The 251,685-nt window shown below is 52.2% G+C and overlaps 5 protein-coding genes, 2 long non-coding RNA genes, 1 other non-coding gene and 1 pseudogene across 21 annotated transcripts; 5 read left to right on the forward strand and 4 right to left on the reverse strand.

Moving 5' to 3' along the window:
• The first annotated feature begins 56,656 nt into the window (after positions 1–56,656).
• Positions 56,657–117,463, forward strand: DAGLA (diacylglycerol lipase alpha). 5 transcript variants are annotated; one of them, XM_032489570.1, is made up of 21 exons: positions 56,657–56,795; positions 92,114–92,252; positions 92,633–92,844; positions 94,226–94,327; positions 94,759–94,897; positions 98,026–98,113; positions 100,048–100,182; positions 100,768–100,845; positions 102,651–102,775; positions 106,451–106,604; positions 107,196–107,279; positions 107,395–107,472; positions 107,946–108,026; positions 108,986–109,128; positions 109,426–109,494; positions 109,827–109,899; positions 111,163–111,359; positions 112,048–112,177; positions 112,296–112,388; positions 112,578–112,765; positions 114,073–117,463. In XM_032489570.1, exons 2-21 carry the CDS (start codon positions 92,158–92,160, stop codon positions 115,025–115,027), a joined length of 3,219 nt encoding a protein of 1,072 aa, XP_032345461.1. In that variant the 5' UTR covers positions 56,657–56,795; positions 92,114–92,157; the 3' UTR covers positions 115,028–117,463. The 5 variants fall into 5 exon arrangements, with proteins under 5 accessions (XP_032345461.1, XP_032345464.1, XP_032345462.1 ...); XM_032489571.1 differs by lacking the exon at positions 56,657–56,795 and adding an exon at positions 70,436–70,454; XM_014555458.2 differs by lacking the exon at positions 56,657–56,795 and adding an exon at positions 88,557–91,057.
• Positions 117,464–122,162: 4,699 nt separating this feature from the next.
• MYRF (myelin regulatory factor) lies at positions 122,163–156,191 on the forward strand. Of its 10 annotated transcripts, none has more exons than XM_032489560.1 (27): positions 122,164–122,344; positions 134,614–134,701; positions 134,913–135,176; positions 137,642–137,703; positions 138,628–138,910; positions 139,924–140,174; positions 140,256–140,379; positions 142,097–142,292; positions 143,651–143,727; positions 143,904–144,014; positions 144,417–144,507; positions 144,896–145,096; positions 145,367–145,478; positions 145,957–146,066; positions 146,767–146,927; positions 147,001–147,073; positions 147,365–147,453; positions 147,628–147,807; positions 148,241–148,321; positions 148,476–148,564; positions 148,673–148,864; positions 149,125–149,376; positions 151,062–151,149; positions 151,377–151,451; positions 151,803–151,908; positions 153,367–153,441; positions 153,616–156,191. In XM_032489560.1, the coding sequence occupies exons 1-27, from the start codon at positions 122,299–122,301 to the stop codon at positions 153,694–153,696; spliced, it is 3,558 nt and encodes a 1,185-aa protein (XP_032345451.1). In that variant the 5' UTR covers positions 122,164–122,298; the 3' UTR covers positions 153,697–156,191. The 10 variants fall into 10 exon arrangements, with proteins under 10 accessions (XP_032345459.1, XP_032345451.1, XP_032345452.1 ...); XM_032489561.1 differs by having other exon boundaries at positions 148,479–148,564; XM_032489564.1 differs by having other exon boundaries at positions 122,165–122,344; positions 147,739–147,807.
• A 545-nt stretch (positions 156,192–156,736) lies between these two features.
• On the reverse strand, positions 156,737–159,913 carry TMEM258 (transmembrane protein 258). The gene is made up of 4 exons (XM_006173182.3): positions 159,779–159,913; positions 158,171–158,280; positions 157,460–157,596; positions 156,737–156,847 (listed from the first exon to the last, which is right to left on the reverse strand). The coding sequence occupies exons 1-3, from the start codon at positions 159,779–159,781 to the stop codon at positions 157,470–157,472; spliced, it is 240 nt and encodes a 79-aa protein (XP_006173244.1). The 5' UTR covers positions 159,782–159,913; the 3' UTR covers positions 156,737–156,847; positions 157,460–157,469.
• A 173-nt stretch (positions 159,914–160,086) lies between these two features.
• On the forward strand, positions 160,087–164,808 carry FEN1 (flap structure-specific endonuclease 1). The gene is made up of 2 exons (XM_006173183.3): positions 160,087–160,258; positions 162,893–164,808. The coding sequence occupies exon 2, from the start codon at positions 162,914–162,916 to the stop codon at positions 164,054–164,056; it is 1,143 nt and encodes a 380-aa protein (XP_006173245.1). The 5' UTR covers positions 160,087–160,258; positions 162,893–162,913; the 3' UTR covers positions 164,057–164,808.
• Positions 161,115–161,187, forward strand: TRNAT-AGU. The gene has a single exon. It is a non-coding gene; the product is annotated as a tRNA-Thr (tRNA).
• A 1,593-nt stretch (positions 164,809–166,401) lies between the features above and the next one.
• On the reverse strand, positions 166,402–179,601 carry FADS1 (fatty acid desaturase 1). Its single transcript, XM_006173186.3, is given in 13 exon segments — positions 166,402–168,670; positions 169,016–169,141; positions 169,251–169,330; positions 169,588–169,684; positions 169,883–169,980; positions 170,902–170,978; positions 172,114–172,174; positions 175,439–175,567; positions 175,672–175,773; positions 176,485–176,682; positions 177,237–177,347; positions 179,253–179,414; positions 179,416–179,601. Coding segments are annotated over 13 exon segments (1,323 nt in total). The 5' UTR covers positions 179,446–179,601; the 3' UTR covers positions 166,402–168,618.
• On the forward strand, positions 177,362–236,984 carry LOC106729059. The gene is made up of 9 exons (XR_001365342.2): positions 177,362–178,172; positions 178,919–179,111; positions 198,967–199,108; positions 207,707–208,005; positions 209,590–209,775; positions 210,046–210,056; positions 217,287–217,403; positions 218,378–218,578; positions 236,320–236,984. It is a non-coding gene; the product is annotated as an uncharacterized LOC106729059 (long non-coding RNA).
• On the reverse strand, positions 206,561–207,325 carry LOC102509443 (annotated as a pseudogene).
• LOC116666497 lies at positions 218,437–221,645 on the reverse strand. Its single transcript, XR_004323392.1, has 3 exons — positions 221,468–221,645; positions 220,682–220,736; positions 218,437–218,564 (listed from the first exon to the last, which is right to left on the reverse strand). It is a non-coding gene; the product is annotated as an uncharacterized LOC116666497 (long non-coding RNA).
• Positions 236,985–251,685: the final 14,701 nt, after the last annotated feature.

Raw genomic sequence — 251,685 nt, forward strand, 5'->3', positions numbered from 1 at the left:
AAGGGGAAATAACAGAGACTGAAGAAGAAAAGGAAGGTTTTGGAGGGGAGGGCAATGACTGAGCACTTTCACAACATCTGCCCAAAGTAGCCCTGCCACCCATCCCCGTGGGATGTCTTGTGAACGAATGAGATCATGGATGCTCAGCGCTCTGAACTCTCAGGAAGAAAAGAGCTCGCCCCATTCCCACCCACCCCCATATGTATTACATTATTAGTCTGTCTCCATTAGAGCAATAAGTCCTTCTCTCCAGGAAGCCTCAGTTTCCCCTGGGAAAACCAGATGTATCCTGTGACAACTTGTTTCCCTCTCTGGGCCTCAGTTTCCCCGCTGGCAACATGAGGACATGGGGATGAGATGGTCCTGAGTATCTCTGGCTCCTCCAAGGAGATGATCTGTAGGACAGGTGTGTCTGACCAAGAGATACCCTCTGACCTCTTCTGCCCACCACACCCTGGGCTGAGCTCAGGAGTCCCTGTGATGTCACAAAGGCCACTCCCTGTCCTGTTTGTCTTTCTGGTCAAACATGGCTAGGCAGAAAGTGAGGCAAGTGTGGGCTTTTCAGCCAGAAGTTCTCCTGTAAATCTGGGGGCACAGGCTTCAGGCCTGTGTGCTGAAAAATTCCCCTGTGTGGGGCCCTTCCCACCATCCCAAGCCTAAGGTCTGGATTCCTCTGGGGAAGCCCCATCCTCCAAATCCCCATGGGCTGTCCCCTGGATGTTCAGAAGTGTTGGGGCACAAGGTGCCCTGGTGAGAAGGGATGGAGGCTGTAGCTGGAGGGAGAGAGACGCTTGTTCTATAAACCTCCTTTCCCCTCTGAGGTGTGATCCCTGTGTATTCCCTGCACGTGGCTAACTCATCACCCCATCTGACCCCATAAGTCAAACACTTCATCTGTGTTCCTACTTGCCCTCTTTTCCTTACCAGCCACATTGAATCTGTGACAAGGCCTGGCCTTTCCGCATTCCTGGCTACCTCTCCAGTCCTCTTCAATCTCCTCCTAGCCCCGCATCCACTGCCCTAGCCCAGGTCCTCTTGCTTTTCACTGGCTTCCTCCCTGGGTCCCCTCCTCTGCGTCCAGCTGGCTCCCCTCCCCCCACTGTCCATGGGCACCAAAGCATAAGTGTGACCGTGTCCCTGTTCTGCTCAAATCCCTCCCGTGAATTTCCATGGCTCTTGGGGAAAAGGTCACTGCGTGCCTGGCAAGCTGGGCCCTTCCTGACCTAAGAAGAGAGGCGAAGTGCTCTCTGAGAGGGTTCTGAGTAATGGATAGTGTCTGGGTGTGTGTGTGTTTAGGGGTGGGGTGAGGAGGGCGCATTTCAGAGACAGCAAACGGCAAGTGCAAAGGTGGCAGACGTGATGGAACCTGGTGGGGGGGAGTCCGAAACCCACCTGGGGTGGGTGTCTAGGGGGCACTCCTGCTGTGTGCCAGCACGCTCCTCATGCTGAGCAGACAGTGGTGACCAAACTGAGTGAGAGCCCCTTAGGGGAGCTGACATCTAGCAGAGGGAGATAGGCGATCAGCAATAAGCAAAGTAAGTAAATGTCACAGTGTAAGGTGATGTGCACCGTGGGAAAATGAAGCATCTCGAGAAGTAAGAGTGATTGGGAATGCTGGGGACAGATTGCAACGTTAAGACAGGGAGGTCAGGGCAGGGCTTGCTGACAAGGTGGCATCTGAGCAAAGACTTGAGGGAGGTGAGGGATTCTCACCCTGTGGCTGTCTGGGTAAGACAGTACCAGGGAAAGGGAACAGCCAGTGCAAAGGCCCTGAGGTGGGACTGTGCCTGGAGGGTTCGAGGAACAGCCAGGAAGCTTGTGGGGCTGGAGCAAAGTGAGTGAGGGAGAGAGGAAAGCAGAGGGGGTCAGGAGAGGAAGGGGCAGTGGGGAGGGAGGGCCATAATGAGAACTTTGGGAGATGGGAAGCTTCTGCCGCATTTGGTGAGGAGGAGGGATGCGAGCTGGGCTATGTGGTAAAAGGATCTCTCTGGCTATGTGTCAAGGGAGCAGGGGCAGGGAGACCAGTGAGGAGGTTGTTGCAATAATCCAGGCAAGAAAGGAGGCAGCTCAGACCAGAGTAGATGCCATGTGAGAGGCGGGGAGGAAAGTGGTTGGATTCTGGATCTATTCTGAAGGCAGAACCAACAGGATTTCCTGATGGATTGGATGTGGGTTGTGACAAAAAGGGAGGCGGCAACATCACCTCCAAGGTTTTGGCCTGAGCAATGGAAAGATGGACTTGCCATCCCCCGGAATGGGGAATCTGTGTTAGAGCAGCGCTGCTTCTCAGCCTTTTAAAAAAATTATCACCCACCCCCAAAGAGCCTTTTTAAATCTTTTTCCTCTAATCACCCCCTCCCTATGAAATTGTAATTCCACAGCTGTAATATATACATATTTTTATGTACTTTGGCCCTTTGGAGAGTCACAAACCATTGCAATAGCTAAGAGTTTTTGTCCCCCTGCCCAAACCAATGTTCTCCCCTTTGGGAGAGATGGCACCTCCACAGAGAATGCGTGTGTTAGAGCGAGTTCCAGTGAGTGCAGGCAGGATTGGCACCTGACGGATTCGAGCTGTCTGTGCCGCCGGCTGGGGGAGTGTCCAAGAGACAGTTGGGCATTTAAGGTTCAGACTGGAGGAGTGGGTTTGGGGGTCATCGGCATACAGGTGGTTGGTGCTTAAAGCGGCGAGATGGGTGAGATGGCCCAGGGGAGTGAGCACAGAGAGAGACCAGGATCGGAGCCTGCGCATGGGGCATCCCAAGGTCTGGGAAAAGAGAAAGAACCAGCAGAGAAGTAACGTCCAGAGAAGCTGGAGAAAACCAGGGGAGCACAACTGCAGGGCGAAGGGTGCCCAACTGTCAGATGCCGTGGGAAGGGCAGATGCCGCAAAACTGAACTGACCACTGGGTTCGGCCATGCAGAGGCCATCAGAGATCTGGACAGGGTCACTACTGATGGAGTGGTTGGGTTGGGGGAGGCCAGATTGGGGTGGTTTTCAGAGAAACAGGAAGAGAGGCACGGATGATAGCATATACGGACAGCTCTGAGGAGTTCCCCTGCAGAGGGAGAGGTGGTCCATTGGTGGCAGTGGAAGTGGGATCAAGACAGGTTCGTTTAAGATGGGAAGAAGAGCAGTGAGGCAGTGAGTTTGTTCACCGATGGGAAGGCTTTGGTGGAGAGGACAGAATTGATGATGCAGGAGGGTAAGCCAGCTTGCAAGGCAGGGAGACTTGTTGGAGCGATGTCCTTGAGCAGAGCAGAGGCTGGGCTCCGGCGCTGGTGCCAAGTGGTGGTGGAAGCGTGGGTAGTTGAGTCTCTTAGGATAAGGGACGCAGAGCATGTGGGTGCAGAAGCCGGAGGGGGCGGATGTGCCCCTGCAAATCTGGAAGCACTTCTGAGAGGCTGGACTGTCTTCGGGCAGTGGGAAACAAGGTCACAGCTGAGAGTGAGGGTGGGGGAGGTGGGTGTGAGGAGAAGAGGTGGTCAGAAATAGTCCCTCATGAGCAGGGGATGGTAGGGATGAAGGGGTCTGCAGCATCAAGCCTTCCTGCCCCACCTCAGGCCGAGGTCAGCAGCCTACCTCTCAGCTCCCAGGGCTCCTGGACTTCACTGGATTTTAGATGTTTACTGCTGTTTCCTCCAGGAGAGGTTCTCTTTCTTAGCATCCAGCTACCAGGAAGGGCTGTGCAGTCAGGCAGCCATCATTTGAATTCTCTCCCGTGACTCACTTGCTGCGTAACCTTGGACAAGTGTTTTAATGTCCCCAGGCCTCAGTTTTCTCATCTGTGAATTAGGGGCAATGATACAAGTATGCACTCTGTGCTGTTGCTATTTTGTACCGTCACCTGGCACAGGAGGAGGGCTCAGGAGGTGAAGAGTGAAGGCATGAGGGAGGGGAGGGGAATTTGCTTGGGCTCTTAAACACCAAGGAGTGGGGAGAAGAGGGTTGACAGAGGACTGTCCCCACCCTGTTGTGCCCAGTTCCCACCGTGTGTGCGGGGGGCCCTGATGGAGCTCCCAGGTGGGCAGCAGCCAATTGGGGACTGAGCCACCAGTGCAGCCCGGGACAGCTCCTAACTCAGCCCTCCGCCAGGGCCACATGGGCCGCTCCCTGGGCAGAGCTCCCCAGTGCAGGGAGGGATAGGGGCCTCTTCCTGTGGCCTGGCCCCACCCGTGGGACTTCCTCCCAATCCTGGCCCTTCCTGTTTTTCCTCCTTGGCTCCTGGAAGCCATTTCCTCCAAGGGGTCAGGCCAGAGCATTGCTTTCTCTCTCCAGAGCCCAGAACTTTCTAGACTTGCAAACTTGCAGATCTGGGACCTTCAGGACTTCCTAGGAAATAGCCCACCAGCCAGCCCCTCCTCTGAGGCTGTGATGCAGGAGCTCTGCTGAGGGTGTGTCGTGTGTCGTGTGTCATGTGTGTGTGTGTGTGTGTGTGTGTTTATGGAAGGAGGGGATAGGATTCATAGGGGCGGCACACCATGGAAAGCCCATGGGATGGGAGCTGGCATCCCTTGGTGGGGGGGGGGCTTACAGCCCTGGCGTGGGGACCAGCTCTGCCATGTCCAGCTGGGGCCTCTTTCTCCCAGAACTTCACTCCCCTTACTCCCCTGCAGCTTGGAGGTAGCACTATATTCGCCCTTACCGGGGCCTGCGAGGAGTGAGAGCTAATGGCCAGAGTAGGCTCTGTAGAATGTTATGAGATCCACGATGTTCCTTACGGGTCCCAGATGCCTGGTGGGGAGGGAGCTGCTAAGTGCCAGGTGGTGTTAAGGCTGAAGAGGGGGTGGGGGCTGATGTAGCACTCAGCAAAGCCCCAGCCCTGCCCCTCACCTCCTTAATGAACCAGGCAGCATCCACCATCAGCTTGGTTCTCAGGCCTGGCTGCCGGCTGGCTGCCCGGATCACTCACGTGTCCTGCAAGCAGGCAGCCTAGTAGAGCCTGGGCTCCCAGGAGCATCACAGACTGACTGCTGCCTCATTCTCATCCCCCACACCCAGCCCTGCCGCTCGGCCCCCAGCTGCCGGTACCCAACAGGGTAAAGATCGGCACCCTCAGGCAAGGCCATGGCACAAGGTCCAGGAACAATTCTTGGGACTGGAGGCTTTCAGTCATCCCTTAGCAATGACCTCCCTGTACTGTGGGGAGAAACCAAACAGAAAGGGCATGGGGCTCACCTAAAGATGCACAGCCATTCTTTCTAGGATAGTGGCTGCTTCCCTCTGTACTGGACAGACTTCACTTTCCTTCAGGGGTCTTGAGAGTTAAAGAAGTCACCCTATTCTTCTTCCACCAGTGATGTCAAACCAGAAGTAGCATGGCACAGAGTGATAATAACTGTTCTCTTTTATTGAGGGCCTGCTGTGTGTCAGGCATTGTTCTCGGTGCTGGGAACACAGTGGTGAATGAAGCCAAGTCTACCCTTGTGGGACTCATGTATTGCGTTAAATCCTTGTAACACCCTATGTGGTCAGTATTGCTGTGCCCAGTTTACAGATAGAGAAACTGAAGCTCAGAGAAACTAGAGAGTAAAGTGAGGTCCCATAAGCAATGAGGGGCAGAGCAGACATTTAAGCCCAGGTCTGTCAGACTCCATCCACAGCCTGGCCTATTGAGCACGGATATACCAGGGAGAGGCTGGACTGGGAGTCAGAGGAGCATTGGCCATTCACTGGGGTCTGGGCTTTGGGACAGTCTTCCCTTTCCTGGGCCTCAGTTCCCTCATCCATAGGTGATCCAGAAGTTTCCTTCCAGCATTTCTATAATTCTGGAATGTCAAAAGACCTGAAAGTCTGGCTTCCTGGAAGAGCCAGGCAGGAATGATTTTTCTCCCTGCTGTTGCACCCCTGTTGGTGAGACAGGAACCCAACCCACCCACGGACAAATCTTTGCAGGGTAGGGGAGGAAGAGAAGTCACGGTCAGGCTTGGATCCTAACCCAAGCGTAGCAGCCTGGCCTGGCTTCGCCACAGTCCTCAAGGTGACTCTGATTTCCTTCCCCTTCACTGGTCCCAGCCAAGCGGAAGGGTCCCCTTCTAAGACTGGACTTAGAGACCCAAATTCTAGTCCTGACTCTGCCTCCTTTTAACTTGCTGTGTTACCTTGAGGAAGCCCAGGCCCCTTTCTGGGCCTCAGTTTTCACGTTTATTGGATGAGACCATTTCTGATGCCCCCCTGACTCTGCCAATCTGATTCCATAAGCTTGTTGAGTCCTTCATGGGGGTCCAGCCACTCCGGGAATGGGGCCAGGCTCAGTGTGCCTGCTGGTCGTGGACTCCATCCCCTCCCCACACTCTCCCTATAAAAATCAGGGAGAGAAGAATGACCTGTCTCAAGGTGGTTGTAGGGCTCCCCTCTTGACCCTCCATTCCTCCTTGGCCCCACACCTAGGTTCCGAGTCCCCAGCCCTGCCATGAAGGATGGCTTTCCCACCCCCCCACCCCCAGTCCATAAGGGGGTGGAGCGAGGAGGCAGCCAGAAGCTCACGACAGGTAGGGCTGGTGGTAACAAGGGCTCCGCAGAAAGGCATTGCTCATCGTGGGCGTGCCTGCTGGGTGGTGGGAGGACCATTTCTTTTCCTTTTTTATCCACATCCAAAGTGGCTGGGAGGAAGGAGGGTGCTGAGGAAGAGAGGCTCCTGAGACAGCGGTCCATGGCCTGGGCTCAGACTGGCGGACCCTAGCATCCGTGATCTCCCTGAATCCCATCCCTGTGGACCCAGACCCCAGCCCAGGCTGCTCTGCCTGACCAGGAAGGGGAAGGCCTGAGCCTGCTCTCTTCTTTTTTGAGTCTCTCAAAATATTAACCACGTGGGCCTGAGGTCCCCACCCCATGTAACAGATGAGGCGACTGCGTCTCTGAGTGGAGAAGTGATGGACAGATCAGGAGGCATGGGGAAAATGCTCTGCCTCCTGGGAGTCCTCTGGTCCCTTCAGGCAGGGAAAGGAGTTTGGGAGGCTCACTCAGTGGGAGGGAATGATCGCCCCTTCTTTTATTAGAGGGGTGGGAAGGAGCCAGATAAGACGGAGGACCTAGAGGCTAGCCCAACTACTGAGAGTTGCAGAATACACTTCCTCTACGCTCCAGACCTTTGTCTGGGATGTTTGGTCTTCTTGGAACTCTTCCCTCCACTTGGCTAACTCCTACTGATCCTTCAAGTCATAGTTTAGATGTTGCCTCCTCCAGGGAGCCTTCCCTGGTTTTCCCAGAGTCAATTAGCACTGATGTGTGTGCCTGCTGCTCCCTGGGCTTCCCCCACTAGGGCACTAATGACCTGCTATGTAGTTGTGTTTCTCTTTAGCAGACTGGGGGCTCTTTGAAGATAAAGCTGTGCCTTATTAGCCTCTAATATCTGTATCCCACTACCCAGCATGGAGTGGGGTACGCAGTTTGCCCTGAGAGCTGTTTGTTGAATGATTGAGTGACTGAATGACTGAATGGACATCTATAGAGATCAACTATGTCCTAGGCCTGTGCAGGGCATCCAGTGGTTAATAAGACCCAGACCCAGCCCCATGGGAAACACACATGCACAGTGGACAGTCCAGGACACTGTCCAGAGTGAGTCTGGACAGGATGTGCTGGGAGCTCAGAGAAGGGAGGGGCAATGTTGGAGAAGGGATCCTAGAAAACTCTGCCTAGAAGAGATGTGAGGGGCCTAGAATGACAAATAGTTTGGGCCAGGGGTTAGGGCTGGGGATGGGGGACTGGTTTAGTGACCCAAGAATAGGTTGCTTTGTCCCAATCTTGGGACTGCACCCAGGGGTGGACTGGTGAAAGGGCCACTAGACAGAGAAGCGGGGTCACATTATGGAGAGCTGTTTCCAGGTGAGACTAGAAAGGGCAAGCGTTGTGCTCAAGGTAACACAGCTGGGCAGTGCCTCCTAGGCAGGGCTCTGTGCCACCTGTGGCCTTGCCCCCTGACCTGGCAGCCTCCTGGCTCCGGGCAGACAAGCTGCCCCAGGCCCCAGGGATGTAGCACAGAGGGAAGTGACAATAAAAGCTTTTCAAACAGCATGTAGGAGGCAGCCACAGATTTCAGCGGCTAAGTAATCTGTGTCTAATGTTCACTTAGCAGAGCACAAACCTCTGAAATGTCAGTGCTCGCTGTCTGACCCTCCGGCGGCCAAGGCTGTTGAAGGCAGGGAAACGGAGTCACTCAGCATTCCTAGAGCTCTGAGCCGGGGCTGCGGTGTAGGTGGGGAAGTTTTCAGACGCCAGACCATCCTGGCAGCCTTAGCTGGCTGCTCCCCGGGAAGTAAAGAAGCATCTTTTTTTGGTCCTGGAGAGGCCATTCAGGAGCATGGAGTCAGAGCCGCCCATTTACAGATGGGGAGATGGGGGAGGCTGGCCGTGGGAACCCACCACTGAGTGACTTCAGAGCCTGGTTTTACCCATGAGACTCTGCGGCTGCTGAGTGCCTGGGAGGCCCTCCCCCAAGGGGCAGAGGAGAGGAGTCCTGCGCTTATCCAGCCCCCACCCTCAGGACTGTAGAAATGAGACCCAACATGGACCACATTGGGGTCCACCTCACCTCTGAGCCCACAGCCCACCTTAGGACCTGCCTCTGCCTTGTCTCCCTGTGCAATCTCAGGCAAATCCTTAGCCCTCCTGGGCCTCAGTCTCCCCATCTGTCAAGTGGCTGGAAAACGCCCCCAGATCTCATTTTTCTACAATATTTTACAACTGACAAATAAGGCAACTGCCCGGCACCCTCCCTTACCCTGCTCTGCTTTTCCTGTTCTCCAAACCACAGGGTCTTATTTTGTTCACAATGGCATCCCCAGCACTGCAGTACCTGTCATGTAGTAACTGCTCAGAAAAGTTGGAACTCCCGGCGGGCATGTCCCTTCCTGATTAACTGCCCCCTCCCACTCTCCAGGTTCTGTTTAGTCCCTCCTGAGTGAGGCTGCTTGGCAGACCACTGTGCACAGGTTGATGTGCAAATCTGGAAGCCACCCTCTTTCTCTTCCACCTTCTCCTTTCCATAGTGGGTGCGTGGGAGCCAGCCATGTCTTCTTTTAGATCCCCCTGGCACGGCTAGGATGAGTTCCAGGGCCTCAGTGGTACAGCCAGTGCTCGGTAGAATTGTTTACTGTCTGCCCATGACTCACCCACAACAGCCCAGAGAAGGCTCTGCCCAGGCTGGGCCCAGGCTTGGGGAAGCGAGGGGGACGTGGTCTGAAAAGCCCACCAGAATCCTGGAACAAGGAGGGGTGGGGAGTGGAGGGGAGCGGGGCACAAAAGGGATCCTAGACTAGTCCTGGCCAGGGGAGCAGGCACGGGGATTGGAGGGGCCATGGATGGGCCAGGATTGAGACTCAGTGGCTCAAGCTCACTGATTCTTTCACTGTCAATCCTTCTTCAGGGCCTCCCTCTGGGCACCCTGGGCTGGCCTGGGGGGCCCTGATATGAAGCCCCCAGGTCTTGATCTTCAGGAACTTGCAAAGTAATATAGAAGGTAGTGGATATTTTGTGCTGTAACGGAGGCAGCCACGGGGTGATGTGGGGGTGCCCATGGGGTCGTCTTTCATCCGGTGGACTGAGGCCTCACCAAGGAAAGGGTTTCCTGGCAAAAGGACCAGCACATGCAAAGACACAGAGGCGGTGCTCAAGCAACAGGGAGCGGTTGGAAGCTGGCCCTGCCCTTCTGGGCTGTGACCTCGGGCCACTCCCTCCCTTCTTGGGTTGTTTCACTGGTAAGCAGAGGTGGTGTTGCTTGAGTAGGTGGTTAGGGGTTGTCCTGAGTTTTCCGTGGGCTTCTCGTGCTCTGACAGGGACTCTATAAGAGCAAGGGAGTGAGGGGGTGGTGAGTTTCTGATGGTGCAGGGATCTGGGTGACAGTGAGGTCCTGGTGGCTGAGCAGACAGGACACACAGGGCTGTGTGTTTGGGCAAGGAGTGGAGCTGGGAGTAGGACACTGCTGGCCAATTAGACAGTCTCTCTAGGCCCAGTGTTTGCTGATGGAATAAAGGAGTTGAGTGTGTCAACAGTAGGGGATGAGGTGGCCCTGAACCACACACACATCTGGGCTGTCCCTAGAGTGAGACATGGAGGGCACCACGCAGGGCGTTGCCTGGCAGGAGCGTGTGATGCTTGATACACCCTCAGAGCCCAATACACCGGTTAATCGAGGTGCTCAGAGAATGTGTCCCAGGCTGGGTCTCCAGCTCTCTTCCTCGGGCTCTGGCTCAGCCCAAGAAAGGGGCCAGAGAGCAAGGAGAGAGCCCTGAGTCTCCACCTTGCTCCACTGGGGAGGTCCCAACACATGGGTCTAGTTTTGACTCTACCACTTGCACTGAATGGATGCAGAGCGCCTCCTCCGTGCCAGGTGAATACAAAGTCTACTGGGACAGCCTGGCTGAGTTTCCGCTTGAGAAGGGGAGCCCCTGCTCCCAGAGCCTACACAGGGGCCAGATGTGGCTCTATGACTCTCTGAGGCGGCTCCAGAGTCACACAAGCCATGGTTCACACCCCAGGGCTACCACTTGCTAGCCTTGCCATGTGACCTTCCAGGGCCCTTGCAAGCCAGGCCCCTTACCTGCGGATGAGAACACCCCATCTGTGAGACGACCTGGTGTAAAGCCTTCAAAGGATGCAGGGTGGGTGCATTGTTCTTCCTGAGGTCCTGATGGCTCCTCCCATTCTGGGAATTGGCGGCCATGAAGAACAGGTCCCGTGATCCAAGCAGGAGAGGACAGAGGGGTTTGAGGACCCCAAGGTTGGTGGGCAGCCTGGGATTGGGGGAACTAACGGGTACTGGGGAGCGTGCCTCTGCCCTCATCCCTCTCCACTGCACCCTATCCACACCCCAGAGGAATCAGCAGTTCTGTGTCCTCTACTGGACCAACACATCAGGAAAACATCACACACTAGGTCCGGTTGGCTGGGGAAGACAGGAGGGAACCCGACAGCCATTCCATCGTTCAGATGGAGACCCTGAGGTTCAAGTGTCAGGGAACATCCATCAGGGGTCAGAGAGAGACCCCAGCCTCCTGAGCCCCCAGCCTGGGCCGTGGAGCGATGCTCAGAGGCCCTAACACTAGACCAGGTGAACCCCAGCTCCACCCTGCCCTTCCAAGGGCCCAACCAACCCCGAGCCTCCTCTCCAGGGAAGCAGATGGTGCCGGGCCTGCTGAGAACGTGGCCTGGAGCCCAGCTGTTGCACAGATGTGAGAGGCGGAGGGAGGGTGGAATGGGGGTTAGAAAGGCAGGGACCCTTGGCAACCCGGGAGTGGTAATGAGCGGATTAGAGTTATTACAGCCGAACGGCTCAGAGAGCACTTGCTCACCCCAGCAACCTCCAGCAAAGGGCTAATCACAGTGGCTGTCATGCCAGGCCCGCCTCGCCCCCGCCCCTCCATGGACCTGTGACTCCAAGGCAGCCTCTGTGGACTTCAAACGCCTCATTACAGCCTCCTGGGCGTGTCCGCCAGCTCACTGTCCAGACATCACCCTTCCTCCATTTCCCCAGGCTTGGTGGGGGGACCCTGGGACCTGGCTGGGAGCATTGGTAAGTGAGCACTGTCCAGGGGGAGTGGCATAAAGTGCCCCCCACCATCCACGTGGGATAGGGGCAAGTGGCAGGGACCCAGCCACCAGGGCCAGTCCTTGCCTGTCTGGTCACCTCGACCAGGGGTCTGAAAACAGTGGGGGCCACCTAGCTCTGGGTCAGGGACACCACCCTCTGCAGTGGAGGGCAGCTCCTCCTTTTGAACCAGGCTTCATATCTTCCCATCTGCTTCCCCCCCAGAGCAGGAACATAGGACCGACATGTCACGTAGCTTAGGGCTGAGTACCAGGGTGACAGTGATAACAACAGCTGAGCCTTAGTGCTGGCTCTGTACTCACAGGCTCTGCTTTGAGTGCTGGAAGTGTTTTAATTAACTTTGTCTTCACAATAGTCCAAAGTGGTGTATTATCATCAAGCCCATTTTATAGATGAGATGACTTAGGCCCAGAGGGGTTAAGTAACTGGCCCCAGGTCACACAGCTGGTGAGCAGTACAGCTGGGCTTCAAACAAGCATCCCCACTCCAGAAGCCTCTCTTTCAACTGCCATGTTCTGCTTGGCACTGCACCCACCCCAGGGCCTCTCTTCTTGAGTTGGTCCCTCACCGCTGCCCTGATTGTCCCCTCTGGGAATCAACTTCTGGAAAGACACTTCTCATTCTAGCTCTCCCTCACTCAGAAACCTCTGGTGGTGCCCCCATGCTTCTGTCTTGGCTTTTAAACCCCATCCTTCCTGACCAGCCTCCGGCCTCCCTCCATTCCACACTGCCAAGGACAAGCTCATGTCTCACACCTCTTGTCCACTGTCTGACCAGCCCCACCCCAACATGCTTTTGTGTAGGCTGTGTCCTCTTCCCAGAAGGCTCACTCCTGTAGGTTCTGCCTGGCTCCAATGCCCCTGGCCTGTATGTCTGAACTGACTCAGGACATCTAAGCCCAGAGGCCCGGTGGGAGGAGGCAGTCGGGGGGAGGCAGAAAAGAGATCAGGGCTCTGGGGACAGGTATGTGACTTCAGGGCAAGTCTCCATTTCTCTGAGCTTCAGTTTCTGCAAAATGGGAATATTCACCCCAGCTTCTCATGAGGTGTAGTGATGATGTATGTGAGGGTCCCGACACAGTAGGTCCATAACCACCTGTGTGACAGGTGTAGGGCGATCCTGCCTCCATTTCTGGAGTCCAGCAAAGACCCCCTGGTGTTGGCAATGCAGAAAAGCATCACCTGAGGTCCTTGTCCCGAGGGAGCCACTTACCCTCAGCACCTCTCCTCTGTGGTCCCACCACTCACAGCAGGACTGGGAAGGAGTTCTGTACATCAGGCAGCCCCCGTGACCAGTCCTGGTGGAGGGCCCATCTCTAAGAGCCCAGTGCCAACCATCCTCCCACTCTGGGAGGAGGTGGGCGGCACCCTCCCTCCTCCACATCGCTGCCTCCTCAGAGTCAGAATCCAGGGAGACGGTCTCCTGGCAGCACAGCTCCTGCCGCTCGCCCTGCACGGGTGTCTGTGACGCTGGCACGCCCGGGGGGGGGCCGCAGGCACTCCAGCATCAGAGCTGACTAGACCCTGGAAGTGGGCCAAGGGTCCGGCCAGGGAGGCTGGAGACAGGGCCAGCCCAGGTGCCCCCCTGCCAGGGGCAGGTGCTAACATGGCACACCCCCCTCCCCCAGGAGTATGGGCAGGTGAGGCAGCAGTCCTGGCTGCCCTAGGCCTGTTCCACTGTGAGGGAGAGCACCTGGCACAGGTACATGGCAGGTGCTTGGTGGGCAGGGAGAACCTTCCCCTGATGGGATTCTGAGTACTTTGGTACCAGCAGGGCCAGAATCCCCAGAGGAGGAGTGGGCATTTGACAATGACCTGGGAAGATGTAGCATGGCCAAAGCTTCCTCACATGAGGGGCAGTGAGGACCTCAACCCCAGGACCCTCCCGCACCCCTTCACACTCACCTACTCCCTCCTCGGTGTGCCTGCCCTGTGCCAGCCTCAATCAGACTCGGGCAGAATGTAAGGAGGGCTTCCCTGTCCTCTGAGACTTTTCCACCAGCTCTGGGGCCACAACCGAGCAGGTGCCGACACCACTCCTCAACCCCAAACTTTTCCTATCTTTGGGATGGACTTGAGGTCCTGGGCCTGGCCCACCCAGTGCCTGCGGGTCCCACCTCCCTGCCTAGACCCCTGGGCCCAGCTTCTGAGGCTCCCCGGTTGCCATTTCCATCCCTGGAAACACGGAGCCAAAATGCATCTGAAGCTCAGTCTCAGCTAGGAGAGTCTAATAAAAATGAGAAGGGACATTTAAAAAATCATTTACAAAAATGAATTTTAAAAATAATTTACCTTGATATTTTGAAAGGGTAGTGCAATCACGTGATTCAAAATTCAAAAGGAGCGTACAGTGAAAGGTCATTCCTCCACTCTGGCCCGGCCACCCAGCTCCCCTCTTCAGAAAGGAGTCCTGTTGCCAGCTCTCATGTGTTCTTCCAAATATATTCTGTGTATCAACCATCACCTTCATTTGTCATCCTTTTCAAACGCATACACATCCTTCTCTGCACCTGGCTTTCTTCCCTTACAAAATGCATCTTATTTATTGTTGTATGTCAGCTGGAAAACCGTTCCCCATTCTTATTTTATGGCTGTGTATTACTTCATTGTATAGAGGGACCACAAATTATTTAACTGATCTCCTATTGGTACATGTTTTGCTTATTTCCAGTCTTGGGCAATTACATTAAACATTGTAAGAAATAACTATATGGATGCCACTTCAAAAGCATGCTAGAGAAATCCCCGTGAGTGGAACGGCGGGGTGGGATGTAGCCACACAGCCACAGAGGAATGGAGAGGGTCAGACTGCCCTCGCCGAGGCTGCATCCTGCTACCTTCCCACCAGCCTTGTTCGCATTTGCCTCTTCTCCCACAGTTTTGCCAGCACAATGTTTTATCAAACTCTGCGAGCTTTGCCAATCTGATATTTGAATAATGGTATGTCACTGTGGTTAGAAATTTTTGAAACAGCAATTATATCAGTGGCTGTTGACTGAGCAGGAAGGCGCCACGCCAGGCACATGTTGCACGTGGTATCATGCTCATTTCTCACTAAGAACCATCGGAAGCAGATAGCAGTCTTTCCATTTTAGAGGGAGAAAACAGAAACCCAGAGAGGTTAGGTACTTCCCTAAGATCCCACAGCTTCAAAGAGGCAGAGGGGAGATTTGAACCCAGATTGTCTGCCTGGAGCCCATTCTCCTTCCTCATTTCTGGCTGCCATTCAGTGCTGGGCTGCTGCAGATTCCCCAGGGTGAGGACCACCCCCTCCTTGCGCTCCCCAACCCCACCTGGGCTCTGCCCCGCCCAGCAATATTGCTTCCCAGAAGTGGGCGATGGCTAAAGACTCCAAACCCTGCCTCCGGGTGGGGCTCTCCCAGGGCCCCAGCGCTGCCCTCCAAGGGCGGAGGCTCAGCAGGCAGTGGGCTCCGCTGGTCTGAAGCTCCAGGCAGCTTGGCATCCCCTGAGGGCAGAGCCGACGCCAGCTCCCCTGGCCCAACAGCAGCTTCTGCAGGCTGCTCCCCCAGGCCTCTCCCTTTCCGGAGCGCTCCCCTCCTGCCCTCCCCAGGCAACCCACAGCCCCAGTGGCCTGTCCACATTTAGTGCTGGGTCCCTCGGGCCTTCCCCTCTGCTTTCTGAGTCCATGCCCCCAGATCTCTCTGGCACAACCAACAATCAGCTAGTGAGTGTTTCTGGGTTCACCCTGGCGAGCCCAGAGGTGGAGAGAGGCAGTCACTGGGCCAGGGGTAAGGAGCCCACCTCATTTTGTGGCCCTGGGCCAGTCTCTCTGCCTCCCTGGCTTTGTTTCACCAATGTCTCCTGCAAGGATCAGGTGCCTCCCTGATCTGCCCCTCTTCCAGGCTGGCCTCTCTCCAAAGAAGGCTGAGACTCCAGCAGCCAGAAGGGTCGCTTCCCTTATACCACCTACCAGGCAGCTCTTCGGAGACTGTGAGGACTTCACTACTGAGACCTTTCCCCTGCTCCCCTCCACTCAGGCCCCAGTGGCCCAACAACAACTCTGAGCTTTGGGCCAGACCTGTCCAGCACAGTGGGGTGGGGGTTCTGTCAACAGCGGCAGAAACCTGGTAACCGAATGTCAATAGGATTAGAGGCTCTGATGGTCCAGTAGCTGAGTGTGATGTGAATGACGTGAGGGAGGGAGGGGAAGGGCTCCCTGGGGCAGGGCTGTGTGTGGGTGTGTGTGTGTGTGCGTGTGTGTGTGTGTGTGTGTGTGTGTGTGTGTGTGTGTGTGTGAGGGTAGGGAAAGAGAGAATAAGTTTGCAAACGAAGATTGAGCCCTGAGAAGTGTTCTGCCTGCAAAGCCTTTGGAGGAGGAGGCTGTGGACAGCATCACGGGGGACTCGGAGTGACAGGTTTGTCACTCAGGCAAGGATGAGCTGTATCCAGCACCCACGAGGTGTCGAGCTCTGCGCTGGTTGCTGGGGGCAGGTGGGAACTGGAAGAGCAAAGAAAGAAGAAGCCCTGGGGGTTCCAGACACACGGAGGAGTGGGCAGGGGGCCAACTTGGAAAGGTCCCTGACCAACTCCCTTGAGTCACTGCCGAGCCTGAGGCCCTGAGAGGCTAGGCGAAGCCCTTGAGGTCACTAAGCCAGCCGGGCACAGATTGGGTCCTGAGCCTGGGACTCCTGGCCCAGTGCTCACTGCAGAGCACCGCCTACCACACAGCTGAGTGGGACCCACGCACAGACTCTCTGTGCCTGGTGTGGGGTGGCGGGCCCATCTTTTCAGGCCTGATAGGCTAAGCAGATTGAATGAAGGTGGCCAGAAATGGTGGGGGCTGAGTAAAGTGTGGAAACCTGCTCCCTGTGTGTCGGAGGTGATGGAGACATGAGTTTTGGGTCCCAGCCCCGCCATTCCATGGGTGCATGATCTTGGGGGACTTTCTTCTTGGAACCTCAGTTTCCTCTCTCCAGGGACAGCAAGATAATAAAAGGATGTTAGCAGATTTAAAGGAAAGCCCCTGGCCTGTAGCAGCATCCATGATTCTGCCTAGAAAGGTCAATGAAGTCTCAATGAATGGAAATTGCCCTGGACAGAATCTGGGGGAGGCCAGATAAGCAGCAAGGAGGGCTGGTTGGTGTCCAGATGTTCTTGTCTGCTCCTTAAAATCTCTCAGCCTTGGAGCCAGGAGAGCTGGTGGTTGGAAATCCCAGGCAGACAGCCAGGGTCCAGCAGGAGGGGCCCCACCCTGCCAGCCAGAGCAACTCTGCCCTGACCCTGCTGGGGCCCCTCCCCCGTCACATCCCAGGGCCCTCTTCGGGGAGGTACCCACAGCAGAGGGGAATCCCAGAGCTACTGTTTCCAGGCATGGCCCGGACATCTGCTGTGCCCCTGCTGCCCAAGCTGCTGGTTGGCATACAGACAAGCAGGCAGGCTGGCCAGCGGGCACTCAGGAGTGTAAATTCCACATTTGCATCGTGGATGTTCCTGGCCCGAAGGGCTGCTGACCTTTACAGCTACTGCCTCGGTCCTCCTTCCCCTTCCAGGCCTCTGGGCTCAGCCTGGCTGGCTGTGGGATGCTGGAGTCTTGCAGAACAGCAGGAGGGGCAGGGCCCGCCAGAGGGCCAGGAGCTGCTGGGCAGGGGGCCTGGGAGGTGGACCCTGCCTCTTCACCCAGGCAGGGGGAGCCCACTGTCCCCTGACTCAGCATCAGCCACCCACCCACTTCCAGCCAGTCACTGCCTGACTCACAGGCAGCTTGGTCCCCACATTAGCAACATCACTGAGCTCTCAGTCGCCCCCAGCTGATGTCTCCCTGGGGATTACCCCCGTCTGTGTTGAGTGACGGCAATGCTGAGCACTCTGTCAGTTGTTCTGGGCTCAGCAGTCAGGCCTGCCCCTCTGAAGGGCAGAAACCCCTCCTGGGCCCACCCACCCACTCCTGGCCCCAGAGGGCTCTTGTCATGGATGGCCTGGTCCACCAGCTGGCTGGGAAAATTCCCCAAGATGTATCTAAATTAAAATCCATCCAATGTCCTCCAGGAGAGCAGGCTCTGCCCTGAGCTCCAAGAACATGGTGACGTGGATACTAAGTCCTGCCCCTGGGACTTGTCATCAGAAGACCCCATCTATTCATTTTTGTTGTCCACCCCACAGACTTCCCTAGGACCACATGCTGGGGATGTTCCCATGAGTGTTGTGGATCCCCCCCGCCCCCCAGAGGATATGTTGAAGTCCTAACTCCCAGTAACTCAGAATATGACTTTATTTGGAAATAGGGTCATTGCAGATGCGATCAAGTTAAGAAGGGGTGGTACTAAAGTAAGGTGGCCATTATGGTGGTATCCTTATAAGAAGAGGGAAGACGGCCATGTGAATTCAGACACAAAAAGAGAACATGGTGTGAGGACAGAGGCAGGGATTGGAAACATGCACCTCCGAGCACAGGACACCAAGAATTGCTGGTAACCACCTGAAGCTGGGAGGGGATGAGAGAGGATTCTCCCCTTTGGGTGTCGGTGGCAGCGGGGCCCTGCTGACACCATGGTGATTTCAGACTTCTGGCCCCCAGAGTTGTGAGACAATACATTTTTGTGGTTTTGTGGTAAGGTACCCAGTTGGTGGTACTTCGTTAGGGCAGCTCTAGGAATGGATACAACGTGTGACACGGAACTTGAACAAGTGTCTAATCGAAGGCGGCACTCTGGTAACAGGAGCTGACCTTTACTGAGTGTTCGCTACCTGCCTGGCACTGTTACAAGGCTTTTTATATAACTCTTTTAATCTCTACACCCAAACCATGAAGTAGGTGCTCTTAGGATGTTCATTTTACACATAAGGAAAACTGACATGAAAGGCTGGATAACTAGCCAGAGGTCACACACCTGGCATATTTCAGAGATGGGATTTGAACCCAGGCAGTTCAGTTCTGGGTCCCACACACTTAACCACTGCTCTACACCCTGACGTAGGAACTAGGTGGGAAAACCAATGATGTTGGTCTGTGTGTTGCGGGTGGGGTGGCATTTAGAAAGACAACTAAAGATCCTTTTAAATACAAATGGGACCTTATCACCCTCCTCTTGCTCAGACCTTCAGTGGCTCCTCTTTTTCGAAGTCCAGGCTTCACTGTCAACCCTTCCAGCTGCAGGCAGCCCAGCCATGTGGAGGCTAACAGCACAGACTCAGAAGGGAGGCAGATCTGAGCTTGAATCTCCGTTCTGCCGCTGACTAGTGCTGTGGCTTCTGAGCCTCAGCCCCTTCCCCTGTAAAATGGGAATGAGCAGAGGACCCCGTGGTTGCTGGAGAGTTCTGTGAAATAGTGAAACGCACCCGCTCACAGCAGGCGCTGCATGTCCCCCCACCCCCACTGTGAGCCTCTCACTGCTCCTCATTGTTAGTTGTCACAAAACCCTCCCTGACATACTGGCAGTCCCCTGTGCCTTTGCTCATGCTGTTCCCTCTGCCTGGGATGCCTGTCCCTCCCTTCTTGGCTTTCTTTAACTTGGAGCATCCCTTGCCCTGCCCTCTGTCCCCACCTGGCAGACATCTCCCAGGGAGCTTGGAGACCCAGTCACAGGAGAAGTCCTACCTGTTAGCTCACTCTAGCCCTCGGACGGGTGTCGGACCTCGGTCTTGTCTCAATTTACCCATCCTGACATTGCTGTGGCACCTGGCATCCTTGCTCTGCCCTGGGTCCCACTGTCTTCTCTTACTTGTCCATCTGCCTCTCAACTGACCCCACATCACCCCCTCCCTCACTGACTACCCTGTCCACCATCCCATCTGCCAAGTGTCAGCTTCAGGAGGGGGTGAAGGAAGGGCCCCTCCTCTCCAGCTGACAGGCAAATTATATAGCTGTCTTGCCCAGAGAAGAGTGGGTGACAAGGGTAATTCACCGCCTGCCAGCTAGCCACCCCAAGTAGCCAGTTCTGCTCCTGGGGGTGGGTGACAGTAGGGAAGGCCTCCTTCACCTCCCAGTATGGCCAATGTCTACCCTCTTCCAGGAGGATTCTGGGTGCCAGAGCCTTGGGATCTCCAGCTTCTGAGTCCTCTAAGCAGGGCTTGACAATGAAGTCATGTCATCTTGGTGGCAGGGTGGGAGAGTGAAAAGACTTCTGCTTGTGGCTTTCGAAGGCCTGGGTTCCAGAACTCCTTTGCTTTGCTGTGTGACCTTGGGCAAGCCACATCCCCTCTCTGAACCCCAGTGCCCTAATATACAAGTGAGAGAGGATGAGCTTCAAGCCCCCTCCATTGTGTGACTGTGGCAACACTGACTGTCCACCTAATACCCATCCCCCTGGCTAGCCACACTCCAGTTTTGTTCAGGGTTGTCTTGTCACCCATCCCCACCTGAGCTAATTATGCTCCCCAATTTCTCAACTTCCCCTGAGTCTATGGCTAACCAGTGAGGCATAAACAGAAGCTGACTGTATGGGATTTCAGGAGAGTTTTTGCTCTTTTTAATAAGAGGCAGACTAAGCTGGTAGGGTTCCTTTTGATTCTAACCTCTCTTTTTCTTACAAGGAATCTAGATATGATGCTTGGAGGTGTGGCAGCCACTATGGCACCAAGAGATTGAAAGTGAACTTCTAAGAATGGTGGAAGACATCATGAGGCCAGCCCTGGGCAACTTACCTCTAGATTCCTTGCTATGTGAGAGCAACTGTGCTGAGCTTGGGTGCTGAGGGCTGGGGTGAGGGCTGGGGTGAGGGCTGGGTGAGGGCTGGGTGAGGGCTGAAGGAAGTCAGGGGAGGCTGAGAGAGAGGACCTGGGAGGGAGACAGTCAGAGGGCTCATGGTAGAGCAGGCAATGAGGAGTCTGTCCCCAGGGCCTCTGGCCTCAGCGACCCAGATCATGAGGGGGCCACCCCGCCCCAGACTCCACTGGGAGGAACCCACTTGTTCCCCAGAGGTATTACCACAGAGGACAAGGCTATGGAGGAAGCAGGCCCAGCCTCTTTCCTGGCCCTTTATGGCGGACACACCCAGGAGGCTCTAATGAGGCCTCCTTGCTCAGCCAACCTGGCCGAGGCCCTGTTCTGGAAAGGAGCCCCGAGCCAGGCAACAGGTCCCTGCCCTCCCAGAGCTTATACTCCAGGTAAACCCAGAGAGCTCCTGTCCCAGAAGAGGAGGCCAGGGAAAGGGGAGAGCCAAGGCCAGAGCAGGGGAGAGCCAAGGCCAGAGTAGGAGAGAGGGGAAGGAGTGTTCCAGGGAGCAGGACCCGCACAGCCAAGGGCTGCTGGCTGGGCAGAGAGAGGGGTTAGAACAGCAGCGCGAGGGGCAGAGGGGAGACAGGAGGCTGGGGGGGCAGTGAGGGCAGGCCCTGGGGCTTGAGAAGCCACACTGTGCTACACAGAGGGGTTGGGGTGAGGAAGGGTGAACAACAAGCCAGAGGGAACAGGCATTGGCCTAAGGTTTGAGGCATCCCCCAGGTCTCTCCTGGCTTAGATGTTCTGAGTCTCTGAGGCCATAGTTTTAAGAAAATACAAAAAACCACACAGAATGGATGCCAGCTGAGTGGAAGAATTCATGAGAATGAGCCCACTGGAACGGGGGCCCCAGGAAAGGTCTGCAGTTTCCCTCAGTCCCACCCTCAGACCAGGGGTGAGTCATCTCTGGTTCTTCTTCATGTACTAACTCTTGGTTCCAGCGGTTCCTGTGAATTAATGCAATATCCACAATGATGCCCACGGTGGCTGGGGAACATTTATCTTGCAATGTTTAAACAATCTATGTTACTCTTAAATCTGTACGTATAAATTTAGACATAACGTGCATGGAGGGTGATACTGACTCTTGACATTGCCACAAGACCGGCGTTGAGTGCTCAGATTGCTAAGAGGGTTTATCTTTTCAAAAAAGATTTCATTAAAATTTCAAAAAATTATCAGAAATTTAGACTTGACTGAAAATGTTTTATTAACTAGAATTTGTATTCCATCTAATTTCAATATTCTATTTAATTTCAATACATGATTTTGAATATGTTAGAAATATATCTTTTTGAAAAACATTTTAAAACAATTACATTTACTGTAATTTATCTTTTTGGTGAGAACTCTTATTTCTTTAGTCTTTTTAAAAAATATTTTTGAAGTATAGTTGATTTACAATGTCAGTGTTAGTTTCAGGTGTACAACAAAGTGATTCAATTATGCATTCACATACATTTTTATATGCTTTTTCAGTTTATTTTTCATTATAGGTTATTACAAGATGATGAATTTAGTTCCTTGTGCTATCCAGTAGGTCCTTGTTTATCTATTTTATATATAGCAATGTGTGTATGTTCATCCCAAACCCCTAATTTATCTCTCCCCCTGCCATTCTTTAGTCTTTTAAAATCACTCCTTTTACTAGAACACAAATTAGTAATTTTGGTGCAGTGAAGGCATGCACATTTTTGTGGAATAAAACTATAATAATTTATGAATTATGTATGTCTTTATTTTATCATTTGTCCAAACACAGCCATTCCATCAACCGAATACCAAAACACTCCAGCTTTAAGGCATATACAAACCATAGCTTTATACATACTTGTCAATTTTGCCACTTTGGAGGTATATTTGTCAAGGTAAGGTAAGGGAATATATTTTATTTAACAGCTTGTTTGCTTGATTTTTAAATATTTAGGCATATGGTATGTGGGTCTCCAATTATGCTCCTGCAAATATTAGAGACAGATGGTTTTATTGATATATAATTCACATACCATGAAGTTCAACCTTTTAAAGTGCATATTGAGTAGTTTTTAGTATATTCATACAGTTGTGCACCTACCACCACCATCTAATCCCGGAACATCACCCCCTCAAAAAACCCTGCACCCATTAGCAGTTATTGCCCATCCTCCCCCCACCCCCAAGCTCCTGGAAGTCTTTAATCTACTTTGTGTTTCTATGAATTTACCTATTCTGGATATTTCAAATAAATGGAATCATATATGTGGCCTTTGTGTCTGGCTCTCACTTAGTGTAATGTCTTCAAGGATCATCACGTCGAAGCCTATGTCAGAACTTCATCCCTTTTAAAGGCTGAACAACATTCCATCCAATGGATATACCACATTTTGTTTATCTGTTTATCAACTGATTGGCATTGGGATTGTTTGCACATTTTGGCAGTTGTCATATGTACAACTGTTTTGTGGACATAGGTTTTCAATGCTCTCGGGTATACACCCCTGGGTCACACGGTAATCCATGTTTAACTTCTTGAGTAACTGCCAGACTGTCTTCCAAAGCGGCTGCACCATTCTTTGCATTCCCACCCGCAATGCACAGGGGTTCCGATTTCTTCACATCCTTGCCGGCACCTCTGTTTGTCCGTGTTTTTGGTTGGAGCCATCCTAGTGGCTGTGAAGTGGCTCCCTTTGTGGTTTGGATTTGCATTTCCCTGATGATGAATGGTGTTGAGAATCTTTCCTGTGCTTATTGGCTATTTGCAGATCTTCTTTGGAGAAATGCTTATTCAATTCCTTTGCCTGCTTTTGAACCGGGTGATTCAGGTCTGGTTTTAATAGTTGCAGAAATACCGCAACAGTCTGCAGTGGACCAGCATCGGCTGTGGCCCGTGGCCAAGCTCTGGAGCCCTGACCCCAAGTCTTAGCCATGCAGCTAACTTCTGCTTGTTCTCCTCTGTGAGATGGGATTGGAATGCCTTCCTTACGGCCGTGTTAGAAGGACTTGCCGGGAACATGCACGTAAATGCTACTGCATATTGTGCGTGATCGGTACTTGGTGGACATCTCCCTGGCAGAGCACTGCCAATGACAAGAGGGTCACTATTTTCAGGGCAAGACTTGCCCTTTATGGATAATGTTAATTGGAGGATGCCCTTGGGATGTCTGGCTGAAAGTCTCCTCCCTGTGACCGCCCCCTGCAGGGTCCCAGGGCAGCAGCCTCTGCTTCCTGAGTCCGCAAGTCTGGGGCAAAGGCTGTGGGTTCTCCCACCTCCTCTGGCCTCAACCATCCATCCACTCCTCCCTGTGTCACCCAAGCCTCCTCCCTCCTTCCCGAGTGGCGTGTGACTGCTCAGGGGAGGTGAGAGGCAAACTGGAAAGCGACACAACACCCCTTAATTACCCTTGTTCCTTCTATATCCGAGCACCTAAATTTAGCCAACAGAGCCCGGGCACTGGGGACTCGGCTCTTCCCCCCACAAGCCCCCAACCTTTGGCAAAGGCAGGAAAATGAGCCCAGGGACAGGACTTCTCACCCAGCACCTCCTCTTCACCGCCCTGGGGGTGGGTCAGGGACACTGCTAAGAGGCCAGCTGGGGGCATTAGGCTCCAGTGGGGGCCCTTCCTGATGCAGCTGGCAGGTGGGACTACGAGTCATGACTGAGAAGAGTGCCACTTGCCCACCCCCTGCCCTTAATGATGGGGAAGACTGGGAGGGAGGGTCGGAGAAAATGATTAGAGTGTTGGGGACAAGGTCCAAAATCAGACAGACCTGGGTTCTCAGCTTCCTCTCTGCCACCTGCCAACTGTGTGACATTAGGCAAGTCAACAAACCTCTTTGGGCGTGTTTCTTCATCTGAAAAATGGGACAATCATAGGATCCCCCAAGTAAGATTGTCATGAAATTGAAACACGATGATTCAAGTAAAGCACGTAGCACCAAGTGGGTGCCCAACAGGCAGTCTCAAGATCCACCTCCTCCGGGAAGCCTTCCTGGCTGGCTCCAGTGCAGGTGCCCCCATGTCCCCTAGGGGCAGAGTGTGTCTGCTGTAGACCATGACCCCCTCCCAGGCTCCAGGACTATTTCTAGAAGGGGAGGGCTTGTTTGTTGCTTCTGTGAGTCTTTAAGGTTGCAGGACAAAGTTGCTGTGAGCTACACCACTGCTCTTTGGGATAAAATAGACAAAGGGGGAGCCAGAGGAGGAAATAGTTTTCTACTGAGTTGGGGTAGAAGGTTGGGCCTAGAGAGAGAGAGTCAGCCGAGGGAAAGTGTGCCTCGCCCACTCTGCACCCCAGAGACAGGTGGCAGTGGTTTCACCCCAGAGCTGGGAGGCCGGAATGTCCTCGCCAGAGTTGGGGCCTCCAAGGTCAGTCAAGACTGGGATTGACACCCCCATTTCTGGGCCTCTGAGCCTTGGTTCCTCATCTGCAGATTGGGGCAATAAATGCCACCTTCCTCCTAGGTCTGGAGAGAGGATAAAGTGGGGCTGTTGATTGGGCAGTGAGCCCCACCCCACGTCCGTCATGGGTGGGACCTCCAGCTGGGTAGGGAAGCCAGATGAAGCCTGAATGTCCTACTCACCTGAGGCAGGTGTGGTCTCTCTGGGCAACTTCCCTGAGTACAGCTCTCTCTCAAACAAACACACATGCACACACACACGCCACACCCTGCTTCTTGGCCACCCTGGAGCTCTGGGACACAAGCCTTCAGGGGCACCAGTGGTGGGTGGCCTGGGACAGCCCCCCGCCCCCACTGCACTGGCCCCTGGCCTCCCCACACCACCAGCACCAGGCTCAGATGGCGCTCATTACCGCATTGATGAGTCCCTTTCATTACCCTATGTCACCAGTGAGGAAACGGCGTTGGGGGGGGGTGGCACAGAGGGGTTAAGGAATGTTCCAGAAGGACAGAACTTAGGTTCAGATCCAGACAGTCTGGCCTCAGAGTCTGTGCTGGAAACTGCTGCACTCCTCTGCCTCCCCGAACCCCTGATGGGTTGGAGTAATTAATTAGCTTTACAAAGTGGGAGGTAATGCTTCAAGGTGTGTGCCGAGGTAACACCTCTGAAGTTAAATTCTTCACCGGATGTTCCCCTCATTGAGAAGGCTCACTGAGTTTGAGCTTCTCTCTTGCAATAAATAATTAATAATAATAATAACAACAACAACAACAACAACAACAACAACAACTAGTAGCTCATATTCTTCCAGCCTGTTTTATGCACCACGTGCCCATCCTAAAACCTGACATGTTACCTCAGTGAACCCTTAGGACAGCCCTCAGATGGAAGTATTGTGAATTTTCTCATCGTCCAGATGACAAAACTGAGGCTTAGAGAGCTTAAATCACAGGGCACATCCCAGAGCTGGTGGTGGAGCCAGGCTGCCTGGCTCCAATCACTCATTCATCGCACAGCCCATTAACCCAGCCTCCTGCCTCCTCCCACCACACCTGGTGCAAATCCCACCCCGCCCCTCCTTGTTGGGAAGCTGCCTCCCTGCCACCAGAAGGGACCTTCCCCCAGGAGCCAGGATAACGAGGAATGGCCCAGGTGCCCTCCAACCCCCAACCCAGCACAGGAAGGAGGGGTAGGCTTGGCCCTGGTGGCAGCCCTGGGAGAGCCCCTGCTGGTCCACCCCAGCCACCCTCTGCAAGCCTGGCCCAGCTGATGTGCTCTGGGAGCGTCACAAGCCGCTACTGCAGGCAAACAGAAGATTCAGAGACAGAAGGGCCCAAGCTGCATAAGAAGGAGGGAAATGTTTTCCCAGCTGCTTCCCTTTCTCGACACAGCTCCCGCCAGCATCCAGTAAGTGGCATGACCATGCAGAGTAGTGCCCAGGCCTTAACAACTGCTCCCTCAGTCATGCAAGGAGAAGGTTTGTTCCCATAAAGGGCTCCATTAAATCCTTAGCCAAGGGCTGTATTCTTCTCCATCTCCATCTCAGCCAAGGGGGAAAGGCCACTTGACCAGTCCTCTCAGAGAGAGTCAGTCACTATAGGGTCTTCATTATTATTATTATTAAGTATTATTATCACTATCATGTCATCATGGCAGAGATAAGACCCCAGAACCCTGGGTATTGGGACAGGGGTTAAAAGGATCCATCCAGGAATGCCAAGGGGGCTAACTAAAGTTTCTCTCGTGTATTTACTCCTCAGGGGAACCAAGCTCTCTCAAGATGTTTTATATTATCTGCAATAAAGACAGCACATTTCCAAGCACAGCACCCTATTGAAACTACAAGGAAGGGAGACTCTGGAAAGGGTCCAGTGAGTAAGAGATGGTACCTGGAATGGAATGGAATTGTAGCGTGCCTGTTGTTACCACTTAACAGATGTAAATACCCCTGGGGTTTTCCTCTTTTGTTTTGTTTTGTTTATGGATTTATTTCAGTGGCAGAACAATCAGTTATAAGGATTCTTGAGGTTCACTTCTGACCTGTGTGTTGTTTAGGATTATGTTCATCAGAAGGAGATAGAAAACCCCAAAGAAATAGTGTGTCAAACAATAAAGAAGTCTCTTTTACTCCCAGGTAAACAATATCTGGAGGTATCTAGTCCACAACTGATGTGGCAGCTTCATGAACATCAGAACCCAAATCACTTCCCTCTTGTTGCTTGGTCGCATTTAACGCATGGCATCTACCTCATGATCCAAGATGGCTGCTCCAGCTCCAGCAATCACATGCATATTCCAGCCAATGGAAAGAAAGAAGCAGCAAAAAAGTTGCAAACCCCTGCCTTTAAATGACGTTTCTTACATCCCAGTTACAGAGCTTATTCACATGGCCCTAGTTAGGTATAAGGGAGGCTGGGAAATGTCTTTATTTCAAGCAGTTATATGCCCAGCTGAAAAATTAGGGGTTCTATGGCAAAGGAAACAGGGAGCACAAATATTGGGGAGAAGTTAGCAGTCTCTAGCACATCTTAATGCTCTTCCATTCCACTGGAGAGGGATGGCCATGTACTTTCTGGCACCGTGCTCCAGGCAGCCTGGGACTGCCTTCAACTTGATCTTGTGTGTTAGTCTGGACTCCCCACCACAAAACCAGAACTACTCTGAGAGTAAGACCCAGACCCCAGAACAAAGGCCTTACCCTGGCATTCAAGGCCCTTTGGCAGTTAGGTTTTCATCACCTGCCGCAACCCCCTGCAGCCTTGCTTGGCCCAGCCCCTCTGAGCCTCTTGCCTCTTGCACTTCTTGCTTGGAGGCTATTCCCTCCACCTGAAGGCCTTCTCCCAGGTCTCCTCTGCCAGAGGGACTCCTAACTCAACCCTGAAGACTCACCACCTTGTCAGTGCAGCCTCACTGGGCCCCTCTGGGAAGAATCAGAATCCTTCTCTCCTGTCCTCCCTTGGGCTTCCGGAGCCTTCCGTCATCCCTCTATTTATAGCCTGTTCAAGTCAGGTGCCCCCGGACACACTGCCGGGAGGAGGGAGGGGCCACAGGCTGGGAGAGCATGTCCTGTGACCTGCCTGGGGAAGGGCTGGGAGTTTCCAGGACAGCTCCTCTAGCCCCATGTTCCCCTCGTGCTTCTGTCTATGGGGGAGATGGAGCTCCCACACCTGGAGCAGGCTCATCACAATGCACCTGGGTGGTCACCTGTCTCCCCAGCTTTGCCACATGCCCTGGCGCCTGGGCTGAGCTCATCTCCATCCCCAGAGCCCAGAGCCCAGCCCAGGACCTGACCCTGCCTCCATCACTGCATGCTGACATGAGTAAAGCAGTGGAGTTAGATGTCTCCATGCTGGGGGGGTCCTGGCCGGGGTGGCCTGACTGGGTAAGAGGGCGGGAGCTGCTGTAACTCTGGGGAGGCAAGGAAGCTCCCTCCCCGGACACTCAGCTTCCCTCCTGCTTCCCTGGCAGGTCCAGGTGCTCACCACAGGAGGTGGAGAAACATCCACGCTTCAGAAAGCCAAGCAAGGGGAGAGGGCCCTGTAGTCCCCCACTCAGTGTCATTGTCACCTCCCCTCACCCAGCCTGGCCCCTCCTGTCAGCTCTGTACCAACTCACACTGGATCCTTCAGTGACTCCAAGCCATTGCTCAACCCACCCCTCCAAATAACAACCTTCCCACCCCCATCCCCGAAGACCTCTCCCCACCCAGTTACCCCCGTCGGCACCACCCTCATTCCTCCCAAATGCTGACAAATCTGGATTCTGAGCCAGAATGACCTGGGGGTCCTGAGCCCAATCCCCACCCTTTCTGCTCCCCCTCACGCACACACCCATTTTCAGATAAAGACATCCACCCCAGTGTCAAGGACACCCACCAGCTGCCAGCTGAGTACCTCCCCTGCCCTTTCACAAGCCTCCGTGCCCAGCCCTGACTGGGCGGATGGAGCCCTTGACCCTTGAGTGACTAGAGGGACACTTGATGGAAGGCTCAGCCTTTCTGTCACCACCACGGCTCATAGGCCCAGCTGCCCAGGACCTTCCTGCCTCCTGTGGGTCACGTGACAGGCTGGCTCCAGTGTGCCTGCCCTGAGCCCCAGCTGAACCAAGACTGGGCTCTGGAATTTAGAATCAGACAGACCTGGCTGGACAACCTCAGACAAGTTCCTAACCCTCTCTGAGCCTCTGACATTTGTAACTAACTCCAATCTGGCCCCTGGGGCTCCCAAGGGGCCTGAGGAGGGGATCCAATGGGCCATGTGGGTTTGAGACCCCTCTCTTCCCTCCCTCCCTTTTAGAAGGTGAGGGCAGGAGGCTTTTCTGTGGGGAGTAGGTTGGGAGGGCGAGGAAGGACCAGTGTGCCTTCCGACCTTGCCTCAGGACCCAGCCCTACCTAGCTCAGAGACCACCTGCCTGAGGAGGAAGATGATGGTGCCAATGAGGAGAGACAGTCTGGGGTGCCTCCTAGTGGGCACCAAGGGAATGTCTCCTCGGGCAGAGGATAATCAGCCTTCCAGTCTAGTCCCTTAATGTAAGGCTCTCAGCTTGGAATCGGGGTCCAGTACTGACGCATCACGGCCAGCTCTGGCAAAAGTCACCTCTCCTCAGGGAACCTCAGTTTCCTCATTCCCCAAACGGAGATGATGATAATAATACCACGCACAGGACCACTTCAGTGGAGGCTTCAGTCGGGTGGCCAGGTGACCCTGCCATGCACACAGACATCGCCTTGAATGTGTTTTCAAGGTCCAGAGAGGTAGTAGTTTGCTTGAGGGCCACAGCAAGCTAGTGGATGAGCTGGGGGGAGGAGCCAGGTTTCAGACTCCTGGTCCACTGCTCCTTCCACTCCTGGGTGCTGTGCCATGTGACCTTGGACTTTCCAGGCTTATTAATTCCTCCATGTGGCTCTGGGCATTTTCAGATCTTTTAGCGCTATTAACACACCTGTCCCAGGAACAAGCTTACGATCGCATCCAATTAACCTTCCTGCCAAACAACATGGGATGTGATTTCTTTTCCAGTGCTTGCAGTGATATCTCTGTTCCCATCTCTTTCCCCAAAGACAGAAGCCCCACGTGAGCCCTGGGGTGGCTGTGCTGTCCCTTAAGCTGGGGCCATGCAACGCTAGCCCACAGCACACAGGCCCCAGGTCCTGCTTATCCAAGCCCCAGGTGGGACCTTGCTCCTGCTCTGGGTGGGAAACTGCATATGTGTGCTGGGGGCAGGGTGGCAGAAGAATGAGGCCTCCCCCAGTGGAGAAGGAGGATGTGGAAGGTGGGTTCCCAGCCCCAGCCCCAGAGGGTCAGTTTATTTGGTCTCTAATGAAAAGGGTTCTTCCTGAATTCCTCCACGGTGCTGGTGGGGTGACCCTGGGGGCATGGACTAGACCAGAGGGGAACTGGGCCCAGCCCGAGGCTGTGTCTGCCCAGTAGGCTCTCACCTTTCACCTGGGCTGTGTGCTTATCTGGGGGCGGCTGGAGCTCCCCCTGCTGCCCCCTCACTGAGCATCTGAAGGGGTTACACTCACACACTTGTACATGCTGTGACACACCAGCTTTTAAGAAACATCCACAAGTACACAGATGCACAGACAGGCAAAGACAGAGACTGTGTGATCACACAACCCTGAATAGACTCATGCACACGCACACACACACACACACACACACACACACACGTGAAAGGAAAGGAAAAGGGTCCAAAGGATAGAGTCAGGCCCTTGGGAAGTGGGCTGAGCCAGGGTGTGAGTGCATAGTTGGGAGGCTGTCGGGGAACAGAGCTGTGCCTCCTTCCAGGCAGGCGACCTTGAGGAGGGAGGCCTTTACCATGAGCGTGCGGGGCAGTGAGGACACACTTAGGTGTGACGCTAGGAAACTGATCCACATGGGGGATCTGATGGCTCCAGGAAGCCAGGGGAAAGCCAGCCCTGGAAGCTCTCCCCGACCCTATCCCGGCTGAATGGCTTTTACTTCCTCCCTGCTCAGCCTCTCACAGATCTCCTCCTCCTCTTCCCTTTCCCTGTTCCTCCCGCTCCCCCACATCTTCCCCTCCCCTCGGGGTCATCCTTCTGCCATTTACAGCAGTCCTTGCCTGGCACCAGTACCTCCTCCAAGGCCCAGGCTGCTCTGAGAAGCTTTCCTCCCACCTCCTCCCTGAGGCAGGTTAACCCCTGCCTTCTCATGCCCCGGGGCCCCTGCACACCCATAGCTCCCAAGGCTTCCCAGTGTAATGCTCCGTGGACGCACCTCACTCCTTGACTCTGTGAGAAAGCTGTGCTTTTCTAAGGGCCAGAGGAGGCCGTGCCACGGCTTCACTGGAGCTGCGTAGGATGGGATTTGTGATTTTGCAACTTCCTCAAGGTCATATGGCTGGTAAATGCTGGACCTGGGACTTGAACTCAGGACTGTGTACTCCCAGACCCTGAATTCTTAACTGGTGGGCCTGCTTCCTTAACCCCATTTTACAGATGTGGGAGTTGAGATTCAGAAGCTGAGCGAGTCAGCCTGAGCCTGTGAACATCTCTGAATGCTGGTCTGCCCACCCCATTTCCAGCTGCCTCAGAGCCTTCCGCCTGGGCTGTCATGTCAGTGGTAACCGGCACCAATGGACCAGGGTCCCTGGAGCCACAGCTGCGGCCCAGAGTGCATGGGGAGCTCAGTGCTGGGGGAGAAATGGAAAGTGACACTTCCTGGCCCCGCGGCCCCCCGCCTAAGCGCGGGGAGCAGATCGTGCACCTGGGCACAGGAGGTGGCAGAGCGCAGCAGCTGTCAGAGAATCAGGAGGCGGAGGGAATGGAAACTGACAGCTCACCCACAGGGACTGCTGGGCACCGCTGGGCACCCACCACAGCTGGGGCTGAGGCGGGGCGGGGCCCCTGGCTCCCCTGGCTCCCCTGGCTCCCCAGGCAGGAAGGGGCAGGAGTTTCAGCTGGTTCCCCATACAATGGCAGGATGACTAGGGGCTAGAAGCCTCGATTCAAATAGCAGGTGAGCCCTCACCAGCTCTGCAACTGCAGGCAAGTTGCTTAGCCTCTCTGGGCCTCAGTGCCTCCTGTATAAAATGTGGACAGTAACAGTACCTCCGGCATTGCTAAGAGCCTTAGGGGTGTCAGCATATATAAAGTGCCAGCCAGCACCCAGTAAACATTGTCATGTGGACTGACCGAGTCTAAGAGAGACGATTCACACGCGGCTGCTGTGGGGGACTGAAGAATTATAAATAGGAGAAGCACGTAGTACCTGGCATACAGCAAGCTCTATACCAGTAAAAGTTCTTATTATTAGAAGCAGGGCAGGCTACATAATTTGCAGAGCCCAGTACAAAATGAAAACATGGGGCCCCTGTTCAAAAATTGTTAAGAATTTCAAGACAGAAACAGTAGAACATTAAACCAAGCCTGCGGCCCTGAGTGACGGCAGAGGTTATACCCCGTAAAGCTGGGCCTGACCAGGTCCTTACAGTGGTTCAGCGGTCTGTCCTCAGGAAGGCTGTCCGTCTGCTCAGTGCTGGAGCTGGGTGAGGGCTTCTCCTACCCTGCCTTCCCTAGTCTCCAGATTATTCCAGAAGACCCCCTTGTGACCGGGAGCTCCAGACAGCCCTCTCTTATTTACCCCAGGCCCAGATTCATTTTTCCTGTATGAGAGGAAGACTTTGGGTCTGCCCTGGGCTTTGAACCTTTCCAGACAGACCCAGAGTCCTCAACCATCAGGGCAAATGGCCCTCTGAGATCATCCCTGTGCCTACCTCAAGACAGGAAGGTCCTGCCCAAGGACTCCAGGACCCAGTGGAAGGACAGGATGAGGATTCAGCCTCTGACTGGGAGTTCTGTCTTGGGGAAACTACTCAGACACAACAGGGGATTTTGGGGCTCTGTGGTGGGGGAGAGGGACAGACATTCTCCAGTGAGGGAGGGAGGAGTTTCAGGATGGGGGAATTTCTGTTCTCTTGGCCTCTCTGTGTTTTCTGCAATGGAACAAACTGCTTTTGTAATAACAGGAAAAGACCATAAATGAGCCTTCATTTAAGGAAAAGCACAGAGTTCTCCTAGGAACCAAGAAGACAAGCCCTTGATGTAAAGTATATTCAGAGGGAAGAAATTTTTTTTTTAAAAAGGAGAGATGGTTAGATTAGAGCAACTGATCTTGTTGTAATAACTCCTCAATGCTCTCCGCCTTAATGAGAACCCTGGTTTGAGGGACTGAGACATGTCAGCTGGGCTCTGAGATTCCGCATAGGGGCATCCGTGTGTGTGTGTGTGTGTGTGTGTGTGTGTTTGAGTAACAGAGTATGTGAGGTGAGGGACAGTCAGTCCCTCCAGAAGCCAGGCCTGAGGTGCCCCAGGGGTGATGAGGGAGGCAGATCTGCCGGGAAAGAACACAGACTTTGGAACCAGGCACAGTAGAGCTGGAATTGAGCCCCATCAGTGACTGGCACTTTACTTCTCTGAGCTGCAGTTTCCTCATTTATAAAATGGAGAAAACAACGTCTGTTTCACAGGGCTGTAGCTGTGGGGATTAAAGAAAATAAGCTGGCACAAAGAGTTAGCACGGAGCAGGTGTTCAGCCATGAACCGCCCCCCAAACAAGGACCCATCTCCCTTTCACTGACACTGTGCTGGACAGCTTCACAAGCTGGTCCTCACTGTCATCTGTGATATGACCCCAGAGGGGAGCAGGGGGGACGGTGGCATCCTGGAGACCAGGGCACTGTTGCCATCCAACCTGTGCTCAGGGGGACAGACCCTCCTTCCACATTAGCTGAAGCTGGTGGAACCCTTGGCAGGACCCTGGAGGAGCCATTTGGCGGAGCATGGAGACCCCTAGTGGCCCCATGGGGGACTGCATGTATCCACATGAAATCTCCCACCAGGAGCCGGGCTGCTCAGTCCTTGGACTTCCCTCTGTGGCTCAGCAAACGATTTTTTTTTTTTTTTTTCAGTTGGGGGAGGTAATTAGGCTTATTCATTCATTTATTTTTAGAGGAGGTACTGGGGATTGAACCTAGGACCTTGTTATGCTGAGCATGTGCTCTACCACTTGGGCTATACCCTCCCCTCTCAGCCAACATTCTTGAGCCCCTATTAAGTGCCAGAGCTTGTGCTAGGTGCTGGGGAAGCAGGGAAGAGAGAAGTCTGTCACTCCAGAGAAGCCCACCACCAGGAGAGCTGCAGAGGCTGGGCCACCCACTTCTACCCCTACATTCACCCACAAGAAAGAGAAAACAGGGTTCAGTCAGGGGACCTGTGGCAAGACAGCCCCTCTGCCACAAAGTACCTGGAATGAGCAAGACTTAAAAATTATTATGATTATTGAAGGTATAAAAGGGCAGATGTGTTGGGTTAGGGGTCGTGCTCCCTTGCTCTTCTCCAAGCACGTTGGAAACTGCTAGATATTTGCTTAAAACAAGCGTTTATAATGTGCCAGATACTGGGAGATGCCCTCTGCATGTGGCATCTTGTCTGATCTCTGGGGAGCAGACACTCCAAGCCTGTGGCTGAGAAAGCTGGTGCTCAGGGAGGTTTAGGTCATTAAGAGTTGGGATTTGAACCGAGGTTGACCTGACTCCAGGGCTCATGTTCTTTATGCAAGAGGCAATGTTTCTGCCAAGTGGGGCAGCCTGTGACTTTCCAATAACATTGACTCACCTTCCTGGGCCTCAGAGCCCTCCTCAGTCAGGCCAGATGTTTCGTTTGGTGTTGTTGAAGACCCTGCGGGCACTGGTTCCCAGTCTTGTCTGCACATTGGATTCGGTGGATTTCCTTGCTCTGGGTACATCCCAGGCATTGGGACTTTAAAACTTCCCCGGTGGTTCTAAGGTGCATGGAGGACTGGGGAGGGCCTTGCTGGCCACGAAGCAGAAATTAAACTTTATTCTGCTAGGTGGTAAGACAGTGGGGTTCCCTCCCTCTCCCTGTGCCCAGGTCTTCTCGATTGCCTTTTATTATTTATTTATTTGTGTAGTCTATAAAATTCCTTCCTTTAAAGTGTACAGTTCAGTGGGCTTGAGAGTGTAGACCAGGTGGTGCAACCATCACCGTATCAGATTGCAGAACATTTTCATCACCCCAAAAAGAAACCCTGTACCTGTTAGTGGTCCCTCCCCATCACCTCTCCCGCTAGCCACCGGCAATACTAATCTACTTTCTGTCTCTGCAGATTTGCCTCTTCTGGAAATTTCATGTCAATGGAGTCATACAATACATGGCTCTATGTGTCCAGATTCTTTCATTTCCATTTATGTGTTCAAGGTTCAACTGTGTTGTAACCTGTACCAGTTCTCCACTCATTTTTATGGCTGAATAATACTCCATTGCATGGCTATATCACACTTGAAAAATCAATTCATCAGTTGACAGATGGTTTTAAGGCTCTGACGTTCTCTTGGCCGAGAGAGGTGACCTGGTTTACCCAGGTGGTGGGTGACCTGGTTTACCCAGGCTGAGAGAGACACCAGAGAGCGTGGACACTGCCTCTCAAGCCTGCGTGAAGGAAAGCGCAAAGGGCCGGGGTGTGAAAATCAACCCTGGAAAGCTCCAGGGGGCACAGTGGGGTAGATCCTGAGCAACTGTGAGAGGTGGGTCATCACTGCCCCCTCACCTCCTTCCATGAAGATAACCAAGGACCTGGGCAAAACAGTCACAAAGCTGCATCATTGAGGCATTGCTAAACAGTAAAAAACAAAAAAACAAAAACAAAAAGCAGAAATAACCTAGATGCCCAACAATAGGGAACTTGTTAAGCAAGCAATGCCACTCCTATCCAAGGGGATACCCTGCAGTCAAAAATGACACAATATCAGCTCCCTTTTATCACGGTGCCAAGTCCTGCTTGTGCATCTGATGTGTGCTGACTGATGGCAACCTCATGAAGTAGGTGATTTTATGATTCCCATTTAAAATAAGGAGACGAAAATGGGGAGCGTTTAGGCAACTTACCCAATGCTGCGCAGTTAGGAAGCAGTGGGGCTGAGAAACAAACCAGGGTCCACTTACTTAGTATCTCTGCTCTACCACCTCTCAGAAGGTAGAAAAATATTTACCAACATGAGAAACCATTCACAAAATATTGGTTCAATGAATAAATCAGATTATGGAATAGTACACAGGGGTATGAACCAAGCCTTGAAGGAGATCCGCCAGACTGTGGATCAGAGAGATTTCTGCACAGTTGGATTAAGAATAATTATTTCTGCCTTGTGTTTGCATTTTATCAATCTTGTACAAGAAGCATGTTTTTGTTTTCAGGAAGAAAAGTATTTTATTTGGCTCACTTAAAAAAAATAAACAACTTTCATACATTGCTGGTGGGAATTCCACATGGTACACTCCCTGTGAAGGACAGTTTTGTACTGTTTACCAAAGCTGCAAATGCATTTGCCCTTTGACTCAGCAATCCTGAATCTACATTTCATCCTGTAGGTAGAGCTGTGCGTGGATGACGAATGAGGCAACTCACTGCAGGATTGCTTATTATAGCAAATGATTGGAAACAACTTAAACATGCATTGTATGGGGGTCTGGTTAAATAATCTTTGGAAGGAATACTCTACAGCCATAAAAAAGAATAAGGAAGATTTCTATACTGCTAGGGAAAGGGAACTGGGGTATTTTTCATGAAAAGGGCAAGACTGAGAACAGTGTACTCATAATGTTACTTCTGGGGTAAGAAAGAAAAGAAGAGAGAAAATGTATTTCATGTCTGCTTATACTTTATCATAATGATGCTGGAAGGCAAGGGTGATCATCAGAATATTTAACAGCCAAGAAATAACAGACAGCAGCTTGCTCTGTAACCACTGTAGAAGGGAAACTCAAGAAACTAGATGTGGCTGCCTACAGGGACAGGGAAATGGGCTGAACGGGACAAGCGTGGGAATGAGGTTGATTTCTCAGCCTCTGCTTTTTTATACCGTTTTAGTTTTTGAACCATGGAACTGTATTACCTGGTCAAAATAATAATAACTTTTGAAAACACCACACACAAAATTGCTTCCAGTCTCTGCTTCCCCCACCCCAGGGATGTAGGGAAGTCTCCGAGGGGAGAGGATTTTGTGGATTGCAGAAGCGCTGAATCGCGGAGCAACCACCATGGTACTGGCCCAGATATGCAGAAGATGACATAAGTAAGGGGCAGATGTGTTACTTCCCTCCTCAGAGACTCTTCGGGCTTTCTGGTGAGGGCAAAGGCTTTGAGGCTTTCTCATTTGCCTGGGCTTGGCACATAGTAGGCTCTTAGTAAGCGTTTGTTTAATTAATTGCTCCCCTGCCGACCTGATTATTCCACCCTCGGGGTGGTAAGCCTCTTACCTACGCGGATCTGCCCCGTGGCTTAAGCTGTGAGTTGCTGGTACTTGGGGACATATTACTTTAATCAGATAATCAGATTACCCTTTTCCCTGGCATCTGGCAGCGACCAGTGCATTACAGAAAGGGAGATGAAAGCATAAAGCGTCCAACCCATCGGGCTGGTGTTTATGAAGCACTTGCCATGCATGGGCCCCAGACGTAGGTTCTGCGACGCAACATGCCCTTGGACTTCCTCTCTCGGGGCAGCTGTTCTCTGTGTATCCATTCTGCAGCTAACACCCACGGAGCACTTTCACGTAGCCTCTCCCTTGGTCCTCTCCATAGCCCTGCATGGGAAGTGCTCTCATTATTCAATGCCTGGAAGTGCAAGTGACACAAACCAGACTCCAACTCACTTAAGCAAGAGAAGATTGTTATTGGCTCGTACAGCTCGGAAGGTGGGTAGGTTTCAGGTATGGTGAGATCAAGGCTCTGTCTGTTTCTGTTTTCCCCCATGTCCCCTTTGCTCTCAGTGTTGACTTCCCTCATGGCTGCAAGACGGCCACCCATAGCAGGGGGCAGTGTATTTCTTTGTCTGTGTCCATCAGAAGAGAGACTGAGCTTTTCAGGGCTCTCTCTCAAGAGTAAGTAAGAGTCTTTCCTGAAAGCTTCAAGTAAGCCTAACCTCACAACCCATTAACACGAATTGGCTTAGACCATCCCACCCCAGCTGCACATCAGAATCACAAGAGAATTTTTGAAAAAAAATCTGGTGCCCAAGCCCTACTACCCTAGTCCTGTTAAATCAGAAACTTTGTGGGAGGGGCCCAGGGATCAGCGTTGTAGCAAAGCTTCCCGGTGCTTCTAATGCACAATGAGGGCCTCGGGGTTAAGCTTGGGGCTTTGTCTCCCAAAGAAGTTATCTATCCAGTGACAGAGAGCTTGGCCTGATGAACCAGAAAACTTTGCACCTGTGGCCCCTTGCTGGACCCTGCTGCCCATAGTATACAAGCAATTAATAATTTTAATAAATCCTGTGATTTTCTTGTGAACAGCATAATTATATTGCTTAGCAATTTGTGTGTGTGCTCAAAGCATTAATTTGTTCAATGTAAATATCTAAAATATGCCACAATTATCGTAAGCTGTGTTCGCATGTCTTGGTTTTTTAATAAGCTGGGAGCTTCCAAAAAGGGAAGTAGCCCAGGCCTCTGGGCTTTTGAACGATTCCCAACCTGATGTCTGGTCCCAGGCTGAGTCACCCTTTTCCTTCTGTGGACGTTGGAAATTTTGATCCCAATTCTTCATTGCCCTGTAGTGGCATTGTGCATTTCCCCCTTCACACAGGGGAGCAGTGGCCACAGGAGGAGGGAGAGAAAGATGTTGAGTTTTAGAGAATCCAGTAGAGAACACTTCTCTTCCCCATCCCAGCCTGGAACCCACTAAGAGAGCCACACGACCAGCCACACAGACAGAGATTAAAATATTTCCCTCTGGCTGTGGTGGGTGGGGTACCCACCCTGTTCTTGACTGTGATCTTGATCAGGTGACTTGCTTTGACTGGTGGGGGATGAGGTGAACAGAGGTTTAAAATGTGCTTTCCCCCAACCCACATCCCCCACATCCACCATAAGCGCTGGAAGAGCATGTCCCAAAGGGCTGCTGCCCCACCAGTCTGGGCCCCAGCATGAGACATTCATCTGGACCTGCTGGCTGCAGCAAAGCCACACAGCCAAGCCCAGCTCAGCTGCAGACCCATGAGCCTGAGAATAGGTGATTGTCATTTTCAGCCAGCGTTTTGGCATGTTTTGGTATACAGCACTATTGTCACATTCACTGCCTGATACATCTTCTCAGACTCTGCCGTCAACAGACATACCAGCGCCAAGCTCTTTTGGTCCCAGAGGACATTAGGGGCCAAGTACGATGGCAAGGAATATCTGAACAGAGAGCATTTCCCTTCTGCGGTCCAGTAATAGCCTCTAATGTTTATGAAGGTTATGGCCAGGGTTTAGTCTAAGCAGAGCAATTGCAAGCATATGTTATTTTGGAACCATATTGCCTGCTGGGTTTGCAGCCCAGCTCCACCACTGACATGCTCTGTGCCCTTGAACAGGTCACTTAACTTCTCTGGGCCTCAGGTACCTCATCTATAAAATGAAGATGTTAACAAGAGTACCTACCTTTGTTGTGCCGATTTAACAAGTTAATTTGTATAAAATGTGTAGAGCAGTGTCTGGCACATAGTAGACATTATATAAGTGTGAGCTCGTATTATTAAGCACTCTCCAGGCATTTAATTCTCTCAACAAAGCAACCAGAGAGTCTTATCACTGTTTTGTGGATAAAGGAACTGAGGTTAAGAGAGGTCAAATAACTTGTCCAAGGTTACATAACATGTGAGTCACTGAGCCAAGGTATGAAAACAATTCCATCTGATTCCAAAACATTTTTTATCTCTGTATTACCCACATTTAGTGCAACTTGGTACCTATCGGGCAACAGTGAAAGCTGATGAATCAATGAACAGGCACAGCTGGGTGGACAGCAGGCTGGACTCCTTTTCCAGTGCTCCCTTTACTTCACCCAGCTTTTAATTGGGCTGGGGACTGGTTGGTGAGTGGGGATCTCCCCCAGGATGGTTAGGGGGCATGGGGTGTAATGGAAGCTGCCGTGGTTTGGGTGGCAGGATCTCAAGTTCAAGTCCTGGCTCTGCCACATCCAGCTGCATATCCCAAGGCCAGCTGCTCTCCAAACTCTTTGAGACTCAATTTACTCCCAGGTTAAAGCAGGATCCTGCAGGACAGAGAGCTGGGGAGCGGCAGGGCAGCCAGAGCCGAGGTCTCCCCTCTGTCCTCTGCTGCCTACAAAAATGCTCTTTCTTCTCGGAGGGAAATCTGAGCTTTGCTGAGCTGGCACATTCTGGGGTCCAGACAGCTATGTCCCCTCGCCCCTCCCCAGCCCAGAACGAAGGCCTGTGCCTCCAAAATTCAAGGACAGGATGGGGCCTTCCTGGGGGAGCAGTGTGCCCTGGGCTGGACTCATAGCCTGGGCCCGGAGGGCTCCAGGGCCAGATATACCAAGGTGTCTCCTGATGGAGGAAGGAAGGCAGAGCCCTGTGGCCTGGTGTAGGGGAAAGATAAAGGACGCGGAGGCAGAGACCAGGGATCGCATCCCAGCTCTGGTCACTTAGTCATGCGGAGCCTCAGTTTCTTTGGAATGGGAATCAGAATTCCTGCATCTCGGGGCTGTGCTGAAGCTCCAAAGGGGGTCCCTGGAGGGAAAAGGCCCTCTGGAAATTGTAAGGGCTTGTGCTCCAGGTGGCTGCTTTTTTCGACCTTGGTTTTCGTGTTTAAAAATGAGAGCCAGGAGCTGGAAGGATGCTTCTCCCAGGAAGTCCTCTGCACAGCTGGTAAGAAATGATCACCCGAAGTCAGCATCATTCAGGAGATGTTCTGCGGCTTCTGGCGTGATGCATCGTGAAGGGCCACCACCACCCGCCATACATCCTCGTCCAAAATGCCTCATAACGGGATTTTTCTGGCAATACAGGAGACAGAGGACTGAACTTAACAAGGCAAGAGGGAAATAAGGAGACAAATCCTCAAGCTGGAGCATTCTGCAAGACACACAGTCTAGTCTTCACAAGTCATGGTCATAAAAAAGGGACCTGCCCAAACAAAAGAGACCCAAGTGCAGCCAACCAGAGGGTCCTGCTGGCACCTTAGTTTACACAAATCAACTTAAAGGACATCTGGGGCACAATGAGGGAGTTTGAATTGGTGCTGGGCACTAGGTAAGATAAAAATGTATTGACGGATAGGCTAAGATTATTAGCTGGAAAAAAAAAAAGCAGATGACAATGCAACAAAGACATTGCGATCTTGTTTTGATTTTAAAAATTGTATACGCATAAAAAGAGATCTGGGGAGACAGATAATAAGGTATTTACAGTGATACTCCCCAGATGATAGGAATTAAGTGGTTTTGTTTTCTTATTTTTGCTTATCTATGTGTTCCAACTTTGTACGTAGCTTTGGTGATAATCAAAGGTTATGTTAAATTAGAGAAGTTCTCTGCAGTCCCTAACTCTGATGGTCCCTCTCTGGCCCTAGTCTCCTCTCCCAGCTCCTGCCTCATCAGGGACCTGCCATCAACACCGACCTGGCACTGATGGGTTGAGGTCTGGGTCACGGCCTCCTTACCACTGTTTCCTCATGGAGAAGTGTCTGTTGAATTATAGTGACAGTCCACTCTTTCTCATAAATCTCACTCCATCCTCCTCCAGCCGGCCCAGCCCCTTCAGTTTTGGAAGCCTTTATTGCAGTCCCTACATGGGCCAGGGACTGGGTGGTTTTGGTGGGTGAATGTCAAGTTCAGGGGTGGGAGAGTAGGAAGCCGCCTTGGTCACCAATCTGAAGTCACAGCCGGAGGGAAACGCTGTGCCCTCTGTCTGTGTGGCTGTTGTGTGGCTCTCTCAGTGGGTTCCAGGCTGGGATGGGAAAGAGGAGTGTTCTTTACTGGATTCTCTAAAATCCAACATCTTTCTCTCCTCCCCCTAATGGCCATTACTCCCATGCTCAACTCCAGGCCCACCTTCTAGAGGTGGCACTTCAGGAGTGAGTTTCTACTGAAGAGGAGACTAGGATGTCCCCGGGAAAGTGGGGGTGGGGAGGTGATGGAGTGGGTCAGGCATCCAGACAGAGGAAGCAGCATGGGCACAGGCACTGAGGCTGGGTGGCAAAACGGGGGGAGGAGTGAGCAGAGATGTGACAGTGCCCTGAGCACGGGTTCCATGGGTGCCCCGAGGGCCAGGCTGAGGGCCTCTGACTTGAACCATGGGGAATATGGGGCACAGGAGGGTTTTAAGTCCAGATGTGGCAGAGTCACCTTTGTACATTGCGGACCATCTCTTGGGGCCACTCTGTGAGGACAGATCAAAGAGGAAGCAGCCCAGGAGCCAGGAGACCAGGAACGTTCACACAGGAGAGGGAACAGGGCAGCACCCACACTCAAGTGAGCTGAGAACTTTTTTCAGAAACAAAATCACTCCCAGGTGGTGAGAACTCAGGAATGGGTTCTTAAATTGTGCAAAGGTGGCCCTTGGAGCAGTGGCTGGCAATCCCATCAGACCCAAGTTCCCTGTGGATGACAAATATTTTGTAACTCCCTGGTCACCAAGCTGAAATGAAATTCATCAGGAATCACACATGTACCCTCACACATGCTTTAAAAAAAATCAGTTTAATATCCTAACCATAATATGAAGCAGAAATCAAAGGAAAGTAATTTATAGCAAAATAATTTCAGGATGAAAATGTACAAGCCGACTGCATTTAATTTAAAATAACCTTCGACAGGAGACAGGATGATGTGGCCCTGACACTTGCTCCTAGAAGTGGGGCCACCTGGAACACGGCAGCCACAGAGGCAGACGGATCCAGGTGGTCCTGATGGTGACTCAGACACTGCGAGCGATGCTGTGCCTGGTGACGTGAAATGGGCAACAAGATTTGGCAGAATTCCGAACAAAACAAAGGACAATCTTCTCTTTCCGTGTACATAATAGTCACATTCCCAGAAAACTCTGTGTGTATTAAAAACATGCAAAATTACTTTGTGTTTATATATAAACAGGTTACACACACACACACACACATACCCCAATTATGACGAAGAAAAATGCCCCTACAGATTTCCCAGACCCCTCCTAAGGGGGGCTGTCTTGGCTTCATTGAGCATTATTGTCTTAGAGCCTCTTCTACATGATAGCAAGTGAGACCAAAATGTAGATGGCGTGCTAAAGCAATTTTGCGTCTTCTGTGGCTGAGAGGAAAGTGGAAGCCTAGAGAACTAGCGGTAGGTCTAGAGAAGGCGATGGAGAGGAGGCCCCAAGAAATAACATCAGGTCTGGGCCACAAGAGACGGCTGGCTGGTGAGACACTTCCTGAGATGGGCACGGACCAGAGATGCTACGCATGGTGAGGCACGTGGTTCAGCTGTAAGTTGTTCTGACGCTGGGCTGCAGTCCCCCTCTTCTGTCCCCAAACTTGCCATAAAATCAGTTACACAAAGTAGCACTTGGCGGGAAGGTAAACTTAAATGATGGCTCATGCCCCCTAACTGCCAGGCAACTCATGTGACCTTCACCAGCCCAAAGAGGAGGGGCCACACTTGTCCCTATTTGATAATGAGAAAACCAGAGCCCAGAGAGACAGAGAACCTTGAACAAGGCCAGTGAGCTGTCCATCAGTGGCAGAGCTGGGCTTTGAACCCGGGCGGTCTGCTTCTGCGGTCCAGCCTGCTCACCCATCAGCAAGGGCCAGACCTGAGTCTGGGTGAAGCACAATGGAGAGAAATAGCAGCAGCAGAGGGTGGTGCTGGGGCAACGTTACAGAAATCTGGACCAGGAGCCGGGGGTGGTGGGTATAGCTCAGTGGCAGAGTGCATGCTTAGGATGCACAAGGTCCTGAATTCAAACCCCAGTATTTCCATTAAAGCAAGCAAACAAACAAACAAACACATAATCACCCTCCAAAAAAAAAAAAATCAAAAAGAAAAGAAAAAAAGAAATCTGGACTGGGAGGTAAAAGAAGAGCAGCCATAAGCATCCAATGGAGATTCTCAGAGACATGGAGAAGGATGCCAGACTTCCCTGGTACAAGGAAGAGGGATCTTTCAGGGAAAGATAACTCCAAGGAGATGGAAGACTTGAAGCGTCCCGCCCCCCACCCCCACATTTTGTTAACCCTAAAGTAGCCATATTGGCTTATACCCTGGGCCATCTGATCTCTTTTGTTTTTTGAGCTCTTACATTTCAACAGTTTCACCTATTCCCACCCCATTTATTAATAGTTATATTTCTGTGAATTCACGGCTGAGAAAATGCAGCACAAAAGACTGCTGTGAATTCTGAAAAGCTTTCAGTGAGAGTTACTAATCACAATGGCATCCACATACATTGGAAAACATTATATATGCAGAAGCCAAATGCTTTCCGGCTACAATGCTTGAGGAATCTACAGACAAATTGGGTGAAGGGCACAGGTGGGAACTAGAAGGCATATTAGGGGCAGAGATGCATCAGTCACACAATCCCCCAGGCCTCAGATCACCCCACTGTGGGGGGAGCTCAGGGTCACAACAGTCCTGACCCATATCATCTGCTCCCTTTTGGTGCTGTATGTCCTGAAGAAAGGCTTTGACTGGGTGGTCCTAATGCCACAGTTTTGGGGGTCCGTGGACCCAGTTTCAACATGGGGGGCTTCCCCACATCAACAAGCAATTTTCCTACACCAGCGGGGTGTCTGAGAGGTCAACTCAATTCTGACACTATCTACACAGAGATAGCATTGGATTCCACAGGTTAAGGGCTCGGTCCCACCAGACCACACTCTGCTTCACATGCCAGTCATCAGCCCAGATTGTCACCTCTGCTTCTGACCTACTGGCTATAAATCAAAGCTTCCTCCTCAGGTCAGTCAACTTTCTAGAGAGGCTCGCAGAACTCAGGGAGCCAATTTACTCACTAGATTACCGCTTTATTACAAAGGATGTTTAAGGACACAAGTCAACATCCAGGTGAAGGTATACATAGGGCGAGGTGTCAGCAAAGGAGCTTCTGTCCTGGTGGAGTATGGGGCTGGACCTGGTGGCACCAGGAAGCACGCTGGTTCCCTAGCCTGGAAACTCTCAAAACCCCCACCTTTTTTGTTTTAATGGAGGCTTCATTACTTTGGCATAATTGATTAACTCATTGGCCATTGGTGACTGATTCAACCTCCAGCACCCCTCTCCAACCTGGAAATCAATCCCACTCCTGTCTTTGTGGTTGGTTTCCCTAGCAACCAGCCCTCATCTTTAGGCGCTTTTCTTAAGTCACCACATTAACATAAACCCAGTTGTGCTGGAAAGGGGTTTTTTATGAATAACAAGACACTCATTTCACCTTTATGTCTCTGAAGAGCTTTCAGGAGCTGAGAACAAGAGACCAATATTATTATAAAAGATGCTCCCATTGCTCTTATTGCAAAGGAAATTCCAAGGGTTTGGGGAGCTGTGAGCCAGGAACCAAGGACAAAGACCAAATATATGAGAAATATATTTTGGTCATCTGAATGACCAATTTTTCTATATTTCTTATGAATCACAGTATCGAATACACTTTATAGAATGACTCCATGGGGTGGAGCTTAGATCAACTCCCACCAGGGGGTTAACTGACCTTTGGCCAAACCCATATAGAGATGACTTCAGACTGGGGACCAGCCCAGGGCTGTCAGCTGTGGCCAATGGAGCCACTGCAGTGGGTGGGAAAGGGAACAAGTTGGGTCATGTTCCTCAAACGGTGGCTGGAAAGTTGGTTAAAAGTTAAAGGAGGGACCATATCAAATGTTGGCAAGGATATGGAGCAACTGGAACTCTCATACCTGGTTGGTAGGAGTGTAAACTGGTAAAAAAAAAAAACAAAAAACCAAAAACCCAAAAAACCACTTTGTGAAACTGGGAGAACTGACCAAACTTAACATACATATAATCCATGACCTAGCAAATCTACCCCTAGAAACATACTCAACAGAAATGGGTGCATGCAGATGCTCACCAAGACATATAAACAAACGTCCACAGCAGCAAATATCCACTGACTATAGTGTGGATAAATATAGATTGAGCCTTATGAAATGGTCTTTTTATTGTAGATTAAAAGGTTGAGGATTAGCAATTTCATATGATTAATCCTAATAGGTTTGGTAGAGCCATGAGATGGAATACTACACAGCAATGAAAAAGATGGGCTCTTACTACATGCCATAATATTGGTGAATCTCACAGATACAACAATGGGTGAAAGAAGCTGGTCACAAAAATAAACACACTCTATGATTCCATTTCTTTGAACTGCTAGAACAGGTTAACACTATCCATGGTGATAAGAGTCAGAATGGTGGTTTCCTTCATGGAGTACTGACCAGGAAGGGGCATCAGGGACTCTTCTGGGATGCTAGACTGTTCTAAATTTTGATCTGGATGATGGTTACCCAATTGTTTAATAACTTAATCAAGCTGTACACATTTAGGATTTGTATGTAACTTTTACCTCAATAAAAAAGAAAAAAAAAAACTTACTTAGAATGGCCAATAAACACATGAGAAGATGCTTAACATTGCTCATCACCAGGGAAATGCAAATCAAAGCCACAATGAGATACCTCTTCACATCCATTAAGATGGCTGTGATAAAAAAAATAAGCCAACAAACAGAAAACAGCAAGTGTTAGCATGGATGTGGAGAAATCGGAACCCTTATGCATTACTGGGGGGGATGTAAAATGTGCAGCCACTGCGGAAAACAGCATGGCAGCTTCTCAAAAAATTAAACATAAAATTACCATATAATCCCACAATTCCACTTCAGGGTGTTAAAAACAAGATAACAGGCCCCTAATGAAGTTGCTTATGCTAAAACTCATGTCACCAAACTGAGATTCAGTTATGGTTTGGGCTCTCCCAGAAATGGAATTTTAAACCTATCAATCAGGGGTCACCTGATCAGCACTAGTTAGGTCATCTGCCTGATAGGTCCCTGACGTCCCCACTAAAGGAAAGTAATTTCGCAATAACCAAGCTGCTCTTTTGCTTAGTGTAACTTACTTGTTCCCACTCCCTTCTGCCTGCAAAAGTCTTTCATTCTGTTCAGTTCCTCGAGCTCCCTTCTACTGCTAGATTGGATGCTGCCTGATTTGAATCAATTTCTGTCCAAATTCTTAACATTTTTAATGTGGTTCAGTTTATCTTTTGACATGGGTATATGCCCCAAAGAACTGAAAGCAGGGACTTCACCAGGTATTTGTACATCCATGTTCATAGCAATATTATTATTAGTAGTAGTAGTAGTAGCAGTATTACCAAAAGATAGAAACAACCCAAGTGCTCATTGATGGGTGAAATGCAGTCTATACAGACAATGGAATATTATTCGGCCTTAAAAAGGAAGGGAATTCTGACTCATGCTACAACATGGATGATCCTTGAAGGTATTATATTATGCTGAGTGAAATAAGCCAGACACAAAAGAACATATTGTACGATGCCACTTATGGGAGGTACTTAGTGTTGTCAAATTCATCCAGACAGAAGTAGAACAGCAGTTATGAGGGGCTGGGGAGCGAGGCGGTAGGAAGATCTTGTTTAATGGATACAGAGTTTCAGAATGGGATGATGAAAAAGTTCTGGAAATGGTTGCATAACAATGTGAACGTACTTGATGACACGGAACCATACACTTAAAATGATTAAAATGGTGAATTTTATATTATGTATATTTTACCACACACACACACACATTTTTTAAACTGCTAAGAAAAGAGTGTGTGAGATCGAAGGCTGGCCCTGAGGCTTCCTGGAATCATCCTGCCAGCCGCAGCCTCTCTGATTCTGTCCCTCTGATACCTGCCCTCCCAGGAAGACCCATCGCAAACCTGCCTCCAGTGCCCTGCGACGCAAGTGCTTGCTTACCCTTTTTGATGTGACTTCAAAAGGCAGGGAGGTCTCGGAAAGGTGTTTGGTCCCCTTGGAGACCGTCGGGAAACCACTGTTATTCATGAATTTACCCAAAAGGCCATATTCTGACTCATAGCTCAGGAGGGGATGGATGACAGCAGTTTGTCCAATCAGGGGACCAGCCTCGAGTTCCTGTTAACTATGCTCATGTTCATCCTAGAACGTCACAAGACCCCAGGGCAAAGGCTCCAGGAAAGCACGTTGGCTTAGCACCTACCAAGTTCCCAGTGCCAAGCGTGGAATCTTCCCCATTGCCCAATCAGGACAAGATTATTAGACTCATTTTCCTGATTAGGAAACTGAGCTTCAGTGAGGGCCTCACAGCCAGGAAAGAGGTGGGGGAGTGTTCAGCCAGCTCTGTGGAAGGCGCCAGAAGACTCCTCTGTCTAGCCTGAAGACTCCTCTGCCAAGCAGACTTCCAGTGAAGACTTCCGGACCGCATTTGCCTGTCTCCTCACCCACTGCCAGGGTCACCCTGACCCTTCCCAGAAAGGGAAGCCTTGGAAAGGGAGGAAGAGAGAGAGAATGAATGGATGTGTGTGCGTGTGTGTGTGTGTGTGTGTCTGTGTGTGTGTGTGTCTGTGTGAGTGTCCTCTGTGTGTGTAGGGGGAGACTGGAGGAGAAGCTGATGGCTCAGAATAAGGCTAGGAGGGGTGGCACAGGTGGGAGTGGAGGAGGTGGGTACACTCCTAAGTGACAAGAGCCCTGGAATGGGAATCAAAATCTTGAGTTTTAGTCCTAATTCAGCCTCCCTCATGCTGTGCAAACTGGGGGAGGTCCCTTCCCCTCTCTGTGCCTCTGTTTATGTTTCTGTACAAGGCAAGGTTAAAATTCATAATTGCTAAGGGTTCATCTGCCAGTTATACAAATATTAATTGAGCCCCTGCTCCAGCCACCAGCCAAGGGCCGGGGACGCAGAAGACAGACCCGCCCCCTGCCCTCCTGGAGTTGAGTCTAGTGGGGAAGACAGACACAGCTTGGCAAGTGATCACAAGCGCACGATGTGCTCCCGGGGGGAGAAGTACAGGGGAAGGGCTACCGACACCCACAGTTGGCAGATCCAACCCAGCCTCAAGGATTGGGCTCAAAGAACAAAGAATCAGCTTAAAGAACAACTTGCTTTCTGTCTGGCCTTTACCCTGGAACCCCAAGCGGCTCCCCAGGCACTCCAGATCACAGCAAGGGCACACGGACCCCGTAAGGGGGTCCTCCACCCCTGCTCTCCTGATGAGTCCGAGGACGATGGGAACTGCTATTCTCTGAAACAGGAACTCCTAGAATCAACCAGAAAGGGCAGAGAGGAGCCCAGGGCAGAAGGGCTTGCGGCGGAGTGGTTTGCAAAGTAGAGCAGCGGAGGCTGCCCAGTTCCCAAGGCCCTGCCAGGAGGCAAAAGCAGAACTAACGCGCCCTTAGCGGCCGAGAAGCAGGCGCCACTAGCACGGTGGTTCTCAGCCTCGTCTGCCTGCTGGAGTCGCCTGGGGAGGTTTGAAAATTCCTGACGCCAGGGTCTAACCCCTAGAGACTCTGCTCTAACTGGCCCGGGTGCAGCCTGGGCAGGCGATCCTAGTGTGTTGAGCCGAGAACCAGTGACCTGGCAGAAGGCTGGGGTCTGCTCAGGGCCAAAGAAGGTGATTCTAGGAGATCAGAGAGGTCAGAGGGGGACCAGCTCTGTCCAGGGGACAAACAGGCTGTGTGTTCCAGACAGTATGGGGATTTGGGTCCCCAGATAGGCCTGTATGGTAGTAAGGAGGGGACTCATCCCCCTGCCACCTGCAGTTCCCCCCACCCCGTCCCCAGGATTGCCAGATGACATACAGGATGCCCACTTAAATTTGAATTTCAGACGAATGGCAATAATTATTTGGTTTAAGTATGTCCCGTATAATACTTGGGACATACTTATACTAAAAAATGATCTGTTGTTCATCTGAAATTCAAATTTAATTGGGCATCTGGTTTTTCAGTTTGCTAAATCTGCCAACCATATTCCATTCCATCACTGAGCTGGGAGTCAGAAGCCCCAGACTCAGTTCCCAGCTCTGTTTCTAACACGCGGGGGGGGGGGGGGGGGGGGGCGGTGGCGGGGCTTGGGAAACCCACTGCCCCTCTCTGAGTCTTGGTCACTTCCAGACTTGAATGTAACACCCTTGCCATCTCTGGGGCCAGGCTGACTGTTTCCAAGGCAGTAAGTATGAGTCACAGGTCCCTGGAAAGGCATTGAGCTGTCTGTAAAGGAATACAGGGCCTTTCTCACTAAGAGATCAGTATTTCCCTCTTGTGGGTTTGATCCACATGAATGGTTTTCCAGAGTTTTCTTGCCTTGGGGATGCTGGTGAAATGAGACTGAAACTGAGGGCAGATCTTGGGCAATGGAGCTTTCCTGGGGTGTGTGTTTTTCTTTCTCCTCTGTCTCCTTCCTTCCTCCTCCTTCCTCGGCTTCTTACTTCCTCTGACATCCTCACTACACCTAGACAACTCCTCCTCCCTACCAAACAGAAGCAGCAGGTAGCTGGTGTGGGCCTACTATGTGCCAGGCTCTAGGCCTCAATGCTAAGGACACAGTCCCTACTTACATGGAGCTTCTGGTCTGGGAATGGGGTGTAGGGGTGTTGCGGTGTGGCGGGTAAATGCAACCACTTACATGTATATGTCATGGCAAACTTTGACAGGAGCCCCAGAGGCAAAGAACAGAGTGCTTGGAGAGCACATCAGTGACAAGGAAACTGGCCTCCCTTCCTTGAGGAAGTATCCTGGGAAACGAAATCTGAAGAGTGGGGAGGGGAAGGGCCATCCAGCAGAGGAAACAGCACATGCACAGGAGATCTCCAAGGAGCACGGTGGCTGGCTTGCTTGGCGTGGCTAGAGGTGGAGGGAAGAGCAGAGGGTGGCCAAGATGGGAGTGGACACGTTGACAGGATCAGACAAGCTGAGCAGTGGAGACCAGAAGAATGTGAGTCTTTCACCCAACTTATAACCCAGGAATTCCACTCCTAATTCCACATCTGCTTGTATTAGTTTCTGGTTGCTGCTGTAACAAATTGCCACAAACTTGGTGGCTTAAAATGAATCTAATCTATATCTTATAGTTCTGAAGGTCAAAAGTCCAAAATGGGTCTCACTGCCCTAAAATCAAGGTGTCAGCAGGACTGTGTTCCTTCTGGAGGTTCTAGAAGAGGATCCATTTCCTTGCCTTTTCTAGCTCCTTGGCTCATCATCAAAGCCAGCAGTGGCTGGTCAAGTCTTTCTCATGCTGTCACCTGCCTGGTTCTCTCACCCAGCTTCCCTCCCCTACTTGTAAGGACACTTGTAGTCATACTGGGCCCATCCAGATAATCCAGGATAGCACCCCCAACTCAGGGCCAACTAATTAGCAACCTTAATTCCACCTGCAACTTTAATTTTCCTTTGCCATGTACTCAAACACATTCACAGATTCTGGGGATTAAGACGTAGACATCACTAGGGGTCCATTATTTTGCCAACTACTCAACCCAAGAAAAATAAGTGTAATGGCCACCAAAAGACTTGTACAAGAATGTTCATAGCTGCCTTTTTCATTACAGCCCCAAACCAGAAAAAGCCACATATCCATCAACAGCAGAATAGACAAACAAATCTTGGTATATTGATCTAATGAAATATGATACAGCAAAAAAAAAAAAAAAAGAATGAACTACTGATACACATAATAACATGGATGAATCTCACAGACATAATATTGAGCAAAAGAAGTCATACACAAGAGTACATATTATTTGATTCCATTTGTAGGGAGTTCAAGAACAGACAAATCTACGGCATAGAAGTACAACTGTTTACTTCTAAGGGGTGGGTATTGACTATTAAGGACACAAAGAACTGGAAATATTTCCACATCTTCACCTGGGTGTGGTCACAGGTATATACATTTGTAGGAATCCACCAAGGTGTACACTTCATTGTACACCTAACCAAAAAATGGGGTCTGTACTTGAAGAGTGGTAAGAAACCCCAGCAAGGTTTTAAGCAGTCACATGATATAATCTGATGTTCATTTATAAAAGGTCAGTCTATCTGTTGGGTGGAAAATAGATGAGATGTGAAAGCAGGTAGGAGCCTGTTGCAGTGACACTGAAGAGAGGCAAGGGTGTCCTGGACTTGAGTGGTACTGGTGGAAATGGACAAAAGTGGGTAGTTCCAAAGATATTTAGGAGGAAGAATCAACAGGACATGTTTTAGGATATAGCTGGACAGATGGATGGCTGGATGGATGGAAGAGGTGATGGATAGATAGGTGGATGGATGGATGGACAGCTTGATGGATGTGTGGATGAGGGGATGGATGGGGGTGGGTGGATGGAGGAGTGGGAGGATGGGTGTAGGTGGACCATGGACAGACTGGGTGGAAGAGTGAGTGATTGGATGAATGGATGGGTAGATGGGTGAATGGGTAAATGGATGAACACCCTCAAGAGGACCAGCTACTCTTGTTATTGTTGTCCAGAAAGTGCAAATGAATCACACTAGTCAGTAAGCTCGCAAGCTTTCCCTTGAGACATCTGTGTTTACACTCTCATGGCTCCCCAGTGCCCCAAGGAGAAAAACTAGTTACTACAATGCCCATTAGGGAACAGACACTTACAAATAGGTTGGTTAATGAGATACAAGGATCCCCCAATCCTCTGGGCATTACAGTGAAAGTGCTCGTGATGCCCAAGTGAAAGGGGGATGAGATAAAAATGGAAACACCTCCCAGAACATCTTCCCCTTGGAAGCCACCAGCCTTCTTTCTCCCCCTACCCTCACCACCACCCATTACTCTCACATCCTCCAGCATCTTCACCATTATCGCTCCGTCACCACATAGATTTGTTGAGACTCTGATTGTGAATTATGTTTACTCAGCTGAAAGGTATGGCTTGTGGGCTCCCCTCTGGTGGCAGAGAACAACTTACTTCTCGCACAGGACCTCAGCACATCCCAATGGTGGCTGATCTTTCAATCCCTGGGTGGTCCAGCCCCCACTTCCAGGCTATTTGCCCCCAGGACCCATTCCTGTATCTCACAGTAGAAGGAATAAGAAGGCAGGAGAGCAGCAGTTTTTAGAGGGAAATAAGGCTGAACTCCTGCCCTTCCATGATATCCGGGATGACCCTGAGCTGGCTCCAGGTGCCCCAAAGCCCAATTCACATGCATTTCCTAGACCTCGCACCTGGCTAATTTCTCTCCCTGTGGAAGTCTGACAGCTCAGCCTCCAGAGCTTTTCTTCCTCCTCCCCAGGCAGGCTGAGTTTGTGCTATCTGGGTAAACAACATTCCCCTTTGTTGTCAGATACAGAGTTATTTACCTGGTGGTGGGACTGAGTGATTCCTTGCCATCTATCCCACCATGGATGCCAGGATTCTGGATGGGAGACTGTACCCTCCAACACTCAGGGACAGGGGGCCCAGCATCGGGCGGTGGGTAATGATCTCACACAGGCTACTGAGAAAGTCACATTTACTATTTCACTCAGGGGCCTCTCTGGATTTTTGCATCTGGGAACAAGCTAGGCTAAAGTCACCATATCCTGAGCTGTGATTTCATCCAGTTATCCTATACCTTGCATCCAAGCTAAAATGTAGTCATTGAATCTCCTGCAGCCCTGAGCAGATACTTTATACTTTAAAACCTTGCGTGCTTTGAATTCCCCCAGCCTTAAGCCAGTATGCCAGGCTGGCTTTCCCTCCCTTGGGCTGTGAGGAAAGGCGGTCCCTTAATCACTGGGACCATGGGGCAGTACAGTAAGGTTTGGTGCCCAGCTATGGAATTCTGCAGTTGTCTTTCTGCAGGCAGCTCTAACCTGATGCAATCACTGGCCAAGCCATCCCATTATGCAGCTGCTGGGAGCTGAGAGTCTGGGGCAGGGCACAGCTGTGCCAGCTGTTGGAGACAGATTATGCGACGAAGCTGGGCCGTGACTCACATTCCAACACAGGGGAAATCGCAAAAGTTATACACTGTCTTTGGGATGCCAAAAATCGTCTTGGTTTTGTCTTGCAAGATGTTCAGCTTGCAGAATGTGGGGCAGACGGAGGAAGGGGGTGGGGAGGAGGCGAGGGGGGCAGATCTGTCTCCAGCCGACTCTGCCTGTCACACTCCCTCCATCGCTCTAATAACAACACTCAGCATTTAATCAGCCCCTTTGTGGAAGCAGACGATGTCACACTCATTAATTAGTTAATCTGCACAGCCCCCCTGGGAGGAGGAGCCATGTTATTATCTCCACTGGGACCCAGGGGGAAACTGAGGCCAGAGTGGGAATTTGGCACTGAGCTGAGGGAACACAGCCTGGCAGCTGAACCAGGACCAATCTATGGCTTGCTGCCCATTCTGGTGGACTCACTCTGGTCCTCCTCCCCTGCTCCAGTCTGCTTACAACGTTGGTACCTCACTCCAAAAACACCTGGGCAAACTCTGTCAGAAAAAGGCCTGAGGGGCTGGGGGTATAGCTCAGTGGTACAGCGCATGCTTAGAATGTACCAGGTCCTGGGTTCAATCCCCAGTACAGTACCTCCGTTAAAAAAAAAAAAAAAAGCCTGAAGGCATTCAGAGGGAAAGGCAAACATGATGCTGGAGTGGAGAGGGAGCAGCCTGGTGACTGACCAGGTAAGTTCCCCAGGGTATATATACATGCTCTGAACCAGACATCTGTTATGATATGTTTCTTCCGGAGGGTCTTGGAACTAGGGGTGGAGGTGGTGATGGTGACTTGCACCATGGTCAGAATGTCTGCTGTCTGCCTCTTGTTCAGGCAATTCTGAGTTTTGATCATTTAGTGGTTTTAGAACTGAAGGGAGGAAGGCACCACCAGGAGGCACAATAATGGTTTTGCTGAACTGGAAACTGGGACTGCCATCTGGCCATTTGGGGATCATCATCAAACACACACACACACACACAAGAAGGGTATGAGTGGAACGCAGGGTCCCTGGGGAGCACCTCCTCCACCTGCAGACAGAAGCCTGCTACAATGCTTTACAGCCAGGATCACCAACAGCTCCAGCTCTCAAGGATGGAGACTCAGGTCAGTCCACCAGGCAAATGAGATGCAGGCTGGAGGCAGGTGGACCGTGGAATAAAGAGTTAGAGGAAGAAAGTAACAAATGTCTTTTAGGAGTTTGCAACCACTTGCAAAAATAAAACCTACAGCCACTACCTGTATTTATTTCCTTGCTGGTTACTGGAGTTGCTAAAGATTTCATAATTAACCCCTTCCCCTTTTCTTTTTAAACAGCAACGATCACCATTAAAAACCATTTTTCATACATGTACTTTTCCTTTCCATCCATATATATAATAGCAGTGCTTGTCAAAGTTTAACGTACATACAAATCACCAGGGGAATCCTGTTAACCTGCTGAGATTTGGGGGCTGGAGATTCTGCATTTCTCAAAAGCTTCCCTGATGGTGCTAATGCCACACTTTGAGCAGCAAGAATTCAAAGGACAGGTTGGTGGTAGTTAAATGTAACGTTTAATTCAATTGCTAAGTGCCCAGATGGGATCACCATCAGCCTTGAGGAGAAATGGACATGGACATCTCCTTGAAGATCTTGACTCTGATGCTCATCGTGACATCAAGTCTGGAGGTGGCTGACCAGGGAATACTGGAACACAATATTGTTTGGTGAAGATGACTTTGGATGAATGAACGGAGGATGCATGAGTGTGTGTGTGTGTGTGTGTGTGTGTGTGTGTGTGTGTACACGTGTGAATTAGTGAGCCCTGGGCAGCTAAGGGGATGGAATGTAGCTGCTATAATTGACCATGCCCCAAGCTGGACCAAGATTCTTTCTATTGGGAATCTAGAACTTTGAACCAAGGGGCATTAAGTTTGGCAGTTTTGATTCTGATTTATTGCAGTGATCTAGACAGAAGGATCCTAAACTACTTTGCTACAGTCAGTCCTTAAAGTCTCTCTGATCCCTGCCCTTCCTGAGGTTGGGAGGGTCCAACTTTTTTTTGAATTCCCTGAGGCATCCCACTCAGTATTTGTCCTCTCCACCCCCATTTTTTTTTTTAATAAGCTGGAGTTTGCCTTCAAAACAATTACAAGTAATAAAGAACTCTTTTGAGAAGTAGTTCCCACCTGCTTCATGACAGAAGGGAAGGCTGCCCTGGACTTAGAGTTTCACTTTAAACCCAGAAGTCTAGATAATTTTCAGGCTGATACTCCATCTTAGCCCCCCTTACACATAGCTCCTTATGGTCCCACTTACACCAAACTGCTGCACATCACCCTGTTTTCTTGGGATGACAAAGGGCGCAGAGAACACTTTAGAGGCACTCTCCCTCCTGAAACATGCTACTCCTCTTTCCCTTCTGAATTCTACTCCATCTTTGAGATTCAGCTGTGTCATCACATCCTCCAGACCCACTCCCTCCCCCAAGGCTTACTTAACTGCCCCTTCTAAGAGCTCTACCCGCCCTCCCTGCTGAGCTTCTGCACCACAAGCACCCTGTATTGTGACGATCTAATAATACCCACTAGGCTGAGCTCCTTGAGGGCAGGGCCTGGGTTCTGCTTGTCTGTGCCCACCCACTCCCGAAACTTAGCACAAGGGACGTGGCACGCGGACAGTGGTGCTCGGCTCAAAGGCTCAAGGCTAACTCTCAGGGAAAGTGTGTTAAGTGAATGAATGGGAGAGCGTGAGGCAGATTAGAATGGGTGATTTTCTTTCTTTGCCGGGAATTCACATTTGACCAAGCGCCCTTTTGGATACTAGGCACGATGCTGGGCACTATAGGGGTGAGGAGTGAGGGGAGGACACAGATGATGAATATGTGCTTTGACCTCCCAGGAGCGCTCAGCACCCGGAGGAGGTGGAACTCATCTTTCCCTTTCCTCCTCCCCAATGAACCAGTTCTCCACTGATCCTACACGCTTTCTTGCCTCTCCCACGCTAAACCCGGTCACGCGGGGCCTGAGGGAGAAGGACCCAGGCATCTCCCTTCCCCGCATGCAGCGCGGCAGGTCCTGCCCCTCCCGGCCGCCCACGCAACCCCAGCCGCGGCCAGAGCCGGGCGCCCACCGCCCCCCACGCCCTGGGCGCGAGCCCGCGAAAGACTCTGCTCGCTCTGGCCTCGGAGCCGCTCCCCTCCCTGGCACCAGGGGGCGCTGCCGCCCCACGGCCGTCGCCATGGTCACCGCTGGCGGCGGAGTGGGGTTTACGTAAAGGACGCAGCGTCCCCCGGGGGGCGGAGGCGGCCTTCGCGCCGGCGCCGGCGCCCTGCGGAAGCGGCGTTAGTGAATTGGGGCCTTGGGGAGCCCAGGATGGAGGTGGCGGTCGCGGCGGCGGCGGCGGCGGCGGCGGGCCGAGCCCTGCGGCGGGCTGGAGGTACGGGGAAAGGCAGGAGCCGCGGGCCGGGCCCCGGGCGCGGGCGCGGTGCGAGCGGCGCGGCAGCTGGGCAGTGTCCAGGGCGCGCGGTGGCCCGCCCGATGGGTCTGCAGGCGGAGGTGCGGCTGCCACTCGAGCCCGTGGCAGGTGTGAGATCCGTGGAGCCCCTGGCACTGGCGTGGGTATGGTGACACCCGTGGCGCGGGCGTGGGCAGCATAGGTCTGGCACAGGCAGCGTGGTTTTACTGTCACGGGTGTCAGAAGACTCACCCCCACCTTGGTGTGGTGGTGGCTGCCCAGGTGTGAGGCGGGTGCAGCCCTCTGTGCAGGTAGGGGTTGGGCACAGCATTCGGACTGGTTCTAGGGTGGCGGTGGCCGGCTCGTGGGCGCATGGTGGTGCCCCTGGCATGGGTGGTGAGGAAGTGCTGTCATTAGTAAGGTGTTGGATGGTTCTGGCCTTGACATGGTCTGGAGCAGTGGCATCCAGGGCTTGAAGAATCGGTGTCCTCATCATGGCAGGAGTTCCTGGCATGACTGTGAGAAATGGCAATGGCCCAGCGTGATGCCCGGGGCAGCCTGGCCCTGTGAGGGGAGAATCCATGGCCCTCAGACCCTGGTGGATGGGAAGGGTAAACGCCCATCCTCCCACTCTGGTGATGATGAGGGGCATGGCCTCTGTCACAGGGGCCACTGTCACACTTTTAATATCTGTTGTGTACACTGGACTGAGGAAAGCAGAAGCTGGGAGAAGGTTGGTGTCCTTTCTAATGGACAGGAAAGAGAGATGCCAGGTGATGCTTCTAGTATGAGGACCCTGATGGTGACCCAGACAGAGACCTGTCCAGGTACTGGCGTTGTCCTGGGCTCTTGAATTCATCCAGCTTTGGGGAGGAGGGGAGAGGTGGCTTGTTCTCAGCTCTGCTCGCTGTCCCTGAACTTGTGTCCTGAGACATGTGCAGGGCCGCGAGGTGGGTCATGTCTTTGGGCCAGGGGAGGTGCGGTGCTCTGGCCATCTGTAGTCCCCGGGCCCTGCCTTTTCCTTGAGTTGATGGTTCTCCCCTCAGAGTCTGGGAGTTGCCTCTCTTCTTTGATAATGGGAAGCCTTTGGGTCTAGAGGATCATTAGGGGGATGTTCTAAAGATGAGTCTACAGCCACCAGGAGTGTGCTAGGCTGGCGTCTGGCCTCACGAGCCCTTTGGAAAGCTTTGGGTGAGGGGCCCACTCAGCGTCACATGTGCTCTACTTCATAGAGGGGCAATTTACAGACCCCCCAGAGAAGTCTTAGGATGTGGGGGAAATTGTTAGGTCTTTGTGGATCTCTTGGGGAAGTGGAATCGGAGGATAGAAGAATAAATGAGGCTGGGCCTGGGGAAGGCCATTAGGAGTCCAGAAAGAAAAACTGAGGGTGTGGGAGACTAGGGTGGGGGTGGCAGCTCATTTGCTAAACTAGGTGCTTAGGGATGCTGCTGAGGTTCCTTAAAGCTGGAGTGTTGTCCCATGCATTTGGAACCAGAAAACGTGAATTCCAGTCTTGCCCATGTGACCTTGAGCAGGTGACTTTACCTCTCAGAGCCACATCAGAAGATAGCCACAGAGGAGGACTGGTGGTGCATGTGGAAACCCTTTGTGAAAAGCTGTACAAAGGTTGGGGATTATCACCAGGTAAAGAGACCAGGACAGGAGGCGAGAGGAAATGGAGGCATGGAATGTGATTGGGGAGGAAGGCCGCCGGAAGGTCTAGGGCCTGTCATAGGGAATTAGAGGCCGTGAGTGTAAAGGCTCCTGGTGGGGAAAAGTGGGATCTGTTGACATTGTGAGTCAGCTGCTGAGCTGGAACCAGGCCCCAGGTCTCCCGAGGATGGTCCCCAGCATGGCCGCAGCAACTGTAGAGTCCGGCAGGAGGGGCCCAAGCAAGAGGGGGCCCTTCGCTGAGGCTGCAGACATGTTCCTGGCTGTGCAGGGCTGGGAGGTGGCGGTGGCTTACAGATCAGGGGTACCTGTGTGGGAAGGAGACTTGGAAGTGTGTGTGTTTTCTCTTGAGAATTTCCTCTGGCTCTGGGTTCAGAGGATGCGGGTAGGGAGCAGCCGTATCAGCTTTTTGGGGGCTGTGGCATATATAGGGCTGGGTGGTCTGTGAGGTCTGAGGTCCCATGAGGTTGAAGATGGATGGCAGGAGGCTGGGGCCCATGGAGGATGCACTTGGATATGTGGGGCAAGAAGAGGGCAACGGACACCCTCAGAGAGGTCCTCTGAGGGTAGATAGGTGTAGTAGGAATTCCCCAGGATGTGGGCCCCCTTCTGTCTAAAGGGCCTTCCCAGGTGGAGAAGATGAGGGTGGCTGCCAATTGCTTTGCTTTCTGCCAGTGAGGCCTAGTTCCTAATAATGGTCAGCAGAGCCTGAATTACATACCCCACAGCTAGAAGCCTTTGCACGGGAAGATCTGTTTCTGGTGAACCCAGGCCCACTTCTGCAGCATTCCATGTGGGCGTCTGTCTTAGCCAGCAATTCATTGCACAAGCTTGGTCCCCGAGGCAGAAAGTTTTTGCCCTGCATCCATGCTGCAGTGTACAGCCACGTGGGGTGAAGGAGGACACGGCCCTGCCAGGCCCAGGGTGGTGAGCTGACTTTTCCAAGCCGAGGCACTTGCCCTGCCCAAGGCCATGCCACCTGAACACTGCCTGGCTCAGCAAGATCTCCCTCGGCTGCTTGTTCCCGGGTTGGCTCAAGGTGCCTGAGGCCTGTCCCACACGCTCCCTGCAGCCCCTTTTCGCTGCCTCCCCATGAGTTACCAGCACTTCAGCTCCTGCTTGGAAAGCAGTCCATAAAGAGGGAGCCTCAGGCCTCCCTGATGTGAATATTCAGCATTCGCGTCCCCTCAGCTCACCCTCCACACCTCCGCCTGTTTGTTCTGATTTGCAGCTCAGCCTTATGTTTTTGGGCTCCAGGAGCCCTTTGCAGCCACCCCTTGCCATCTGCTTGGGATGCTGGGACTCTGCATAGCCGAGCTGGGTGGCGGGCGGGGCAGATCAGAGACGCCGACCGGAGGAGTTGGCCTCTGTTTCCCAAAAGCAGAGCAGAGCTTTCTTCGGAGGTTGCAGGCCTTGGGGAGCCCAGCCAGGTCACCGCCACCCCCTGTTGTGGTGCTGATTTGAAGCAAATTCCAGCTGGGGCAGGTGGCGGTAGCATCGGAGCGGCCATTGAGGTGCAAGTGGCTCTCTGGAGCTACGCTGTTTTTCAGATCTGGTCCTCAGTCCTCTTCCCATTTCTTTGTCCATGTTTCTCCAAAAGTTGCTTAACTCAGCTCTTGGCAACCTTTCCTTCCTCAGCTGCCTCATAAATCATGGTGCCCAGTTGCTCAGCTTCAGGGGTGCCAGGGAATCGGGCATCTCTGGACAGAGGCTTCTGGGCCAGAGCTGAGAGCACCAGGCCAGCCAGCCACAGCTGAAGGCATGGCCTATTGGTGGAGCCACCTTTCCCTCGGCCCGTCTCCCGGGGCCTAGAAGGACAGCTCTGGGTGTAATCACCTGTTGGCCCAGCACTCCATCTGTGTTCAGTTTCTCCCTGGAATAGCTTTGCATTATACTCTACCGGAGTGGGCAAGTGGCGCTGGGGGAAGTATCAATGAGCATGCGGTCAGAGGATGATAAATCTTTTAGAACAGTGGAGCCTAGGACATTGTGGGATGTGGTTACCTCCCCAGTGGGCAGAGCTGAAGACTGCTTATCTTGATTTTCCTTTTTCCTTTCTGATACTGACTTTGGCTGGGCTGGATCTCTCTGGGTGGACGGGGGACTGGGTGTGCAGGTGAGGAGGACCCAGGAAACTGCCTTCCCAATGGGAACCTCTTAGCTACTGAAGGGTCAGGGGAGGGGGACCAGGGAGGTGATGTGGAGGGGAGTAGTGTGGCCAAGGGAAAGGGCGTCGGGCAGGGATGCCCAAGTCCTCCACAGGATCAAGGTGGGGAGACCAAGGGTGGAGCCGATCCCGCTGCAGGGCTGCCCAGGGATTGCATGTATGCAAAGCCGCGTGTGCCGGTAAGCCAGCGTTTCCGTGGGAAGTGAGGGCTGAGGGGGTGTGGAGCGCCTGGTGGCGTGGGAACTTGTGGGCTTCTGTGTCTGGCTGGCCCAGTGTCAGTGGGTGTGTGCAGTGGGGTCTTGCCGGGCTCCACGAAGCAGGAGAGAACAGTGGGAGTAGTGGGTAGGTCTCCTTCCAGCTCCAGGAGGGTGAGTTTAACATCTCCGCGTGATCTTACAAGAAGAGCCTCTCTGCTTTCTCAGTTTTCCTTAGAAGGAAGCCAGGGCTGGGGGTGTGGCTCTCTGATGCCCATATGTGCTCGCACACGCCTGCTTCCACCTCTTCCCCAAGCCCACTGGGAAGTCACCCGGGGACAGTCTACCTGGGTGACAGAGGAGAGCAATATAGCCCATGGGCCTGACAACTTGAGACTCTGGAGTCAAACAGACCCGAGTTTGAATTCTGGTACCTCTCTACACCTCAGTTTCCTCATCTGTAAGGTGGGGACAGTAAAACCTCCCACCAGGTGGTTGTAAGAATCCCACACAGATGGCTGGTCAGTGGACAGACCCTGATAGAGGCAAACACACTCAGTAAATGTTTTGTTCCTGCTGTCAAGATCTTTTCCATAGAAAAAATGGTTACATCATGATCTGCATACACTGGCACCAGGAAAGATGTAATAGGTCATGTCCCTTTTCTTGATAAGGAGAAATTAGCTCCACCTTGCCCTTGGCATGGATGGAATCTGGTGTATCTGTCAGCAGAATCATACACAAGATAAAGTTTGGTGCCTGGGGAATGTTTCCACTCTGATTGAATTGATAGTGATTTCTTGAACATCTACTGAAGGTTGGGGTCAGTGAGGGCCATGGAGATGAATTGGACATACCAGAGCCTACAAGGTATAAATTCTGGTGTTCACAATCTGTTGAGAAGATAAAAGATGGACATAGAGGTCTACGCTGTAATTTCAAGAGGTAGGTGCTACCAGGGGTCAAAGGAGAGAGAGTAACTCAAACCAGGGAGATCAGGGGAGACTTAAGTAGCAATGGCCTTTCACCTGGGCCATCCAGGTGATTGTAGAGGAAACAGCAGCAACAGGGGACGTGGCTGGGAAAGCGAGTTGCCATGGTCTGGTATGACTGTAGTGTGCAGGAAACGTAAGCGATGAAAGGTTGAAAAGTGAGCATGGGCGGTCACTAAAGTGTTCTGAACAAGAGTGTGTGCCGGGAAGAGCTGGCTGGGAGCAGGTGCCAGGGGGCCTGGGGAACAGGAGAGGGGAGACCAGCTGGCAACTAGGGCAGGTGCCAGGTTGGAGGGCTTGAACCTGGGCAGTGGCTGCCCTGGGTTGGGGAGGGGCGGGAGGGGGAGAGGCCAACCTGATTGATCACGGAGACGGGTGGAAGCCATGAGGTTTGTCACTTTGGTCAGTAAGAGGTGGGGCGTCGAAATCCCAGCCTCAGATGCGGCTCCCACACTTGACTTTCAGCTGTTTTGACTCCGGTGGTTTCCAGGCTGGAGTGTGAGCAGGAGGTTGTCACGATCCCCTGAAGGGGGCTGTTCTAGTCCCTGAGGACCGACCAAGGGGGTTCCAGTATTCTTAGCGCTTATTTCCAGGTGTTTGATCATATTCTCAGCAAATTACCCCTAGAAATTTCGCCTGCCTGAGTTCGGCCCAGGAGGTTACTATTCTGGGAATTTTCATCAAAATCCTCTCGGTGTTTGAAAGTTCTCTGAGCTGGGGTCGGGGGTGGGGTGGGGGTGCTGGGGGGAGGAGGGGAGCAGGGCATATCTTCACCTGTGTTTTGGGAGTTGCTCCTGGCTGCAGAGGCTGCTGGCCGGGGCTGGGGCAGGTGGGCCATACGTGAGGCAGGACACTGCCTCTAATTCATCCCAAAGAGGCCCCTTATCGTTACCTCTCCTGGAGCCATTTAATTAATTTATGATTGATGTTCCTGGACTTAGTTGAGGTTAATTTATTATTGATGTCCCTTCGTTATATACATCCACCCTGCACCTCCCAGCACATGGCTGCTTCCGCTGCCAGCTGCACAGTGGGGTGAGCTCTGTGGGGCTGCTGGCCCTACCCCTACCCCAGGGACTGAGCCCTGCACTTGGCTTTTGCCAAAGCCCTGCAGATTTGAGGGTCAGGAAGCCTCAGGGCCTCTGTCTCCGGCATCTTTGCTCAGCCACAAAGTAACAGTAATAATAACAATAGTTTCCATTCTGTAAAGCAGGGAACTAAACCTGGCACAACATATAGTATAGAGAGGATCTCATTTATTTCTTGTGATAGGTACTCCCTCCACTCCCCCACCCATCTACCCGAGTCTTACAGGAGGTGCAGAGAGGGTGAGTTACCTACCCAAGGACACACAGCAAGTAGGTGGGGGGCCAGGGTTTGAAGCCAACACCCTACTCTCCTCTCTGAGCCTTGCTTCTCCTTCAGGCCCACATGGCCCCCTCCCCCGTGACGCCTTTCTTCCTGCCCCACTGCACCCTGGGACTGTCCTGTCTGTCATGATCAGGTGGCCAAGCGCTGGCGCCCCTCTGAGCGCATGTTGTTAAATGTTCGTGGCTTGTTCCCCTTGCTAATCCATGTCCTCATTGAAGACTAACAATGACGGCAAAGAGCACTTACTGAGCACACACGCCAGGCGCCATGCTAAGCACTTTTCATGCGTTAGCTCGTTTAATCCCCATAACCACCCGCGAGGCAGGTGGTATTAACCTGTTTTATAGGTGAGGTTAAATGTGCTCTAGGCACTCAGCTGATAGATGGCAGGGCATCCTGGGCTCCAGCAGCCTTGAGATACAGAGTGATGGTCTCATTCTCCCTGTAATTCTCTTCTCTCTCCAGCTCCTCTGGCCTGTTTATCAGATATCTGTATATTTATCCAACAGCCTCAAACCTTTTGCATGTCTGGCCTGAAGTCAAACCTTCTGTGTCAAGCCTCCTCCTTTGCCATGGGGACCAGGAGTCCCCACTCCTGGGATTCTGGTTTGGGTGATTTTAGTGAGACAGCAAGGCAGGTGAAGGGTGTCGGGCCTGGATTCTGCCCCCGGCTCTGCTGGGAAACTTCAGATGAATCAGTCAGTCTTCCTGAGCTTCAGTTGCCCCATTTGTATAATAGCAACAGTGATATTTACTCTCTCTCCTGCATTGGCTGTTCCTGTGCTTAGAGGCGATGCTGGATGGGAAAGCGACAAGGCTGATCATGGGTTAGAATTGCTTGTGTGTGAGAGTCAAAGATTTAGGAGCTGGCATGAAGGCCAGGAATGCTTAAGGCCAGGCCAGGGCCTCTGCCCCCACCCTCTAAGCTGCCCAGTTGGGCTAGTGAATTCCATGGTTTGTCAGGTGGCAAGGCCTTGCTCAAGGACTCTGATCAGCTAGCCACTGGACAGGAGGTCCTTAGAGGGGGGACAGGCCCCAGTCTAGTGTCCCTTGAAGGCCACCCCTGCTGCTCTGGGGCCTCGGATTGTGTAGGAGCACAGGGGGCCCGCCTGGAGTTCTGGGCCTCCCCCACCCCTCTTGTCTCCCACATGCCTGGGCAGCCTGACTAGGTGGATTCAGGCAGGGTTTGGTGAGGAAGGGGGAGGGTTCACCACACAGCCGCCAGAACCTCTCCTCACCCCTCAAAATATGCGGAAAGCCTAGTGAAGAGGTGAGCCCTGCGTCTGTCTGTTCCGGAAAGCGGTGAGACTGTCAGCCTCTCGATGGCAGGCTTCCCAGGGCGTTGGCTAGAAACCCTCTGCTTTCTCATCGGCTTTACTCGAGCACAGTTTCTGCACCAGGCTGGGCCTGGGGAGCCCAGTGTGTACTTCCCGGGTTCCCCCTACCCTGGGCCCCGAAGGGGAGTGTGGAGGCCTCAGACTGTGGGTAGGGGTGAGGCCCGCCTGGTATGGCTGTTGGAAATCTGTGGCCGGGTTGCAGTGAGGTGACGGCTTGTTTCACTTCCCAAGTTTCCGCCCTCCGCTGGCGGGGATTACAGCAGGCTCCCGCTTCATCCAAGCTCCGGGGCTGCCCCAGGACTGCCGCCCCGCTGCAGTGTCAGGCTGGCTGCAGCACCTCCGCGCAGCCCTGGGCCCAGCAGCTGAGGGGACTGTCCTGGCCCCTGCAGCCTTGCCAGATGTGCTGCCTCCAGCTTGGCTCTGCCTGCTCGCCTGCTCAGGACTGCCTCGGCTCCCAGACCACGCCGCCTGTTCATTCCTCCAGTCACCCACTTCTGATTCTCTCTTTAAATTCAGCCTAACATAGGCCTGTGAACGTGGGCTTTAGCATAAAGACGGAGCTCCGTTTGAGTCCACTTCTACTTGGGCGTGTCACTTAACCTCTCTGAGCCTCAATTTCCTCATCTCTAAAATAAAGGACCTAGTAGAAAAAGGCACACTGGGCAACTGTTGGGAGCTAATGAGATGCCACCTCGGAAGTTCCACCCAGTGCCAAGAGCATTGGAGGTAATAAATGTCACCTGTTGTTATCACCAGTGCCTGTTCCTTCTGCTCTTCTATCCACCCAGACGGTGCTAAGTTGAGAGGACCCTCCCTTTCCTGAGGATGCATTCCTGCAGCCAGGCAACCCTGGCACCACCTGGCCCTTCTAGGCTGCTTCTCAGAGCTGGCAGTGTCCCACCGTCCCTCTGGCATCTGACCCTGTTCCCACCCCAACCCTCTCCAAGGTGGCCTTTCCCCCTTTCTTTCCTCTCCTAATTTGGTTTCCTTCCCTTTAGCACCTCTTCCATGTGGCTGCCCTTTGTTTGTCCACCTTTTCCTCCCCTGAGACCTTTAGGGGAAGCCAGTGTCTTTTCTCAGAGACTCTCTGACCGCCTGTGCCAAGCAGTGGCCCCTCAGGCCCTCCCATTCCCCTGGGCTGTAGGAATGATGGCCGATGGGTCAGACTGTGCCTCTCAAGCATGGGGGTCACGACTTGGCCTGACAGCTAAGAACACTGGCCACCTTGACAAGTCCAGAATCCCACCCGGTCCTCTCCAGTGTGGGAGCCTGTCGGTTGGGGCAGCCTCTCTTGGAGACTCGACAAGGAGGCCAGCTTGTGGGGCCACAGAGCCCCACCTGAGGCTGGAGTTTCCTGTCACAGCAAACCCTCCTTGATCTTAGGGACGTGTAGAAGGAAAAGGCCAGAGTCAACCCCGGTATCCAGAAAAACTGGCCGCATCTGGAGTCTCTTTCCTCCTGGGAAGACAAGGAATTTTTCTCAAGAGGTGATTTCAGCTTCATACCTTTGAAAGAACTTGGTCTTCCGCCGACCCTGTTCCTGGGCCTGGGGCCAGACTGCGGAGCACAGAATAGTTCTGCCGCTTGTAACCTCCTGTCCACCCATTCTCAGGGATACTTGTCAACAGCTACTGCGTGCTAAGTTCTGTGCCCGGAGCTGGGAATTGGAAGAGGAAAGTCACCACCTCGTCCTCAGGGTGTCCTCAGGTTTGGGACTGACACCTAAACAGACAAACAGAATAACAGCAACAATAGCAAAGCCTTCCTGGAGAGTCCTCTCAGCCAGGCACCATCCTGAGGGCTCTGTGTGTGTAACAACTTAATGCAAAGAATAGTGATGATTCTTGGGCAGTGGGTGCCACTGCCCTGGGAGGGAGGCACATGTGTTTGACAGCTGAGGGACAAGTCGAGGATCTCAGTTTCCTTGGAGAATTGAAGGAACCTCCAGTATCTGCAGCTTGAGGCCATGTATCTGCAGCTGGCCAGCTGAGACCCCCATTAGTCTGGCTCCTGCTCTCGGGGTGTTCCTTCTTGCTCCACTACCTTGTGTTGAGTTCCGGGACCCCATGAGCCACAGGAGGGATTCGTTCCTACAGAAGGTAGGCCCCCATTGGCCCCCCTGGTGCTGAGAGGACCAGCCTCCCCCGCCCGGGAGTCTGGGTCATTCCCCACATGTGGGCCTGTCCGTGGCTCAGATCCGGCACCTCGCTGGCCTTGGCAGGCAATGCAGGAATCCTCTCGCCTCGCACGCCCCCTGCCAGCAGTGTTGAGCGGCTGCAGATTGTTCTCCTTGCTGCCTGCCTGCTCTACTGTACAGTTTAATAAATGGCTAATGGGCAGCCCCTGTTCCCCGGAGCCGCCTTCTTCATTTCTCAGCCCCTTTAGAGAGCCTGACCCCCCTCCTCGCCCCAGGTGAACCCCTTTCAGCAGGCTTCCGGCAGTGGTAACTAAGCCGGGCGCCCAGCCCACCACCTGCTCAGTACTTTATAAAAGTTTAACCTTAATGGTGTAATGAACTCCCATCACAAAGCAGCTGGAACAGTGCATCCTGGGATGTATAAATTATAGGAGCCCTCTGAAGTTGTAATTGGAAATGGCAGCAACTGGAAGGTTGAAAGGGGCCAGCCTCATTGGGCTGAGCACAGCTATTCTCTACTTCCTTTCAAAAGGCACACAGAACTGAGCCTGGCTGCGAAGAAAGGACGTCCTCAGACCAAACTGAGCTCCTGGTTCCTCCGCCCCAGTTCCCACTTCCTGCCCCCAACTGTGTCTGCAGAGCCTGCGGGCTTTGGAGGCGGGACCCCCACCCAGGCCTGGGCCGCAGCCGGAGTGGGCCCCAAGGGAAGGGACCCCGGTGTGGATGTGGCAGACGGGGTAGGATCAGGTCCGTTTCCTGGAGAGCCCCCAGAGCGGTTGGTCAGCCTTCCCCTGGTCTCTGAGGTCTTGTCTGTAAAGTGCAGAATTGGAGGCCACCTCTCACAGAGAGTTTGGGGATGGAATGGGAAACTGCAGGGAGTGTTATGATCTGGGTTAGGAGCTCACGCTCTGGAGCTAGACCATCTGGCTTTCTGTCTCAGCTCCTGCTAGTGGCCCTTGTGAGACCTTAAACGAGTCCTTTAACCTTGCAGCTGCAGAATCTCAGCTGTAAAATCAGGGGAGTAATTGACCTGCCTCTGAGGATTGTTAGGAGGATGACGGGGTTAAAGACTCAGCAAAGTGCTGCTTTATTGGGCACGCAGATCCCCTGGGGAGCTTGCCAGTGCAGATCCCTGGTGAGGCTGGTTGGGGCCCAGACCTGGTCCTCAGGACGTGGTTCATGGACCACACCTTGAGCGGCCAGGGCATGGTGTTCAACCCATAGGAAATGCTTCCTAAGTGCCAGCTGTGATTGCCCCTCCAGGCACAGTGTCCATTGCCTGCATCTGCCCAGCACCTGCACATGGTTCCCACATGGGCTTAGTTGAACACGCCTGAGTGTGGCCCATGAGTTGGCAGCAGCACCTGAAAACAGGTTAGAAAAGCAGAATCTCACTGCGCCCCACTGCCCGTACTGAATCAGAATCTCTGGAGAGGGGCCCAGGACTCTGCAGCTTAACCAGCTCAGATGCACTGCCTCTGCTCGCCTCTGGAGCAGGGCTCCTCTGGGTGCAGGGAGGTTAACCCTGGCATCAGAGTCTCGTGGGGTCAGCCATGGTGGGGCTTGCTCAACTCCAGGTTCCTGGGCCCTACCTCAGACCAACTACACAGAATTTCTGGATGGGGCCAGGAAATCTGCATTTACACATCTCCTCGCTGCTCATTCAAGTTTGAGAGTCAGTGGATGTCACCCACTGTCTGAGAGCTGTGGAGCAGGGCAGGACCCCCCCATGCCTCCCTCCCTTCCCACCTTCGCTTCTGCTGGGGGAGAATAAGCCCTAAATGGGAGACAGGAGCTGGGGGCTCCAGCACCTCATGCCTGGGGTCCGGGAGCTGCTCTGCCTTGGGCCCAGCGGTGGGGCTTTTCTCACAGCGAGAAGAGGAAAACAGCCTAATGGCCACCAGTAGGGAATGGGTTGTATAAATTCACATATGCCTTGCATGGATTGCTATACAGTGATGAGGGAAGATTGGGCTGGAAAAACGTTTAATGAAGAGAAATGTTCGCCTTCACTAGCTCAGTGAAAAAAAGTAGGTACAGATTGATCTCATATTTGGACGGGGAAAAAAGACTAGACAGATGTTGATAGGTAATACTTTTCCTAGATGGATCATGGATGATTGCTATTTTCTTTTTTTTCTTTCCCTTTCTCTCTCCCTCTCTTTTTTTGTTTCTGTTTTCTATGGAGAACGTGTATATTGTGATAAGAAGGGAAAAGTAGGCACAGCTAAACATGTCTGGTCCAGGGTCCTCCATCACAGGTCCCAGGACAGTGTTCCTCTTGCTCAGCCTTCACCTTGGTGTCCGTCGTCCCCAGGCTGTGCCTGGTGTTCCCCAGTCCTCTCCCACTTTTCCCTTTCCTCTCTGCTTTTGAGTCTTCCCTAGTGATGGCAGGGCATCTGCTCCACTTTGTATGAGAGGAAAGAGTGGGGAGGGAAGAGCCAAGGGATGGGAGGCGACCCTGGCTTGCAAGTCTCTGGGGCTGAGTTCAGTTTTCATCAGGGCATCACCTAGGAGCCTAAGCCTACATTCCAGAGTCTAGGCACATAGGATGGCTCTGGAAGTAATGGGTGAATGAATGGGACTTGGAATGCAGCCAATGACATAGCAAGGACCCATAGCTGTGTGACCTCAGGCACATCAGTGTACCTCTCTGGGCTTAGAGTCTTCATCTCTAAGATTCAGGGAGTCAGCAAATCTTGTACTCTTGATTTCCTCAGGCCCCTCCAGCTCTCAGCTCTGGTGAATCTCATACCTTCCCACTCCTGCTCCTTTGCCTGGTTTTCTAAGCAGTTTGTACTGTCCAGGAAGACCCCACCTGTCTACTGCAGCTGCCCAGTGAGATGGTGTGCAGAAGCAGCTGTTCAGGGCAGGGCACTCGAGGCAAGGGCAAAGGGAGGAGCGGGAGGAAGGGAGACCCATGATGCTGGGAAACGAGAGTAAGCCAGCTGCCAATAGCAGAGTACTTAAGGGCACCTGAGCATTTCTGGATCTGACATTGGCCTCCCAGGAACCCTTCGTAGCTTTTGTCCTGCCTGTGATCAGGTGTCACTTTTCATCATCTTCTGGCCAGAGCTGCCTTTATCCCAGTACCTCTTGCCTGGCTTTGTGGCTGAGACCCCGTTTCCATCAGGCCCCAGCGGCCGGAGTCTCTAGCCCTTTGAGCTGCTGTTTTCCAGTGAGTGGCTCAATGGGGTGAGGGAGTGGAAATCCATTCAAGCCATTTGTTTTAAAGACATTTCAGTAAACTCGTGGGATTTGTGGTCACTTCTTTTCGGTTTTCTTTCAAATAAATGGTTGGGTTTCTGGGTCTCCCCCACCACCAACTTCCCTGCCTGGCAGCAACCCAGAGGCAGGAATTGGGTGCTAACGATGGTGCTCCAGGAGGAGGAGGCAGGCCTCTGTGCTGGCTGGGGCTTAGCTCCTGCACAAGGTGCATTTGCCCAGAGGTTCTGGGAGGGTGTGTGTGGAGGGTAGGGGGGACAAGAATGAGTGAGCCTTGCTTCTCCCCTCACCTTTCTCCCAGGTGGTGAACTCCTGTTCAGCCGTCAGCACCGGCTACGAAGCCTTCTCTGTCTGCCTTGGGCTAAGCAGCAGTCCTTGCTGTGGGATTTCTGGCATCATAGCCCTGTACTCACTGACCTGCCTGTGGTTTTCCTCATCATTCTGCACTGCGAGCTGCTTGAGGTTGGGGCTTGTCCTTTTCATGTTCACAGCCCCAGAAGCTCCTTCTTAAGATGCTGCTGAGTGCATCTGAAGCTTCAGCTGGCAGGTCTGCTTTCCCGCCCTGGTCATGGAGCCCACCTGAGGCAGTGAGAGGGGCATGCTCAGAACATCACCCTCCCCTCACCTATGCGGAAAGTAGCCCTGCCTGGGCAGGTGTCAGGCTGGAAGGGAACGGGTGACACTCAACTGGGAAGCACCAGCCAGGCAGGATCTTGCCCACCGCCCGCTGGGCCCCTTGCACCCTTAGGCAGCCAGCAGCAAAGAAATGTCTGCTAACGCCAACTGCCAACCGGTCTGGCGGGTTTGTGTGGACCTGGCCGGGTTTCTCTCAAGGGATAGGATGTCCTGCTGGGAGCAGGCTTTGTGCCTGTCCTTTCTGTCCTTACCCTTTCAGGCGTCCAGGCTGCTCCCCTCCCGGCCTTGCTTTCCTCTCTGCCCCACCTCCCTCCTCTCAGGCAGAGCCTTGACCCTGCCCTTCCTGGGGTCCAGGACAGGACAGGGCCCCACAGGAACGAGGTAGGGTGTCCCTGCCCCACCACATGAGGCCCTGGAGGTACTGAGACCCTGGAAAGCAGGATACCCAGTGGCTGGGGTGGCAGGCCCCAGGCAGTTGCTGGCCATGGCCATGATGACCAGGCTCCCACCTTCTCCTCAGCTGATGCTTCGGGGATAAGGAACTGGAGCCCCAAAGAGGCCACAGAGCAAGGCCCAGGAGCAGAGCCCTCACTCATAGGGCTTTTCCAAGCCAGGACTCCTCCTGGCCCCCCTGGCCAGGCTCCCCTCTCAGGGAGCAGGAAATGGGGGTGGGGGATCCCGGGTGTTCCTCCCACCCTCTGCTGGGAGGGGCTGGGCCCCCTCGCTCTGTAGGTGTCAGCGGAACTGTCACCCAGCGGCGGGCGCTGGTGCCGGGATTTCCCTCGCTGACTCACCCCGGCCTGGCTGTGCCTCAGCCCAGGCAGGAGTTGTTTGTGAAGGTGTCTGCATAGTGACAGCGACCCACATGGAGGGAGTCCCGGGAACCGAGGAGCTGGGAGCAGGGACAGATCCCCCCACAGAGCCCTGGGGCCTCCCTCCTGCCCCAGTGCCCCCCAACCCTGCTGCCTACCCCCCACATCTCCATCCAGCACAGCACCCCCACTTCCCAACACAGGAGTAGCTGCAAGGCCTCCAAGGTCTTGCGAACAGGCCTGGCTGCTCCCTGCCTGCTCCCTGCCTCCCTAAAAGATTCCCCCAAGGGTGATGAAATGCCTTCCCTGCAGAGGACAGAGAAGCCATTGATTCCCTTGGTCCCCAGGCATTTCATAGACAGGGCAGCCGGGTGGGGGACTGTTAGAGGCAGGAAGTGGGGCCAGCACAGTGACCCTGCCAGGGGCCAAGGACCCCTGGAGAAAGGGTGAAACTGTAGGCTCCCCTCTAGAATTCACACAAGCCTGTGTGCAATTTCCGGGCCCACAGATGCCCTGGAGCACATCTTCAGGCCCTCCCAGCCGCCAGCTGCCTGTGCCACCCTTGGGGAGAGCGGCAGTGGGGTGGAGGTGTCGCAATTACCGTGTGTGGGGGACTGGGGGAGGACCGAGCAGACAGAACTGTGGAGAGCAGGCCTGTGGGGGCGGTAGCAGCAGGGCCGCGTGGGGCGAGCTGGGTTGGAAGGGGGATGGGATGCACAGTTCTGGGTGATTGCCCCAGAAATCCTGCCTTCTGTTTGCTGAAGGGACGGAGAATCACCCCCTGACGTCTCCAGACTGCAATAGCAGGGGCTGGCAGCCCCCAACCCCGGGGGCCAAACTGCCAAGGCTGAAGTTCACAGGGGACATTCGGGACCTTGGTATAGTTCAGTCTAGGCAGGCAGACTTCTCAGCCCCCTACGCACCCTCCTGGTCTGGTGAGAGATACAACAGTTTCTGCTGACTGCGTGCCACGTGGCAGCTCCAGTGTCTCTAATGAACAGGCTGCCTAGCCCCCTACAAGCATGTCCAGCCTTGTTGGCCACGTTAATCCCCCTGTGAGCAGGCTCAGGGCAAGGAAGTCCCTGGAAGGCATGTGGCCTGTGGGTCCTGCCTCCTGAGCCGTGGGGCTGGGGGCACAGCCAAGAGGGCAGGGCTCTCCCTGCGCAGCTTCCGGCTCAGCCCACTGCTGCGATCAGGGGCATGGAGGCTGACTGGCAGCGACCTGAGCAGGCAGCGTGAACGGGCAGGGCACAAGGGAGGCCTGACCCGAAGTGTGATGGGCCGTCAAGGCAGAGCCAGCACCCCTGAGCCCTCCAAGGGCGGCTCTCCTTAAAGATCAGAAGGCAGCCCTGCATGGGAGCCTGCTGAGGCCCCAGAAGCTGGGCTGCAGGCCGTATTTTGCTACCAACCTCGTTGTGGCCTGGGGCATTCTTAGCCCTCACTTTCCTCCCTGAAATGGGTGTGTGTGACTCAGTGGCGCTGAAAGTCCCTTCCCATCCGGTTGTTCTGTTTTTCACTAAGCCCCCAGCTTAGAGAATAACGGAGGGCCCCAGGACCTTCTCCTGATGGGCCTAAGTGGCCAGGAGACCCTGCACTGAGGAGCGGGGTGTCGGTCTCCTCTTGGACTCTCTGTGTCTCCTCCCTCCTCCCTGGGGTGGTGGGGTGAAGTGAGATGATGGCTGCAAGCTCCTAGCACAGGCCTTCTGGCAGGTAGTTGGGTTTTCACTGAACAGTAGTTGGTGTTGTTACCCTTATTATCATTACGTTTGAGTTGTTATTATTATTGTGGAGTTGGCTCCCCAGAGCCTGCGGGGGTGCTCCCTGGAAGAGGTGATGTGGCCCATGTCCTGGGCTGGCATCCGGGCCCCCAGTCTGCCCGAGAAGTGGGAGGTCAGATGGGGGCAGCTAGAGGGTCCAGGCGGCTGGGAGGGGGCCTGTCACCTCTCGGGCTTGGCAGAGCTGCCGGCTCCCATCTGCAGAGGGGCGGCCCGCCCTCCGTGAGTTGGCTGGGAGACCTTGGAGCCGAGGAGTGCGTGTTCTCCAAACATCTTGTTCATGGCAGATGGCAGCCACAACTCCCTTTCTCCCTGCAGTTCCGGTTGCACTTCCCTTCCCTGGGCTCACCCTCCTGTTAACTTTGGTTTCTGCTTTTGGAGATGGGGAGGCAGCCTACAGCCCCCAAAGCCGCCTCTGACTGTGGTGAAGCTCAGTGCTCAGAGCGTGGACAGTGTCCAAGGGAGAAGATACCACCAGCCCCCATCTGCTTTGTAAGGGAAGCTGTCTAAGTCTCTTTGGCCAATCAGGCCAACAGCGATCTCAGAGGAACCAGGGCCTAGGCCTGGTTTAACATTTTTGGAGCAGCTGCTAGGCACCGGGGTGGCACTGTCTGGGTGCCAAGGACACAGGCAGAAGGTTCAGTCCTGCCCTCTAGGAGCTCCTAGTCTAGTGGGGAACCAGGGCACCTGGCTGGGGTGGATGGAAGGGCGCTGCTCAGGTCGGCAGGTTTCACAGAGGAGGTGGTGTTCAGGCTAAGTCCTGGCAGGCTGAGGAATTCCCAGGAGAACAGGACTAGAAAAGACAACTTGTGCAGTGAGAACAGGCTATGCAAAGGCACAGGGGCAGGAAAAGCTCTGACTCTGCAGAGCGCTCAACCATGGCAAGCAGTAGAGCAGATAAAGGCCAGGCTGCCTCATCGGCATGTGCTCTGCAACCCCAGGGTGTGGTCTGCGAGGAGGAGTAAACAGTACCCCTCTGGCCACTTGTGGGGTGGGGCCAGCCTGGAACAGAAGCCCTGTGTAGGGGCCAGGGGGCCCTAGGCAGCTGGAGGGGATTCTGGAATCTGGCTTATGGCTGCCCTGGGCTTGGGGCCAGCAGGAAGGAGCATCCCCTGCTGGTGGAGCCACAGGTCAGAAGTCTCCACAGGGGGCCTAGGCCAGGGGAACACCGACGAATATACTGCTGAAGGTTGTGGTGCCTGAACTTCCACGGTGCTGTCCCTTATTCTGTGACAGCCTCGGCTCCACCCCACATCTACATGGCACTGGATAGAGCATCCATGAATCTAGACCCTCGTCTACGCTAAACTCTGTGTTAAGTGCTCCCACTCGGGCCTCCTCCCATTTAACCTTTACAAGAGCCACACGTGGCCATCACTCCAAGGTCCTGAGACTTGTTCAGAGTAACCCAGCCAAGCAGAAGCTCCAGGCCCAAGGCAGCCTGACCCTCCCAGCACACCGCCTGCTAGGTTATGTACCTTGTCCCCTGGAGAAGGCTCGGTGTGTGGGGTAGGGTGGGGGTGGCCTACAGTGTTTACTTTTCCCAGCCCTGCGTTTGCTGTGCCGCCAGCACCTGGCTGACTGTTTGCCCAAGGATTTGCCCTCCAGGAAGATGGGTGAGGCCGGGCAAGGGTGGCAAGCAAGTGGTCCACTGCTTCTGGGCTTCCAGCTTTTGTGTAACTGAGAAGGGCCACATTGCCCATAAGTGCCACGCTCTGCAGTGCCTGGCCTCGCCCACGCAGAGCATGTGACTTTACAGAGCTGGCCCTGGCATGCCTGGCATGCCAGGGCTGCAGTGGCAGCAGCAGCTGGATGGTCAGCAGGGAGCAGGAGAGGTCCCCAGAGCCCTGGCATCAGGGTGCTGGCCCCAGGGTGTGGAGGCGAAGGGCAGCATCAATGGGACTTTGTGTGGCCAGGGGCAGAGGAGCACGTGGCCCAAGCCAGGAGTATCCTGCCAGACACATCTGCCCCTTTCTTTCCTGGGGTTGCCATGCCTGCCCGCAGCTCCCGCCCTCCCTCCCAGCAAGGAGAGAGCCTGCCTTGATTCAGCCAGTCTCTGCCCTGCTCTCACCTCCTTTCAGATGAATCAGCCCCAGGAACTTGATGATTTCTTCCCCGGCCCTGGGCCCGCCCCTCTGCCTGCCCTCCTGAGAGTGGCCTTCCAGCATCCTCTTCCTGGTCTGCCTGAGCTCACCCCTGCATGGGCAGTCATTGACCAGGGAATGTGCTGGCGGCTTCTTGAGGCCACAGGCCTGGTCCTTGGTTCCAAAGGGAATAGATTAGGTAAACAGAGGCTGGGTGGGTCTGGTGTCTCTCTGAAGCTGAGACCCCAGGGAGAGGCCTGCATTAGCTGGGCAGGGAGTCCATGCCTCCCTCCCTGCAGTCCTGCCTGTGGCCAGCCTCGCGCCACCCCAGGGTGTCCACTTGCTTTGGGCTGTGGCCTTTAGCAAGCCCACTGCTCTGGCCTGTGGTCCTCCCAGCACTTGGTCCTATCAGACAAGCTGTGAGGACAAGCAGGCCGTCACCAAGAGACTGTGCTGCACCCTCCACTGGCAGAGCTCTGTCCACAGAGGGCAGCCAGCCCTTTGGGAGCTGGCCATGTGCTGGGGCTGGGGAGGCAGCCTGGTCCCTCCACCACTGCCTCTTAGCTGGGGAGCAGGACTGACGTGGAAGGGGGAGTGCTAGTCTCCTGAGTCCAGTGGGCACCAGGCCCTGAACAGCCCTCTCTCCTGCTGCTGGTCAGGGATGGGTGCCCGCCTGGAGACAGACACAGAGTCTGCAAGCTCAGGCGGCATTGCAAACAACCCCATCCTCAGGTCTTTTGTCCACAACTCTGCTCCCCCAGGAGAATGACGAGCCATGAAGCACGTCGAGCCCGCAAGGCCCAGTGCCGAGCGCTCGACCATCACCCCCATGGTAACGCCATAAGGCCGGTACCCTCGCAGTCCCCATTTGCAGGTCGTACTTTAACCAGTGTCACTCAGATCTCATTTCTCCCCATTTGACAGGAATCAGGGCTCCAAGAGGTTGTGACTTGCCCACACTTATTAGCGGCCGAGCCCAGTACCAAGTCTGGATTCTGTGACACTGAGCCCCATGCATCTCCTACTCTGCCCCTGACCCAAACCGAAGTACGCATAAATGAGCACATTGATACCTAATTCATCCCACGTTGGGTCTGACTCTTTCTCTGAGGAGCTCTGAGCACCTCCCAGACGTGCTCTCGTGTCCTCCCAAGGCCCAGAAGAGCTGAGAGGAGGCTGGGTGCAGAGGGTGGGGAAAGGGCCATCCAGAGTGGACCATAGCCCTCGAAACCAGCCCTCCCACCTTCCCTCCGCCCTCTGCCTCTGGTGGGGAGATGCTGGGGCCGGGGGTGTGTCTCCGGGTGGGCCTGCCCACTGCCTCCGGTCTCCCAGCTGTGCAGGTGTGAGCCAGGAGGAGGACGCTGGGAGAATCCTGACGAGGCCCCACGGGGGCGGGGATGTCAAAGCCCAGGGCTGTGTCTTCAAGGGAAGTAATCATATTGTGAAGCTTTTTATAGTGCTTTCCTTCTAAGAAGCCTCCGCTATGTCTTGTGTGTTCTCCTCACATTCCCAGGAAGTTGGCAGAGAGCAGATCAGGGTCACAGGGAGGAGGCGGGACAAGGATCTGAGGGTAGGCCCTTTACCAAGTCGTTTGTGTTCCCCCAGCAGCCAGGGGGCAGCCACTGTTCCCGTGTCCATTGTCTGGAGAGGGATGAGGCTTTGCAGCTCCGAGGTCACAGGCAAGTCACTGACGGCTTAGGTTTTGTCCTTGGTTTTGACTGACTTAAAACCCTGGGTGTAGAATGGTCATTCCTGGTCCATCTCCCTCCCAGGGTGGCCATGATGTAGTGTTATCGGTATTTCTGCATCTTCCATGGGATTGTGTTCCCCATCCGGGGGCTGAAGCCCCTTGGCAGCTGAGTGTTCAGGAGGAGTAAAAATACAAGTCCTGGGGAAACGGAAGACATCCAGTCCAGCCCCGTACATTTGGGTGAGACACTAGGCTCTAAGAGGGAAGTCATTCCCCTGGTGCTCCCTTTCCTTCTTGTTAACAGCGGCCCCGGGATCCTGGTTAGCCCCTCAGGATGTTGCTGGGAGGGGACTCGAGTACCCACTGCATCCTGAGAGCATGGCCTGCGGTGCCCTCCCTGTGGATGTGCATCCTGCCTCCAGGCACAGGCTTTGTGGAGGTGGACACCACAAGCCTCCCTCCCACGGATGCCCAGGGGAGCAGGCTCGTCAGTGCTGTAGAGCCTCCCAGGCAGAAGGACCTCTGGGATAACTGGCCATGGTCCTGGCCCTGCTGCTCGCCGGGTCACCCAAGGCAAATCACCAACACCCCCTCCCACCAGTTTATGCATCAGTGAAAGTTGCCACTTTTCTCCCCTGCCTCACCCACAGCGTGGTCGTCGGGCACCAGTGGAGCCTGCCTGTGGTTGCTGCTGCAGGAGAGCAGTCTGGGCCCGAGCTGGGATCCCGAGCACGCAGCCAGTGTGGTGCGGAAAGAGTCGGGGCTGGGAGTCAGGAGCCTGGGTTCTGGGCTTGTCTCTGCACCGGCTGCCACAGGCTGTGCTCACACATGGCTCCTGCCACTGCCAGGCCCTTTGCTGGGTGCTGGGGACATAGCAGGGAAGAAGACAGGCGAGGGCCCTGCCGGAGAGCCACTCCCTGAGGGGGTAGGAGGGGACAGAGAGTAAATAAGTTAACAGATGAATAAACTAGAGAGGGTTAGGTGGTGGAAAGCGATGAGATGAAAATAAAATAATAATGTGATGGAGAGGCTCTGGGGCTTCCTGGGATTGGACAGGAGTCCCAGAGGAGGGATGGAGCTAGGATCTGAATGATGGAGGTGGGGGGCCATGCAGAGATGGGGAGCAAGGATCGTGTCCAGGCAAGAGCTTGGGCTTTGAGCCAGGACACACTCGGGTATTTGAGGGACAGAGACATGGCCGAGTGCCTGGGGATAGTGAGCAAGGGTGGTGAGGGCGGGCCAGCTGGCCGGCAGAAAAAGAAGTACATTTTCTAAGTATAATGAGCTCTGTGGAGTGACTGGAAATGGCGGGTGGGTGGGTGACCAGCCGACAGAGACCGCCTCTCTCTGAGCCTCCATCTCTCCTTCTGTGTGGGGTTTGCATCAGGTCTGAGCTCTCGTCCATCCAGGTTAAGGCCCCCTCTGCATGGCTGTATTTGTGGCCAGAGCTGGTGACAGGAAAAGTAAGGAGTTCAGCATTCAGGGGGCAATGCCTCCAACCTCAGGCTCATCGTGGGGAACCCTCAGCTGTGGAGCAAAGCCCAAGGACTGCCCTTGAATGGGTGCCTGCTGCACACCTGGGCCGAGCTGAAACTTTGGGGTGTGCGTTGCTGTTCGAGTGGGACAGGCTGCCCCAGGCCTCCATTCTCTCGGTGTTCCTCCAGGATTGTAGGAACCAGGGCGTAGTCCATCCTTCCCCGCCTGCAGGAAGACTCCCCGCCTGCAGGCAGACACTGAGCAGGAAGTGCTCCAGAGCCTGCTGGCCCCGGAGCCAAGATCACTGGGTGTCTTGGGGCTCCAGGGGCAGATGCAGTGCCCTTCCCTCTGCCTGTCTGGTTACACGGCCATCAGGCTGGGTCATCCTCCAATGCCAGCGCCCCATCCTATCTGTCACCGTTGTCTGCTGCACCTCAATCTGGCCCCCACTCCTTTCTACCCTTGTGCCCGCCTTGGCCCAGAGTTTCCCAGGATAAAGCTCAGACTCCTGGGCCTGGCTCACCGACCCCACCAGCCCCTCCTCCTCGGCCCTCACCTCTGCTCCTGTCTGGCTAGTCTGGTCTTTTCTCTGTCCTCTGTGGTGCTCACACAGGCCTCTTCCAAGTTCTTCCCCTCGCTGCCCTCTTTTTGTGGCCTTGTTACTCCAGCTTATTTTTCAGACCTCAGTTCTTAAGGCAGCTGCCCCTCACCTCCCTGCTCAGGCTCTGACAGGACCCCTCTTCGGAGCACACGTTGGAGAAATTTATGCCGTCATATGTGAAGATTGGTTTGAAGCCTCTTTTTCCTTCTGGCCTGTGGGTTCCTTGAGGGCTGGCCCGACCTGAGTTTTATTTATTGCTGGGGCCCTCTGGCACACAGTAGGTACTCTGATTATGTGTTGGACAGGTGGAGAATGGCTGCATGTGTGAATTTAATTTCTACTTGGTTTCACCTGTGTTCACACCCCAGGCCCCACCCCTGGAGCTGTTCCCAGCCTTCTCTCCCCTCACGCCCTGGTGCCGCCCTAAGCCAGAGTCTGGAACCAAACCCTGGCCCCGTGTGAGGGATGGTGTCCTCACAACTGCCAGGCCCGGGGCCACCTCGTGCCCTGGGCCCCTAGGTCAGCCAGACCTGGGGTTTGGGGCCTGGGCCTGCCTGGGGTCTCTCGAGGACTGAAGGGCTGACTCAGACACGTGCCACCGACTGGAAGAAAGGAGTATGCTTGGCCAGCTTGGAGGTCAGGTGGAATTGCCAAGGAACCGTGGACTGAGGAGGGGGGCTTTGGAGCCCTTGCGTCTAAGCTTGAGGCTCGAGGCTGTGGTGGGTGGTCCTGGGCCGCACACCGTGTCTCCTCTGCAGGCCGGCCAGACCTTTGCTCTCCAAGGACTTGACGTCCTCAGTGCTGCCGCCAAGATGGTAGAGAGGACGGTGGTGGGACACCCAGGGTTTGGCAGCCTCAACTGTCTCCCTCAGTGTCAGGGTCTTCCCAGCCCTGGCCAGGGCCCTGCTCATGGTGGGGGTGGGCTCTCAGGCCACAAGGACATTCTGGTCAGGCAGGCTGCATCTGACACTGGCAGGGAGGGGCACCCAGGAGGCCCCAGAGCCCACAATTCTAGGTCACCTCCTGCAACATCCAGAGGCAGGAGAGGTATTTATAGCAGCCAGTGGCCACCAAGGGTGGGGCAGTCAGCAGGAGCTATGACGCAGGCTGCCCCCCTCAGGTCCCCTGCTCTTGCCGACTCCCTCACCGCCACCCCCCACTCCAGAGCCTTCCTGGACAAGCAGTGAAGGGCTGGGCCTGCTGAGGGAGCAGGCATTGACACTCTCCTTCCCAAGCCCCAGAGGAGATAAGGTGCCACTTTCTGCCTGGCAGAAGCCTCGGCCTCACCCGGTCTGGCCAGGACCCTGCCTGTCTCCTGGGCCCCAGGTGGGCATCCCATTAGCACTCAGTGCCCGGCACTGCTAGTCTCTCTCGATGGCGCTGTCAGCTCCTGTTGAAAGGTTCATCCCCTGGAGTCAGACACAGCTTTGCCGACCTCCCCAGGGCTGGCAGGGTCCATGGAAGGCCTGCCTCATCCCTCCTGGTAGCAGGCAGTTAATGAAGCCGCAGGCACCTGCCCCAGGTCGACTGGGAGGAGGTCCTGCCAAATGTCCATTACCTCCCTTCTGTGACCTTTTAAGTGGTCATGGAGTACCACTCAGGGCTGGAAGGTCAGGCAGCAGTCTAGCCCACAGTCACCAGGGAGCTGCCACACCCTGGGAGCTGGCCAGGAAGCAGAGGCCACAGAAGTGTTGGTGTGTTGAGGCTGGGGCCCTGGCCCTGAGGATGAGTCCTCTGGGAGGGAAAGTGATACCAAAGTCCGGAGTCCAAGGTCGGGCCCTGCCCTCTCCGAGCCTTTACCTACCCAGATCCAAAGCCAGCCCTTTGGTCCCGTCTGGGCATGAAGAGTGAGAAGGCTGATGTTTACGAGGTGCCTGGTGAGGTTGCCCCCACTGTGGAGGCCAGTGCTCCCCATTTCTAGTCTGTGTTGCCCTGAGCCTCTGGGCCCATCCCCCAGACCTGAAGCAAAGCCTGGGGAGTCCAGGGTTTCCTTCCTAGGAGCCTCAGTGTAACAGAGAAGGCGAGGCAAAGCACCAAGAGCCTGCAGGAAGGTGGGCCGAGACGGATCAGTCATGGGCCGACCAACCAGGACTGGGGCTCAAGGCCAACTGGGACGGGCCCGAGCTCCGCCAGGGAGAGGGCCATTCCTTTGATGAGCAGGAGACGGGCTTGCCCACTGACAGCGACGGAGGTGGGCGGTTGGTCGAGAGCTTTATAGCTAATGGTTGGGAGTTTTAATCTTACATAAAGAGCATTTAGGAGCCATAATGCACTTTTGAGGAGGGGGTTGATTTAATTAAAACTAAGCAGGTGTGTGTGTAGCTAATGCCACCAAGCAACCCGTCTGTGCTGGACCCGGCGCTCAGCACTTCACAACTTTGAACTCACTTTGTCTTCACAGCAGCCCCACGAGGGAGGCGCTGTCATCACCATCCCCGTTTCACTGAGGAGGAGGAAGTGGTGGTTGATTTGTCCCGGGCGGTGGCTCCTGCGCTTGACTTTGAAGATCATGGCTCAGTGCACGTCTGCGTGGACAGAGGCACTAGGACAAAAGCTGGGTGTAGCCCTGCTCTCATCCAGTGGCAGGGGGCCTTCGGAGCCCCCACCCCCACCCGGAGGCCTGTGGGCACGTGCTTGGTCCAGCTTGTCGTGCCCAGGGCGGTTTCTAGGGAGTGAGGGGGACTGTAGAAGTCTCCGAGCACCTGGTCAGTGTTTTTTGTGGCTTAGTCCAGGCAGACACATAGGATGGTCCAGTTAGCTTGGGCTCCTGGATGGACCTCCCCGGCTCTCAGCCATCCTGCACTGAAACAGCAAGTAGAACTAAAAGTCAGGGCCAGAAAGGACCTGAGAGTTCCTTCTGTCCAGGACCTCTCAAACATTTTTAAGCACTGAGATTGTTTAGTTCAAATACAATGTTACAAGGAGCCCCAATGTGTAAAACAGCTTAAAGTACTCTGACCAGCATAGCCTGCAAGCCCCAGCCTGCTGTGACCACCTCCCCTCAGCTGGAGGTGCCTGAGGGTTTCCAGAAACCCACTTGGGAGAGCACTGCCATCCACTCACTGGGCACGGGAGAGGAGGGCCACCGAGGGCCGGGGTCTGGACCACAGCCTGGGCGCCGTGGGGAGTAGCACCTCCTGCTGCCAGCAGTGCTCTGAGGGGCAAGGGATGCTGGCCCTCCGGCCGCACAGGAACTCTGCAGACCTCCTCCCCTGGGAAAGAGCTCATGTTATGAAGTCACTCGATCCCTTCCTGCTTCTGCGATGCCCAGGGAATGGTTGAAGCGAAACTCAATAGCCCGAGTGAGGGCCTGTGCCCTAGATGGCCGTGCTGCCCAGGGAGGTGGCCCCTCCGCCCATCCTCCGTGGCCCATGCAGCCTCCTGGAGTCTGGGGAGCCTCTCCCCCTGAGCAGGCCTGAGGAGGTGCGATAGAACCGTGGTGGCACAGGGTATGCTGGGCGCGGGGGTTCCCAGAGGGGAGGTGTCAGGCTAGGTGTGCCCACTTAGCATCCTCATTAGCAGCCTCACTAGGGGGCCCCGAATGAAGTGGAAGGTGCTAATTCCTCTCAGAGGTGTTGCCAGCACCCGGGACAGGGAGTCTCTTCTCGGAAGCTCTGGGAAGCCCAGCTAAAACATTGCAGATGAGCTGCGCGGGGCGGGAGCAGTAGTGGGGGAGGCTCCCGGTAAATGGCTTGTGGGAGAGCAGAGGCCCTGGGGGAGATAAGGGGTGGGGGGCCTGGGAGGACTGCCAGTAGGTTGCTGGACTGGGCAAATGGACATGAGTGGTGGGCCTCTGCCCCTCGGGACATCCAGAGTTTGAGCTGGGAAGGGGCCTACAGTGGGACTCCCCGAAACTTAAGACATAGGCAGACGGGGGCATTCCGCAGGAGCACAGATGTGTCCTTGAGCCAGAGCTCCTCATTCCCAGCTGATCCATGGGATCATGAGTCCGTCTCAGTGGTTCGTTGTGGGTTAAGGAGGCAGGGCCAGTGAAGCCTCAGCCTGGGCAAGTGGGGCTCCTAGGAGATGCTGCCATTCCTGCTGGAAAAGGTAGGTCAGGGTATTAGGTAGGTCGACAAGGGTGACGGCAGGCGTGGGTCAGCCCAGTGGCCAGGGGTAGGGAGCAGGGTCTTTCTGTATGGGAGGCTTGAATTAGCTCACAGGGAGATCTGGGCCCTGCCACGCCTCGAGGGTAGGGACTCAGGCAGTGAGGAGTCTAAGCACCCTCAGGAGAGATGCTGGATAGATAATAATGACAGCCACTGTTACTTTCCATGAGCCGAGGGCTTTATATGTGTTGTCCCATTTACTCCTCACGACTCCCTGTGAAGCGGGTACCTCCATTATCCTCTTTTGCAGATGAGGAGACTGACACTCAGAAAAGTGAAGGTCACAGACAGCTAGAAGTGACAGATCTGAGATTCAGATTCGGGGCTGTCCTCCAGGGCTGGAGGGAAGGGGTAAAGATATTACAGAGCACAAAGGGGGGATGTGAGAAGACCACAGGGCCTGAATAGAAACAGCCCTGGGATGGGTGCCTGCATCCATCCACAGACAGACAGGAGGAAAGGGCCAGGGCCTGGGAGACCCGGGCACCAGGCAGTGCCCATCAGGCAGCCAGCAGAGCCCGCCTCTCTGGGCTGCTCCGGGGCACCTCTGCCCCAGGCACCAGAATGAGTGTGGGACAAGGGCCCATCCTTAGTTTCAGAAAAATAAACAGCCTCCAAGGAAGAATTCAGAAGTAAAACTTGACCTGACCAGAGGGGAACTTCTTCCGCTATTGGAAGCAGGTCCGTTCCAGCCCAGTGAGCCCTGGCGTCAACCCCCTGGAGGAGAGGACCAGGGAGGGCAGTAGGGTGGGAGGAGGGCCTGGCCTGACTGCTCGTGAGGGTCCTGCCACTTCCTGGGCCCTCCCACCTCGTCTCCCAGCAGCCAGCCGCCCTCCCAAAACAACTAGCAGGAAACGAAAGGCCTCAATTGATTCCCAGGGAGTTGGGCTGGTGTCAGTGACAGGGCCCGTGGCAGATGGCAAGTTTTGCTTGTTGTAGACGAGTGGAAAATAATTAGCTTGAGAACGAGAAGCTGGAGCCTCTGTGATAAATGGAGCCCTGACAAGGGCTCGTTGGGAGGGGCTGAGAGCACAGACTGGAGCCTCGCGGCCTGGCTCTGTCGCTCACTAGCTGAGTGACTTAGGGAAAGTTACTTTACTTCTCCGGGCCTGTTTCCTCATCCGTAAAATGATAACATTTACCTCATAGGGTTGTTAAAAGAATGACGTTAAAGTGGGTAACATCTGAGAATTGCTCTTTACTATATGTAATAAATGCTATGTAAGAATTTTTTAAAAAATAACAGGTGATAGAATAATTGTTGGAGCTGTTTCTGCGTCCAGCCCAGCATGGCATCCAGCAGTTGGAGCCATTCCTTTTCATCCTCTTCCTCAAACTCTCTGCCTGGCCCTGAGATTGCTCTTCCATGGGGAGGGGCTCTGGCCATCAAGCCTGTCGATGTGGAGAGAACACAGCAGAAAGTTGTGGCTTCAGAGCCAGACTTGGCATCTCACTCATTGGGTTGTTTAACCTCAGAGCCTCAGTTTCCCCATCTGTGACATGAGACCAGCTGTACCCACCTTCAGGCTTGTAGTGAGGGGCGTAGGAGGCACCTCCCCTGGTCCTTCAAAGTGGCCCTGGCTGGGAGGGCGGGGAAGGTGCTTGTGAGTCTGAGACCCTGGGGGCGGAGGGGAGTGGCCGTGGCGTCCCCCTCCTGCCCCCGGCCACATCAGGCACACTGTTTCAGTCCCTGGGCCTGGGTGCGTGAGGAACCCAGCCTCAGCCCTGGGCAGATTCAGCTCTGCCTTCTGCTCCTGCACAGCTGACATGTGAAAAGCAACAGCTTTCAGGCCCCTAGCTTGGGTTGTGCACACCCGGGCACAGGCTGGCAGTGCACGTGGCCCCCAACCCACGCGCGTGCTCTCTCTGTCGCCTCCCTCGCCGCCCTTCCCCTTCCTGTGGTCCTGAAGACCAGCCTCTGTGTGGGGCCACAGGCCAGGGAAGGAGAAGGGACTTGCCCGGTGGAAGGAACATGTGGGTCTTTGTGTCTGTGTGCGTGGGAATGAGGACCCGGACTGACGGGCAGAGATTTTTTCTTTTCAAGTAACTCAAGGAGGCTGCTTTGAAATCCCAGCCCTGCCCTGTCCTTGTCGTGGGATCTTCGGGCATTGTGCCTCTCTGACCTTGGTCTCTTCATCTGTAAAGCTGGGGTAATGCCCCTATGACCTAATGAGGCTTCTAGCTCTGGGCCCACAGCCCCCTCACTTTCAGGCAGCCCGTGGTACTCCCCTGGGCTCAGTCTTCCTCATCTGCAGAGTGGGGTCGATATCCGCAGTCTCCCCGTGGTGGCGTGGCCACAAGCCTGGAGCCAGAAGAAGACCCACAGAGCTCTTTGTGATCCCTAACGCCATGGCTCTTCATTCCATAGGGGGCATCAGAAGCCTGCTCCTGGGTTCAAAGACAGGCATTTAGCTGAATCCTGCTCCTCAGAAGCAGTGGTTAAGACACAGGCCCTGGAACTAGGCTGTGTGACCTGGGGCAATTCACTTCACCTCATCTGTAAAATATAGTAATAGCAGTGCCTGCCTCACAGAGTTATTATAAGGATTAAGTGAGTTATGTTTGCAAAGGGCTCAGATGAGGCCCAGGATGTGGTAGGTAACTGACAGGTGCTAGAGGACTTAAGGTGGGCTGAGCTGGGACCGCCCTGCAGCCTCTTGAAGTGATTCTGGTTACTATGTGTTGATCCCCTCCCTCTGTGGGTGCTCCCTCATATAAGCCTCACCAGCCAGCAGGGAGGCTAACTAGCTCTGTAGCCACACAGCTGAGAAGTGGAGGGGCCAGGATTTGACCACCCCTGGAGCCAGTGCTCTGGGCATGACTTAAGAGGGCGGGCGCTGTCTGCCAGCCCACTTAGGCCAGAAGGGAGCCCGTTCGTGAGCCCACCCCAGCTGAGACGGAGTGTCTGGGGCCAGCACTCGCCCTGCAGGCTGCCTGGGGCCCAGCCTCACTGCAGTCAGGCCCCCAAGTCAGATACCCACCTCAGGAAGACAAGCTCCAGTGCCCAACACAGAAACACTTGGAACCAGACAGACCCCAAGGGCCTAGCTAGCAGCAGTTTCCTCTCACTGTGTTTGGAACACATTCTAATTTCAAAACCCTTTCACGCAGGGAATCCCACTCATTATAGGAAAGGGAGTCCTGGGCCCTCTCCTCAGGACCCCAAAGACCACAGCACCTTGGGGAACTAAAAGAGTCCTTACAGACTGCCTGATTTCCCTTTTTACTTTGGCCACCAGGAAGCATGGAGTGTACTGATAGTTTTACATGTAGCTCCTGTGGGGGCCGTTGTGTCTTGCACATGTGCAACCATTTCCCCAATCTTCTATTTTAATGTACTTAGTTTTTGTTCTGAAGATTTTACATTTATATTCCACCTTTTCATTGTTTGTGGTTCCCGTATAGGCACATGCAGCTGTTGCTGATACAAGTAAATATTAACAAATACAAAAATACTAGCCTCCCCTTAGTCCAGGTTCCTCATTCTTCAGGAGAGGCAACCAAGGCCTGAAGGGGTGGTGAATTTCTGGCCTGGGGATGCTGCCCTGGGTCTGGGACTGGCAGCTTGAGGATGTGGCTGGACCTGGCCTGGTCACCAGCCTCAACAGGCAGGGCTAAACGGGGTCCAGGGAAGGTGGGCCTGGGGCTGAGGTCTCCTCTCCTTTGCCAGCCCGGCTGCGGAGCAGTGGGGCCCCCACCCACTGGGAGGTGGAGAGGTAGCCACAGATGACTCTGCCTGAAACCGTTCAGGTGATTGATGCCTTCTTGTGGATTGGTTGCCAGTGAGGGAGGTCATGTGGATTTTGCCAGCTTCCAAGGGGGTTATGCATCAAGAGTGTGAAAGAGAAGATCTCAGCCCAGGCTCCCCGGGGATACACTCTGCTAATGGGACTGTCTCTTGGGGAGTTCAAGAAGGGCATGTTGTGAGGTGGGAGAAGGGATGCGCTGGCTTGGGAACTCTGGGACAGTGTGTCTAGCACCTGCTGGGATGGACAGATAGGGAAAGCTGGAGTCTCTGGGGCCTTTCTGAACCTCAGTTTTCTTACCCATAAAAGGGGGCTCCAGGACTGTTTGCATGGCCCCTTCTAACCCTGACATTCCTGCATTAAGTGTGGGCTTTGGATAGCACTGGACTCCTGCCTGCTCAGCCTCCTGCTCCTTGGAAGCTGCGGGGCAGAGTCTCTGAGCCCCAGCCTCCTCATTCTTCAATAGAAATCATAGTGGAAGAGCTACATTCACCGAGTACCTACTCTGTGATAGGTGTGGGCTTAAGTGTGTGACTCATTTAACCCTGTGACAATTCTGAGCTAGGTACTGTTCTTAAGCCCATTTTAGAAATAAGGAACTGAGCGGCACAGAGAGGTTAAATAACTTGTCCAAGGTCACACAGCCAGTAAGTGCAGGGCTAGGACCTAGACACAGCCTGATTTTTAGAGCATGTGGATTGAGGGTGACGCTGTCACCCTGCATCGTTGCTGTGAGGCTGGCAGGTGGACTTGGAACAAGGGAGGTGCTCGCCAATGTCAGATGTATCCCTGTGGCCTGGGTCTGGTTGTCATCCCTTCCTCCAGGCTCAACTTCCAGCCCATCCTTGGGCCTGGATGCACAAGGCCACCCCTGCCAGGTGGGACACCTCATGAACTGACCTAGAGGCTGGAGGTGACACTGGATGGGCCTCCTATATCACGTCATCCTTTCCCTGTGATTCAGCCTGATTCTGGTGCCCTGGCCCCACTGCCAGCAAGCAGGGTGACCTCCTGTCTCCCACTAGCCCTGAGCTGGAACTCTCTGTGACCTCCCTTCCCTGAAAGCTCTCAGCACTGACCTGCTGGGACCTACTGCCAAGGGCACTTCTCCCTGAAGCCTGCTCCCAGGGCCAAGCCCAAGGGGACCTTAGGATCAGGGGGAGAAGGCCCAGCCCTGGCTCTTTAAATAGCAGCCCCCCAAGGCCCATGGCAGGGGAAGGTTACCCTGTCAGGGCTTTGATCTGCCCAGGCCAGCCCTTTCTGATTAGCTGGAGCCAATCATGCAATCAGCAACACCTGCCCAAACCCCAGCGCCCATCCCAGATCACCCTGCCATGAAGTCCGCAGAAGCCCCGTTGATATGATGGCCCCCACGAGGAGAGGCCTGGGGTCCGCCGGGACCTATGCAGATCTCTGTGACATCATCCCAGTCAGCTCTTGCTGCAGCCTTCTGAGGGAGTGGTGTTGTCCCCATTTTGCAGCTGAGGAAAAAGCCCTAGAGTACTTAAGATAGCCAGAGAAGCTGGTCCTCTGAGAGCGGCCAGGGAGCGTGGGGGCGGGGTGGGGAACATTTCCCCAAGAGGGAAGGATTTGAGCTAGGAGAGGAAGGAACCATGTCTCCAGTCTTATGACAGCTGCTTCAGGGGGATGGAGTGGTGGTTTGTGGGGACCGGGGCTGCTGTGGGGGCGGGGGGGGGGGCCCTATGCTTACACTCCAGGGCAAGAGAGTGGGTGTGAAGATCAGCAGCACTGCAAGACCCCGGCCCTCCAGGACTCTCGGCTGAGCTGGGGCAGGGATGGGCAGCAAAGAATCAGTAAGTTTACACTAATACAATGTGCCCAAGGCTGCCCTGGGGGAGGCATCCAGGGGGCCCATAAGGGAAAAGCCAGTTCTGCATGAGAAGGGTAGGGGGTGCTGTCAAGGAGGGTTTCAAATAGGTGATGACTTTTGGTTGGCCTCGAAAGATGAGTGGCAGAGGAACTGTGGTAGACAGAGCACAGATTCCAGTGAGGTGTTTTAGGGAGCAGCAGTTTGGTAGGGTCGGGAGGAGGATGGGGCAGTGTGAGAAGGGGCTGGAGTACTTCTCTAGCCAGAAGAAGGCCCTGAGCCTGTCTGTGCCCGGGATCCCCAGGGGATGGGGAGGGTCTTCCTGCTCCCAGACTCAGAGAGGGCAAGGCACTTGCCCAAGGTTGCACAGCCCGCCTACCAGTTACTGAGGCCCTTAGCTACTGCCTGAGAGGTCTGGACTTTACCCTGCAGACCACGGGAGCCATGAAAGGTTTTTAAAGTAGGAATCAGCATGTGCATTTTAGAAAACAATTTTGCATTTTTGGGAAGTGGAACTCTGAGAATGGTTAATGCTTAACTCAAGGGCCTGAATCACCATCAAGGATACTGGGCTTTGTGGATAGAGGAAGAAAGGGGCCCTGTAGTACCACTCAAGTCACCCCATCCATGTTGGGGGGTGTCCTGGCACCCCAGTCACACCTGCCTGGGCTGGCGGCCCAGCCAGGGCATAGGGAGCGCCCAGCAGTGCCCCTGTTCTCCCCTACTGAAGAGGGATGCCACACCTCTCCTGGGAGTGCCACTGATCTGGGTAGGGAAGCTATGTGCGCCCCCACTGAGGTTGTTGGAGGGCACAGACCCTGTGCCCTGGGGGAGGAGAGCCAGAGGAGGTGCTTTGTGGCAGCCCCAGACCAGGAAATAGCCTCTGCCCTCCCCCATCCTGAGACATTTCCTCCAGATGAAATCACATCCCCAGCACGGGAACAGGCCCCCATTGTGAAGGGCTGGGGTCTCGAGAGAAAGGGCGTCTTTCAGGCCCTTAAAAATAGCAGCCCTGAGATTTATGAATCTACATGGAATAGAGTGGCCCACTCCCCCAGCAGCAGCACAGGCCCTGTCACCCCCATCCCACACCGTGACCTGGTAGTGACCAGCTGGAGAGTCCTCCAGCCCAGACCAGGGAGGGGCAGCTGATCTGCCGGGTTCATATGCTCTCCCTCTGCTTAGCCCACCAGAGCTAAGACTGTCACTGGCTTTGTCCAGGCCTGTAACGGAGCACCTGGTGGGGTCAGCCCAAGGGATTACCCTGCCACATGATCGAGGTGGGACTGACACTGACCATGGCTGTTGGCTGGTCACTCCCTGAGCTGGGGGGCAGAGGCTGCCACTGGCCGTTTCACTCTGGTGTCTTGACAGACCTTCAGCCACCTCTGCAGGGCCAGGTGCCAGGTTCCCCCTACTTCTCCCACCTGAGAGCAGGGAGGGTGGGGCCGTGTGCACACGTGGTGCTTTGTGTGATATTGTGAGGTGGATGGTACGTGTGAACTGTGAGAGTTTTAGCCATTCTAGACTCCAAGAGGTGAAGGGCAGAGGGAGAGGAGGTGGTTGGGAAGGGCTGTCTGTGGAGCATCCCTGAGAACAAGCTCTTCTGGGCTCCTCTGGGACGGCCCTCCCCTTCCTCTGCCGGGGTCTGGCCTGATTAGAGTGGGATGCGGAGCTACAGCACCTTCTGGGACCTTGCAGTCATTTCATTTGTGTGAGGGGCCCCCAAGCCCAACCCAGCATTTTGAGGCAACCTCCGTGGGCCACCTGGAGATGGGGAGGGGCTGTAGGAGCTGGCGGCTGACATACCAGCTGTTGGCAGCTCTGTCCTTCCGCAGCCCTGCTGCCACCCACGGAGCCCCAGCCCCTCCCTTCCCCTCCGTCCTTTCAAACATAGCCAGTGCCGTCAGCCACTTGTCACAGACATACAGCTGGATCCCTAGCCCCCTGTAGTCCCAGACCCCCACCCCCGGACACCCCACCATGCAGCTCTGCACGCTCCATCCTTCTCCCGCTTCCCAGAATCCGTGCTCCGACTCCTCCTTGGAAAGAGTGGGATGATGTCACTTCCTGAGGGTGGGGGGAGGAGTAGGCACGACCCCAGCAGGCTAGCCCGCCAGCCCGCCCGCCAGGCCGCCACCTCGCTGGGAGCAGCCTGGCAGCGGCTGGATGAAGTGGCTGCACCAGGGAAAGGGCGACAGAGACGGGCTGGACTGGACGTGCCGGCTGGCCACCAGACCCCAAACCCCCTCGCCCACCCTGAGGGCCATCCCACCGGTCGGGGGAGACTTGGCCACTTCCCAAGTGATGCCGGTCTCCGCAGACACTCTTTTTCCCTGGAGCCGTCACCGGGGAGAGGAGGACTTGCTGTCTACCCTTGGACCAGGTGCCATGTAAGCCTCTGCCAGCCTGGGGGCAGCTGCCCACCAGTGCCCAGCCTCCTGCAGCAGGGGTTCCTCTACACAGTTCAGCTCAGAGCTACTCTAGAGCCCCTCATGGGTGTCTACCCCCGGCCAACACCACTGCCGTTGTTCCTGGGACTCTAGGGTGTGGGGACCGGGGGATTCCTGGGCCCTCCTCCCTGAGCTTGCCTGTGGCTAATTTGAATTCAGCTACTTCAGAGAGTTGGGATCGGGGCAGTGAAGGCTGCATGGCTCAGGGTGGGTGTGGGAGGGATGGTTGCCGAGAGGATGGGATACCCCCAGGGCTTGCCTGCTGCCCTTCCGGCAGAGGGGCTGAGCACCCCAGCCATGCTCTTGAACTTGTGTCTCAGCTATGTCCTTCCTTACCAAGAGGCATTGCTGTGGTTGGGAATTCTGTCTGATGGGTGCAAAATCAAGTCATAGAGTGACTTGATTTCCAGCATTCCAGCAAAGCAAGCAGTGGAAGACCTCATGCAACATATATTTACTGAGTACCTACTATGTGCTGGGAACTCCCATCCCCCATATTTTCCAGCCCCAGGCACGCCCTTATCCCCACCCTCCCCAAGGCCTTCAGCCTTACACCTGCCCTGCTGGCCTCACAGCAGGGGATGACTCAGGCTTGGTCTGGGAAGCCCCCACCTCACCCCAAGGACTGCATGCACTGGGCAGGGGCTCCCCTGATCCCATGGAGGGCGAGGCAAGGATGAACCCAGGTCTTTAATGATGCTGAGAAGTTCCTGTTGGGGTAGCCCCTGGCAGAGCTGATCCCAAGGGGCATGTGCCAGTATGGGGGACAGGAGAGTCCTCGGGTAGGGCTGAAGCCAGTGTCTGGCTGCTACAGTTTTTGATGTTGGCTCTGGGGGTGGATCCCGTGGGAGGTGGGTCTGCCCAGAAAGGGTCAGGAAGCCCCTGGGCTGTAGGGCCTGGGGGAGACGCCTGTGCCGCTGGGCACACCCAGCAAGGCATGTGGCGACCCTGGGTGCCGCAGTGGCCTAGGCAGCCACAGGGTCTGCTCTGTCTCAGGAGGTGAGCGCCAGGCCCGCTGAGCCTCCGCAGAGCTGCCAGCCATGCCCGGGATTGTGGTGTTCCGGCGACGCTGGTCAGTGGGCAGCGATGACCTCGTCCTGCCAGCCATCTTCCTCTTCCTCCTGCACACCACATGGTGAGTCTTATGCCCATGTCACAGGCCTGGAAGAAGGCCTTCTGATCATCTGTCCCAACCCCATCATGTGCCCAGCTCCCAGGAGTCGGTGTTGAACCATCCACCGCTTAGGGCGATACCCACATGGAGACCCCACCCGGCCACTGCTGGACCTGACGCCAGCGCTGGGTGGAGCTGCTGTGCTGCCTGCCCACGGCTGGTGGCTGGACTCCCTGCCCTTGCTACCCTGTCCCTGGACACCTGTGTCCTCAGAGGGACTCACTGCCAGGTGGACAGTGGTCCTGTGCCCGGAGCAGTGAGGCCCTCACCTCCCCCGCCGGGAGGTGGGCCGTGGGAGGTGCACAGGCTGCCTGGCTCCGCTCACGTGTGCATTCCCCCAGGTTTGTGATCCTGTCCGTGGTGCTCTTCGGCCTGGTCTACAACCCGAACGAGGCCTGCTCCCTGAACCTGGTGGACCACGGCCGCGGCTACCTGGGCATTTTGCTGAGCTGCATGATTGCAGAGATGGCCATCATCTGGCTGAGCATGCGCGGGGGCATCCTCTACACGGAGCCCCGAGAATCCATGCAGTATGTGCTCTACGTGCGCCTGGGTAAGGGCCACCCACCACGGGTGAGGGGCTGCTCTGGCCTACTCCAACCCTCACCCTCCTCCTGTGCCCAGCATTCACTTAGCCACATGTCATGTGATGGGCCGGGCCCAGCACCAGCACCCAGGTCCAGCACGGAACAGGCAGGTTTATTGGGCTCACTTCTGGACCAGGGGTGGGCGGACTGAGGCCTGAGAGCCAAGTCCAGCCTGCCATCTGTTTGTGTAAATAAAGTTTTATTGGAACCCAGCCATACTCATTCGTTTATGCACTTACCACCTCTGGCTGCTTTTGAACGACCACGGCAGAGCAGAGTAGGGACAGAGAGTATGACCCACAGAATCTAAAACGTTTATTCTCTGGCCCTTTACAGAAGGAGTTTGCTGACCCCTGCTCTAGGCCGTGCACATCTTTGGCTGCTTGTAATCCTTCCCCAAACAGCCCCTCACCTTCCCTGGGAAGCTCCCCAGGGGCCTCAACCAGCTCCTGGAGGGCCGGCCTGTGTTTTCTTCCTGGGCTCGGGTTCAGCCCATCCTCCTGGGCACTCCCAGTGAGCACTCCTCCTGTGCTGAGCCCTTTTCCCATGTTAACTCAGGGAGGAGTCTTTATTGGTCTCATATTGCAGATGAAGAATTTGGGGCCCAGGGAGGTTAATTAGCTCCCTTAAAGTCACACAGCTGGTAAGTGTGCAAATGTCAGAGCTGAGATTTGAACTCAGGTTGTCTGGCTTCAAAGCCTGGGCTCTCACCTGCCACACGGGGCCTGTGGAGCTGGGACTTTTAATGCTGTCCCCTGAGGGGGGCCATCAGTTCTCCCACCCACTTCCCCAAGCCCCATCTCAGCCTGAGTAGGGCATCGTGGGCAGCTGGCTGCTGGGACCCCTTCCTCTTCCTGCCTTGTGCCGGAGGCCTCCTCCTGAAATGAACACTCTGTCACCCTATTCTTGCACAGCCCTGTACCACGGACCTTGTCACTCCCATTTTACAGATGAGGAAACGGAGGCTCAGACAGATTAGGTAACTTGCCTAAGATACATCCGATTCCAGAGTTCGTGGATATAACTAATTCTAATTCCTGAAAGAACAGAAATGCCTCTTCGCCATCGCCTTTGCAGTCACCTTCTTGGGGAGGCATCAGGGGCTTGAAGGTACATGAGCCAGAACAGGTGGTGGGCACCTTACAGCAGAACAGAGTGGTGGTGGGACAGCCATGCCCTCTGGGCCCTCTGTACCAGGAAGCCCGTGAGGGGTTCCGTGAGGGGTCTGGTGACCCTGCTGCCGAGCTGGCCAGGGGCCCTGTGGCAGGAGGGGCCAGGCCAAGGCTCTAGGGCCTTTCCTGGGCAGCCGGCAGCTGTCCTTCAGCCAGGGCTCTGCTCTCCTCGCAGCCATCCTGGTGATCGAGTTTATCTACGCCATCGTGGGCATCGTCTGGCTCACTCAGTACTACACCTCCTGCAACGACCTCACTGCCAAGAACGTCACGCTTGGTATGTTGGTCAGCCCTGGGGTGGAGAGGGTGGGTCAGGTTAGAGAGGGCAGACGCTCAGGCCCTGAGAGAGGGAAACAGTTTCTGTGAGGGTGCCGGTAGGTTGGTAGGGTGAGGCTGCAGCCTTCATCCTGTGGTCTGCCATCCCTCATTGGGGGACCCTGGTCTGGGGGGCAGCAGCAGGCACAGAGCTGCCCAGGGCTCTGGAAACCCACAGAGCCATCTTCTCTGTGCCAGGGATGGACCTTGGGGTCACAGCTCAGCCAGGGGACCCCAGGCCTTGCAGCCAAAGGCTGGAGCTAGGGGCTTTGGGGCTTTGCTCTTGGGCCCCAGAAGCAGTTGGGGGTAGGGAGGCCCCAGTGCCCCTTTCTTCAGAGCCAGGGAGGTGTCCCCAGGACCATGACCCTTCACTTCCCAACACTGCCCCCACAGGGATGGTCGTCTGCAATTGGGTGGTCATCCTTAGTGTCTGCATCACTGTCCTCTGCGTCTTCGACCCCACGGGCCGCACCTTCGTCAAGCTGAGGGCCACCAAGAGGAGGCAGCGCAACCTGCGGACCTACAACCTGCGGTCAGTCGGCCGGGCAGGTGGGCCGTCCCCTGGCGGGGTTCGCTGACTGGCGGGTGGAGGCCGGCTCTGTGCCTCCCTCACTGCGTCTCAACCTGTGTGAACCACAGGCATTGGCCAAAGGCTGACCTCAAGTTTCCTGGTCTATAAACGGGACCACCATGGTTTCTGCCTCATGCTGCCACTGTGAGACTTAACAGGGTGGTTAACATGGTACTCACATGAGGTTCGTGCTCAGCCAGTGGTAGCCTTTGTCATTGTCATCATCATCTTCAGTGCCAATAACAGCACAATGATAGTAACAGTAGGACGCATGTGTACAGCGAGCCGGAAGTGCATTTATTAACTTGCAGTAACTCCCTAAAGTAGCTGTTAATATCATCCCCATAATACAGATGAAGAAACTGGAGCACAGAGAGGCTCTGTGACTTGCCTGAGGTCACACAGCTGGGAAATGGTGGGGCTGGGATCAAGCCCAGGCAGTCTGGCTTTAGAGCCCTTGCTTTTAACCACTAGGTGAGGCTGCCTCTAGGATTAAGGGGCTGGAGGAGGTTAATCAAGGAGGGCTTCTTGGAGGGAGGAGGTTTGCACAGTGTTTTGGAGAAGGGGAAAGGCTATGCCCTGGTAGAGAAAATGAGACCAGGCATGGGCACAGAGTTCCTGTATATTGAAAAAAGAGAGGGGGAGCTTCCAGGGTGGGTCACCATGACTCCTGTTAATCAAGCTTCTGTTCTGGGTTAGACCCTGCCCTGAGCCCTTTCCATGATCTGTCTGTTTAATCCTTTTGTTAACCCTGGTGTGGTTGTGAGACCCATTCCACAGCTGAGGAGTCCAAGTCCTGGAGAGGCCACCCTGCCCGAGGAGTGCAAGCTCATCTGGCACTCCATCTCCAGCCCAGGGCAGTGGGGTCGGGAGCTCTCAGCCAGGGCAGTGACTTGCCCAGGGCCCCACCCCATCCTCCTGTACCCCTCTGACTGGTTCCTCTGGGCCCCCCATGTCAGCTTGGCAGTGCAGCCAGAGCCACACCTGGGCCAAGGCTGGCCACCTCCCCACCCCAAATGCCAGACCCCAGAGCCCATTGTTCCCCCCAGTGCAGCTGGCCGCCACCACCCGTCCCATTTTGCACATTCTGAGCACATGCCCCCCCGACCCAGTTTCTGGGCTCCTGGGGCCCTGGAGAAAAATCTTCCCTCTTCAACTCTGGGTAATTGCCTTTGGGGCCCAGGGCAGCCAGTGCCTTTGCAGTTGGGAGTTGGTGGTGGCTGTCATCTGAATTAGAAAGTTTTCCAGCAGTTCCGGGCCCTGTACGGGTAGTTAAGAAGCCTCAGAGCTCACACGTCCCCACCTGCTGTGGTTTCTCCAGCTCTCAGGTGGGCTTGGGAGGGTAGGCTGGGCCACTGTGACCACCTCTCGGCTGTTCCCCACTCGGCCTCCCTCTGCTCTGAAACCACAGTTCTTCTAACCAGGGAATTTTAAGCCTACCGACCCTTTATCCGCCTCCAGGTTTGGGGATGCGCACAAGCCCTTCTGTCACACTGACGGGTTATTTCAGTTTCTGGGAGTCAGGGAGCCATTTAAGTCCTTGGCCCTTTCTCCTTCCAGTCAAATCTGATAGGGTTTGGAAATGGGTTAGTCCCACCACTACGCCTTGGAAGCCTTGACCTTGGATCTTTGCGGGAGCCCCAGGGTAGTGGGGTGCCGAGTCCATGAACTTCCTGTCTACATTTAATGTCTCTCCCTGTCTTGGTCTCTATAGCCTAACCAATGCGTTAGGCTAAACGTGTCATCAGTGCCATACGCCCCCTGGTGGGCACAAAGGGTACTGCAGTAGGGTATACTGTCAGCTCTTCCATCAGCCACAGGGAAGGGAGGAAATTCTCTTTGAATGTTTGATAGCCAATTTGGTTAGAAAGGGTTAAAGAACATAATGCTCTGGGAACCCAGCTTGGCCTTTGTTAAGCCTCCAGTATGTGGGACATTGGTTTAGGATGCAAGGCTGCCTAAGTCCCTCAGGGCTGGCTGGTCCCAGAAACAGAATTCCCGCGCATCCTTCCCTAAGCCCCTCCTGTAGCCCTGGAAGGCCCTGTGGTTTTCCCTGTCCTTGTGGCCCACAGCCTGTGGGACCAGGGTTGGGAGCAGGAAGCAGCCCTTAGCTGCAGAGAGGAGCCAAAAGGCTTGGGAGGAGGGCCTGGCCTGTCACTCCTGATGGATGCTAAGTGCCTTGCAGGCATTCAGGGTCACCCGTGCCTGCACTTCCTCACCACCCATCACCAGGATCTGAAGGGGCTGGTGGGAGGGTACATGTCAGAAAAGCAAGCCAGCTCCTTCTTGCTTTTTCTGTAAGTTTACATTTTTAATGTTGGATCTGCTATCTTTATGCTCAAACAGACCGGCTTCTGGACACCCACCACTGGAAGGGCCTCTGTGGATAACTGGCCAATTGCTCTCCCTTTGGGTGTAGATTCCTGGATACCCTGACACCCTCAGAACAGCCAGACCCACTGGGGCTGGGGATAGGGGTGGGAACAGACAGGGGCCAGCCATGAAGATGAAGGGCAGGGGCCCTCTCCCCTCTGGACAGAGGAACAGATCCAGGGAGTTTCGAAATGCAGAGCCTCATTCAGCCCCTTAAACTTCCCCAAGTACAGGGAATGTGAGCGTCTGAAATCCTTTCAGGGGAAACAGGTCTGTCTGACAGGTCTGCTCCAGGCCTTGGAACAAGCTGGAAGAGAGGCCCCGCACCTGGCTGCCATCTCCTAGGGCTCTTGGTTTGAGCCTGTGGACACATGGGCCGCACTCAGAACAGCCTTCAGTTTGGGCTCCCAGGTCTGAAGCCCCCAGGTCATGCTGGTGTCAGTCTCCCAGAAGCCGGGAGTACAGGCCCCGGCCTTAGCCAACAGTGTGCCACCTTAGGCCAGCAGGAGTGCCCAGGAGAGACCTGCTGGCTGACAGCCAGGTCACTGGCCACCCAGAATAGGCTGGGCCCAGGCCTATTCTCCCCAAGACTCCCCCTGCTCGGGAGCCCTTTGGTGGGGTCCTGGGAACAGGCTGCCCTGTTTCCATAACGTCTTGGCCCAGCTCTTCTGGTCCAGCCCTCTGACCTCACACATACCAATTCTTCCCCACTGCAGGCACCGCTTAGAAGAGGGTCAGGCCACCAGCTGGTCACGCCGGCTCAAAGTGTTCCTCTGCTGCACACGGACAAAGGACTCCCAGTCAGTAAGTACTGGCAAGCCGCTGTCCTTGGGCTCACGTCTTGCTGTTGGTGACTCAGGAGCATTTGCTCCCTGGCAGAGCCAGGTGGGGCAGGGCTGGGTTTTGAGCAGGAGCAAGGTGACAGCCTGCTCCTATGAGGACCTATTATTATTCACTGAACGACTCCCTCCAGCATGTGAAACAGCCAACCCTTTGCTTCATCAACAGAAAAATATGAAGGCCTTTTATCAACCCCCTTGGAACTGAGAGTTTAGTTTAGGAGAAGAGAAACTCAAACATCAGGGTCACCTGAAGACAAAGGAAAGCAGTGTCACCAGCTGCAGGTCACTCTGGAAGATCTGTTGGAACCACGTGGCCCTCGATGTGACAGGCAGCTCTCCACACCAGGCGCTCTGGGGAGTAACTAGAGGGGCTGGACTTGGTGCCAGGGCACCTTGGAGGGAAGGCGGGGTCAGCAGTGGGTGGCCCCCGAGTGGGGGGAGGGGAGGCAGGGCCCTTAGAGATCATCGAGTCCCACCCCTCGTTTTGCAGATCAGGCAGCTGAGGCCCAGAGAGGTGGAGTGACTTGCTCCGCGCCCCACAGCTAGTTAGTGGCAGTGAGGTCAGGAGACCACTCCTCCCTGAGCCAGACAGCAAGTGCCCTCCATGGAAGCCACTGGAAGCCTTGAGTGGCCCCTTCCCACCAGAAGTCCCTGGTGAGCTGTAGAGTGAGTAATCAAGTGTGAGACAGCCTCCCCCAACCCCTGGAGGTTCCCTGGTGGGTGGGGAGCACCCTCATGGGGCTCTCTGGGGGGCCTGAGGGGTCTCAGCCCAGGGCCTGCTGAGGGCACACCCACCTTCCTGCACGTGGTGTTGGGGCTGGTGTTGGCATCTTTTCCTGAAAGGCAAGGGGGCCTCAGCAAACACTGGTGGCCAGGGAGGGAAAGGGTGGTTGGGCCAGGTCCCATCCAGAGCACACCCTGATCAGCTTGTGCTGTGTTGCTTTAAAAACTTGAATTGGATGCTAACATTTAAAAATCAGGGACATTTATGCAAAGTTCAGTATATCTCAGTTTGGCCCGGGTGGGCCGCTCGCAGCAGTGGCTGGCTCTGTTTGGCCCCATTAAGTGTTTGAGTTTGCAGCCCTGGATTTTTCTGCTCTTACAAGTGCCAGACACTCAGGGGTGAAACCCAGCAAGAGGGAACCAGTTGCTATGAGTTTGTTCCCACCACAGCCTCTCCTGACAGGTTAGGGAAGAGTTTCCAGACTTCAGCTTGTTGCGAGGCAGGAAGGACTGCACGCCGGCTGGCGGGGCTGCCTCTGTCTGCCTTGCCTCCTGCCCCCAGGCCCCAGGCACGGCTGTCCTGAGGACAGAGCTTGCAGGGTAGCCAGGAGGACCACTGACCCAGTGTTGCACCCTTCTCCAGGCACATGGTGGGGGTCCTGAGTCGGCCACCAAAGTCAGGTTGGGGAAGGGGTCTGAGACCTAGGGCTCTGTAAAGTCCTTGGAGGCTGTTCAAGGTCACAGCTGGTGGGAAGTGGAAAGAGACGCAACATGGGGAAGAAGTAGCCAGGAGCTTGGTTTTGGCTTCTCTGCTAGAGAAAAAGTCTGGAGGAGAAACAGGCTGGCCGTGCAGGCCTTGATTGGGGAAGGAACAGGAAATGGCTCGCAGTGGCCTCTGCACATGGTAGACAGATGGTATGAGTGCCTTCGGAACTCCAGGGACAGGAGGGCTGGGAGATGGAGGACGGAGAAGGGTCGGTGCTGTCCCAGACAGCTCCTGCCAGGTCTGCCGGGGCCCAGAGCCTAGGACAGGGCCCTCAGGGTCATGAAGGAGAGGGGTGAATCTACACACGGGACCCAGAGCACACACCCAGCCCCGGGGCCTTCACGCCTGGTCTCTCGTCCTCTCTCCTGTTCCCCTGCCACTGCCTCCTGCCTCCCTGGACCTCATAGGATGCCTACTCGGAAATCGCCTACCTCTTTGCCGAGTTTTTCCGAGACCTCGACATTGTGCCATCTGACATCATCGCGGGCCTGGTGCTGCTCCGGCAGCGGCAGCGGGCCAAGCGCAACGCTGTGCTGGATGAGGTGAGCATCAGCTGCCCTCGGGCAACCTCCTGCACCATCCTCCTCCCAGGCCCTCCCTGCTGCCCCCCCAGGTCCCACACAACCCCTCAGGCCCAGTAGGTCACCCTTTGATGCCCCCTCCCCTCCCTTCCCCAGCACATCCCTTCAGCCAGCAGTCCATGGTTCTTCCTTCTGCTGGGCCGCCTGCGGCTGCCTCCAGGACCACAAGGGACTTCTAATCACAGGGACCTAATGAACCATCCAGCTCCAAGCTCCAGCCTCCGCTCTTGTCACTCCACCCCACCCCGCCGACACACCAGTCCTAGTTGGGGTCTCCCAGCATTACACACAAAATGTTTTCTCCTGGCCTGGGCAAGCATCGCCCACCAAGAGTTGATGCTTTGGGTGGAAGGGGAGCAACTGGAAATATGAGGAGACCTCAGATTTTGGAAGACTGGCCAGGCTGTGGAGGAGCTGGAAGCCACATGCGCCTTTGGGCTCTCAGGCCCTGGGGAAGCAGGCAGAGTGCAGAGCCGGGGGCCTGGACCTCGTTCTCAGCCATGCAGCTGGGCCTCAGGCAGCCACCCTCACGCACCTGTTTTATAGGCCAACAACGACATCTTGGCCTTCCTGTCTGGGATGCCAGTGACCAGAAACACCAAGTACCTAGACCTGAAGAACTCGGTGAGTCGGGGCCACCCCCCAACTCTGCCCGTGGTCCCTCTCACCCTCTGCCAGGATGACCCAAGCCAACTCCCTACCCGCTGCCCTCACGGTGTCAGCAGCACCTTCTTCGCAGTGGGTCCCCCCTCGGCTCTCCAGGCGGCCCCTCTTCTCAGTCCACACACTCTTCCTCCCGAAGCCCCTCCCCCACATCTCACTAGTTCTCCAGACAAAAATCCCTGAATCTGCTTCACTGTGCTCAGAATATTTGGTCCTGGCCTCCTGAGATCACAGAGGGCTTCGCAGGGGTGAGCTGCTATTGTTTTTACCAAGTTGCTGTTGTAAACCGCAGCGGGACCAGCACTGTGGTTTCCGAGCTCTTTTGAATGGCAGAACCTCTTCTCCAGTGTGTATGTCCCAGGTAAAGGAGGGGCCGGTCCTGGGGCCAGGGGAGCCCCTCACCCAGGGCTGCAGTTGCAGTCTGCAGCCCGGAGAGCCAGCCCTGCTTGGGAGCAAACCGATTTCGTGTGCATCAGCTCCACGCCTGTGACTGTCACCTTGAGCAAGTCCCTGACCCCTCAGAGCCTGTTCCCGCAGTATAAATGGTGCTGGGCACACATTCCACCCAGAGCGCTGGTGGAAGGGGGGGAGCCATCCCGAGCCCAGTTCCCAGCAGAGTGCTAGCCAACAGTGGTGCCAGTCAGATACTGCTAGAAACGATTCATCCTTCACATCTGAATCCCCTGGAAAAGCCTGTTCTCCGCCTGCCCCCACTCCCCACAGCAGGTGTTTATATCTCCTCTTAAAACAGCCCATCCATAGCAGGTCCATCCCAGTTGCCTAGGGCTGCCCAGCTAGCTCTCACCACCTCCTCCCTTGCCTGGGGGAGGGGGCAGGGGAGGAGCCGTGCCTCGAGGGCCTGGGGTCCCCGCCTGCCACCTGGCAGAGGCTGCCAGCACCCCACCCTCCGCCCTGAGCCAGAGCGGATAATTACCTTCTCTGGCTCGTTCCTGAAGAGCAGACCCAGGGACGTTCAGCCCTCTGGGCCCTGATTAAGGTGCTACTTACTTCACTTCACAAGATGACTAATCGCCCTCTTTAACTTTTACAAGGTGACTAATTTCCTCTAAGTGCAGGAGTCCCCCGGTGCCTGGGGCACCTGGGACTCTGGAAGCGGCTTTGCTGGGATGCCTGTTTCTCCCACCTCCTTCCAGCCATCTGGCTGATAACAGTCACTGGCCTGAGACACAGGGTTTCAAACTGGCGCCTTTCCCAGAGAGATCCCAATCTCCCCCAGATGCCCTTGTGAGCCTGTGACTCCCCGAGTCTCGCTTAGGCCTTCTTGAGGGTAGGCAGCTTACCTGTCTGGTCCCCCAGCGTATCAGTGTCTCCAGGCTGGCCCTGCTGCTGGTGGCCTGGGCACCCCCTCCAGAGGGTCCGGTCCTCTCAGGGTTAAATGCCCTTCCCAGGACCTGATTGCTGAGGTTGGTGGGTGACTGTTGCTCCCCCCTCCCTCCTCTTCCCTTCTGGGGAAAACGGGCAGGGAAATCGATCCAGTGCTCTGAGTGTTTTTCTGTCCTCAAATCATTAATTCTGAGATCGGAGCAACAGGACAGGTCTCGGGAGGATTCGTGCCCTGGTTGCATGGAGATAATTAGGAAAATGGAGTTATCATCTGGAGGAGTGGCCCGTCCTCCAGGGCTTGGGGTGCGGGGTGGCCGGAAGCCTGGGAGAAGGGCAGCTCCCTCCTCCACCCAGGGCAGCCTGTGGGCCTGCGGCTGCAGGTGGGAAGGGCAAGAGGTGACCCTCTGCCTCCTCTCTTCCAGCAAGAGATGCTCCGCTACAAAGAGGTCTGCTACTACATGCTCTTCGCCCTGGCCGCCTACGGGTGGCCCATGTACCTGATGCGGAAGCCAGCCTGCGGCCTCTGCCAGCTGGCCCGGTCCTGCTCGTGAGTACCCCGTCCTGTCCCCCCGCAGGCCAGCTGTGCAGAGGGCCTGCCCAGGGGGGCTCTCCGTAAAGGGATTGTGCCTGCTGCCCTGCCCCCGCCTCCCTGTGGCCTGCCTTGCTTCTCTTCTGCACCATCTCTGGGCCTCGACCTTTCTAGCTCTGTGTTATCCCCAGGCAGGGAAGAGCGTGGGCTTTGGAATCACACAATATTAGGTTTGAATCCATACTTTGTCACTTGGGAAATTCAGTCTACCTCTGCCAGCCTCCGTTTCCTTATCTGTAAAATGGGGGTGGTGAAACATCCCTCCCAGAGCTGTTTGGAGAGGACTGAAGGGAATATTGCCCAGCATCTGACTGTGCAGGTCCCCTTCCCTTCCCGTCTCTCTCCCCACCCCTCTCAACCGCTCCCCTCTGCCCACATCTTCCCTTCTCCCAGCTTCCCTCTGGGGCTCTGCCTTTCTGGAAGAAAGGCCTTTCCTAGTAGAGGCTCAATCCATAGAAGCCTCAAGAAGGGCAGTAAGAAGGCCCTTTGTGCAAGGCTCCAACCCTCTTTGCAGGGAGTTGGCAAGGCCTCAGCCGGATGCCGCTCTCAGCCCGCTGCCGGGGCCGGGATGGAATCAGCTTTCCTGAGTGGGCCAGAGTGGGGCCCGCTCCAGGAGGGCCCCTCGCTATCTTTGGTGTCTCCACCATCTGCCCAGACCGAGCAGCAGGAGGACAGCTCCCTGGGCTCCCAGTTCCGGAAAGGCTGGCACTCTGAGTGGGCAGCTTCTGTCCGTGACACCCCCGCCCTTGGGGCCCAAAGTAGCCACCCACTCCTGCAGCGTCCTTTCCACAGAAAGCTGGGGGGCTCTCGGGCCCGTTTTCACCACCCCTCAGTGACCGACAGAGCTGAGCAGGGCACCCCATGCCCCACCCCATCTCTGCCAGCCTGCACGCAGCTGGCTTCCCCCAGCATCCTTGGGAGCCCCTGCAGCAGCTGAGAGGCTTCTCCCAGGAGTACTGGCTCAGGAGTCCTGAGACCTGGGCTCTGACAGTCCTGCTCCACCACTCACTGGGGATGCCATTTGTACAGATAGTGTCTGTCCTGCCTGCCTGTGGGTTACTTCAGAAACCAGGGAATCACTGGCAGCCTGGGCATTGAAGACACTCTGCAGACCAGAGGGAGGCTGCATTTGTAGGACCTTAGACCCTGTGAGGGCCCAGCCAGCTCCCTGCCTAGAAGAGTCAGGTGCTTGGAGGGCAGCGAGGAGGCAGGCCTGAAGTCCCGGCCTGCAGCTAAGGGTGGAGGCCAGAGGGCTGGGCCCCCGTTTCCAAATCCCAGCCTGTCCGCAGCAGCCCAGGCTCCCAGGACTGGCTGGAGGAAGGAGGGCTGCCCACCCGCCTCAGGCCCGAGCCCTTCACCTACAGTGCTTCTCCAGCCCCACATAGAGCATGGCAAGCTGGGCCTGCCCACGGCCCCACCACCCTGGGGTGACCTCACTCGGCTCCAGCCCCGCTCTGGACGTGTGGTTGGTCTCCTGTGGGCAAGAGAGGCCCTGCCATAGTCCAGGAGGATACTCAAGCTCCCATGGCCTCTGAGCCCCTCGCCACCCCAGCCTCCTCTCAGCAGGAAGGCTGGCCTCGAAGGTGCCGTGGGCCCCTCCCCTCCAGGCTGCTGGCCCTGCTGCGGCTGTAGGTTCCTCAGGCCCTCAGACCACTGGCTCAGAGGCAGCCCTCTCCCTGGAGAGAGGGAGCACTGTTCATTGGGAGCCTGTTGTATGCCAGGAGCTTTCTGCATCTTGGGCCTTTGATCTCACACCAGCCTTGTGGAGTAGCTGTCAGCACCTGCCCCCCAGGGCCTTGCAAATAGGAAGGGACACCAGAGCAAGGATTCAAGCCCAGGTCTCTCCACGAAGGCCACACTGTGGCAGCCACGTGCTCAGTCCTAGAGGCTGGGGCTGAGGCTGGAGAGGGGACACAGCTGCCTAGAAACGGAAGCCTGGCCTGCTGATCCAGACTGTCCTCACTTGGCCTGGCAGCGGTGGGGGTGGTGGGTGGAGGGGGCTCCCAGTGTAAATGGAAGTGGTTGCCCACCCCAGGCCCAGTTGTTTCTGAGACTTGGCTCAACCCTGGGTTTTCTCAGAGAGGCCTCTCCCCATTGGGAGGTGTTAACAGTCCCTAAGGTACTGCTCGAACGAAGACAAACCTCTCAGCATCACGGAAATCTAGGATTCTTAGTGAAATCTTGGCTGTCAAGTCAAGAAAGCTGGCAGAAGTGCAGTCACGTGCTCTCCGGGCTCCAGGGCCCCATTTGTTGGGTGCTGGCTCCCTCTGGTGGCATGAGCAGCAGCTGCACCCATTCATTTCTGGGAAACCTACTATGTGCCTGGCACTGTTTTTGGTGTTGGGGACATAACTGAACCAAGCAGAGCAAACCCTGCCCCATGGAGCCCACCACCTGGTGGGGCGGCAGAGACAAGGAAAGATACCCATTGGAGCACATGGGCATTTTGGAGAAAAATTAGGCTGGCTGTGTTGTCAGGCTGGGAAACACGGGCAGGGGCTGGCTGTGTCAGATGAGGTGGCCAGGGCGGACCTCACCATAAGTTAGAACATTTGAGCAGAGGCCTGAAGGAAGTGAGAAATCTGGCCACACGGTACCCGGGAGAAGAGCATTCCAGGCAGAGGGAACCTTGATGCAGACGCTGAGGCAGGAATATGGCCAACGCATCCGAGGGGAAGTGGAGGCAACAGGCCAGAGAACCAGGGCCAGATGTTGGGGAGGTTGGGCCTGGGCCCTTGCAAGGACTCTGGCTTTTACACTGGGCAGGAAGGGTGGCATCATAGGGTTTTTTGGGGTTTTTTTTTGAACATTTCTTTTTATTGAGTTATAGTCAGTTTACAGTGTCGTGTCTGCATCATAGGGTTTTGAGTGCAGTCACATGGCCTGACATATCTTAAAGGGTCACTGTAGCTGCCAAGTTGAGAACATAGGAGGCAAGTATAAACCAGGAGACCAATCAGACCGGCCTCCAAAGCAGGGATAACGTGACTTGGAGCTGGGCTGGGCGTAGAGGTGGGGAAGGGGTCCCAGTCCAGATTTGAATTTGAAGGCAGAGTTAATGGATGTGCTGATCAGCTGGGTGTGGCATGTGAGGTGGGTTGGACCCGATGGCTCCAAACATGGGGCTGAGCAGTGAGTGGCCGGGTGTGGGCGACTGCTGGGGCCCAGGGGCAGGGCCTCAGGGACTGGGTCCTGGAGAGGTTGCAGTCCTGTGGGACATCTGGGAGGAGGTGTTGCACAGGTGGTTGGATGAGAGCAGGTCTGGGGGGCTTATTAGCACATAGGTGATATGTAAAGCCCAAGACTGGGTGAGGGTCCCACAGGAGTGGGTGTCACTACAGAGAAGAGGAGGTTCAGGGAGAGGATGAGGCTGAGGAGCTGCCCATGTGGGAGAAGCAATCCAGGAGAGAGGGTGCCTCCGGCTGAATGGAGAGAGACTTTCAAGGGGGAGGGAGAGACCCCTTGGGTCACCTGCTACCAAGAAGCTGAGTGAGGTGATGGCTGAGAACAGGCTGGTGGGGCTTTGCAAGGGAGGCTTTGAGAGGGGGCGGGGCAGGTTCTAGAGAGAAAGGGGGCACAGAAACCATTGCTCTGTTGGGGTCCCTGGCTCTGAACCCTTGGCCACCCCTCCAGGTGCTGCTTGTGCCCCGCAAGGCCCCGGTTTGCTCCTGGAGTTACCATTGAGGAAGACAACTGCTGTGGCTGCAATGCCATTGCCATCCGGCGCCACTTCTTGGACGAGAACATGACCGCGGTGGACATCGTCTATACCTCCTGCCATGATGCGGTGAGGGGCCAGGGCGGGCTGGGCCAGGCTGGTATGTGGCATCCCCCAGCCTTGCAGGCTGCAGGGGGCAGGCAGGGCTGGGGCCTGTGGTGTCCATGCTGTCCCCCAGCAGCATGAGCTGGTGCTTGGCTGGCATGGCCGGTGACAGCCTCCAGGCCTTCCCTGGCTGGGCAGACCAGAGATGGGCTCCCTCATCCCCACATCCTGGCCTGCACCCCCTCTGGGGCTAGGAAGTGGACCCCAACCCCACACCCAGTGTTGAGGCTTCCTGGCCCCAGCCTTCTGGGGAAGGAATTGAGGGAAGAAGCAGTGAGGCACTAGGGAGGGGGCAGCCCCTCTCGATTCAGCAGGCAGGATGGCAGCACTCAGGACTGCCCCGTTCAGAAGAGTTGGAGGGGCGGGTAGGCTGTGTGCTGGGTTGGGAGGGACCTACTGTGACCACCGGGAGCCCCAGCAGCCTAGCAGGCATCAGGGGCCCAGTGGCCAGTAGAGCTAGAATCCCTGGCCGTAAAGAAGACCTGCTTAGGTCCCTTCCCTGAGTCTGGCCCCATCCCAGGGGCCATTCAGGTTCATGAGCCACCCTTCTCCTAGGTCTATGAAACCCCCTTCTATGTGGCAGTGGACCATGACAAGAAGAAGGTGGTGATCAGTATCCGGGGAACCCTGTCCCCCAAGGTATGCTGCCTAGTGTTCCCAGCCCACCCCATGGGCCCGCTCACAGCCCCCGAGGGGCGCCCACCTCCCTTTCCTGTTCTCAGCCCCGCTCCTCACCATCCTTTCTCCCCACCAGGATGCCCTGACAGACCTGACTGGTGATGCCGAGCGCCTCCCTGTGGAGGGGCACCATGGCACCTGGCTAGGACACAAGGTACCCCTCCTCATGGGCCCCTGATGGCCCCTGGCTTTTCCTCCCCTGCCAGGATGCAGGCCAGTCCTGTTGTTGGGGTGGGGGATCCTCTGGGTTCCCTGGGCTCACCGGGAGAGATTGGTCAGAGAGGCATGGATTTGTCTGGAAGAGCCACTGCCCCCCACCTGCCAGAACCCTGACAGCCCTGCCTGGCCCAGATCCTGTCCCACCAAGAGCTTGAGAAAGCAACTGGGAAGAGCTCTCACTGGTTTCTATTAGACACATAATCTTTCTGAGCCTCAGTTTTCTCATCTGTGAAATGGAGATGATGTGATAAAGTGTCCACCGACCCCCACAGCCAGGTTGTTCTGAGAACCAATGTGGGAAATGAGCAGGGCAGGATTGGTGAGCTTCGTGTCACCGTGGTTTTGCTGGTCCCTGAGAGGCCCCACCCTCGCTCCCTGTGATACCCGTCTCTGTTCCTCCCCACCCAGGGAATGGTCCTCTCGGCTGAGTACATCAAGAAGAAGCTGGAGCAGGAAATGGTCCTATCCCAGGCCTTCGGGCGAGACCTGGTAAAGCATGTTCCGCGCCATAAGCCCTCGCCCAGCCCAGCTCTCCCTCCCCCAGGGCAGCAGACTGAGGACAGGACTGGTGATGATGGAGCCGCTACACTCTCCTGTGATCCCTGGCTCCCAGCCCCCTCCTCACTTGCTCAGTCCCTCCCACCCCTCTGACCCTTTCTTCTCTTGTACTAGCTCTTCTTGGACACCTCTGCTCCACCCCACCCAGCTATGAGCACCCGCTCTGTGCCAGGCACTGGGAGCACAAAGATGGCTTGGGCCAGGGGCTTCCAAAATGTAGAGCTGAATGAACAAAGAGGATGATAGCAGAGCAGATAGAAGGGGTGCTGCTCTGGTTGGGGTTGATCTGGGCCCTGCCCACTGCACACTCCTCCCTGGGCCAGCAGGCGGCTCCTGAGGTGCTGCCAAATGCCCTTCCCAAAGCCAAGCAGTTCCTGGCCTCAGGAGACCCCAGTCTAGTTGGGGAACAGGAATGAGAGCAGGTGACCAAATGATTGTAATAAAGTGTAATCACTATATATAAAGGTCTATCCCAGGGGGGTGGGTATAGCTCAGTGGTAGTGTACCTAGCATGTGCGAGGTCCTGGGTTCAGTCTCCAGTACCTCCATTAAAAAAAAAAAAAAAAAAGGGAAAAGAAAAAGAAAAAAGGTCTATCCCAGGTACAGATGCAGTATCTAGGAGGAAGCGAGCCTCTCCTGAAAAATCAGGAAGGCTTCTCCAAGGAGGTAACCTCTGAGTAGGGTTTTGAAGGATGAGTAAGAGTTTGTTAGTCTCCCCAAGAAGTTGCTCTGTGGGGGCCTAGCTTGGCTCTTCCTCTGCCCCAGCAGCCACACAGCATGACATGATCCCAGGACTCTGGGGGAGACCCCTCTGCCTCCCTGGTATCAGCTGAGACAGTCAGCTTGGCAGGCAGTGGAGCAGGGCTCTCAGGGCTTCTCTCGGTCCCCAGGGCCGTGGAACCAAACACTATGGCCTGATTGTGGTGGGCCACTCCCTGGGTGCAGGCACCGCTGCCATCCTCTCCTTCCTCCTGCGCCCCCAGTACCCGACCCTCAAGTGCTTTGCCTACTCCCCACCAGGGGGCCTGCTGAGGTGAGCAGTCTGGGGCCTCAGAGTTGCCTGGGGCGGGTGGGGGCTAAGGGCTGGACAGGGCTGGGAGCTGGCTGGGGCTGGGGCTGGACCGGGCAGTCTGGCTTCCTGGCACCAGGGAACCTGGGAGTAGCTGGTAAGTGGAGGGGGGCTCTGTCAGATGCCAGGCAGCCCCTGGGATCTAGCCCCAGCAAAGCCTTTCTGATAGGAAAGGCGGGGCAGGGAGCAGGCAGCCCAGGGTCCCCTCAGGAACACCGCAGCCCCTCCCCTACCTTCGCAACCCCTTGGCTTCCCTTGCAGTGAGGACGCCATGGAGTACTCCAAGGAGTTTGTGACGGCTGTGGTTCTGGGCAAAGACCTTGTCCCCAGGCAAGTCGCCCCTGCCACTGTCCTGGCCTGGGCTGCCCCTCCCGCCGCAGGGCCTCACCCTGGTGCCCCATCTCTCCACTCAGATTCCCACCTCCTCGAGGGACCCCAGAGTGCCCCTCTCAGGTGTCCAGGGTGAGAGGACAAGGTGGACCCCCCTGCCTGGCCTCCTCTTCCTGGCTGGGCCCTGCCCGGTGGCAGACTCTCCTCCACCCACCCCGTGCCCCTGATGGTCTGGTCTCCTTGTTCCTGGTGGCCCTGCTGCCCCCTCCCCCAGCCCCTCTCCCGGTCCCTGGCCAGCCCAGGCTGACACCCCGCCTTGCTCCTTCCCCCAGGATCGGCCTCTCCCAGCTGGAAGGCTTCCGCAGGCAGCTCCTAGACGTCCTGCAGCGAAGCACCAAACCCAAAGTGAGCTCACTCCCCTCCCTCCTGCCTGGGTGCCCCTGGGGTATCGGGTCCCCATCTGTCTTGTGCCCTGCCTGTCCCTTGGTGCAAAGCACACGAGGCCCCCGCCATGTGAGGCCATGCTGGGGTGTGGGTGGTGTCACAGGCACCTCAGGCCACCAGACCCTCAGCATCCCCAAGCTCATCCCATCTGCGCCTTGCCTGTCCTTGTCCAGATGGGGAAACTGAGGCCCTGGGTGGGCAAGGGACTTTCTTTTGCGCACACAGCAAGTTGGAACGGAGTCAGGACTGGAACCGAGGGCTCCTGAGTCCTGGCTCTTGTCACACAGAGCTGCCTACAGTCAGGTCAGAGCAGGCCCCAAGGCTCAGTGCTCCGAGTGTGACAGCAAGGCCTCCTCCAAAGCCCAAGCCCGCGGTGATTCCCTAGACTCAGGAGGCTGGTTGCTGCCTGTGGAGGGGATCTGAGGGCAGTTTGTTCTGGTTTTCCCTGCAGCTGGGAGGAGAGACCCAGCCCTCTGTAATCCCTCATCAGGCCTGCAGAGGATACCGGGTTGGGAGGAGACCTCTTCCTGTAGCAAACTAGCCCTCAGTGTGCCAGGCCGGAGGTGGGCGTGCTGTGGCCAAGCACTATGAGACAGGCAGGAGGCGGCCAACCCAGACCAGCGGGGCCTCTGTGCCCCACTCACCATGTCAGCCCAGTTGGGCCTTGGTGCTCGTAACCCTCTGGCAAGCAGGGCCCTGGGCTAGGTACCAGGTGCCAGGGGTGGGCAGTCAGTAGAGCCTTATGGGACCACGTCTGTCTGGAGGAGCCTGGTTCCAGCTTTAGGACTGCTCCCCTCGGGCCCAGTCCTGGGCCCTCGCCAGGCCCAGGAGGAGGTGGCGGGGAACCAACTCAGATGTGGCTGGGCCTGGTAGGTGCAGCTGGACTGAGCTTTGGGGTCTGTTCTGCCTCCGACTTATGAAATGACCTAGAGCCACTCCTCTCCCTTCTCTGTGCCTCTTTCCGCTCTACTAGTTAAGGGGTTGACCCTTCTTCCAGCCCTGAGGTTCAGCCATTCCACGTCATCCGTCCTAGGCCCCTGTTTGGCCACTGTGGCTGAGGTACCCCTCCACCCCGGCCTCTTCACTGGGCTCTGCCTTTCACTCTGCCCTGTGGCCATCCCAGCTCCCCTATTACCTGTGAGCCCTCCTTCTGGGCACCCCCTGCCCCTGCCCACCCGGCCCACGCTGCTCAGCTCCGTCCCCCTCTTTCCCCTGCCCCAACAGTGGCGAATCATTGTGGGGGCCACCAAATGCATTCCCAAGTCGGAGCTGCCCGAGGAGGTAGAAGTGACCACCCTGGCCAGCATGCGGCTCTGGACCCACCCCAGTGACCTGACCATTGCCCTGTCGGCCAGCACCCCTCTCTACCCTCCTGGCCGCATCATCCACGTTGTCCACAACCACCCAGCAGAGCAGTGCTGGTAGGTGTCACCCGCAGCCGTGGTCAGCTGGGAGGTGGCAGCATCCAGGGCAGGGGTGTGTTCTCCAGGGAAGTGGGGGATGGGGCTGGGAGTGGAGACTGAGAGATGATGGCTCAGGGCCCCCGAGGTGGGGTTGCCCTAGCCTTGGGCCCTGGAAGTGGAACAGGCCAGCCGAGAGCAGGACTCTAGGCTCCTCTCTTGATAGTCCCTTCCCACTTGCAGTCTGTTTAAAAGCAGATCACGCTAGAGGGTCACCCTAAGGCCCTGGCCAGCTCACATCTCAGTTGTCACTTGGCATCACTGCTGGGATCAGTTGACAGCTGGCGGGGGCAGGAGAGAGAAATGGAGAGGGCGGGTACAGAGACTTCTCCCCGCTGCTGCTTTCAGTGGGTCGGGCTGCCTCCCCAGACAAAAGGCTTGTGAGCTGGGACTCTGCCTGGGGTGGAGCAGGTGTGGCCCAGGCCACCAGCAGGTAGAAGGCTGTGTCGATATCAGGGCTGAGCTTCAAGGGCAGCCTTTCTAGCTCTCTGTGGTGTAAATGTTCCCAGCTGGGGTGAGGCAGAAGCAGGGAACCCAGGGACATTGGCCTGGCCTGCTTAGCAAGGGCAGAGAACGGAGCCAGGGGCCTGGGGGCCGAGGCCAGGCTGCCACCTATCCCCTGCTCCCCCTTGGCCCCTGTGCCCCTCAGCTGCTGTGAACAGGAGGAGCCCACGTACTTCGCCATCTGGGGCGACAACAAGGCCTTCAACGAGGTGATCATCTCGCCGGCCATGCTGCATGAGCACCTCCCCTACGTGGTCATGGAGGGGCTCAACAAGGTGAGCGTCGTGTCCCAGCCGCTCTGTCCACACTGCCTCTTGGGCCCAGGTGGGGAGGAGCTAGGAGACTCCCATGCACCTGTCCCTCAGTCCTGAAGGCTCCCTTGGCACTTGGCAGATGCACAGCCAAGCAGAGGCAGCCTTGGCCATCACCCGGCCATGGAAAGGCTGGCCACCGGGAAGGAAAGCTCCAACCTTGCCCATCTGTGGGGTAAGGCACGACTGCAGGGCTCATCCCCCACCTTTCTGGAGGAGCAGGGACCTGTAGGGGGGAGGAGAGTTGGGCCCAGCTGACCCCATGAAGCTCTGCTGGGCCTGAGAGGCTTGGCCTGCCACCCTACCCCTACACGTGATTGTCACCCCTCCACCACCACCACCAGCTGCCCCGTCCTGTCCCCAGGTGCTGGAGAACTACAACAAGGGGAAGACGGCCCTGCTCTCTGCCGCGAAGGTCATGGTGAGCCCCACTGAGGTAGACCTGACTCCGGAGCTCATCTTCCAGCAGCAGCCGCTGCCCACGGGGCCACCCGTGCCCGCTGGCCTGGCCCTGGAGCTGCCCACCGCAGACCACCGAAACAGCAGCGTCAGGTGAGCCCTGCCCACCCCAGCCCCGCCCCAGGGAGCGCAAGCAGGGCCATGAGCGTGGTTTCACAGCACGAATGCTTGTGTGCGTGTGCATTCTGTATACACACTGGGCATGTTCACGCAGCTCTGCACGTGCGCGTGAGCGCGCACACACACACACACGCAGAGGAGGGATTGAACTTGCCCCCCTGCTTATGGCCTCTCCCACTCTGCCCCCACTGCCCCCAGCCTGCCACCACGGAAGCCCACGTGAGCTAGGGGGCATGTAGGGATGCACAGACTCCCAGCCACAAATACGTAGATTCACTCATAGCCATTTAGACCCGCACAGATGGACACAGGTGCACTTACACACATGCACACATATGTATTGAAGCTTATGCTTGCGTATACGTGTTCACAGATAGTAGCTCTGAGTGCGCAGAGCCCCCTACAGACAGACTCACGGATAGGACATACACCAAGACAGAGGCCAAGGCACTTGGACACAAGGACACGCTTGGACCAGCAGCCCATGATGGGTGTGCCTGTGCTCAGACCCAGGCTCCCAGACCCATATGTCAGCTGGCCGGCTGACACATGCACGTTGCACACAGAAACACAGAGGTGTGCGCAAGCTCCCAGGTGCACACACCCCCCACATTTGCATGTGCTCTTGGGGATCAGGCTCTGAGGTGGTGGCTCCTGGGGTGGGTGGGGATCCTCCCACCTCTTTGGGACCCTTCCCACCCAGGTCCTGAGTCTTGGTTACAGATCTGACCAACAGGCTGCTGAGAAGGGTGGTCAATGCTTCCTGGCCCTTGGTGGGGCACCCGGGCACCTCTCTCCCTATCTTACGTGCATTTCCTGTGACCAGGTGGGGGAGCCAGTGTCCGTTCGCTGCCATGTACTGCCGCGTCCCTCCCTCCTCCACTCCCGTCCTTCATTCACTCCCTGCAGGCTGGTGTGCGGAACCCAGGGGCTCCAGGGCTCCCTGTCCAGCAGAGGGCTACACCCCATGGGAGAGGCAGGGCCGCTCTCTCTTCCTCCCTCTCAGTCTCTCTGGGCCTCAGTCTCCCGTAGGTGCAGTGACAGGGCACCTGTGCAAGGCCCCCATCCTAGCTCAACCCAGCATCCACCCTCTTGTCTTCTACCTTAGGTTCTTGTGAGCTGTTTTGTTTTTTTTTTTTTTTTCAATAAGGGTTCCCTGCTCCTAATCCAGTCAACAACCTTCCCCTCCTCACCATCCCCAAGTTCCCTCCGGCCAGGGAGCTGGGAGTGGGTCTTCCTGCGCCTCTGAGTCTCACCCCTCTCTGCCCACCCCCCCATAGGAGTAAGTCCCAGTCGGAGATGAGCCTAGAGGGCTTCTCGGAGGGGCGGCTGCTGTCCCCAGTGGCCGCAGCCTCGGCAGCCCGCCAGGACCCAGTGGAGCTGCTGCTGCTGTCCACCCAGGAGCGGCTGGCGGCTGAGCTGCAGGCGCGGAGGGCGCCACTGGCCACCATGGAGAGCCTCTCGGACACGGAGTCGCTGTACAGCTTCGACTCGCGCCGCTCCTCTGGCTTCCGCAGCATCCGTGGCTCGCCCAGCCTCCACGCCGTGTTGGAGCGTGACGAGGGCCACCTCTTCTACATCGACCCCGCCATCCCCGAGGAGAACCCGTCCCTGAGCTCGCGCACTGAGCTGCTGGCGGCCGACAGCCTGTCCAAGCACTCGCAGGACACGCAGCCCCTGGAGGCCGCCCTGGGCAGTGGGGGCGTCACCCCTGAGCGACCCCCCAGCGCTGCAGCCAATGAGGAGTTGGAAGAAGGGGGTGGCGGGGCGGCCCCCCGCAGCGGAGAGCTGGCTCTGCATGATGGGCGCCTGGGGGACTCGCCCAGCCCTCAGGTGCTGGAGTTCGCCGAGTTCATCGACAGCCTCTTCAACCTGGACAGCAAGAGCAGCTCCTTCCAGGACCTCTACTGCATGGTGGTGCCCGAGAGCCCCACTAGCGACTATGCTGAGGGCCCCAAGACCCCCAGCCAGCAAGAGATCCTGCTCCGCGCCCAGTTCGAGCCCAACTTGGTGCCCAAGCCCCCGAGGCTTTTTGCCGGCTCGGCCGACCCCTCATCGGGCATCTCGCTGTCACCCTCCTTCCCTCTCAGCTCCTCAGGCGAGCTCATGGACCTGACGCCCACGGGCCTCAGCAGCCAGGAGTGCCTGGCAGTGGACAAGATCCGGACTTCTACCCCCACCGGCCACGGGGCCAGCCCCGCCAAGCAGGACGACCTGGTCATCTCGGCACGCTAGCACCCCAGGGGTGGCTGCCAGCTGAGGCCCAGGCCAGAGCGCCTCGGGCTCCTGGTGGCCGTCCCTGGGCCGGGCATCTTTGAGGAAAGGTCTCTGGGGCCAGCATAGCCTCAGGCATTGGGCACTGCTGCTGAGCTGGGGGTCCGTATCCCTACCTCAGCTTAGGACCCCCCCCCCCCCCCGCCAGAGCCAAGGCAGCTGGAATCTGGGCCTCCAGATAGGGAATGACGGGGAGGAGCGTGGAGAGAGGAGGAGCCTGGGGCCCACCTACCAGGTGGGCAGGGCAATACTCCGCCCTCTCAGCCTGAGCCAGGCCATGAATATGCTGACTCCCCATCACTGCCCTCTGGCTGTTCCCTTGGGCTGACATGGAAAGCAGCAGCCCCCTCCCCACGTGTTCTCATCTGTGGTCCAGGCTGGCATCTGCCCAGGCCACCCCAAAATCTGGTGCCTGCTGACCAGTCTCCTGGGGTGACCCCTCCACCAAGGTGGCCCGCAGTGCTGTGTATGTTTACAGAAGCTGCTGGGCTGGGCTCAGGATGTGTCCTGAGCTTGCAAGCCCCCCTATCCTGCAATCATGTGTTCAGTAGCCCCCCTCTGAGCAGGTAGGGGTCACCCTCCACGGAGCCCAAGGCAGTCATGGGGCCTGCAGGGGCCCGCAGGAGGGTGGGGTCAGGACCTCCCCTTCTCTGCTTTATGTCCCTCGTGCTGACACCTGTCGACGGGCCCTGGGTACCCAGGCCTGCTCTGCCAGCCCATTACTTTCCAGCCTGCCTTCTACCCCCAGGGGTCCTGGCCACTCAAAGGGTGGAGGGCACAGATGTGACCGCCCCTGGCTGCAAAGTCAGTGCCCTGGGAGGAAGGAGGGCCCACCAAACCCCTTTTTGTCACCTCCCCCCAGGCCTCGGCACCCCAAGCCCTGGGGTCTGGGACCACACATGCCTCCACTGCCCTCAGCTCCCGTCCTCACCTGGCCCGGGCTCTCCTGAGAGCGGGGCTTTCTTCTCTCCTACCCCCAATGTCCTGTTGGCAGGAAGTGGGGCCAAGAATGGGGTACGGGGGGACCTGACTGGAGGGGCCAGGAGGGCCGAGGGTCCTGGGGCCATCCTGGCTTAGCCTGAGGCCTCCTCAGCCCCGACTTGAGGGGTTCCTTCCCTGCTGGGTTGGGAAAGCAGTCGGGAGGTGGAGACCCTGCCAGCCCCCAGCGGCAGAGCGGGGAGGTGGTGCATGCTGGCGTGGGGCGTGTGTGTGCATGTGCATGAGCGAGCGCCGTTCCTGAGGAAGGGGCTGCTGGAGCGCCCTCCCCACCCTCCCCGCCCTGCCTGCCTGCTACCCCTCCGAGCTGGCCAGGAAACAGGCACCAAACGTGATGGGCGCCAGGGCAGCGGGGGCTACAGGACAAGCCCGGCTTCAGACCCGACCTGTTCCCCTTGTCTTGCCTGCTGCTCCGACCCCTAGTTTGGAAAACTGGTGTGTGCTGAGGCGTTGACCGCCCGCCCGCTTGTGCCTTCGTCTCCTCGGAGGCATGGTCCCCCGACTCTGGACCGGCCCATGGCCTCCCTGGGTCGGCTAGGTTTCCCTGACCAAGACACCCATCTCATGATCACCCTGACAGATGGGACAGAGACCTGGGAGCTAGGCCTCCCTCACCCTCCATGACTCCCATCCCTCATCAGGGTCCATCAGGCTCCTGCCCCCGCTGAGGGTCCCACACAGAAGCAAAATGAAATCAATAGCTCTTAGAGTTTAAAAAAAAAAAAGACAAATCATAAATCAGAGTAAAGTTCCAACAATCACCCCAGCCGATAGCAGGGAGACTTGGGGTCTGGCCTTTTAATTCCTCCTCTGCTAGGGTGGCCCTGGGACCTCTGAGGGGGCGTGGTGCCCACCCATGCCCAGGACTGAGCCATCAGGGACAGACTCCCCACCCCCAAGGCTGCAGCCACACAGGGTTACAGGCTTGGGGCCGGGGCAGGCTCAGACTCAGCCCTGGACGCCCCGGGTCAGCCCACCCCTCACCCACCCTCCCCACCTTGCCTCTGGAGGATGGGCCTGCCGCGGGTCTCCCCCTTCCTCTGCACACCACACTTGGGGAGTCTGAGCCACCCTCCTCAGCCCAGCTCGGCTCAGACTGACCCCTACTCTGTCCCCCAGACCCGCAGCACAAGGTCTCCTGCCATACACTGGCCTGTCCTCCCGGGGGCCTGGGTGACCTCCATATGCAATCGGTAGTGAGCAGCTGGGCCCCACAGACACTCATGCACTGTACGTGCCATTCTCCCATGACTCTTTTTGTACTTAATGTATGAAAGATCCAAACTAATATTGCTGTAAAAAGGAGAGACAAATTAATATAGCTTATTCTATAAATATATCTGTATATAAAGGTTTCTGTATATTGTATAGAGCTGTGTATAAACTGGATGTAGAAGCACGCTGGCCGCCTTGAGTGACCTCTCTTCCCAGCAGGTGGAGTTGGGGTGGTTGGCCGGGAGGGGACTTCAGAGGCTAGCTCTCACTGCTGTCGATGCCCTGGTCCAGGACCACACTTGGAGTCACAGTGAGAGACCAGAAGACCCTCGAAGCCCCATTTGAATGGGGTCAGCTCCCTGCCTCTGTGAGATGTGCCCGGGGACCCATCTGACCTCATTAGGGCCTTGAAAAATGGACCTCCTTAGCCCCTTCTCTCTGAGGGGTCTGGGGCTCAGGGAGGGTTAGTAAGCTCCCAGGACCACAGAGCTAGCCATGGGGTACCAGGCTGGTCTGACAGTGCCCGCCTCCTCCACAAGTCCTGAGAGCTAGGGAAGGGGGAGGGCACTAAAACTCCCCAGCTGGGTAGCACGGAAATGCAAGGGACACAGGAAGTCTTTGCTGAGGGCTACCGTAGAAGGGTGCAAAGGACCCAGCCAGGCTCAGGACACCCCAGGGACCCCAGCCCAGCCTGGCCCCAGAACAGAGAGGCCAGGGGAAAGGCTGTAGAGCCAGGGTGGGCTGGCAGCCTGGCCTCCCGCCAGCCCCATGCCCAGACCTGGCCCATCCACACAGCAGGTGGCGCTGTTCCTCCAGCCAGTCCCAACAGGACCTGCCGAGTGCAGCCCAGGCAATGACCCAGCCAAGCTTTGACCAGACCTTGACCTTCCCCGCTCATACTGCCCACCCTCCCCCACCCCCAAGTCCAGAGTGACCCTACCTGCTGAGGGGTTGGAAGGATGATAGAACAGTGCTGTCTTCACCCAGGCCTCTTTTTGTTGTTGTTGTTGCAAATTTACATATTTTTATATACTGTCACTGAAGGGTAAATTAACACAAAAAGGAATCTGTGACTGGCAGCACACCAAGAGCCTAAACTTCGCTAAAGACACCCAGGCCTCTCTGAACAGAAGAAACTGAGGTTCATAAGGGTGGAAACCTGCTTGAGGTCACTCAGGCCTGGGGACAGGTCTAGGACCAGAACCAGGCCTCTCATCCCAGGACTCTGGCCTCCACCATCGCCTAATGGTTTTCAGAGGTTCTTCACACCCTGTAGTCTCATTTGGTTTGCAAATTATTCCATCCAATTAGGGAGCAGAAGCAGAAGCAGCTGCGGGCCAGAGAGTTTCTGTGACTTGCCTAAGGTCACACAGCATGGCATGCGGAAGACCTCTCAATGAGGAGCAATGCTGGGAAGGGTCGGAGCAGTGCTCTGCCTCCCAGGCCCTACTTGGACCCTCAGATGGCCCTTCCATCTCAGCCGGGAGGGAGGTGGGAGAGAGGTTACCCTGCAGGGCCCCAGCCTCACTTACTCCCTGGGTTCACACTCAACACCTGCTGGGCCTTCCTCTCTTCCTCTGCAAAATGGGCAGATGCCAGGACGGTGTTGGCCCACGGGAGACCCAGAGCCCTGCGGTAGGGAGGGTTCTGCCCACAGAACCCCACCCTCTCCTGGGCTAGCCTCCAGCCCGTTACTCATTAACCCTCATGCCCCAGCCTCCCTTTCCCCAGGGCTGCCTTCTAAGCCGCCGGCTCCTCCTACCGCCATCCAAGGGCCAGCACTGGGCATGGGGAACTGACCTGGAATCAGAGAAAGCACCATTTATCCGTCACTTTCCTGGCACTTTACTTGCACGGTGAGGTGGGAATAACAGGTTGATGTAGAGATGAGGCATGGATCAGAGGACAGGCCTTGGAGAACAGCTGAGCCAGCCACAGGGACAGCCATGTCTGCTGGGCCAGGGCTGAAATCTTGGTCCCTCACTCTTTTTGACTTGGTTGGGCAGGGGTACCAATGGGAGCTCCTCCGCATGGATGGGCCCTTCAAGGTCCTGGTTATGCAAGGCTTCCTGGGGCTCCCTCACCAACCTTAGCCTCCTTCATTATGGAGCTGGGCCAGCCGGGGCAGGGGTTGGGGGCAGCCTGGACTCTAAGCCGAGCCCTAGAGTCTGGGACCTTTCAACCACCCTTCTCCCCCAGCCCAGAGATGAAAACCCCTGGGGACAGTTGCTCCTTTGCTCAGTGGCCTAGTGGAGTCAGGAGAGATGGTAAGGACAGAACCCCCTGAGCGAGGCCAGCTCCCACAGGATTAAGAGGAGGCTCCATCCCATCCCAGCCAACTTCAAGGCTAATGCAGAGACTCAATCATCCAGCCAGAGGAGTTGTGTGTTGGGGACAAAATATGCATATCCCACCTAACCTTTGACAACCAAGGGACATGCTTAGCTCACCTGGATGGCCTTCCAACGGTGGACTTTTTGGCACTACAGGGGATATGGCAGAAAGACCTGGGGGTGGAGGAGGCTTATAAAGAAGCTGATTTTCCAGCTGGTCCTGGGCCACTCCTAAAATCAATTCATTTTTAAAAATCATACGGCATAGGCGGGCGTCTACTTTGTCCGCAGGCAGGCCTGGCCCGGGTTGGGGAGGGGGCAGAGCAGAGAATAACAATTGTCTTAAGGGAGGCTGCGGAGGGAGCAAAACCTCTGGGGTGTATCAGCTGGAAAAGAATAGGCATCTCAGTGTGGCCCTCTCCCCCCTCTCAGCCCGGCCCCTGCGGGGGGAGCACTGGTCAGCACACACAGCTGGGGCCTCCAGCAAAATCTCATTCTATATATCTAAGAGCAACAGCTCAGAGAGCGGCCCCCGGAGGGACAAAACCTCATTGTGAGACACCCGCCGGCCTGGGCACCCCCTCCCCCAGCCCCAGAACTGTCGTGGCATTGACCCTCCTCGGCGGGCCACCATGGGCCTGCTGACTGGGCCACATCTGGGGCTTAGGGACTCATCATCCCTCTCCCATGGCTGGCCACTTGGTGGGGAGGGTGGTCTGGGTGCGAGCAATTTTGCAGGCTCTCACTCCATCCCCACCAGGCAGCCCAGCTCACCCCCCAACTCTGTGGTGCCGCCAGAGGGAGGAGTTGAGAGTTCTGGGCTGGCTAGACTGGCATCTTGATCTGCCTTTGAGCTTCAGTTTCAGTTTTGTCGTCTGTCAGGCAATGAATGGTGGGGTGGGATAGGTTTTTCCAGCCCTGACTTGCTGTGTCTGAGGATCCAGAGAGGCTGTGAGTTGAGCTACTCCATAGTGAGACGATACGCTGGATTAGAGATCCCAGAATTCTCTGCTTCTGAGGTTTCAGAGATCTAGGATTCTGCAGTTTGACGATGCCACCTTCCATTCATTCAACACATATATTGAGCACCTACTGTGTGCCGGGTAGCATTCTTAGTGTTGAAGCTATTGCAGTGACCAAGCCAGAAAAATCCCTTACCCTCATAGAGCTCCCATTGTTGAACGAGGAGAAGGATAATAACAAAAACTAGATACAAGTCTTTTATGTGGTGAGAAAGAAAGGCCTAAGCAGGAGGAATTGCTTTCAATAAGATGGTCAGAGGGTTGACAAATGAGCTGAGACCTGACTAGTCCAAAGGAACCAGCCATTTAGGGACCAACATTGTAGACAGATGGAACAGCATGTGCTAAGGTCCTGTGGCAGGTGTGGACCTGGCATGTTTTAGTCATGGCAAGGAAATGGCTGTGACTTGGTGATCAATGGAGAGAAAAGTAGGAGCTACGGTCAGCGACATAGGCAGGAGCAGGTCGTAGAAGGCCTTGGGAACCAGGGCAGGATGTTTACATATTGTTTTGAGTGTAAAGGGAAACCACAGGTTTTAGCAAAGAAGCGACATGATCTGATTTATGTTTGAAAAGAGTGATTTGGGAGGATTGTAGAGGAGGTCAGTGAGGAGAGAGGCTTGCAGCTGGGCAGAAAAGAGATGTGGAGGTGCTCACAAGGGTAGAGGCAGAGGGAGGGGGCTGGTGGATTCACTCAAGACACTCGGAGCTACCTCCAAAGCCTTGGGGTTTCTCACTACCCCGCAGGGGAGCAGTGATTGAGAGAGCAGTTTCCCAGGTCAGCTCTGAATGCTGCCTTTGACCCTAATTACTATGAAATCCTTCAACCAGTACTGTCTAATACCTCAGCCACACACAGCTATTTAAATTTAAATGAATTCAAATTAAATAAAATTGAGAAGTCAGTTCCTCAGTCTCAACAGCCACATTTCGAGTGTTCAGTAGTCACTTGTGGCAAGTGGTGACCATGCTGGCCAACACAGAGGACATCATCATCATGGAAGGTTATACAAGACACACCTCCTCAGATAGTACTGAACTTCATTGAGCTTCAGTTTCCTCATCTGTAAAATGCAATTTTTACAGAAAAAAAAAATCTGTACCTTGGTAAGGTACCAGAGAGGACCAAATGAGATAACCCCAGTGGGGCGCTCAGTGTGGGCCTGGCACATAACAGATGTTCGAGAAATGCAGGTTATTATTGTCACTTCTGAGATGAAGGGTGGGTAAGGAGAGGAAGCGGGGATGTCTCTGAGGTTTGGTTCTGAAAATCTAAGATTCCGAATCCTGCTGTCTTCCCCTGTCCAAAGGGTGGCCGAGGACTGCGGAGGCCCTGCCCTCCGGGCACAGAGGCCGGGCTGCCCCGCGACCCCCAGCTCCTTAGGACCCCGCGCCGAGCGCCCCCTGGAGGAGCCGCGCACGTCCTGCCCGCCGAGGGGCTGTCGCGCGGGGCCGACCGGCAGGGGGCGCTGCGCGCGGCGGGCGGGGCGCGTGGGGCGGGCCGGGGCCGGGCCAGGGACGCGCGGGGGGCGAGCGCCGCGGCCGGTCGGGCGGGACTGCAGCCGGAGCCGAGCCGGGACTGTCGCGCGGGCCGCGCCGGCGACGCCGCCCCCCCGGGCCGGGCTGTAGCGGGGCCGGGGCGGAGTGCGCACCGGGCAGGCTGGACATGGAGGTGGTGGACGAGACGGAGGCGCTACAGCGCTTCTTCGAAGGTGAGAGATTGCGGGCCGATGAGGGCAGCGACCCTCTGTGCTGGGAACCCCCAGCCGATCTCCCCGGGGACTGGGACCCCCGACTATGCTTTCACTACACTGAGAGCCCCCCAGGAACGCTTCCTCTGGGCTGGGGCCCTCCTGTCTCCTGGAGATCACTATCCACTACGCTGAAGTTGGGCTCCTCTGTCCCCGTCCCCTAACACACACCTTCCTTGGAGCTGTGTCCCCTTCCCTGCTCGGTCTACTTCATGCCTTCCAGGACCTTCAGTCCTCCCTAAGTTCTGACCACCTCCCACCCCCAGCGCACTTCCCCACCCCCAGCGCACTTCCCCACTCCGGGGACCCTTTACTGTGCTTGCCCAGAACCCCATCCAGGCTGGGACCCCCAGGTTCTTCCATGCTTCTTAGGCTGGCACCTCAGCACGCCTCCCAGAGCCTGGGATCCCTACCTAGAGACTCAGGCACTGTGTGTGCCTTTCAGGTTGGCACCTTCCCCCCAAGCCTGACTCCTAGGGGCTGGGACCTCCCCACCGTGCTTCTCTGAGACTAGAACCCCCATCAAGATGAGAACCCCTTTCAAGACTGTCACCCACCTTCCAAAGGTTGCTCCTTCCCCCAAGGCTGAACTTCCCCTTGAAGCAGCTACTTGGGGTTGGGAACCCCTCCCGGCATTCCTCTGTGGGCTGGATTCCCCCACCCCCAACCCTCGAATGCTCTCTTTGGGCTAGAACCTTCTTGAAGTTGGCATCTCTGCTGCCTGCCATCTCTGCACTCTGAGACCCTCCCAGAGCTTCGAACTGCATGCTGCCCGCCCTCTGAGGCTCCTCAGAGCTGTGTTGCCCACACCTGTCCCTGGAACTATGCCTCCTCTGGCTGTGCTCCCATCCCAGGAGTGACCTCATCCCCTCACCTTGACCCTGATAGGACTCTCCCCTCTGGGGTCTACACATACCCTACAATATTTTCTTTTACCCTTTCCCCTCCCCTCCCCCTGCCAGTGGTTTAGGAGATCTGCTCCTACATCTAACTAACTCCCCTCTCCTTTTCCTGAGTGGCCTCTGCCCCATCTTCAGGGCTGTCCCCATCCTGGGTGCTGGATTCAGGAGGGATGGGGCAGAGTGTGGGAGGGGGAGGCGGAGGACAGGCTGATATCACCCAGCTTCTCAGACCTTCGCTGGAACATCGAGCCAGACTCTCTCCACCAACCTGGGTAGCCCAGCCTCTGTCCCCTCTCTCTCTCCAGTCCCTAAGCCCACATCCAGCATCACAGTGCATTCAAAACCCAGAACTCAATGATTCAGAACCTTCCATTAGTGTGAACCTGCCCCTGGGGAGGGGGTGTATGTGTGGCCCATGTGCTAGGCCACAGGGCAGGGAATTTGGGCCCAAGTTTCATGCCCAGCACCCACATCCCTTTGGAGTCCCATGAGGGAGTGAGGAAGGCCTTTTTTCACCTCAGTTTCTCCCTATGACTTCCGGGTAGGAGTGGGGCTGGGTGGCGGGAGACTTTGTCCACTCCTGCTTGCTGAACAGTCCAGATAAGGGCATCCCCAAGCCTCAGGCCTCCCCACTCCAGGATTCTGGACACCCCAGCAGACCCAGATACAAGAAATCAGGCTTGAACTAGATTCAATGATTGGTCCTGAGGCGTTTGGGCAATTTGATGGTCCTAGGCAGTTTCCCCATCAGTCCCAGGGGCTCTTCTCTCCCCAGATCCTATTCATCCTTTAGGAGCCCTTAAGGGGCCTTAAGGGGGCTGGGGACCCCTGGGGAAGTAGGAAGGGGACACTCATTCTTGCTTGGGAGGTACTATTTTGGGGGTGCCCTGAGCCTGCCAGATACCCCAGATGACTCATGGGCCAAGACCCCATGCTTCCTGCAATTATCCCGGTGCCTCCTCCCCCGGGACCCTGGGCCCATGCAGAGGGGTGGGCCTGGCTGGCCCAGGCTCCCTGTCTCCTGAGCCAAACTTTCCCTCCTGGCCGTGGGTGGGGGTGGGGGCTGACGCCACAGCTCAGCCATGCGCCTGGCCTGGCGGGGAGGCTGTGCTGCTCCCTCCAGAGAGATAAGAGGAGACTCAAGAATGTCTGTGGAGGGAGCCAGGGGCTGGAGAAGTGTTCCCAGAGCCTGCGATGGGGGGAAGGTGGGGCGGGTGCTGAGGACTGGGGTCTCCCGGGCCACTTGAGAGGGGAAGGCCTGGCGAGGAACCAGGTGGGCGGTGGCATGTGGGGGCGCAGTGTGGGTGTTAGAGAGCCAGTAGGGCCGGGGTGGGGGGCTGCCGAGTGTGCTCGTGAGTGTAAATGTGAAAGTGCAAGGGGTGGGCAGCGATGCTTTTGTGCGTGTGGATGTGTTGTTTGGGGGGGGGTGGAGGGGAAAGCAATGCGTGCTTCGCACTTGGGGCTGGGGACACCTGAGTTCTCATCCTGGGCCCTGCTTGGCCTTGGTCACTCCCGGGGACAGTGGGTACCCGGCGGGGGGAGGGTCTGTGCTTCCAGCTCTGGGCTTGGAGGTGGGGAAGGGCTTGGCTGAAGGGGGCAGGGCATACCCAGGCCCCTCGTGTGACATGGCCCACTCTCCAGGCACACCAGGCGTTATGTCCTGGGTCCTGCTGGATCCTGTGCGGGTGGGCCAGGCTGTACCCTGCCCCAGGGTGGTGGGCTGGAGGCTAAGGCGCTTTGGGCCTCAGGTGGGAGGCTGGGACAGGGCGGCCCCCTCGAGGCTGGTACAGCCGGGCCCCCGTGACCGCCCTGCTAATCCCCTAGAGGGAGGCTACTGCCGCCCAGATCGACGGGCACAGGGCCTGCAGAGAGGGGACCCTCCAGGCAGGATGCACTGGCTCCCAGCAGGTAACCGGCACGCAATGGCAGGTGTACTCCTCCTCACCTTGACTGGCTGGGGCCTTGGACTCCCAGAGCAGGTCAGGGACAGGGGAAGGCAGCATCAGAGGATCCCTATAGGACCTTAGAGGTTCTGGTGCAGGCTCAGCCACTGAGTGCTGTGTGGCCCTGTGCGGAACTCTTGCCCTCTCTGGGCTGCTTTTCCTCAGCTGCAAGACAGGAGTGGGTAGCAGAGAAGGTCTTGATGATGCCTTCAGCTCTGATGAGTCTTGACCTCTAGCCCCAGGGAGGAGAGATGCTTTGGAGCATAGAAGGGGGAGGGTGCTGGTCCCTGGCTCCAGGGGCACATGGGGCATGAGTGAGCAGCAGTCACCCCTCAGAAAGCAGGCGGATGTGGAAGAAGTGACTGAGGGGAACTGGGGTACTAGCACGTGCTGGAGAGGCCACTGAGAGTTTGGGGGACCTCCCTCGGCCTCTAGAGCCCCATCAGGGCTGGAGGTGGGAAGCCTGGTTTTCACTCCTTTCAGGCCTGATGGGTGGCTTGGGCTGGTGACTTCCCTTCTCTGGCCTCATGTCCTAGAGTAGACAGGTGGGCCGGACCAGAGCAGGGGTTTCCAATGTGATTCTTTTTAGCCACCGACCCTATGGCCTCCTAATAGGACATATGCACTGGACACAGAGGGACTGGGCTCCCCACAGACCCCAGAGCACCAGATCCTGGTTTGAAAGATACCCTTCCCCTCAGCTCTAAGATGGAGGAAGGGAGGGGTGGCATTGGCCCCCTTGCCCAGGGCCCAAGACTGCTGCTCTGGGAGAAGAGAGTTAGCCAGCATTAGCCAGAGCCAACACCTGGGCCTCAGCACTCCCCTCTGCCACCAGGGCTTTGGGGGAGGGAGGGCGGCCTTCCTACAGGGGCCAGCATCTCTGCCTCCAGAGGGCAGGAGGAGGCCCCTGGCAGAGACTTGTGGGAGAGGACGCCCACCCTGGACGGACCCGGAGGCTGGGGTTGGGCTGCAGTGTGTGACGGGGTAGCCCTGTGCCCCGTGTTCGCCTGTCTATAGAGCACCCAGGGAGTAGGTGGATGGGGGAAATGGCCAGACCCCTTACTCTCAAGGAGATGAGATGGAGTGTCTCCTGGGTCCACCCAGAGCTCCCCCAGAGGGCTCCTGTCCCAGCCCCACCTCCCTAGGTCCAGCTGGAGGGGAAGTGGTATGGGGGAGTCTGACTCATCCCCCTGTCCCTAACACCCAGCACAGGGTCACAGGGGGTGGGAGGGGGCAGGAAGCTATGTGAACAGAGGCTGGTAGGGGGCGCACCCCAGGAAGCTGATTGGGAGGGCCTGGCTCAGTACAGGGGAGAGAACAGGCTGCTTCCAACCTGCTGGCCTCAGGGCCTCTCCTGAGTCTGGGGGCCTGGGCAGAGTGCCCTTTGGGGTCTTAGGCAGAGCCAAGCAGGGTGTCTGGGCAGAGCGGCCTCCTCCTGGGGACCTGGCCCCCACTCCCTGACTCCCAGGGGCCGGCAGGACTGAGGGGCGCTGGCAGCAGAGGCTGCTGGGTAACAGCCCAGCGGGGCTGCTGATTGGCTGCTGCCCTTGGACTTTGCCCACCCGATAAGGACGGGGAGAAGAAATCATTAACTGAATTATTAACCGGGGGCAGCCCCGCCCCACCCAGGCCGCCTGCCCTTCCTTTCCACCTTCTTCCTCCTCACAGCCCCCTCCTCAGGGCCTCAGTTTCCCTTACAGCCTGGGTGTGTGTGTGGGGGGCCTCCTCTCCTGAGTCAAAGTCTCCAGCCCCTGATGTCTCTGTGTTGGGCAGCCCCTCGGCTGGGGACTGGGGTGGGTGATGTCATGGTCTTATGTGCTCTCTGGGGTGGGCTGTGGATCTGTTCCTAGCTCTGCTGCTTACCCACAGTCTTTCTCCTGGGCCCATCACTGTGCCTCTTTGTGCCTCCATTTTCCTCTCTGTGGAATGGGCATACAGCTGGAGTCAGAGCACCTGCCTGTCACGGTTTCTGTGGGGATTAGGTCAAGGGGGCCTGCGCAGAGCCTAGTGCAGTCCCTGGTGCAGTACTGCTCCATCAGTGTGAGCCTGGATGGCGATGCCCCCCACCCGGCCCTGGGCTGGCACAGCGCAGTTTGACAGGTTCATGGCAGATATTATGCTCTCCACTTTGAGGGTGTACTGGTCCACGGATAGGTCATGCCCCCAAGCTTGGGCAGGGGCCTGTGGCTGGTGCTGTGTACCTTGGGAAAGCCCCTCACCCTCTCTGGGCTACTTACTCCAGAGATGAGGGGAAACCATCCGCCTTGTGGACCACACTGTGTACGCAGGGGCCCCACTCCAACACGGATCCGCCCTTCTGGGTCCTGATGCCTGCTCCTGTGCCAGCTGGTACCTCCAGCTGGGCCTGCCCCACCCTCCACCTCAGAGATGCGGAACTTGGGCCTTGGGCCGGAGGCGTAGGTGGGAGGGTTGGGGGAAGGGGCTTGACTGTCCTTTGTCTTTGCCAGCCGCACCCAGGCCAGGGGTTTTTGCATATGTTGTCTCCCAGGGGCCAAGGGCTCCATGGAAGTGCAGGGTGGGGGGGGTCCCCTCATTTCCAAGAGGGAGTGCTGAGGCAGGAGGGGAGGCCGATGTCTCAGGCTCACTCCCGGTGGCCTGGGTCTCCTGAACTGTGGCCAGTCACAGGTGGGTGCCATCTTGGAGCGGGGTGGGAGGGGCCTCTCTTCGCGTGCTGAGGGACCTGACCCACTACCAATGGCTTTGCTGGGTGACTGCTGTCCAGCCCCTTGTCCTCTCTGGGCCTCAGAGCCCTCACTCAGATGTCAAGGTTGTGTGATGTAAGCAGTGAGACCCCAAGAGTGCCAAGGCCTAGAGAAGAAAGGAAGGATGGGAAAACCCTGGGTTGGGGGGCAGTTGGGTCCAGAGCCCCCACTGGATGGGGGAATTCAAGCTTCCTTTCCTCCCCACCAACCTGAGGCTGCATCAGTGGCAAAGTTTTCCCTCCATCTGACCTGGATCCCTCCGGTCCCCCTAATGCACAACCACAGCCTCTGTTTCTGAGGAGTTGGGGGACTCTCCCTCCCTCAGGGTCTTCCCTCACTCCTCTCCTAATCCTCTCAGCCCCCTGTGCTCTCTTCTCCCACTGTGGTTCTCCCTCCTGGGGTCTGTGGCCTTGAGGATGGGGGGATCCTCATCCTCTGCCTTGCTGACTTGGAGGGAACTGCCTTTGGCAGCGGAGTTGGGGATCTGTGACACTGAGTTCACTCAGTTAGATCTGGCTCTGGCTAGAACTGATGGGGAGGTATGTTGGCCCCGGGCCTGCTGTGGGGTCAGTGAGCATTTGTAGACACGCGTATACAAGTCTGTGAGGTGTGCTGAGATGTGAACATGCCTCAGGGCCTTTGCACTGGCTCCCCGCTGCCTGGAATGCTTTTCCCATGTATCCACGTGGCTCACCTCCGTTGTATCTTTGCTCATTGAAGTCCTCCCTGCTATCCTGTGTAAAATGACAACACCTCCCTGCTCTCCTAGCACACCAGCCCCCCTCCTTTATTGTCTCCATAGCATTCGTCACCTTCTAAAAGGCTGTGGATTTTATCCATCTATCTTGTCATCTGACTCTGCCTCCAGAATGTCAGCTCCATGTAGGCAAGAGATTTTGTCTGTTTACTATTTTATCTCCGGAACCAGCATTGCCCTGATCCATAGAGGATGCTCAGTAAATAATTGCGTGACTGAACAAATGCACACATTGGGGCATGCTGGTGGGGCACGTGTGTGTGTCAGTGTGGGAGCAGTTTGTTTCTGTATCTGTGTATGTTCAGATGTACATCACCATGCACGTGTGTGGGAGTGAACACAGATGGGGTGGAGCTTTCTGGTGTGTGAACACAGACGGGCACGGGGAATCCCGATAGAGCCCTGCCCCCACCCCAAGCTGCAGGGTCTCTACTCCACCTCTGTGGGGAAGGGCCTTCCCCAGCCTGCCTGCACTGGTCCCTGTGGAAGAGGGCTGGGGGCCCCCAGAGAAAAGTGGAGATGCCTGGGGACCAATGTGGGTTCTCTAAGAACAGCTCGCAGCTGTTGGGCTCAGCTCTGTTGGACCCAGCCTGGGAGTAACTTAGGGCTGTGAATTCAGCCCTGTGTCGACCTGAGGACGGGGTGGCAGCTGTGAGGGGACTAGGGGAGGACACAGCTATAGCCCAGGGGTGGCTAAAGATATCAGGTCCCCTGGAAGCGATGGGTCTCTGCAGGCAAGATGCAGGGCTCCTCTGCATTTTTGGCAAGAAGTGAGAGGAAACAGTGACAACCATAGCTCAGATACAAGGATCTGATGGTAGTGACTCAAGAGCCACAACCTTGTCATTGGGTATTTGAGGCAGAGAAGCAAAGCATAACTTGCAGAACCAAGCATTTGACCTGAAGGCATTTTAGTGAGAAGACTCTGGTCACAAGTTGAAGCCTCAAGTAGTTATCATATTAATCACAGATCATATTAATAAAGATAGAAAGTCCAAAGGGAGGCGAGAGCCCACCTTACCCTGTCCCATTGTGAGCTAGTTTGGAGCAGGCCAATTAGCTCAGTCAGTATTGGGAGATAAGCCACAGCACTGAGTCCTCTGTGACTGGGGTGACTGAGGAGGGGTGGCTGGGACAGGCAGGCAGTCACAGAGGCTTACCCACTGGAGGGGGGATGGCGAGAGCCAAGGCCTGGCGCCTGGACGGTGACATGCATGTGCCAGGATGACAGCATGGTACTGGTCATGCCTGGGCAGGAAAGGAGATGGAAGTTCCAAGAGAGATGGAAACAGAGCAATTAACACTGATTGAGGAATGGCCTTCCCGGATAAGGAGACTCCATCTTGTTGGAGACTCACGACCACCCCATGATGCAGGGATCTCCTCCAGTTCAGAGGGAGGGAAGCTGAAGCACAGGGAGGTCAAGTCACTTGCCAAGGGTCACACAACAATGAAGAGGGGGCCCACGGTAGCGACCCAGTCTCTTTGAGCCCAGGGCTCCCTTAGGGCATTATGGGGGTCCCAAGGTTGGCAGTCCCCTAACCACTACTACCCTGACCCCAGCCATTGCCTGTAGGCAGGATGCCCCTCAGATTCAGATGCCCAGAGTGGACACTCAACAGTGGGGGGACAGGCCTGTGCCCTGTTAGCCCCAGGTTCAGATCAGCTTGGCCTGGCCAGCATCCTTAGGCCCCAGCCTGCCCTGCCCACAGCCACGTGGCCGACGGGATTTCCGCCATGTTTGGGGCATGAATTGACAAGTGCCCCATTGACGGGTGGGGGGGAGGGTGTGGGCAGGGCACAAGCCTCCCACTGTGCTGGGTCCCCACCCTCCCCCGTTCCCTGGGACAATGGTCGAGACTCAGCCAGTGGCCACAGCTGGTTGGCAGGGGGGTGGGGCATGAGCACGAGGCAGGAGGAAGAGAAGGGTCCAGGGTGGAGGACCACCTGGGCCCCCACCCGCCCTCATCCTGCACCTGGCTTGTGTCCCCTTGGTTCTTCTGCCCAGCTGGGTGGCCTTAAAGGGAGGAGGAGAGGGGAGGGGAGGGGGCTTCCTTCCCACAGCCCAGATCCCAGCCTGCCTGGGAAGAAGCAGTGTCTGGCTCCTGTTAAAAGCAGGTAATAAAGGGCCTAATTAATGAGGAGCAGCTGGGGTGCATAGCTCAGCAGGGCAGCGGCAGTGCCTGGAGGGGCCCTGTCTAGCCCTGGACCCTGACCACAGCACTGCCGGGCGGAGGTCCCCAGACCCAGGCAGGCCTGGTTCCAGTGCCCCACTTGCCCCTTTGCTCATTTATTCCTTGAACATTTATTGCGTGCCTACAGTATACTTGGATGCTTACACCCCAGAGAGGCAGAACAGGGCAGGACTCACAGCCTGGCTCCCACACCACTAAGCTGTGGGCAAGGCATTTTTTTTTTCTGAGCCTCAGTTTCCTCATCTGTAAAACAGGAAACAAGAAAACCACTTACCCTGTAGGGTTGTTAAGAGAATTAAATATGAGCCATAGAAAGTGTGTGGCATGGGGATGGGCAGAGTGATTGCTTGGTGAGTGTGAACTGTGGGCAGTGAGCAGGCAGAGTACAGTCTCTCCACCCGAGATGTGTGCAAAGCAGCAGAGTAAAGAGCCTGCGGACAAAGTAGAAAGGAGGCTGCCACTCATGAGAATGGAAAGTCAGACATGGCCTCCTGGAGGAACTTACATTGAAACCAAAACCTAAAGAGTGATGAGGAATAGGAACAGCATGTGCAAAGGCCCCAAAGTGCAAGGGGGATGCTTGTCCCAGGATGGAATGAGGTGGGGACTGGACTATGGAGAGTTGCAAGGAGGGGCACTAGGGCAGGAGAGGCCGTGGGGGCAGGCAGGGGGCCTTGGTCGAGGGTTCCTGACATCCCGAGCAATGGGAAGTTGACAGACTGGGGAGAGGGAGGGCAGGGATGCTGGTTTGTGACCTGGTGGTGCCACCTTCAGGCTGTGGGACCTTGGGCAGCCTCCCCACCTCCCAGCGAGGTCTTAAGGATCAGCATGGGACATTCTTAGCTTCCTGCCTGACAAGTATCTGTTGCTGGCTCAACGATGTTCCAGGGTTCTTTGGGGAGCAGTGTGGGAGGGGCATCCCCAAGGGTGTGCCCAGGGGCGCTGCTTTTCTCCTGGGTTTCTGGGGGCTCTACTCCAGCCTCCAGAGCCCCTGGGCTTTTGCATGTCCCCGCTTCACCCTTTCCTGCTGGAATGTTGGGTTAGAGATCTCCAGTTTGGCTCATAGGCTGGGGGCATCTGCTTGGTGGCTGGACCGTTTAGGACGGGTGGTGTGGGGAGACCAGGCAGGCCTCGAGGGTTCCCAGAGAAAGAGAAGATGTGGGGTCAATGCTCCTCAGGAGGCTAGCTAACCCCCCAAACCTCATCCGTCTCTCCCACCCATTGGCCCACCCCTACCCTGCCCCAGTCACTCCCTCCTCCCTCCCTCCACCTTCCTCCCGTCCGCCCGGCCCCTGGCACCGGAGGGTCTCTCCTCCCCCAAGCCACATCTGGTTCTCGTTAGGGTCTCCCAAGATGCCTCTGTCTGAGGCCCCCCGATCCTGGGGGAGGTGGGCAGGAGGATTAGGGGTGATTAGGAGTGCTCCCGGCCAGGGGAGGAGTGGGGGAGGAGGGGCCTGGCCTGTTATAAATAGCAACACCATGACTCCATCACCCCATCATTCACTGTAGATTCCAAGTTCACTCTCAAAAACCTGCAGGCCAGGGTGGGCGTGACGCTCCAGTAGCCCCTCCCTCCCCATCCCCCGTGCTCGATCCCTGCCTATCAAGTGGGGCAGCCCAAGAGGGCTGGGTAGTCTTAGCGACCACCAGCCACACCTTCCCTCTTGGAGTCAGTCCCCTGCACCTGGGTTTGGCTTCTCCTCCTTGTGTTGCGGTGGGCAAGAGAATTGCCTACTCTGAACAAAGGGGATGATGCTAATAACAAACACCAAGTCTGCAGGGGCCATTGGGAGGTAAATCATTAAAGTACTTAGAATAGTGCTGGGGCCTGGCAGGCACCAGTATCAGCCACTGTCACCCTCATCGTCATGTCATCATCCTCACCATTACAGGTTGGGAGGGTTAAGTATCATGCACAGGAAGAGCCTGCAGGATGCCTTGCCTATAATAAACTATGATTATTAGTGTACTTGGCTCAAAAATTGCCTGGCACACAGCAAGCGCTCAATAAATAGGACCTTCAGTTAACAGGGAAGGATCGGATGGGGGCCAGAGTGCAGACGGGCGTCTTAGTACCTCTGCATGCCAGCTGGTCATTCCCAGCTTGAGAAGCTCCCCTTGCCCTGGCCACACAGGGCCCTGGACGGCCATGGGCGGTGCTTGGTGGGTGTCCCTTGTTCCCGGCTGGGTGAGCCTGGTGTAGGGGCCAGCAGGAGGGCCTGTCCCAGGCAGCGCGTGACTCCTAGGAGGGCTTAGCCACTCATTAATCACCTAAGCGGGGCTCAGCATTCTTGAAATGCCGGCTGGGGCCAGGGAGGGGCCTGGGCTGGGGGCTTCTGGGGACCCCAGGGCTCTGGGGACTGGGGAGCGAGGACAGCGACTGTTTGCTGAGCACCCACTGTGTGCCAGCACCATATATGCCTTAACTTGTTTCATATTCAGAACAACCCTGTAAAGTTGTCCAGTTGTAAAGCCGTTCATGTCCCCATTTTACTGAGGGGATTGAGGCTCAGAGAAGGTAGGTGACCTGCCCAAGGTCACACAGCACAGAGCAAGGGAGCTAGTATTAGTTCCTGGACCTGAGCTCTGTTCCCAGGGTTTACCAGGGAAGAGGGCATGAGGTGCAGACCCCAGACTCAAGGCCTAGGGGCCTGTGGGAGGGGCACCTCCTGCCTTCGTGGGGCTGCAGCCCAGGTCAGCAGTGTGGGTGTGGGTGGGGCCTTCACCCACTATCGGGGTTGACGCATCTCTCACGTCAGCCCCCTTATCACCCCGCCCTCCAGCTCCCTCTGCAAGGTGACCCCGGGAGGGGAAAGGCCAGCGCCTCCCCCTCTCCTCCCCTGCTGATGCCCAAGAGCACCAGACTGCCTTTTCTGTGAGTCCCTCCCCTTTGTGGGGCCAGGGCCAGCAGGAGGGCCCAGGAGAGGGCAGGTGGAGGAGCAGCACTCAGGCCACCGTCATTCCCCGCTGAACCTCTCTGGGCCTGTTTACTCCTCTGGAAAACCAGGGCTAAGCACCCCAGTCCTGGTTATGGGGCTGATGATGGGCATATGCAGTGAGAGTGGGCTGGGCACTTCTGACTCTGATCCCTACTCCCTCTCCATCTGCAGCTGGGGCCTGGGGTATAGGAATCTCCCCCAGCCCCATGCCCCCCCAGGATGTATGGTCCAGCCCAGCCAGGCCTCAAGCTCCCAGCTGCCCACAACTAGGCCATCTGGCACTGACTCCTGGAGGACAGGGCAGGACAGAGTCAGTGAGTCTGGGTCTGAGTCAGTGAGGGTGGCGGCATCCACTGGGCACTCAAGCTACATAAAGCACCTTGTTTGCTCCTCACAGCAGCTCCTCCATAAGACGGGGGCATGGTTACCCCCATTTTACAGATGAGGGTCTTGCTCATGTCATGAAGCTGGAAAGGGGTATGGAGGGGCAGGAAGCAGGTCTGTCCAGATCTGCACTCTGGGCCCCTCCCCTCCTTGGAGGCCCCAGGTGGCCTTGTGGGCTGGGGACGGCTCCATCATTGCCTGCTGGAGGGGGTCAAGTGATGGTCGATGAAGGACTCCCTCCATGTGGATACTCAGGTCAGAAGGAGGCTGGGGCCATCTGTTTTGAAGGGCCCAGCCTGGGGATAGCTGGAGGGCTAGGCCCAGAGGCCCAGGAGCCGTGGGGAGTTGGATCTGTCCCCTCACTCACATCCGCTCCCTCCTCCACAGGCCACGACATCAATGGCGCCCTGGAGCCCTCCAACATAGACACCAGCATCCTGGAGGAGTACATCAGCAAGGAGGATGCCTCCGACCTGTGAGTGCCCCCCCGACCCCACCCGCAGCCTCGGCCCTGACCCCAGCCCCTCTGCATCCACTGGGGAGCTGTGACATGGCCCCATCTCTGAAAGCTGCTCCTCTCCTTTCCCAGCCACTGACCCCTCTGCCTCTCCACGCTGCCCTGCTGGTGGGGGACCGGGGACGGGCTGGGGGCCTGGCTGGCGCTGAGCTTCCTTCCTTCTCCACAGCTGCTTCCCTGACATCTCTGCTCCAGCCAGCGCGGCCTCCTACCCCCACGGGCAGCCAGCGATTCCCGGCTCCAGCGGGGTCCACCACCTGAGCCCCCCTGGGGGGGGACCCTCCCCAGGGCGCCATGGCCCCCTCCCACCCCCAAGCTACAGTGCCCCGCTCAACTGCAACAACAACAACGGCATGGGTGCCGCTACCAAGCCCTTCCTAGGGGGCTCTGGGCCCCCCATCAAGGCAGAGCCCAAGGCTCCCTATGCCCCAGGGTGAGTGAGGGCAGGGAGTGTGGGGGGCGGGGGTAATGTGCAGGGGCCCAGGGCAGGCCAGGTGTGGGGCCAGTGACTGCGGTCTGGGAGGTGCTGGCCAAGGCCTGGCAGTGGGGATCGGGCTGCCCTGTGGGTAGGTAAGGCAGTGGGGAGGACCAGGGCCAAGCTGAGGAGGGACTCATGGCTTTGTTGTGAGGCAGGGGGCAGCCCTGGAGGATTCTGAGCAGAGGAGTGATGAGGGCTGATGTAAGTGCTAGAAAAATCCCCAAGAGCTGTGTGGAGAGAGGCCGGGAGCAGGTGAGACTGGAGGCATGACTGTTTACACTCAGGGGAACACCTCCACACACATGCAGGCACCCAGGGCACCCAAAGCCGCACTGCACCAGCCCCACCCATCACTTGTGCATTTAGCTACTATTTCCCGTGGTCCTAGGGAGTTGGCCAAAGGCACAGATGTGGGACCTGAAGTTGGTGCAGATGTTGGGACTCTATCCAAGCCAGCCCCCCAGGTCCTCTCCGGCTCCTGTCTGAGGAGTCGACGTCAACTCCTGACCCAGGGGCTTGGCCGGAGACCGGCTATGACCCTGGTTTCCAGGTGGCCACCAGCCCAGCCAGACTGCAGGGCAACTACGGGAAGAGGCAGGGAGCTTGGATCTTCTGGGCCCTGCAGAGGGGCTTGGAGAAAATTCTGGGTTCCCCAGCCTGGGGCAGGGGCAGGGGACCCTACCTCTGGGTGGAAGGGTGACAGAGCACTGGGAGCACGACACTGGTCAGGCAGCCTGGCTCCATCTCCGGTTGCACCATTTCCAGCCTTCTGGCATGGAAATCCACAACCTTGGTTAGGGCCTCAGTGACCCCCTGCTGTAAAGTGAGCCCAAAATGCTTCCACCTCCAAGTGATTGTGGAAATCAGAGGAGGAAGCACAGAGGAAGTCCTGGGGGGGACCGTGGCTGTTTCCTGGCTTACTGGGGGAGGGCAGTGGAGGCCAGCTGGGGTGCCAGAGTGAGCCATTCATTGCTGAAGAGGGCAGCTGTCTGCTTGAGACCAGGAGGCTGTCCCTAAGCCACAGACTCTGAAGGGCAGGTAGGGAAGAGGACTAACGCGTAATAAGCACCTGCTGGGTGCCCGCTCTAAACCCCATGCTTCCGTGTGAGCTCATCAACTGTCCCTAGTAACCAGCTCCTGGGGGACCCCAAAACCAGCCAGCCTGCAGGTAAAGCCCCACCCCCCTCACAGCAGGATGTGGCTGGGACACTGAGGCCATTTCCCAGAGAGAGAAAGTGCTTGTCCAGACCACACAGGTACCCTGGGGCCCCCAGGCCATTCCTGGGAGGGACCCAGGGCCTCCCACTGCCCCTACCTCTGCCAGGCCCTGTTCTACGTGGTAAAAAAAGGCACGCATCCCTCCTGCAGCAGGTCCTGTTGTCTAGTTGGGGAAGGAGTTATTAATAAATCACCAAATCAGGGACTCATGAGCACTGTGAGGAGTTATGAGAAAGATCACAAGATCCTGTGGACTTGGCGCATTTGCTTGCAGGGACCAGGGGTGTGAAAGACCTTTACACAAGGCCACTGACAGGGTAGTTTAGGGAGCAGGCGGGACATGGTGGATGCGGAGCTGGGGCCCCAGTTAACCTGTTGCACCTGGCGGGTCCCAGCAAGGGCCGAGTCCCCATCACTTTTTCCTGTCATTCTCACATGGCCTGTAGGGCTGGGGTGGTGGCTTATCCAGGGAGCTTGGGGACCCTGGAATCAGGCCCAGGCTGTGTCCACGACGGTTCGGCTGCCTTGGGAAGCTTCCTGGGCACAATAGTGGTCAGCGTCTGCAGAAGTGGGGACCGGGATGGCCAAAGAACCAGCTCCTTGAGTGGCCGCAGCCTCCTCTGGGTGAACACAGGGTTCATGCAGGACGTGTTGACCTCTCAGAAATGAGTTTGTTCCTTTGCCTGAACCACTGATAAAACAAAACCTGCAAGAAAAAAATAAGCTCAAGTCTGGTGGAGCTGGCTCCCTGCCCAGACCACACCTGCCCGTGGCAGGGCAGCCCCTCTGGTGACCCACTGAAGTTTCCCAGGCCCGCCCCCCCGGGGCTCCCTAGAGTTTCCAGGAAATGGGGCTTCTGCTAGTACAGGAGGGAGGAGCTGGCTTGGCCTTTCAGTCTGGGGAGGGAGTCCTTGAATCCCTGTGCCATCATCAGGGACACTGGTGACAGGCCCCCAAATGCCTTGTAAGTCTGAGGGGATCCTAGGCAGGAGTCCAAGTCCCCCTGCACACAACTCAGCCCCAGGCCCTGCTGGGCACCCCGAGATGGCTGGTACAGTGAAAAGCCCATAAGGGTGGGTGTGGGGACACCTCGATGCCTCCGGCCTCTGGGGTCTCTGGGACCCTGCCCCGCAGAGGAGCTGCCTGGCTGGAAGGCAGGGGCTCAGCTGCCCACCCAACCGCCCCTTCCTCTTGCTCCACAGCACGCTGCCAGACTCTCCCCCAGACTCGGGCTCCGAGGCCTACTCCCCCCAGCAGGTGAATGGTGAGTCCAGCGGGCACTGCCCTCCCCCTCTGGGGTTTGGGCAAGTGGTTGGGGCGGCCTTATCGGGAGGGAGGGAGCGAGGGAGGGAGGGGGCCAGCAGCTGCCCAACAGGCCCAGATTATCGCTGGTCAAATACTCCCCGGCGCTGGCTATTGTTTCCCCATGGGCGGGTGGGGAGCCTGGCCCTGCCTCTGAGCAAGTGTCCCTGCCGGTGATGCCACCCGCCTGCCCGCCTGCGCCATCATGGACGCGCCCTTCAGCGGTAAGTGGACGGCTGGGGAAGGCTGGGTGCAGCCTGAGCACAGGCCTCGCTGGCCAGCCGGGCCCACCTCACCTCTGGGGGTGCTCAGGGGTGCAGCGGCCCCCAGGTGGCCAAGAGCAGAAGGAGCACGGGCAGCCGTCTCCCCATAGCTCAGAGAGGGGTCAAGAGTTCTGTTTATCTTACCAAAAACATCTCTGGAATGCCTCCTGGGGAACAAAGGGAGCTGGGGCCTCCCCCCTCAGGCTGGGGGGCTGGCCCCTGGGAGCCCCGTAGAGGGGCTGCTGGAGGGAGGAGGGCCCCCGCAGGCCTGCATTGAGGGTCCTGGGAGACTCCTTCCTGTGGTCCAGAGGAGGAGCGGGCCTGAGAGGAACTGGGAGAGAACCTTGGGATGCGGGACCTCCCCCAGGGAGCTGGGCCAGGCCCGGCCTTGGGGAAGGAGCTGGCTTGGATGGCGTGAAAGGCTGCCCACCCCCTGGACAGGGTCTGGCCTCCCTGCCTCTAGGCTGCCCAGCCCTTCTTCCACGTGGGATTGGTAGGAGGGCAGCCCCCAGGCTTGGCTCAGGATAGGGTGGGCATCAGGAGACCCTGCTCAGGGGAGAGCTGGTGCCCAAGAGTGAGTGACTGAGGTAGGTCTCTGATGTCTGCTCCCATCTCTCCCACAGACCCCCATCTCCTGCGCACCATAACCCCTGAGACCCTCTGCCACGTGGGGGTGACCTCCCGCCTGGAGCACCCGCCCCCACCTCCAGCCCACCTGCCAGGCCCCCCGCCGCCGCCACCACCACCGCCACCTCATTACCCTGTCCTGCAGCGGGACCTGTACATGAAGGCCGAACCCCCAATGCCCCCCTACGCTGCCATGGGGCAGGGGCTGGTGCCCAGCGATCTCCACCACACCCAGCAGTCCCAGATGCTGCACCAGCTGCTGCAGCAACACGGAGCCGAGTAAGAGTTGGGCAGCCTCCCTCCAGGGCAGGAAGGTGGGCTGGTGGTGGGGGGGTTGCTCAGGGCAGCAGCAGGCAGGATAGAGATGGAGATAGGGGCAGGGATGAACCCAGGAGGGGCAGAAGGCTATGAGCCCAGGAGATGGGGGTCAGCATATGCATATGTGTGTGCTCAGCAATGCATTGGGGATTTATAGCGATGGCCAAGTGCTCGTGACTACCTTATTTAATGGGCATGGCCACACCCGTTGCCCAGATAGGTAAACTGAGGTTCCCAGGGTGGGGATGGGTGGGAGGAAATGCTTACCCAGGTCATGGAGGTAGGAAGGGGCAGAGCCAGGACTTGAACTGCCCAGACATTGGTGACTTTCCAACCATCACGGAGCGCTCGGGCTCCTGAGGAGGTTCAAGGTGTAGACTCAAGCTTCCTGCTCTGACTCCAACCTGCAGAATTGTCTTTTTTGCACATTGAGATTTCATGAAAGATTTCATTCAAGGAAAGATTCCACTGCCAAAGCTTTTTGTAAACCAGGAGGGGAAGGGGTGCTGTGTAGGCCCCCAAATCTTAAGCTCCCTTCCCAAGAAACCCTCCTTCCCAGCCTTTGTGTCCCAGGCCCTCTGTGACTCGTTTCTAACGAGGCAGGCTGCTTTTCAAAGAGCCCCCCTACTATAAAGGGTGATGGTGAGAATGACACCACAGGAAAGGGACAGGCTTATTCATTCCACAAACAGTTCTGAGCTCTCTGTGTACCAGGCCAGTTACTAGGCATGATGGGGACACACAGACATGTCAGGTGTGAGTCTTGCCCTCCTGGATCCCATAGTCTGGGGGGGTAGGGAGGAGGGAGAGAAACAGAATAGTAACACAGAAAGAGGGGGACTCCCTGCAGGAGGTGTCCATGGACTGGGGGTATCCTGCTGAAACAGGGTGGAGAGGGCAGGGGGTGTCCTGCCCAGTGGGGAGGGTCTCAGGGAGAGCCAGCCCCCCATGGTGCACACCTGTGTCCCCCCCAGGCTCCCCACACACCCCTCCAAGAAGAGGAAGCACTCTGAATCACCCCCCAACACCCTCAACGCCCAGATGCTGAATGGAATGATCAAACAGGAGCCCGGAACCACGACGGCCCTGCCCGCGCACCCAGCTCGAGCCCCATCCCCACCCTGGCCTCCCCAGGGTCCACTCTCACCAGGCCCTGGCTCCTTGCCCCTCAGCATTGCCCGGGTCCAGACGCCACCTTGGCACCCACCAGGTGCACCCTCCCCAGGTACATGGCTGGCCTGCTCCACCTTTCAAGTTGGGAAGTGGGGCCTGGGGTCTAGGGCCCATGGCCTTTGCCTCTCTTCAGGTCTCCTGCAGGACAATGACAGCCTCAGTGGCTCCTACCTGGACCCCAACTATCAGTCCATCAAGTGGCAACCACATCAGCAGAACAAGTGGGCGACACTGTACGATGCCAACTACAAGGAGCTGTGAGTGATCTGGGCCACTCCCCACTGCTCCTGGTCACCCCCTGAGGGGACCCCCAGCCCTGGCATCCCAACCCTAGAGCAGGGCTGGGAGCATACAGGGTACAGGATGGTCTCGTCTCCCAGAAGAGCAGACAGGCTCAGGGCAGAGGTGGGACTGGCACTCAGGGTTCTGACTCCTGAGCCAGCCTGAGGCCTCCTTAAGAAGGTAGTGTCTGCCAGGGAAGGGCCAGTGGGGGCCAAGTCAGGGAGAAGTGGGTGGAGAGGTGTTTTTGGCTCCTCCTCCCCCTCCCTCTCCTCCCTCGGCATTCCAGGAAGGTAGCCGGAAACTGAGTGTCAGCAAGGCCCTTCCAGCAGCCCCCTCCCTGGAGGGGAGGGATGTGTGGGTGGGGGAGGACTGGATCAGAGGCTGCCCGGGCATTCCTAGCTCTCCTGCAGCACCCACCCATGTGGACTCAGCTTCCTGGGACCTGGCCAGGAGCACTCTGGGGCCACTCCCCTCACTCCCCCAGAAGGCCAGTGAGGGTTGATAGCATGGCTCACCATCAACTCATTTTGAACATCGCCAGGCCTGGGCAGGGCATCTGAGACTTGGGCCCTCTTGCAGCTGAGACCAGCCTCCTGGAGTTGGGCATCCCAGGCTATGTGGGGTGGTTAGATAGAGTTCAGGACTGGGCGGGGGGTGGGGGGAGGGTCCAGCTGATGTAGTGGCTAAAGGGTCCTTTGAGGCCATGTTAGGGAGGCAGGGGGAGGTCTGGATGTCCAGCCATATGGTCTGGTGAGGACCCCCATTCTTATTCCCACCCTTCTCAGGCCAGATCTGCCACCCCAGGTCCCACGGCAAGGAAGTTGGCAGCTGAGGCCCCCAGTGTGGCCCAGGCACTTCCTGGGTGTACTCCTGGGTCAGGCAGGTGGGTGGAGCCCGGGGAGGGAGAAGTAGCGAGCCCCAGGCCTTCCTGTAGATGTTAGCCCAGCCCAAAGGCCTTTCTGCATAAGTTTGGAAACATTCTCCCTGCCCAGTTTCCTCCAGGCAGGTCCTGGGCATCAGGGGCACTCCTTGTGGCTGGGGACCTGGGTGAGGGCGGGCCAACAGTTGCTCCCTTTTCTGCCACCTGGAGTTCCCTCCAAGGGTCCAGAATAGGAACATCTTCCCAGCAACAGATGAGTAAACCGAGGCTGAGTCTGGGCTGCCCAGAGAGCCCTTCTCCTCACTCGGGCAGACAGAGAAGTTAGAATGAGGACCTTTGGGGGCTTGAGCAAGCTGGTGGGCTGGGGCTGGGCCAGTGCAGAGCCGGCGCCTGGTTCCACCGTTTCCATGGCAACCAGCTGTCAGGCACAGTGAAGCTCCACAGACGCATCCCCTCTCACCCCATCTCCTGTGAGGGAGGGGGCTTCAGGCATCCTTCTGGGAAGGAGCCAAGTGTGGTAAGGGGCCGTCAGACCCCCTCCCTGGGAGTTCCCTGCCGTCTGGTGGTCCTCAAGGGTCTTGCCCAGCCTCCCCCATCACTGGAGCGGAGTGGTCCCAGGCATGTAGAGGAAAGAGTCTTGGCTGAGGGGTTGGCAGACCTGAGCTCAAATCTTCCTGGGGCCTCAGTTTCCATTCCTGCGAAGTAGGGGCAGCCCTGAGACATGCAAGGATGGGGGACCAGATAGGAATCGCAGGCATGTGGGAGGGCTGGGCACTGCAGGCTCACCGTAAGTGCCCTTACCTCCCCCCCAGGCCCATGCTTACCTATCGCGTGGACGCCGACAAGGGCTTCAACTTTTCGGTGGGTGACGACGCCTTCGTGTGCCAGAAGAAGAACCACTTCCAGGTGACGGTGTACATCGGCATGCTGGGTGAGCCCAAGTACGTCAAGACGCCCGAAGGCCTCAAGCCCCTGGACTGCTTCTACCTGAAGCTGCATGGAGTGAAGGCAGGTCTGGGGGCTCGGCTCGGAGCAGAGGGCAGGTGGGCAGGAAGGCTGGGGGTGCTGACAGGCCCCAAGGCCAGGTGAGTGTGATATGAGGAAACTCAGTGCTCAGTCCAGCCCCCAACTTTCCACCTTTCCTCCAGTGCCTGCCCCCGTAGTTGTCAGGCTCCTCAGCCCTCTTCTCAGGGACATTTCTTGTTTCCTTCTCTACTTTGTGACCCCAAGTCTGCATCCCCAGCCAGGACCCCTCTCCTGACCCTTCTGTCGGCCGCCTCAGCGCCACATCCCAGAATGAACTCCCTGCAAACTGACCCCTTCCCCAGCCTCCCCTCTTTGGGAATGGGGCTCCAGGGCCCACTTGCCCATCCCTCGCGATGCACTGGGCCCTGCTATCCCACCAGGAACTCCCCTTGACGGTCCCCCTTCTCCTCCCCTCTGCCTCTGCCTGGACCAAGCTGTCCCCCTCCTTGTCTGAACGTCCACAGCAGCTTCCACTCTGGCTCCCGACTCATGCTCCATGAGACTTGGGTGGGCCCAATACTCCCCACTCTTCCAAGGCCCCCAGGACCCATCTCCCTGACCCTAGCAAAGCCCTGACTTCTGAGCTGGGCCTGAAGAGGCCTTCAGGACCCCACCCTTCACCCCAGCCCCGCTGTTTGCTGTGCCCAGTCACAGCCCCTACCTCCCCTCAGGCAGCTCCCTTTCTCTGGGCTGCCCTCTGAATCCCATTCTATGCCTCCTCTCCTGGCTGACTGCTCCTTGACCTTCACCGTTCACTCTGCTGGGTCCTCAGGACACCTGCCTTGAGTCCCATCTTGATTTGAGGCCCCTCCCCTGTGACCCCCCAGCACCACTGCAATGGTGGGTGATTTTGAGTCCCTGAGCTCCTGGGGAGCTCGGCCGGAGGTGTCTCCTTCAGTGTTGTGAGCAGGGCCTGGCATTGGCAGGGCTCAGTCAGTGCTCATGGAGGGGTTGAGGGGACGTGGGTGTGGGATGGGTTCTGGGAAGTCGGTGGGTTTGGGTGTGAGCAGGTGTTTGTGGAGGCCGGTTGGGGTATGGTTTGGAGGTGGGAGGAGTGTAGGGGTGTGAACTGGGGGCGTGTGGGGGCTGTGAGGGTGACTGTGTGTGTGTGTGTGCGCGCATGCGCACGCACAGAGGTGGGGGGAGTGGTGTGGGTGTGAGTTCGTAGGGGTGCGTGGCTAGGTCAGAAAGGCACCTGAGTTTGTGGGCAGGTGAGGCTGAGGGGAGGGCAGGGCCTCTGTTTCCTCATGAGCTCCAGCTGGGCCAGGCCTGAGCCGAGAGGCAGGACCAGGTAGGGAGTCTGGGCCCTGCGGTGCCACTGGGCTCTGTTCCTCCCCCAGCTGGAGGCCCTGAACCAGTCCATCAACATCGAGCAGTCGCAGTCAGACCGAAGCAAGCGGCCCTTCAACCCCGTCACGTGAGTGTCTGCCCCGTTGGGGGTGGTACCCTGGTCCTGGCCTCAGAGCTGATGGGGGCCGGGGAAGGCATCCACAATGTCCGTCTCCCACACACTCCTGACCTCAGTGCCCACTGCCGCCTGGCTCTCCGCAGCCCCCTTTCCTGCCTCCTGAGTATCCTGCCCCTCCTCTGCAGGGTCAATTTGCCCCCTGAGCAGGTCACGAAGGTGACTGTGGGGAGGCTGCACTTCAGCGAGACCACCGCCAACAACATGCGCAAAAAGGGCAAGCCCAATCCTGACCAGAGGTGAGCAGGCTGGGCCCCTGCCCCGGAGCCCCTCCATTTCTGAGGATGAAGGGCAGGAAGATGCCACCCCATGTAGTGAGCCAGGCACAGAGTCCCACAGCCTGACCCATTTTTCAGATGATGGACCTGGGACTCAGAGCACCTAATTGACTTAAGGATGGGAGAGCAGCAGCCTGGCTTCTTAGCTGTGGGCCCTGGGGAATTACTGCCCCCTAGTGGACACTCAGGTTCCTCTTCTGTAGGATGGGGTGTTAATGCCCTCCTCCTGGAGTGCTGGGAGCCTGGGAGGAATGACCTAGTGGGAAGTTTTGTGCCCTGTACATCTGACCCAGGAGGGGTGGCAGGAGGTGGGGGCAGGTGGGGCAGGACCCTGGGCACCTCTAAGACCTCTGTGTGCCTCAGGTACTTCATGCTGGTGGTGGCCCTCCAGGCCCACGCACAGAACCAGAACTACACGCTGGCCGCCCAGATCTCAGAACGCATCATCGTTAGGGTGAGGGCCACCTCCCCCTGGGGGTTGACAGTCTTCCCCAGACCTGGGAGAAACAGCACCCAGGAGAAATATAGGGGTTCTCAGGAGTTGGGAGCTGGATTGCTGATCCCTCTGGCACTCTCTGTGTGGCCTTGGGCAAGGCTCTCACCCTCTGGGCCACAGGGTCTCCTTCACAGTAGAGTGTGGAGGTGGCCAGGACCTTGTGGCTTTCTGAGATCCCACAAGTGACTGAAAGCTGCCACAGTGGAAGGGACAGTTTAAGTTGGGCATGGTGAGGTGAGGAGCACTGCTGGGAGCTGGAGGGCTGGCTTCGGGGTTTCCACCTTTCCCAGGGTGCTGGATGGGGGGGCCCATCTCCCAGGACTGATCCAACCCCAACTTGTGTTAGGCCTCCAATCCAGGCCAGTTTGAGAGTGACAGCGACGTCCTGTGGCAGCGCGCGCAGGTGCCCGACACCGTCTTCCACCATGGCCGTGTGGGCATCAACACCGACCGGCCCGACGAGGCGCTGGTGGTGCACGGCAATGTCAAGGTCATGGGCTCGCTGATGCACCCCTCAGACCTGCGGGCCAAGGAGCACGTGCAGGAGGTGGGGGCGGGGCTCGGGAGGAGGGTTGGGGCTAGGGCGGAGACAACTGAGCTAGTCCGAGGGGCTGGTGGCAGGGATGGGCCGTGGGAGGCGGGGTTGCTCGTGTGGGCGGGCTCTGCAGGGGCGGGGCTGCAGGGGAAGGAGTTGGGGGAGGTTGGCCCTCTATCTCTGGATCACGGGACCCTAGTAGCAGGGTCTACCCTCCACAGTGCTGCCTCCACACGGGCCCAGGAGGGGAGGGGTTCAGTCTCGGCACTGGTTCCCGCGCAGGTGGACACCACGGAGCAGCTGAAGAGGATTTCGCGCATGCGGCTGGTGCACTACAGATACAAACCAGAGTTTGCTGCCACTGCCGGCATTGAGGCTGCGACACCAGAAACGGGTAAGGACCTGCCTGTGCGGACTGGGCTGGGATCTGGGAACACAGTAACCTCAGCCCTCAGTAACCCTGCCCTCGTCCCTGTCCTCTAGACAGGGTTTCCTGTCTTCTAGAAATCCTACTCTCAGGAACCCTTTCCCTTGACTCCTGGAACCCTGACCCCGGAAATCCCCGCCCTCTGGAAGACCTGCCCTTCAGACCTGGGTCCCTCACCCCTTGACACTGAAAGTCCATGAATTGTGGCCCCAGGATCCTGTTCCCTAGGTGAATCCTGCCTTTATTCACCTGGATCCCTGCCCCTTTCTCCTGGGATCCTTACCCGCAGGAATCTGTCCCTAGAACCCCCTGCTCCAGGGATCCCTGGATACCAAATCTCTAGCTCCCAGAATTTCACCCTCTCCAATTCCAGCCTCTGCTTACATTGTGATGCTGTGGGCAGCCCTCACATCCCCCCTCTCATACTTGGCTTGTCCCTCCCCAGGTGTAATCGCCCAGGAGGTGAAGGAGATCCTGCCTGAGGCTGTGAAGGACACTGGAGACGTGGTCTTTGCCAATGGGAAAACCATAGAGAACTTCCTGGTGGTGAACAAGGTCTGTGGAGTGAAGGAACTGGAGGGAGCCCAAGGGACAGAGGGGCAGGCCAGCTGGAGGGCGTTCACCCCCTCCATAGAGACTGGGGGCACTGCAGTGCAGAGGGCAGGAGCATCCCTCCCCAGTCTTCTCTCGTGCTGCTTCCAGAGCCCCCTCCCCACCCCACAGGGAGAGGTGGAGGTGGGATGTGGGGACCTGACCACTGTATGGCCATGTGAGCAAGAGCAAGAGGAACCTTGCAGAGGATCACCTTCCTCTGCTGCAATAGGAGGGTAACCATAGTTACCTCTAAGACGTTCTCATCTGGTTATCGCAAAGCTTAAACATGCAGCTTCTTGTGAAGATGATGTTTGTAACTTAACCTGGCGTAAGGCTGGGCGCCAATGAGCATGTCATATGTTTTGGCCTCTGTTGAGCAGTAGACTGCTGAAGTCTGAGACACCATGTTCATCAGAGGGAGAGATGGAGGGGGGAGACTCTGAGGGAGAACGGGTTGTGACTGCAGGTGGGAAAAGGTGCAGAGGCGGGATGCTGTTTGGAGGCAGGCAAAAGGAGCGGTAGGAACTGAGGCTGGACTGGAGGAGAGGCTGGCCTGGGTTGGAAGGCTTCCAGGTCTCCCCTCCTGCTCCCCGATGGACCAGAAGCCTGGGGCCCTCGGGGGCTGACTGTGCCCTCTACACTGGCCTATGGCCCATGGCAGGAGCGCATCTTCATGGAGAACGTGGGCGCCGTGAAGGAGCTGTGCAAGCTGACAGACAACCTGGAGACACGCATTGACGAGCTGGAGCGCTGGAGCCACAAGCTGGCCAAGCTGCGGCGCCTCGACAGCCTCAAGTCCACCGGCAGCTCGGGCGCCTTCAGGTAGGGGCGCGGGGTTGGGGAGGGCAAGACCCCTTTTCTAGAGGCACCTCTGACCCTAGCCCTCTTGCTGCAGCCACGCAGGGAGCCAGTTCAGCCGGGCAGGCAGCGTCCCCCACAAGAAGAGGCCCCCCAAGATGGCCAGCAAGGTGAGGGTGGGCAGGGATGGGGCCCAGGTTGGGCCAGGGCCTCCCCATCCTCATGGCCTCCCTTTCCAGCTTGCATTTCTCCCAGCTCACTGACTCCAAGCGCTTCCCTGCCCCTCACCTCATGACCCTCTAGCCTTCCCAGCCCCCAGTTTCTCCTTCGTCTCCCTCTCCCCCTCTGAGGGGATGAGTAGGCCTTCATACCCCACCTCTAGCAGAGCCCATGGTGGGTAAGACCATGGGCTCCATAAGCCAGACCATTTCTGCTTCTCCCCCTTTCCTCTTGGTCCTCAGTCATCATCTGTGGTCCCAGACCAGACCTGCATCAGCCAGCGCTTCCTGCAGGGAACCATCATTGCCCTGGTGGTGGTCATGGCCTTCAGGTGACTTGCCCCTAGACTCAGGTTGGCTGGCTGGGGGAGTCAGGCTGTCCCCGGGCCCAGGCCTGGGGGAAGAGGAAGGCGTGGCCTGGGAGAGCAAGTGGCTGGGGTCTTGGGGAAGGAAGGGGACAGCCTCATTCTGTCTTATTCCCCTGGGCTGGGGAGACCTACTTATAGGCATCATTTGGGAGCCCAGCCCCTGGGGCCCAAAACCACAAGCCCTGCCCTGGAGAGAAGGCGCTGGACAGCGGCTCCAGTTCTAACAGTGGCCCTTTCCTCTGGCTCCAGCGTGGTGTCCATGTCCACACTGTATGTCCTGAGCCTGCGCACTGAGGAGGACCTGGTAGAAACTGATGGGTATGTCCCGGGAGACCTGGCTGCCAGCCAAGTCACCAGGCCAGGCGGGGCTTTGGTGGGCAGCCCCGGTCAGAGGGACCCTGGCAGCTGTCTCCTCTAAAGGGGGTTCCACCTCAGGCTCTCAGCCTGCTGTGGGTCTGTGGGCCGGTTGGGAAGTTCTCCCTGGAAGGGGGATCAGCCGCTTCCCAGTCCTTGCTGAAGCCGATGTTTCTCCCTGGCCTACTCAGTGCTCCTCCAGGTAGCTGGGCCTCTGAGAGCCAGGGGGCCTCTGAAGGGCATAAGTTAGAAGAGGGGGTGGAGGAAGGAGGGCCAGGGTGGGGCCTTGGGCTCTTCTGCCCACTGTCACCCTCAGCCCTTGGGCCATGTCTGACTGTGTCTTCTCTCTCTCCTCCCGTGTGCCTGTCCTCCCCTTTTCCTCTCTGCTGCCCCTCAGCTCTTTTGCCGTGTCCACTTCCTGTCTTCTGGCCCTGCTCCGGCCCCAGCACCCTGGGGGGAGTGAGGCCATGTGCCCATGGTACGTGTCTGGACCAAGCCCCCTGCCTCCTGCCTCCTGCCTCCTTTCTGCTTGCGTTGTCCACCTCCTTGCGTCCCTCCTGCCTCTCCCAGACTCCCAGGCCTCCCCTCCTAGGGTCTCCCAGCCCCTCTGAGCTCAGCCCACCCTTCCCCAGCAGGTCCAGCCAGAGCTTTGGGACCACTCAGCTCCGACAGTCCCCTGTGACCACTGGGCTGCCAGGCACACAGCCCTCTTTGCTGCTGGGTGCGTGCTGGGGTGGCTTTGGAGGGATGGAATGGGGAAAGGTGGCTGTGTTTTGGTTGGGGTGCTGTGCTGTCCCCCTCCGGCTCATACAGCCTCTGGCTTCCTCAGTTACTACCGGCCTGACCAACTTGGCCCCAGCTCCAGCCCTCCGCACCCTGGACCTCTGCTCCAGCCACCCCTGCCCAGCTGTCTGCTGCTCCTCACCCAGCCCCAGCCCCACCACTGGCGCTAGTCTTGGCCCCAGCTTTAATCCTGGCCACGGTCTTAGCCCCAGTACCAGCCCCTCCGCCAACCGCTCAGGTATGGCTGACTTGGGGCCGGAGTTTGGGTTGAGGGATTTTTACATGAGTCCTGAGAAAGGCTCGTGGCCCCAGAGACTCGTTGGTGGGAGGGTCTGGTGCTCTGGAGCCCAGAATGAGGCTCTGGAGAAAAACTGAGGGCTCCCCCGAGGAAACCAAGAGATAGATGGGAGACCCCCAGAGTCCAGTGGGGCCCTAGGGACAGCTGGGCAGGAGGCATCCCATGCCCTCTTCTCAGCCTGTGCCTGGCTCTACCCACAGGCCCCAGCCAGATGGCCCTGCTGCCAGTCACCAACATCAGAGCCAAGTCCTGGGGCCTGTCAGCCAATGGCATTGGCTACTTCAAGCATCTAAAGAACTCGGACCCTGTGGCTAGTCCTGCAGTCCCCTTTCCTGGGGGCCACAGCAAAGCCAAGAACAGCCCCAGCCTCGGTCTCCATGGCCGGGGCCGCCGAGGGGCCCCCCAGCCTGGCCTGAGCCCTGCTCAGCCCACTCAGGCTCGGGGCCAGCCAGGTATCTGTCCTAACCCCGCCCTGCTCAGCCCAGCCCAGCCAGGCTCACTGGCCGGGGCCCATTTCAGCCCATCACCAGAACACCTGGGCGCAGAACTGTCAGTCGACAGATGTTCGCTGAGCATTCCTAAATCCCAGGATTCAGGCCAGGAGCCTTGTATAGATTGCCTCAATTAATCCTCACAACACTCCTGTAAGAAAGGCATTGTCTCCATTGTTTAGATGAGGAAATGGAGACTTAAGTGAAGTGATTTGTCCAGGGTTGTACAGCCTGTTGGCGGCCAGGCTGGAATTTGATCCCCAGTCTGCCTGACTCCAGGGCCTGGCTCCTTCTATATCATCACGCCAGGGCAAGGAGGGTGCTGTTCAGGGCCCCCTCAACTCTCCAAACCTCAAACCATCAGTTTTAACAAAGCTAGAGAACCCTTAATACAGAAGTTTTCAAACCAGGTTCCTCCAGAGTGCCCCAGGGGCTGCTTCAGAGGTTGAAAGGGAGGCTGAGCACCTTCCTGGCTTCAACCAGTGGCTCTGCTCTAGGTATTGGGCTTCCTCGTCAACTTTCATGTCATGGGTTTTGTGGTTTAAAGTTTAAAAAAGTTAAAAAAAAAAAAAAGCTTAGAAACTGTGGCTTGCTGAGATTGAAGTTCAAAGTGATGGGGAAACCCCAGGGGGTAGATGCGCTCCAGGCAGCCGTTTCCTGGGCCTCTGCTCTGTGGCCGGCTCTGCAAAGAGCACTGAGGGTGATGAAGGCGGATGTGCCCTGCCCACAAGCACTCACAGACATGAAAACAGCAGTGCGGTGAGGCTCTGAGGGGACACTCAAACAGCTTGGCAACTGGGGAAGGCACAGAAGCTAGGCTGAGGTGGGGAGGTGATCAGGGAGGCTTCCCTGGAGGAGGTGACACTGAAGCTGATTCTCTGAAGGACAATGGGAGTTTGGCCAGAAGAGAAGTGGGAAGGGCACTGTCTCTCTTGTCTGTATCTGATACGTGTCCTTGGCCCCATGGGACATTGTGGTTCCTGCTTGGGTCCTCAGGTGCCTCACAGAGCTGGAGATGTACCGGGTCCAGCAGATGTTCAGTGGCCACTGGCCCCAGCTTCCCCTTCCTGGGTGGGATGCTCAGGTGAAATGAAATGAATGAGAAAGCCTTGTCTCCCCCACCCCCCGTGTCACACTTCAGTCCCACTCCCACCTAGCCAGGCCATCTGTCGTGCGTTTGTTCACAGAGGGCACAAGCAGTGGTGTGCTGTAGGTGTTCTCTGGGGGCAGAAGCCCTGATTCGTGTGTGTGAATACTTCCACCATGGCTGATTGCAAGCTATCAACTTGACGTCACAGAACCCTGAGTAGGGCAGAGGTGTGTGCAATCAGGAACAAAGGCCTGAAGAACAGGCTCCAGTACACCCCTGGCATGAGATATGGAAGACCTATTCCTGCTTCTGGGTGTTCTGGTTCCATCAAGGAGAGAGACCTCAGGCTCACAGGAACTGGGTAGGCCTAGGGCTGCTGGGGAAGTTGGTGGTGTGACTCCAGCCATTGTGGGAATCTAGAAAGAATAACCTGAAACTTATTCATACTAAGGTGTGAATGACTGATCCAAGTCTGGCAAGGAAAGGTTTGGCTGCTTCTCATTTGTGTCCTGCCTTGTTACCCTCCTTCCTGCCCTAATGATCTCTCTCCTTGCAGACCCAGTGCCATCCCTGACCTCCATCCAGGTGCTGGAGAATTCAATGCCCATCACCTCCCAGTACTGCACTTCAGAGGATGCCTGCAGGTGGGCTTGGTCCCTCCCTTCACCTCTAGGACAGGTGTACTTGGGTGACATGAGCCCAGGCAGTACGGGTGTTCAGATCTTGCTCTCCTCAGGGAGGAAGTTCCCGCAAAAGGAGGGGCAGCCCCTTTCTAGGGGGCTCCACTATAGGTGGGTGATGGGGGTGGGCTGAAGTTGAAGGGGGCATCACGGGGTGGCCTTGGGTTGAGGAGCCAGCTTTGCCCTTCCAGGCCTGGAAACTTCACCTACCACATCCCTGTCAGCAGCAGCACCCCACTGCACCTCAGACTGACCTTGCAAATGAAGTAAGTGCTGGCGTGGGGGATGGAGACGCAGTGGTCCCAGACGCCCTGGGGGAGGCGGCAGAAGAGGGATGCTAGCTTTACTGCCTGCTCTGTGCTTAACTGTGTGGCCTGACAATCTCCGGGCTTCAGTTCCTCGTATGTGAAAAGGCTGCTGCCTCCCTGGGGCTGTGAAGACCATGTGGGACAGTAGGTGGGAAAGGGTTTGCAGCCGTCTAGGACCTTGACTGTTATACATCATTTTCAGTCCCTTGTTTCAGCAGGGCAAGGGCAGGAGACTGGAGGGCTGGCTGGGAGGGGGCTGGGGTGGAGGAGCTCGGAGCCCAACTTCCCTGCTAACTGGGCCTTCCCCAGCTCCTCGTCCCCCGTGTCCGTGGTGCTGTGCAGCCTGATGTCAAAGGAGGAGCCATGTGAGGAGGGGGGCTTCCCAGAGACACTCCACACCCATCAGGACACCCAGGTAGGAAGCAGTTGGGAAGCTGGGGGCCGGATAGTCCCCAGGGCTCCCTCTCCCTGGGCCCCCAAATGGGCCAGGAGAGGGAGCCGGGAGTCAGAGTGAAGGCATCTCCACAATGGACACTTTGGGGCCTGGGCCTCCGCACCCTGGGGAGGGGCGTGTGCGTGCACCTTTCACTGCTGAGCATCTCCCCTCTCTGTCCCTGCCCTGACAAAGCCCTGGGGAAGAAAACAGTCCCACAAGGCCTAATCCGGGATGAGTGCATTGGTGGAGACAGGGAGGGCATCCTGGGAGCCAGTGGCAGGGGAAAACTAACCTTGTCTGGTCTCAGGGTCAAGACAGCTGCCCCAAACAGTCACGTTTAAGAGACCTGAAGGACAATTTGGCATCAGCTGGGGAAAGAAAAGGGGACAGCGTCCCGGGAGTAGGGGAGCAGCGCATGCTGAGACCTGGTGGCCAGGGAGAGCGTGGCACACTGGCAAAGCTGGAAACATGGCGAGGGCTGTGTGCCAGGGGAGACGGGAAGGAGGCTGGACCTCAAGCTCAGGCGGAGATGGGAGGGGCGGCGGGGTTCCATCTGTGACTTTGGAGGATCTCTTGGGTGCATGGAGAGGGCTGCCTCCTGGTCTGGGAACCAAATGGCTGGGACCCTGTCACTGGCCACGTGACCTGGAATTGTGCCTCTCAGCACAAGTTAAGGCAATTTCTTCTAAACACTCATGTGTTCACTCAACAAATATTCACTGGGGCCTCCTCTGACCCAGGCCCTGTGCTGGGCCCAGCTGAAGGGAGACAGAGGTAGGGGAGAAACAGGACTTGCTTTCCAAGAACACACTGTCTAGCCAGGGAGAAAAGATGTGCCAAAAGTAGCTTGAGTAGAGGACAGAGTGGGTGAGAGTCCTACAGAGGCCCAGGCGCTGGTCTCCGCAGAGGTGAGAGCACAGGGAAGTGGAGGGAGGGCCTGGCCAGATGCACAGTACATGGAGCTTGGGCCTGAACCCACAGAAGGCGAAGCCAAGCCTCAAACTAGACACACAAGTGGCCTGCAGCCAGGCCTCATGCCACCCTGAGAGGGAGAGAGCAGGACAGACGTGGGTTTGCATCCCAGCTGTGCCACACATTGCTGTGTGATTTTAGGCAAATAACTTAGTAGTGTCCACATGTATAAGCCACCACCTCACTGGGCTGTAGTGAGGGTGGAGTTAATGAAATACTGTGATGCGCCTGAGGTAAGGCAGTAAGAGACAAATGGCTGCGGACCCCTAGGTACCTGGCACAGAGCAGACAGAGGGTGGCTGCTGTTGCTCCCCGAAGCAGGCCGTATGTGCTCTGATCTCTTCGAATTTCTGCTTCTTCCCTTTGTAAAACTTGCTACAGAGCCCAGGGCTGTGATGGCCATGGTGAGAGGGATGCTGGTCTGGATGGGGTGGGGCGCTGTCCTGACCCCTTTCCTCTCCCCAGGGCATCTCCCACCAGTGGTCAGTAACCATCCTGTCCTTCCGCGAATTCACCTACCACTTCCGGGTGGCATTGCTGGTGAGCACGGGCACCCCATCTGCCCCCAATGGTACCGTGTGGGGCTCGGAGAGGGGGGTGTTGAAGGGCATAGAGTGGGGCTTGGGGCAGTGTCAGGCAATGTCAGCACGGGGAGTGCCTGCCACCCTGCACCCCCAGAGCCACCTCACCAGTTCCCACTGCCCTTCCACCCAGGGTCAGGCCAACTGCAGCACGGAGGCCCTGGCCCAGCCGGCCACAGACTACTACTTCCACTTCTACCGCCTGTGTGACTGAGCTGCCCTCTGAGAGGCAGCACCGCCCCAGGGCCCGGGGGTCCCCCGGCGCCTCTCCCACACTGGATGCAATGGTGTTACACTGGAGCCTGCCGCCTGCCCGCACTCAGCCGTCCACTGGCACTCCCTCTGAGAGGCTGAGTCGGCTCGGCCCTCCCCGTGACTGGTGAAACTGGAAGTCCTCACACTGGAGCTGCTGTTCCTGCTGATGGCCCCCGCCTTATACCATGGAGGGAGCTGGAGAGAGACCTGCTGGGCCCAGGCCAGGCCCAATTCACATCAGTGCAGATATGGCCATTGGAGAGCTGGCTTCAGGTGCCCTGGAGGCGGGGGAAGCCTGTGATTCTGTCCAGAGCCTACCCTCCGTGCCTCCCCTTTTGAGACTGGGAGCCACCCCTCTTTTGGAGAGGACCTGCCCACCTTTGAGATCAGCAGGGCTTGGCTCGAGCCCTCAGACTTGGCTGGACCCATGAGTCAGTGGAGGGCACATGGTCCTCACCCTCCAAACTGCTCCCTGGGGAGGGCCAGGTAGTGGACTTCTTAGGGTTTGACTGTTACTGGACTTGGACTTCTAAGCTTTAAACGTGGCCCAGGAGGTCTCGGTCTCTTCCTGCTGGGAGAGCTTGGCTCAAGAGCTACCCGGGCCGCTGAAGCCAGCCCTGGATGGGCTGGTGACTAACCATGTGCCTTGTGTACACTTAGGTGCCTGGCTGAACCAGGGGGGCCAGTGGGCCAGGTAAGCCTTGGACTTTTGAACCTGGAGGATCCCGAAGGGAAGTTCCTTGTGAGCCCCCAGATGGTATTGTGGCCCTATGGCCAAGGTTCCTAGGAGCTTCCAGAGCTCACAGTGGTGTTGGTGACCCATCTTTTTCTCTGAGCAGAGGAGCAGGAATCCCTGCAAGGCAGCAGGCCGGTCTTAGCTGGTGGGTGGATACAAATTGCTTTTGCTGTTATTAATGAAGTAATTACTAAAATGCACTTAAACCAGGGCAGGAGTGAAAGGATGGAGATGGAAAGCCAGAGTGGGCCAGAACCCTGGGGGGACACTTGCAGAGGCAGGGCCTGGCTCTGATCTGTCCCCAGGAGCCTCGAGACACCCATCCCATTCCCAGCCACCGAGACTGGCCTCTCCACTCTTGTCCGTGGGTGGCCTCATCTCCCCAGATCAGGGGCTTCTGTGATGGGCTTGGACAGCCACACTGGGGTCCCATGCTCAGCAGCAGGCCCCAATTCTGCCCACTCCTCCAGGAGCAGAATGGTGGGCTTTTGTGATGGCAGAAGTCTTATCTCAAGTGCCAACATTAACCTTTCTTAGTGGATATCTGGAGCATTCAGAGGCCACATCCAGGCTCATGGAAGGAGAGTGGAAATCATTCAGCCATGTCTGCCATAGGTTCACAAGGGGAGAAGGGAATTGCCATCCTTGCCCTGTGACATTCGGCCACCTCTTTGGGAACCAGGCCTTGCTCCTCCTACCTCTCATTCTCAGCTTTGAATGGGAGGCCTTTCTGTGGGAAAGCTGAACCTTGAAGAAGCCTGGGCCCCCTTCTGCCATGGATGTCAAAGCACTTGTCCTCAGGGCGGGGAAACTGCAGGAACTGGGGGAGAGCAAGGCTGCCTGGCCTCCCAGGCCCCTCCCCAGCGTGGCTCTACGCCCTCATTCTGACATAGGAATCATATGGCTCCCATACCACGCAGCGGGCTGAGCCTTACTTAGGACTACTCTGTTCTCCTTCCTTCCATTGGGGGAAGCCTCCCTAAATGCCTTAAAGATGCCAAGCCCTGCCCCTTCTAATAGGATTCTGGGGCTTCCTCAGTGGGGGTGCATATTCTTGGACTGCATCCCCTCTGTGTTTAACTGGAAAGTGACCCTCCACTGTCTCCTGGAGCCATATGGACACAGCATCGCCCCAATCTGGTTAGCAGCTGGCTGTTTCCTTGCCTGGGGAGGGGGTCCTCAGTGCAGAGGTTGGGGCCAAGCTAGGTCTCCAAGCTGCTCAAGGTGGGGTCAACCTTGGACCAAAGTTGCCTTAAAGCCCAGTAAGGAAAAAGGGCTTTGGGGAAGGCCAGCAGGCCACCTGCTGGAGACTGAAAGCTGCCTGGCAGGTGCTGGTGAGTGGGTATCTTGGCTCCATCCTGGGGTCCAGCAGCCTATCCCTCCCTTCCTCTCTCCCCTTCGGCATTTATTCCTGTAGCCACTGGGCTAATCTCCCCTCAAGCTTCAAGCTGTACATAGGGCCTCTCAATGCATAAGTGCCCCTGCCCACATTATATCCCCCAGAAAGCCTGCGTGTGCATAGAGCGCCCCCTCCCTCCCATTTAACTCCCCGTTCCTGCCCCTGAGCTTTGACTCATATTTATCATGCACCAACTCTGACTCTGGAGTGGGCAGAGGCAAGCAGCCCCAGGCCTGCTTGCTTCCTGTCCCCTGAACTGTTCTTTTCTGAAGTAAATATACGTATATAAATAAATGTATAAATACTGCTTTGTATCTAAGCTTGCCTCCCTGTCTTTTCTTGAGATTCTTCTGATGCGAGACAAGGCTGCCTACGAGGCTAGGACCAATGGGGGCCCCTGAGCCCGAGGGATGCTTTGTACTCCATTATCTTTCTTAGCTTTGTGCCTAGCTTGGGAACAGGATACAGCAGCCCCTTCCCCTAGCCACACCCCACAGACCTACCGCTGCCCTGCCTGGGTTAAAAGTAGCCACCTTTGGGAAAAGCTGAGCCTTTTATTTAGAGGAGGGGACCAGCCCAGGGCAGACTTGACTGGTGCAGGTTTCTAGAGAAGTTTGCCCTAGAAGCAACAGAATCGGGTAGGCCCAGCCCCTTCCTATCCACAGGTGAGCCTTCAATTCCAAGGACAAGACACCCCCCGCCATTCCTCCCTCACCCCTTGCAGGTGGAGGGCAGGGCTTCCCAGCAGCAGGAACCACCTGAAAGGCAGAAGAGAAACGGGAAGGGGTGGGAAGGGGTGGGACTGGGAAAGTCGGAGGTCCCAGCCCCAGCACCACTCCCACCCCGCAGAACGGGCACCAGACAGGGCTGTCACACATCTTTATTGTGAGCAGCAGGTGGGATACTTCCAGCAAGAGTAAAAAAAAAAAAAAATTAATTTACAAAAGCAAGAATTCAGTGACGCCAAGTTGGAACCTGAAAGAGAAGGGTATGAAAATGAGACCAGTGACCCATTTCTCCATCAACTTTTCTTACTGAGACCCTATGCTCCCAGGGCAAGGGCTGACAGGTAGTCCCTGGAAGCAGAGCCACCAGAGCTGATTGATTCTCAGTGACCAATTCGGTGGCTTATCTGTGACAAAGTTTTGTTTTGTTTTTCAGTTACTTAGTCAAGATTTATTTCAAGGACTGAAAACACTGAAACAAACTCAAATGGTTCTCCTTATGGCCACCCCCGGATCCTGGTCCTGTGTTGGACCACTCTCCAGCAGTTCTCCAAGTCACTGGCGTGTGACTTGAAAGAACGCAGGTGTGTAACCACGCAATGCCTGTGCCCACAGCCCCGCATAGAACATCCCAAAGCCACAGACTGAGGCCTCGGGCAGCGTGGAGAACTCCAAACTGACAAAGTCCGTCCCACTTGGCTTAAATCCCCATTAGGGACAGGGAAAGAGGCATATGTGTCTAATATCCCTATCCATTCTGCTGAGTCTGTCTCCATTAACCAAGGGGTCACGCAGGCCTGAGGTCCCTGTTGATGTGAGTGTGGGGAGGCTTCTCTGGTGTCCCCATCGCCACCACACTTACCCTTGGGAGCTCATACGTAGATGCCAACCCAGAGCAGCAGAAAGAGGACTCCAAAGCCCATGAAGAGTGAAGCCACCAATGAGATGAGGAGCTCTTTGTAGATGTCCCGAGTGTACTTAGTGGAGGTGACCTCATATCTGGCAGGGCAATTAAGGAGAAGCCAAGAGACGGACTGTACAGGTCAGGGAACCTGGGCAGGGCATCACTGGGAGAAAAATATGGGCTAAAGGCTTTCTGAGAAGCTTGTCTGCCTCGGTGTAGCCAGGAAAAGGGGCCCAAGAGATGGCCTAGACTCTGGTTCTCCTACCACCCTTCCACCACCCATGAAGAAAATGAAGCCCAGCAGGGTTAGGTCACTTTCCCTGGGCCAGCTGTTGAGTGGCAGAGCTGGGACTTGCCCTCAGATCTGCTGACACCTGAGCACACCATTCCTTATACCATTTTTCCAACTTCAGGTCCCCCATCCCTAGCCTTCAGTCCAGGCCCTCTGCTTACTGTCCTGGAAATCTGAAGGGCAAACTGAGCTCACTTGAACTTGGAAAATAAGGCCACAACCTGACTTCGGACATCAACAGCCTTCCCTCAGACTCCTTACCTTCCCCCATCCCCACACCAGAACAAAACTGGCAGGGTACATATACCTGCCCTGGTTTCTCCTTCAGTTTCCCACATCACTAATTTTGGCTCACGGGATGCTCAGTAAAAGGATACACGAAGAACCAGGCAGTGAAAAACATGCCAATGGCCAACAGCACCACGGTCAGATGGGGAAAGACAGCCGGGTTCACTGGGCTGGTGTATCTGCTCATGGCCTCAAGCTCCTATGGGAAGGCATGAGGTCAGAGCTGTCAAAGAACCCCAAGACTTCAACCTGGAGGGACTATGGGATTATCAAGGAGTCTTGTGCTGCTGTGACTGCTAGAAGCTTATTTCGGCCTGGAAAATGTGGAAATCCTTCAGACCCACCATCAAATGATTCAGTTTGGGAATGACAACAATTACAATTATATCTTAAACTAAGGGGGCACTTTGTCTTTTCAATATGAGACAAGGAGGCTGAGACACAGAAGGTGACTGAGAGCTACAGACCAACGGTTCTTAACATTTTCTAAGGCCTCTGACCACCATGAAAAAAATGTGATGAAAGGTATGGACTCTCTGCCACGGAAAAACCACGTACAAAAAAAGTTCGCTTTATAATTTTAGGAGCTTTATGGACTCATGTCTGTAGACACCAAGCTAAGAATCCCTGCTGAAAGACAGAATCTGGACTGATACCCAGATCTCAACGTCTAATTCTGTATTCTTCTCACTACACTATTAAGGCATCTCAGAAACTACAGGAAAAAGACATAAGTTAAAATTCTGGCTCTATAGAATAGTATGTGTCTCAGTTAAGTGATTACAATAATATCTCATTCACAAAGTTGATGTATGATGTAAGAAAGATGACTAACATCATGGCATCTAACTCAATGCCTGGCATAGAGCAGTTGCTCAATAGGTGTTTGTTTCCTTCCCAAGGTTATACGGAAAATTATGAGATAATGCTTGTGAAAGAGGGCTGTTAACGTAAAGTTCTGTACAAATGTTAACTTCCATTGTCACCCACCAGCCAACGCTTCTATAATCCAGAACATAACAACTCTAGAGAAGTAAACTGACCCCATTGTTCTGAGAGACACTGGAATTCAATTCAGTAAACATTTATGCCCCCCTGAAAATGATAAAAACAATCGCTGCCATTGATTGAGCAGGCCCCGTGTTTGGCACCGGGACTACAAAGATGAATAAACCATCATTTCAGGGCTAGAGGCACGTCAGCTGGTGGTCACTAGGAGGCATGGCAGATAACAAAGAAGTCTATGACCCGTGGCAAGAGGTCTGTACATAGGTTGTGGGAGCTCCCAGGAGAGTGGACAAGTGCCCGAGACAGCTGGAAGTGCTTCACCAAGAAGGTGACGTTTACCCCAGGGCCTTGTAGGATGAGTACGAGTTCGGCAGGGGGGAGAAACTTTCCAGACAGAGACAACAGCTTGATCAAAGGTAACAGATTAAAAACTCGAAGGTATTAAAAGTGCACCCCACGCCCCTCGTCCGTATCAATAGAGAACAGAAGCCGAGTAAATCAAAACTTCAGCCTAAGAATTTCACGGCAAGGCGCTTCTCTTCCCCGCCCCTCAGCCTAAGCCAGAGGATCCAAGAGCCTCCTGTCCTCCGGACCGCGGGCGTCTGAGGCCTCTACGAGAGAAATCGGGTGTGGGACAGGCACCTAGGGGTCCCTGGAGCCCTATCCGGAACTCCCCTCAGCCCTCTCACCATTTTGCCGGGCACAAGGTAATCCGCCGCTCAGCCACCGGAACAACACGTCGGCAGGAGCAGGCGCTCTGTTCAGCCGGAAGAGGAAGTGCAGCCGCGCAAGTATAATTGTGGGGCTTGTAGTCCTCTGGTTGCCGGTGTGGCGGGATCTGGGGCCTGCGGGGCCCTTGGGTAGAGTAGGGGCAAGCGATGGAGAAGAGTACGGTCGGGTCGCTGAGCGAGTCAGTTAACCCTGGCGGGACTGTTTGCCGTGAGAGAAACTGGCCGAGGGGGCCGGGGCCTGTACTACACTTCCCAGGAGGCTGTGCGCCGCGGCAGGTCACGTGGCGCGAGCGCGGGCTTTGGAAGGCGGCGGTGCGAGAGCCTACCGGCTGCTAGTGGTGAGCGAACAGCGGGACTGAGGAGGAGTCGGCGTGAGGTCTGTCCTGGGTCTCGCGGGGGCACGCGTTAGCTGACGAGGCCTAGCACTCCAGAGGCCAGGTGAGACCCGCGGGAAGCGTCTCCGATAGCTGCGGGCCCGCTTTGCTCGGGGGACTGGGGAAGACGGGCGGCTGCCGCGCGCAGGATGGAGCGAGCGCGGGATTCGCTGGCTGGCGGTCCCGCCACTTTTCGCTGCGAGCTGGGGGCCAGTTGCTTAATGTCCGAGCCCGTTTCTTCATGTATAGAAGGAGGATAACTGCCACCTCACGGGGTCGTTGTGTATTGTGACTGAGATCCTGGAGGAGAGACATTATGTGAACTGCACTTGTTCAAATCTCTTTCCTGTCTGCCTTTGTCGGACAGTGGGAGGATATCCGGCTAACAAGGCATTGTCCCCGCGGTACACGTTCTAGCAAAGCAGCCAGCTTGAGGCACAAACCAAAAAAACGAGTGAGTTCTGGAGAGGGAACTTTTACAGAGCACCTAGTATATGTCGGGGGTTTTCAAAGTCTGTTATCTCAGTTAACCCTGGCAGTAACTCTGCAAGGCAGGCACGGTTATCATCCTGTTTGGTAGATGAGAAGACCAATCCCATATGACTCAGTACTGTCACCCACGAAGTGACTTAGTGATCTTACCCAGGTGGTAAATGCTGATGCCTAGGTTCAAGGCTGCTGTCGTTCACGGGGGAACTACAATGAGATGGACCTTGAAGAAAGGGCTGCAGGATGGTGGGAGGAGGGGCACGGCTGAGCAAAAGTGAGAAAGGGCAGGCCTTATGCCAGCCTTTCTCTTGGGTTCCCAGACTGTAAGTTGGGAACCAGAGCATGAAAGGTCTTGATGCCATGTTGAGGACTTAACTGGGAAGAGGAATGTACCAGGGTCCCTTACACTTTAGAAAGAGTCCTGTTGTGGAGGAGGGTGTAGCTCAGTGGTAGAGCGTGTGCTTAGTATGCACAAGGTCCTGGGTTCAATCCCCAGTCCCTCCATTAAATAAAATAATAAATAAATAAACATAATTACCTCCCCCATCAAAAAATAATAATAAATAGAAAGAGCCCTGTGAAGGAAGAGTGGGAACGATTAGAAGGCCTAATGTAATATTTCTTAGAGTGTTGGACACACCCCGCCAGTGGGTACATGATGACTTTAAGTGGCACCCCCAAAAGTCTTTTTTAATAGTTTTTCATGTAACACATGTTAAAATGTAACTGATACAATATAGGTATTATTGCTTAGGAGGAGTTCTCTTTTTCAAATTAGTTTTTAGAAAATGGTGTCCGTATAAAGAAAATATTAAATGAATGAAAGTACAAGTTTTAGTTGGAAGTGGCAAAAAATTGTGAGAGTGGTTTGGGCCTGACTGAAGTTTGGGAAATACTGCCCTAGGAAATACTTGGTTAAGGGGCCTGAACCACAGAAATGCAGTACTGGGCTGAGTGAGTACAGCATGCCAGGTCCCTAGATCAGGACTTGGGGTGAGGTAGGAGCTATGGAGTTCACATTTCGGACTTAGTGGTGGAAAGAAAATACAAAGGGAAAGAGTTAAAACAAAAACAACATCATGATAGAAGTAGAAACTCTTAAGCGCTAAGAGGATGTTGAAGAGAGGTGAGAGCAGTGTTGAGAAAGCCACATTACTCCCATTCAGATGTTATTTTTGCCAGTCCTTCAAAGCTGCTGTATCCTCCAGAGAAACAGAATGAAATAGGATATAGAATATGAACATAGTAAAAGAGACTTACTTTAAGGAATTGGTTCAGGTGATTGTAGTGGTTGGAAAAATCATACGACGGTGGGCAGGCTGGAAATTCAGGTAGGAGTTGATGCTGCAGTCTTGAGGCATGATTTCTGCAGTGAAACTTGTTTTTGCTCGTAAGGCCTTTCACCTGATTTGATGCGGCCCACCCACGTTATAGAGCGCACTCTCCTTTACTTAATGAAAACTAAGACAGATGTTAACCACATCTATGAAATATCTTCACAGCAACACCTGGCTTAGCGTTTGATGAAATAACTGGATTCTATGGCCTTGACGAGTTAACACACAAAACTAACCATCAGAGCTGCTAAGAGGAGTTGAGCTGAAGGAATACTTTGGGGATGTTCAATGAATGGTAAAAAGCTACGGAGGAGGAACGAATGCATTGTTCATGAATTAGCAAGAAGACAGATACTCATAAGTTTATTTTACTACTTTACACATTCAGCCATGTATTTTGGTTGTTCTATATCTGTCTCTCCTGACCTTTGTCTAACTGGGATTTGCCTGTCCTTCAGGGCCCAGTTCTGCCATTGTGATCCCTGGACTCCTCAAGCTGGCCAGGCCCTCTGGACTTGCTGATCCTAGATCTGCTGTAGCCCTTTCTTCACACTTGCCGTGTTGCTGCTGTAGCCACAGAACTTTTCAGTCCCTCAAGGACTTCAGCATTTTTATCCCACTTAGCACCCGGTTCAGTTTCTGATACTCAGGAAGCCTTAGTATTAACTGAGCGGACTTCCTTACTAGACTGTAAGTTTCTTGACGATGATAACTTGGTCTTGTTCTTCTTTAGTGCTGACTTGGTGTCCTTTTGTTGTGCTAAATTTGTTTAGCGGAAGGCAAGTGAAGTTGGTGAGATAGCACCCATTGTAACCTTTGCTTCTTTTTCATCCTTTAAGTTCCTCCTTGTCTTACTTGACTTTCTTTTTCAGCCATCCCTTTTCTGTGTTGCTATGGGGATTCAAGGACTGGCCAAACTGATTGCTGATGTGGCCCCTGGTGCCATCCGGGAGAATGACATCAAGAGCTACTTTGGCCGCAAGGTGGCCATTGATGCCTCCATGAGCATTTATCAGTTCCTGATTGCTGTTCGCCAGGGTGGGGATGTGTTGCAGAATGAGGAGGGTGAGACCACCAGTCACCTGATGGGCATGTTCTACCGCACCATCCGCATGATGGAGAACGGCATCAAGCCTGTGTATGTCTTTGATGGCAAGCCGCCGCAGCTCAAGTCAGGTGAGCTGGCCAAACGCAGCGAGCGGCGGGCTGAGGCAGAGAAGCAGCTGCAGCAGGCCCAGGCTGCCGGCGCCGAGGAGGAGGTGGAGAAGTTTACCAAGCGGCTGGTGAAGGTCACCAAGCAACACAATGATGAGTGCAAGCATCTCCTGAGCCTCATGGGCATCCCGTACCTCGACGCGCCCAGTGAGGCAGAAGCTAGCTGTGCGGCCCTGGTGAAGGCTGGCAAAGTCTACGCCGCAGCCACAGAGGACATGGATTGCCTGACCTTTGGCAGCCCTGTGCTCATGCGGCACCTGACTGCTAGCGAGGCCAAGAAGCTGCCCATCCAGGAATTCCACCTTAGCCGAATTCTGCAGGAGCTGGGCCTGAACCAGGAGCAGTTTGTGGATCTGTGCATCCTGCTGGGCAGTGACTACTGTGAGAGCATTCGGGGCATTGGGCCCAAGCGGGCGGTGGACCTCATCCAGAAGCACAAGAGCATTGAGGAGATCGTGCGTCGGCTCGACCCCAACAAGTACCCTGTGCCGGAGAATTGGCTCCACAAAGAGGCCCAGCAGCTCTTCCTTGAGCCTGAGGTGCTGGACCCAGAGTCTGTGGAGCTGAAGTGGAGCGAGCCAGATGAAGAAGAGCTTGTCAAGTTCATGTGTGGTGAAAAGCAGTTCTCTGAGGACAGAATCCGCAGTGGAGTCAGGCGGCTGAGCAAGAGCCGCCAGGGCAGCACCCAGGGCCGCCTGGATGATTTCTTCAAGGTGACCGGCTCTCTCTCTTCAGCTAAGCGCAAGGAGCCAGAACCCAAAGGATCCTCTAAGAAGAAGGCAAAGACTGGGGCAGCAGGGAAGTTCAAAAGGGGGAAATAAACAGGGTTCCCTTCATTATACCTCCTTGACCCCAGGATATCTGCCTTGCTGTACCCGCAAGAACTCGCTCTAGAGGAACCTCCGTGCGGTTGGGGGGTGCAGATTGCTTCCCAGGCACCACCCTTCTCAGTAGTGCTTTTCCCTTTGTTATTTGACCTCATGGCAGGAAGGCCAAAGGTACTTTGTTTTTTCTTTTCTTTTTTTGTTTTTGTTTTTTTGTTTTTAGCTCAGGAAAGTATGTCAGGCTCAAACCGCCTCTCAGGCAATTTAATGGACACTGAATCCATTGTTACATGAAAGCCTTAGCAGCAAGTTTTGAAGAAGGGAAAAGGAGATAAAAGGTGGAGACAAAAGACTGGAAATGATTTCCTGCCTGGCCGGCTGGTGGGCAGTAACCATGGAACCAGACTGGCTTCTCTGGCTCAGCCTTGACTGAGGGACAGCTGTCAGGAAGACTCAGCCTTAAACAGATGGGAAGAGCTACAGAGAATTCAGACAGGCAGACAGTTTGAGTCCCTGGAGATGGCAACAAGGGTTTGATTACCAGCTGTGTTTCCTGGGGTGCACAGAAACTTGAACTTGCTACATAACTCCAGTCTTTATAGTGGTTATTCAGAGGCATGAGGTGGTGGCATTCCTCTCATGGCCTCTCTGGTAATTAAGTTGAAACTTTGGCATAAGATGCTGTTTTCACGTGCAGTTTTTGTTTTAAAGGTATGAGGAGAAAAGAGTCAATAAAATTATAGAAGTAACCAGAATGTCATGTTCTTTGAGAACGTTTGAAGATCTCTTAAGTGCTCCAGGCTTCAGACAGTATAAAATGTTCTCCTTTTCACTCCAAGATAACATGCTGGAATTGCACTGTAATAACAAGTGGTCTGAGTGGCCACAAGATGGCGCCATGCTCAACAGACAGGCCAAAGCAGCTTTGGCGGTACTTCAGCCATTTAGAGGATGCTCCTAGTTTATCTTGCTGGCAAAGGAGTTTTGATAAATTGAATGGCTTTCTAGTTTTTCCATCTACTGTATGAGATAAAGAGCTCTTTTGAGAAATCCTCACAACTTCGATCAACTACTTCATAGCATCTAGTTTATAAATTATGAAAGCTGCCATTCAAAAATCACTTTCTTGTTCTTTTTGTGACATCAACTTCAGGTTGCTATTTCTCATAGAGATGGTTTTTTTTTTTTTTTTGGTACATTGAAAGTTTTATAATCCTGATGAAACTTGGTAGGGGCTGTTTGAGTTTGTAATTTTTTTTTAGCATTCCTGTCACTTAACTGCCATTTAAAGTTAACCAGGACACTTAAGCGGTCTGAAATTTGACAGCGTTTTGACAAATTAAGCAAGAAGACTAAAGACCAGTAGTTTTTCAATGGAGCAACCTATCTTTCAAGTGAAATCTTATATAGAATCTCAGGATATCAGAGCTCCTCTGGTTGATACAGGAATGGGATATAGGTCCCCCACTCCACCCCAGCAACACCTCATACTTAGGGGACTCTGAAAACCACTGTAGACAGAAAGTCCTCCCCTGAGGGCAGGGATCTATTTGTTCACTGCTATCTAACAATTGACAACATGAAACCAGTTCTCCCAGATTGAGCCAAGCCACTCAACTAATTTGAGCTCTGTTTTCTTAATTCTAAGCCTGCAGTAATGGTGATGGGGGCCAGAGGTAAGTTTTCTTAGGACTTACTGCCTCAGTGCAGTAGTTCTAGTTAAGGGCTTGTTCCCTATGGTAGCAGGTAGAGTGGTTTGTTTTCCTTGTTTTTTGAAGTTGAGTTGCCATATCTTTTCTAGGAGTTATTAACTACTGCACACTGCAAGGGAAATCAGTCCTACAGATTTTATTTATCATGTTCTAATACTCTTGCTCAAAGAAGAGTGCTGTTCTAGTAGGGTATAAGTTAAAAGGGCTTTGATTGACAGCCTGGCTCTGAGGTACTGTGCCTGCAAAGAAAGATTTAGGCAAAAAGGAAACCTATGGAGACTACTAGCACTAAGACTAGGTATGAATTTAAAAGGTGAGGGCATTGCTTTATGACAGGAAGAAACAATGCTTAAAACCTGGCTAGTGTACATAGACAATCTAGCATTTGAACATATGGGTGTCAAGGAAAGGGCTAGGCTTTTCCTTGCCATAGTCCACCTGTGCCTTGATGTTTTCCAGAGGGTCCTGATGATCCTCTGTCTGCACAAGGGGTTTACAAAGGGGAGTCTATATGAGGACTTACGTTCGGGAAGAAGTTCGAGCCATAGAGGTAGACAGTAACTTAGAGCGGAGGTACAGGGGGTCCTGTCAACAGGTCCGGAGAACATTATGGATTATAAGCGAATAGCCTTCATTTGGTCAAAATTAACTTTATTTCTTAGTTTTACTTCATTGGGATGTGGTAATCAAGTTGCCACATACAAAGAGGATACTGATAGTGGATCTAATTTAAATGCCTATGGCAAAGTGGTAGGAACATGAAAGGAACAAAGATGGAGTTTTTAAAAAAGTGAGTTCAAATGTTAGTTCTGCCACTGTCTGTTACCTGAGGCGACTTAATCTCTCAAATCTTTTTTTCTCATGCCAGTTTGGATTTGAGGTAACAGCCTGAGCTTTTTGTCACTGGTCTGTCCTTTTGTGGCTGTGTGAGACCACACTGGTCTGGGCTGAGTAGAGAAGACCACAGTAGTTGAGGGGCTTTGAGGACCTGGACTTGGCTCTATAAGCCTCACTAGCTTTGCTCAGATTGGGCAGCCTGGGCCTAAAGCAAGATGGCTGGATATGCTGGGATCAGCACTTGTTTCTGGAGTGTTTCTGCTTCTAATTTTTCCACCCAGAATGTTTAAAAACAGGTCCTGCCCCAAATGTGTAACTCATTCTCCCCCACGTGTATGTGTTTTAATCTTGGTTTTGACAATCTCTAATCACAATAGCCCTTCCATAGGGGGGACCCCCACCCCAACATGCCTTAGGACCTTCATCTCCCTAATTTCCATCCTCTGCCAAAACTAAATGTGAACTTTCCCAGTGCTGTTTTTCCTTCCAGTTTGACGTTCTCTCTTACCAGTGTCCAAAATGCTCAATATGCTTAGACTAGATGCTGTTGAACAGGTGGATAATCCCCTCTCCTGAACTGGAAGGCAGTGGGTGTGAGGAGGGAAGAGAATGTGGCTGTTGATAAGCCCTAGCAGTTAAGGCAAGACCTCCATGGCACATTCCTATGATCACTTTGTAGAGGTGAGTTAAAGTGTTTCTTTTAAAAACCAGATTTAGAAATTTCAGTATTAAACTGATAAACTTTTAAGAGATTCTTCTTAGTTCCTACTTGGTCTCCAGAAGAGAAAGATACTTGAACAGGGTTGCCAGAGCTGTGCCATGCTGAATGACAGCAATGATGATCACTAACTTCTGTGTTTCTATCTTCCTATTTCTGGTTAGAACTATGACACTGCTCCTGCTCACAAGTAGTGCTATAATGTAATTTGGGTTATAGAAAATTTCTTAGCCCTTATGTTCCTTATGACTGAAACTTGTGTCTTCCTCATGACTGGTAATTAACTATGGCCCACCTGTGCTGATTGCTATTTTATAAAACTTGGAATTACAGGTAGGGGAGTAAAGAGAAACCACGGGGAGCCTCTGTTTGTTTCTATGGGAGTGATGACTTAAGTGCCCTGTCTGCTCACTTATGGAGCAAGAAGCAGATTCCTTTTCCTAGGAGTGTTCCTTGGGTGGTGGTTACAAGAGGTGAATCAAAAACTGAAAGGATTTTAGTGGTCAGCAACTCTCTCTGCAGGCTGTTTTGGCAAGACCTGGGACCTCATGCTCCCTTGGTACCCTGGAGGGAACATGAGACCAAATTCAGTAGTGACAGGATCCTTCAGGGCCAGCTGCCTCCAATACCACAGTCCTGGCCTTTGCTCTCCCCACTTCTAAAAGTGGAAGATTTGCTTCTCAAGGCAGACATAGGTCACACCTAGTCCTGGAGTGAGCTGAGCTCCCAGGCACTGTGTTATGCCAGGCCTCAGAATTCTAAGTACTGACGCTTCCTGTCTAAATCTTGCTCAAAAAGTTTAGCGGCTGTCTTCCTCCAGCCTGCAAACCTCAGGTTTGTAAGTGAGGGTAGAGAAGGCACTGAGAAGTCAACCAAGGGGATGAGCACACCCCTTTCCTGGGTGGGATTTTAGTGTTAAATCTCTTCCTGATTCCTGGGCTCAGTAGACTGCTCCCCTCCCCTACCACCATTTTAACACCCTCTGGACTCCCTCTTGCACAACAACCACCTGCATCTGCCAACTGAAAAAGGAAACAAAACTCTCACATCCCTGTGCCAACAGCCACATCCCTCCTTCGAGGGCGCTTGCATGTTCCCTCTACCCCTCTTTGGGTCTCAGATCTGTGCCTAGAAGATAAAGGGGAAGGGTTTGAGCCAGAGTCTTTATCTCCTCAAACCCACCCCACCCACCCACCCACCCACACCCTGAATGTTAGGATTGTAGTGGCATTGTCTCCAAGCTCCCCTCTGCTTTGGCTCCAGAGGCTCTTCTTCCAGATGGGAGGCTGTTTTTATTGGTGAAGATAGGCATCTAGCCAGATCTGCCCATAGTCCTTCAGTGAGCTGTGGGGGCAAGATGGGAGCAAGCAGTGAGGGAGACAGGGCGAAGCCTACAAACCAAGCTACCCACCAGAAAGGTAGCAGTGTGGTTCTTAGAGAGGTATGGAGGCTGCTCTCCCTGGTGTAAGGCCCCCTTCACTTCTGAGAAAGACCTTGGGCCATGGCACTGAGAGCAAAGGCCTGAACTGGCCACAAGGCCAGTAGAGCGCCCTGCCCTTACCTTGGTGCCCTCCATTCCCAACAACCAAGGAAACCTGCTTGTTGCTCCCACCCCGCACTTCACCACTGCTCCCACTGCCCTGCCCTCTCCCTGCCCTCCCAGCCCTCTTCCCAGGTTCAGATACTCACTGGATAATGTCAGCGAAGGCTGAGAGCAGGGGCTTGGACTGGTACTCTATGCCATGCTTGGCACACAGAGACTTCACCAGGGGAGCCACTTTGTGGTAATTGTGTCGAGGCATCATGGGAAAAAGACTTCAGGGAGAACAAGGAACAGTCAAGTGTCTCCGACTCCCCTGCTCCCCCTGTTCCCCTCCTACATGGACCCTCCCCAGGTCCCTGCCTCCCAGGCCTCCTTACTCACTGGTGCTCAATCTGGAAGTTGAGGTGGCCAGTGAACCAGTCATTGAAGGCTGACTTGTGGACATTGCATGTTGCCTGGATCTGGAGCAAAAGGTTAGTGGGAGCAGGGCTCTGGGACCGGATGGAAGGGCCAGCCCAAGCCCAGCCTTCTCCAGGCAAAGCTGGACTGTCCTTGGTCCTCTTCTCCACATGGTGGCAGGAGAGAAGTTTCAAGCCAATGAGGCAGGGTTTGGGAACTTCTGTTGTTACTGCCCCCTACTCTCTACCCTGCATCTGTGCACACCCACCCTTTTAATTAGTTGTGTTACGCCCAGGTATTCCAAGTGACTGTCCCTCACCTGAGTGGAGACCCAGTCCACATTCTGGTCGTGATCCATATGCATGGGGATATGGTTCATCTGTGTCACCCACACAAACCAGTTGCTTTCCAGGAGCCTGGTGGATATGGCACACACATGAAACCACTACAAGCAGAGCTCAGATTCTTACCCTCCCTCAGCCAGGCCACCCTTCTGAGCCAACACCTGAAACAGCTCCTGCTGTCTGAAGCCCCAGCACAGCCCCCAGACCAGACTGGTTACTCCCAAACATCTGCTTCTCTGCGCCAGTCCCTCCTCCCCTATCAAACACTACCTGACAATGAAGAAAAGGCCCAGGAAGCCTTTCAGTCCCAGCAGTGGCACATAAGTGAGGAAAACGCGGGCGTAGAAGGAGGTCATCCAGGCCAGGTCCTGCAGTGAGAGGCAGAGAGCACTGCGACTGGCACACAGCACCTCCTCTCACGGCACCTACTTCTTCGCATGGTGCAGCCCTTCTCCCAGGTCCTCAGAATGGAGCAGTCAACGGCAGCCTCTCTCAGCTGCCCAGTCCTGCACCATCCGGGGCCACTGTGCCTTCCTTCTATTCCTAGTGGTGTCCCCCAGCCCTCCTTGCCTGTTTCCTTCACAGTTGTCAGGTCGCCCTGCCTCCAGTTCCTCTCAACCCATCTCCGTCCTTCATCCCTTCATCATGCTGCCAAATGAATCTTCCAGGACCATGGCTCAGTCTGTGCCAGTGCCCTGGTCAAATCTCCAATCAGTTTTCTGCACCACACTCCTCCCCTGACAACCAAGTCCTCCACAACATGTCTAGTGGCCATTTGCCCCTTAAGTCCCAGCTTCTCTGCTCAGAGTCCATCCCCATTCCTCCACCTCTGCCTGTCCTCCAAGTCTGGCTAGAAAAGTGACTTCACAAAGTCTTTTCTGATGCCTGCCATCCAGCCAGATGCAGTCAGGTCCCTTTTGGAACCCCAGAACATTCTGCCTGTACCTCTTCTCTGGTGTCAACTACATCCTGCTTCATCAGAAGTTTCCTGAGAGTAGGTGCCATCTCTTATTCATCTTCCCCCTCCCCAGCCTAGCCCCTGGCTTTATTAAGTCCAGTACAATAACCTCAGGAGATACTGACTTAGTGAAATAGGGCATTAGGAGCCAGGCTGCCTGCTGAGCCCAAATCCCTCACCCAGAGAGAAGGAGCGTCTATACCTGGCTCTACTTTGCTCTAAATTAAGCCTGGAGAAAAATCTCGGTGGGATTTCCCCCGGGGACCCCCTTTCCCATCCCTCAGGGTACTGGAGACAAAGGATGTGGGATTTTAGAGCCATGGATACTTACCACCCACTTCTTCCTCTTGAAAACAAAATAGAAAACATACCACTGGAAGAAGAAAGGCACCAAGGCTGGGGGCCCAACTAGGAATGAAATGGAGACAAGGGAGGAGGTGTGAGCAGCATGAGGGTCATTTAAGGGCCAGCTGGTGCTGGACAGATGGCTTCCAGCACGGGCTGCCCCCTCTGCCATCTCCTCCTATTGCCCTCTAGCTGCCTTGCACTCCTCAGTCCAACAGGACTGACAGCACGGAAGGCGGGCATGAAGGCAAGCTTGAAGAAAGCAAAGTCTCCCAAGAGGATGCCAGCCCAGGGGTTGGGGGGCAGCCTGGCATTTTCAGTGGAAGAGGACAGTTGGGGAAACAAGCTCCACCAGTGGAAAGTGCTCTGCTCCCATGCCTTTAACTTTTTTTTTTAAATTATTTTTTGGGGGGAGGTAGTGGTAATTAGGTTTATTTATTTAATGGAGGTGCTAGAGATCAAACCTGGGACCTTGTGCATGCTAAGCATGCACTCTATCACTGAGCTATACCCTCCCCCTTCCCCTGCCTTTAAAAAGGCACTGCTGATACTCCCAGAGTTGCCCTGTCCAAACATTTCTGTTCCACCCTTCTATCCCATCCCACTTTCTCCAGTAGGGATGGTTGGTAATAGGCAGTTAAGATAAATTCCTCCTTTCCTTTTCAAAATGTGAATTTTTAAAGGAGCTTAAGAAATTTTGAGGCATTATAGAGCAGACTTTTAAAGCAGGGAATTTATAGCAGTCTTCAGAAAGAGCTTAAGACAACCACCGAAGTGTTTTCTCCTCCTCAGCTCCCTCTTTGGGTCCTCCCATAGCTAGCCTGCCTTTGTTCCCCTGGGGGTTAGACTGTGCCCCACTGAGTCACCTTGGCCCTGGTCTCTGTCTAACAAAGTTTAAAGTGAGGTCTTAGATTTAATTGGGATGGCCTCCTACCACTCAGTTCTCTTGTAGATGCCAGGGTGGGGCCGGAGAAGCTAGTTTGTCCCCCATACAAGTGACCTTTGACCAAACATTAGCCTAACTCTTGATTTTGCTCCTTGAGAAGGTAGCTGCTCCTTTGCAGGGTCCCTGTTAGAGGTGGAGAACTTCCTCCGGCCTTCACTTCAAATACCATGATCCCTGGAGAGCCATTTCTTCCTCACACCCCTTCAGCAGCCCCTGCCAAGGCAGCCCGGCATGTTGGATGAGGACACTCACTCAGGAAAAAGTATTTGTGCTGGTGGTTGTATGGCATGTACTTTTTCTTCTGTTTCCCAAGCTGTGAAGCAAAGCAAACAAAAGTCAGCACTTACAGACCAGTCACTCATGCCTCTCCCCTTGTGACCTCGGCTTTCTCCCCTTAGGTGCTGACGCCTACTGCAGGGGTGTTGGTGTCATTGGAAGGTGTTGGCTTGTTGGTGTCATTGGAAGGCTCCAATAGGCCCAGCCTTACCTCCAGCACCTGGCACATGAGGCCCGGGCTGCCATTTGCCAAATGCACCACACCATGGCAGGGGCCTGCACCCACACAAGGCGGGAGCACAACAGTCTGTGGGTCCTCAGGAATCCTTGTGCTCGTCCAGAGACACCCATCAGGTTTCCAGCCCCCTCCCCCTTCCTTTCTCCATCTGCTACTTTTTTTGACATCAGGGTCTCTACAACCATTTTTACCCCTATACTGGCCAGTATTCCTCTACATCCAGCCCCTGATCTTCTCCAAAGTCTTTTAGTCTCTTCAAATGTCAGCATGAACCTTTTAAAATCCCTTGAAAGCTAATCAATGTTTGGCAAATATTTGGGGAAAGAACAACTTGGCAATCTGAAGGTTCTGGCAAGGTCTTCCCTTGGTGGTGGTGATTTTGTAAGCTGAGCTGCTGTAGAGGCAGGCTGGGGCCACCAGGTCAGCCAGTCAGCCTGGAACCCCTGGTGTGAGTACACAGAACCATGACAGCAAAGCTCTGTGGTCTCATTTGATGGCTCCTTCTGCTCCTTATGCCCCGGTTGGTTCTGGTGACCAGGTGACCACAGAGCACAGGAGGAACTCTACCCCAGAGTAGAATGCTGGCTCATCCTTTTTTCAAGATTCCGCTCTCTGTTCTGACAGGTCATTTATTGAGCCCGTATTCTGTGCAAGCTACTTCTGCTAAATGAAGCATTCTTTCTACATTAACTGATTCATAGCACAAATATTTATTGAACATCTGCTAAGTGTGGGGCACTGTTCTAGGTATGAGGATACACAGAGGTGAAAAACACAAAATTCCTACCCTTGTGGAGCTTATAATCTGAGGAGAGGAAGCTGGTGATAAATTTGTAAACAGAGCTCAAAGTAATTACAGATTAAAAACGGGAAAGTATGATAGAAAGTGAGGGAGGGTAGTCACATATGGCTTCCCTGGGGTCCTGACATGGGAGCTGACCTGAATGATGAAAAGAAGCCAGCAGAGTAGACACTGGGGGTAAGAGCAGTTAAAGCAGGGTAAACAAAGGTTTGGGATGTTCAAGGAATGGAAAGACCAGTAAGGCTGGGAATATAGGCAATGGGAGAATGGTTGATACAGCCAGAAAACTAAGGACGGCCAAATCATGTTGGGCCTTAAGAAGCCCTGGTAAGGCTATGTAAGGAGTTTATTCCAATGATAGGAAACCCTGGAGGCCTTTCAACAGGTGTGGCATTACCTGCTTTGTGCTTTAAAGGCTCACTCTGGCTAGTGGTGGGGAAAATGAACTGTGAGGGGCAGGTATAGTGGAAGGAAGACCAGTGAGGAGTTTGGAACAACAATCCAGACCTGAGACGGACCAGACCTGGGGATGGGAGGCAGGGGAGATGTATAAGTCAATGGATTGGGATATGCTTTGGAGGCAGCAAGGCTTGCTGATGAACTGGAGATGGGGGTGAAGTTCATCCCCATGCAACATTAACCGAGAGGAGGAGGCCAGTAGAGAACATCTGTCTTATTTGGTGGGTAGGTGAGCAGAACTCCAGCCTCCTTTCGAGACTGTTATGGAAGGGAGCCTTGACCACTGGCTGCCTCCTTGAATGGCAGTCAAATGCCATTATGATCCTAATAACTGCCCCACTGTTTCAACTCTCAGAGGCCAGGAAGGTTGTATTTAGGGTGAAGTGTCCCCTACACTTGTTCTCCAGGAGAGTTGGGAAACACTGAGGTGGATGCTACTGGGTCGGTCAGCCCAGGGATCAACACTCAGACCGGACCCAGCAAGGCGGAACCAAGCACCAAGCAGCCTGTAGCCCTATTTACTAACAGACTAGCCTATCCTCAGTCTCATAACTAGATGCCCACCCCCCTAAAGTTATTTTGGTCCCAGATCATTCTCTATTTTTAGTGTCCACAGATGGGAGTTTCCTGAAAACCCCAGTACCAAAAAGCAACAGAGGCAGTGGTGTGAGAAGGTTGTCTTCCACTTAAGACTCCCATCTTTTTCTTTAATCCTCTATAGTGTGACAACAGAAAAGAGCCCCGTGCTCTGCCCAATAAATAACCCACACTACCCTCCAAGGAGCCACCAAAGGGCCGGTTCATCATCTGCAGTGTTGGACATACAGCAAACCAACTAAATCCCTTTTTAGGAAGTGGGAAAATTAAGACCTTGTGGCCAGGTGAGGAGGCACAAGCCTCAAGTTAAGGGCTGCTGATGCTGGGACAGCCAGAGCTGCCAAAGCCTTTCCACAGAGTTCTTCTTATGGCTAGAGAGGAGAAGAGAGCCAGGCTATCTTGAACTCATGCCTAGAACTGAAATGTAGTTGATGACAGTTTAACTCTTGGCATGCTGAAATGTCATAAAGTTGGGGAGGAGGGCCTGGCAGAACTCTGACTACAGCCTAGAGCCTTGGGACGAGCTTTTAAATTAACTTTTCAAAGAACTCCACTGGTCATCCACAGCCTTCCATTGCCTTATGCTCACTCAGGGTTCACCAGATCTCCATCCACCCCCAGGCATTCATCCTTTAGCAGCTGCATTATGATTTTTGTTCACAACCTTAGATGACAACTCAAATTCAGTGCTGACCACCCAGGAAGTCAGACTAGGATTAGGCAGGTGGGAAGAATTACTCAGTGAATGAACATCCTAGGTAATGGATGTCAGAGAAGAGTAAGACAGTGTAGCTATTTGTGGGGAAGACATGGTCGGATGTCAGTGTAAGACAGAGGAATACAAAGAGCGGGGGGTTGACTGCTTGGGGTAGGAATGTCTAAAAAAAGTATCTGCAAGGAGGGCCACCCATCACCTTCAAGCCTGAGCAGGGTTTGCCCAACAATCTTGTCAACCTTTGGATCCTTAGCAGCATGCGGTACCCTTCTGCAATAACTGTCTGCTGGCTTGAACTCACTAGGGATGGCAAGTAACACTGTTCTGGGCAGCCCGTTGACTGCCTGTTGCCTCCCATAACTTCCAAATAGCCAGCCAGCCCAGCCCACAGTGTCTTATCCACACTGACAGCATTGTGAACACTTCCCCCCAAGCCCTCTGTGCCAGCTGGTCCCTATTCTCCAAGACCTTCGATGATACCTCTGCTCACCTCTACAGAGAGGATCTTCCCCAAGGAAAAGAAGATGGGGTGCATGTTGATGTCTGGGTCTTTGCGGAAGCAGTTGGGCTTGGCATGGTGCTGGAAGTGTAGGTGGTTCCACCAACTGGCAGGGACCCCCTATGGAAAAGCAGGGACTTGAGTATGAAAGCCTGGTGTCCCTCTTCCTCGGCGCAGCCCCTCATTGACTGGAGTTTCAGAGAGCCCCTCCCCGTCCCATTGACCTTCAGGTGGCCAATCACGAAATGATGTAGCAGGTGGTTCCACATAGAGCTGCTGAAGACGGATAGGTGTCCGAAGTCATGCTGCAGCCAGCCAGCCTGGACCTGGGCGAGAAAGGTTAGTGCTGAGAGCGGCCCACCAGTCCAGCATCCCTCTTACTGACCTCAGCTGCTCAGCCTCTCCCTCTTCTTTCATCTACCTAGGCCTGTGCTAGCTGCAGTACCCTAACTGAGCACATCAGGAAAGGATTCAGGAAGCCTGGGTCTAACTAACTCACATGAGAACCAGGGCAAATCTATCCCTTCCCTTTTCTTCAGTGTCCCCAGCCCTGGAGTTCTGCAACTTACGATGGACTGAACATCCAGACTACAGAAAACAGGGACAAACTCAAGCAAGTAGAAAGCTTAGCGAATGGATTTTGACAGCCAGGTATTAGGACCCACGCATTATTGGCATGTTGGGCTGTGTTGTGGTGGGGAGGAAGCCAGGCTTTGCTGAGAAACCAGAATCTTGGTTCTTGGCACACCTGGACTGTGGCAGAATCTGAACATGAAGTTTCACAAGAGAAATTCCACAGGAAGAAGGGGACCCTGGAGGAGCAGCTAGAGAGGCAGTGAGAGAAATGAATCACATGTAGTGATGATGAGCAGGTAAAAGCCACAGACAAAGGAATGTGTTCTCTTTCTGCACCAACTCTCCCACATGCCCTCAGCTCTGCCCTGGTCAGAGGGTTCCTTGGCCTCCTGAAAGGTACAAAGAACTTTCCCCACAGATGCTGAGCATAGCTGTGCTCTTGAAAAGCCCAGGGCTCTCACTTGAACTGTGGTGAGCAGCACTGTACAGAGGAGGAGGGGCATGAAGGATGTCCCAAAGATCCAAAGAGTGAGCCAGGCAACGACATCCAGTAGCAGGATGTGTAGCAGGTGTAGCAGGAAGAAGACATGGTTGGCCTTCATGAGCCCCATTTGCTCCACTGTGGCCCGCAGCTCCCGGAACTCATCAGTCAGCTCTTTCTGTAGAAGAGTGGAGAGGGAGGGGGTGTTATTCTTCCCTGATGCAACCCAACCCTGCTGGAGACAAGGACTCTTTTAAGCTCAAAGACCTCCCACCAAGGTAGCTGTGGGGAGCCCACAGTCCTAGGTAAAGATACCACAGCACTGAGGAAGGATGACAGGAGGCAGTGCTATGGGATCATGTCTAAGAGCATGTGGTCTTTGGAGTTAAGCAGAATTAATTCAAGCTCCTGCTCTGCCATTTACTAATGGTGTCATCCTTGACAATGTTGCTTAAGCTCTCTGAGCCTTAGTTTTCTCATCTGTAAATGTGTGAGGATTGTATAGTGTTACGCTTTGCACATAATGTGTGTTCGGTAGATAGGTCTCATGTTGAGGATGGTGATGGTAGTGGTGGTGGCCTTGTAAAAACCACAGGTTCCAAAGCCAGAAGCAGGGATCTTGAGATACCCCAAAACTACTGATTGTGGTTACCTGTGATCATACCTATGCCTTCCTTCTACCCTCTGTCCCTCAAAAACCACAGGGTCTCCAAACAGCAAACAGACTCTCACATTCTTAGTGGGCTCAAAGCTGGGCTGCTCTGGAGACAGTTCTCCAATCAGGAGAGAGTTCATATACTTCTTCACGAGGCCCTTGTTGATGTGGAATGCCACAAAGGGATCCTGCAAGGATGAGGAGAAGGTAGAACAGTGAGGAAGCCAGCCCTGCCCCTGTGAACTTGTGGAAGGCAAGTTCACACCAAAGGCCATCCTCCTGATTCAGCAAGGAGGCTGTAGTCAAGTTCAGATACCACCTCCCTCCAGCCGGCTGCCCTTTGAGGATGCTCAGACCTGTCCCTGGTGTCCACAGCTTAGGATCACTCATCATCAGTGTTCTAGTAAGAGGGGCACCACACCAAGGAATAGGAAACACAGGTAGAGGGACCACAGAAGGACCTTTCCTCTGGGTGTCTCATAAAATGTGATGAGGGAGACTCCATGTGTCGGAACCAGGGAACTTTTGCATTTCTCCCCCTTCCTTCCCTCTTGCTGCTATTTTGGGTGAGGTTCCATATTTCCCCTCCCACTCTGAACATCTCCTGCTCTAGGGCACTAATTTGGGTTATGCAAGGTAAGGTCCTCAGTGAGGAGATGAACAAAATTAACCCGGGAGGTCAAACAGTCCCAGGCCCTAAGGAGAAGCAGCAAGGAGGGATCCGGGGCGGAGCTCCCAGCCGGTGGCACCACACACCCGGACCAATCGTGGTCGGCGCCGCGGCCGACCCGGCCCCAAGTCACACTGCAGGAAGACCTGGGGTTGGTGCTCCGTCTACGCATGAGCCAATCCACACCTTCGCCTTCAGCCACCGCCTGAGCTCCCCAGTGGTCACTCCGGAGACGAGTGTAGGCTCCGGCATCGACTCCCATGCCTGATGAGTGGAAGGGCCTGGGAGGGAAGGGTGGGTCCCCACCCTGTTAGGTTCCTCCGTGACATAATGGGAACCCAAGGTACGCTCTGGGATGGCAGGGCGAAGGGTAGGGACAACGGAAGAGGTCACGTCGCTAACCCGAAGAATGGGATTAGGCTACAGGCGGAGGGGACGCTGCGGAGCGAACGCTCCAACCTATCGGTCCCAAGGAAAGACCCTCAGCTCTCGAACCCAGAAAGGAGGTGCCAAGTGCCTTAATTCCGAGAGCTGGTTACCTAAAGAGGCAAGCAGCAGGATCGCGGCTGGGGCGCGCGCTGTCTCGGCAGTGCTGCCCGAGGGAGGAGAGATGTGACCCCGCACCCAGCCTACAGCCCTGGAGTGCAAACAGCTGTTTGCGAGGTTAATAGCTGGAGACTCCACTGGCCTGAGGCTGAGTAACCTCCCCACAGAATTCCAGGCTCGCTCAGGGGGTCCTCTCTAAGCGCATGCTTATGCAGTCCCCAAACTTCAGCACCAGTTCCCTGCCGTGCACGAGCAGGAGCTAGCCCTCTCCAGCCGGTGCAGCCCCTTCCCCGCCCTCCCGTCTTCACCTGGTACAGCGGGTACGCCTCAGATATACCCCCCCGAGTTCCCTCGTTCTCTGTCCTGCCCGCGCTAGCCAGTATAGCTCAGCACGCTCGGTCCAGAAGTGACAGCGCTCCCCTCCTGGCCACCAAGACAGGTCAAGAATCCCTCTCCCTGTCACTGACCCCTCCTCTCGAGGTCTCGTCAGTACGGTTGTCCCCTGGACCCAGTATCCCCGATCTCCTTCCTCTCCTCCCTCAGCCTTGCTCTAGGGCCTGCCGACGCCAGGAGACCTCAGACTTGGGGTCGCAGACGGAGCGCAGGGACGGACGGCGCGGCCCTTTGTGTGTGCACGTTGCCAGCCTCCATCCCTACTCCCCAGACTGCACTTTTCACAGCCTCTCTCCTGCCCTTGCATCCCGCCTACGCAGCACATTCAGTCACCCGGCAACAGGTATGCTCCGACGCCTCCCGGCTTTTCCCCAAATAAGTGAGTGTTCGGCCGTGGATGCCAAACTTCCTGTCTCGCGCACTGAGCTCCGGCCCTGGCCGCCCGGCCCGGCCTCACCCTGTGTCCCTATCTGGCAGCGCTCACCGTGGCATCCTGCCCCGCGTAGTGGCTGAGGACCCGGGAACCTCCCGGGTGCCGTCTGGTGAACTCGCTGATGTTGTATACCTTCCGGTCAATCACAAGCCATCGCTCTTTGTCGCGTCCCGAGCGCTGCGCCACCTCCTCCCAGGTGAAGTAGCGCGGGGTTCGGCCCATGGGCCTGGGTCTCGGGAGCCATCGGGGCCGGACTGTGCCGTGAGCCAGCGGGACTGGGGTGGTCAGACGTGCGCACGGGACACGCGGGATAGCACGCGCCGACCTGGAGTTCTTAAGGAGTGGGTCCGCTGGCGAGCGGCCAGACCCCGCCACCCGCGCGCCGTGTTTCCAGTAACCAAGGCGGTGGGCGCTGAGCGCTGAGCCCTGCTGCGCGCGCTCCTATTGGTCGAGCCGCGTGGCGCGGGGAGAAAGTCCCCGCCTTCCCGCCGGCCGGGGGAGGACAGGAGCTGCGAGAGGGTCGTGGCAGGCCGGCGTCTGGCACGGACGCGCGCCCCCTCGCGGGATCGCTGAGGGATCCCACTTCCCGACTGTTGGCTTTCGCTCCCAGGGGGCTCCGCAGACCGGATAACGGAAGAGGCTCCTGAGTGCGGGGCCGGGCTCGGGGTGGGGTGGTTGCTGGAGCAGCAGCACCGAATGCGCGGGCGCCCTGTGCTTCTACGTCGGCCGGGCTGGGGGCTGTGGGCAGTGGCCGAGCCTTGAATGGGTGGATGGAGGAGGGCCGGCCTCGGGGCTAGGGAGGTCGGCCGGGCCTGCGGAGTTGGGGCAGGGCGGGTGCTCGGTGAGGGTATGGAAGAGAGGCAGTCCCAGGGGCCTCGTCTTTGGCCTAGAGGCGTCCTCCTCAGTCTTCAGACCCCGAAACCTCAGATATCCGCCGGTTGAACTCCAGCCTCCTCCCCGCCGCTCCACCAATAAAAGCCATGAAAGCTATGGAAGAAACTTAAAATACATATTACTAAATGAAAGAAGCCAGTCTGAAAAGGTTACAAACTGTATGATTCCAACCAAATGACATTCTGGAAAAGGCACAGCTACAGAAATAATAAAAAGATCGTGGTTTCCAGGGTTTTGGGGAAAGGGAGGGAGGAAGAATGAATAGATGGAACACAAGGGATTTTTAGGGTGATGAAATTATTCTGTGTGATACTATAGTGGTGGCTACATGTCATTATGCATTTGTCAAAGCCCACAGAATGTACAACATCAAGAGTGAACCCTAAATTAAACTATGGACTTCGGCTGATAATAATGTGTCCATGTTGGTTCATTGTACCAAATATGCCGCACTGATGAGGGATGTTGAGGGTAGGGGAGTATATATGTGTGGGTGGGGAGGGCTATGTGCAAACTCTATTTTCTGATCAGTTCTGCTGTGAACCTGAAATTGCTCTAAAAAAATAAAGTCTATTAAAAAAAATTGGATATCTGGGGCTGGAATTTACCCTAGGACTCATGTATACCTTTTAGTTCCTCTCTGCAGGAGTTCCTAAACAGCGGGTTCAATCAGCGTGTTTGATATAAAGACACCCTGGTTCAAAAAAGGTGTCAGGGTCAGTGTTGCTGTCCTTGCTTCTCTGCGGCACCTTCTTCCTCCCAGGCCCTTAGACCTGCCTCTGTAAAGTGGGAGAAGGCAGGCCTGAACAGATAGGTCCCAGACCTTCAGATTTCCCCAGAAAATAGTTCTGCAGTGCCCCAGGCATTGATTGTCAGCCTTTTTTCTGATCTTTTAATGCAACTTCACAGTACAAAGGATCTCTATGTAAAGCAAAAAGGTTAATCTTAGAACACTTATAATGAGAAGATTGTGTACTTCACTATAGCAAGTAGACATATATATATATACACACACACATATATATATACTAATATATTTAACCTTTTCCCTACTATTGGATGTTTGTTTAGAGGTTTTTGCTTGTATAAATATCGCAGTGATGAGAAATTTTAAACCGTATTGTTTATATTTGAGCATTTTCTTAGGATAAGTTCTACATATGTAATTAATGCATTAAATGATAGAGATATTTTTAGGCTCCTGTGCTGTCAGTTGCTTCTCAGCAAAGTTTATTTATTGAGCACTTACTATACGTTGTTTAGTTTCGTGGCAGCTGCTGTCACCGGAACAAGAAAGTATGCTGATCTGCCTCCCCTGACAAACTGCCTCCCCACCAATACTATGAGTTCTAAACATACAGGAATGAAGCACAACCACTTGAGGTCTCTTCTGGGAGTCTCCCAATCTCCCCACTTTCTATCCAAATAATTATAATATCAGCCTACAAGTAAATTCTATTCTAAATGCATTTCTAAATGCAAGTTCCAACAAGATGAAGCAAGGAAGGGAGGCAATGTGATAGAAAGAATGAGGATAGGTATTTGAGGGACCTGGGACCTAGTCCTGCTATCCACGTGCTGCTGTGTAATGTTGGGCATCATGTCAACCTCTCTGATCTCAGATTCCATATCTAAGGTAAAGAGGTCAGATTCCTTCCAGCAGTTGCTGTCTATGCCTTTTTGATGAAAGTTTTACTCCAGATACCATATCTCTGGTCGGTGTTCACTTAGAGATAATGTTTTTGATAACAGATCTGTTTCTTAGATTACCCTTCCTGTCATTTTAGGCAACTAAATTCGACACCCTTGTTAAGTTTATGCCATTTTTATTGTTGAAAATTATTGAATATTTTTAAAGAATAGTTATGAGTTTCATTATTAATTAATAGTTAGCCTAGTGTGCTTGTTTAAAGTAGTTTGGAATGACCATTATTTATAATTGCCAAGATATGGAAGCATCCTAAGTGCACATCAATAGTTGAATAGATAATGAAGATGCAGCACACATATATGTAATGGAGTACAACTCACCCATAAGAAAGAAGGATACTTTGCCATACTTTGCCATTTGCAGCCCTTCATTCACTTTTTTTTTTTTTTCACTTCAAAAACCAGAATTTTTATAACTGGTATAAACTTTTCCACTACATCAAAAACATCAAAATACCTAGAAATAAACTTAACCAAGGAGGTTACCTATACTCCAAAAGCTGAAATGACACAAAGAAATGGAAAGATTTCTTGTGCTCTTGGATTGGAAGAATCAACACTGTCAAAATGGCCACACTACCCAAAGCAATCCACAGATCCAATGCAACAATGCATTCCTCACAGAGCTAGAAAAAACAATTCCAAAATTTATAAGGAACCACAAAAGACTCCGAACAGCCAAAGCAATCTTTTGTAGGTCCTTTTTTCTCTCTTTCTTCTTTTTGTTCTCTTTTTTTATGGTTTGATGACTAGAGAAGTTCCTTTAACATTTGTTGTAAAGACGGTTTGGTGGTGCTGAAATCTTTTAGCTTTTGTTTACCTGTGAAGCTTTTGATTTCTCCAAGTCTGAATGAGAGCCTTGCTGGATAGAGTATTCTTGGTTGTAAAATTTCCCCTTTCATCACTTTAATATATCTTGCCACTCCCTTCTGGCCTGTAGAGTTTCTGCTGAAAAATCAGCTGATAACCTTATAGGAGTCCCTTGTATGTTCTTTGTTGCTTTTCTCTTGCTAATTTTAATATTTTCTCCTTATCCTTAATTGTTGGCAGTTTGATGACCGTGTGCCTTGGTGTGCTCCTCTTTGGGTTGATCCTGTGTGGTACTCTCTGTGCTTCCCGGACTTGGGTGAATGTTTCCTTTCCCAAGTTGGGAAAGTTTTCAGTGATTATCTCTCAAAAAATTTTCTCAGGTCCTTTCTCTCTCTCTGCTCTCTCTGGGGCCCCTATAATGCGAATATTAGAGCAGTTCATGTTGTCCCAGAGTTCTCTTACACTGCCCTCATTCCTTTTTATTCTTTTTCCTGTTTTCTGTTCTGAAGTAGTGATTTCCACTAATCTGTCTTCTAGCTCACTGATCTTTTCTTCTGCCTCATTTAGTCTGTTCTTGGTTCCTTCTAGTGTGTGATTCATTTCAGTGATCTTATTCTTCAACTCTGTTTGGGTATTTTTTATATTTTCCAACTCTTTGCTAAAAACTTCACTCTGTGCATCTGTACGCCTCTTGAGTTCTCTGAACATCTTCACCATCATTACTTTAAACTCTTTCTCAGATAAATTGCTTATCTTACCGCTTATTTCTTCTGGGATTTTATCTTGTGCCTTGGCCTGGGAGATATTCCTTTGCTGCCTCATATCATCCATCTTTCTATATGTTTGTGGATTCCTTCCACAGGCTTTGGGATTGTTTTCTTATTTCTAGTATCTCCCCCTGATGGATGAGGCTGGACTAGAGGCTTATTCAGGGTTCCGTGCCTGCCCACTGCTGACTGAGGCTTGGTCCTGGACCTCTGGTGGGTAGGGCTGTGTCTAGAGGCCTTTGTGGCTTAGGAAGTCTGCTGATGGGGGGGGCTGTGTGCCCCCCTCCCCCGTATGTTTGGCCTGAGGCTTCCCTACAGGCTGTTGTGTGGGGCTAGGTCTTGGTGCTAATGATCCAATCAAGATGTCAGCCTCCAGGAAAGCTCATGTAGATGAACACTCCCACAGTGTCTGCCACCAGCTTTTATGTCCCCTGGGTGAGCCTCAGCCGTCCTCCACGTCCCCAGAAGACCCTCCAAATCTAGCAGGCATGCCAGGCTCAGGTCCTGTGTAATCACTGCCTCTGCCCTTGGACCTGGCACACATGAGATTCCGTGTATGCTTCCCAAGCAAATGGAGTTTCCATTTCCCCAAGTCACGTGGGGTTCCTGGCACCAAGGCCCACTGGCCTTCAAAACCAGATGTCCTGGGGTCTCCTTTTCTCCCAATGCCAGAACCCAAGCTGGGGAGCCTGACGTGGGGCTTAGAGCTCTCACTCCTGTGGGAGGGGCTCTGCAACTTAACTATTCTTCAGCTTATGGGTTGCCCACCCCAGGGGTATGGGGCCCAATCATCGCAAGCACACCCCTTCTACCATCCTGCTGTAGTTCCCTCTTTATGTTGCCAGTTGCAGAAGATCTTTTTTGCTGGGTTCCAGTCTTTTTTTTTTGATGGCCGTTTAGCAGTCAGTCGTGGATTTGTTGTAGTCATGAGGAAAGGTGAGCTCGTGGTCCTACCACTCTGCCAGCTTGACCAGAAATCCCTCCCATTAAATTTGTATGTTTAGTCCCGATGACTCTTGAGCTTTTTACTCACATATCCAATGCCTTGTTGCCACTTCCATTGGGGTGTCTTACCATCATATCCAAATCATCGTGCCCAAGCCTGAGCTATCCCCCTCCTACTTCACCTCCCAAACCTCCCCTTCTGTTGTCTTTCCCATCATTATAAATGCTCTGTTCATTCAGTGGGACAAGCTAAAGGCCTGGAAGTCATTTTTGAAACTTCATTTTCCACAAGCCCCTATGGCTGATTGATTACCAAGTCCTGCCAGTTATACCTCCAGAAATATCATAAATGCCCTCCCTTTTCTTAGTCTCCAGTGTCTGTACTCTATCCAAGCTGTTGTCACTTGCTTGGATTCCTACATTAGTCTCCTAAGTAGCCTTCCTGCCTTTATCCATATTTGACGCCCTCCGATCCATTCACAGAACAGCTAGAGCGGTCTTTGAGAATTTAAGATCACGTCAGTTTCCAGCTTAAAACCTGTCATTGGTTTCCAATAGCACTGGAAATAAAATTCATACTCCTGTGGCACCTGCCTACCTCTCCAGTCTCATCTGGTGGCTCTCTTCCCTTTACCAAGGACACAGCAGTTTTCTGTTCCTGAAACACATTAAGCTCATTCCTGAGTTAGAGCTTTTGCATATGGCTGTTCCTTTTGTTTGAAATATGATTCCCTGCTCCTCACATGATTCTCTCCTTCTCAACCATCTGTTCCCAACTTAAATTTCATTTCTTCAAATGCTCTTTCCATGACTACCACTCTTTCTAAGGAAGATTCTCCCTACTGCTGTTTACTCATGGTTTTGACATTCGCTTTGATTTTTTTCTCACAGGAATTGTAATTGTTTTATTCTTTCTTTGGTAATTTTCTGTCTCCCTGACTGGATTATAAGCTTCATGAGGGAGAGGCTTTCTCTTGTTCACTATTGTATCCCTAATATATACACAAAACAATTAGTTGTATGAATGAATAAAGTCAATAAGAAAAAATAAACCCAAATAAGTCATACCAACAGGAAGTCATAAGAAAAAATAATACAAGAGGATGCTCAGTCTCTGTCCCATAATTTAAAAGGAGGGTAATTGCCCTTTTTATATATCAGATTGCCCAGATCTCAAGGTTTGGCCATACTTCCTGGACTTGGCAAGAATTTGGAAAAATAGGTTGTGGGACAATAAATTAGTGCAGTGTTTTTTGAAAGCTTTTGGTAGTATTAAATTATAAAAGGCATATATTCATTGACCCAAGAATTCCAGAGACAGACTTGCATAAGAAGGCAAATAAATATGTTCGAGTGCTTATTGTACCATTTTTTGTAATAGTAAGAATATGGAATAATAACACCTAATATTTCTGAGTACTCACTGTATTCCAGGAACTGTTCTAAGCATTTCACATACTTCACAGAGCAACTCTACGAAGTGGTTATTATCATTATATTTCATTTTGCATTTGGGGTAATTAGCTGGTAACTTCCTAAGGACCCTCGGTGAGTAAGTGGCAGAGCTAGGAATTTACCCCAGAACTACACACTTAATCATGCTATACTGTCATTTAGAACCATCTAAATGTCTAGCCAAGTAGGGAACAAGTTACATAAATTTGATACTGGAAATCCTACATTGTATGGCCCTCCCATCTAAACAACTATAAAACTGAACAAAATACATGAAGCAACTATTTTTGGACATTACAAAATAGGCAGTGTGACCACCACATGAAACCCAAGGTCTCCCTGGCTTTCTGCCTGATGGCACTTTCTGATTCTGTAATGAGGTGGAATTCAAGCAGGACACAGCAGAGATTAATTTAACAGTTGAAGCTGTTAAGGCAGCTGGGAGTTGTGGATCAGGGTATTAGAGAGAAGGGTGTACAGAAAAGGAGGTCCAGAAATTTGCATATGGATCTTCTTAAGTCTTCAGCCAAAGACTAAAGTATGTGCAGGATGAGACCTCAGAGGCCTGGCAGAGGATAGCTATAGGCTTTCACAGCACTAGGAGACACAGGAGTTTTCATTAGCGAGAATCAAGAGGCCTCATTAAATACTCAGAGCATTCAGTTGAGGCCCTAGAAAGGTCATGCATTATGAGTAAGGCTACTCTAGCCCTAGACTATGTACCACTCTAGACCTTTCTCATAAAGCTTAAAAATAAGCCTCAAAAGGATTAACACATCTGCTGGTAAATGAACTGTTGGCCAGAACAAGACACAACAAAATCCTGACACTCAAAAAATTTAGCATTGCAGTGTCCAGCATAAAATGTAGAATAGCTAAGCATGAAAAAAAAAAAAAATCATGAAAATGTGACTCATAACCAGATTTTAAAAAAAGACAATAGAAATTGACCCATAGGTGACAGAGATGTTAAAAGAGCAGACAGGTAGTTTTAAACAGCTATTCTGAATATACTTAAGTATTTAAAGGAAAAGATTAACATGCTGTGTAAGTTGACAGAAAAGCTCACTGAAAAAAATAGAAACAGCAAAAAAAAAAAAAAAAAAAAATTCTAGAACTGAAAAAAGTATAGCATGTGAAATATAAATTCACTGGGTGGAATTAAGAACACACTGGAAACTACAGAAGGAATGGTCAATGAAATTGAAGATAGGAACATAGGAATTCTCCAGAGTGATACTCACAGAGGGAGAAAAGGCTGGAAAAAAGAAAAAAGAACAGTGACCACCAGACAATATCAAATGGTCTAACATATGTATGATTGCAGTTCTAGGATAAAAGGAGAGAAAGATTGGTGTAGAAAAAAAATATTTAAAGAAATAGTGGCCAAAATGTTTTGAAATTTGAAGAAAAATATCAATTCATAGATCCTAGAATCTCAATGATCACCAAACAGGAAAAAAATACAAGGAATATCACACCTAGGCATAGCAGTCAAATTGCTAAAAATGAAAAATAGAGAGTAAATCTTGCAAGTACCTGGAGGAGAAACATACATTATAAGCAGGAGTACAACAATAAGAAGAAACACTGAGTTTTCACCAGAAATAATGCTATCTAGAAGACAATGAAAAAATACTGTTCACCTGGGAATCTGTCCAGTGAAAATATTCTTGAAAAATGAAGAGCTGTGGGGGCTGGTGTAGGAGGGAGGGGTGGTTCAAAAGGATTTAGGGAACTCTTTGTACCTTTCACTCAATTTTGCTGTGAATCTAAAACTGCTCTATTTTTAAAAGAAAAAGGCAAAATAAAAATATTTCCAGACAAAAAGGCAGAGAAAATTCACCAGATCTGCACTACAAGAAATGAAACGTTAAAGCAAGTTCTCCAGGTCAAAGAAAAATGATACGAGATAGAAACTGGGATTTATACAAAGGAATGATAAGTATCAGAAATGTTGCATTTGTGAGTAAATAAAAGTACTTTTTTCCTCATTATTAAATTTATTTAGAATTAATTAACTGTTAAGAAGAAATAATAACACTATATTGTGAGGTTTATAACATCATGTAAGGTTCTTAGGTTTTATGTAAAATGATATATTACTCATGGTAGACTGTGATGAATAATGGATGTGTATTCTATTTCCTAGAGCAACTATTAAAAGAAAGGTACATCTAAAAAGCTAGTGGAGGAGATAAAGTGAAAAAAAAAAAAGCTCAAAAAAATCAAGAAAGGAGAGATAAAGGAACAAGATATAGGTGAGGCAAAGAGAAAACAAATAGCAGAATGACAGACTTAAATCAACCATATCAATAATTACACTAAATGTAAATGGACCATATATTCCAGATTGTCAAATTGAATAAAAGAGCAATACTCAATTATATACAAGAGTTGCACTTTAAATCTACTGACACAAGTAAGTAAAAGTAGAAGAATGGAAAATATATACAATGTAATGCTAATTATTAAAAAACTGGAGTGGCTAAATTAATTAATATCAGATAAAATAGACTCTGAGATAGACTATTATCAGAGGGAATTTCATAATAAGAAAATGACTAATTCATTAAGAAGACATAAAAATCCAAAATTTGTATGTACCTAATAACAGAGCTTTAAAATATGTGAAGCAAAATTTGACAGAACTAAAAAAAGAAATTGACAAACCCATAATCATAGTTGGAGGTTTTAACACCTTCCTTCAGCAATTTATAAACTAAACAACAACAACAAAAAAAGATATAGTATATTTGAACAATATCATCAACCAGCTTGACGTGTTGACATTTCTCAAACATTGCATCCAACTACTGAATACACATTCTTTGCAAGAGTACACTGAACATTCTTCAAGATAGATTATATGCTAGTCATAAAATAAATATATATCACTAAATGTAAAATAATTGAAATCATGCAGAATATTCTCTGACAACTATGTTAAATTAGGAGTTGATTACAATGGAATATCTGGGAAAATCCCCAAATATTTTGAAATTAACATATCACCAGATAACCCATAGGTCAAAAAAAATCACAAGGGATTAGAAAATATTTTTAAATGAGTGATGATGAAAACATAACATAAGTTGTGGGATACAGCTAACAGTGCTTAAAGGGGAATTTATAGATTTAAATGCTTATTTTAGAAAAGGTATAAAATCAATGAAATATAAAATACAAGTAGAGAAAGTAAATACAATAAAAAATTAGTTCTTTGAAAAAGTGAAACAAAATTGATAAATCTCTAACAAGAATAATGAATTAAAAAAGAAAACAAAATTACCAAATATTAGAAATTTAATTGTCAAAATGGAAATGAAAAAGGAAATATTACTACAGATCTTAAAGACTTAAAAAAAATAAAAAGGTAATACACTAAATAACTTTGTCAATAAATTCAACAGCTTAGATGAAATGGACAAATTCCTTAAAAAATACAGCTTGATAAAATGGGTATAGGAAACAATTTTTAAAAATCTAAATATCCCCTTACCTATTAAATAATCAAATTCCTAATCTTTCTACAAAACTCCAAGCCTAGGTTCTTCACTGATTAATTCTGTCCAGTATTTAAAGAAGTATTAGCAATCCTATGCGAGCTCTCTCAAAAGATTGAGTAAAAGGGAAAACTTCAATCATTTCACAAAGACAGCATAACTCTGACCAAAACCTGACAAAGACATTACAAGATAATAAAATGATAGACCAATATCCCTTACGAACATAGGCATAGATTCCCTATTTAAATATTAGGAAGTCAAATTAGCAATATACAAAAAGGGTATGAACAAGTAGAGTTTATCTCAAGAATGCAAGGCTAGTTCAAATTTGAAAATCAGTGCAATTCACCACATTAGCAGTATAAGGGAAAAAAAATACCTTATGATCTTTTCACAATAGATCCAATAAAAGCATTTGACAAAATTCAACAACCTTGGTGATAAAAAGCCCCAAGTTGGGAATAGAAGGGAACTTCTTTAAACTGATAAAGACATCTATGAAAATCGTACAGCTAACATCATACTTAATGGTGAAAGGCTAAATGCTTTCCCTCTGAGAGAGAAGACAAGAATATCTGTTCTCACTACTGTTCAACATTGTACTGGACAGCCTAGCCAGTTCCACAGGCAAGAAAAAGGAATACAGACTGAAAAAGAAATGAAACATTATTCACAGACAATGGGGTGTGTATGTAGAAAATTCTATAGGATCTACCAAAATAAATAGCGAAAAACTGAGCTAGAACTAATAAGTGAATTGAACAAGGTCACAGAATACAAGGTCAATGTGTAAAAATCAATGTAGTTCTATATACTAGCAATGAAAAAATGAAATTTAAAACTACCATTTACATCAGTGCCTACGAGATGTGAAATAGTTAGGGATCTATTTTAAAGAAAGATACACAAAGTCTCTGTACTGAAAACTATTTGGTGGTTCCATGTGAGTGTCTGATGGGTATTACAAACCTAAAGCTAAAAACAGAATTTTCCATCCCTACATCCACTCCATTCCCCCACATTGATAACTCGCATCACCATCTACCCAATTGTTCAAGCCAAAGGCTAGGAGTCTTCCTTGCTTTCTTTCATTCCTTCATCACCACCCTGACCTGGTACATTTAACTCATCAGTAGGTCTTGATTCTCCCTCCAAGACCCTGAATTTATCTACTTCTCAACACCGCCATCGCTTCTGTCCCGACTGAAGCCACTTCTTTTGCCCACAGTAGTCTCCTAACTAGACTCCATGTTCCCACTCTTGCCTCTTTACAACTCCTTCTTTATACATAAGCCAAAATAGCCTTAAAAAAAAAACCCATACCATTTCTCTCTTCCACTTAAAACCCTCCAATGCTATATATATATATATAAAATGTAATATTATTCAGCCATAAATATTATTCAGCCATAAAAAAGAAGGAAAGCCTGCCGTTTGTGATATGGATGAACCCTGAGGGCATTATGCTAAGTGAAGTAAGTCAGTCAGAGAAAGACAAATACTGTATGATCTCACTTATATGTGGAATCTGAAAAAACCAACCTCAATGAGAGTAGAATGGTGGTAGTGAGAGAGGTGGGGAGGATGTGGTGGGGAGAGCAATGGTGATCAAAGTGTGCGAACTTCCAGTTGTAAGATGAATAAGTTCCAGGATCTGATGTACAGCCTGGTGACTACAGTTAACAGTACTGGATTGTATATTTGAAAATTGCTAAAGGAGTTGATCTTAAATGTTCTCACCATATACCCATGCAGAAGGGTGAGAGGGTGGATGTGTGAGAGGATGGATGCATCTTGGTCCATTTGGGCTGCTGTAACAGAAATACCATAGATTGAGTGGCTTATAAACTACAGAAATTTATTTCTTATGGTTCTTGAGGCTGGAAAGTCCAAGATCAGGGTGCTGACAGACTGGGTGTCTGGTGAGAGGATTCACTTCCTAGACTGCTGTCTTTTTACTTTAACCTCGTGTGGTGGGACGGCCAAGGATTTCTTTTATAGGACACTAATCCCATTTATGAGGGCTCCACCCTCATGATCTAATCACCTCCCGAAGGCCCCATCTCCAAACACTTCACATTGGGGATTAGATCTCAACATATTAATCTGCCAGGAGACACAGATATTCAGTCCATAGTATACTGTGTGATTCCAATTATAGGACATTTTGGAAAAGGCAAAATTATGGAGACAGTAAAAAGATCAGTGGATGCCAGGAGTTAGAGGGGAGGGAGGGATGAAAAGGTGGGGCCCAGAGGGTTTTTGGGGCAGTGAATCTCTTTTGTGTGATACTGTAATGGTAGATACACACCAAAACCTATAGAGTATATAGCAGTAAGAGTGTGGCCCCTAATGTAAGCTATGGACTTTGGGTAAAATTAGTGTGTCAATATTGGTTAGTCAGTTGTAACAAATGATTTGGGATGTTGATATTGGGGGAAGCTCCGTGTGTGTGTGGAAATATTGGGGGTATATGGGAACTCCATATACTTTCTGTTCAGTTTTGTGGTCAACCTAAAACTGCCCTAAATAATAAAGCTTACTTTAAAAAAAAAAAAAAAGAAAGAAAGAAAGAGACCTTAAAAGTCAAAAAACAGCTGTCAGATGTAATCCCACTTTGAGTCAAAATGCTAGGTGATCTCTGTAGTACCCACTTTCTAACACTGGGGCTTAAGCAAGTCATGTGACCACTCCAGGGCTGGATTTACTTTCTGCTTGAAAATGAAGAGTTGGGCTAGATCAGTAGGTCTTGTGCTTTTTAGTGTTTCATGAAGAAGTAAATTAAAAATGGAAATCAGTATAGGGTTGCCAACTTTTCATTTTGTCAAATAAACATTTTTAAAATTCCACCATCTACTGTTACCATTTCATTATAAAAATATTTTAGTACAAAATGTTAGGACATAATTTTTATTTATTTTTATTTTTATTTTTTAAACATTTTTTTATTGAGTAATTGTCACTTTACAATGTTGTGTCAAATTCCAGCGTAGAGCACAATTTTTCAGTTATACATGAACATACATATATTCATTGTCACATTATTTTTCTCACTGTGAGCTACCACAAGATCTTGTATATATTTCCCTGTGCTATACAGTATAATCTTGTTTATCTATTCTACATTTTAAAATTCCAGCCTGTCCCTTCAAACCCCCCGCTCCCTTGGCAACCACAAGTTTGTATTCTATGTCTATGAGTCAGTTTCTGTTTTGTATTTATGTTTTATGGTTTTTTTGGGTTTTTTTAGATTCCACATATGAGTGATATCATATGGCACTTTTCTTTCTCTTTCTGGCTTACTTCACTTAGAATGACATTCTCCAGGAACACCCATGTTGCTGCAAATGGCATTATGTTGTTGGGTTTTGTGGCTGCATAGTATTCCATTGTATAAACATACCACTTCTTCTTTATCCAGTCGTCTGTTGATGGACATTTAGGCTGTTTCCCTGTCTTGGCTATTGTAAATAGTGCTGCTGTGAACATTGGGGTGCAGGTGTCTTTTTGAAGTAGGGCTCCTTCTGGATGTATGCCCAGGAGCAGGATCCCTGGGTCATATGGTAAGTCTATTCCTAGTCTTTTGAGGAATATCCATACTGTTTTCCACAGTGGCTTTCCTTGCTTCCCTCTCCCACTCTTAATGATTTTGATGTCTTCTTTTACAATTTTGTGTTTATTCTATTTGTAATTCATGGTGGTTATCATCTTTCCAATTATGAGTTTCTCATTTTTGTAGCATCTTGCTTCTTTTCTATTTAGAGTAGACCTGTCAATATTTCTTTAAGCATGGGATTAGTGTTGCTAAACTCTTTTAGTTTTTGCTTGTCTGTGAAGTTCTTTATCTCTCCTTCTATTATAAAGGATAGCCTTGCTAGATAGAGTATCTTAGGCTGCATCTTTTTTTCATTCAGGACTTTGACTATATCTTGCCACTCCCTTCTGGCCTGTAGTGTTTGTGTAGAGAAATCAGCTGAGAGCCTAATGGGGGTTCCCTTGTAACTCACTCTTTGTTGTTCTCTTGCTGCCTTTAGGATCATTTCTTTATCCTTGACTCTGGCCATCTTGATTATGGTATGTCTTGGTGTGGTTCTGTTTGTGTTCCTCCTGTTTGGGACCCTCTGAGCCTCCTGTACTTGGATATCTGATTCCTTTAGGTTTGGGAAGTTTTCAGTCATGATTTCTTCAAATACCTTTTTAATTCCCTTTGTTCTTTCTTCCCCTTCTGGAACCCCTATTATGCGTAGATTGGCATGCTTTATATTATCCCATAGTCCCTTATATTGTTTTCATTGGTTTTTATTTGTTTTTCTCTCAGCTGTTCTGTTTGGGTGCTTTCTGTTGTCTTGTCTTCTAGGTCACTTATTCCTTCCTCTGCATTATCTAATCTGCTTTGTACAGCCTTTAGATCAGCTCTTATCTCAGCAAATGAGTTTACCAATTCTACTTGGTTCTTCTTTATAGCTTCTATTTCATTTTTGACATATTTTATATCTCTAAACACTATTTATTTTAGTTCCTTCAGTACTTTGATCAGTTCTTTTTTGAAATCTTGATCTAGTAGGCCATCAATGTCTATTTCCTTGATCGTCCTTTCAGGGGATTTCTCTTGGTCTTTCAATTGGGAATGGTTCCTCTGCTTCTTCATATTGCTCATATCTCTCTGGCACTGTGGCTGGTGGGCAGGCAGGTCACTCCCCCTCTCAATGCCAGTCAGATGCTGCGCTCAGGTGAGGCAGATGGGTGGATCGCGCCCCTCCAGGTGCTGCGTTCCTGCCAGGAAGGCAGGTGGCCACACGCTCTCTCCCAGCGCTGGTCGCTCCACTGCTCTGTGCAGCTGCCTGCTTGGCCTCAGGTCAGCACTTCGTAGATGGGCTCGGGGAAGACCATGGAACAGCCCCGCCCCTGCTCTGTGCCAAATCTCAGCTCCTTGTTTGTCTTGGTGGCGTGAGTTCTCTGAGGTGCCAGGGCAGAAAGATCCTATCTGCCTCAGGCTGTGAACAAGTCTCAGTCCTGCCTAGGAGGTTGTGGAGCCCCCGGGTGCGGATTCAGGGCTCAGCCCTGCCCCTGCCCAGGCGCTGCTCACAGGAGGAGATGGTGACTGTGGCTGCTCCATCCTCTTTTCTTGGGAGAAGCACCAGTAATGGCACCGTGGGTCTGAGGAGACAAAGGCTACAGTGCCCCTCCTCCTAGGGCACACCAGCATTGTTGCTTCACTTTTTTCACAATTTATTGTGGACCAAGGTTGTTCTGCTCCATATCCCCTCTCAGCCACAGAGCACAGCACCCTGCAGTCCCTCAGGGCTGCCTCAGTGCAGCTGCCTCAGTGCAGCCACCTCAGTCCTCTGCCCAGCTTGGGCAGCCTGCCCCGGCCCCAGCTGCCGACTCGCATCTTGGGCTGGGTGTCGTGGGGACACCCATTTAACTTAGTTCTGTTGGTCAAGGGTTGCTCAGGGCAGATCTGAGCCTCAGAGGCTCCCCCTCTGTCCTGTTGGCCTCTCTGTTGGAGAGGGGAGACCCAGCGAACAAGCGCTAGTCCTCCTTTGCTGCTCCCTCCCCACGGGACTGGTCCCACACTGTTTGTTTTTTCTTCTTTCTTTTTTCCTTTTCTCCTACCAGATTTTTGGTGTCTTTGTCTTTCAAAAAGGGCAATGTTCTGTTGGAGTTCGGCAGATGCTCTGGTTGGCTGAGTGGGTCTGTAGATGTGAGTTTTGGTGTATTTATGAGAGAGGGTGAGCTACAAGTGTCCTACTCCGCCATCTTGCTTCTCTCCCAGGACATAATTTTTAAATAAAAGACAATCACTTAAATTGAATACCTTTAGGTTTATGGAAAACTCTACACTTTCCTTTATTTTTCTAATTTTTTGACTGACTACTGAAAACTCTGTCATATCTGGAACCAGCTTGTGGACCAGCACTTGGACAGAGTAAATGATACCTTCCAGTCCTAATAGTCTGAGACTTTACGCACAGGTAGGTTTTGTGCTGCAGAACTATCCAAAGTAGATGTCGTCATTGCTGGTCCTAAGCAAACAGTGAAAACCCTGCTATATATACTAAGCATATTATTGCTAATGCTTGAAACAACCCCATGGGATAGGTATTATAGATGACAAAACTGAGGCTTGGAAAGAGTGAGTAACCTTCCAGAGTCCTGCTGTAATGATGGCAGCATCAGGACATGGACCCAGGCCTGTCTTGACTCACAAACCCATATTGTTCCTGCCCTCAGATTCTGGTTTTCCACCTAGCACTCTCTTTCCTTCTGGAAGCAACACTCTCCTCTTCTGAAAATGGCTCCTTTCCCCACTCCAGCATGTGGACTGCTTGAGATCAATCTCCAGGCCATAGTTGATTCATCCAAGTGTGGGAACTTGATCCAAGGATGGCATGCCAGTCAGAGTTCTTCCTCCTGTGTTTACACCTCAAGAGATTAGAAGGCACTGCCTTCCAATGCAGCAGGCCACAGAATCTAAGACTCAGTAGTTTTCAGCCATCTCTCCACCAGACAGCGGTCTGCCAGGAGAGAGAAGGAAATGACATCAAGGAAGAACAGAGGAGGGAGAGACCTGGAAGCCTTCAAGATCCTACATGGGGTACCTGAGCCCCTCCATCCCCACCTTCATGGTCGGATTATCCCATCTTTCCTTGAATTTAGGGAGGCAACAAATTCCTCTTTTTTCCTGAGCCAGTCCAAGTTTTATCCCATGCAACCAGTATGCCTCCACCCCAGCGCCCTCATTCTTCTTGCCCTAAAGGAAGCAGCACTAAATCATAGTGGGAAGAATGTGGGCTTTGGAGTAAGATCCTTAACAAGATGTGGATAAAACAATGCTTTATGGTGTTAGAACTTTAGAAACTGGCAGCAGCACTTCTATTAAGCCACTGCAGAGGGGACAAGAGACTAGACTGTTGTCTCAAACACCCGATAGTACATTTAAGCTGTTATTGTGCTTGAGGACAAAGGTCTTAAATCTATTTGAGAAAAGGAGACAAAACAACAAGCCCTGTATGTTCATTTTCAGTTGACTTACTCTTGAATAACAAACAGTGCAACTGATGAACAAAAACTCTCTTCTCCACCAGTCATGCTTTATAATGTTAACATTTTACAGTTGTATTTATCTTTCAGAATATATTATGTACATTCATGTGGTTCAAAATTCAAAGTCCAAAAATGGATATGGTAAAAATTCTCCCTCTCATCACTATCCCTGACCCAGTCCTCCCTATCTCCAGGCAACCAGTGTAGCCAGTAAAGAAATCTTTCCAGAGATATTCTCTACATATATATATTGGCTTTGGCTGCATGACAAGTCACTCCAAAACTCAACGGCTTAAAACAAGGAGCATTTGTATCTGCTCCAGATTCTCTGGGTCAACTGGGTGGTTCTTGCCTGGGCTAACTCAGCGGGATGGGTGGTCTAGAATGGCCTTAGTCACATGTCTGGCAGTTGGCAGGCTGTTTGGACCAGGGAGTCTTCACATATCTGGAAGTTGGCTCAATGTCAGCTGGAGTGACAGCCACATACTCCCCCCCCCATTATGCAGCAGGCTAGACCAGAGTCCCTCATGTGAAGACAGAACAGTTCCCAGCAGTAAAAGGGGGCATGCTCCAATGCATAAGCATGCTTGGACCCTCTGCTTTCATCACATTCGCTAATGGACCTTTGGCCAAACCAAATTAAATCAAAGCAAGTGGCCAAGTCCAGATTCAAGGGGTCTGGAGAAATAGACTCCACATTTTCATGGGAAGAGCTTTAAAATCATATTGCAAAAGGGCATCCATGCAGGAATAAGAAGAATTTGTGGCTTTTTTTCTTTTTCTTTTTAGCAGTCTACCACTGCATATGTTTGTGAATATAAGTGGATGTACTCTGTGTGTGTGTTTATACTTTTTCCTATTTTTTACGTAAATGGTAGCATACTATTTTATGGCTTTTTATAAATATTTTAAACTGGTTTTGCAAACCTTGATGTTTATCAAAACATAAAAGATTATATTTTAGATGCTGACGACAGACTGTTGTCAAACAATCTGACAAGAGAGTTACTTATCTCTTTATGTCAGATAAAACAGAAGATCTGTAATTTATGATAGAGAACAGAACAGACTGCACTTTAGTTTCACTTGGTACTTTTGTCTTAGTACTTCATCAGCTCCTCAAGGATCTTGGTGCAATTCTCTAAGATGGAAAAGTCAGCTTCTCACAGAAGTACCTATACAGTACCCAAATAACCAAAGTACATTTTGGTCCAAGGATTTCCTTCATGGTCTCCATTCAATTACAGCTGATTCCTTCCTCGAAAGAAGACTCATTATTTAGTCATCCTTCACCCAAGATAGGGCTTGTGTTGTCCTCCTTCAGGTCTCAAATGTCACCTTCTCCAGAAGGCCTTCCCACCTAGTGTAAGAGTGTACCCTACTTCAACTTCTGGCTTTCCCCTCCTTTTTCCCAGCCTTATTCTTCTGTATAGCACAATCACCATCTGACAAGGTATATATTTATTTGTTGGTTTGTTTATTATCCATCTATGCCTAGCTTTAGAAGGGCAGGGGCTTTCTCTTGCCTACTCCTGTATCCTGTGCACCCAGAAGGGCAAACATACAGAAGGCCCTTGATACATATTTACTGAATAAGTAAACATTAGTTACCTTTCTAAGCCCCAGTGACCTCAGCTTTAAGATGGAGGCTCTTAACACCTCCGTCATTAGCTTTCCATGCACAGTAAGTGCGTTGTGCATGTACGATGCTTCATATAACGAATGACATCTAGACAGACCTCCTGTTGATTGGGCTGCTTTGTTAATCAGAAAATGTGCTCCAAGCTTTCACTTATACGAGGACGTACACATTCATAACAATGAGCAACACATTTCTTGGGACATTTGAACTTTGGTATGTATCAAAACTTTGTAAAAAGAAGAACTTTGAGCTTTTTTATAAGGTTACTCTGGACTTCCTTTGCAGTATAGCAAACTAAACACATGCGTTTTGTCTCCCCTCCCCCTTCTGATACTCCATTAAATTAGAAAAGGAAAAAGAAAATGAAACTCATAATACTGAGGAGAATAAGATGGGCCATCAGGGGACAAGGAATTTCAATGAATTTCTGGAAGATATAAAGTAGATAGACATGTCTTGATGGATGGAATGGAGTGCAGGAAACCACAGGCAAGAGTAAGCACTGGAGGATACAGCCAACCTGCTGAGCAAAATCTCAGAAAGTAGGGTACCTCCAGACAGAGGGTGGGAGTGAGATGCCAAGGCCATGTCAGGGGTTAATGAAAGTCCATCTGTTGAACAGCTGCATCCATCAGCTGTCCCCACTCCCATACCCTCCTCCACCCTCACTCCTGTGCCAGTAGATAGCCAGCCATATAGCCCTAGCCTAAAAGCCAGGAAGAATATTCTCCAAAGAAACTGAATGAACTGCAGCTAATATGAATGTTAGTGCCCCAGAGAAGAGTTCCTCTCCATTCTTCTATTTTAAAGTTTCACACAACCCCAAGGCTGGCTCCTTGCCCAGTCACTCATCCACCCTAAAGCATCACATGAAATCAACAAGCCCTACCCAGGTACACAGATGAACCAGTAAGGAGAGAGGCTTTGTGGGCAAAGAGGCAATGCCTACTGACTGCAAGAATAACCAACCTTGCCTTCATTAATAGGTGTAAAACATCAGCCAAGGATGAAGACCAGCAGCATGGAAGAGAAAGACAAACCATTCCTGCACAGGGCCAAAGTCAGTCATTCACCTAGGCCTAGAACATTCTTCTTGGAGAGGAAAAGAAGACAGACAACAGGGAAAGAGTAAGTAAAGGAGGAAGAGGAAAGATTTATTAACCATGTACATCTGCCCTGGGGGCACAGAAATGAATAAGATCAACCCCTCCCTACAAACTTATATTTGTAGGGATGAGGAAGGCTTCACAGAGAGAGTGTGTCTGAGGGCTTCTTAGATGATGATGTTAATTTTTTGTATCAACTTGGCTGTGCCACGGTGCCTAGATATTTGGTCAAACAATATTCTGGATGTTTCTGTGAGGGTATTTTTTTGGATGAGATCAACATTTAAATTAGTGGGCTTTGAGAAAAGCAGATTACCCTCCATAATGTAAGTGGGCCTCATGTAATCAGTTGAAGGTCTTAATAGACCAAAGACTACTTCCCCCAAGCAAGAGGGGGTTCTGCATTCAGATGTCCTTCAGACTTGGTCTGTAACCCTGGCTCTTCTCTGGGTCTCCAGCAGACTTTGGAGACTTTATATATATATACATATATATGTATATATATATCCTGTTATGTTTCTCTGGAGATTCCTGACTAATACAAATAGGGTATCTCTGGCCCTCTCAAAAGGCTCTCCTGGCCCATTTTGCTCACAGAAAAGATGGGTGTTTGATAGTAGATATTAGAAGGACAACCATGGACTAAGTTGAGACAGTCATTCTATGCTGGGGAGGCAGAAGCCATAGAATTGCTTGTTACAACAGAGGTAATTTGAGAGCAATGACACTGAAGTCTTATCTCTGCCACTTTCCAGTTGTGGGGCTTGGGCATGAGGCTGAGCACTGGAGAATGCTGGGATGAGCAGGACCCTAAGGAAGAAGACATTAAAGTCATAAATGATTCCTCTCAAATGTGCCAAATGCAGCCAAGAAGTGTGGGTGCTGAGGGTGCTGAGGTGAACACATCTGAAACGTTTTTATCAGCTCAAAAGTAAACCCCGTACCCAGTAAGCAGTTACTCCTCATCCACCACCTCCCCCCAAGCCCCTGAGAGAAGCCCTTTTTTACACAAGATTTCTGAGTACCAGGGTTGGCACTAAGATTATTTTTTCAAGGGCTTTGGGGCTTAGAGGAAAGAAGAAACATGAGGTTTAGTGTCAGACAAGACTAGGTTCTAAAGCCAGCTGTGTCACTTATCTGTGCGAACCTGGGCTTAATCTTTCCAAGCTGCAAGTTGGAAATAATATCTACTTTGCATTTAGTATTGAAATATCTGAAGGGGAATACTTCCTTAAAAATTGAAACTCAGGTATTGTGGCCGCCGGGCCTTGGGTAGCTCTCTGTCCTCCAGGGTCTCCACGGAGGGCCCTGCGAAGCTTAAGCTTGGTTCAGATGTCCTTCCTTTAGCCTTTAGCAGCAGGGAAGCCTGGGGAATTTGTAGTTAAGTATATTTCAGGACATCAGCCTCTACTTGCAATACTTAATACTGTGCTTGGCTTGTAGATACTTAAGAATGAATATAAATATATGAGGCACTCATTATCTACTCAAGCGATTCTGGAGATGTATTGGAAATTGAGTCTAGACTCTTCCACTGAAGTATCATGATGGCAGAGGAAAGTGAGTTGGAACCCTGGGCATGGGCCAATTTATCCTGTGGCCTTGTGTACCATCAGAGGTATGGGCCCCCCAACTTAAGAGGCACAGCTGTGAGACAATCACTCAGCTCCTCTTCCCTGATGCGAAGGAAAACTCTTAAAACCTTTGTCTTGAAGGGCTCTTGTCATTACCAGTCATGATGGTCTCCACGCTTTTCTGGGTTGTAGTCTGTGAACTCCATAAGTGAATTCTGAAGGTTGGGGACAATCTGGTCTAGGCTCTCTGGCTGAAGGAACAAACCAATAGGGGCTTTGGGTCCTTGGGAGGTGAGCAACTTCAGAGAAAGTATAGCAACTCAGTCGTAGCAAGCTCGGGAGTCCCAGGATGAATGAAGAGCTAGCTGGCCTTTCTTCAAGACCCTTCTGGGCCCTGCAGAGCCAGACAAAGGAGCTGTGGGCACCTTGAGCTCCTGGGAGTGATCGGGTCTGGTCCTGCATCCAGATAAAACAATTGTTTTCAGTCCCATTGGTTAGACATAACCTGTCCTGCTTAAGCATATCTTAGCAGGAGGAGAGGTTCCAAGAGTTGGGATGAGCTGGAGTCTGTTTCCGTAATGCTGGTGAAGTCCCCCAAATGTAGTTCTGGGCCCTGGGGAAGGTTCTGGGGTCAAAAAAACTGTGACTTATTCAGAAGACATGGTTTACTGGACTTCAGAGGTTCAGGGAGAACAGGACTGGGTTTTTTCAGGGTGGGATAAGAGGGGGTGTGGCAGGCTTGGCCAGATCCAAGGTCAGGGCATTTCCAGTGTGTTTTGGAGCTCTCCTTTTATTAGAGTTTCCTCAAATCTTGTCAAAATTCAGTAACAACCTCCTCACTATTTTCTGGTAGGTAAGCCAAGGCCCACTGATGGTTTGTTAGCCAGAAGACTGAGTAAGGCACCAACCTTAGTCTTCCTGAAAGGCTCTTGGCATTACACAATGAATGCAGGGGGTGGATGTCATCAGTGACCGTGGAACCCCTCCCAAGCCTTGGGCTGATATCTGGGGACTGCCTCCGGAAGGAAAGGGGTGCCTGGAGCCCTGATGACCAATGGGCCTCAGTTTACCTACCAGTGTGAAGAAATGGCTCTAGACTATCTGCTAGTGAGGACTTGTTTCTCTCTCTCCCCATTTCTCTCTCTCTCTCTCCTCTGTCAACAGACTTCTGGAGAAATGTGGTTTTTTGTTTTTCTAAATTCATCCAGGAATGGGTTGGCCTCAGCCTTTGTTCTGGTAGTTTTCTGTGCGGGTTTGGGTAAAAAGACTCATTTTCTGGAAAGCAAGGAGGCGGTGAAGGAAGGTACACAGAACCATGTGGGTGGGAAAAGGGAGGACACTTGAGAACCTAGAAGGGAAGGTGGCCCACTCTGGGACTGGACATTCAGTAGAGAGGGATGGAGGTGAGATGGGGACTGATAAGAAGGAAGCTAAATGTACAAATGGGCCCTGGCCAGTATGCAAGGCAGAGATTTGGATTTTTTTCTAATAGAATCGAGGAATCTGAAACAGTTTTAAGTAGCAAAGGGGCATGATCAGATTTGTCATGAGGGACCCCCCCGGCTGCATTGTGGGAGTGGATGGTGATCTGGAGAGGGGTCACGACAAGGGAGTGAGATGAGATGAGATATGTGTATAGTATTGAAGCTGACCTAACACAGCAAGGCAGAGAGAAACCAACAGTGACTTTTTGTCTTGGGCAAACAGGGCTGCCGTTGGCAGAGAAGGAAGAAAGGGGTACAGGAGCAGACCAAGGGAATATGATGAGTTTAAGTTTGGATATTCTGAGTCTGAGAAGCTTGTGTGACACCAGGCAAGATTGTCCAGTCAGCAGTTGGAGAGGGAGCTCTGGTTAGAAACCTAGGTCTGGGGGCTGTTGGCCCCTAGGTGGTGAGTGAAGCTGAGGAGCAGCTGAGCTGCCTCAGGGAGACTGTGGAGAGTGAGAAGGAGATCCTGGGGAAGGTCCACAGGGAGGAGCTGGAGTTTTGCCTTTTCTAGAATGTCATATTTTTACCTGAAAACTGGGTTCCCCTCTTGGTGGGTGTCAAGCCAATAGACACAACCAAGCCAAAGATGGGGAGAAGAAAGGAATTTTTTTTTAATGGAGGTACTGGGGATTGAACCCAGGACCTCGTGCATGCTAAGCATGTACACTACCACTGAGCTACACCCTCCCCAGGAAGGATTTATTATCACTTGCAGCAGGTAGGGAGAACACCAGGGATCTTTCGCAGAGTTATCTCCCCAAACAGCAAAACTGGGGACGCTTTAAGCTAAGGGTACGTGCATATTCATGAAGGGGCTTGGACAGAGGAAAATTCAGCATAGAATTGGGGGAAAGGTCGACAGAGTCCAAGCTTTAGTTGACTGAAGTCAGGAGGGTCAAAGTCATCATTCCATCCTGCTGGGTGGGGCCTTAGTTCCTGCAGAACTCAAAGGTATATTATTATGTATCATGTCCCTTGAGGAGAAACTAGGGCTCTGCTTTATTGCTGCACTACTGTTTGCCTGCCTGTTCTCTGTTCCTGCATCTCTTTGTTCCCTTAAGATCATTAATTACTGAGACCTGTTCAAGGGCCAGCATTGTGGCCAAGCTTAGATTACAAAATGGCTTAGACCAAAATGGCTTCTCTTATGTCAAGAAAGCCATTCCTGGTTCTCTCTCCAGGGACCTCTTAACCTATGTGCTTACAATATAGTTGGAATCATACAATATGCAGCCTTTCAGATTGGCTTCTTTCATTTAGTGATATGCATTTAAGCTCCCTCCATGCCTTTTCATGGCTTGATATCTCATTTCTTTTTATTGCTGAATAATATTCTACTGTCTGGATGCTTATTTATCCTTTCACCTACAGAAAGACATGCCGGATGCTTCCAAGCTTTGGCAATTATGAATAAAGCTGCTATAAACATCCGTGTGCAGGTTTCTATGTGGACATATGTGGTTTTTTATCTTTTAATTGAAGCATAGTCAGTTACAATGTGTCAATTTCTGGTGTACAGCTGGACATACATTTTGAGATGGGCTTTGACTCTTCATGGGATTTATTTCTCATCCTTTGAAACAAATATGTCTGGTCAAATCTTCCAATATATTTTTCCACATTTGTTCATTGATATAGTGGATCAGTGAGACATCCTACAGAATGTCCAGATAGTCCCAATCCTGTCAGTCTATCACAGGACAGACGAAAGAGTTGACATAGCCGAGGACCAAGACCATCAGTATGCTATTGTCCATCCCTTGTGAATGTGGACAATTTCCCGTCCTCCCTCTAGATAAGGATAGAAAAGAACTCATTCACCATATCAGTGGCTGCATACCACACACCTCAGAGTTGATTTGAAGAGTTGAATTGAAGCAAGAGGGCTGGGCCTCTGTCTTACTTAATAAGCCACTGGATTCAGGCTGTCCCGGGGAGGGAGTCTAACCTTGGGTGAGTCAGCTCCTTTCAGCTGAGGGCAGTTCCTGAGGAAGGACTCAGTTGTGAGCAGCCAACGCTACTGGCAGCTGGAGGAATGAGTACCTCAAACATGAAGGGGAAAAATCTAGGCTGCATCCCACAGGATCCTCTATAGATATTAGTCAATCAAGTGATGTAGGGTCAGTAGGAAATTCAATGAGTCTGGAGCTAGGAGAGATATCTAGAGCTGGCAACAGAAAGGTGGAAGTCTTTATCCTAAGATGTTGTCTAAAGTCATGCGACTGGATGAGTTCACCAAGAGGGTGACAGCAGATTCAGACAAGAGAAAGAGAACAAAGGACTGAGCCCTGGGGCCCTCAATACTAAAGGAGAATCCATGAGGGCAGGGATGATCTTTGTCTTTTTTGTTTACCGATGTATCCCAAGAGCTTAGAACACAATAAGTGCCCCCATAAATATTCGTTGATTGAATTAAATAAAGTTCAGGGGGAAAAAGTTCAAGATGGAAAAAGGATTCAAAACCATATCATACAGTGGGGAGGAATTATTATGTGTTATAGACTGAATGTGTCCCCGCCACCACCAAATTCATGTGTTGAAGCCCTACCCCTCATTTGGAGATGGGGCTTTGAGGAGGTAATTAGGTCAAAGAGGTGGGGCCCAGGTCTCACGAGAATAGTGCCCGTTTAAGAAGAGACACTAGAGAGCTTGCTTATCTTTCCTCTGTGCACGTGGACCAAGGAATCACCATGGAAGTGAGACAGGAAGCCGGCAGGGCACAGCCATTCAAGGAATAACTCAGCATTAACACCAGAATGGCGGAAGTTTCAACCCCCAGTAGGCCTTGAGGATCAAGATGATGAGAGATTTGACTTTTAGTAGAACTTGAGCTTTATTATATGCCCACTTTGATATATTAGCATGGTAAATAGCATGCCCTCAGGCGCCATGAGAGTCCCAAGTCTAGACACAGGAGGTCAAAGAGTGGGGAATGGCCAACTTCCCGAGAATCCCAGCCCCTTCCCCAGGCTACTTAGACTGGGCATATGAAGCTCATAAAAACTGGCAACAGGGTGCCTCTCTCTCTCTCCCCACCCCACCCCCGCCCCATTTGGAGACCACCAGCATTCTGTCTATGGAGTGTGTACCTACTTTTACTCTAATCTGAGCACCCAACCCCTACATCTTGAGGCCTTTCTCTTGCTTTTTGATATATCTCTCTAAATAAATCTACCTTTACTCAACTGTGGCTAGCTCTTGAATTACTTCCTGCATGAAGCCAAGGACCCACACTTGGCAGGGCACATCCCAGAGGCTCAACCTAAGCCTGGGACATGGCCCTCCTCACGCCCCACATCCGCTTTTCCTGCATCAAAAGCACCAGCAGGAAGGTGGCCTCATCTGCAAGCCAGGAAGAGATCTCTCACCAGAACCCCAACCATGCAACACCCAGATCTCAGACTTCCAGACTCCAGAACTGTGAGAAAACAAATTTCTGCTGTTTAAGCCATCCTGTCTATGGTATTTTGTTCTGGTAGTCTAAGCTGTTTAATATATAATATATCCTAAAAGATGCACTAGATTTCCCCCAAGAAAATCTCAGTAAGAGAAACAAATGAAATTCTTAGCATCCAAGAGCAGTCAACTATAACTCCAAGCCGGGTCCTGTACAAAACAAGTTCCAAAGAGCAAGACAAGAGTAACCAAAGGGTCTGATGACCAGCCTTGGCCAGCAGTCGGACAGTGGTGTGATTTCAAGCAAAGCACTCCCACCTCTGCCTCCACTTTCTCTACTGGCCAACTGAGAAAGTTGGATTGCACCAGTTTTGTGGTCATGTACTATTATTATTTTAAAATACAGAAAAAATTCATGTTTATTTAAAAACATCAACCTGACAGGGAAGGTATAGCTCAAGTGTAAGAACACATGCTTAGCATGCACAGGGTCCTGGGTTCAATCCCCAGTACCTCCTCTAAAAATAAATAATAAAACCTAATTACCTTTCCCTGCCAAAAAAATAATAAAAATAATACAGTAATAAATAAATCAAATTTATTTTAAAAATTAAAAAAAAAAAAACCCTTTCAGAAATATGTGAGGTAAAATGTCATTGTTCCCCTTGTGATTCTGCAGAATTAATCACAGTTGCCAGGGTTGTAAACATCCTCCCAGAACTTTTTCCTCCATGGCCCTGCTCAAATTTTCACCCCTTCATGAAACCTTCCTATGTCCCAGGTCCCATCTTCCCCTTCTATCTTTCTCCTTGGCACTTTATATTGGCAGACAGAAGCTAAGGGAAATGAAGGCAAGAGAAGGAGCTGCTTCTGTCCGAGCATCACCTGCTTCAGAGGAAACTCTGAAGAACCATTTATGGAACCGACCAAACCAGCATCCAGTTGACAAAGATAGCAAGTGCGGCTGGGGTGCTTCCACTGGTGGGAAAAGAGTCAGAATGTACACTCTAAAGGACAAATTTTTTAATGTATTTGGTCATTTAATTTTTTATTTTTATTTATTTAGAATAAACACCTTTATTACATGGGCTAAGGGAGAATTTATTTGCCTTTCCGGGCCTTGATCTTCCTCAGATAGCACTCCAGCTATCTGGAGCTGCTGGAACTGCTGGAACTGCTCCTCTAGAAGACTGCTGATTCTGGCATTCTTTTTCCTTTTATCATATTTCTTCTGAATTTTCTTTGATCATTTTTTGTTTAAAATCTCTTCCTCCTCAGGAGTCAGCTTGGCCTCCTTCTTGTGGCCCAAGGGCAGTACATGGTGGGACTTGTACCACTGTCGGTACAGGGTCTTGGTGAAGACCAGCTCATTGTTGGATGCATTGTAGACAACATCTATAATCCTTGTCTTGTGTGTACAACACTCGGAGCCCCAGGTGAAGTTTCCCACATCTAGGCTCAAGGCCCTGTATGTTTTGTTGCCTCCCCGCACATGGACGGTGTTTATGCGGTGAGAGCCTGCCTTGGTGTTGGCTGTGGGGCATCCCAGCTCATACTTCTGCCTCAAGTCATGGGGCTTTTTCTTGCCCCGGTCTTGTGGCACTTGTGCCAGTTGTCCCAAGATATGCCCATCGCTCAGCACTGGCTAGAAAGAGTGGTCATTAAATTTTTTAAATTGAGGCATAACATACACATTAGTAAAGTGCACAAATCTTAAGTATACGACTTGAAGAATTCACACACACACACACACACTCACTCACACACCTCTACAACTACCACCCAGACAAGAGCTTTTCCAATGTCCTGGAATTTCTCTAGGCCCCTTTCCAAGGAATCTCCCCACCCCAAGGTAACCACTCTTCTGACTCGCATCACCATCTGTTAATTTTGCCTGTTCTTGAATGTCATCTAAAATGGAATCACCCAGCATGTAGTAGCTCATGTTTGCCTTCTTTTGCTCATCATACATCTGTGAGATTTCTCCAAGTGCTTGCGATTAGCAAGAGCTCGTTCTTTTTCATTGCTGAGTAGTATTCTGTTGTGTGACTCCATCATAATTTCTTTATCCTTTCCACTGTGGATGGACTTTTGGCATGATTCCAGTTTTGGGCTACCATGAAGAGAGCTGCCCTGATTGTTCTTGTACGTGTCTTTTCACAGGCATCTGCGCTCATTTCTCTCATGGATCAACCTAGGAGTGGAATTGCTGGCTCATGATTTGTCTCTTAAGGGATCACTTAGAAGGCTTTGCAAGGATTTGCCCTGTCCGTGAAGGCTGAGGCCTCAGAAGGTGCTGTAAGAATATTTCTGACATGATGAGACGCACATGTGCCTGACAAGGTTATCTCTCTCTGGAAGGGACAGCAGCTGGAGAATGACCCAAAGAACCCCAAGACTGCAGAAAGGTCATCTTGCCCAATCCCTGAAACCTGGAGCAAGGCTGATCGGCTCTTTCCAAGGTCAGCATTTCACTGACCTTTCTGGCTGTTTATCTGGCCTGTGACTGGGCCCCCAGCTTAATGAGTGACTTACGGGAATAAGTTCACATCCTTGCAGCTGCAGACAGGCTAGCTGGGCTCAGGCCAGGGTCTGTTTCGCAGCAGGACCTGAGCTCCTGAGGCTCTCGGCTTGTGGCGCCACCATGGCAGGCAAATCAGAGCCCAGAGGCAGAGGGGGTGGTGATCCCCATCAAGTCAGGAAGAGAGAGCCTTGCCAGCTCAGAGCCCCACAGCCCTCGGGTTCAATCTGGGGTGCTGCAGACTTTCCACTGCACTTGAAACCTAGGGAGCACTTTTTACAACAGACACATTGTAACATCATTGGAATCTGCCTAGAAACAATTTAGAGATCGTTTGACTTACAGTCATTGGTCTTGGGGCACCCAGGGCAGGGCAGCCTCCCGGCCGGCCGCTAGCACCACTCCTTGTACTCACAGCAGGATGAAGTGGGAACGAATCACAATCAGGCAGGCCCTACCAGTGGCTTCCTGGTGACACCTTCCCCCACGAACCACGGTTTACTCACGGGTACAGTGGGCTAACAGCACGTGTTTCTCTGTACCACCCGGAGTGTTTTGGAAATCACCTGACCATTGCTCGCCAGAAAGAACAAACATGGCTCTGTAAATATAAAACATTGTGTTAGGCCTCAGCGATTGTTTATGGTCGGAGTGAGGGGATGAGCAGTGCAGTGGTGTTGGCTGAGGCCTGCCCAGCCAGGATAAGTCCCTTCCCTGGGATGTCATTGTCACCCCCCTTCCCAGGCAGAAAGCAGATGACTGCTGCACAGCCTAAGCCCAGGAGGCCTGGGGCAGCCCTGAGCACTGGTGGGATCAGAGCTGTGGGGAATCAGCACAGGAAAGCATGTCCCCTTTGGGGCCATTGAGACAGTGAGGTACAAATTCCACAATTACTATTATTATTTTTATTTGTAGACAAAAACACAAACCTTCAGAGGTTAAGAAATGTACTCAGGATCACGCAGTGCTGGAGCCAGGACCCCACTCTTGTCCTGTGCCCTCCCAAGTTCAATGTCTTTCTATTGCCTCTCCTTCCAGCATCAGCCCTGATGGAGGCTGACTGGGGCAGGAGACCATATGAGGCCTTGGGGTGGGGTCAGAGATCCCTGAGCCATTGTCCACTGGCGCACATTCTCAGCCGGGCCTGCTAGTTCCAGCCCCAAGCCACTTGTCCAGCCTTTCCCTGATTTGCACCCACCCTCATGCCCACCAGTTTTCTCAACCTTCGAGCCCTTCTCAAATGGTGCCGCCTCCAAGATTTCCTCCCTTTTTAAGGCTAAGTAATATTCCGTTGTGTGTATCTACCACATTTGTTTATCCATCCATCTGCCTGTGGACACTTAGGTTCTCTCATGTGTTAGCTATTGTGAATAATGCTGTTATGAATGTGGATGTAAAATATATCTTCATGACCCTGCTCCCTGCTTTCTTTCCATTTTTTCTTTTTTGATACAAACCCAGAAATGGAATTTCTGGGTCATATGGTAATTCTATTTTCACTTTTTTTTTTTTTTTGCGAGGTCAGGGGAGAATTGCCATACTATTTCCCACAGCAATGGCACCCACAAGGATTTCAGCTTCTCCACAACCTTGCCAACATTTGTGTTGGGTGTCTGTGTGTCACACCCAGTGCAGGGGAAGGAGCATGGAACGGGAATCTGAAAATCCAAGTTTACTCCAGGCTCTCTCCCTAGCTGGCTTCTTGTCTTGGGTGAGTCAGTCCACATATTGTTTCTCCATGTTTAAACAGAGGAAATTGGGCCAGGTCATCTGGAACTTTCCACCTATAGATAAAACTTCATAATCTTCAGTTACTTGTATTCCCCTTATTCCCCTGACAGACCGATTGTCCTTCAGGGCAGAAGCTAATTTGTTCTTTAATCTCCGTCCCCAGCACCCACTGTAGAGCTTTCCATGTAGTCAATGCTCAGGCTATGACCCTTGGATGTGTGAAGTGATTTCTTTTTTTTTTTTTTTTCAGATGGAGGAGAGGTAAGTAGGTTTGTTTATTTATCTATTTTTACTTAATTTTAATGGAAGTTCTGGGGATTGAACCCAGGACCTCCTGCATGCTAAGCACATGCTCTACCACTGAGCTCTACCCTCCCACTGTGTGAAATGATTTCTAACGAGATGTTTTCCCTCCATCAGGCCTCTATCTATCTGTGGGTAGTTTTGAGGCCTTGCGAAATTTTCTGTGCCTTGCTCACGACATGCTCTCTGCCTAGAGTGCCCTCTTCCCTCCCACCTTTCCAGCTGACAAAACCATCCACTTCCTCAAAGAGCCAGCTCAGATGTCACCTCACCCGAAGCCTCCTGCCCTCCTCTGAGAGCGGACCTTCTCAAGCTCCCGCAGCTCCGTGGTGCTATCACATTGTGCTGGAAACGACAGCCTTTTATCTTCTTCACTGGACTGTGAGGACTCCTGATGGGCACAGCCATCCTTCCCTTGTTGTTGTCACACTGACACTCCAGTGCACTTGCCAGCCGTTTGCAGGCAGGAGGAGGTGGAGTCAGTGAGACTGAGCATAAAGGAAGCGTTGTGTCCGTGGGAATTTTGGGACGTCCTGATTCCATTCTGGCTGCGCAGGGTCTCAGAATGTAGCCTCACAGAGCCCAGGCCCAGCACCCGTAGCATCAGGTGACATCAACTGCTCTCTTTCCATGCCCTCTCTCCTCATTCTCGGATGAGGCCACTGCCCTCCTGGAGTCCTTCTCAGCTGCACCCGTGGGGGTTCCTGGCAAGTGTGGTAGCTACATCCAGCTGCTCCCACTGGGCCTTGGCCCTGGAACGGGCAGCCAATCAGATCAGGTGAAGGGCCAGCTGTGGGGAGATCTGTGGCATGAGCCTGAGCTAATGAGGGAGTTGATCCCACTACTCAAAGGCCTCTGTGACTCAACCCAGCTTCTTCCTTCCCCCTGGGGGCACAGGAAGCCGGGATTCTTGCATCAGCATCTCTTGAAGCGAGGCCTTGATTCCCAGTGTAGCCAGCCCAGGATGGGTGCCAGCACAGATGTTGTTGGCTGTGGGGACAGATAAGGAGCACTGAGGAGATAAAGAGCTAAGCTGTAGATTTAGGTCTCCGAAGCGCTAGCTGTGTGATCTTACTCTGCTTAGTTCACACTTCTATTCATCTCTAATTCTTCATGTGATCAAAATAGATACAATAACACCCCCAAAACGGCTTTGATGGGGTATCAGTGAGATAACGTAGTGACGGTGTTTGTTAGTGACTGCCCCTCGCATGTGGATCCCTAAGCCTCAGGATGAGCTCTGTGTGTGCTCATGATGCCCAGGTTACTCTGGCCAAGTCCACCTGGTTTGGGTCCTCCGGGCCATCAGTAGCATGCCTGCTCCCCTACCAGGGGTGTCCTGTAGAAGGAGACAGAGGTGTGAATGCTGGGGCCTGGGCACCACGTTCCTGCAGGATGTGGGATGTCAACATACTTCCCAGGTGTCCAAGCCTGGTGGATGGTACCACGCTAAGTGCCCTGAAACTCCATGTGAAGGACTGCAGAGGCAAAGAGGATCTTAGGGACCTTATTGCTCAGATAAGTTTCTAGAGGTTCTCGGAGGGAAGAGCTTGCTTAAGGTCACACAGCAAATTAGTGCCTAAGTGTGTTGTCAAAATGACCCCCCCCCCCACTGAACTCAACTCTGGCTGAGAGTCTGCATAAGTTAGGGTTGGGGAGAGGGTGAACACTCTTTCCTGGAGGCTATGTGGCCCACAGAGGGATCTACAGCCTCTTACCAAATGAACCCACGACCTCTCATCTCTGATCCTATTAGGTAAATTTAGTTAACATTCAGACAAGCAAACAGTGGCAGTGCTCTTTCCAGGCTGGCAATTTCTGTGCCAGGTACGGGCAGGGATAAAGTCCCAGCTGCAGAGTCCGTTCCAGGGAACCCAAGCTAAGCCTGGAATAGCTCAGGTCAAAGATTGTGTCTATTTCATGGCATCATTTTGCTGTTGACTTGCTGTACCCCAGCAAACTTGGGCGAACCCATCTGCTTGCTTTGGCTGCAGCTTTGCAATACAAGTTGCAGGAAACGGTCCAGATCTACAGCAGTCCCTGAGCCTCTGGGCAGAATCAAGTACCACTGGCCTTGTCGAGACCGTTGGTGGGCATCTCGGACGCAGGAGCATGTCAGGTGGGGCCGGAGGCAGCCCAGCCAAACACTGGCTGTTGTCTCAGAAAGAGCAATTCAGGAAGCATCTATGTGCAGAGGACTTTGACATCTTATCTTTACAAGGCCAGAGACAGTCTTGTTCATCTAGGGAACTCCCAGAACTGAAGAAGTTCATTCCTCCTGCCCTTCCACCACCCTAGCAATAGTGGCAAATGCTCTTTAAGAGAGCAGGGCTTTTCTCTTTGGGAGGTCACCAGGAGGCATCAGAGAATAGGTAACAGGTAGATCTTGGGGTCGGGGAGTCTGGAGACCTGGGTTCTAACCCTCGCTGGATGACCTTGAAGCAGTCAGTTTCTGGGGCTTATCTTGTAAAGTGAGGCGGAATCACCCACAGGTGATTGTGAAAATCAAATGGGAATCAATGGAGTGTGTTGCGAAGTGTGAAGCACCGTCCAGATGGCTGGGAACACCACTGCCCTTCTTGCTAGCTTGTTGACAGTCATGTTCTACCACCTCTGCCTGGCACCCCTGCCAGTAGTCCTGGGCTTTAGCTCCTGCCGGCTCTCCACATGGAGCACTGGGCAGCACCTGGAAAGTAAGGAAGGCATGTGTGCAGGACCTTCAAACCTGGAGCTCGTGCTTTCCTCCAACTCTGCTACTTCTGAGCCTTCTCTACCTCCATCAAGGGAGGCACGCAAACCAGGGACCTGGACATCCCTTTTAGTCGATTCCAAGGCCTCGGCTCACTTTTCCTTCCATGAGGCCAGCGTAAGTGAGCTGAGCAGAGAGTCACAGATTTTCAGGGGACTCTCAGGCTGAAGAATTTGCAGGGAAGGATCTTCAGCACTGGGGACTTCATTGCTCTTCAGGGAAGATGGTGCTTGGAGAGGAAAGGGGCAGGACCATCCAATGGGGAGTGTCTAGGGGTTGGAGGGCCAGAGGCTTGTCTGGGAGAAGAATAGGAAAGAGGAGGCCCTTTAGGACACACTCTCCAAAGTCTAGGCAATAAGGAATAAAGAAGCAAGGAGAGGAGAGCGCCCTGCCTACCTTGCCAGCCCCACCGAGGGTGGGCTGTGGTACCCCCAATCTGGCTTCCTTCCAGCTCCCATCTGCCAAGCTCCCTCCCCATCAGGCAGTCCTGCCACCACTGCCTCTCTCTAGAGCCCTCTGCTCCCCACTCCTCTCAGAAACCTTTGTCACCATCTGGTCTCACTTGAATCCCCTTCCTGATCAACCTGCTCTCCTGTATTCTCTACCACTGCATCCTGTTTTTTCCTTTATAATACTGATCACAATATGCATTCATTTAGGTTTAGTTATGTATTTATATTGAGGTGAAGTTCACATAACATGCAATTAACCATTTTTTAAAAATCTAAATATAGTTGGTTTACAATGTTGTGTTAATTTGTGGTACACAGCATAGTGATTCAGTTATACACATATATATATATTCCTTTTCATATTTTTTTCATTGTAGACTATTACAAGTTACTGAATATTGTTCCCTGACATTAATCATTTTAAAGTATACAATTTAATGTCATTTAGAACATGTACAATGTTGTACAACCATCACTTCCATCTAGTTCCAAACAGTGTCATCATCCCAAAAGGAACCCCCATACCCATTAAGCAGTCATTCCCTGGGGGGACTCCCCTTCCTTCAGCCCCTGGCAACCATTAGTCTGCTTTCTGGCGCTATACAGTTCCTTTTCTGGCCATTTCATATACACAGAATCATACTATATGTGGCCTCTGGGTCTGGCTTCTTTCACTTAGCATAATGCTTTCGAGGTTCATCTGCTTGGCAGCATGCGTCAGTACTTCATTCCTCTTCGTACCTGAATACTATCCCATCATATGGACATGCTGCATTCTCCATTCGTGGACATTTGGGTTGTTTCCACCTTTTGCTACTATGAACATTCTTGTGCAAGTATTTGTTTGAATACCTGTCTTTTGGGCATATACCTGGGAGTGAATTGCTGGGTCATATGGGACTTCTATGTTTAACTTTTTGAAAAATCATTAATTTACTTTTGATGTCTTCCTTACCCCTAGACGTCTAGATCTGCACAGCCCAGGACAGTAATCCTATGCAGTTATTTAAATTTGAATGAGTTAAAATTAAATAAAATTGAAGAGTCAGATCCTTGGTCACATTAGTTACATTTCAGGTGCTCAGTCGCCACATGTGATCAGCAGCTACTGTATCTCCATCAATCCAGAAAGTACTATTGGACAACACTGGTCTACAGTGTAAGGTCCTCCCTGAGGGTAGGGATTGAATCTGTCTGGTTTACCATGATATCCAATGCCTAGGAAAGTGCCTCGAACATAAGATTGTTATTCAAGGAAGGAAGGAAGGAAGGAAGGAAGGAAAGAAAGGTTGTTTTTGGAGTCATTCCTCCATTTCATCTTCTCAACAAATCTGTAAGGGAGCAGGAAAAGAATGACTTTCCCTTTCCTGCAGATGCAGAACAGGCTCAGGGGAGTGAAATATCACACCCAGTGTCATAGAATGAGCACAGATCGTGGCCCTAGACCTCCCACTCTCTCCACCAGCCAGACCTACGGTGATTCATGAGACATATGGACAGTAGGCAGCCCGGGGGCTGGAAAACACCAGAGGCAGCAGAAAAATCCTTCTGGCTCTAGCAGAATTAGGGCATTTTTGAGCAGGACCTTATCCACTCTGTGTATTTTATAGAAAAGGAGATGTCACAAGATGTTATGTGTCCACAGGATTAGTTGAGAGGCAAGGACATGAGTTGGGTCCAGCCCTTGGAACTTGAGAGGCTGTAGCATCAAAGGAGTCATTGAAGGTTTACAGCAGAGAGATCAGTTTTATGGCCTCTTAAGATCAGTCTGGTAGCATCCTTAGGCTGGAACAGACGAACCAAGGCTAAAGGAAAGACTAGTCGGAAAGCGACTGTAACTTGCAGCAGGATAGGGGTGGCAAGGATGGATGGGAATGCCTGAAATCTGAATATCATGAAAGAAAGAATATTGGTCGGGGGTGACAGGACAATGGGGATCTTGAGCTTTTGTGACTTGGAGCCAGGAAATATGATAACACTGGTTAGAAAAGAATTCAGGAAAGAAGCTGGTGTGTCCAGGTATGAATGATTCACTCATAGGACACTCGAGCTAGAAGGGACTTTTTAAGTGATATATTGTTCTACCTCTTTGTTTTATTACTGGGGAAACTGAGGTCCAGAGAGGTGAGGAGCTGGCCTAAAGGCACACTATGTGTGAAAAACAAGACTGGGCCTGAACTCAGGCCGCCCAGCTTTCATTCATGCCACCGAAAAGTCCTCTAATCTCATTGGCCCCTGGCAGAGGCCCACCCCCATTGCGCATTTGCTGGCTGATAAAAAGATGTTACTTGACTTTATTAACATTGACTCCTCTCTAGTGAAATCTCGTCTGATCATGGATTACATAGTGGATGTCTAAATTTAATCCAAATATAAATCTTTTATCACATATACTTAGGACTTAACAATACAACCTGTCCTGATGAAGACCTCTTAATGTGTTTTCAGTTAGTATCTTTGTGGTTTGGAGTACATTTTTATTGTCCCTGAGTCTATATTTCCTCTTCTATAAAATGGAAATAATAAAACCTGCCTCACAGGTGGTGCCTCACCTGTGAGATAACACATGGGAGGCACTGGCAGAGTTCCAGCCTACACTAGTTAACGGATAGTCTTTCTACTTTCTTCCCCAGAGCACAGCAGAGCTGATCAGTTGGGCTCATCATAGCATTAAGTTGGCTGAATCAGGGAGACCAAAGACAGGAAAATCTTTGAAAATAGACACCCATGGCTGTTACTAATAGCACAATGAATTAGCATGGCTGAATCAGGCTGGGGGGACATTCTCCACTGAGATTGGATGGAAGTCACCCAGTGCCTTGAAAAGTAAAGAGGACACTGTAGCGCATGGAGGTTGCTAACATTGCCAGTGCTGTAGGCATGGTTATCCAGCCCCCTCTTCCCTCCTATCCAGCTTGGGGGCATTTTCACTGGAGCAGGCAGAGAAGGAATCACCCTTCCTACCAGCTCATTGACCAAGTATCCTGGGGAGGAGGTAAGAGTTTGAAACTTCTCTCTTGGGTTAATTATCAATAAGCTTTGTGGACGGTTAACAACGTGATGTCCCCCAGGGTCGCTCAGGTAGTATCCCCTGGAGAGTACTGGGCTCTCTGGCTTCAGTCCTTTCTTGTTACCTCCCCATGGGGATCCTTAATGGCAGTGCTGGGCTTGAGTGTGGGGGAAAGGCGCTGGGAGAGACAGTCTTCCAGTTCAGGACCATTTACATGTGAAATCACTGCAGCCTGCTCCTTCTCACAACATGGTGTTGGCATGTGCATGCTTTCACTCACTCAGCAAATAGCCACTGAAGCCTACTATGTGCTGGGCGTTCAGCTAGGGGTGGAGTACACAGTAGGAGGCAAAAAGGCCTGGTCCCTGCCCTCAGGAAGTTTCCAATCTAGTGGGAAGAAAGTCGACAAACCAGTAAACAAAGTGAGACAATTGCTACGAAGGAAAGAAAACAGGGTGGTAGAGGCTAAGGTATGGCTGGGAGACGGAGAAAACTGCTCCAAGGGAGAACTTTGGAGCTGGACATGGGCAGGGGGAGAGGAAGAACATCTCGGGGCAAAGCCAGCAGTTCAGGCAAAGGTCATGAAACAAGAAAGAACTTGACTTTTCAAAATCAGAAAACAGTCATGAAGTGAGGGGTTTGGACTATCTAAGTACAATGGGAAAGGTTTCAAGCAGCAGAGTGACAGGGTCCAGTGCACGTCTTAGATGGCTCAAGCTGAGTGGAGCGGGGCCGGAGCCAGCGGGAGCTGGGAGACAGCACTCTGTGGGGGGTTCTGTGGGGGAGGGAGAGGAAGTCTGAAGGTGCTGCTGCTGCAGACAGACTCTGCGTGGGGCAGGATCTGGGAGTGAGGGGGGAAGAGCTCCCCATTCAGTTAATGTGTCTGGAACCACCATGCAGAATCTGGTATAAAAGCAGAGACTTGGCTCGTTAGACCTAACCAGGCTGCACCAGACCTCCTAAACTCTCTCATGCAGTGCCTGAGATGAGCTAGCAGCTTCTTATGACAGCTTGGAGGTCCCAGTGAGCCGAGAAGTGACAAGCGGACAAGTCAGTGCTTTGCAAGAGGCTCGCCTAGTGCTGAAAAGCAGTGGGTATGGGAATGCTGAAGACTTCTTTGATGTCCCTGTTTGTGGGATATTCAGGAATTTGGGGTTTGTTGTTTCTGATAACCTGGATGTGAGTGAATTCCACTGGCTTATTGCATCTATATACATAATGGCAGGACTTCAGGCCCTCTAGGTTACTGTGAGTAAACCTTTTTCATTCTCCTGCCCCTAAGGAACCATTTTAGACATTTCTCTCCACAATCATAACCCCTCTTAAAAGTTTAATACAAAAAAAAAAAAAGAAAAATAGGAAAAGATACAACAAAAAACAATTTAAAAGTGGGAAAAAAAGTTTAATACCATAGTTGTCTATTTACTTACTGTATGTATATCTGTGTTTATATACAGAAAGAGCAAGATTTTTTTCACCCCCTGAGAATCAGTTTTTGTCCCCTTGGGGGTGATTCTGTCCAGCTGAGAACGCAAGCTGGAGATCAAAGTCTCCCCACTTATTATGGGGCCCCAGAGAATATCTCATATGTCTCTCCAACATGTCCACTTTTACTTCCTGAAAGAACTTGCCTTGCAGCTGCCCCTGCTTAGCTAATGCTGCAGAAGACCTTGTGCTTCACGAGGTCACCCTCACACACTCCCAATAGCAGGGACTTTGAGGAGCTAAACACACTGCACCCCCTGCAAACCTGGCCGCCCCAAACCTGGCTGATGTCTCAAGTGCCTTCTCCTCTCCGCACCTTCTGTGCCTCCAGGCCGGTGGCAGCATGTGCTCCCTTCATCCCAGAGAGATCCCGTGAAAATATCCTTCAGCCAAATGAGGCAGATCTGGGCAAGACACCACTGTCTCTCCAGCTTCATGCCTGCCTCCCAGCCTCCTGAAACGTGCCCCTTGACAAGCCCTTTTATCAACTACAGACTAGCAGCCACAGCCAAATCCCAGCTGTGGCTCAGATGGTCTTCACTCCCGGTGGAGAGTTCACAGTCTGCACTTGTGGTTCTTACAGAAAAGAAACCTGAGATTGGACGGGGTCCAGCCAGAAGCAAGGTTACAGAGTGAGTGGTTCCCAGGCCACCTTTCTTTGTTCCACATGAGGAGAACAAGGAGCTTCCCCAAGTTCGTCCACACTGAGGAGCTGGCTGTGCACCTCTGTTACCTTCAGATGGGCGCACCATGCGTGAGCGGCTTGCTGCCTGCACATGCCGAGGTAAGTACAGAAAGTGACAGTGAGCATCTAGAAATGTTTATAACAATTTGATGGAGGAATTTTGTACCTATGAACTCTTAATAATTCTGGTCTTGGATATTGGGGTTTTGTTTTGTTTTGTTTTGTTTTGCTTTCATTTATTTTTATTGTATTTTATGAAAGCATGGATCTGTGGTAGACTGGAAGTTTTTTAAAAAGAGCTAGTCCTTGCAGGGGAGTATAGCTTAGTGGTAGAGCGCATGCTTGGTATGTACAAGGTCCTGGGTTCCCCAGCACTCCCATTAAAAATAAATAAAATAAAAATAAATAAGCCTAATTATCTCCTGCCACAAAAAATAAATACATAAATAAAAATAAAAATAAAAAAGCTAGTCCTTCACCACTGATAGTTTGAAAAGCACAGCGTAGAGACTGTGCCTCCCACCTCCCACCCACTGCGGGGAGGATCTTTGATCACAGGATGAAAGGAAAAAATAACTTGTGGTTAATTGGCTGAGCGAAGTGATAGATCCCAAAGGTCTCCCTTTTAGCCCCAGGCAGACACAGCCTTAACATCATGAAGCCTGGCTCCTGGAGGATTTCTCAACCCATGGAGCCCTGTCCAGGGGAACGGCTCCCAAAGCCCGTAGGGTGTGCAGTGTGTGGTTCCGTGTGCTAAGCTGATCAGACAATTGGGAGAGCAGTTGCAATCCTAAAAATTATTTAAGTACCCCTCCTCCCGTTGTACAGATAGAGAATCCGAGACCCAGAAGAGGGCTCACATTTATTTTCCTATCTCCTGCGCCTAGGATGTTGCCTGTCACAGAGTATCTGGCAGGGTTCAAGCCGAGAAGCAGAACCCCTATGAGCCACGGAGAGTCAGGGGTTTGTCCTCGGGGTCAGGGCTCCTGCGCTGGTGGGGCTGTTTCTGTGGTCTGTGTAAGGTGTTGTCTTTGTGGCTCAGCAGGGCAAGCTCGGTAGGGAAGGTAGACACGGACTGGGGGAGACGAGGGACAGACTGGAATGGCTCTCACCACTGGCAATCTCTAGGACAAGCTAGGGCCCCGCACCCCAGAGCTGCACATACCTGGCCGAGGAGCTGGAGGAGCTGTGGGCCCAGCGGCCGCCCCACACCAGCAAGCGGGCATGAGCTGCCCGCATCTGCCCTGCTCCACCTTCAGAGCATAAAAGGGCCACGCTTCCCCTGCATTCTCCAAGTCTTGCACACATTTCTCTCTGTGGCCACCCCACCCCAGAACCCCACAGGGAGGGGAGTTCTGGAAAAGGTAGTTCATTCAGCTTAGCTAATGTGACACACTCCAAAGCCACCACCACGCTGAGAAATGCTTAATGAAAAAAAGAAATGACTTGTCCAGGGGCACACAGCAAGCAATGGAGTGGTTGCACTGGAATGTCTTCTGGCCAAGGGCGGGGCTTCCCCCCAGTTCACTTACTTCCAGAGAGGACCTGGCTGCCCAGCGTGGCACTGGGGCCACAGGCTGGCCACCCCCTGCTCTGGTGTGAGTCCCACTTCTCTGACTTCATCTCTCCTTAAAGCTCTCCCTGGAGTTTTCACAGAATCCAGCACCCCACACACCAGCTTTTACAGATTGTATGTATGTATGTACGTATGTATTTATTTCAGGAAAAGTAAGGTTTTTTTAAAATTTGTTTTTGTATTGTTTTGTTTTGATTTTTCATTGAACTATAGTTTATTTCATTTTCACAAATGTTTAACAAGCATGTAGCATGTGCCCCACGCTAAGGATTCAACTCTGAATCCTCTTCCCACAGGAACCTATTGGTCTGGTGATAGAGGTAGATGCGTTTATAATTTCCATGCTATATAGAAGAAGTGCTTTGGGAGCACAGAGAAGGGAGCTTCTGACTTAGCCACAGGGAGGCAACTCGAGAACTAAATCTTATGGTCAAGTAAGAATTGCAGGCAGAAGAGGTGGGAAGGGCACTTTGGCCAGGAGATGAGCACGGACCAAAAGCCAGGAGGACTGAGGTCACGGCTGTGCTTGGGGAACACACTACTTTCCATGGCTGCAGGACAGGACGACTAGAAGAGAGAAAAGGGCCAAGAAAGTGAGGTAGGCACCAGACCACAAAAGATCTTACCTGCTGGCTGCAGAACTCTCGCAGAAAGATGAAGATGCCAGGGTTTGGGCAGTGCCTTGGGGAGGAGGGAGGAAATACACTTCAGAGGTAATTAGAGGTGGAGTTGGGTGGAAGTGGGATCTCTCTGAGGGCTTGAGAGGGTGTAGGTTTGAATGTGGGGGCTCAGAGCAATGGCCTCTAAGGAAGACACCTCCCCTTCCTGTCAGGGACTAGGGCAGAAGGTAAGGAGATAAGGAGATATGAGGCTGGCAACCTGTTTGGTCTTGGGACAGACATCTCCTATAGGCGTGTATGCCCTTAGCGCTGCTAGTCTAAACAGGACTCCCAGATGACTCAGAAGCTGGCAGGTGATTCCTCTCAGTGGCCAGCACGGGGGCTGGGCTGGCCCCTGCTCATGGCCCCTGCTTACACTGCCCCGACTGCCTCCTTGGGTCGGCCACCTTGAAACAGGGGAAGTGGTACCTTCACCAGGAAGCAACCTATCTCTCTAAAGCAGAATCACAGATTTTTGTGATTTTCTGTGATTTGGGGAATTTAGAGATTATCTGTTCAAAACCATTTTGTTTATTTATAAGGAAGGAGAGAGCCCCAAGATGCAAAGTGAGGACAATGAACTTAGGCCTATACAGCCCTCATTTGCTGTTTTTTCTCACTGCAGTGCTCCAGTCTGCTTCACTCGGCCTCCAGTTAGAGGTGGCCGAGGACAGCTTTGTGGTGTTGGATCTTGCCATGTGTGTTTGTCTTGTTTGTTGTCGGCAAATAGATCACAGATGAAAGAGCTCTGACCTTTGATTCAGAAAACTTGAGTTTCTAGTCCTTGTTCTGCCGCTTAATTTGCCACACAGCCCTGGTCAAGTCCTTCATCCCCACTGGGACTTCGTCATCTTGGTGGTGTGATGAGGTCCTTCCAGATCTAAAAACTATGGAAACATTATGAAATAAGCAAATGCGCTTGAACTTAGTAAACTTCACAGCCGAACCAAAGGTCCCCAGTGAAGTTCTTCCTCCCAGTGGAGGATGGCTCCATCCTCTGACTTTGGCCGCCTTGTTCCGGTTGAGCCTGGCATGAACGGGCACTCAGTCAATAGCTGTTGCATGAATGAATGAATGGTTTTAGGTTTTACCACTTACCATTTAGACACTACTCTCATTGATGAGTGCCATTTGGTGGAAAGAGTGTGGGCTACAGAATCAGACAAATTCTTTCTCTGCTTATAAACTGTGGGACCTTGGGCAAGCTACTTAACCTCTCTGAGCCTTAATGTCCTTAGTGGTCCTTATAGGACTATTATGAGGATTAAAATGGATAATGGATTTAAAGGATTTAACATAGGCTTAGGAATGCTCAAGAAGTGTTCATTATCAGCACTGACAGCCAAAGAAACAAACAGTGGCCACAGCACTACAACCCTGGCACTACTGATATCATAACAGTAAAACAGCAAGAATAATACATTCCTTATATTGGGTGTAGGCTGTTCAAGTGTTTTTAGTTTTTATTGTATTTGTCTGATTTTACCTTCATAATCCTGTGAGATAGGTATTACCTCCATTTTACAGATGAGTTGACTGAGGCTCAGAGAAATAAAGTGACCTGGTCAAGGAAAGTCACATAGCCAACAGGGGCCAGAGCTTGGGCTAAAATCTGGACATTGTAATACTAGTATTCTCTGGGGTCTGGCCCATAGTCCATGCCATTGTCCTCCCCTGACCCAAATGCTTTGTAAAAATGCATGCCAGTCTAGTTACCTCCCCCCTCAAAAAAAAAATGCATGTTAGTTTTATCTGATGTGAGAATCAAAGATAAGCATATTGGGTTTTCCAAGGATTCTAAAATGAGCATCACCCATTCATTCTCACACTGGTTCCCCACCAGGTAATGTCAGCCTTTTCTTTATATGTATCGTTGTGTTCCTTCTCCTCTTCAGGTCTCCAGGAGGCTTCTTATTTTGGTATTCTAGGATTTAGTGATCTCCCCTTAGCCCATCCTTTTTTATTTTTTGATCCTCTTTCACTCTGCAGACTAATGAGGAGCATCTCTTTTGCAGTAGGACATCCATCTCCTTAGTCACTAGTTGGTCTCATGATCAGAATGACAGGGGATGTTCCTACCATGATTTTGCACAAAGATAAGAGAATCCCCACCACCTCCCCTATCGTCCTCTTTGATGACATCCTATATATATTTTTTAGCCTTTTGGGTTGGAGCTCCAGGCAAAGCCAGTGTCTTCAGGGAAACTATTAATATTTGTGTGCTTTCCTTTCTCACACTATCCCTACTTAATTGACTGGACAACAAGAAATCATGGAAGGTATGAGGGCAGAAGTCCTAGTAAGAGCTGGGCCCAGGAAAATGGCACTTCAGCAGGGCACACAGTGGCTGAATGTTGGGGACCCTCAATCAGGGCAGTAGCAATGGCATCGGAATAAAAGAGGCTGATAGGAAACACTGATGGAGGTAGAATCTGTCGAACACAACTTTTTTGCAAAGATGGGAGGCAAGAGAAGTAGAAGATGTTCTAGAATTCTGAGACGAAGTGACAGGCAGAAGAGTGGAAACGTTAATAGAAATGATAATGTTAAAAGGAAGGGCTTTTGGAAGGGAAGATGACAAATTCAGTTTTATATCGGAAGCAGGGAAGGTTAGACCTAGATAGTCCCAAAGAGCACATCTGGTGAGGCCTGTCCCTTGACTCAGGGAGTTACGTTGAGTTAGTGGGACAGTTAGTTTTGTATGCATAGGAGGTAAGTGGATGTGGTTTGAGATGCAGAGTTATCCTAGATGTGGTCCCTAAAGGACAAAATATTGAGTAATAGCCAAGGACCAAGAACATTTAGGGGGAAGGGAGAAGAAGGGAAATAAATGGAGGAGATAAAAGAAGGGGCAATCTAACAGTAGAATCAAGACTGTGTATTGTCAAAGAGCCAAGGGACAGTGGCATTGCCAGGGGCAAGTCATGTCAACCCACCAGATGCCTCTCAGGGGTCTGAGTGTCCGTGTCCTCATCTGCAGAGATGGAGTAATAAGGTCTACCTTAGGAATGAGATGAAGAGGGGGAAGACATTGTGCCAAGGGCTTTCATCCACTGTTTGAGAGCCCCTCGCACACCCTAACCTAATAGACCAAAGGGAGGGATTCCTATCGGTGCTAACAGAATTGGAGAAGATTGTAACAGTCCAAGAAATGAATGGAAGACAGAAAGTAGACCCAGAAAGGACTGACTGTTCACAAAATTCAACAATAAATGGGCTGTGAAAAAGGAGTGATGGCTTGAGAAAAATACAACTGTGAAGATTTTTTAAAGATAAGGGGTGAGTTGGCCATATTTATCAACCAAAGAAAGGAAGAGACAGAAGTAGCCAGGAAGAACTTTCGATTCTGGTCCTGTACCTGGGAGGTGCTCTGTGTCAGAATCATATTCTCTCTCATTGCCCCAGTGACTGCTCCCGTTGGGTGTTTTTTCCTTTCACTCTCCCTCTGATTAACCAGTCTCTACTTCTGTGATGCTACCAGTCTACAGGAGACGTCAGAGACTCCTTGTGAGGACAAGATGGAAAACCTTGCTCGCCAGCTTCTGTAGGGACGCGGGGGCATGGGCTCTATCCTTCCAGGCTCTGTCTCCCTGGGCACCTCCCTGCTCTGCCCAGCTTTCACCCACTTGGCTGGCTGGGAGGACCTGGGTTCCAAGCCACCCACACTGGTCTGTTTTGTCCCTGATAAAATGCAAGGATCACGAGGTCCTGGCAAGATCCCCAGAAAGCTGTAGTTCTTGGTACTGTTTTGGGCTGGTGGGGGGGCTGTCAGGTCCCGTGGGGTAGGAGGAAGCCATGGGAAGCTCCTCCCTCTCTGCGATCACCCCATTTCCAAAGTGACTCTGTGGTCAGATAGTTTGGGATTTTCTCCAAGGCAGCAGTCTTATCAGTCCATCCAAATAGTGAGAGTAATGAATAATAGAGGAGGAAGAGGGCAGGGGAGCCAGGCAATGCTCCTGCGGGCTCCAGCCTTCTAAAGTTCTCCCTCCATCCAGGCTCCCTCTTGTCTCTCTGCTGAGGCACTGCAGCACCTCTGAGCTGAACTTGCTGTTGCCAGGCTCTGTCCCTGACATTCTATCCCAGCCCCAACTTGTCCCCAACATCTCTTTCTACACCCTAGATCTGGTCCTCACACATTCCTGCTTTATGAGGTTCCCTGCCTCCTCCTGAACAAAATCCTCCATCCTTAGCATAGCATGCGAGGCTTTTCCTGATTTGAATCCTGCCCAGGGCAGTTCTCACCAGAACCATCCTGCAGCCATTCCACATTGTTCTTGTATTCATTCATTCATTCATTCATTTGTGTCTTCATAAGATGATTCTCAGGGTCTACTCTGAGTAGTGCTAAGCTGGGATTGCTGGGAGCCCCACCCCCTGGGCAGTCCACACTTCTTGCTCACCCTAAACACACTCACTGCCTTTTAGGGCTTCTCACATGCCCTTTTCTCAGCCTGGGAGGCTCCTCCATGAGATAGTTCCTGGATCTTCCTTTCAGATATCACTCCTTCCTCTGAGCTCCATGACTTTTTTTTACAAATTTTCATTAAAGTTATCTATGTATTGTGTTAGTCCCCCTTTTAGAAAAATAACAATCTTGGTTACCATTTCAGTAAACTTCCAACAGGCATAAATCTCAGTGTACTCTCCCAGGTGCTTGCTTCATCCTCTCTTATCTGATGAGCGAGGCTTTTCAGTGTGGGTGTCTGTTCCCAGTCTTCAAAGCTAGAGAGGCCTCCTTCTCTCCATCTGGAACTGATACTGAGACAGAAAGGAAGGGGGCAGGACACAGCCATTAAAGGAATGACACAGCAATTAGCACAAGATGGCGAAAAAATCAACTCCCAATAGACCTGGAGATCAAAGATGGCGGGAGGTTGGACATCCAGTGGACCTTGAACTACACTGTACACATTGTAATGTATTAGCATGATGAATGGCACCCACAGGCACCATGACAGTTCTGAGGCTACCATGAAAGGTCAAAAAGAGGGCTGTGGCCCAATTGCTGGGAATCCCCAACCCCTTCCCCAAAGCAGTTGGAATAATCCTCTCACTTGTTAGCATATAAAAACTAGTGCACTGTGGCTGGAGGTCTCTCTCTCTCTCTCTCTCACCTTGTGAGACCGCCCGCACTCTGTCTATGGAATGTGTATCTCCTTATACTCTAACCACCCCCCTCCACTCCACCTCTTGGCCTTTCTCTTGCCTTCTGAGATGGCCTACACTCTAGTGTGCACCTCTGTAAACAAATCTACTTTCACTCAATAACTCACTTGCTCTTGAATTCTTTCTGTTGCCAAAGAACTGGCCTCTGTACCCTGATAGCCGAACTGAGAGTCAGAGGCAGAGTTTTGGGAGGATAGAAAAGAACAGCTTTATTGCTTTGCCTGGCAAAGGGAGTCACAGCAGGCTAATGCCTTTAAGACTGTGAGCCCCTCTTGAGGTTGGGGTCTTGAAGTTTTATAGAAAAACCGGTTGGAATAGAAAAGGTGATAACAATCAGGCTATTTTATAAGATGTTACCTTCTTTTCGTCTTGATAAGAGCTTGCTGTTGTTATGGAGGGCCTGAGGAGGGTCTGCCCATTTTCTTGAGGTTCAGTCCATGACCTTCTTTAAAGAACTCTAGGGTGAAAGGATAAGTTATTCTAAGAAAAGAATGCACAGGGAGGAGAACATGTTCATCATAAGATCAGTTTAAGTAGAAATACAGGCTTGAACAACTCAATAGCCATCTTGTTAGTTTTCATCTTGTTAGTTTCATTTCCTATGCAAAGCCAGAAACCTTCACCTGGCAGGGTGCTTCCCAGGGACTCGACCGAGACCTGGGACTTGACCATCCTCTCACGTGCCCTACATTTTCCTGTATCAATACCAGCATGATATGACAGTCCTAGAGAGGAGGCTGACCACTGTGGGGATGGCATGAAGGAGACCCAGTGTGGCCCTCCACTGCCCTGCTCCCTGCAACCAGTTGGCCAGAGATCTTCCTGACACAGGAGTGAAGGGGGCAGGTACAACCCTTGAAGGAATGACACAGCCAATTGAGGACAGGACAAACTGGTTAGAACAAAGATGGCAGAAGATTTGACTATCAGTAGACCTTGGGGCTCAGGCACACTCACACATGCCGTGACAGTTCCTAGGCTGACCATAAAAAGTAAATAGGTAGAGGGGGCAGATTCCTGGAAATCCTCTCCCCTTCCCAAAAGTAGTTGGAATAACCCCCCTACTCACGAGTATACAAAATTACTGAGTCCATAAAACCTAACAGCTCTGCACCTCATGGTCGCTCTCTATTGCCTTCTTTACTTTAAACTAAATATCTCCACACCTCTCTGTCTCTCTCCCTCTCACCTTTCTGAGATGGCCCACATTCTGCCTTTGGAGTGTGTATCTCCTAAGCTGTTTTCCCTTCGGAGTGAGACCAACTGCACTCTGTCTGTAGAGTGTGTATCTCTCTAAATAAACTTGCTTTCACTTTACCATGCCTTGCTCTTGAATGCTTTCTTGTGCTAGGCAAGAACCTATTCTCCCACAACATTCCTACCCCCCTGCTGCGTCAAGCTGCTCTCCAGCAGTTTCTACAATGCTTCCTTCCCACTGACCTCATTAGGAGAGAGGCAGTACGATGTCTGCGCCACTTGCTAACCATGCGTATTTGGCTGTTTCATCTTTCTTAAACCGCCGTCTCTCCATGTTTAAGTTAGACAGTGTGAATCCTGTTCATCTCACAGGGTTGGGGTGAGAAGCTAGTGAGCAGGGTGTATCACAACTCAGGGACCTGGAAATCATCCCACTGAAATGTGAGGGCCCCTTATTCACTCCTAACTCAGCCCCACAGCCGTCCTCACCCTCTACCTCCCTCTGTTCATCTTCACTACTAAAGGGGAGCAGAATTTGCCACCCCGAAATGTCTCTGGCATAAGGATCATTTTAAGCTGATTATTTTTAAGCAACTGCAGACACAGGAAAAGCTCAGAAAACTGAGCAAATTTACTCTTTCATAAGAGACATTCAAACGTTTAAGGGAAATCTCCGTGTATAAGGGTTATCTCCCTCAATGTACTAGGAAAGGAAGGATGACCTTACCTCTAGAAACTCTTGTACAGCAGGCAAAGACTTAAGTCTGCATAACAATCTTACCTTTGATTACTGTGCTTTTCCTCGTAACCTCCCAAAACTAACTCTCCACCCTCAACATCTTTTGTCTTCTAAGCTAAGAATGATGTTTAAGGTGAGGGCTTCCGCCATGTTGGGAATGCTCAGTTTTCCTGGGTGTCGCCCATGTATATAGGAGGTATTCATATTATTAAATTTTGTTTGTTTGTTTTTCTCCTGTTACTCTGTCTTATATCAATTTAATTGTTAGATCAGCCGAAGACTATAGAAGGGTAGAGGAAAAGCTTTTCCTCCCCAACAGTAGGCATACTTGGCAGGTTAAACCTCACTGGATGAACACTGCTTGCTCCAGGATTTCTGGGACAGACCTAAGACTGCCATCAAAAGCTGGCAGAACATAAAGGAAAGTTTTATTCTTTGATCAAAGAATGGAGAGGTGTTAGCTTGTGTTCTAGAACCCCCGCTGAGCTGAGGTGTCGGTGCAGCCATCTGGCACCAGGAAGTCTGGTCTGAAGCTCTGGGGACAAGGCCTCTGCACACGGTACCCTGTGAGCAAGTGACACTAGACTAAGCAAAAAGGAAAAGGAAAAAAAAAAATTAGACTTTATTTTGTTACCCAGGTTCTAGTTTTATTTCCTGAGAATTGTTAACAGGCTTTGTTGGAGACAGAGGAAGAGAGTAAATAAAAAATAACTTTCAAGCTTTAAAAAGAAAAAAAAAAAAAGCTGGCAGAATGTAAGAATTCTTACCACATCAGTCTTGAAGATCTCTTCTCTGCCTGCAGGGTCTGATGGAAGTGAGCATGGTGAGGGTCCTTTTCTTTATGTAACTTTAGGTTAGCAAGAGAAAATATTTTTGGAATTAAATCCTTGGCGCTAATGAGTTTGGTAAAAATTTGTTATGAATACTCATTTCCTGTTGACCCCTTTCCTCCCAGAGATGATCATTGTTTTCTTTTGTCTCCATCATCTATGTCCTGAGAGCTTGGCTTTTTGATCAGTGAGAATATTCTCTCAGGACTCTGCCAACAGGAGGGTGCACGGACCGCCATGCACCTAGTGGGCGGCCATATATGCTATGGAGCCAATAAGCCAGTTGGTCAGAAGCTCAGGTAACAACCTAGGCTTGCAGCTGACCTCGCAATATTCTTTGTCCACTGTACCAGCTCTCAGGGGATTTTGTCATACAGGGTCCTGGTCTATATGAGGATTTTGTCCTCTCAACCTTTGTTGCTTTGTTAGTGCTGGAAAAATCCCCTTCCAGTAGTGCCTGCCTGATGTCACAGATTAGCAGTTCTTTAACTAGGGGCACCCCACTTTCTCTTGGGCAACTGGAGGTACAGTTTTCACCACACCGTTCTTACCAGCTGTAGCAAAAAAGGCCTTTGACTTCTTAGACTATCTTTGAGAGTGAACCTTCTGGATTGTGTGAGGGCTGCATTTTTCTTTTCTTCACTCTCTTATAGAACGTCTCTTGCATCCTTGGTTAAGCCATAAAAAGGCTTATTGCTTTGAGTTGCTATTTGAATTGGCGCTATTTAAAAGAAAGAAAAAACTATTTTAGAGGGCTCTCATCCTAAACAGTTCTCATTAGTACCTCTGGAAAGACCAAGTTAAAAAATGGATACAAATAAATATAATGACTAGCCTTAGTGACTCCCTTAACAAAATGACAGGACAAAAATTACACTTGGAACACAAATTAATCTCCACATCCAAAGAGCATGCCATCTTCTGGCACACCTGCTTGTTTTGTGTCTAAGAACTGTGGTCCTAGAAGTTGTAGATATCTACAAAAATGGGGAAATCTTACTAAGCTTGTGTATGTCCTAGGGACTTGGCTAACTTTCAGGTTGGGAGCTCCAAAATAGGGCTGGACAGAAATGTGGGTTGCACCACATTTGCAGCTAGAAATGGCTGCACAGAAATTGTAGGTTAAACCCTATCTGTGGCTAGAGTCCTACCAAATTGCTGCTAGCCCTCAGGGAAATTATAGCCTAGAATTACAATGGCCATTATCCCAATAAGATCAGATCATCTGGGAAGTGCACTTAAAAGCAAGGGCTTCCAAATCAAACAGAATGGGATATCCATTTTAATTGGTATGTGGAAGCCTCCCAAAATAGCTTCACTGAAAGATTTGTTGTAAAAGGCTAAGGAAAAAAGTAAAGATAAGAGGTACCTAAAGCAAAAGTCTGTAAGATTGACAATTCCTACTGCTCTTCTCTACCCTCCTTTATTTGAGTACTCATTCTAGTCATCTTTTGTCTGAAATGCCTTTCCACTCTGAAGAGACTATTAAACAATTAGCTTTTAAAACAAAACCAATGCAGGTAAACAGATGTGGGGCGTGACGAGGGCTGTGTCCCAGGTCTTGGTGGAGCCCCTGGGATGTGCCCTGCCAGGTGTGGGTCCTTGGCTTCATTCAGGAAAGAATTCAAGTGCAAGCTACAGTTGAGTAAAGGTAGATTTATTTAGAGAGATACATACTGCATAGAGCGTAAGGCAAGAGAAAGACAAGGGAAGAGGTGTGGGAATTGGGTGCTTAGGTTAAAGTAAAAGTAGGTACACACTCCATAGACAGAGTGCGGGCAATCTCCAAAGAGGAGGGAGTGAAAAGGGCCATTAGGCGTGGTGTTGTCAGTTTTTATGGGATTGGTAGCTTCACATGCTTCACACACAGTTGGGACCATTCCAACGGCCCTGGAGAAGGGGCTGGGATTCTCAGGAATTGGGTCACCACCCATTCTTTGGCCTATTGTGGTCTGCCTTGGGCTGTCATGGAGGCCGCGGGCATGTTACAATGAGCAGATACGCTCAAGATCTACTAGAAGCCAAACCTCCCACCAACTTAATCCTCAAGGCCAACTAGGAGTTGAATCTTCCACCATTTTGGTTTTAATTGCTGTCATTCATTGAGTGGCTGTGCCCTGTCCCCTTCCATCCTGTTCAAAGCCATTTGAGGTTGCAGGTGACCTTCCTCAGATACCTTTCACTCCTTGGTCAAGGGCTGAACTAAGGGCCATAGTTAAAGAATTTCTTAAACCCCTGAAGAATCCTGAAAAAAATTTTTAAGTGGATTACCTCCTGAGATTAGCCATTAAATAAAAATGAGGAAAAAAATAAGATGGGAGGCTGAACTCATGATGATAGATGATATTCAGACCCTGATGGGGATTTCTTTTAGGCCTTCTCCCCTAAACTAAATATACCTAGAGGAAAAGAAATAACACTCCAACACAGAGAGGTGGATGGGTGTAACAGTCCTCTGATGTCGCTTAGGCAACAACACAATTCTTTGAGGAACTGGAAACAACTGTCTTTGCCAAGCAAACCTCTATGAGGCTAGAGAGGTAAGTCTAGAGGTAATTCAAAACCCTACAAGCTCACAACCTCCCTTTTCATCTCAAAATGCCTGCAGATATTGGGACACTGGAAACTGAATTGTCCTGCACTTAAGATAAAGAAGAGGGGAGGCTATAGCTAGCTCAGTGGTAGAGCACATGCTTAGCATGCATAAGGTCCTGGGTTTGATCCTCAGTACCTCCATTAAACATACAAACAAATAAATAAATAAACAAACAAATATATAAACCTAATTACCATGCCCTCCCCCCAAAAAAGATAAAGGAAAAACCTAAATCGACATAGTAACAACACTAAAGCTCTGATAATAAGCAAATATGGCCCCCAAATTCCATCTTACAGAAAACTTGTGTTCTTTTTCTGTGCCTTTGTTTTTTGTTTGTTTGTTTGTTTTCTGTGCCTTTGTGATGTGGATTTCTACACACCCCCCACCCCATTCTCTCAGACCTCAGAGAGAATATTCTTTGAAATGCATACTTTAAAGAGATGTTTCTTATCAAAAGTTAAAAAAGAAAAAGAAGTATTTGGAAATTAGGCAAATGAAACATCCTCACAAATATTCATAACTATGAGGCCTTTGTGTCTGACTATACGTTTATGTGTGTCTATATTCCTATGTTGTAGATGTGTGACATATTTCTAACTTCAGATGACAATGCCAAAATTAATGTGTAAAAAAGCTCATTTTAGTTGGCTTGAAGGCAAACACTCACTAAGGATCAGGTATTCTAAAATTCTCAGAAATATAGAAACTAACCCATATTAATTTCAGGTTCATGTGATTTGAGAAAATAGTATTAAAGCAAATTTAAGTTTGTGGCTTAATTAAAATTGGAATGCCTTCAGAGTTATCAGCATGGAATATAATGAAGATAAACAACTTTTATACTACCTGGGTTTGTTAGTCAAATAAGGTTGTGGGTTTATTAGTTAAATAAGTTCATGTTATTTCTGTTACAAAATTTGTCAGCTAGAAAAATAAATTGGGATGATAGTTGACTGTCTAATGTCTCATGAAGTTTTCATCATTCTTAAGAACAAGTAAATCAAATAGATGAAAGTTGGATAAAAAGGTTTTGAGATGAATTCTTGAGCATTATATTTGTATAGTATGTGTACTTAAAAATGGCTTCCAAAATTTTTTTGGTAACTTGAAGCTTTGGAGTTTTGCTAAGTTGAGTTAAATAGTGGAAAATTTTCAAATATCTAGATCATTTCTAATACAATAAAGTATTGAGCATTAATTACTGAACATAGGCTTACTAACTTTTGTTTTCTTTTTTCAGAAAAACTAAAAATATTTGGGTCCATTAGTAAACATATTTCAAACACTGAAGACTTGAACTATGTGGAAGCATATGTCTCTAGAAATTATAAAATGTAATCATAAGTTTGTCAATCTAAAAAATACTGGTGTAACATCCAGTTCACAATTGCTTACTTCTTAGCCTTCATTAGAAATTAAGGGTTTCTAAGAGGTAAAACAAAATCTAATATATGTGATTGAAGCTGCTAGAAATAACAAGGGCAACATCTCTGTATGCAAGGAAAGTAAGATGTGTGTTTTCAGTGAAAGAAGACACAAAGAATTAAAGTGTAGTTTGTTAAGGGCAAAGAAAGTAATCTTGTCCTAAAGAGAGGCTTGGAAAGAGGGAAAACTTAGGACAAAATCTGAATGTAAAAAAGAAAGTTGTAGAAGGTTTATGGAAAAGGAATATTTGAAAAGGAATTTTACGTGTGCTCAGGACTAGCTAGGAATCGAGTAAACTGAATTAAGTAAATGAGTTTCAATATCAAAACTACACTGATGTAAAAGTGAAATTTGATTTTCTCTTTGTTGAAAGGACAAAGTTTTCTTGAACGATTGTTTTCTTGGACTATTGGTCTGCTTTTGATAAGAGATGGTAAAAGGTTTTGTTTATCTTTAAAAGTAATCTGCCTAGAAAACAAGAATTCTGTAGTTAGCCAAAATATTTTCCTGTGTTATCAGGTCTTTGTTTACTTAAGTAAACCTAGTCCCCTTGATATTAAAATAGCTAAGTTTTGCTTAGAACTACGCTAACCATCTATGTTTGCCTATGAAGTCTTTAATTGTCACTCTGGTTAAATGGATAACTAAGTATTGTTTCACAGTGACCTATAATCCTATTTGACCACGTGTTTTCAAACATTTTTGATATTTTTGACAAACTTTCCAAAAATCAAATTCTAAATAAAGGCTAAATCTGAAATTTTCCAGAGGGTCCCTGGAATATCTCAAAAGATTTGTTAAGTAAGTAATACGAAGCCTTCTTTATGGTGTGTCTGTATAGGTATATATAATAAGTATTCTAGAAATTATGTGGAATTTCTGGAAATCTGATATATCCTGGTGTGTTATCAGTCATAATTGCAGCTATTATCTTAAAATGTTGTATGTTATAGAAATAACCAAATTTTCTTGTCAATTCTATTATAACAAACTCTCATCAGATCTTTAATAATTGACATTTTAAAGTCTTTTGTCATTTACAGAGTTATCATTTTACCCAGATGCTTTAACAAAAATGTTCCTGCAGAGGTATATCATTTTCAAGGAGACTCATGGAAAGGATTTTTGACAAATACAAGTTCATGATAACCTTAAGATCATAAAACTGACCTGGGTAGGAATTTACAGAACTCTAAGGAAAAACTGGATTCATAAAACTTCTAACAAAAGATTGAAATCAATAAGAAGTAATAGCATGGAACTGAATGAACTGATAAGAATGATTATAATTTTTGTGATTTGTTTTATTGCTGATTCTCTAATATTTTGTTTTTCCAGATTTAAGGAAAAATTTTTTCTCTTAAGCTATCTATGGTTATAGCAATTTGGTAAAATATATCTTTGTGAACAAAGATGAAACATTTATCTTTTTCTCCCTACTTGATCCCTCCAGAACTCAGAAACTCTTAGGAGTATTATTTTCATGACAATATAGTTATTTGCATAAGTTCAGTAAGAATCTATTCTCCTTGTAACAGGACATAACAGGAAATGTTGAGTATATTCCAAAGCTTTGACTTGAATGTCATATTTGAGAGAGATGTGACTAGACATCTTCAAGGAACTAAGGTTGGCTTTACGGAGTGAAAAAAGCCTCTTGGGAAAATCGGCTTGGTACCTTGTTTACAAGATTACCAGCAAACTTACCAGGTGAATAGGAAAGGTCACTTCCTGGCAGGTACAGGAATCTCAGGATGTTTTGGGGACCTTGAAAAGAGTAATTCACTCAAACCTACAGATATTGCAAATGAGTCTGAGTCTGATGGGGTTGAGCTAAAATGACAAAACAGTCAGTTATTTTACCAGCAAAATGGGTTAGTATGGGAAGAGCAAAGAATTTTAATTTGGGACATAAAACCAATGGCAAATCACAAGTAAGTCAGGAGAACAAAGGAGAGAGAGGACCATTCTTCTATAGAGGAGAAGGAGGAGTTGGGAAAGGCTATTAAAATAGAAAGTTTATTGAAGGAAACTGGGAATTTGAGGGTAGTGGCTTTTTATTGGCTGAGTTATGAGTCTATCATTGCCCAGCAAGGAGAAATTCTTCCTTCCTCCTGCTGGGGAGTAAGTAGTAACTTTCTTTATGTTGGAGAAACAAAAGCACTTCCTGTTGCATCTGCAATTGACATTCATTGGTGAGACATGACAGCTCTCTCTTCTGGCCTCCCAACTCCCAATTTTTTAAACTTTTTTTTCCTTAATTTAAGTATAGTTTATTTACAATGTTGTGTTAGTTTCTGGTGCACAGCATAGTGATTCAGATATATCTATAGATATATATAGGTGTAGATATAGATATCTTTTTTCACTATAAGTTATTATAAGCTATTGAATATAGTTCCCTGTGCTATATAGTAGGACCTTGGTGTTTATCTATTGTATATACAGTAGTATGTATCTGCTAATCCTGAACTCCTAGTTTATCCCTCCCCCCTACCCTTTTCCCCTTTGGTAACCATAAGTGTGTTTCTATGTCTGTGAGTCTGTTTCTGTTTTGTAAATAAGTTCATTTGTGTCATTTTTGTAGATTCCACATATAAGTGATATCATGATATTTGTGTTTCTCTGTCTGACTTACTTCACTTAGTATGAGACTTTCTAAATCCATTCATGTTGCTGCAAATGGCATTATTTCATTCTTTTTTATGGCTGAGTAGTATTCTATTATATATAAACACCACAACTTCTTTATCCAATAGTCTGTTGATGGACATTTAGGTTGCTTCCATGTCTTGGCTAGTGTCAATAGTGCTGCTATGAACATTGGGGCCAATTCCATTTTAAGTGAGGTTTCTGTTTATTAATTTCAAAATGGCAGGCCCTTGGCTTGGCTTGGCTTCTTGACCTCTAGAGGCCGTTAAAAGTTCAATCTGAAGATTCCTTCTAAAAGTTCCAGCAAAGCAGATTTTAAAGAGCCTATATTATCAATTGCTATTCTTGCTGCATTTATATAAATAACCTGGCCAAATTTAATAAGATTAGACTTGTTTTGCAAACAAATTAGTGTTAATTTGGCTGTCTTTGGTAGAAATTAGTGTGATTTTAAAGAGGAAAGCTATGTTTCAATAGCACATCTTAGTGGATATTAGATTCTAGTGGTGTTCACTGTCTTTGAAATTTTATTTACTTGTAAACTGAACTAGATTCTGAATTCTTCTAGTTTCCTCCAGTATCTGGTTATGCCTCTCCAAAGTAACATTTTCAACTTTCCCCTACCCTTTTGACTTGGAACACTGAGAACAAAAGCTGCTCTTATCCCGAAAGCCCTACAAACAGAATGTGAATGACTTGATATAAATTTCAGAGAAATCACAGCAGCTCATGTTTAGACAATCTTCTTTGTGCTTGTTGCCTATCTGGCCACTCAGAAATGCTCCATGGGCCACCAGTACGCCCAATGACATCATCAGAGACATTCAAACTGCAAATCAGGAAAATCTTTCAGACTGCCACTGCCTGCCCTCACTCCATCTGAAGCTTTGAGTCTGACATCTAGAAGCCATGTGAGCTCCCACTGGCAGCTCTCAGGACTCAGATGCTGGGTTTATAATTTGCTTCAACCACCTTTGTTTTTGTTTTGCTTCTATAGAAATTCCTCTTATTAAATACCTGATTTCCTGCATAATATGGTCTAACTTTGGAAGCCCAGCTGCATCACCTGCCTCCTGAAATGAGACAGCGGTGTTAATGGACCTCGCCAAGCCTCACCATTGGGAAACTGGTTCAATGAGATATGGAGCAATCTATCTGGATTGTGAAACATCTTGGGGAATTTTCAAAGGCGGCACTGTAGAGGAGCAGAACTTACCACCACAAAATAAATCTTTGGCATAAGGGTTATTTTAGGCTGATGATTTTTAAGAAACTGCAGGCAGTGAGAAACCCTGAAAACTGAGTAGACATTACCCTTTTGTAAGAGGTATTCACATATATAGGGGAAATCTCCATTTGTACCAGGAAGAGGCCTTATCTCTAGAAATTCTTTTTTTTTTTCCAGTGGAAGTACTGGGAATTGAATCTAGGACTTCGTGCATGCTAAGCATGCACTCTACCACTGAGCTATACCCTCTACCCTAGAAACACTTATCAACGCATGAGACAAGGAGTTACTGCACAAAAACCTAACCTTGTTTGAGAAGGAAAAGCTGGGCTGGGCTAACAAGATAACTCATAAATCTAAGTGTAGCAAGTGACAGTTTACTGATCTAAGTTCTGCTGGGCTAACTCATAAATCTGAAGTTTAGTGTCAGTTTACTGGGCTAACAAACTAACTCGTAAATCCAAGCTCAACAAGTGTCAGTAACGTGATCTGTTCCTAATAGATAAGTTCCAGTGTACTGATTCCTTGGTTTTGCTGTTCAAGCCTTATTGGCTAATAGCCCCAAGCTTGTAATTAACCCTCTAAAACCCCATGCACACGTCTCGGAGGTGCTCAGAGCTTTGGAGCAAAAGCCCCTCTGAGCCCGCCGGCGTAATAAATCTGAGTACTCCAACCCTCCGAGTGGTGCTTGTTTCTTGGCTGGCCTGTCATTTCCCTAACAGTTTACTGCAGTTTTCCAGGCAACCTCCCTGGCTCTCTATCCCCAACATCTTTTGTTTTTAACTGAAAATGGTATTTAAATGGAAAGGCTTCTGCCATTTTGCAATTTGGTGGGACAGGTAGTTACTCAGTTTTTCTGGGTGTCTCCCATGCAAACAGGAGGTATACATGCTATTAAATGTTTGTTTTTTCCACCGGTTAATGTCTTCTATCAGTTTAATCACTAGACCAGCCAAAAACCTAGGCAAGTAGAGAAATTCAGCCTTCTGAATGCAGGATTTCAGGCAGTCCCTTGGCTAGGTCGCTGTTCCTAAGCAGCTCCATCCCCCTTGGTCTGGGCTCTTGCACAGCTCTAGCCTTTAGATTTCCCCATCTTTATTTCCTAGAGTCTGTACAACACCACTGAACAGTTAACCACAGGAGGTCCTATATTGCTGCCATGTCACCTTTCCCAACTAGGCTGTGAAATTCCTGAGTCCAGGGCAAGAACTGAGACAGGAAGGGGGCAGTGCACAGCCATTCAAGGAATAATACAGCAATTAACATCAAAATGGTGGAAGATTCAATCCCCAGCAGGCCTTGAGGCTCAAGATGGTGGGAGATATGACTTCTGGTAGACCCTGAGCTTCATTATATGCCCACTGTAATAGATTAACATGGTGAATAACATGCCCACAGTCACCATGACAGTCCCAAGGCTAGCCATAAAAGGTTACAGAGTGGGAAGTGGCCAAATTTCTAGGAATCACAGCCCCTTCCCTAGGATAGTTAGACTAGTCCTTCCACTTACTAGCATATGAAGTCACTGAGCCCATAAAAACTGGCAACATGGTGCCTCGTGGCTGCCATCTCTTTCTCTCTCCCAGTTTGGAGACAGTCCGCACTCTGTCTATGGAGTGTGTACCTACTTTTACTTTAACCTGAGCACCCAATTCCCACACCTCTTTCCTTGTCTTTCTCTTGCCTTACGCTCTATGCAGCATGTATCTCTCTAAATATATCTACCTTTACTCAATTGTGGCTCACACTTGAATTCTTTCCTGGGCAAAGCCAAGGACCCACACCTGGTGGGGCATGTCCCAGAGGAGGTAAACAGGGGGAAATCCCATACATCCAAATGTTCCTGATCCTATACCAAAAACCCTGGTCTAAGGAACTCCTGCTGGATATTCCTGGCCCGTGTCCCCTCAAAGCATCTCCCACTGTGAAGGAAAAGCTGGGCTGGTCTAACAAGGTAACTCACAAGTCTAGGAAAGTGAAGGGGATGCTGGGCTGGGCTGGCAGGATAACTCACAAATCTAAGTATTGGAATACTGATCTGAGTTCTGCTGGACTAACTTGTAAATCTAGGTTAATTAGTGTTGGTTTGCTGTTCATGTTTTTTGCTAGCCAGCTGGATTTTCAAAGATATATATCTGGCTTTGGAATGTTGGTTTGCTGCCTCCCTGCCTCCACTTTTGTGATAATGATGCTGCTAAAGCTGTTCCATGCCTATTGGCCAAATACCCCAAGCTTGTACTTTACCCTATAAAACCTCATGCGCACGTCTTGGAGGTGCTCAGAGCTTCAGAGCAGAAGCCCCTCTGAGCCCACCAGCATAATACATCTGAGTACTCCAACCTTCCGAATGGTGCTTGTTTCTTGGCTGGCCTGTCATTTCCATAACACCACAGGAGCTCAGTGTTCTAGATGACCCTCTTATGCATCCAGTTCCTCAAGGTCCACAGCCAGAAGTTCCTACTTCCCCCAACTCTGAGGGGGAACAGTCTTCCCCAGCATCTCCCTCACCAGAGGAAAGTCCTGCCAGTGCTACTCCAAGTGGGGCCACCTGCCAACCTCCTGCTACCAAACTCTGCCCCTTGAGGGAAGTGCCAGCTGGTGTTGGAGGAACAATCAGAGTTCACTTCCCCTTTTCTATGACTGATTGGGCTACTTGCAAAGAGAAATTTGGGCATTTCTCCAAGGACCCCAGTAGGTTCATGGAGGAATTTGCCAGGCTGACAACGGCCTCTGCGCTTACCTGGGGGGACCTACAGGTCCTCCTTCAACCTGCTGCACTTTCGAGGAAAAAAGCTGGATCCTCGGTGCAGCTTGGGTGTATGCCAATGAACTGGCTGCCTGTGACCAGGGATGTATAATCTCCCTTACTGGGGGGATGCAATCCCTGACCAAGACCCCCACTGGAACTACCACCAGGGAGGTAGAGGGCTTGAATGCAGAAACCGTATGGTAACTTGCCTCATAGAGGGGATGAAAAAATGTGTTGTTAAGCCTGTCAATTATGACAAAGTCAGGGAAGTAACACAGGGAAAAGATGAGAATCCAGCCCTCTTCCAGGGCCGCTTAGTGGAGGCCCTTAAAAAGTATGCTAATGTTAACCCCCAAACCCCTGAGGGGGAAGTCCTGGTAAACACCCATTTTATCACTCAGTCGGGCCCCAGACATCAGGAGACAATTACAGAAGGCAGCTCTGGGACCACAGGCCCTCAGGGATCAGCTCGTGGAGCTGGCATTCGGAGTATTTAACAATAGAGACAGGGATGGGGAGGCAAGAAGGATCCAGGGACAACAGCGAAAGGCACAATTCCTAGCGGCTGCCCTAAGCCATGCGCCACCTCAGGGTTACCCTCTTTCAAGAAGACCCATGGCAAAGACAGGATCCAGGATGCCTGGATCAGATCCACTGTCTTGCCAAAAAGGGACCTGTTTTAAGTGTGGCCAGGAGGGCCACTGGAGGAATGAATGCCCTATGTTTGAAAAAGGTCCACGGGGACCCTGCCCGATATGCAAACAAAAAGGCCACTGGAAATGGGACTGCCCCCAGTCCTGAAGGGGGCTTGGGGCTCCCAAACCAATGATGGCCGAGATGACTGAAGACTGATGGGGCCCGAGGCCCTCAGTGTCTCTCACAGGACACCTGGTCACTTCTCTGGAGGAGCCTCGGGTAACCCTTGACATGCAGGTAGAAAGGTTGTTTTCTTATTAGATATGGGAGTCACCTACTCTGTGCTAACTGATTTCCCTGGACCTTTGTCCCCCAGTCCTGTGTAATAATGGGGATCAATGGGAAGCCCCAAACCAAGCGATTCACACACACACACACCGCTTAGCTGCCTGCTAGAAAATTTTACCTTTGCACATCAGTTTCTGCTCATGCCTAAGTGCCCCATCCCCTGTTGGGAAGGGATTTACTCACTAAATTCCAAACAGTAATACAATTTGGAGACCCTAATGAAGAAGGCACTCACCAAGAAAAACAATTGCTCTTGGCCTTGGGAACCTACTTCAATCTAAATCAGGGGACATTTCCCTTCCACCTCATATTGTTTCTCAAGTAAACCCTGCTATCTGGGACACAGAGGTCCCTGGCAAGGCTACTAATGTGTCCTCAGTTCAGATCTCATTAAAGCCAAATACTAATTACCCATGGAGGAGATAGTATCCCTTGAGGCCTAAGACCCAATGAGGTATCCAGCCTTTGATAACCAGGTTCTTAAAATATGGGCTGTTACCACCCTGCCAATCTCCATGTAATACTCCTATCCTGCCCATCAAAAAGCAAAATGGAGAATACTGGTTTGTTCAAGACCTCAGGGCAGTTAATGAGGCAGTGGTACCAATTCACCCAATAGTCCCTAATCCATACTTTATTGACCCAGGTCCCAGAAAATGCAACTTGGTTCACAGTGCTAGATCTAAAGGATGGTTTCTTTTGCATTCCTCTGCATCCAGACTCCCAATACGTCTTTGCCTTTGAGGGGACAGATCCAGACACTCGTAGTGTTTCTCAGCTAACCTGGACTGTGCTGCCCCAAGGCTTCAGGGACAGCCCTCACTTGTTCAGAAATGCATCAGAAAAAGAGTTGAGAGAATTAAGATTGACCAATGGCTCTCTCTTACAGTATGTGAATGATCTCTTAATTTGTAGCCCCACTAGAGAGGATTCAAATAAAAACACTACTCAGGTTCTCAGCTTCCTAGGGGAAGGAGGATATCGAGTCTCTCCCCACATGGCCCAGGTTTCCATGCAGCAGGTTAAGTACCCGGGATATATGCTCTGCCCTGGGACCAGAGCTCTAGCCCAAGACGGAGAGGAAGCTATTAGGACCCTTCAACCCCCAGACTAAGAAGCAACTGAGGGCCTTTCTGGGGGTGGCGGGATCTGGCAGGACCTGGATTCCTGGATTTGGGCTTATTGCAAAGCCTCTTTATGAGGCCCTAAAAAGGGGTGACCACGGACCCCTAAATTGGGACAAAAATTGTCAACAGGCATTTCTACCTTTAAAACAGAAACTAGGAACTGTGCCTGCACTGGGTCTTCCAAACTTAGAAAAACCTTTTATGCTCTATGTAGCTGAGAGGCAAGGAGGAGCTTTGGGCATCCTCACCCAGAAGCTCTGGGGCCTGCCTAGACTAATAGCTTATTTCTCAAAACAGGGTGGCCAGGATGTCTTAGGGCAGTAGCTGCCACTGCTCTGTTAGTAGATGAGGCCAATAAGCTTACCCTGGGGCAGCCACTGGAAGTTCTAACCACCCACTAGGTACAAGGAGTCTTAGAGACTGAAGGCTGGCTGACAGGTGGGTGACTACTTAAATACCAAGCCCTCCTACTTGATTCCCCAGACAGAACTCTTAAAGTTTGTCAGGTTTTTAGTCCAGCCACTCTAGTGCCGGATCCCCATCCCAGGAATCCCTCCTGTGTGGAGACTATTGAACAAGTTTACTCCAGCTGGCCAGATCTCAGGGGTGAGCCCCTGTCCAGTCCCGAAGCAGAATGGTTTACAGATGGAAGCAGCTTTATACATAACGGAACAAGGCGAGCTGGTTACGCTATAGTAAACCTATAAACAGTCGTTGAGTCTGGAGCTCTACCCTCCCAGACTTCTGCGCAAAAGGCTGAACTAAGAGCACTCCAATTAGGAAAAGGTTTAAGAATCAACCCCCTTCTAGCATACATAAATAAGTAAGCCTAGTTACTACACCCCCTCAAGAAAAAAAAAAAAAAAAGAATCAATACCTATACTGACTCTAAATATGGATTCCTCATGTCACTTGCCCATGCTGCCGTACGGAAAGAAAGGGGACTGCTAACAGCCATTGGGTCCCCTATGAAACACCAGGCAGAAATTCTAAAACTCCTAGAAGCAGTCCAGCTTCCCAAAGAGGTTGCAGTTACACACTGCAGGGGTCACCAAAAGGGTGAATCTTCCCTTATGAAGGGAAACGCCCTCGCAGGCAAGGCTGCCAAAGCTGTAGCCAGAGAATAGCCGGTCTCACAAGCTGCAGGTCTCCCACCTGAGGACCAGCCTCTCCCAACGGCACCGTCCTATACACCTGAAGAGGTCGAATAGGCTAAACTCAGAGGGCTAGAGAAGAATTTCTCAGGGAGGCTGATGAAAGATAATAAGCTTCTCATTCCTGGGGACAAACAATGGAAAATAATTAAGCATCTCCACGAGTCCACCAACCTAGGGTGGGACTCCATGCTCAGACTAATTTCTCAAGTGTTCCCAGGTAAGGGACTGTCCCAAATGGTTAAAAAGGTCACTAGGGCCTGTGAACTCTGTGCCCGCAATGACCCAGGGAGCCACCCTATACCCTCACCCCTACTCTGGCCCACACAACATCGGGGAACTTACCCAAGGGAAGACTGGCAAATGGGCTGCCCTCTTGTAAGCGATAGAAATACCTGTTGGGATTCATAGACACCTTTGCAGGATGGGTAGAAGCTTTCCCTACCAGAATGGAAAAAGCAATAGAAGTGTCAAAATTTCTGCTCAAAGAAATAATCCCAAGATTTGGGCTAACAAAAAGCTTACCGAATTATAATGGACCCTCCTTCATTGCCAAGGTGACTCAACAGGTTTCTTCAGCTCTAGGTATTAACTTTTGCCTCCACTCTTTCTGGAGGCCCCAGTCTTTAGGCAAGGTAGAAAAAGCAAATCACGTTCTGAAAAGAACACTTGCTAAGCTATGCCCAGAGACTCTAGAAACCTCGGTGCCCCTCCTGCCTATAGCCCTTCTAAGAATAAGAACGGCCTCTAAGGGAATTTTAAAACTTAGCCCATTTGAAATGATTTATGGGAGGCTCTTTTGAACTTCAGGTTCCTTGTTTGATGTGGAGACCCATAAAATAGCTTCCTATCTTGTTAGCTTAAGCCACGTTCAAAGAGACCATTAAAAATATGGAAACAACGTTGCCCTTTCCCACAGAGGAAAAGGCTGAAGTCCCTGTCCAGTTAGGGAACTTTGTTTTACTAAAAACTTGGAAGGAGGGGGCCCCCTGAAGACCAGCTGCAGCCAAAATGGAAGGGACCATATCAGATATTACTAAGCACCTCAACTGCCTTTAAGCTACGAGGAGTTGCTAGTTGGGTACATCTGTCCAGAATAAAACCTGTAACTTATTGTGAAGGAAAAGCCAGGGCTGGGCTAACAAGCTAACTCACAAATCTAAGTGTAACAAGTGTCGGATTACTGATCTGAGTTCTGCTGGGCTAACTCGTAAATCTAAGTTCATAAGTGTCAGCTTGCTGATTCCTGGGTCTTTTTTTTTTTTTTTTCTAGCCAGCTGGATTTTCAGAGACATATCTGGCCTTGAAGTGTTGGTTTGCTGCCTCCCTGCCTCTACTTTTGTGATAATGATGCTGCTAAAGCTGTTCCATGCCTATTGGCCGAACACCCCAAGCTTGTAATTAACCCTGTAAAACCTCATGCGCACATCTTGGAGGTGCTCAGAGCTTCAGAGCAGAAGCCCCTCTGAGCCCGCTGGTGTAATACATCTGAGTACTCCAACCCTCCGAGTGGTGCTTGTTTCTTGGCTGGCCTGTCATTTCCACAACATTTCTGGAGGCCCCAGCGAGATTCAACCACGCCAGCCCCTTGAGCCGCTGGACTGGTGGCTCCGGCCAACCGGGGGACGGGACTCCGGCAGCGAACGAAGTGGCGCCGCCCGACGGTATTCCGGGTTCTCTTTCATGACCGTGACTCGGCCCCCCTGGGTGGCTGGGCTACAGCCAGAGCTAGACTCAATGGAGGGATGGACAGACTCACCAAGTGGCTGTCCAGACAAGGTAGGAACCCCCGGGAGGAATCAGGTCATGTCCCATTGGACAGAAGAAGAGGCTGATACCCTCTTACAGGTTTTCCATCTGACAGTATTCCAGATGGGGTAATCAGGTCAGGAATAAGGTCCTGTCCCAGTGGACAGAAGAGGAGGCGGATCCCCTCCTACAGGAAACAGGATATTGGGATTGGTGGGAGGACTGTTGTTAACTTCTGTGTGTGTGAACGAAGGTGTGGCCTGTGAAACATGCGATCAGGCTCGAGTTTGTAGCTCCACGGCATTCTGCTACAGAGTTTGAATGAGTCCCAACCTGTGGTTCCATGGTGACCTCATATGGCTCAGGGCGGTATCGGTCCCTCAGGGTCCCGATCGGAGTCAGAGGCTTATACTGACCCGCCAAAGCTAAGAGGCACCTTCGTCCCTGTGAGGGGAACAGCCAGGCAGACGCAGCAAAAACCGTCCCTTGTCTTGTCTGCGACACCGGCACAGGGTGGCTACACTGGGAGGAAAGGGACATAAAACAGGGTAGAAGTAAATGATGCCTGTGCCCTTGGGGACTAAAACGAGGCTACTTTAAAAAGTTTCAGATGCGACCTTGTCACCAGTCCCCCGGAATATCCAGTTGTGATTAATAAACCAGCCTCAATACTACCCCTCTGTCTAAAATAAAGCTGGCAAGACCTGAGCCAGAGGGAGCTACCCCAGGACTGGCTGGAACCCTCTTTTGAGGTCCCCTTTTGGTCCATTTATTCTGCCACCAGCTAGCTATCCCAGCCTCATATTTTGTCAATTTAGGCTATAGAGAAGGCTTTGTGCAGGGACCCCCTAGAGCTCATCCAGGCCCAGGGGAGCCTCAGGGACAAGTGCCTGTCGTGAAACCCTAACTCACTGGCAGCACTTGCAGCCAAGCAGATAGATAGTAGGCCCAGCGAGGCAGCAGAGTTAAAAAAAAAAAAAAAAAAAAACTCCACTATTTTGAGGAGTAGGAAAAAAGAAAAAGAAAAAAAAAAAAAAACAAAACAGAAATACTGGGGTCACAGTCCTTGGTGCCACGAGCAGACCCACACCAATAGGCCATAAAATCTGTCAATTAATAATAATGGGAGCCTCTAAATCAAAGCTGACAGTTCTGAACTTCATGATTAAAAATTTCAAAAAGGAGTTCTCAGGAAACTATGGAGTTTAAATAACCCCTGGCAGGCTCTGTACTTTGTGTGAACTTGAATGGCAGACCTTTGGAGTTGGGTGGCCCTCATGAGAAACTTTGGACCTAGCAACAATGCAAGTAAGCTATTGAATAATTACCAGAACCCCAGGCCACCCAGATCAATTCCCTTAAATTGACTCCTGGCTAAATATCACCCAGAATCTACCCCCATGGATTTGGTTCTGCTCAAATGGACCTGGACAATGCAAGATATTAGCAGCTCAGCCGGTCCAGGCCAAAAAAAAAAAAAAAAAAAAAAAAAAAGGACAGCTAGAGAAAAGCCTATTTTCCAGGGAGACACAGAGGACAATATGTGCCTGCCCCTGGGGCACCATCACCTCCAGTCCCACTGGAGATGCCGCCACCCTCTGTGTCACCACCTCCTCAACCTGAGGACCCAGAGGCAGAGCCCGGCCAGCCCCCAGCCTGAGCTGGTAGGAAGGAGACTCCGCTCAGCACAAGCCAGGAGACCAGCACCGCCGGCCCTCCAAATGCTGCTGTGGGAGACACAAAGGCCGCAGCAAGCTGGGGAAGATGGGCCTGTTCAGCCTGGGCACCCCGTACTCTGCTATCAACCCTTTAGCATGACAGCCCTTCTCAACTGGCGCCATCATACTCCTTCCTACTCTGAAAAACCGCAGGCATTTCAACCACATCATGGTCTAAACAAAATTAAAAAGAAGAGCTTCCACAATAATAGCAGATGAAGAGCCACAGGTAAACTGGTCAGGATTTTTGGCCTGTCCTCCGAAGAAAAGGAACAAATATTGTCGGAGCCGGCCGCGGAAGACGTCGGGGTTGGGGGAGGGCCACGCCGAGCAGGCGGCAGCGGGTGGAGCAGCGGCAACGGCTGCCCGGCGGCGGCGGCGGCGGCGGCGGCGGCGGCGGCGGCAGCGGCGGCGGCGGCGGCAGTCCCTGCAGCCCCGGCCCCGCCTCCACCTCGGCCGCTGCCGCAGCCGCAATGGCAACTGTCGGGGAGCGCCAGCCCCTGCTCAGTCCCAAAGCGATGCTGGAACAGTCTCGGGGCTCTGTCGTGAAGACATGCCAATATTTGGTCTCTGTCCAACAAACGATGATTTCTCCTTGGTGCTATGTGAAGACTGTAATTAGGCTGTCAAACCGCAGGCTGATTGACCTCGTAGAGTCTGTCTTTCATTCTCACTGGCCCACCTGGGAAGATGTTCGCCAGCTGCTTCTGACTTTTCAACACGGAGAAAAAGAGACACATTATCAATGAAGTATGAAAATGGCTGCAGGGCCGAGTCCCCAGGGACAGATTGGATGTTGAGGGGTGGGCCATGACACGGCCCCTGACACCAGACCAGACTGGGACTTTCTCTTGGAGTCCTGACTCAGAATGTGGCAGCGCGCTATGGCCTATTTGTCTGAAAGACTGGACCCTGTGGCATCAGGATGGCCACCCTCTATATGGGCCCTCACTGCCACAGCCCTCCTGGTCAGCGAGGCAAACAAACTCACACTGGGACAGACTTTAAATGTAAAATTGCCCCATTCAACGGTGGCCCTGATGAACAGCCCAGGTTACAAATGGATAACTAACACAAGGATGACTCACTACCAGGGGCTTCTATGTAAAAATCCAAGAGTCCGTCTAGAGACTGTGTGAAGCTTAAACCCAACCACATATTTGCCTGAGGAGGAAGGGCAGCCTGCCACGACTGTAAAAAAAAAATCATCAAAAAGTGTACGTGAGTAGGCCTGATATAACCGAAAAGCCCCTGCAAAACCCAGAACTGGAACTCTTCACAGATGGCAGCAAGTTACATGCAGGATGGATAATGGTGAACAGGTTATGCTGTAACAACAACCCAAGAGGTTGTAAAGGCAAAATCCCTTCCCCCAGGATGGTCTGCTCAGCGAGCAGAGATTTGGGCGCTGGTCCAGGCACTAAGGGAAGGGAAAAGAAAATGAGTCAATATATACACTGATTCCAAATACACATTTGCAACCTTGCATGTACATGGAGCCATCTATAAGGAGAGAGGACTTTTGACTGTTGGGAAAAGAAAATCAAAAACAAAGAAAAAATTTTACAGTTACTGGAGGCAGTATGGGATCCAAAGAAAGTGGCTGTTACTCACTGTAAGGGACACCAAAAAGGAAATGACTCTGTGAGCCAGGGGAACAGACTGGCTGATCAAAAGGCGAGAGGCAGCCACCCGGGAACACCCAGTAATTAAAATTATGGCAGCGCCAGAGCTACCCACTGCCCCAGAATATAGCCACGACGAAAACAAGTGGGCACAGGCCGAACAAGGAGAGAAAGGAAAGGACGGATGGTGGATCATGACAGGATGGAAGGGTTTTCATCCCAGAACGACTAGCTTATCGTCTAGTCCAACAACAACACAAAGCCACACATATGGGAAAAATGGCTTTGGAGGCCCTCCTAAAGCGGTATTTCCTAATTTCTCGTCTCCCTACTCTGTGCGCATCAGTCTCCTAATGCTGCTTGCTCTGTGCTCACAACAATCCAAAGCAAGAGCCCACTGGGCCAATGAAAATACAATGATGTGGATTGGCTCCCTTCAAAAATCTAAAAGTGGACTTTACTGAACTTGGGCCCAGTAAGGGATATAAGTACCTGCTGGTTTTCGTCTGTATCTTCACAGGGTGGGTAAAGCCTACCCCACCAGGACAGAGAAGGCAAGAGAGATAACAAAGGCTCTCCTCAGGATGTCATCCCTCGGTTTAAAATGCCTACCTCCATCAGGTCCGACAATGGAGCCGCCTTCATGGCAGAAATTGTACAAGTGGCAAAGACACTGAGCATCTGCTGAAACCTACACATAACATACTGGCCTCAAAGCTCAGGGAACCTGTTAAAGTTGCAGTAATCATCCCTTGGATCCACCACTCCAGGGTTAAGAGAGCAACTTCACCTCATGTCGGTGGCACAATATCATGTACACACGAACACTGTGCGGAGAGAAGCAAAGCAGTTCTCTGTTTATTATTTCTTAGAAAAGGGTTTACATAGGACATGCACGATGCCTCACATATCATCTAAGTTATAACAATGTTAATAATCTTAGCTATTTAGGTCCCCAAGCTCCTGCAGTAAGCACAGGATGCTACATGATCAAGGACAGATTGTTTGAAAGTTCATCATGAAACTTCATTAAATAGGCCATCTCTGCCTGTCTTAGGTTGTCCTCCTCTGAGGATCTTACCCGTCATTGGCTATCCAGCCGTCCATACTGGATACATTAAGAAGGCCATTTCTTATCCAGCCTGGATACGTGACATTCCTCACAGCTTGTTTATCAGTTTAGCCCATGGCTTATTCTCTAGAGCCTTCAGACAGGGGCCTACACATCAGACAGAGGGTCCCTAAAAAATTGAGAGTGTCCCAGGAGACCCACTCAAGATCAAGCTCAAGATCAAGAAGGGCCAGAAAAAGATCGACGAGCCCTGCTCTAGGCACACCCTGGAAGCTGGCTAGTCAACGCTCGGCCAAAGCTTGAGAATAGCTCAACAGAACTGTTAAATGTATTCCTTTTGTGCTCCCTTGCCTCTTTCCTTGTTTACTATACTAGCATGCATATTAGCAGTGGGGCTGGCCAGCACCACCCCACCTGACTGGGATACATAGGCCATAGGATCCTCATAGCTATTATATACCTTGTTATAACTAATGCCATCACTGCAGCATCATGTCTAAGATAATCATAAGGCTGATGTTATTGGCGCTAATGCCCTCATTCCCCTTACTAGTGGGGCTCAGAATGACAGCAGGGGTGGGCACAGGAATTGGTGGCATAGCCTCATCCTCTTATTACTATTATCAGCTTACAGGTGAGTTCAGCCAGGATCTCCAACAAATAACAAAAACCCTGGGAGCTCTGCAAAATCAGATTGTCTCTCTGGCCAAGGTGGTCTTACAAAACAGGAGGGGCCTGGACCTACTCACGGCCAACGAGGGGGGACTATGCCTCTTCCTAAAGGAAGAGTGCTGTTTTTTTATGCCAATCAATCAGGAATTGTCAGAGGGATGTTTCAAAAGTTACAAGACCAAGTGAAAAATAACAAACATATTTTAGACAAGAGCCGATGGACAGGCCCGTGGGGCTGGACCTCCTGGCTGGCACCATTCATAAGTCCCTTGCTCCTGATTTTTGCAGTTCTGCTATTTGGGCCCTGTGTCCTAAACTTCCTGACCTGCTTTGTCAGTGAGCAAATAGAGGCTATAAAACTTCAGATATTAGCCTCCAACTATGAGCCCTTGCAACAGATAAGTGATGATGCTTACTCCAAGAACGGTTGTGAAAGCATCAAGAGGGGAGAACGTGAAGGAAAAGCCGGGCTTGGCTAACAAGCTAACTCACAAATCTAAGTGTAACAAGTGTCAGATTACTGATCTGAGTTCTGCTGGGCTAATTTGTAAATCTAAGTTAACAAGTGTCAGTTTGCTGAGTCCCTGTTCATGGTTTTTTTTTTTTTTTTTTTTTTTTGCTAGCCAGCTGGATTTTCAAAGAGACATATCTGGCCTTGAAATGTTGGTTTGCTGCCTCCCTGCTTCTACTTTTGTGATGATAATGCTGCTAAAGCTGTTCCATGCCTATTGGCCGAATACCCCAAGCTTGTAATTAACCCTATAAAACCTCATGCACACGTCTTGGAGGTGCTCAGAGCCTCAGAGCAGAAGCCCCTCTGAGCCCGCCAGCGTAATACATCTGAGTACTCCAACCTTCCGAATGGTGCTTGTTTCTTGGCTGGCCTGTCATTTCCATAACATTATAAGCCCCAACAGGAGCCAGGAGAGACCTACACTTGCGAGGCAATGCAAGACCTCAGGTACCTGTGTAAGAAAAACAAATAATATCATGTAGTGGTGATTACCACAGTTCACAATTGCTTGAATATATCCAATTAAAGCTCCTAAAACATTTCGGTATGCCAAAAAATAATAATAATAATTAAATAAATAAAAGTTTCATGTACAATCAGGAATTTAAGTTTTTAACAATTTCTAAAAGGTCTTTGTAGCCCTAGCTAACTTTGAGATGCTTTAAAGGAGCCCTGAGGCATCTTAGATATTAAATTAATTAAAATTATGTGGTATGTTGTCAAATGTAATCAATCATGATTTTAATAATTGTAAAGAAATTTCTATCAATTGCAGGTATTTAACAATGTCTTTTAAGTCTTTTGTCATTATAGAAAGTTAAACTGCTGTTACAAAGGTACACCATCTTCAAGAAGATTCATAAGAAGGTTATGAAAGCAGTTACAACAGTTCTACATCAGGATTCCAGCTCATAGGGCACTCAGATGCAAAAACAAAAGGTTGTCCTGCCCCTGGGGCCCCAAGATTAGGCATTCAGAGATTTTTAACTCTCTGACAGGCAGGGTCAATGTCCCCTACTCAGCCTGGAAGTAGTTTCAGAAGACGGACCATCACCCCTCTGCAAACCCGTAAGATTATGGGAGTAAAATCTGAGACAGGAATGAGACAGGAGGGAAGGGGGCAGGGCACAGCCACTCAAGGAATGACAGCAATTTAACACCAAAATGGGGGAAGATTCACCGAAATGGTGGAAGATTCAACTCCTAGTTGGCCTTGAGGATTAAGAGGTTTGATTTCTAGTAGACCTTGAGCTTCATTATATGCTCATTATAACAGAGGGATAAATAACATGCCCACAGGCGCCATGACAGTCCCAAGGCAGACCGCAATAGGCCAAAGAATGGGTGGTGGCCCAGTTCCTGGGAATCCCAGCCCTTTCCACGGGGTAGTTGGAATGGTCCCACTTGTAGGTGTGTGAAGCTACTGAGCCCATAAAATCTTGGAACACCATGCCTAGCGGCCTTTTATTGCTCCCTCCTCTTTGGAGACGGCCTGCACGCTGTCTATGGAGTAACTACTTTTACTTTAACCTAAGCACCCAATTCCCATACTTCTTTCCTTGTCTTTCTCTTGCCTTACACACCATGCAGAATCTCTCTAAATAAATCTACCTTTACTCAACTGTGACTCGCTCTTGAATTCTTTCCTGCAGGAAGCCAAGGACCCACACTTGGCGGGGCACGTCCCAGGGGCTCAACCGGAGCCTGAGACATGGACCTTCTCACACCCCACATCCGTTTTTCCTGCATTAGAACCGCGTCCTGTTCAACC

The sequence above is a fragment of the Camelus ferus genome, chromosome 10 (genome assembly GCF_009834535.1).
Source record: "Camelus ferus isolate YT-003-E chromosome 10, BCGSAC_Cfer_1.0, whole genome shotgun sequence".
Lineage (NCBI taxonomy): Eukaryota > Metazoa > Chordata > Mammalia > Artiodactyla > Camelidae > Camelus > Camelus ferus.

Coding starts and splice junctions, on each gene's coding strand:
- DAGLA (XM_032489570.1), top strand. CDS start 92,158: ATGCCCGGGATTGTGGTGTTCCGGCGACGCTGGTCAGTGGGCAGCGAT. Junction 94,898..98,025: donor CTGCGGACCTACAACCTGCG/GTCAGTCGGCCG, acceptor TCCCCACTGCAG/GCACCGCTTAGAAGAGGGTC. Junction 111,360..112,047: donor CACCCAGCAGAGCAGTGCTG/GTAGGTGTCACC, acceptor TGTGCCCCTCAG/CTGCTGTGAACAGGAGGAGC.
- MYRF (XM_032489560.1), top strand. CDS start 122,299: ATGGAGGTGGTGGACGAGACGGAGGCGCTACAGCGCTTCTTCGAAG. Junction 146,067..146,766: donor ACTTCCTGGTGGTGAACAAG/GTCTGTGGAGTG, acceptor GGCCCATGGCAG/GAGCGCATCTTCATGGAGAA. Junction 147,808..148,240: donor GACCTGGTAGAAACTGATGG/GTATGTCCCGGG, acceptor GCTGCCCCTCAG/CTCTTTTGCCGTGTCCACTT.
- TMEM258 (XM_006173182.3), bottom strand. Junction 157,597..158,170: donor TTCACTGCCTGGTTCTTCGT/GTATCCTTTTAC, acceptor TTGCCCTGCCAG/ATATGAGGTCACCTCCACTA.
- FEN1 (XM_006173183.3), top strand. CDS start 162,914: ATGGGGATTCAAGGACTGGCCAAACTGATTGCTGATGTGGCCCCTGGT.